Source organism: Coenobita brevimanus, chromosome 78 (assembly GCF_032717465.1).
Source record: "Coenobita brevimanus isolate Jiangsu-jjx chromosome 78, ASM3271746v2, whole genome shotgun sequence".
NCBI classification, from domain to species: Eukaryota; Metazoa; Arthropoda; class Malacostraca; order Decapoda; family Coenobitidae; genus Coenobita; species Coenobita brevimanus.
The window spans coordinates 5,826,021-6,111,394 of NC_137031.1; the positions used below are offsets into that span (position 1 = coordinate 5,826,021).

General features: G+C 41.6%; 2 protein-coding genes across 2 annotated transcripts; one reads left to right on the top strand and one right to left on the bottom strand.

Annotated features, from left to right (window-relative positions):
* Positions 1 to 44,389: 44,389 nt before the first annotated feature.
* On the top strand, positions 44,390 to 243,282 carry LOC145408653 (uncharacterized). Its single transcript, XM_080279336.1, has 18 exons — positions 44,390 to 44,535; positions 45,148 to 45,246; positions 46,877 to 47,073; positions 162,010 to 162,142; positions 164,728 to 164,933; positions 168,895 to 169,011; positions 171,534 to 171,737; positions 175,303 to 175,460; positions 183,299 to 183,449; positions 185,840 to 185,970; positions 199,855 to 200,002; positions 202,504 to 202,612; positions 207,105 to 207,289; positions 210,273 to 210,468; positions 214,939 to 215,285; positions 237,686 to 237,775; positions 242,033 to 242,517; positions 243,103 to 243,282. Exons 1-18 carry the CDS (start codon positions 44,390 to 44,392, stop codon positions 243,280 to 243,282), a joined length of 3,282 nt encoding a protein of 1,093 aa, XP_080135462.1.
* A 25,885-nt stretch (positions 243,283 to 269,167) lies between these two features.
* LOC145408655 (uncharacterized) lies at positions 269,168 to 269,761 on the bottom strand. The gene has a single exon (XM_080279337.1). The coding sequence runs from the start codon at positions 269,759 to 269,761 to the stop codon at positions 269,168 to 269,170; it is 594 nt and encodes a 197-aa protein (XP_080135463.1).
* Between the last annotated feature and the right edge of the window lie 15,613 nt (positions 269,762 to 285,374).

Here is a 285,374-nt window from a genome sequence, read left to right on the forward strand (position 1 = left end):
GCATTATGTTACACTTGCTACAATTATGTAACTGCAAACAATATGTACAATTTATGTAACAGTTGCATTAACAAGATGTAACTTTTATGTAACTTTAACTACAATTATGTACCTACAAACGATATGTAACAATTATGTAACGACAAACGATTGCATTATGTTACACTTTGCCAATTATGTAACAGTTGCATTAACAAGATGTAACTTTTATGTAATTTTAACTACAATTATGTAACTACAAACAATATGTACCATTTATGTAACAGTTGCATTAACAAGATGTAACTTTTATGTAACTTTAACTACAGTTATAAGGCCAAGACACTTATGTAACAGTTGCATTAACAAAATGTAACTACAGTTATAAGGCCAACACAGTTATGCATTTCACTACAATAACCCAAGTACATACTGTATTACAGTTAAATAATTTACTTTTAATGCATTTATTCAAATATGTATACAACTTGTTTAAAATGTAATATTACTAAATAATCACTATTTACTATAAATATTATATGTATGCAATATTCATACGATTATGTAACTTTTACAATATTATGTATTTCACTTAATTAGCTTATAAGTTCATTATAATGTGTATATAATATGTATTAATATGTTATGACTATTAACTGTCGATGATACGCCATTTTCGCGTGACCGAGCATATATTAGGACTCCATATTATAATTACAAATCAAAATAGATAGATAGATAAATAGATAGATAGACAGCTCTATGCGAGCCTGGGAATGGGAAATGATCTTGCAAGTTACACTGAGGAAAAGCTGACGACAGATTACGAAGTAGCCAGTAAGGAGATGATGCAGTTAGTTGTCAGCAATTCACCGGTGAACAAAGCCTTGTTGACCATACACACACATACACACATACTCACACACAGGCTTCACACTGAACACACGTGATACGTCTCCTGTTTCACCAGAATTTAGGAAAGAGAAGTCAGAAGGAAGCTAGCCATAGAACAGACAGGTCGCAGGGAGAAGGGCTTAGCAACTTGAGAGAGAGACAGAGAGAGCGAGACAGAGAGATAGCTAGTGGGACTCTACTTTATACTTCGCTCTGTGTGAGAGACTTGTTAATATTTCCAAGACAAATAAAAATAGTCCCATACTATTCTTTACCTCTTCTGTCACTACATGACAAATGGGAAAGAAGATTATCTACTTACAAAGCTACTCAAGTATAACAACCGCTCCTCCAGAAGTCTAATATATATATAGCTTCTCTACAAGTAACTACAAAGTCATTTTATGACATATGAACATGTACTCAGGCCTGTCTGTTTGTCTCCCTGTCTGTCTTTATTCTGACTACTGAATTTGGAATACAGGTTGGCCTGTGAGGGAAATATATATATATATATATATATATATATATATATATATATATATATATATATATATATATATATATATATATATACTGTATGTGTGTGTGTGTGTGTGTGTGTGTGTGTGTGTGTTTATCTATCTGCCAGCCTGTCTGTGTGTTTGAATCCTTGCAACTGAATTTGGAAAGCCAGTTGATTTATACGGGAAATGAGATTATAAATATGTGTGTATGTATGTATGCATCTATGTGTATAAATATGTATAAAATCTCGGAAGATTTATCTTTGTATGCAGTCACTTGCTTATACGTCTGTTTTCACTCATACAATTACCATACACCTCACAACGTAATCAGATGGGGTGCTATGTAAAAATAACTAATACTACTCCTTAAAATAACGATTTGCCTAGAAGACTTGTTTATCATAGAAAATGGTTAGGAACCTTGATTATATATATATATATATATATATATATATATATATATATATATATATATATATATATATAAACTCCTGGTGATTCATGTCACTGCTCCCCCATCCTTTTACGCAGAGGAACCTTACTCTAGTAAACTTAGCATCTAAGGCTGGTGTAGGGAAACACGAGACCGAGACAAAGTTTTATTCCTAATAGGCTTCATCAAAAGGCTTCTTCAGTGGAAAGTCGTCTTTTGGTGAAACCAGCCAGGAAAAAAACTTTGTCTTAGACTCGTGTTTCCCTTCACCTCCCTCATACTATCCTAATGTCTCAACAAACTTTCAGTCGGTGTTTTGAGATGAACATTATTGTCTGTAAGTACCTGCAGACAACATCCACTCTAGTGTAACTGAACAATAGTTTAACTAACCACACTGGAGTCTAGCAAACGTAATAGTGAAATACCGGCCGCGGAAGGTGAAGGCGCCACCAAAACCCCCAGGAGGAGACTACTGAGGGGTTTATGCCGCTCGGGCCACCTCAGTACAGTACGGACATAAGTCCCATTGGGCCGCGCGCCCCTATTCCTCAGAGTGCGCCCGGTGCAACCACCCCAGTGCAGGTGCACTACCTTTCGGCCAGCCCTCGCCAGGATCGAGACTTCGATGCATGGTTGCGGGGAGGCCAGACGTGTTTTGTGCTGCTCTCTCCTCTAGCTTTCAGGGCTGCCACACCGACAATTAGCTTTTTTTTTTTTTTTTTCACCCTTTGGTGACTTTAGGCTAGCTAGTTTCTCATTCCCCCCCCCCTATTAGCTAGGAACAGTAGGTGTCTGTTCCTGTACACTGAGATTACCTTTGCTTACTACCCACGAAGGGTCACCCCCACTGATCACTCTGGGGCGTGAATTAACACGGTCGGGCCTCCCTAGAGTGGTTTGAGAGGGCAATTTCAGCCTTAGCTGTTTGGTCCCGGGTTGTTTGTCCCTTGCTCGTCTTTTCTCCTTCTTCCCACTTCCCCTGTTAGGGGGGAGTGGTTACTATGGCTGACGCTCCTGAAGCCTCCCCGACTTCAGGTGGGGAGGTGGTCCTGACATCTCCCAGACTGGCATACAGGCTGACCACCCCCAAATTGACAGACCCTCGACTCGTACACCTCTCAACATTCCTGTGCATAATGCGTCATTTGTCATCATTCATGCTCTTGGTTCTACTCCCTTAAGCAGTCTCAATCCCTTTAATATTAAGGTCATTGATGACTGGGTGGAGGAAGTGGAACAGGTAAAAAAACTTGCAAATGGAGACCTCCTTGAAAAGACTTTCAACTCCTCTCAGGTAAAGGACTTGTTAAAGCTGCGCAAGTTTCATTGTCATGATGTCGAGTAGAAGATTCCGATTTCCATGAATTCCTGCAAGGGAGTTTTCACTTCCAGGGATCTCATGGTTATGGAGGAGAACAATATCATATGTGAACTAGCCATGCAAGATGTAACTGATGCACGATTTATCACCAGATTCACGGAAGGCATAAGGAAGAAGACTGCAACAATTGTGCTGACTTTTGGCAAGGTTGTACTCGCTTCGCAGATTACAGTTGGTTACGATATTCTTAACGTAAGACCGTATATCCCTAACCCTCTTAGGTGTTTGAATTGTCAGCTCTATGAATATACAGATAAGACTTGTCGGGCTTTGCAACCAGTGTGTGGCAAATGTGCAACACTGGGTCACGATGCTGAACAATGCACATCAGAGACTGTCTGTTGCTTTCATTGCAAGAGTGCTCACTCCACTTCCTCTAGGAATTGTCCCAAGTGGAAGGAAGAGAATGAGGTCTGTGTTGGGAAGGCGACAGAGGGTATCTCCTACTACGAAGCAAAGAAAAAGGTGAAGGAGTTGCATGCAACTTCCACACCGAATAGGTCCTATGCTTCGGCGGTGATGTCCCGTCCCGTGATGTGTTCTGTTGAAACACAGACTGATCCTGAACTGGTTCCTCTTGCCACACACTATACCTCTCCATCTCAGCCTCCTGTCCAATCCAACTCTCAAACTGACATCCCCACTGCAACTTCTTACTCTCAGACTGCTGCTGCCTCTCAGTCAGTCAAGCCTAAAAAGAAGCCTGACAACTCTAGTAAGAGTAATATGACCACCCTTACCAAGTCACAACCTCATGTCTTACCTGCTCCGGGTCCAGCAAGGGAGAGAAAAAGTAGCTCTTCCTCAGGGGGCTCTGGGAGCATCATTATTGATGAAATATGGAGGTTTCCATCAGCAAGCACCAGGATAGGTCCGCCGGTAGTCACTCGCCCGTTGGCAGGTGGTATAAAAGAACTAAGAGCACTGGCCACCCTCGTAAATCTTAAACCGCTGCATTCACTGTGTTACAGTGGAATTGTAGAGGTGTTAGGAATAAATTACGAAATATAGCAATCTTGCTTTCCATAAACAGGCCGGACATTGTTTGTTTACAGGACATGCACCTGGAGGATCACCCTGATCCTCCACAGTTCAAACACTACCACTCGTATAGAAGATATGAAGGTCACGGAGTTGCCATATACACACACAAATCACACCCACAAACGGAAGTGATTCTAAATTCTTCTCTGGAAGCGGTAGCGTGCAGAGTAAAATTTAATAACACGTATCTGTCTATTTGCTCTCTGTACTGTCCTGCACACAGCCCCATTGATAGTGATGTTTTAAATTCACTATTTGAACATCTTCCAGGGAATAAGTTAGTGTTGGGTAACTTTAATGCCCATCACTATCAATGGGGTAGCTTGAGAATCAATGGTCGTGGTGAGCAAGTAGCCGACCTAATACTACAGTCCAACCTCCGTCTTCTGAACGATGGTAGAGTGACTCGTGTAGATGATCGTACCGGAAATTTTCCGGCCATTGACTTATCTTTGGCCTCCCCTGGTATACATCAAGATTTCTCGTAGGACCTTTATGACAACTCCTTGGAAAGTGATCATTTACCCATCTGTCTTTCTTATACATGCGACATTGTTTCGGACCCTCCACCCACAAAATTTAACTATAAGAAAGCAGATTGGGGATCCTTCTCAAGGATCGCCAATTTAGATATGTTTGGGAAGACCATGGATGTTAAGGTCGAAAATCTAACCAATTCCATAAAACACGCAGCTGAGGCTGCTATTCCCAAGTCTTCTACAGTTCATGCGAAGCATAGAGCACATTGCTGGACACCGGATTGCTGACAAGCATTAAGGAAACGCAATAGGAGATACAGGATTTTTGACAGTCAGCCTACTGAGGATAATTTTATTACATACAATCAGGCATGGGCTAAGGCAAGGAGAATAATAAGAAGGGCCAAACGTGACCGCTGGCGATCCTTTGTGTCCATGGTGACTCGTACTACACCATTAAGTAAAGTCTGGTCCACTATAAGAATATTAAATAATAATGGCCCATACTTCCCTGTGATCACCCTTCAGGTGGACAACACCATTTATGACAATCCCGTGGACATTGTTAACATCCTCACCAGCAGTTTTTCTCATGTAAGTAGCTCAGCCAATTATGACCAGCATTTCCAACGTCATAAATGCACGGCTGATGTACAGATAAAAGACTTTGCCACAGAAGACGTACACTCCCCGTACAACGAAGAGTTTATGCTAGATGAACTGCTCCTTGCCTTTAAATCCTATAAAGACACCAGCCCTGGACCAGATACCATCACGTACGGTATGATCCAGCATCTAAATCAGGACAACCTGATTAAGATGTTAACACTGTACAATGAGATTTGGACATCTCGAACGTTCTCAAACTCATGGCACTTTGTGCATGTCATACCGATACCCAAAGAGGCTGGTCGTCTTATGAATCCCACTTCATTTCGTCCTATTGTGTTGACTTCTTGTCTATGTTAGGTCATGGAACGAATGGTAAACAATAGGCTTCTTTTTGTTGTAGAATCGAAGAATTTGTTAAATGATCAACACTGTGGCTTCCGTAAATACAGAAGTTCACTAGATCATTTAATGAATTTGGAGCATTGTATCTCAGAGGCAATTGCCAATAAAGAATAGGGGTGTTCTTGGATATCCATAAAGCCTATGACATGACATGGCGACATGGTATACTAATGGAGCTCTATGGTTATGGTTTAAGAGGAAATTTGCCTATCTTTATTTCAAATTTCCTAAGGGACAGGACTTTCTCTGTCAAATTGCCCCGTAATGTAACATTGGATATATTTATCCAGGAAAACGGGGTGCCTCAGGGAAGTGTGCTTAGTCCCACTTTATTTAGCATTAAGGTCAATGATATTCTCTCATCAGCTCCCATCCCGAGGAATCTTAAATACTCGCTGTACACCGATGATTGTGCAATATGGCACTCTTCCCATAATGCACAATTATCGGCTGGGCGGATTCAAGCCGCCCTTGACTCCATCCACCAATGGACCTTGCAGTAGGGATTTACGTTTTCCATCCCTAAGTGTGCTGCTGTAGTCTTCACTAATCATAACGTACCTAATTTGTGCTTAACTGTGGATAATCAGGCGGTACCTTTTCAAAATTCTGTAAAGTTTTTGGGAATACATTTTGATCATCGTTTGAACTTCAAACTTCATGTTAATAATTTGTTTGCTCATTGTGATAAACCGTTAAATGTCCTCAAGTACCTAGCGGGTACTACGTGGGGTGCTGACAGAAAATCTTTATTAATGGTGTATAAGTCCCTTTTTAGGTCTAAGCTAGACTATGGTGCACAGGTGTATGGCTTGGCATCCGATGCCACGTTGAAAAGGTTGAATGTGCTACAGAATAAATGTTTGCGAAAGTGTCTTGGAGCTGTCCGGTGTACCCATGTAGCTTGTATGGAAGTGGAGGCGAATGTGCCTCCCCTCCGTATTCGCCGTGACCACCTGGCATTATTGAATGGGTTAAGAACATCAAGGAAAAGTAATATCGGCAATGTGGTCTGTACCCCCCCTGCGTCAGTACCACCATCTTATGCGGGGGGGGGGGTGTCGGCCACTTGTTGTTCACCTCCATTTACTGACTCAGGAGCTTGGTGTGGACCTCAGTGACAGTGACAGGTTAGTGTTTAAAAATATAGTGCCTTGGGAGCCACCTGGCTTTACTGTTGATGTATCATGGCTCCCAGCATCAAAGACCAAGGCAACAAAAGTGGAGGTCCACCACTTGTTAATTTCATAATATCATCGTTCATCACTTGGGGTCCCACCAATTGTACACCAACGGCTCCAAGTCAAGTGAATGTGTGGGTGCTAGTGTGTGGTCAACTGAATGTGCACTCAGGTATCAGTTGCTGACTCATACATCTGCGTTTACCTCCGAACTTTTTGCTGTTGACAAAGCCATAGACTATGCTCTCAATTCTAAGCATGAATCATTTGTCATATTCTCGGATTCAAAATCAGCCCATCAGGCAACTGCATCTTGCACTACGGACTCTCACGAGAGCTAGGGCCGCATCGTTAATAAGTTACATTCATGCAACAAGTCATTCACGCTGATCTGGGTGCCTGGTCATTGTCGTATCTACGGCAGTGAGCAGGCTGATTTACTTGCAAAGTCGGCTGTAGAGCTCGAGGAGACTTGGGACGTTCCTCGAGATCTACGGTCGAGTCTTTCTCTCGGATAGAAATCAATGAATCTTCCGTGGCAAGGTCAGTGGACCAGACTAAATATTCCAACGTGTAAGCCGTACCTGGGCGACTGGGACACTGCCAACCATAACAGTCGCCTTGAAGAAAAAGTGTTGGCATGTCTACGGCTTAATGCCACCATAATTACACACATGAAACCTTATATGGAAAGACCATTCCCACTGCACTGTGACATCTGTGATGTGGTGTTATCTATCAGTCACATCACCCTGCACTGTCGGCGATTTATTCGTGAACGTGCTTCACTTGTAAATTACTGCGGAGGAGCAGACGTGCCCTTCACTCTTTCCACCATCCTGGGAGATGAGGACATTGTTATGACTGATAAATTGATGGCTTTCTTGAGAGAGACTGGACTGATCAGAGTGATGTGACTTTTTACTGTATGGTTATGGTTTTTATCAACTGTAAATAAGTATATATTGTATTATTAATTGGGGTTGATAGTTGACATATTTGAAATAGGTCCACCTCCCACTGATCTATTTCAGATATTAATGTCCCCTACATTAAGCCCCATTCCTCGCCTGACAGTCACCAGCTGATGAGTGCAAGTGTGCAATATAGAAAGGTATTGGGCACTTGCAGTCGATGGTGGTCTGTTAGGCGAGGTACTTCACTTTTTTGTACATATTATGTAAGTACGTTATACCATCTTGTTTAAGTTGTTCTACTTAGGGCCGACAGATGACGTATATGAAATGCTTCTTACTTGTCTGGTTCTCTTTCATATATTGATGTTCCCTATACTATGTTGTGCCTCGACTGACAGTCACTATACTCGGTTCCACGGAGTCTGACGCACTGATTTTGCCAGCCGAGGACAGGTGGATCTGGTAACACTGCGCGATGCACTCGGGCGGTGATTGGTGGATTTCCGTTGTGTTTGAACGTGCGCCCTGTTGACTTCGTATTCCTGCCACCCCCCACATTTATTTGTAAGATACAGGATTATAAAGATATAAATTAATGCAATGATATCTTAATGATAAATATGTTCCTTTTAATTTATTAGAGATAAACCTGAACGACACTGATAACAAAACTAAGTAAAGTCGCAACTGGACGCATACGGACAAGTGTTGGCGATTGTCGCGAGAATTCAGACGTTCGGAGCAGGGTGGTTTCGTAGGTCCTTTGAAGGCTCGAATGTTTTTCCCACTACTACTACACTGTCGCAGTCTACACCATGCCCTTCATTACCTCATCTACTGTAAGAATTTTTGGTATCTTTAGTCCTAACTTTAGTCCTAACTTAGTCGTAGTGTGTGATGATGCTATGTACAGATCATAATTCAAAAATTGTTCTCAAGCAAATACTTTCTGTACTCTTCCGTCGTGTTAATATTCATCGTGGGTTGTAGTTCCATTACTTGTTGGTAATAAATAGTAATAAGGAAGAGCGATTATACGAATTAGTATAATCAGTTAATAGCAGTGCTGGTGTAGAGGTAACACCGAGCGAGACAGTAGGCCATGTTTGCGAACGTGATAGCGCCCGAATATGGCCTGTAGGCTAGCTGCAAATGCCAGCTCAACTTACGTAGCCCTGGCTGGTAGGATAGCAGAAAGGAGCAAAAAATATCTGTAGATTTTCTTAGTTGTGTTATATAGACATTACGTAAGCATCTTTTAAAATTTATGAAGCTGTTGTAATAACCATGTCAAAAGACTTGACTCCCCAAAATCCTTTTTAGTGCCATAAACACTGCATAATTGATGACCTATACTATAACAGAAAGCAGCTCAAGAATCAAATATTGCATAGGTTTCCTATACTTGTTAGAAGTATGAAATTATCTATATATTGTATAATCTTTACGATTGACGGGCTCATCTGTAGGTTTTTCGTTTATTTTTAATATATTCCTGCTTAGGATGCGTTGCCTGAAATAAAGATTTGTCGGCAGGTATGTATTGGACAACATGCATGGACCCAGCATGACATTACCACCACCACAACAACAACACTAAGAACAACTACTACAGTAACAACAAGTAGTAATACTACTACTACCACCACTGTTACTACTACTACCACTACCACCAATACTACCGCCACCTGCACTGCAAGTACAGAGCAACACACAGGCCTTAACAAAAAGTTCCAACGGTCCCCTCACAAATATGGAAGTCAGGGACGAAATATTATAATGAATGTTCACCGATTTTTTACGAGGGAGGGTCAGTGTGAAACACAACTGCAGGTGACACTGAAAACAGCAAAAGCAACTGGAGTCAGCTACAGAACTATCCAGAGGATAATAGCAGAGGCTTCTAAATCACCGAATGGTATAATGTGTTCACCTCCTAAACGTGTACGACCATCGCCCATCATAGGAAATCTGGACAGTTTTGACCAAGGATACATCAGACGAGAGATGCTGGCATTTTATGAACGAGGTGAACTGCCAACGATTTCGGCTTTATTAAAGAAAGTCCAGGAGCCTCCTATCAGTTTCAAGGGGTGTCGAACTTCATTATTTAGAATAATAAGACAACTGGGATTTCAGTATAAGAAGGTGCAAAGTAGAAGGAAAATTTTGATGGAAAGGAAGGACATTGTGGCAGCCAGAAAAGAATACCTTCGAGAAATGAACAACAACAGAGCAAGTTCCCATCCCCGTCCGGTGGTCTTTTTTTGGATGAAACATGGGTCAACCAAAACATTTGTGTTGAGCGTTGTTGAACTGATCCAGAGGGAACAGTTGGCCCTAAACTTAAGACGGGGAGAGGTGCCAGATTCATCATAGTTCATGCTGGTGGTCACCAAGACTTCATACCTGGAGCTCTTTTGATGTTCCGGTCCAAGAATGGATCAAAGGGGGACTACCATGATGCTATGGACCATGAACGGTTCAAGATCTGGTTCCAAGAACAATTACTTCCCAACATCAGTGAAGGATCACTAATAGTTTTAGATAATGCACCATACCACTTAAAATTCACCTGTAAAGTGCCAACAACCAGCAGTAGAAAACATGAACTACTACAGTGGTTAGCTTCAAACAACATCTCCCATGATCCCTCTGCTACTAAAGTACAGTTATTTCAGATCTGTAAAAAACACAAGTCAAAGCAAGAATACGAAATTGATCAGATAGCAGTTAGTCACGGACATAGTGTACTCAGGCTACCCCCCTACCACTGCATGCTGAACCCCATTGAACTAATTTGGGCACAGGCGAAAACTGAAGTGAAGCAGAAAAACTCTAATGGTAACCAGTGCCTGAAGAGAATTGAGCAAATAGCCTACGAGGCAATCAACAACATAACATCTGAACATTGGCGGAAATGCATCGACCACACACTAAAAATTGAGGCTGAATTCAGGGCCAAGGACATTGCACAAGATCATTATGTTGAAAATTTTGTAATTAATGTGGCATCTGACGAAAGTAGTGTGGACGATCCAAGTGAAGAGGAAAGTGATATGGAGACCTTAATATACAACCTTACCTTAGATATGCTTAGCTTTTCTTGATTATGATTTGTGTGAGCGCACACACACACACACACACACACACACACACACACACACACACACACACACACACACACACACACACACACACAATCTCACTTGGGTCAATACATGCTGTTCTTAATAAACACATATTTTCAATACCTTCATAGGTAACAGTAGCTTTACAGAGCTACATCAGTTTGTTTGTATTCATAGTCAGATTCAGTAAAAAAAAAATTCTTACAGTAATACGTTTGGTGTTTATTTTCCTGAGCCATTTCATAAGAGAGAGAGAGAGAGAGAGAGAGAGAGAGAGAGAGAGAGAGAGAGAGACCCGGAAAGTAATGGATTACATTATTGCAGAATGAACCGAGTATTTGTTAACGACGGAATAAAGGAAAGATAAAAGGAAACCCCATGAGAAAATAATAACTTGTACCATGCCGCTACAATTAAACCGCGTAAAGTGTGAACGAAATTAATCATAGTGAAATGACAATATAAACAAATAAAACATAATTATCATTAGGCCTGCTTCTGTCCTTAACTGTTGTCCGCATGCGTCCAATAGCGCCTTAGTTTTGTTATCAGTGTCGTTCAGGTTTATCTCTAATAAATTAAAAATGACATATTTATCACTAAAGATATCATTGCATTAATCTGCAGCCGTATAATTCTGTATCTTACAAATAAATGAGGAGGTTCGTAGGAATACAAATTCAATTTGGCGCACGTTCAAATACGATGGAGATTGACCAATCACCGCCCGAGGGCAGGGCGCAGTGTTACCAATTCCGCCTGTCATCAGCTGGCAAAATCTGTGCGTCAGACTCCGTGGAACCGAGTATAGGTGATGAGTGTAAGTATGTAATGTAGAGAGGCATTACATATCTGCAGTCGATGGTGCTCTCTTGGTCGAGGTATTTTTACCATTAGTGTAGGTTTAGTTATTTGTCTCTTTAGGATTTAGTATAGGCTAATGTTTTATCAGTTAGGTGATTAGTTTCCGGTTCTTTAGATTAGGCATTTTTGTTTATAATGTAAGGTCTCAAAATATAAAAATATAAAAAAATCATAATAAATAAAAATACAAAAAAATAATAAAATAAAAATAATTTTATATATACATACGTGTGCTTGAAAGTGTGTATGTTTATATGCATGTGTGTGTGTGTGTGTGTGTGTGTGTGCATATATATATATATATATATATATATATATATATATATATATATATATATATGGCCTTAATGACCAGGGGGTTCAGCCCCAATGGTCGATAGACCTAAAAAAAAAAAAAAAAAAGCCCGGACCGGGGAGCAGCTGAAAATTCAGCTCCAAGCTGCACCCCAGCTATGGCCTGTAGTCGCACATTAACAGAGACGGCCTGCAGCTGCTCAAATAAGGCAACGGCCCATAGCCGCACCCTCGAGATGGCCTGTAGCTGCTCAAATAAGGCGACGGCCTGTAGCTGCTCCCTATAGGAGATGGCCTGTAGCTGCTCCAAATGCCGCTATTCCCCCCTGCAGAAACCGTGACGGCCTGCAGCCGCGCGCAGGGAGACTAAGGTACGTCCCCTCTCCTTCTGCAGTTGCCACAGAGGGCACAACACCGGTGACAGCCTGTAGCTGCACCAGTAGAAAGGAGACGGCCTGTAGCCACTCCTCATCTACATGTTGCCCTTCATACAGGACTCCGGCGATGTCCTGTAGCTGCACCCGTAGACAAGTGACGGCCAGTATCCGCACTTCGTCTGTGGTCCTGTCAGGAAGTCAGACCCCAGTGATGGCCTGCAGCCACACTGACAGGGAAGAGATGGCCTGCAGCCGCCCTCCTCCTGTTGTCCAAGGGACTCCGGTGATGGCCTGTAGCCACGCCAGGGAGGGACACAAAAGTCCCTCACCCTCTGTGACGTCACAACACATCTCTCCCCACCAGGATCGAGGCAGCCCCCAGAAGGAGAGCTGCCAGTTCGAGGATTGGTGGAGAGGCCCTGTGCTGTCCCCTGGGCTGTATTCTGTACAGCCTGCATCAGGAGAGGAGCCACACCTGACAGATTCCTGCCGTGAGCAACGCCGCAGCCCTACCCTGACGGCGAAGCAGTAGGCGGGAGGCCGCAGCCAACGGACCCTGGACAGCGCCCCCAGCATCCCGGGGTGAGACCTCTCCCCTTCCCGACCCAGGGAACGCCTTCCCCCCACGTGGCGCCTACGGGGGCGCCTACAGAGATCGTTTGGCCCCAGTCTGGAGGGCCAGACCCCAGTTCCCAGCCCTGATAGTGAGGGGGCCCTCCACTATGCCCAACTACAGTCCCTGCTGGGAAGCAACACCCCTGTGAGTCGTCCCGTGACCGCTAGACAAAGGGACGCCTGACGAAGGGACTCCACCAATGCCAGGCCGCCAACTGTGAGTCCCTAGACAACCCCTTCCCCTTTGCCCACCGACCAGTGATTGTGATACACAGTGCTCCCCCTAAGTGAAAGTGAGAGACGAGACTCGGAAACTGTGCACTCCCACTTAAGTGAAAGCAAGAGGTAAAGTCCAGTGACAGAATAAGAATTCTGGTAAACGTGTAGTCTACATTAGTGAAAGACCAAGTCAGTGCCCAGGCAAAGACTCTTGTGTCAGTGTATAACCACTTAAGTGAAAGCGAGAGGTAGAGTCCAGTGCCAACTTAAGGACTCTTGTGGACGTACATATCTATCCTATCTAAGTGAAAGACTAAGTCGGTACCAGAACAAAGGCTCTCGTGTTCATACTGTACATAACCCCTAAGTGAGTGTGACAAAAAGAACTCTGGCGAAAATATGCGTCCATTCAGTACAAGTGGGAAACCTAACCAGTGCCAATATAAGGACTCTTGACCTACTCTGTGTCCCTGAAAAGTCTACACCTTACACTCTCACAGTGAAACGAGGCACCAGTACAAAGACTGTGTGACTGTGACCCAAAGTGATCCTAGTGTCCGTCCTGTATCCTGCACAATACACACAACCGATTCTCCAGCCTGTATCTTGATTTTGCGAAGTATTTTGTGTGAGCTATCTGCCCGTTCTGTAGTCAAGAATTTCTCAATATATGTGTAAGGTTCTTGCCCTGTGTCTTTGTGCCCTGTTCCTCCTGTAGTATATCCTAGCTCCGGTCTAAAAAAAAGAGCCCAGCTACAGCACAGGAGTTTCTAGGAAGGAAATCCACCCTAAAAACACCTGGCATAACAGATAGTATAATAGGTATCGTGTTCTTCATTTATAATTACGGCTCCGTTACTAACATGATATTATCACCGGATAGACATTTACATGTACACTTCGTAAATTTTTCAGCATTACACAAGCATCTCTTTATCAAGAGGAATGTTATATCTATGTTCAAAGTCAGCTTTCCCGGGGCTGAGGTTTGTAGTTTAAGACTCTGCGTGAGTGCGTGTGCGTGTGCACTGTGTATGTGTGTGTGTGTGTGTGTGTGTGTGTGTGTGTGTGTGTGTGTGTGTGTGTGTGTGTGTGTGTGTGTTCAGATAGTGTATGCTCTCTGGCGCCGTTGTCATCTTCTGTCATCAGTCGGCTCTCCAGCCAAACTTATTTACTTCCTTGTCTCTTCCCAAACAACATCTTCCCTTCCTGGGTGAGGTTTCTGTAGGTGGCAGAAAGTTGTACGTGGGGAGAAATATAAGAGGACTAATGAAATGGAGACTCGAATTTTAAGTTATTGTAAATGTATACTAAGTACTTATTCGTTCAGTGACTTCAGCCCTCTCAAGCAAAAACAAGTTAATGAAAGAAACGGACAATGGCCTGATAGAAGAAGTGTATAAATTTTACTATGCTTAATAATAATTTAAACCGAATGTTCATTGCCTTTTAGTCATGCATGCCAAGATGTGTCAAGTTTTATCCAAGCCTTATCTCAGAGGGTAACCATATTTTCCACAGGATGTTTAAAGGAATCGATATAAAGACAAATAATTTATATTCTAACGTAGTGAAATCGTCACTTTCAAATAACATAATTTGTTTCTTTCTCCTTGCATGAAGAAACCCACGTACGTTTCACCAACTTGAGTTAAATGAGGCGAATGTTGTTTAGTCTTTCTGCGTCAATATGTTTGCTGTGTATAACGTTTTTAGTATACTTCCCTTCAGTATGTAATATCTTTACTAAAAGACGGAAAACTGAGGGCAGGCACCAATGTTATAAATTAAAAGTGATCACTGTACTGAATGGGTAAGGGAAATAAAAATACAGAAATTCCCATATATATATATATATATATATATATATATATATATATATATATATATATATATATATATATATTCGTTACTTGTGACGTAGCACAAGCACCCCTACTCTAAAGAAAATGACCTAAAGACAAGAACAGCGGCTTTTAAGTCATCTGGCTATGGCTCAAACTCATATGAAGAAGATCGCCTGGTGTTAGCAGGAAAGGAGTTCTAAAGTGTGGGGTTAATTTTGACAATAATAACCCCTTCAGAACCCTATGACTCACCTTCGGATTATTTTAATTCCTTGGTGCTTGCTGGATCATGGGCGTCATCTGCGGGGGGAGGGGGGACATATTCCCCCAACTTTTCCTTCAGGGGGGACAACATACAGTATTGAGTGTCCCCACACTTTTTTCATTAAGAAATATACTAGACGCTGGAATGAGGTAACTGATATTTACAATACTATAGAACAAGGGTGGCTAGACTTGCATAAATGATGTAGGTGGGATATATATTTCATAAAGTACCACTCTGATTGAGTCTACCATTCACATTTACAATTTTCTGTAGAGCATTACTGCCCATCAACTGAATCGGTGTTTACAAAGTGCACTGCGAGAGCCTCATTTCGTTTTACTATTCATTGTTGCATGTAGTTTAAGTAAGTTTTATATCATAAATGTATAGTAATGCTAAATAGAAATTTGTAGTGAACAGCTATGCATTGTGACAGGCAAAAGAAAATATGGTGAAATGATTATGAGAGGCAAGGAAAATATATAGAGTGTGGTTGATGGCAAACTAGGCATAAGCCAAGCCACATTGTGAGTTTTGTAACCTCCATTATTCAGCACGAATGGGACATTAAGGATGTTGAATAAACGTTTTTTTTTCTGGCAGCACAGAAGTTGCTCGTTGCGTACATGATACGGACTAGACTAATCTGAATTACGAATGACAATGAACGACGAAAGAACGGTAACAGGAAATAATAGGTGCTCCCTACTATGGTAAATAGAGCGACATGGGAAATGTCTCACTCATATACCTCTCCACTCCATTCCTCCATCTCATCATACACATACATTTAATATTCCCTGGACCGCTGTGCTCCTGATGGGCGGAAGGGGATTGGATGATGGAGAGATGAATGCTAAATACTAACTTACGTTGCAGTCATGTTAATATTAAACAAGAGAGAACTAATGTGCCACATGCAGAAGTATACACTGGTAAAGAAGTGCTTACGAGCCTCGTAAGCATCTTTGTATCCTATCTATAGCCAGGCGCCATAATCCCGTAATGGGTATATGAGTTAGTTGTTTTACGGGGAGGGGCACTAACCCTCCACCAACCTACTTCTTGACACATAGGGAACACTTATGGGATAATATGGTTACCACCCAGCACTGTAAATGGTTTCTTGGTTTTCAGGAAACCATTAGGCTTGTCTATCTATCTATTGCCAGACGTCTCAATCCCGTTTGGGGTGGTCACAAACAAATCGCCTCCAAGTCGCCCTGTCCCCCGCCATTTCACTGCCCTGCTCCCAACTCACACCCCCCTCTCTCATATACCTCTCCACCCCATCCCTTCATCTCATCCTCGGCCTCCCTCTTCCCCCCTCCACCTCACCCACATACACTCCCTTCGTCAGTCTTTCACCCTCTATCCTCTCCACATGGCCAAACCACCTCAGTGTGTTCCTCATAACGCTTCCTATCACATCCACATCCACACCACAACCCTTCTCTATATCCTCATTCGTCAGCCTGTCTCTCCATGTGACTCCACAGGCTCCTCTTAAATAACTCATTTCCACTGCTCTCACTCTTGACTTGTGTCCTTCCAACAACGTCCAAGCTTCACTTCCATACGTTTGAGTTGGTATCACAATACTGTCATGTAGTAACTTTTTCACTTCCATGCTCACTTCCCTGTTTCTTATCACTGCTTTCAAAGAACCAGCAACCTTTCTTCCCTGCTGTACCCTTTCAAGCACTTCACCCTCCAAGCCTCCATCCTAACTCATCACACTACCCAAGTACTTAAACGTACTCACATTTTCCAATTCCTCACCGTCCAACCTCGCTGTACATTCACTGACTTCATCTCTCTCAAAGACCATCACTTTACTCACCTTTAGATTCCGTTTCTTACACACTCTTCCAAACTCATCCACCAAGCCTTGCAGCTCCCTTTCGTCTTCACTCAATAACACAGTATCATCTGCAAACAACAGTACAGGGAGTTTCCAAACACTATCCTCTCTCACCAGGTCCACTCCAACATCCACTACCCTACTTTGTACCTCTTTTATTACCCCATCCATGTACAGATTGAACAACCATGGAGACATGACACATCCCTGTTTCAACTCAACTTTCAAAGAGAAAAATTCGCTTAGTTCACCATCCACACGCACTGCAGCCTTCGAACCATCGTACATACTCTTGTCACTAAATGTAAAGCCAGCAAAAAGGGAAAGAGGAGTAATATAATGTGACAGGAAAGATGGGAGAAATAGGAAGAGAGGAGGCAGACATAGAAAGGGAACGATAAAGGTGAAGGAATATCCTCATAATTCATCTGCTATTTAATTCTGTTCCATTGTGCATGATGACCATCAAGCAATGTAGTAAACAGTATATTATGGATTAGACTAACTTCCTAGGCTTAGTTTCCATTGGTTTATCTTCGTTACATTTTCATTGTTGATTTTCTGAAGGGTCACTGAAGAAGGGGAGCATTATCAGGACAAAATTGAGAGTATTTGTAACCAGACTTTGGTGAAGGAAGTACTCTGTTGAAGGAAGTACTGTACTATGTTGTCTGAGTGATATATAGGTGCTGTACTGGTTTTACGCTAACTTAGCCCAATCCTGCCATCGCTCCACCGTGAATTCTGAGTTGTAACAACAGATTAACACTAGAAAATCATGCCTATCACGAGGAAGTGCTGTGGAATGGATGCAGAGCCGTAGCACTGTCTTCTGTCATATAGCTATGTGAAATAAATTGCAAAAAAATGGAAATCTAGGCCAAGTTAGTGTAAAATAACTATACTGTAGTTAGGATGATGGTCTTGTCTTGCATGCAGGCTTGAATTTGCAAGAGGTGAATGGAGGTTTTTCTATTGTAATGCTGTTAGTGGTGTAGGCTGGTCACTTTTTTTTCTTTTTTTAATTCAAAAAGAAGAAGGAACCCAAGGGGGGTCTGTTTTAGATTATGAAAGCCTTGGGTCCCCACACATCACAGCAGATAATATATTTGATTTTAAGTTAGTAGAAAATTTTATTAAAAATCCAAATTTTGGGTTAGTAGAAAATTGCAAAGAAACGAGAATTTTGTAGGTATACTCTGATCATTTTAATTAAGTATAGATATCCCCTCTCTATCTTAAATATGTGTACTGAGCATAACAGTAGAATATAGTGCTAGTCACAAAGAAGTGTTATGGAATGCATGTTGAGTATTGGTATTCTATTATAAATTAATAATCCTGAATTAGTCATTAAAACAAGAAAGCTATTTTTTTAATGATTCCCTTTTGTTCTGTATGCACTGTACTATATAGCCTGCTTGCTCTGGTTAATAAATGATAAATGAAGCAAAGTACTCGGTAGTTACTCTTTGAGGATACTCCAGACAGCATGTTTATGATTAGAGATGATTTTTTTTTTCCCTTAAAATCATATTTTCATTTTAGTATAGCTTTAATATGCATCAAATATTGCTGTATAGGCTCGTTTAGCTTGCCGAAATCAGCAACCCCCCCCCCCGACTTTTAGAAAACAGATGACGCCAATGTGCTGGATTATTATAATAAAGACGCGGCCACGCGAACTTTAAGTACCTCTCTCCAGTGACTTACGTTTTTTCCCACAAGATAATTTTATTCAGATTTCGTGGAAGTTCTCGAACCTGAGGGTAATAGATATTATCTTCCTAAATAATTCCACTACTAGAGACCTGACCCAAGTTGGTTTAACCCACAGTGTCCCGTCGACGTACTTCCACGTCCTCACGTTATGTCACTGCCAATCCCGTTGACGTACTTCAACGTCCTGCAATTGCAAGGTTCATAATTTCCACAATTTTCAAAATTCGCGTGAGATTTTCGATTCGCCCACGTACCCAAGCCTCCCCTACCTGCCGCCAGGCGGGCAGCGTCCTAGACCCCACGTGACCCGCGCTCGCCCTTGTCTTGGTCACTCACCTGCTAGCAGTGACCCAGATCAGACATAGCGCGGAAAGGTCTCTAAGATGAGGAAATTGCATCCGCCCTGGAAGCCTTCACTGGAGATAGTGATTCTCCACTTGACGATGATGTGGTGGATCGTGATTACGTCCAGCCAGAGGAAGAAATAAGTAGCAGTAATGAAGAGGTCCCTTCGCCCCGGAAAATGCGGTATGTGACATACCGTAAGCCAAGGGAAGGCCAGCCTGCTCCCCAACCACGTGCACGGCTATCTCTCCATCCCGAATCTGATGAGGATGAGGATGAGGACGATAAGGATGACGGCGGCTTAGGACGTGATATCGCCTCGTGTTTGGGAAAAGAAAAAATATCACCCCGAGGATCAGAAGGTGGGGCGAGAAGACATATAAGGTATGGTGAAAGTCTTTTGTCTGGGGAAGTGGAAAGTGGTGTGGTGGGATTGCTGGGTGAAAGGAAAGTGTTGTGGCAGCAGCGCGGGGTGAAAGTGAAAGTGGTGTGGGGGTAGTGCGGGGTGAAGGGGCAAGTGGTGTGAGGGAGGCAGCACGAGCACGTGGTGCACGTAGGCCTAGGGGAGAGGAGGTGGAGCCACTCCCCAGCACGTCTTTCGCCCCACAATATTCCCAAACTTCCTCCCCACAGCCCCAGGATGTGGGGAAAGGAAGGAAAGGGAAGGGAAAGGGTAAAGGAAAAGGGAGAGGGAATAGAAGTGCGAGTGATGAGAGGCGCCGCTCTCCACCTCCCCAACCTCCCCCACCACCCTCACCTCCCCACCCTGACGAAGGGGACGATGGGGACGTGGCTGGAGACGGTGGTGTCACGTGGAACTGGGAAGATGGGAGTAATTTTACTCCCATCATTCACCCTTTCACTGAGGAGTGGCGGTCTGGTTGCACGGCTCCAGGTGTGCATGCGGGTTCGTCTAGGGTGGATTTTTTCCACTTGTTCTTTGGTGAGGTGTTTGTGGGGCGCATAGTTGTACAGACTAATATATTTTCACGAACACAGCGCCGTGAAAGTGAACGTTTGGGAACCACGAGCAGGCATTCCCAACAATATGACTATCCCGTTACAATTTCAGAGATGTTCTTATTTTTGGCCCTGGTTCTCTTGATGGGTGTGGTAAGGAAAAACCAGATTCCTGCCTACTGGACAACTGACCCAATGATCCTCACACCTTTCTTTGGAAAGGTGATGAGTCGTAACAGATTTCAGTATATTCTCGGCCGCCTCCACTTTTTTGATGCAGAAGATCCAGCCAATGCAAATAACACAGATAAAATGAGGAGAATTAGGCTGGTATTTGAGCATTTACGGGAAATGTTCCGCTCCTCATTTTATCCCTACAGAGACCTCGTCATAGACGAGTCTTGTGTTGTGGAGAGGCAATATTTCCTTTAGGCAGTACATACCCAGCAAGAGACACCGTTTCGGGTTCAAGATCTTTGTTATGTGTGACTGTAAGACTGGTTATGTGCAAGACATAGTCTTGTACACGGGTGCACAGACAGATATAACAGAAGATAGGAGTATAGGACTCTCTGGGGCCGTGGTGAAGACAATGATAGAAGAGTACCTTCATCGTGGTCATGTGTTTTACCTGGACAACTGGTACACTAGCCCTCTTCTCGCTAGGTTCCTCCACCAACACAACTCCGGAGTCTGTGGTACAGTCAAGAGAAACCGTCGCCATATGGTCAAGATAGGGAGGAAACTTAACAAGAACGAGGTGGTTTTCTTCCAGGCCAATAACATCCTTGCCACCCTGTGGAACCACAACAGGGAAGTTTGCCTCCTATCAACTGTACACAGCCCCCTGATGCACCGCACAGACTCCGTGGATCACCGTAGTGAGAGGAGGCGCAACGTATGGAAACCCGAGTCTGTACTGGACTATAATCTCAACATGAGGCAAGTGGATCAGTCAGACTCGATGATTTCAAGTGTTGACTGTGCCAGGACCACGATGAAGTGGTACAAGAAACTCTTTTTCCACTTGCTCGACATCACGGTCCTGAACGCCCACTACCTGCACGCAATGACCACCGGAGTATCCGAGACCTTTGAGGGGTTTGTGAGGGAGCTGGCACGTGAAATAATCGCCAAGCATGCCCAGGACAGACCCACACACCGCACCCGCACCCCCATGGCTGCCCAGACTCCCCTACGTCTTGCAGGACGCCACTATCCCAGCGCAATCCCTTCCGACCCAAACCGTCGTAAACCCCAGCGCCGCTGCCATGTATGTAAGCACTCGACAGTCAGACCATCCACTCAGAGAAAAGACACAAGGTACGAGTGTGTCGAGTGCAATGTTGCGTTGTGCCTTCAGCCTTGTTTCAAAGAGTATATATCATAATTTCCTACACTACTGAAACTGTGTGGGATGGCAATATGACGCTCATTATAATGGTAAGGCCAGTCAGTAGGTGCTAAGTCAAATATAAAGTTGAAACGGGTGTTATGTTTTCAGGAAAGTAATGTATAAGTTGAGAATTAGTGTAAGTTGAAAGAAGTGATATCGAAAACTACACCCACTGTGTAAATCTGCGAAAATATGACGCTCAGTAAAACACTCTGGTCAGTAAATATGTGATAGCAAGAATATAAAGTGGAACCGGGTGTAATGTTAGCATGAATACTGTAAAACGTATAAGTTGAACAATAGTGTAAGTTGTAATAATTGATGTCACGAGTACACCCACATTCTGGTCAGTAAGTATGTGATAGGAATTATATAAAGTGGAATTTGTTGTAATGTTAGTAGTAAGGTATTTTATAAGTTGAATACTAGTGTAAATTGAAACAAATGATATCGTGATAACACTCCCTGTGTAAGTACGCGCTAATATGACGCTCAGTTGAATCGTAAGGTCCGAAATTATGTGATATCAATTATATCAAGTGTAAACATGTGCAATGTTAGTGGAGAATTATTATATAAGTACAAAAATAGGTTGTAAGTTGAAATAGTAGTCATAGCGACTTCACTGTGTGTGTTATTATGCGCTATTATTACGCTAAATATTTACGTAAGGCCTGAAATTATCTCAAAACAGTTCTATAAAGTTGAAAAGTGTATAATGTTATTAGGAAAGTATTATGTAAGTAGAAAAAACACAATACGAGTTGAAACAACAGTCACAGCAAGTTCACTCACTACGTAAATAAGCGCTAACATTACACTAAATGTTATCGAAAGGCCTGTGAATACATAAAAACAGTTCAGTAAAATGTAAACTGGTATAATGTTATTGTAGAAGTATTATGTAAGTAAAAAAAATGATATGTATCATGATTTTCGAATGTTAGCGATTCATCGTGACCAGCCTGCCCGATTTTGCTCGTTTCGCACGATGGTACAATGCTTATTTCTGCTCTATTTTTGTATAAAATCCAATTTACTCTTTTATCACATGTTATTATGTTTGTAATAAATACATATCGGCTTACTTTCATTGGTTTCCCAGACTTATAATACCATAGAAAACGTTAGAGGCTCAGACCGCCTACGGAGAACACGGGGCCAGGTGTCACCAAGGCATACCTGTTTAGGGTAATTATGGACCCCGGGGAACAATTTCTTTGTGACTGACCATTGTTTCTGACCAAAAGCGAAAGTTTTAGCAAAAAAAATTTGGGTCCAAAAATGGTCGGGATTGGGGGGTACCATTGGTGAGAAAGTGGTCGGGACGGGGCGGGTTAAAGCGCCTGGTGGTAATGAAAATGAAATAAACAAGTTACTTCTTGGGAATTAGTTAATTATCCGGGAGGAGCATGTGGATTTAAGTGGAAAGACAGACAGGCAAATGAGGAAGTGAAGGAGAGTTGTTATTTAACGTGGATATGTTGAAAAAGATTAGGAAATAATTATCATCATCATAATCATCATAATTATTATTATTTTAATTATTTTTAACATTATTATTCATTGGATATTGTTTTGTGCATACATTCAGTTTAGAGTCTCGTCTGTGACGTGTGAGGAAGGTAATGTCGGACCAAAATTAAATGTTGTGTTTGAACTGTTCCTAAACTGGTCTCTGTGTTTCACCGTGGTCGTATACGAAGAGCTTGTTATGATTTCAGTATATGGGTTTTGAGAGTGCTCATTCCATTCACACTCTTAATGAGTCAACAAAATGTCTTTCGTGTAACGAGTGCAAGTCCAAGGATTTTCGGGTGTTCATAAAGGTTAAGTAATAGGCTGACTTCATCTCTGTAAACAGACTGAGAGATCTGGTATGTGCTGGAGCAAAGGGTCCAGTTTCAGTTGTGCAAGGCAGAGAGAGAGGTCGATGAACTGCGAGAGGCAGATATCAAGAAACCAATGAAGTATGGCAGTACACACACACACACACACACACACACACACACTATAGATAGATAGATAGATATGAATAAAAGAACCAGGGTTGTAATCCACATCTCCATTGAGACTTTTCGGAACAACTCGTTTCGTCATCAGGCCTACCGACAATTAAAAATATGTAATTTTAGGATTACAATAAGAATATTACGGTAAAAAAAAAAAAAAAAAAATCTAGCCAGCAACACAAAACACAAACACCCACAAAATACAACGACATCATTCAACAAACCTTAATATATAAGTAAATTACACACACACACACACACACACACACACACACTCTTCATTGTCATTCTTACTTCTAGCACACACACACACACACACACACACACACACACACACACACACACACACACACACACACACACACACACACTTGGTCATTAACTTGACCTCAGGCTTTTGTCCGTCTGTCTGTTGTCCTTTGTATGGTTGTCCTCTGTATCAGGCCTCTGTCTGTCTTTTCTCTGTCCTGTCTGTGTTGCTCTTTGTCAGTCTGAGTCTCCTCTGTCACTCGCCCTCCCCTTCCCCCTCCCCATTCTCTCTCCTCATCTTCCCCGCCTCTCTTTCTCTCTCGTGCACAGTGTTTTACATTCATTCATTGATCATCAACGGGATCCACTTCACAATTACAACCAGCTGTTGTTCCCTCCTCTCCAGCACCTGCTCCTCCCGTTCAACTCCCAGTCTTTTTATTTATTTTTTTTTTTTTACTCTTATCTTCCCTCTCCTTCACGTCTTTCAGAAAGAATAAACCTCTTTAATCCTGTCTAACTACCTATCTATCGCCAGACGCCTTAATTCTTTAAGGGGTGACCCCAGACACAGTGGCGTATATAGGTCCGTGGAAAGGGTGGGGGGGGCACAGGGGTGAATCCAGAATTTTGTTAAGGGGGGGGGGCGAGCGAAGCAAGCCTCTACAGCTGGGGGGTCTCGGGGGGCGGTGTTAGCCTCCCCAGGAAATTTTTTGGAAATCAAGCACTATTAGGGGCATTTTGAGGCCTCAGGAGGGATACATTGCACTTATCTGATATTCAGTGGCAAAACAATATAAAGAAGTTTAAGTATCTTGGCTGAAACAAAAATGAGCTGTTTGAAAAATATTTAAAAAAGGAATTCTAGAGTACCCGGTATGTATAAAAAAAAAAAAAAAATGGTAGATCATATCCAATTGTTGATTCCTACATTCCTGGAAGCTGCAATGTTCATTTTTATATGAAACATTTAAAAAATAAACCAAAACTCGCATTAATGACTTAGAGAGAGAGAGTACTGTATATGAAACATTGAGCAAATTAAACTATAACTCACATGAAGTTGAGAGAGAGAGAGAGAGAGAGAGAGAGAGAGAAAGTGAGAGAGAGATTACTAAAGTCGTGTGAAAGTTGATCATTTGAAATCAAGCAGCCTATTTTTACGGCTGAATTCATTGATTACTTGTATATGTATTTAGATCTGCAGATATGTAGCCCTACTGGGACAAAAGGGGGGGGCCATGGCCGAGTGCCCCCCCCCCCTATATACGCCACTGCCCAGACAAATCACCACTTCACCCTGTCCTTCGCCAACAGGCTGCTCTCTGTTCAACTCACACCCGTCCCCTCTCTCGTACACCTCGCTCCTCTTTCAGTCTCCACCTCACTTACATAAACTCCTCCTCAGTCTATAAATCTCCATTCTCCCCATATTATCAGATCATATCAAAGCATTTTCCTAATGTTTTCCAGCATATCCACATTATCATAACAACTCTCCTTCACTTCCTCATTTGCCTGTCTGTCTTTCCACTTAAATCCACATGCTCCTCCCGGATAATTAACTAATTCTCAAGAAGTAACTTGTTTATTTTATTCTCATTACCACCAGGCGCTTTAAACCAACTTGGGTCAGGTCTCTAGTAGTGGAATTATTTAGGAAGATAATATCTATTACCCTCAGGTTCGAGAACTTCCACGAAATCTGAATAAAATTATCTTGTGGGAAATAACGTAAGTCACTGGAGAGAGGTACTTAAAGTTCGCGTGGCCGCGTCTTTATTATAATAATCCAGCACATTGGCGCCATCTGTTCTCTAAAAGTCGGGGGGGGAGGGGTTGCTAATTTTGGCAAGCTAAACGAGCCTATACAGCAATATTTGGTGCATATTAAGACTAGTGTGAAGCTCATTACACATATTTAAGATGGAGATGGGATATCTATACTTAAAATGATCAGAGTATACCTACAAAATTCTCGTTTATTTGCAATTTTCTACTAACTCAAAATTTGGATTTTAAAAACATTTTTTTTTCTAATTCAGAATTTGGACTTTTTAAAGCATTTTAAAAAGTGACATGTGGGGACCCAAGGCTTTCATGATTTAAAACAGATTGGCCTTGGGTTCCTTATTCCTTGAATTAAAAAAAAAAAAAAAGTGACCAGCCTACACCCCTAACAGCATTACAATAGAAAAACCTCCATTCACCTCTTGCAAATTCAAGCCTGCATGCAAGACAAGACCATCATCCTAACTATAGTTCATTTACACTAACTTGGCGTAGATTTCCATTTTTTTGCAAAGTATTCCACATAGCTAGACGACAGAAGACAGTGCTATGGCTCTGCATCCATTCCACAGCACTTCTTCGTAATTAGCATCATTTTCTAGTGTTAATCTATTGTTACAACTCAGAATTCAAGATCGAGAGACGGCAGGATTGGGCTAAGTTAGCGCAAAACCAGTACAGCACCCACAAATCAATAAGACAACATACAGTAGTACAGTACTCCCTTCAACAGAATACTTCCCTCATCAAAGTCTGGTTACAAATACTCTCAATTTTGTCCTAATAATGATTCCTTCCTTCACTGACCCTTCACAAAATCAACAATGAAAAAGTAACGAAGATAAACCAATGGAAACTAAGCCTGGGAAGTTAGTCTAATCCATAATATACTGTTTACTAAATTGCTTAATGATCATTTTGCACAATCGAACAGAACTAAACAGCAGATGAATTATGAGGATATTCCTTCACCTTTATCATTCTCTTTCTATGTCTGCCCCCTCTCTTCCTATTTCTCCCATCTTTCCTGTCACTTTAATGTACGGTATATTACTCCTCTTTCCTTTTTAGGCGACTTTACATTGAGTGACAAGCCTAATGGTTTCCTGTAAGCCAAGAAACCATTCACAGTGCTGGGTGTAACCATATTACCAACCCATAAGTGTTCCCTATGTGTCAAGAAGTAGGTTGGTGGAGGGTTAGTGCCCCTCCCCGTAAAACAACTAACTCATATACAAACGGCTACCCATTACGGGATTATGGCGCATGGCTATAGATAGGATACAAAGATGCTTACGAGGCTCCTAAGCACTTCTTTACCAGTGCATACTCCTGCATGTGGCACATTAGTTCTCTCTTGTTTAATATTAACATGATTGCAACGTATTTAGCATTCATCTGTCCATCATCCAATCCCCTTCCTCCCATCAGGAGCACAGCGGTCCAGGGAATATTAAATGTATGTGTATGATGAGATGGAGGAATGGAGTGGAGAGATATGTGGGTGAGACATTTCCCATGTCATTCTATTTACCATAGTAGGGAGCACCTTATTATTTCCTTTTACCGTTATTTTCGTCATTCATTTTCATTCGTAATTCAGATTAGTCTAGTCCGTATCATGTACGCACACGAGCAACTTCTGTGCTGCCAGAAAAAAACGCTTATTCAACATCCTTAATGTCCCATTCGTGCTGAATAATGGAGGTTACAAAACTCACAATGTGGCTTGGCTTATGCCTAGTTTGCCATCAACCACACTCTATATTTTTTCCTTACCTCTGATATATTGCCTATCACAATGCATAGTTGTTCACTACAAATTTCTATTTAGCATTACTACACATTTATGATATAACTTACTTAAACTACATGTAAGAATGAATAGTAAAACAAACTGGGGCTCACGCAGTGCACTTTGTAAACACTGATTCAGTTGATGGGCAGTAATGCTCTACAGAAAATTGTAAATGTGAATGGTAGACTCAATCAGAGTGGTTCTAAATATCTTTATGAAATATATATCCCACCTACATCATTTATGCAAGTCTAGCCACCCTTGTTCTATAGTATTGTAAATATCAGTTACTTCATTCCAGCGTCTAGTATATTTCTTAAAGAAAAAAGTGTGGGGACAATCAATATGTTGTCCCCCCTGAATGAAATGTGGGGGGATATGTCCCCCCCGTCCCCCCCTCCCCCCGCAGATGACGTCCATGATCCAGCAAACATCAAAGGATTAAAATAATCCGAAGGTGAGTCATAGGGTTCTGAAGGATTTATTACCGTCAAAATTAACCCCACAATTTAGATTTCCTTTCCTGTAAACACCAGGCGATCTTCTTCATGTGAGTGTGAGCCATATTAGCCTTAGCCAGATGACTTAAAAGCAGCTGTTCTTAAGTCTTTACGTCATTATTTTAGGGTAGAGGTGCTTGTGCTACATCACAAATAACGAATATATATAGATACAGTAGATAGATAGATAGATAAGGGAATTTCTGTATTTTTCTTCTTTCCCTTATCCTTTCAGTACATTGATCACTATAATTTATAACATTGTTGCCCGTCCTCAGTTTTCCCTCTTTTAGTAAAGATTTTACATACTGAAGGGAAGTATATTAAAAATGTTACTCCCTTTACTAGGGAAGGGTTCTTCTGTACTGAGTAAACAGCAAACATATTGACGCAGAAAGACTAACCAACATTCGCCTCATTTAACTGAAGTTGGTGAAACGTACGTGGGTTTCTTCATGCAAGGAGAACGAAACAAATTATGTTATTTGAAAGTGACGATTTCACTACGTTAGAATATAAATTATTTGTCTTTATATCGATTCCTTTAAACATCCTGTGGAAAATATGGTTACCCTCTGAGACAAGGCTTGGATAAAACTTGACATATCTTGGCATGCATGACTAAAAGGCAATGAACATCCGGTTTAAATTATTATTAAGCAGAGTAAAATTAATACATTACTTCTATGGGGCCATTGTCCGTTTCTTTCATTAACTTGTTTTCGCTTGAGAGGGCTGAAGTCACTGAACGAACAAGTACTTAGTATACATTTACAATAACTTACAATTCGAGTCTCCATTTGATTAGTCCCCTTATTTTTCTCCCCACGTACAACTTTCTGCCACCTACAGAAACCTCACCCAGGAAGGGAAGATGTTGTTTGGGAAGAGACGCGGAAGTAAATAAGTTTGGCTGGAGAGCCGACTGATGATAGTTGACATAACGGACGCCAGACAGCATACACTGTCTGAACATACACACACACACACACACACACACACTCCATACGCACACGCTCTCACGCAGAGTCGTAAATTACAAACCTCAGCCCCGGCAGAGCTGACTTTGAACATAGATATAACATTCCGCTTGATAAAGAGATGCGTGTGTAATGCTCAAAAATTTACGAAGTGTACATGTAAATGTCTGTATCCGGCGATAATATCATGTTAGTAACGGAGCCGTAATTATAAATGAAGAACATGATACCTATTAAACTATCACGTTCGGTAGACTCCAGTGTGGTTAGTTAAACTATTGTTCAGTTACACTAGAGTGGGTGTTGTCTTCAGGTACTTACAGACAATAATGTTCAACTCAAAACACCGACTGAAGAGACTAATGAACTCTCTTCACAGACCGACGTAAGTTTGTTGAGACATTAGGGTAGTTCTATGAAGGAGGTGAAGGAAAACACGGGTCTAAGACAAAATTTTTTTCCTGACTAGTTTCACCAAAAACCTCTTTCCACTGAAGAAGCCTTTTGGTGAAGCCGGTTAAGAATATAACTTTGTCTCAGTCTCGTTTTTCCCTACACCAGCCTCAGATGTTAAGTTTACTAGAGTAAGGTTCCTATGTGTAAGAGGGTGGGGGAGCAGTGGCATGAATCACCATTTTTTTTTTTTTTTTTTAAATCAAGGACCCTAACCATTTTCTATGATAAACAAGTCTTCTAGGAAAATCGTTATTATAATTAGTGATATTCATTTTTACAGAAAACCCGATCTGATTACATTGTGAGGTGTATGGTAATTGTATGAGCGAAAACAAACGTATCAACAAGTGACTGCATACAAAGCTTAATCTTGGGAGATTTTATACATATTAACATACATAGATGCATACATACTATACAAACTTTGTAAATCTCATTTCCCCTATAAATCAACTGGCTTTCCAAATTTAATCGCCAGGATTCAAACAGACAGACAGGCGGGCAGATAGATAAACATACATACATGTGTTGATGTATATTTACAAGTACATTTCCCTCACAACCAACCTGCAATTCCAGATTCAGTAGTCAGAATACAGACAGACAGGCAGCAGACAGACAGGCAGCAGACAGACAGGCCTGTATACATATTCATACATACATGTACAGTATTATCAAGCATACCTTCCGCACAAGGAAACTTTTCCTCCAAATTCAGTAACCGCCACGCTCTCAACAGCTGTGTCATTGACGGCCACACAAACTCTTACACACACCCACTTGAGGCCAGCACCAGCCTAGTTAAATAAATACACACCGCATGATGTAATCGGACCCCGAACACAGACACACCCACACGGCCACTCGCACACACTAGCTCTCATACACCCTTCACTCTGACGCTAATACAGGACCTCTTGTATCCAGAGTGTTATCTCGGTAAAGCTATATCTGTCAGAGGCACTGTTTGTCTGCTAACCACCATCTCTCCTTTATGATGATTTTCTTCTTCAGCTCTCGTACAAGGTTCCGTAAGCAGGTCTCTGAACGTCCTTGTCTCTGATGAACTTAGTGATGCGACTCCTTGATGAAATACGAGGATGCCAGGGTCAGTATATTAAACTGGTAAACACTGCATCTTCACTTTACGTTTTCTGTCTTGCGTTACAACCCATTCAACTTTGGTATGACCTCTCTGGAATCTTAATACCCAGCGTCAACCCCACCGTTTTTAATGTACCGGTTGAGAAGTGTATACACGTCATGTACGTTTCATGTCTGTGTGTGGAGTTTCCTGGGTATTTATATTTTCCTCGATGCGAAAAATTTGCTCTTCCTATAAGACTGTTCTGACTACTGGCTATATGCTGTCAGAATCAGTTTAAGCATTCAGGCAGTCAGTCAGGTTGCCAGGCATGTGCTTCGTTTGAAAGAAACCTGATTAACATTTTAACCAAAAGATCGTTCCGTCTCTGAACTTGGTGCTTTCCATACAACTCTCCCGCTTCTACTGACACATATCATGCCCGTTTTTATGTGTGATATTTGGCACGTAGTTTTCTTATTATTGTTCTCTAAAAAGATCGTACATTTCTCAATAGAAAGCAGATTCCATTACGTTGCTTGTGCTCAACTTATTCCATGTTTTATATGTGGAGAGAGAGAGAGAGAGAGAGAGAGAGAGAGAGAGACTAGTGCTATGTATCCATCAGTCTATATCTATCGATTTATCTATCTTTCTACCTATAAACAGATCGCCTTCATGCTCCAGGTTTTTTCTTCATTCTAGCATCTGGTCATTCCTCTGTTATCCCTTCCTTTTCCTCTTCACCTTCTAGCCAGCCCTGTATCCTCAACACGTCTGTTCTTTCGTTGCACACACACACACACACACACAGCTCGCTGGTGCATACACCGCTCGCTGGTGCAGTGGTAACGTTCTTGCTTGCCATCTGGTAGACGGGAGTTCGCGCCTCGTTCAGGTTGCGAAAAGTTTCACTGACGAAGTGGGTGGTTACTGTCCCCCTTGAGCAAGGGGACGGGTGTGTGCGTGTGTGAAGGTCACAGCCTTGCCCTTAGATCGGACTATATGAGCTCTCAGCTCCCTTCCGGGAGCCATCAGGTGATCCTGACCGACCCGGTGAATTACATACACACTTTTGCGCACTGTTAGCTGAATACAATTGCTTGGCGTCTGAAGGAAGAAAACACTAGGGATGTCACGATCATGGGAGGGTTAATGAAATGTATTAGGAAACTGATCGAGAATCATTGAAAACGTAAGAAAATGTATATAATATCAGCTGACGTGCTTGCTGATTACTCTTAAGGGGGTGAGACCGTCCTCTTTAACAGTGTGTTTGCGTATTATTTACTTGTTTTTATTTTGTGTTTGTGAAGTTGAGCTTGGTAAGAAGTGACTACCCATACGGATAATTACAACTCTCTCTCTCTCTCTCTCTCTCTCTCTCTCTCTCTCTCTCTCTCTCTCTCTCTCTCTCTCTCTAATTCAGGGGCGTATTGCATGTAACAGGGACGCGGGGGCGTAAGTGTACCAATCATGAAATCTGTGAGTAATGATGACAACTCAGTAATAACTAATTCACAGGAAAACGATCCAAGGCAACACCATCACGTGTCACTTGGTTTATAAACATTAAGAACTCCGGAGAAAAATACCGATAAAGAAGAAAACATACAGACGAAAATAAACCTAAAAGCAGTTCCTGACTCTATGTCACCCGGAAATTTGTTTTAATAGTAATATTTACTCGCTGTCCCTATGTACCCCCATTTGTTAAACTGCCTTGAATAACTGTGCCTCTGGAGAGGGACACCTTCACACGATGGCACCTATACAAACGGATGCCTTCAATGTCTGGTTATGCAAATGTTCTTCATCTTCCTCCCTATCTCCCCAGAAGAGAATGGTGGACTGACTGCAGGTGGAAAGCAGCTTCAGCCGGAGTCCACTGGGCTCAGGTTCAGATAAGCTTTGGGCCATAAGAACAATCACAGTTTTGTTATCGATGCCTAAGAACAATCACAGTTTTGTTATCGATGTTATTTCAAGTTGTATTTGATATTTTTTGTTTACTTGCCATATTTTTCTCAGTTTCTGCTTGCCTTCCAACAACGTCATTCACCGGACTGTTGGAGATTGTACTTAATGTTAAGTAAACATTTTAATATTACTTTGTTTCTCATCTTCTATCTCTTTGCCTACATACGTTGAGAGTTATAAATTATCTTAGTGATTTAACATAATCTTTGGGAAGAACAAAGTTTTTCGCAAAAATGAACTTACTGGCGACAGTAATGTGACTGTTGTATTACCTGCATAGAATGTTTCTTTGTAGCGGTGGCTCGATCGGTAGAAAGGTGGCCTGCAGTCCTACCGGATTCAGGTTCAAATCCCCGCTGGAGCAGGGAACAGTTTAAGCATTTGAATTTCATAAAAGCAGAATTTACCCATCTAACAGAAAACCCGCCGACATATAAAACTACCTCCGCTAATACCAATACACCAGTCCTGTATGCGACAGCCCTAGCATGTCTTCAATATGGACGGTGGGTGTTAGCGCCGAAGTGATGACATGTAGAGGTGTATTGTATGTAGGAGGACTACTGGACCTTGGGAGCAGGCTGTGAAGCCTATGCCCAGAGTCGCACACATAAAAAAAATATATATATATAAAATATAAATTTTACCATACATACGTGGATGCACTCTGTGATCTGGATGAGATAGACTTGCGACCCACCACTCATGCTTTCAGCCACGGATCTATCAGAAGTGCAGTGTGTATAAATGAACTCATCCAATGTGCAGAATATATACCGATTAATCTTCATTGCAGTTACATTTAAAGAAAATCTTTTTGTTTTTCGTATTTCATTCTGTTTAACATTAACCCTGATTTAACTGTGAAGCGTGTGAGAGCTATATTAGTGAATACAATCACATGCAGAATACAAACAGTCCTATACACAACTTGAGCTCCTCATATATGACTTCCTGTTAGTGATTAAGTGTAACCATGTGTCTATCTCTCTCCGTTTGCCTCCCTTGGCACTTTGAAAAATTTGCTCCAAATCTGGGGCCCCCACTCCCACCCTCACCCGTGGTGGATTTTCATCAAAATCGAACGACTTCCTCAGTTCCACATACCCAGCATCTGTGCAATGTTTGAATGTGATCCATTCATTGGTCTGTTAATCGATGCACAGACTCACAAATAAATGCAAAGGTTCACATACACTCTTTCCACAATGAATTGCGGGCGGGGTGAATAAACTTTAAATAAGAAGTGGTGCCAAGGCACAGCAAACTCGTCCCAGACAGTCATTTTAGTGCTGACCTATAAACACAAGAGGATATCAAGTCAAAGATGTCACGTATCAAATTTGGGGTAAATCGGGCAAAAATTTACGATTTTATACCCATTTGAAATTTTAGGCCCGACCCACCTGACATTGACCCCCCCACCGCTAACTGGAGGATGATCCCCCTGATGTAATGAGACATGTTATAGGATCCAGATTTGAAAGATGCATCTTTAGGTTTTGGTTTTATATCGACATGAATTTGAAAGGAGTTATGGCGGGAAAAAAAAAATTTTCTTTATACATTTTTTGGGCCTACAGCCTCAGCCTTGGCCCAATGTGACACAAAATTTATTTGGTTGATAAGAAGGTCATAGCCCATCATCCCTGCAATTTTAGTCAAATTCGCACCAATAGTTTTCGCGTAAAGTTCTTAGAAGACAGACAGACAGACAGACAGACTGACAGACAGACAGACAGAAAAACCAACCATCAAACAGAAAGATAAACCAAGTGAAAACACTACCTGTCCCTGAGCCCCTTCGAGGCAGGGACGGGTAATAATAATCAGTGTCAGTATTAATAATATCAGCACGGGCATAAACAACATGAACTCCATTATAGCATCATTATTTACACCGGCACATAAATTATCCCCAGTGAGTTTGGTGGCATCATCGCTAATCCATTGTGATAATTTATTGTCGCATTTCCTGACACTAAGCGTCCACCTGAACGCCTTTTAATCTGAGTTATGTTTCAGAGTACATTTCAATCCAGTTTTGTGGTTGATCGTTTCTGATGTATTTATGGGATTTTTACTAAAGTCAGTTTGCCTTTTATCTGTCGGCATACTGAGTTGTGGTTGCATGAAACTCAGTAAGCCTTGGTTATCAGGCAGCAGTGAGTTTCTATGGATACGTGTCAAATCGATCATCCTGCCTGACGACGTTTCACCATCACCAGAAATGAATGAAGCTAGGGATCTTCGACAGGTTAGAGAAGTAAAGACCGTACAGAGAAAATAACAGAATTTGAGGCTTTGATTCGCAGTCCGTGGCATATCAACTGTTATCCATGTAAAGGATGAGCCAAATCTCAAGGCCTTAAAATGGAATTACTTATAAGCAAATTTTGATAATGAATGGCTCTATCTGTTTGTCTGCATATCTCTCTGTGTTCCATCTAGAGCTCCAGTAGGAAAGGGAATAAATACTTGACCCCATATTGTTACACAAATTAGGCTACACGCTTTTCCATATGCTTAGCTGTCTCCTAAAGTAATGTTAACAGATCAGTAAAACTCATGCACTGACCAAGCTTGATCTACAAGTGAACATAACTTACTTTGGTTTATGGTTCTAAATGTGTATCTTTGCATCTGCCTCCAGAGGTAACTGAACAGTTTTTTTCAGCGTTATCGCAATAGCCAAGTTTGATCTGATAAACATGGACTTTCTTTTCTTCTGTGCTCCTATCCATACCAGTATGCATATTAACCTTCTCAGTCTAGTGACATTTTTTAAAATTTCGTTCTTCCTAACTGCTAATGATGTTTAGTTCAGGAAAGGGTCTGGACGTGACGATGTCAGTGAAGACTATATTCAAACTCTCCAGGCCGGAAACTTCCTTAGACTTAGCAAAGTCATAAAGAAGTAGCAGGATTAAAATATAGACAGCGTCACTGGACTGACTGCCATAATAGATATTCTGATGACAAACTGATAGTCAAGACTGTATACTGTATATCAAATCCAACGGAAGCCAGGTAATTTTGCCTCTATGAACATATTTGTACATTACACCAACATCATGGCAAGGTTTCTCTTATAAACATGATCATTAGAAAAGCCTTTTCCTCTTGACAATGGACGTAATCTGTTTAAATGATAGAGGTAATATATGTGACAATTTAAAATGAATCATAGAGTATATACTTGAAGCAGACGAGCTCACCATCAGCATATGTGGGCGTGAGGGTACGAGTGAGGCACGTTATCAGTACTTTCATCCTGAGAACATCCTTTTTATATAATTTTTACTGTCCCTGAAGATTTTACTCAGATTTTTATATTATTTCGAAGTGAAGTGGTTAAATAAAGTTGTCCAAAATATGTTGTATCACGTAAACAGGAAGTAGCTTGATAAGCTAAACGAATTCCGCGACCGGAGTGAAGGGGTGAAGATGAAATAAAAAAGCAGGCATTTGTGTTTCTGGCCACAAACGTTGCCTCATAAATTATTTCCATCGTTCATGGTGCTCTACAATGAAACCCAATTACCACAACAATAATTGCCTCTGTGAGATACCCCAGTATATCTACTAGCGGTGGAAAATGTGGGTGCGTCAGTTTTATGATATACTGTTCAGCTTGTTCTTGGTTTACTGTCCCATCACCACACTCTAGGTAGCACAGGAAAATTCATAGCACTGTCTCCCAAGCAATTTACCATTTTCATTCTCCTTTATATAATTTTTGTATACCAAGAGTCGATACAGATTGGCTCAGCAACGTGTAGTAGGATAAACGGGGATGGAATCTGAAAATTAATCGTCAAGGAAAAGATAATGTGAAAGCAAGTTATTTTGGGGGCAGTAATTTCTGAATCCATGACTTTGAGAGGATGTAACAAAGCTCTCTATATTGCTGCTGAATATGCTCTGTAATACTGGAGACTGTTAGGATCTAATAACCTAATGTGATTCATAAATGTTCGTCAAAAATTAGGGACTTGTCAATACATGGCCTCTCAGTTTTGATAATCCGTTTCTGGGTTGTGTCATGGGAGACGGGAGATTTCGTATCACCTTGTTTTCAGCAACTTATTTTTTATATTAGGTATATCATTTTATTCTACCGTACATTACAAAAGCAAAATACGTCGACATTAGAATTTAATAACAAAAGAATGTGGTGTTATAGTATTACAAAAATTCACAGAGGAAAAGGAGTTATGAATATCCCGTTCCAGCTGAAATACGGCCCTGTGTCACGATGCCTACGTATGTCCCTCGAAGCGCTTATAAAAAATATCCCCAGCAGTTGTGGGAGTGGCCCTAGTGAGAGCGGGCAGTATTTGGAAACTAACTGTACTGTTTGCAGATGATACTGTGTTGTTAAGTGAAGACGACGGGGAGCTGGAAGGCTTGGTGGATGGGTTTGGGAGAGTGTGTAAGAAACGGAATCTAAAGGTGAATGTAGGGAAGAGTAGAGTTATGGTCTCCGAGAGACGTGGGGTCAGTGAATGTACAGTGAGGTTGGATGAGGAGGAAATGGAAAATGTGAGTACGTTTAAGTACTTGGGTAGTGTGATGAGTAAGGATGGAAGTTTGGAGGGTGAAGTGCTTGAAAGGGTATAACAAGGACGAAAGGTTGCTGGTTCCTTGAAAGCAGTGACAAGAAATAGGAAAGTGAGTATGGAAGTCTAAAAGTTACTACATGACAGAACTGTGATACCAACTCAAACGTATGGAACCGAAGCTTGGACCTTGCTGGGAGGACACAAGTCAAGAATGAGAGCAATGGAAATAGTTATCTGAGAGGAACATGTGGAGTCACATGGAGTGACAGACTGACAAATGAGGATGTGAAGGATCGTTGTGGTGTGGTTGTGGATGTGATAGGAAGCATTAGGAGAAACTCATTGAGGTGGTTTGGCCATGTGGAGAGGATGGAGAGTGAGAGACTGACGAGGAGAGAGTATGTGAGTGAGGTGGAAGGGGAGAGGGGGAGGGGGAGGCCAAGGATGAGATGGAAGGATGGAGTGGAGAGGTATATGAGGGAAGGGGTGTGAGCTGGGAGCAGGGCAGTAAAATGGCGGGGGACACGACGACGTGCAGGCGATTTGTTTATGGCCACCTCGTATGGAATTAAGGCGTCTGGCAATAGATAGATAGATAGATAGTTGTGGGAGGCGGCAACAGTAAGACAGCCGAGGGTGACACACCAGAAGGAAGGTTAATATTACTTCCCTACACCAGACCGCGGCACACACACACACACACACACACACACACACACACACACACACACACACACACACACACACACACACACACACACACACACACACACACACACACACACACACACACACACACACACACACACACACACACACACACGGAGGAAAACTCATTACTTACACTGTACTAATATATATACTTCCAAATGAACTTACTTTGTCATTAGGTCATCAACTTGGAAAATCCCTCTAGTTCAAGGACGTAATAGTTAATGTTCTTGCACACTTATGATTTCGTACAACAAACAAGAAGAATTAACAACATATGTCTGGCATATTTCGATTTGGTAGTAGCTCATGAAAGACTACTTAATGCCATGTACTTAATCCAGACACTTCACTGGTAACCCAGTCTGATTCTACTGCCCAGCTGTATCATGTATTGATACCAAGACTGACAATGCTTTAACCATTTGGCTTCTAGAATTTTTCTTGTTTGAACAGAATCATCTAGTTTAGCCTAAGTAAAAATCGTAAAATAAATAAAAACATACAGATAAAATAATATATATTTGTTTTAGTTATCACATTAACTTTTCTCTAAAACCAATAGCTACATAAATGCACCATCATCATCAGTACCACAAATACTCTGCATTATTACTGCAAAGTTCCGCTACAGTTTTCCTAATGGCAACGGTACCTTGATTTTGTTAAGCACATTCCACCCCCACACAAAGACAGCGAAATTTACCATCGTACAGGCAAATGTCTTCATTGTATGTAGGTACATAAGAAATCGGAGTTACGCTAAGTCACGCAAGAATCTGTGTTGATATGTGAATGATAAAATAAACGTGATCGTTCTATCCCATCATCACTGAGACTTTCCCATTTATGTCCATGGATTTCAGAGGGGGTTATTGAAACTTTGTTCCCCAAATGTACGATTGGTAGATATCAGTGCACCAAGAGATGGTGGTAATTTGCGCCGCCTCTCGCAATCATGCCACCACAGGGGTACTAATTGCCCAACGATATTCTTGAGTTAAGGGAATCTCGTGAAGATCATTCTGTCTATCTATCTGTAGCCAGACACCTCTATCTCCTAGGAGGTGACCAAAAACAAATTGTCTCCATGTCGCCCTGTCTAAGGCTATTCCGCTGCCTTTCCCCCAACTTAAATTTCCCTCTCTCATATACCTCTCTTCTCCACCTCTCCATCTCATGCTTGGTCTTCCCCTCCCTCTCTCTCTCTCTCTCTCTCTCTCTCCACCTCACTCACATACACTCTCCTGGTCAGTTTTTCACTCTCCATCCTCTTCACATGGCCAAACCACGTCAGCGTATTTCTCCTAATGCTTTTTATCACATCCACATCCACACCACAATGCACCTTCACTTTCTCATTTAGCCTATTAGTCTGTCTCTTCATGTAACTCTACATGCTCCTCTCAAACAACTCATTTCCACTGCTCTCACTCTTGACTTAAGTCCATCCAACATCGTCCATGTTTCGCTTCAGTATGTTAGGGTAAGGATCTCAATACTGTCATCCATGGACATTTTTACTTCCATGCTCACTTTCCTGTTTTGCATCAGACCTTTCAATGAACCAGCAACCTTTCTTCCCTACTGCCTCCTCTCATACACTTCATCAACCAGACTTCCGTTTATGGTCATCACACATCCCAAGGACTTTTATGCGTACACATTTTCCATTTCCTCACTATCCAGCCTCACTGTGCGTTCAGTGACTTCATTTCTCTCGAAGATCACAACATTACTCTTCCCTACATTCACCTTTAAATTATCATCTGCAAACAACAGAACAAGAAGTTTCCAAACACTTCCCTCTATCATCCAGGCAACTCCAACATCCACAGCCCCCGTTTGTGAATCTTTTATAACTCCTTCCATATACAAACTGAACAACAATGGAGACATGACACATCCCTGTTTCAGTCCAACATTCAGATAGAAAAATTCATGCAGTTCACCATCCTCATGCACTGCAGTCCCAGCGGGCTCATACATACTCTTTACTGCATTCAACAACTTCCTATTTACTCGTTATATTTTGATAGATTCCATATTCTTTGTCTGTTTACTCTGTCATTATATTTCTCCACAGAAATAAAGGCAGCATGCAACTTCTTACGCTTCTCTAGAAACGTTTCCACTAAACACCATAGAGCGGATATCTGATCTGCATAATCTCTTCCCTTCGTGAAACCTCCCTGTCTTCTACAACTAATTGCTTTGTTGTTTTCCTAACTCTGTCAATAAGTATTATACCATATACTTTTTCTGGTATACTAAGAAAACAAATGTCAGTGTGATTACCTCATAATTTTTGCCCCATTTCCTTTGTACGTGGAACAATTATGCCTGGCTTCCAATCCTCCGGGACTCTACCGTCCTCCCAGTCCAATCAGCACATCTTCCATATCTATTCTACTACTATCTTTCCGTCAAGCTTCAGCATTTCACCACAAACACCGTCAATTCCTGGGGTTTCCCTATTTTGACCTTCATTGCTTCCACTACTTCCATTCTACTGATCTCTCCCTCCCTTCTCACCTCCCTTCTTCTCCCAGCCACTCCCCAGCCACTTATACTAGCATTACTTTCATTCTCTATGTTTAACAGTTCCACCTGTCCTTCTCCACTTCTATTCATGTATTGCATTTGTACCTTGACTTTCACCATCACAAAGTGGTGGTCCTAAAGTCCATTCCCCCAAACTCTGCATGCTCTTGCTTCCATCACATACTCTCTCATTTTTTAATCCACAAACACATAATCATTCCGTTCACCACTCACCCTTCTCATCACTCGCCACGTATACCTGTGGATAAATTTGTGCCTAGATAGGATTATGTCTATCAACAACCCGTTCCCCGCACAAATGTCAACTAGATCACTGTCATTCTCATCCACTTCGGCATGCACATCCCACTCACCAACTACTCCGTCCACCTTCGCATTCCCTACTTTTCCACTCATATTTCCAATCAAAAACACTCTCATTCCTCTCAAACTTTTCCATGCACACTTCTATATTTGCCTAGTACTTTTCATTCACTCTGCTTGCACGGTCTTCCGTTGGTGCATATGCAGACACAATCGCCCACGTTTGTATTCCAATTTTCAATTCTTACTCATACAATCCTAAAACCAACTGATCCATACCCTCCTATACTCTCGTTCCTAAAGTATGTATTTATTAATCAGTTTAATTACCTTTCGTGCAGTCGATTGGTGGTAATTCGAAACTTTCTTTTAAGTCTCATATGAGTTGTGGTCGTGACTTATCCTGCCGTTTATTACCTGTATCATGTAGTAATGAATAATATCCTTTATTTATTATCATGTTATAAGATATTTACGTCAAAATACTGTTTAAGTTACTAGCATACATTTGTTGCACGAAAAATCGACATTTAACTAATCCTCATAAGGTCTGTGAATAATTTTTCGAAAAGGCTCGTGGAAAGGGAAAAAATTCAGCGGACTGATGCAATTGATATTATAGTTATAGTTTTATTGTGAAGCATTTCCATTATACGGTATATCTTTGAGAAGTTGACAAGGTAGAATGTGATGACTACCAACGGATCATGGGCATTTACCATTGGTTCTGCCGCCTTCTGTTTCCGTGGCTTGACTTGGAATGCCAAAAACAAATATAATAAATAAAAAATATGACCATGAAATAAAATAAGCTCCTCCTGACCTGGGGCAAGATATTTTATAAAACCTCCCAGCTTAAGCTGTGTATAGAATTGCTTGTACTGTATATGAATATGTGTTCACTCATACAGGTACCTAATACTTCCCAAATTAGAATATGACTAAAAAAATTGATAGAAGTTGAATGGTACAGAGAAGTGTACATCGTAAAAAAAAAAAAATTAGGATCCTTTAAGAAAGGTGACCAATAAAAGTGGAATCATAGGGGAAATTATGAAAAACTGCAATACAAACGATTTTATTCACACGACATACTCTATGTGTCCACCATTGTTCCTAGGTACAAATGCAGATCAGATACCCTTTTAGCATCATGTGCCAAAAGAAGAAGAAAAAGAGAAGAAGAAGAAGAAGAAAGGAATAATAATAATAATAATAATAATAATAATATTGAAAATAAAAATAATAATTTGTTCCTCCTACCTCCAGCCTTATGGGACACCCTGCATATACAACCTGTGGTGTGGGCAGGCGGCAAGGGCTCAGTAATAAACCGTGTGGGTCCTACTTACCTGAGATTTCATACAGGTGGCCACTGTGGTCAGGCCAGCCACCAGGGGGTGTGAAAAATGGCTGCCTTTAGTTACACGCACACTCAAGTAACCGTGGAGGAGTCAGTGGGAGGCGCTGACCCCCTTCCCCTCCTTCCTCCATTCTTTTAACTTCGATTCCCATTTCTTTCTTTTTCTTTTTTTTTTTTTTTTTTTTACCTATAATGAGGCTGGAGAGGGATGCCCTCAGAAGGTGATGCGATACATCCAAGAGCTTCATTAATCGTTTATTGAGACGTCCCTCAACTCCTATTAATTTCCCTGAAGGAGGGTAAACTACAGGAGATGGGCAACTTCAGCCTAGAGTCCACTAGGTTGGCGTTTCAGATAAATCAGATGCAGCAACAACAATAACTTCTAACATTAATGCTCACTTATATTTTCGTGCGGGTTAGAATCTTGGATGAAGTTTGATTTCCCCTTGTACAGTCGTCAGCATATATTTGCTGCAAGTCTGCTCGTGTGATGTGAGTCCTTTTGTCTGGCAACAGTGTAAAGGGACTAGTTGCCACGTAGACTTTTATACACTTTAACGACGTGTTTTTTAAAAGTGGTACTAGAGGCTGGCTGAGTACAGTATTATGTATACCGTATTTAATTAGTATAAAAAAAAGTGCAAGAGCTGACAAAATGTTATGAAACGACGTACTAGCGTAATACTCCGACATTCCTCATAACCGTATCTAAACTCCCTCTCTCTCCTCCTTTCTCCTCCTGATGTCCCCCCACCCCTCCTTCCCCCTCCTACTCCCCACTCACGTTCATGCCTCGCCACTTTCTCCTCTCCCGACTCTCTCTACCTTCGTTCATTTATCCACGGCACTAACCCGACTGGTGCATCACAATTCTCTCTTGACTGTTTACTAAACCAATACTGTCGTGTTCTCAGTTGCTCGAAATGCTTTAATAAAATGTATCCAAGGCTAATTACCAATATTCCTTCTGGTTCTAATCCCATTCTCACCCTCCCCGTCTGATTCCCACTCTTCGTTTATGTCCTTCTACCTCCCAGTCTACCTTCACATTACCTGCCACGATTACATTAATTTCTTGCATCCTTAACCCTCAGACAATGGGAATTTTCTTGTGGCCTTTTTGAACGTCTTCATCAAATTCGAGGCCTTGTTTATGGGTTGCTAGACTTTATCGAACCTTTAGCCTTTGGACATCGCTAGTGCTTGCCTCACACAGAAAAATCGTCTACAATTATTCTGAAAAAATACAAAATATGTCAGCCGTTTTCTAAGGACTAATACTGGATTACGTCCTTCTTTCTTATACTTATCTCACACATAATAATAATAATAATAATAATAAAAGAACCGATACGTGTCACCTACAATCGCCACAGGCTTCCCCCCCCCCCCCCGGTCTTGTTGCCTCCCTCTTCTTCCTGTCTCGTTGCCTTCCTCCCTCTCCCCCTTTCCGTCTCCTCCCTTCTCTCTTACTCTGGTGGACGAGCGTTGCGCCCTTTATGGGCTATGTTTGGAAATATATGCATGGCAGGGACTGTCGACGAACTTTTGCTCGTGGGTGTACCTGTTAACGCACCTGTACAATTTGGGACCAGGATGTAAATACGATTGTTGTGTGTCGCATTCAAGGGGAAGGTTAGACTTTGGCAATAATAATTGTCTGCTTTAATGGCCGTTCGTGCAGTTAAAGCGATCGTTTCTGTATTTTGTCATTGATTATCACAGTTCACTTAGCAAATGTCTGTACACTTACAAAGGGATGTTTTCTTCTACCGACAGTGTAAAACACCTACCTCTCCCTATAGACATTTCCCACTGACTAATTACCCCCAGACAAACCATCTCCTTGTTTCGTAAAGGCTGTGGCCACAGTCGTATATCACAAAGGATAATGGGTGGTTACTACGCCCTTCAGTCACTTGAAGTTCCCCAAGCAGTCTTCGTTCCTTCAGTTGTGAACGCTATCATACTGACGCCGGATAGTCCTCTTAATGGACTTTTCTCTCATTGCACGAGCTCACACAGGTTCTGAGCGAAATTTCATCAGTGGCAATAGTAGTAGTGTGGCAACTCTAGGCTCATCTTAACGAGAACCAAGTGGACTGAGGCTGACATTGTTGTCCTCCTGCGGCAACTCTCCGCCCCCCTTTCTAGGAAAGGGGAAGGGGTTGAAAGACATTTATATAAGCAGGCAGTGAAGCAGCTCAGTTATATCGGTGCCGCCACATGAAGTCGTCCTTCTCCAGAACCTCTTTAATGACAGTGGCATGTATACAAGTTGTTTTCTTTCGCAATGAAGCTTTCAGGTGGCGGCACCATAACTGGACGATGGAGGTGCCCAGCTACACAGTTGTCCCTCAGTCTCCTCTCTGTCCCCAGACAGAAGGATGGTGGACTGCAGAACAAAGCCAGCTTTGGTTTGCAGTTCACTGGGTTCACGTTCAGATGAGCCTGGGGATGCAGACACCACCACTGACACAGCCACCAGGTGAATATACCACGAAGGAATATATCCAGCAGGACAATATCCTGGGGGAATAGGGAATATGTCCATTGAGGACTATATCCATGGGGAATATGTCCAAAGAGAAATTACCCAGGGGAATATATCCGGTGAAAATCTGTCCTGAGGAAAAAGTCTAGAGGGAATTTGTACAGGGAGGGAATATGTCCAAGGGGATTGCGTCCAGGGGGAATATGTCCGAAGATAATACGTTCAGAGGAATATATCTAAGAAGAATAAGTTGGAGGGGGGGGGGATTCTTGTTACTGACGGAAACATCCAGGGACGAATATGTTCAGAGGGAATTTTACCTTTCCCCAGGTCAGGTATCAAGTGGTTCTACCTGCCTCTCATTGGAACATGGTGACGTGATATATGGGCTATTTTTTTTATATATATATTCCTTTGAATTTATTTATTTTGTGTGTATATTCCTTAGAGTTCAGTATTACTTTTCCTCAAGCATATTATAAAGGTATATGAAACGCAAAGAACACATAATTACTTTTCCCTGGACCATAGTGGCGTACGATAGTTTCTCCCGACAGTGGTGTGTGGCTGGTCAGAGGCAGCGTGAGTGTGGGCCCGTTGGGGCAGCAGCTGCCGTCAGCATCCAGTGTTGGCCCGGTGGCTGGACAGGTTGGAGGGTGAGTATCTCTCTCTCCTCTCCCTCACCCTAATCTGAGGCTGTTTCTTGTGAGCCTGCAGTGGATATCACTGGATCCTGTTTGTGAACACTTTCGTTTCTTACAGTCTGACAATGGTTATAAGGATTGTTAAGAATGAAACATTACTTCATACAATTAATTACCAAGAAGGTCGAATGTAATAACAGCAGCACAACTTATTTTATTGGGCGAAAAGAACCAGAGTATTTTTTAAGACAGAATCCAGTATTCCTCGAACCTACAGTTACGCTGTTAATCAACAAAGTGGTTGAAAAGAATGCATGGACAGTGAGTGAGCTGGGGTGTCACCACATCCTTACCAGTGAATGCACTGATAACGCAACTGATCAGCGAAATAAAGATGGCTCTTAAGAGTTTTGGAGTGAACAGTAAAGCTTAAGTGGGCCCCAAATAAATTGGCAGTTAAAATATTATCCAGTCTAATTGCTATTAATGTTCCTTCGATATGTATTTTTAAATAAATTACGCGTCTAAAATTACCAAAAAAAAAAAAAAATAGTGATAACGCTGTGATACGACGCGCCAAACGGGCCTCTGTACAGTAAGTATTGTATTGAAAGGCAGAGTGAGGAGTTAGGAGCAACTAGAGAAAATCCTTAAAGAAAAACATAGGTGAAACAACTGGATGAACCAAGCACAAAAGTGTGAGGTTAGAACATGAGTGGCTGGCTGTCTTCAGAAATATAAGGGTGAAACAAGGAGGCAACAAAAATAGAATGTTGGAGGTTTATATGTGAAGTGAATTGGAAGGATAAAGTATGAAGGGAGGTAGTGGAAGTGGTAAAGTTAGAACCTCCCTCTCGGATAATTAAGCCAGTTGTACCTTAATAATTCTTGTGCAGTCGGTACGCATACACTAACTAAAGAAAGATAAGGTGGAAGCAGATATAAGGGAAAGCTGCTTGGATCCGCAGGAGGTATGTGCCGTTAAGGAAGATAAGTGCTGGAAGAGGAGCCTGGTGGCATTTTTGTCGCGGCCATTCTTGAATACACTCCTGCAATATATAGATACCCTGCTGATGGAAGTCGTTTTTCCAGTAAGTAGCAGTGGTGTGAAACTGAACAGAGAAGCGAAAGTTTCAGAAGGTGAAATACTGTTGTCTGTGTGTGTTTAGGGGACAGAATACTGGCGAGAGACGATACAGGACTGGAAGGGTGAACAGTAAGGAAAGACGAACAGGTCGGAAGTGTGTTGGGGGATACTTAAAAAGAGCATCGTGCATTAGAAGACGTCCTGCTCGTAACCGGAAGAACCCGAGTTAGATTCTCGGGATGATCAGAATCTTGGACAATGTATGTTTCCCCCTCTTCCTTGTTAACCCAGCATTATAAATGGATATCAGGATGTAACATAGAAAGTTGTGAGATTTCTAGAAGACTGAAACTTAAACTGATTATCTGCCTAAATGACCCTCGTATTGTCAATAGGCATTAACCCTCGACTGAAGGGGTTTACTAAGCCAGTATCTAACCCCTCTATTTCGAAAAGTTATCAGCGAAGAATAAAATAGCAAGAAAGAGACAAGAAAAAAAAAAAACACAGGTGAAAAAGACATCAGAGGCTTAAAGTCATCCTTCTTGGCCTCAGCATCAAGACACAAGGTACTGGTGGTGTTGATGGCGTGTGTGGTGACCATAGTGGGGCTCAGTGGTTAATGCAATCCTTCGTGGCCTCGGCATCAAGACTGGTGGTAAAAATGACGTGTGTGGTGGCCGTAGCGGTTGTGGTGATCCTGCCAACACTCACCACACCCACGCACGTGCCCCTCAGTGGCCTCGAGGACAGTGAGTATATGCTCGTGTGTGTGTGTGTGTGTGTGTGTGTGTGTGTGTGTGTGTGTGTGTGCTTATTCCTTTTTGTATGTGTACTGATATATTCTGAACAGGTTTAATGTAACCATGTTCAGTGAATACAGTCATGTAAATCATCGGAGCCAGTTCTAAAGTAAAACGCTGTGGGTGTGACATAAAATTTTTATCCCATTTATTTGTGTAATTACGTTGATTGAATTCCTTGCGTGTCGATCGCTCCCTATAGATATCATGGACCCTTTCGGTGCTTGGAAGGGACGCCCTCATGAGGCAGCACTAACATAACAGAGCTGCTCTGCTTTCTGGTTAAACAAACGTCCCTCACGTCCCTGTCTCCCAGTAGAAGGATGGACTGAATAAAGGGGGCAACTTCCGCCTACAGTCCATTGGGTTCACTTGCAGATGAGCCTGGTGTTGCAAATGTTACTATCATTGCAGTGATCCACTTCAAGGTGATGGCCTATTTTCATTGTTTTTCTTGCCATCTCCAGACAATTCCATTAAACTTCGTATACATTTTTCACACTGGAGAGGTTATATCCTGATTGCATTTAACCCTTCAGTATAAATGGTTTCCCCTAAACTTAATAAAATCTTGTGGTGGTAGCCAAGTAATGCAGTAATATACGCCAAAAAACTGTAGAGGATAATTGAATGTCAGTCCTGGATATAATTGAGAGTTGGATCAAGTGTTGGTTGTCGTGTTCTGTGTTCCTTTATTTACTTGAGTTGCAAGACCAGGGAAATGAAGGCAACGCGAGCTACAAGTATTGTTGTTGTTGTTGTTGTTGGTGGTGGTGGTGAAAATCTTGAAATTAAACCTTTAATGCACTCTAACCATTAATCTTACAATAGCCATTTTCACAGGGTATACTTTCATGACCCATCACAATTCCAGCTCACTATACCGTTTCCTTTATCTGTCACACCCATGCATTTACCCCTGCTTTACTTCTTGGGAGATTAATTAAAATATTCCACTATTACACTCACGCCACTAATTTTACAACATCTATTTACACAGGGTAGATCCTAGACGAAGACGAAGGATATGACCTATGAGTGCAGCTGTGGACAAGAACATCCATATAATTGTGGAACTCGTATATAGTATTCTGAGAAGGTTTATAGATTCCGAAGACTGTATCACCGGATTCCGAGAGTCATCGTCCACTCTCCCCTTGTTTATCGTAATTAAGTGATGCAGTATTTATGTTTCTAACTGGACGCCAAGATCTTCAGTGGGAATTGGCTAATAGCTGGAACTAATGAGTAAAGCTCAGTATTATTTTTACTGCTCTGGGAGAAAGATAAGACCTTCCACCATCGAGAAATGTGGGATGAGGGAGATGGACACAAGCCGGTAGATGATGGCAGGTGAATGAAGAGATGTAAAGAAGGAATGAGAGGTGGGGGAAGAATTGACAATTAAGAAAGGATGAGTGATGGGTGAAGGGAAGTACTTAGTAATGGAGGAAGAATGAGGAATGAATAAAGAGATGAAGCTGAGGACAAAGAATTAGTGGATGAAGAAAAATATCAAGAAGTGGATGAAAACTGTACGGAATAAATGAGCAGTGGATGAAAAGATGTAGAGAATATGCGAATTGGATGATCTGTTAAGAAAGGGAAAGAATGAGAAGTGAATGAAGAAATGTGGAGAAAGAATGAGTGATGGATCAAGAGATTTAGAAAAGAATGAGAAGTGGATGGAGGGATGTAGAGAAGGAATGAGAAGTGGATAAGGAGACGATGGTGAAGTGAAAGAACGATTGATGAATGAAGAGAAAAATTGAGTGATGAATGAAGAGAAAGACTCGGGAGTAAATGTAAAAGAAAATAAAGTGGATGAAGAGATAAAGAGGTGAATGAAAATATTTCAGCAAAGACTAAAGGGAGAGAACGAGGAGGTAATGAAGAAATGAAAGTTAATAAGACAGAATGAAAGAGAGACAGAGAATGGATGAAAAACCAAAGAGTAATACATAACAAGCGAGGAATATGAAAAGAAATTAAAGGAAAGAAAAGAAAGGAAAGTGAAAATGGTGGAGAAGTCGGTGAAGTGGAGGAGGAAAATATATGAAGGGGATAAAGACTGACGCAGGTCAAAGGCCAAAATTCAAGAGGCAGAAAACTGGATGAGGCCGAAACTCCGACCAGCCCCCACGGAAAAATACACCAGACGTTTCCTTTATTTCATTTGACCCTGAGGGATTTATTATTTCTTATTCTTGGTGCCATCAGGCTATTTTTGCCACACTCGATGGGGCGCCAAATCCAGTGTATGTCCCTAACTGTGCCATTCACTCACTCAGTCACTCTACATTTTTGAAGGATGAAATCTGCCAAGAGCCAATCGTGGAGTATTATAAACATCATTCTTAGAGGTTGTGTGTTGAGGGAATGGGGGTATTGGTGGTGTGTCTGGTGTGCTTTTGGGGTATGTATTAGGTGTCTTAAGCTCATATAGTATGCATCTGGCGTGTGTCTGAGGGTTATGTCCAAAACACAGGACACCTTTTGGGTTGTGTTGGAGCTGGTGGTACGGCTGGGTTGGGTGCTCTAACAAATTAAGGTGTCGGTGGGCTTGTTTGTGCAGAGAAAGGGAAAAATCGAAGGTTGGAAACCTGCAAAAGGATATAAATGAAGATCGAATCACTTCGAGGTACCTGAGAACATTGTGTTAAAAAGAGCAACAGCGACCCGTTAATTCCGTACGTCTCATTAGTAATGACAGCAGAGAAGGCAAAATGTGTACATCATGGAAAGACATTTTTACTGCAGGCATCAGGAAGTCAGAGAGGGTATGGTATGAGGAACACAACTGAAATCGTTTTGAACTGTTAGTGGGAAGATTTGAGCAGAGTTTACCTTTATCAGAGTACTGAATAGTAACAGAGCCATCTGAGTGATAAAGAAGAGGGAAAAGGTAAGAGAAAGAAGTAAAATTGTTAGAGTGGTTTTGTGTCTTAATGAGCGGGGGGAGTTTGATTTGGAGAAATCACTGGATTTAGCATGGATACTTTTTAAGAAGATGAATAGATTTAACATGATTCTGGACAGAAATATAAACTCCACGTCATTCAGGGATCAGTTGGCGTCGCCAAACATGACAGCCACGTCCGTGTTGTGGATTGCATGTGAACATGGGTGATTAAACACATTTTTTTTTTTTTATTAGTCACAGGGTAGGAACAAGCAAATTATGTTTTCATGCCTGAGAGAATAACCTCTATAAGACACTGAACACATTCAGATGGCTGTCGACCATGGAATCAATGTCTATTCCAGGGAAAGTCAAAGAAATCCTGCCTGAAAGTGTTCCAACCAGGAACGCCGTAATGTCAGTGACGCAGATTTTCAGGTGGGGTCATAACCTTTACTCGTCCTAGTGCGAAAGGATAAGTTTCGAAAATAGGATTGTGATTAGACAAGCCAGACGGAGAGAAAAAAATAGTGTGACAGCGTTGGGAAAAGAATTATTTGTACGATAGATATCGAGTTTACTGGCGCTCCAGTGCTGTCAGGGATATGGGTAGGGCGCTGTAAAATCTGCTCCAGGTCATTTAGGATAGGAGAGATGCTGATTTGTTCAACAGGTGGATCAGTGAAAGGAGAGGAGAGCCAAAGGTGGTAGTGAATTTTTGTAGGGTATCTGAAACAAAGATTTGTGAGCAGGGTAAAATGGAGAGGATGTGTTCTACTTCAGACGTTAGTGAAAAGAATTTGTATAGTCAGTATAAAGAGGGGAGAGGTAAACAGCACCGACAATTAAATATGTCAGAGATTGACAGGATAGTCAAACCGTAACCATAGTGTGGAGAAATCGAAGAAATCTATTTCGGGAAGAGCCTCCTTGGTGAAAGTTAGTGGAAGATGTTCTTTTTTTTTTTTTTTTTTTTTTAACAGAATGAAAATGTTTGGAGATGAAAAAAGGATAATGACTTCATGTTCTTCAAAAGGTTAGCAGGTATTCATCTTGCTCTTTTCCACTTTCTTGTTCATGTTTTTATTTTCTTAATCATCATCATAACTCTGACTCTGCTGCCCACCTAAAAATGGAGTGAAGTAGGATCCAGAAACAAGAACAGAAAAAAGCATATGGTGGGAGAGCCATCACCAGCATGGTTAGTGAAATGGGCCACACTGGATTTCACTCATCTTTCATCCTCCAGCATCCTGGATCCATTCCATAGGCCTACCCATCTGCTTATATTTCGTTCTTGGCTTAAAAAATGCGCATCACATACACTCGTCAGTCAATTAGATGACTACCAGGTAAAAAAGGAGTGCCAAATCCGTGTCATGGGCTGCTGCCTACATACCTCATCTAACAAACTGTCAATTCCGTTGCCTCATCATGTACCATATCTTTCGTTCTCACACAGGTATTTACTATGTCTAGCCACGTTCTTGAGGCACGACGCCTCCCACCTTCAGATTCACATATGCTCGCTTCACAACCTGTTGTTATCTATTCTCCCCATATGTTAAAACCGTCTAAGCACACTGCTTTAACCAAATAATAAACACATATCTTTACTTCACACGACCCGTGAATCACATTGTTTCTTATTTTGTCATATTTACTCGCTCCACACAAATTCCCTAATAATGTCATTTCCACTGCTTTTCATTTTGACTTTTAACACCCCCCTGTGGCGGGGGGGACACAACCTGGCCACACTATGGGGTGGTACTACTACTCTGCAGCCAGGTTGTGTTAGGAAGAATACTGCCACCGTATTCCCTGCGTGTCGTAAAAGGCGACTAAAAGGGGCGGGGTGAGGGGACTAGGGACCCCCTCCTCTGTTTTTTAGTTCCTAAAAAGAGACAGGCCAGAGAAAGGGATGGGAGATGGAGTTATCCCCGTACCCTGAAGATTGGGTCTATGAATGTGCGTGGATGTAGTACAATTGAGGCTAAAAGGGAGGAGATTGGGAGAATGTTTGTGAGAAGAAAGTTGGATGTGTTAGCTTTGAGTGAAACGAATGTGGTAATGATGGGAGATCTGAATGCTAGAGTGGGAAATGTAGCAGTTGAAGGTGTAGTTGGTATGCATGGTGTGCCTGGAAGAAATTAAAATGGGGAACGAATGATAGCGATGTGTGTTGAGCGAGAGATGGTGATTGGAAATACACTGTTTATACATGAGTCAGACAAGAGGGTGGAAGGGTTGTTGATAGAGCTTTGATGGACTATGTGGTTGTGTCTAGGAATGTAAAAGGAAGATTGTTGGATGTGAGAGTTCTGAGAGGGGAGGGTAGAGGTATGTCTGACCACTACCTGGTGGAGGGAAAGTTAAGAGTAGGTAAGAGATGGATGAGAGCTATGAGGGTTAGGTGTGGCAGGGAGGTTTTGAAAGTGAGTGAGTTGGATAAAAGAGAGAAAAAGATAGAGTATCAGGAGAAATTGAAAGATGAGTGGAACGCAGTGAAAGATCGGGAAAATGGCAGCGTGGAGGAGGAATGGCAGTTGTTTAAGAGTGCTGTGGTGGGGCATGCAGAAGAGGTGTGTGGTGTGAGACGTGTGGGTGGTGGTGTAAGAAAAGGAAGTGAATGGTGGTGTGAGGAAGTAAGTATGGCTGTGGCTGAGAAGAGAAGGGCATATGAAGTGTGGCTGCAGAGGAAGGATGAGATGTCATATGAAAGGTATAAGGAAAAGAGGAATAGAGCGAGAAGGGCTGTGCGTGATGCTAAAGTGGCAGCAGATGAGAGGTGGGGTAGGCGGCTGACAGAAAATTTTCAACAGAATAAGAAAATGTTTTGGAAGGAGGTGAAAAGGGTGCGAAAGGGAGAGTCTGGGAAGGAAGAACGAGTAAAAGCAGAGGATGGAAGGATGTTAATTGAGATGGATGCAGTAAGGAAGAGATGGGCAGAGTATTTTGAAAGATTGTTAAATGTAGAGGAGGAAAGGGTGGCTGAGATTGTGGCGGATGGAAGGGTGCAAGGAATAAATGTGTTGGGAGAGTTGAATGATTCTTTGATCACCAAGGAAGAAGTGGAGAAGGCAGTAAAGGATATGAAAACAGGGAAAGCTGCAGGTATGGATGGGTGTGCTGTGGAATGCCTGAAGGGTGGTGGAGTGACTATTGTTGACTGGTTAGTAAGATTGTTGAATGTGTGCTTTGAGAAAGGTATGGTGCCAATTGACTGGGCAAGTGCTTGTGTGGTCCCGTTGTATAAAGGCAAGGGTGATAAGTATGAATGTACTAGCTTTAGGGGTATAAGTCTGTTGAGTGTTGTAGGTAAAGTGTATGGTAGAGTGTTAATTATGAGAGTTAGAGAGGGTACAGAGGGAGTGATTAGTGATGAGCAGTGTGGCTTTAGGAAAGGGAGGGGATGCGTTGATCAGGTGTTTACTGTGAGACAAGTGTGTGAAAAGTATTTAGCGAAAGGCAAGGATGTGTTTTGGGCATTTATGGATTTAGAGAAAGCGTATGATAGAATTCATAGGGAGGCTTTGTGGACTGTTTTAAGATTGTATGGACTTGATGGTAGGTTACTAAAAGGGGTGAAAAGTTTTTATGTAAATAGTAGAGCGTGTGTAAGAGTGGGAAATGCTGTGAGTGATTGGTTTCCCGTGAGAGTGGGGCTGCGACAGGGATGTGTGATGTCGCCTTGGTTGTTTAATATTTACATGGATGGTGTTGTAAGGGAGGTGAATGCAAGAGTTTTAGGTGGTCTGAGTCTGGTAAATGTTGATGGAGGAGAGTGGAATCTGAAGCAGCTGCTGTTTGCAGATGATACTGCACTGGTGACTGATTCAGAGGAGAGATTGAGACAGTTGGTAGAGGAGTTTGGAAGGGTGTGTGAAAGGAGGAAATTGAAAGTAAATGAGAATAAGAGTAAAGTGATGAAGTGTACGAGGTTGATAGATGGTAGGGGGATGAATATAGTTTTGAATGGTGAGTTGCTTGAGGAGGTAGATTGTTTTAAATATCTAGGGTCACATGTTGCTGTGGATGGAAGAATAGATGGAGAAGTGAAGTTTAGAATAAATGAAGTAGGAAAGGTGCTGGGAGGAATGAAAAAAGTGTTTAAATGTCGTACGCTTAGAATGGATGTAAAGAGAAGGCTGTATGAGGGTGTTGTGGTACCGACTGCATTATATGGGGCTGAAACATGGAATGTGGATGTAGCAGAGAGGAAAAGTTTGAATGTAATGGAGATGAGATGTCTGAGGAGTATGTGTGGAGTTACTCGTATGGATCGAGTGCGAAATGATGAAGTGCGAAGGAGAACTGGAGTTTTTCGGGAGATGGCTGGTAGAGTTGAGCAGAGGGTGTTGCAATGGTTTGGGCATATGGAGAGAATGGATAATGAGCGATTGGTGAAAAAGATAACTAGATCTGATGTGAGAGGTGTAAGGCTGAGAGGGAGACCACGAATAGGATGGATGGACAGTGTGAAGAGAGCGCTGGATGCGAGAGGGATGTCTGTTGAGCAAGGAAGAGTGGCTGTGCATGACAGAAATAAATGGAGAGAAATTGTGAATGAATAAGTGATGACGCAGCCCTGAGGGGATATTCTCCCGCATTTGGTCTGATCAGCTAGTCAGGTCAGGTGCGGGTAAGGGGATGGGTCTGTTATGATGTGGCAGGGGTAAACCAGTTCTGCTGTCGGGCCCTGCTGCGGATGTCACTGATTGCATTGCGCAGTTGACCCTTGTGCGGTGTGATGCGGTGAGGATCTGTCCGTTCTCCCCTTTGGGGCTAAGATGCGAATGAATGTGTTTGAATGGATGAGTAAATGGAGAGTGAGTCGTCCTGTCTCGGCTACCTCCCTTTCCTTGGGGGAAGCAGCCTAGGTATATAGATAGAATAGATAGAGATAGATAGCCATGCCAACGTCACATGCCTATATATTTATGCAGGCACTTACACACCTTCATGCAGTCTTCTTGCAGACCCCACACTCATATTTCTGTTTCTGATGAAGGCTTTCATAGCAACAGTCTCTTTTCTTCCTTCAGTCACCCTACTCTCCTCTCCCTTGAAACATTTATGTTTTTTTCTCTTGTTGCAACGAGGTATATAGATTCAGTCACAATTTCGGTTCCCTCTATTTACCAACATGTCACAAGTCTTCATTTTGTAAACCCAGCCGGTCCTTATCAGACCCTTCGCGGCGTTGGCCAAGGAGTCCAAGACTCCAGTAGATTTCTGCCGTCTAGAACATTAAATTTTAAAGGAAGGAAACGGTCAACAATTCTGGCAGCCAATTACACTACAGTAAAACCGGTAGTGCCCTGTACAGGATTAGAACTTTTGTGTAGCTCGTAAAGCAAAGCTGTCACCCCAACCCTAGTAATCTGCTATTCCGACAAAATGTACTACTGTTAATGCTATTACTACTGCCACTACCATTACTACTGCTGCTATAATTACTACTACTACTATTACTACTATTACTACTACTGCTGCTGCTGCTGCTGCTGCTGCTGCTGCTGCTACTACTACTACTACTACTACTACTACTACTACTACTACTACTACTATTACTACTGCTGCTGCTGCTGCTGCAGCTGCTGCTGCTGCTACTACTACTACTACTACTACTACTACTACTATTACAACGACTACTACCATTCCAGCTACCATTACTACCATTATTGCTGCTACTATCACTACTTGTACAGCTGCTGCTGCTGTTGATGCAGCTACTACTACTACTACTACTACTGCTGCTACTACTACTACTACTGCTGCTGCTGCTGCTGCTGCTGCTGCTGCTGCTGCTGCTGCTGCTGCTGCTACTACTACTACTACTACTACTACTACTACTACTACTACTACTGCTGCTGCTGCTGCTGCTACTGCTGCTGCTGCTACAACTACTACTACTACTACTACTACTATTACAACGACTACTACCATTCCAACTACCATTGTTACCATTACTGCTGCTACTACCAATGCTTGTACTGCCGTTGCTGATGCTGCTACTACTACTACTACAACTACTACTAGTGCTACTACTACTACTACTACTACCAAGTTTCTCTGGCTCCTGTGACTCACTCCGAACTAAATAATCAGACGAGAGCAAGAGGGTTAAAGGTGACGGTAGTAATTCTTTTCAGTCTCCTGTAATTCACATACCTGATTAATAATGCCTGTTGTCAGCTAGAATAAAATATAAGGCTACTAGAATTGGTCCGGTCGTGAGAGGGTTAGTGAAGTTACCATTTCTAGCGTAACAATTCCTGATTCACCTGTTCTCCACTCAGCCATTGCCAAGCACTCGGTGGGAATGGTGTACGTATTGGCAGTATTTTACCTCAGTTTGAAAGTACTTTCTGTGGGTATAGTAAACCCACTTTCTGTGGGTTTTTTTCTTGATAAAACCCTTGACTCGGAGGACATTTTAAAAATATGTTGCCTGTTTCTACAAATGTTTCGCTCGTGGATTTCTCCGACTGAGGAGATAAAATACAGCCTCCATCAACTCCTTCACTTCGATTAGTTCCCCCTAAGCCAGTGGTTCTCAACTGGTGATCCATGATGACTTTTTGGGTGGTCCACAGGACGTTCACTATATTTGGTAATAAACTGGAGATTGGTGCATATATTTTTTAATTTATTGAAAATTCAGTACGAAAAATTTTATCAAAATAAATAATTGGCCATTCATTTTATTGTATTATTCCTGTTGATTATTTAAGTATGACTGGTACTTACCCAAATCTGTCAACACGTGCAGTCAGATGTCTTCTGCCATTTGCATCAACTTCCATGTGTGAGAGCAGATTTTCATGTTTGTTGCACAGTAAGTCCAAACAGAGGAATCGGCTTGCAGTGGAAAGCGATATTCATTGTGTATTATCAAATACCACTCCTAACACTGAAAAGCTTGTCAGTGTGAAGAAAACCAAAAAGTCTGGTTGCAAAGAAAAATGTTAGTTGTATACTCCTACATAATTTCAAAATTCTGTTTGTTAGAAATAAATTTCACAGCAAAATGTTAGAGAAGTACTCATGTATTTCCTGGAAATTATGTTTGGAAGAAATATATTTCAGACCAAAATGCCAGCTGTCTACTATTTTATATCATTTCTCGAAATTCTGTTTGTAAGAAATATATTTCTAACCAAAATGTTTGTTGTCTATGCTTTATTTATCATTACTTAAAAATGAAATGGTCCAGGATATTTTTTTTTTAATTGGGCTGGTGGTCCATGGCCTGAAACGAGTTGAGAACCACTGCCCTAAGCTGAGTTATTGTTGCTGTTGTTGTTGTTGTTGTTGTTGTTGAGTAACCATGGTCTCTCTGGCCGAGCAGTAGCAGGTAAAATTGTCGGGTTGTGGCATTTGTGACTGTACAGTTGCAACTCCTGGCTCGCTTGGACGTGAACCAGGTGGACTGCAGGTTGAAGATGATCTTTTCCTGCAAGTCACCATCCCCTTCGAGCGACAGGGAGGGAGTTGGACTGCTGTATAATCGGGTAGCGACGCCTTCCAGTAACATCAGTGCCACCACGTGAAGGCGTCCCTCTCCAGCACCAGGTGACAGCAAGAAAAAAACATAACAAGAGGTCATGGCAGTGAAAGGGTTAAATACAAGTAAGAAAGAAGCAGCATCCACTCAGGCTTACGTGTCAGGTGTTGTTAAATCTCTGGTCATATTTCTCACAGTTTAGTGTCAAACACTTGGCAGTTGGCACATTCTTCCACCAGGCCCAGTTGTAGCAGAAGCCTTAGCTCTGTACACGGAGGCATCCGTTGAGCCCACACAACTACCGTACTGGCCGCTCCATAAATACCACTTCACTAGAAACTCACCTGGCGTTAGCTTGTGTGTTTCGGGGACGGCTGGTGTGGCCATGGGTGTGGCAGTGGCAACAGGAAATGGCTAAATGATGCAGGATTGATTCTGATAACACGGCTTAGCCTGCAGGTGTGGGAACAGGAAATAACTAAATAGTGGAGAATAGACATTGATAATGCATTGTCTTCTGGTGCTGGCCTAGGTGGGACAGTGGGAGTATAAGTGAGTGAATGATGCAGAACTGACATTGATAACGCTGACTGAGCCGTCCCCGTAACATACGAGAAATCTGTCAGTGGAGTGGTGGAGGAGCGCTATACATACACCACACTGAACATCCTGCCTGACACATTATATTTATCACATTTCCCAACCCGGCCAATACTGGCTTCACAGTTTCTTAGCGCCTCCGAACACAGGTGTAAATCGGACATGGGTGATAGAGTAAGTCGTAAAGGAGTCTTCGTATCACACTTTACATAGCGATTTTCTTTATGTATTACACCTTAATGTCCTCTTGTATATTGTTTTTAATGCTGAAAAAGGCTTTACTTTAAATGGCACGGGAGACTTCCTGTTACTTCTGCCTTAGCGATTGATTTTGGTTAACACATCTCAGCGTAACTTTTGACTCTTAAACATCGACTGAATGTGATGAATAACAAACAAGATAATACTGAGGTGTAATATGCAAAATAAGTTGAATATGAAGAGTTGTTGCTAAATATCCAAGCCCACTCAGAAATTGACTCTTATATACTCTGATGCAAATCTTGTGATCTTGTTGGTCAGCGTAAAAGTAGTGCCAAGAACACCCTATTTCATTGGGCCGTGTTCTGCAGATATAGTTTGTCTGCATGTGACAGAAATGCGACCCAATTAAGCACAGTGTTCTTATTCCAGTTTTACCTACACTCGAACGAACAATCTTAGTCTAAGTATCGCTCACATCGCAACTGGCATAGAAGGGTTTGTAGCCCCTTATCCTCAGTGATATGTTTGGCATAATATTATGTCGATACTTAATATTTATATACATAATATAGGAGATAAATCACTAAGAGTCTGGACTCATGTGCCTTCACATTGTTACAAACATTCTATCAGCAAACTAGAAAATTGTCGCTAAACATATTACAGACATATCCGTAGTTATGTTCGTTGGAAAAGTTTGTGGCAATTGCTTCAGTATGTTGGAGGGTGATATGTAGACCAAACAGACACATGCCTGTAGCAAATTCTACTGTCTGGTGCGGCTGCTACACGGTGGAAGTGAAACAGCTCTATTAATCGTAGCTCCTGGTCTCTGGCCCACTTCATAATATTAAGGTGACATCCACTCACCATCTGTGGTGTATAGTTGAGCAGCCAGCCAGCTACATTCATATATGGTGCTGGGAACGTCCACACCAAGGCTGCCAAAATGCTTTTTTTTTTTTTTTTTTATAACAGAACGGAGGAAGGAAAAACAAATGAATAAACAAAAAAAAAAACATACACCAGATTACTGGTGTCCTCTGTTCATAAAATATCTGTAACAGTTAGATTTGAACATCTGTGGGTTGTAATTTGGAGGGAAGCAACTCTGGGGAAATGAGTTCCAGAGAGATGCAGTTCGGGGAATGAAAAAATTCTGATAGGCAAAAGTTTTGCAATATGGCTGAGTGACATTCCAGTCATGAGCGCTACCAGATGCCCGTGTAGCACGAGGAAAGGCGTGGAGAGGTGGCACCATGGACACAACTTCGTCTGAGCATTTGCCAGAAAAATATCTGTAAAATAATGCAAGGGAGGCAACATTCCTTCTTACTTGTAGGGGAGGTAGTTTCTTTGTAATGGCAGGGTTGTTAATAATTCTAACAGCTTCGTTCTGAATTTTGTCTCCTTATTTTAATGCAACCTCTCCACATCCATTCCACAAGGGTGAGCAATATTCAAGCTGAGAGCGTACATGACTCTTATAAATTATAGCTAACTGCTCGTCAGTGAAGAAGTTACGGACTCTGTACAATAATCCAAGTTTTTTTGAGGCGGTTTTAGCAAGTGATCTAACATGAGAGGTCAAGCTGAGGGCATTGTTCAGTGAGATGCCAAGAATTTCAATACTTTTGGAGATTGGAACATTAGTACAGGTAGCACTGAAGGTAATGTACGAATCTGGCAATATCTGTCTATTAGTAAACTGTGTATATTTAGTTTTACTAGCATTAAATGAGACAAGGTTGTTTAGTCCCTATTCACTGATCGTAGATATGTCTTGATTTATGGAGATGGCTATACTGAATTGAGAGGTAGAGATATTAGATTTTGTAATTGGGTGTCTAAGTGTGAATGAACTATGTAGTGTTGAGTCATCTGCATATGAGTGGATGGGATTGTGGGTGACAGATAAGAGATCATTACTATGAACCAGGAATAGGGTTGGCACCAGAACTGATCCCTGCAGCACACCGGCGCTGACTGAGTGAAAATTGGAATATATAGCATCTACTTTTACTCTTATTTTCCTGTCACTAAGATATGAAGAAATCAAAGGAACAAAAGACATTAGTCCATAGCAAGGGAGTTTGGACAGCAGGGAACAGTGCCATACTCTGTCGAAAGCTTTAGAAATATGAAGGGCTATTGCATGAGTTTCTCCATGTAGGTCAATTGATTGATGGATGGTATGAGTTAGGAGACTGAGTATGTCAATGGTGGATCCTTCGTGGCAAAAACCATAATGTGTGAACAATGCTATGAACATGTCCGTGACAATGGTGTTTGGCATATACCCACGAACTTGATCAAACCAATGTTCCCAAACATTTTCTAAATGCATGTTTCGAGCATGTACGTTTGAACCCTAAGGAAACAATGTTACCATCTCTCCATTGCCAAGGGGAATACCACCTCGCACATCTGACAGATCTGACTTCAGTGTGACGAGACCCCTAATCTGACTGGGTGGTGTTGTTATATGAATTTCCGTTCGCGTTACTTCCTACAGTAGTTGTAGATTCATATGATTGGGAATTTTAACAAAACTTGAGATTACCCAAGTATTAACTTCATCATAGATCTAAATTTCTCATTAAACCGACATGCTGTGAGGGTAGCCTGTGGCGCACATGCTGGTATAGCCAAGGAAGTAATTCTCACCGTAGTTTTGTTTGAAGACTCTCTAAAACTAGCAAAACATAACAAAAATCTTAAGTGAGAGAGGTAAAGTCATCTATGGTACTTGAAAGGACGGAACGTGGTATCTGGCACTGCTGGCAAAGGACTATGCTTGAAGAACTTAACTGCTTTTCATTCAACAGTAATATGATGGTTCTGACCTTAACTAACTACTCATACATGCAATATCTTAAAACGATTGTTAACACTTAGCACATAAATACAACGCTTAGCCTATGTTAACAGTGTCTTTGGGGGTTGTAATTTTGTGGCCTGTATCTACTAAACAATAATAAGATAATTCTCTGACTGTACTGTACCTGACTGGCTTGTGGTGTGGCCCTGCATGGTTGGTAGGGAGTGGCTGTGGCAATCGGAAACACACTTGCCAGCAAATAAAACGACATAAGGTTGATTCCCAGATGTCCATTGAGTCCCTTGGGCAAGGACTTCATTACCTCACCATGTTCATACCTAGTACTGAAACAGGCAGTGCTGGGCAGGTGCGCAGACACTTGCACAAAGCACAGTTGAACACCGTTGCGCTCTGGTGAATATCGTTGCGCATTGCACACCTCATGAGACGATGAGCAATATTGCACTTGCTCACATGAAAAGGCAGGTGCGCAAGCTCAAATTTAGTTGCCCTTGCACAACTAAATTTGCTCTTGCGCACCTGCCTTGTGCACCTGTTCTGTTGATTGCGCACTGCGCAATCCAAGGGACACGTGGTCTTGGGAGCTTCCCGTATGCCTGGACAATGGATGGGGGAGGCTCGGGCGGGTAGCGAGGGTTCTGCTGGGGGGAGGCGGGAGGGACAGAGGGTAGTAGCATTTCTTAATATGTTTCAACAGAGATAATGTATTTTAATATTTTTAAATTATTATTACTAGTAAATAATAATAAATTAAAAATATATTATTTATTGAGAGTAGCATATGCAGTTCCTAACAAAAATCATTAAAACATTATTTAAATCAAATATCCACAGCCTAATAATTTATTAGCCTGTGGATATTTGATTTAAATCATATGTTTTATGACTTTTGTAAGGAATTACACATGCTATTGTATATCTATATTGAATTATTATATACAACGTCTTGCGAAAATGCAGATAAAAGGAAAACTGGCAACATCACAGCCTTTGTTTCTCTGTTCCTCCGCCTCGCAGCCCGCTCACTCCTCTGTTTGAACTCCCACGAGTGAAAAAGTTACTACATGACAGTATTGTGATACCAACTCTAATGTATGGAAGTGAAGCTTTGCTCTTGTTGGAGGGACAGAAGTCAAGAGTGAGAGCAGTGGAAATGAGTTATTTGAGAGGAGCATGTGGAGTTACATGGAGAGACAGACTGACAAATGAGGAAGTGAAGCAGTGTTGTGGTGTGGATGTGGATGTGATAGGAAGCGTTAGGAGAAACACATTGAGGTGGTTTGGTCATATGGAGAGGATGGAGAGTGAGAGGCTAACGAGGAGAGTGTATGTGAGTGAGGTGAAGGGGAGGAGAGGGAGGGGGAGGCCAAGGATGAGATGGAGGGATGGAGTGGAGAAGTATATGAGAGAAGGGGATGTGAACTGGGAGCAGGGCAATGAAATGGCGGGGGACAGGGTGAAGTGGAGGCGATTTGTTGCTTGTTTGTGGCCAGTGGCCACCCATTACGTGATTTAGGCGTCTAGCAATAGATAGATTGATAGATTAATAATAAATAAAAGTAAGTATGCTAATTTGTTTAGATATCTCAATATTATACAGTAACTCCCACAAATATATGCAAATAGTTTGCGCTATCGCTTAGCGACATTGCGCAAGCTAAATATTAGATAGCGCACTTGTGTAAATTACAAATAATATAAAATAATAAATAAAAGTAAGTATGCTATTTTATATAACTATCTCAATACTTTACAGTAATTCCCACAGATATATCCAAATGGTTTGTGCTTGCCCTTTGCGACATTGCGCAAGCTAAATTTTTGTCAGATTGCGCACTTGCGCTTGCGCAAGGTAGTGAACTGTGGATTGCACTTTGCGCTTGTGCAAGGTCCTTCTTCGTTTCCGCTGCCCACCACTGGAAAAAGGGACCTGGACTGAAGTTCGACAGTTGATGGAGCTTCAACAGGGTAATAGGCATTAACCTAAGACTTGTTCTTAAGTTCTTTTGTATCAGTCTTATCTGAATAAAACCGTCTGTCTTAAGCTGCAATAAAATACTACGTTTGTTGTTAGCATGAGAGAGCTCACGATGATAGTATTAACACTCAGAATCATATGACTCACTCTCACTTCAATGAATAATCTATCAATAGGGTAAAAAAAGAAAAAAAAAGAGTTTGTCCTTGTTATGACAAAGCTCCAAGTCCAGATGAAATTCCTCCTATAGTTTTGAACAAGTGTTCCGCAGAAGGTTCTCCTATTCTAATTAAATTATTTAGACTACGCATTCGCACTTTTTTAGTTCTTTGCATACTTACTTTTTTATTCCCTAATTCTCGCAAAAGAAGCCAACATTCCCCCATTTCCGAAGAAAAAAGTTCCTCTGCTCCCTCTGATCACATCTTCTGTTGGTAAAGTATTTGTGATTGTTATTAATAAGCACATTGTTAAACATCTTAAATCCAACAACTTAAGTGTTGACAGACAGTATGGTTTTCGACACGAGGGATCCGCTTTTGATATACTCATTCTTATTAATCGTACAATCCATCAGTCAATTAACCAGTATGGAGATACCCTTGCAGTAAACCTTCATATTTCTAAAGCCTTTGACAGAGTATGGCAAAGTTCTTTATTATCCAGACTCTTTGCTACAACCTATCAACTTTTGTTCCGTAGAACTCCGCACAGCTCAGCAATAGGAAGGTAAGAGTAAAGGTAGATAATGTATATTAAAATTTTCACACACTTAATACCAGTGTGCCACACGGATCAGTCCTGGCTCCAGCCATGATCCTTTCACATTAATGATCTGTTTGTAATCCAAAATCCCATACACTCATGTCCAGATGACTCATTGCTTCACAGTTCCTTTACACATAACCACTCGTCCAAACGTTTCATATCTTAACTCACAACTCAACACAGCAATTTTCTTAAATCAGAACTTAAAGATCACTGAATTGGGACAAAAAATGTGGTCTCATTAAATGTTAAATGCTCGGAAAACCAATTATATCTAGCTTAGTAACAGGAAGATATTGTCATGTTTGTGCACCTTCTGTACAGCCATTACTTGTGTCACTAAAGTATTCATATTTTTGGTGTTTCGCTCCACAGTACCCTCAGTTCGACCTCTCACATTGGATCACTTGCGAAATTGCCTCAAAGAAAATTGGATTATTGTACAGAGTCCTTCTTCACTGACGAGCAGTTAGCTATAATTTATGTCATGTGCGCTCTCAGCTCGAATATTCCTATCCCTTGTGGAATGGATGTGGGAAGGTTGCAATAAAACAGCTGGACAATATTCAGGTCAAAGCATTGAGAACAATTAATAACATATCACTTATATGAGTTATTGAACTACCTCCCCTACAAGTAAGGAGGAATGTTACCTCTCATACATTATTTTACAGATACATTTATTGCAAAGTCTCAGATGAACTTGTATCCATTGTGCCACCTCTCCAAGCCTGTCCTCGTGCTACGCGGGCATCTAGTAGCGGCATGACAGGATCGTCACATTACTACATTGCACAACTTCTGCCTATCGGAATTCCTTTATTCCTAGAACCGTTTCTCTTTGGAACTCACTTCTCCAGATTAGTTTCTCCCCTAAACGTCAACCTATAACAGTTCAGGTCCAACTGTTATAGATTTTTTTTCTTAAATGAATAGAGGACCCTTGTTGTCTGATGTATGTATATATAGATAAATAGATAGATAGATAGATAGATATAGATATAGAAAATTATTTTGTTTTTCCTTCCTCAGTTCATCTTTAGCAAAGGAAAAATCAAATGTCCGAAATTTCCATAAGTCGTGAATGTCGTGTGAGTCACAGAGAACGTTCTGATTCAGAACCTAGCATACCACTGGACTGGCTCGATGTGGATGTGACCGCCTGGTGTCGCATTTGTGAAACTGTGATGCATCCTAACTAGTATTTACAATTAACAAGTCAGAACGGTTGAACGTGATTAGAACTCTTTTTTTTTTTTTTTTTTTTAACTTTAACTTTCACTCAGATTTACCTGTGAAGTGTTTGGGAGCTGTGTGAGTGAAGACAAGGGTGTATACAAACAACTTGATATACAACCTCAGCTTTGGTAATGTGGCGGCGCCTGGTCCCGCCTCGCTGTGGTGTCGGACGTTGCCTGGGCGGAGACAAGGCGGTCACGGGGCGGAAGGAACACGATGGGACGCAGCCGCTAATATCTGGTACCCCTAGGGCCCGTTGAGAGAGAGAGAGAGAGAGAGAGAGAGAGAGAGAGTACCGAACTATGCGGTTATGCCTTATGGTACAGTGACTATGGTTTGTTTACTTGTGGGTAAATGACACACAGCTACAGCTTGCAGATTGAATGGTTACTGAGCTTTAAGTTATTGTTAATGGGAATGTTTTTGTTGGGGCTAAGTAATAGCTTCATCTTCACAACTAATCTAAAGAGAAAGAAGGGGGAGGTGGAGGAGGAGGAGAGAAGGGTATTGAAAACATGGCAGAAAATACCATTATTTTAAACATTCTTGAAGTCGGCGTAATATTTACTAACATGTTTATATACTGCACGGGAATATATGTGAAGTCTTCAGTCCATGGATGAAACCAGACAGGTGTGTCGGTCATGTTGACGTCGCCAATGTGAACGTGTTCCCTGATATCAGTACAGAGGGGGACCTAATGACTTCTGTTTTATTACGATTATTATCAAAATAATGTGCAATGATTTTTGAAACCCAGGACCGTAATGTGATCGTTAGAGTATAAAATAGTTCTTAGTAGGCCTACTTGATGTATGAGATTTATAATGTTCGATTTTAGAGTGAATCGAAGTTATTGCTCCCAAGTGCACGGTTTTAAGTGTTAACATAATGCAGTGGTGTACCAACAGTTCGTCTGGGAGAACATATTTACCTGAGTCCTACGGTCAGGGACAAAAACCGACCTTCACTGCCAGTGAGTCTGCCTCTCATTTGACATCGTCAGTCACTTTCTTCCCTAACATATCAAGTTAAATACAGTCATCTATAATCACAGAAAAAAAAAAACTTCTCTCATCTTAGAACTACTCACCAGGAGAGGACTGTGATAAGTATGAGAGGTGATATAAAAGGAGAACTTTTGTCCCCGGCTATACAACGCCAGGTAACGGGCCTGCCAACAACTCTACTTCACCCGGTCGTGAGATGCCAGAGGTTTCTATAGTCTGCAGCTCACTCGAGGCGACATGCGAGGACTTTAGAATCGGGGATGATTAGTAATTAATTTTCATAGATAACCAAGACATTATTTATATTGCAATAACCAATGAATTGTCATTTGCTGTTGTTGTAATGGAGAAACAGGACAACAAACAGTATATTTTTTAATGATAAAATAAGAGGTATTTTTTTCTTAGGAACTGCAATAAAAGGTGTAATTTACTATATGTGTTATTACTTGATTTTTACATCCACGCTTGCTTGAAAATTTGGTACTGGCGAGGTAGTGTTCGAGTTGACAGGGATGGTAACTGCTCTCCGAATGGATGCGAGATCAGTCTCAGGGTGTAACGAACTAAAATACCACTTTACTTCAGGATGTTAGTTGCAAGAGGACGTAAATCTCCTCTAAGTTGAGGTGGACGAGCTGTAGTATCCTGGAATCTGTTTATAAGCTTCAGAAACATGAAAAGATTTATTGTGGAGGCAACTGTTTCGTTTGTAGTTCTTTGTTCCCTGTAGGTACTGTACACACACACACACACACACACACACACACACACACACACACACACACACACACACACACACACACACACACACACACACACAGACCAGACTTATTTGTTGTGGACTTTATAAAAACTGAGGAAACATCAATGGATGGATGAAAGGATGAACCACCCCACTACGGTCATGTATTTATAATTGCAAGCACCAGGCGATAATAATAAAATTTAGAAGGCCCATCTGTAGTGAAGCGATGAAAGATGGTTATATCTAGTTCCTTAAGTTAAAAATGTCACCACTAAGCTGCATCAAACTGCACGGTTTTATTAATCAAACTGAAGTGTTTTATTCAGTCAGTGACATCAGATCAGTGTGTGTGAGGTGGTGGCACAGGTCACTGTCTGCCGCCTTCTAGGTTGCAGAGGAGGATTCATAGTACATTCCCCAATAGCGATTTTTTAATGTTACATTTTGATATTTTTTTTTATTTAATAATGGCCTGTTTGTATCATTTATATACAGGAGGATACTGATGTACGAAGTACAAAGTAAATTGCAAAGAAAGATGTGCTACGAAATCTCCAGAGCCACTTAAAAATGGTACTGTGACTCAACAGTGAGTGCTTGGAATTGCTTATTTAGCTTTGCATATTTGAAGCTGATGAAGCAGATGAGAAGCTTGCATGTAATGTTTAGTTTTATAAATGCAAGCATTTAGCATTCTTGAGGACTTTAAATAACGCAGAAACTTGTTACTATAATTTTCCATACTCCGTTAACTTTAACCATGCAAATACTTGCCATTTCTCCATCTTGAATGCTGAAATATTACACGAGAGATTAACGGTAGAATATGATGCTAGTCACTAAGAGGTGTATGGAATGCATAGAGAAGAGTCATAGTATTGTCTTATTCATCCTGAACTACGGGAAGTAAAATGCAAAAAGACGAAATTCTCCACCAGTTTAAAGTGAATGAACTATAACCATATATGTACTAAATGATCTTGATAACTGGCTTAATCTTACATTTTTGTGTCTCGTTTCACTTGAAACTGCTTTTTGAAAGCTCGGCACTATATTTCACCAATAATTTATTTATTTTGTGTGTACTTGTATTCAGTATTTAATTATGTTGTTGTGAGAGATTTCCTAAGAAAACTGAGCACATGGACCTTGTAACTAAACTGATTTCTTTATACTACTGTGTGGAGCGACCTTGATAGCATTTACGTGCCTATGTTTGGAAACAAACTGCAATAACATGATAAGTTTCAATTGTAGTCCTATGAGAGTTATCTAGGAAATGCATAACTCAAGTAACCATAATTTATTTCAATAGTACTTAGGTGCTATGTGTTGGCATGTCAGGTGTCAAACCTAATACTCTAGAGAAACTAGGCCTTGGTGCGGACCACATACTTGCACCAAGAAAAACATGTAAAATTCATCGTCCTATAACTTTTCGTCTGCGAACAGCATTTCTGAACTGCCGATCGTATACTGCGTCGCCCACTCCGGAAGAGTCGCGTGAAATATTGTGAACTTTTCGGTCATTTTTCGCGGTTATTGCATGCGTATGCTTGATGAGTGGGTGGCGAATCGTCAGTGTGGAGTGTAGACTTTGTCTAAAATGTAATCATGTTTGCTTAGTTATAAGTGGGTCAAAATACATGATGAAAACAAGATTTTTTTTACCAGTTTTCCCGCACCATGGGCATAGGAAATGTTTAGGGCCGCCTCAGCCTAGGAAAGAAGACCGGCATAACAAGCCCTTGAGGACTTTTTTTTTTAATGCGAGAAAGAAGGAACCAAAGGCCATGAGCCCGCGATAAGAAATCCCTCCAAGAGAAAAACAAAATACAAGAGAGAGCCAAATTCAAGAGCCATTCATTTCGAGATGCCTAGACACACTGCGTTTGAAAGACTGGAGATCATAGGCAGCAAGAAATACAGACACAGGGAGACAGTTCCAGAGTTGACCTGTTGCATAAATGAAGGACTAGGAGTAACGGTTAACTCTTGCATTAGAGAGTTGGACAGAAAAAGGATGAGAGTTTGCTGCTAGATGGGTGCTACACGCCCGTCGTATAGGTGGAGGAATGCATGCAGACAGTTCAGAGGAGCAGGACCATTGAAGTAGCGATAGAAAAGAGATAAAGATGCAACATTGCGGCGAAGAGACAGAGGTTGAAGGGAGTCAGTAAGCGGAGGAGAGTTAATGAGACGAAAAGCCTTTGACTCCACCCTATTGAGAAGAGCTGTATGTGGGGAGCCTTCCCACACATGAGAGTTGTACTCCACACAGGGGCGGATAAAACCCCTGTATAGAGTCAACAACTGTGCAGGGGTAAACAAAGAATGGAGTCGGCTTAGCACACCCAATCTCTTGGAAGCAAATTTAACAAGAGATGTAATATGATCTTTCCAAGATAAGTCCCGAGTAAATGAAACCCCAAGCATGTTCAAGGATGACGTAGGATTAAGCTGAATATTATTAAACATTAGTGGGTATACCTGTGGAAGATTTTGACGGGTTGATAGGTGTAAGAACTGAGTCTTAGATGCATTAAAAACTACAAGATTATTTTTACCCCAGTCAGAGATACGAGCCAAGTCAGACATTAGGTGTGCCATAGCCTCATCCCTTGTTTGTTGAAGTAACTGCTGAGATGGGCGTTGCTGGAACAGAATGGAAAGGTGAAGGGTGGAGTCATCGGCGTATGAGTGGATAGGGTTAGATGTACAGCTTAGAAGGTCATTGATGAATAAAAGGAAGAGAGTTGGTGATAGGACAGAGCCCTGAGGAACACCACTGTTGATAGATCTAGGAGAAGAACGATGGCCGTCTACAACAGCGGTTATAGAACGACCAGAAAGGAAGCTAGAGATGAAGGCACAGATAGAAGGATAGAAACCGTAAGAGGGCAGTTTGGAAATTAAAGATTTATGCCAGACTCGATCGAAAGCCTTTGAGATGTCAAGTGCAATGGCAAAACGTTCGTCATAGTCCCGAAAAGAGGATGACCAGGAGTCTAAAAGGTAGGTGAGAAGATCGCCAGTGGAGCGTCCCTGACGGAACCCATACTGACGATCAGAAAGATGGTTGTGATAGGAAAGATGCCCTAAAATTTTTCTATTGAGAATTGACTCGAAAACTTTTGAAATACAGGACGTTAAAGCAATTGGACGATAGTTAGAGGGTTGGGAGTGGTCACCCTTCTTTGGGACTGGCTGAATGAGAGCAAACTTCCAGCAAGAAGGAAAGGCACAAGTTGACAGACAAAGGCGAAAGAGTTTGCCTAGGCAGGGTGTAAGCACAGGAGCACAGTTTTTGAGAACAACAGGAGGGACTCATCAGGCCCATATGCCTTGTTAGTATTGAGGCCAGCAATGGCAGAAAATACATCAGCTGAAGAAATTTTAATGTCAGCCATGAGGAAGTCAGAGGCGGGAAGTGATAGAGGAACAACACTGGAATCGTCTAAAGTGGAATTGGAGGAGAAAGTCTGTGCAAAGAGATCTGCTTTATCATTAGAAGAAATAGCTACAGAACCATCAGAGTAGAAAAGAGGAGGGAAGGATGATGAGGTAAAGTTGTTAGAAAGGTTTTTGGCAAAGAGCAGGAAGAATTTGAGTTGGAGAGTTGAGAGCATTTAGTACGGATGAAACTATTTCTAGCAGAGCGAAGAACAGACTTAGCACGTTTCAGGGCAGAAACGTAAAGATGATGTGATTCAGGGGTGGGTTGGCTCCGGTACCTTTTGTAGGCCCTCTCCTTGTTGCAGACAGCATTAGAACAAGCGTGATTAAACCAATGCTTTCTTGCGTTAGTCAAAGGACTTACAGCACATAAAAAGGTGAATATAGCACAGGGTGAACCATCATCAACACGTTTTGCTGAAATCTGTCTTGGCGTGGGGCATTTTGGTACATGTGAATACTTTAACGTGGTGGTGTACTCCACTGTATCTACGTCACCTAATACTCGCTAATTAACCAAGAGCTGAGAGAATCTCTCATGGAGACCATCTGAGGATAGTGAAGCTGACACCCCGACTAAAGCTTTAATACTGCCATTTGGTTCCTCACGACATCCTGCCTGGCTCAGTCTATGGTACTGAAGCAACAGAACCGCCTGACAAGTGTTTCGGTTGCTATGTGAGGCTCGGTGAACACGGGACAGACCGTTTCAATGGAAGTTCAGCGAAGACGAGGGGAATGGACTGAGTGTAGATGAAGGGCATGGAATAATATGTAGCATGACCAGTCGTGTGTGACTTGTTGTCTTGCCTGACTGGAGCGGATTACCCCTGGGCATATATGAAAGGAGTGACAGTGATACATGTTTTCATGCTACACAGAGGGGAGATATTCTTTATGGTGCAGATTGTTAAAACTTCGTCATGGATGGCGGCAGGGATGGTACAGCAGTGGATAATGTGCGATGGTGTTTGTAAGGTGGTGTGGGCTACGGAGAAGATGTGTGGTTAGGGAAATTCATGGGAAAAAGACATCAAAAGAAAGGTTATGTAAATGGAGGAGGAAATATGAGGATGCAGTTGTTTTAGAAAATGATAAGGGAAATCCATGGGAAAAACTAAGATTATAACATGAACGCAAAAAAATTGAAGACGAAATATGAGAGAGCACTTGGTGTAAAAAATAACAAGCTAGTGTTGTTAATATGAGAGATGATGACTGATGAAGCAGATTATGACTGCAGGGGGAACAATAGCCACGGACGGGAAACAAGCACAATACAAAGGTGACAGACGAGCACACAACAGGGGTGGCCCTGAGAAATAGAGGGAGTTTGACAGATGAAGGGTGAGGGGGCAGTGGGAAGCACCTTAAGAAAAACCTGTGAAATATTACGTATCCTACTGACACATAGACGTTCAGTGCGGTGTGAGAGTAGCGTGGTGAGAGGTGTGGCAGTAATGTTGTGGAAAGTGTGGCAGTGGTGTTCTGGATGGTGTGGCAGTGATGTGGTGGATGATGTGGCAGTGGTGTGGTAGAAAGTGAGGCAGATGTGTGGTGGGAGATGTGGCAGTGATGTGATGGAAGGTGTGGTATTGGTGTGGTGAGTGCTGTGGTAGTAGTGTTGTAAGAGGTGTGGCAGTAGTGTGGTGGGTGGTGTGGCAGTGGTGTGATGGGAGCTGGGACAGTAGTGTGGTAGAAGATGTGGCAGTGATGTGATGGGAGGTGTGGTAATGAAGCTGTGGGGGGTGTGGCGATAGTTTGCTGGGAGGTGAAGTATCAGTGTGGCGGGAGGTGAAGCAGTAGTGTAGTGGAAGATGTGGCAGTGCTATAGTGGGTGGTGTGGCAATGGTGTGGAGAAAGGTGTGGCAGTAGTGTGGTGGGAGTTGTGGCAGTTGTTTGGTGGGAGCTGAAGCAGTAGTGAGGTGGAAGGTAAAGCAATAGTGTTGTGGGAGGTGTGGCAGTATATAGTGTGGTGGGAGGTGTGGCAGTGGTGCGGTGGCATTGGGCTGTGTGGCGGAAGATTTGGCAGTAGAGTGGAAGGAGGTGTGGCAGTAGTTCGGTGGGAGGTGAAGCAGAAATGTGGTGGGAGATGTGGCAGGAGCGTGGTGGGTTGTGTAGCAGTACTTTGGTAGGAGGTGTGTGACAGTGGTGTGGTGGGAGGTGTGGCATTACTGTGGTGGGGGTGTGGCAGTGGTGTAGTAGGGGTTTTGGCAGTGATGAAGTAGGGGTTTTGGCAGTGACGTGGTAGGGGATATGACAGAGGCGTGTTGGTGGGAGGTGTAGCAGTAGTATGGCAGTGGTGCGGTGGGTGGTGTGGCGGTGATGTGGTGGGAGGTGCAGCAGTGGTGTGGTGGGAGTTGTGACAGTGGTGGCGGGAGGTGTGGCTTTGGTGTGGTAGGTGGTGTAACAGTGATGTGATGGAAGGTGTGGCATGGTGTAGTGGCAGGTGTGGCATTAGTGTGATGGGAGATATTGCAATAGTTACCAAACTTGTAGTTGATTATATAGTTGTCGTAGCCGGGCTGTAGTTAACCTTGAGTTGATTTGTAGGAGATAATCATAGTTTACTTGTAGTCGATGACAGGAGAAGACAGAGATTAGTACTGGGGTTTGTAGTTTATATCTTCAAAAGGGGTATGTGAAAGTTTATACTAAGTATGTCACACAAGAGTTTAGTTTGGTGAATGCGTTTTATGCTTGCCAACTTCCCAAGCCTGCCCCTTTTTCCCCACCGTGCTTCTCTCTAGAATGTAGACCCCGTTCTCACTCTCTCTCCTGTTTCCTTCTGCCTCCTAACTCCTTCTTTCTCGTATAGAAGAAGTTGCGTCACGTGTACTGAACGGTTGAGTAGAATTTTCTCGATTCTAGGGATTTTCCTATCAGGTGTCACGAGGTGCTGTATATGGCATAATGTACTGTCTGTGGCATTCCTTCTGAAAGAATGTGTGAACGTCACTTCCTCTAGCCCTAACTATGACTGTGACTTAACCTCTAGATAACATATATATATATATATATATATTTATATATATATATATATATATATATATATATATATATATATATATATATATATATATATATATATATATATATATATATATATTTATGTGAGGAAGAAGGAACCAAAGGCCATGAGCCCGCAAAACTGTTCCTTCCAAGAGAAAAACAAAATACAAGAGAGACCCAAATTCAAGATCCATTCATTTCGAGATGCCTGGACACACTGCGTTTGAAAGACTAGAGATCATAGGAAGCAGGAAATACAGACAGAGGGAGACAGTTCCAGAGTTGACCTGTTGCATAAATGAAGGACTGGGAGTAACGGTTAACTCTTACATTAGAGAGCTGGACAGAAAAGGGGTGAGAGTTTGCTGCTAGACGGGTGCTACGCACCCATCGTAGAAGTGGAGGAATGCATGCAGACAGTTCAGAGGAACAGTGACCATTGAAATAGCGATAGAAAAGAGATAAAGATGCAACACTGTGGCGAAGAGACAGGTTGAAGGGAGTCAGTAAGAGGGGGAGAGTTAATGAGACGAAAAGCCTTTGACTCCACCCTATTGAGAAGAGCTGTATGTGGGGAGCCTCTCCACACATGAGAGTTGTACTCCACACAGGGGCGGATAAAACCCCTGTATAGAGTCAACAATTGTTGTGCAGGGGCAAATAAGGAATGGAGTCGGCTTAGCACACCCAATCGCTTGAAAGCAGATTTTACAAGAGATGTAATATGATCTTTCCAAGACAAGTCCTGAGCAAATGAAACCCCAAGCATGTTCAAGGATGATGCAGGATTAAGTTGAGTATTATTAAACATAAGTGGATATACCTGTGGAAGATTTTTTCGGGTTGATAGTGCAAAAACTGAGTCTTTGATTCATTAAAAACAACCAGATTATTTTTACCCCAGTCAGAGATACGAGCCAAGTCAGACAGGTGTGCCATAGCCTCATCCCTTGCCCGTTGAAGTAACTGCTGAGATGGACATTGTGGGAATCGAATGGAAAGGTGAAGGGTGGAGTCATCAGCGTATGAGTGGATAGGGTTAGATGTACAGCTTAGAAGGTCATTGATGAATAAAAGGAAGAGAGTTGGTGATAGGACAGAGCCCTGAGGAACACCATTGTTAATAGATCTAGGAGAAGAACGATAGCCGTCTACAACAGCGGCTATAGAACGACCAGAAAGGAAGCTAGAGATGAAGGCACAGAAAGAAGGATAGAAACCGTAAGAGGGCAGTTTGGAAATTAAAGATTTATGCCAGACTCGATCGAAAGCCTTTGAGATGTCAAGTGCAATGGCAAAGCTTTCGCCAAAGTCCCGAAAAGAGGATGACCAGGAGTCTGAAAGGTAGGTGAGAAGATCGCCAGTGGCGCGTCCCTGACGAAACCCATACTGACGATCAGAAAGATGGTTGTGATAGGAAAGATGCCCTAAAATTTTTCTATTAAGAATAGACACAAAAACTTTTGAAATACAGGATGTTAAAGCAATTGGGCGATAGTTAGAGGGTTGGGAATGGTCACCCTTCTTTGGGACTGGTTGAATGAGAGCAAACTTCCAGCAAGAAGGAAAGGTACAAGTTGACAGACAAAGGCGAAAGAGTTTGCCTAGACAGGGTGTAAGCACAGAAGCACAGTTCTTGAGAACAACAGGAGGGACTCCATCAGGCCCATATGCCTTATTAGCACTGAGGCCAGTGATGGCAGAAAATACATTAGCTGAAGAAATTTTAATGTTAGCCATGAGGAAGTCAGAGGGGGGAAGTGATGGAGGAACAGCACCGGAATCGTCTAGGTGAAATTGGAGGAGAAAGTCTGAGCGAAGTGTTCTGCTTTATCAGTAGAAGAAATAGCTACAGAGCCATCAGAGTAGAAAAGAGGAGGGAAGGATGATGAGGTAAAGTTGTTAGAAGGGTTTTTGGCAAGGTGCCAGAAGGAGCGGGAAGAGTTCGAGAGCATTTTGTACGGATGAAATTATTTTTAGCAGAGCGAAGAACAGACTTAGCACGATTCCGGGCAGAAATGTATAAAAGATATGATTCAGGGGTGTATGCTACCGGTTATTATATGTTGTATGATGATAATTTAAAGTCCTGACATAGTGTGGTGGCAATGAGTTGTGTAGTGGCAAGTGTGGCAGTATGGCCGGAGGTCTGGCAGTAGTGCAGTGTGAGTTGTGACAGTAGTGTGGTGGGAGGTGTGACAGTAGTGTGGTTGGGATGTGGCAGTGGTGTTGCATAGCAGAATAGAAAGGAAAGCAAACTGGAACATATGTGTTGGTTCTTTCGTGGCTTTTTGGAACAGGGAACTTTAAACTGATGAAACTATTGTATCAGCTAAAGACAAGGATAGGAAAGCAGGAAGGCTCCCGTCCACCCTCCACCTTCCAGTCGAAGCCGGCAGGAAATATTGAGAAGGACCGTCATGTAGTGTAGAAAAGCTGTCTTGGTTAAAATTTCATTGGGAAGAGGGAATAAAATGTTACCGTAAGTTACACTATCTAGTATCTACCTGAAAAGGAAATTAACATTAAGTCAACATTATTAATCGATGTTGTCTTGTGGTTTTATCATGCAGGCACTGAAAAAAGCACACACACACACACACAACACACACACACACACACACACACACACACACACACACACACACACACACACACACACACACACACACATTAAAAGATAGGACAAATATGCCATTTCCAGTGTAGTTCAGTTTGGTAGGAATGGTTTGTTGTCATCATTAAGTCACATCCAATCGAGTCTCAATTGGCAGGTGTAACTGGTCATTGTAATTGAGAGGAATAATTTGTTGTTGTTATGGTCGATTAACCCGCCCCATCCCAACGTTTTCTGGGCAGTGGTACGCCCCAGTCCCGACATTTTTGGACATTTTTTTCTTTTTTGTTTAAACATCCGCTTTTGGTGAGAAACATCGAAAATTCATAGAGAAATCGCTCACCTGAGGTTTAAAATACTCGATCTAGGTACGAGTACCTCCTTACCTGACTGGGTTTTCTAACAGGCTGGCACCAAAGAAAACGAGTTCTATGGGAGGGTAACTATTTTATCCACTCATAAACAGTAATGATTTATTACTTGGTACGAATATATATGTAGTACAAGAGTATATTGGTTTTCAAACAGTAATATAGGCATTATAAGCATTCTTTCACTCACTAACTCATCACCATTCATGACCTTTTTTTCCCACATTACCTGATCGTCATTTCTGACTGTTTCTTCCTCTAATGCTATGTAAACTTTGTCTTCCACATTGTCATCGATTGGGGAATCACTCTGGCCCTGAATGCCTTTATTGGCCAGGTCACTGATAACAGGTGAATTGCCGAGACAATGGCGTGCAGGGGGGGGGAGAGGTTATATGGTGTAAGGCATTGTCCCTGCTTGGCATCTTGTAGAGGAATAGAGGAAGGTGTCCCGTGTATACGTGCCAAAAATCACTCACGAAATCACTCGCGAAAATTGAAAATTGTACAAATTAGGGACCTTCAATGTTGCCGTGTTAATTCACCTCTCCGGGATATGAGTTCACATCATGTGAGGACGTGAATTCACGTCTCCGGAACGCGGTGGGTTAAGTAGCATCCAGTTGAGTCCAAATTGGTAGGTATAATTGTTTTTTGTTATAGTCGGTCTTAATCCGCTACAGAGGCGAGGGGGGGAGGGATCCCATGAGCACTTTCTGCCCGTCGACAGCCCTGGGATACTATTGTATCCATAGCGGAATCAAATATTTCTCTTGTAAGACTATTTATTACTCCTTCCAGGTGTTTGAAGGAGTTATGGTGATGATGATACGTTTTCTTTAATGTCTTACGTAATTCTCTTTTGAATAATCCTTGACTAAAGAATATTCTTGTGATATGTTGAATTCTTGTTGTAAAGTTGTCCAAATTTGTATTTGCCTTTGCGACCAGTAGCAACTGAGATGTAGACACCGTACACTGGAATTCTAGGTATGTTTCCCAACAAATCTAGGTATGATACAATTTCAAAATTATAATCATCTCTTTTATCATAGAGTTTTGTTGATATAACTTTGTTTTCATCCATCCATCCATCATCCAATCCTACGTTGCTCCATGAGGAGCGTAGGAGCCCGGGGCTAGGCAGTTGGTCCTGACATTTAAGATGAGAGTGACCAACCTCACTCATCCCTGAGTAGCATTATGTGAGCAGTAAACTCCAACCATTCCTTGGATATAAACCTTCACCGGCTCAATCCAATTGGAGCACAATAATTACCCACTAAACCACCAGGCGCCAAAATATAGTTATATGGTTACCACCCAGCGTAGTAAATAGTTTCCTGGTGTACAGGAAACCATTTGACTTGTCAGTCAGTGTAGAGTCACCCATAGGCAGAAGGAAAAGGAAAGAATGAAGGAATGAAAGACAGAAGAGGGAGTGTAAAGTCACCCGTAGGCAGAAGGACGAGGAAAGAATGAAGGGAAGAAAGATAGAAGATGGAAGGAAAGAAGGATGGAGGAGAGGACATGGCAGACATCCGAGAGCAGCACTACATCGAGTGAGTGGATGGTGAGCGCCCCCACCCACCACAAACTTTGTTTTCTATTTCGATATTAATTTCCAAAAAGCTTGCTTGGCAATGGTCGGTGTTTTCTTTATTTAATACAGTGCTTCCGGATATATTTCTTTTTTCCTTGCATTCGTTTCTCCATCATTGTTTAAGGATATTAGATCATCAGTGAATCATCTAGTTTTGTTAAATTTCTTTGCTACCGAATATTGAAGTTTTGACATTCGTTCCACCCACTTGAATTCACAACTATATAAGCATAGATTTGCCATGAATGGGGTTGGGTCTGTCCCAATGGGTATTCACATGCACTGTTTGAAAACCATATTTCCACGTGTAAAAAAAAACAGTTTTCTACCAGTTAATTTGTCATATCTATTATCTGATCTTCTGAGAACGTCACTTTTTTACCATCTCTTTTATTTACCCAATATCCTTCGTGTTCACCTACTGCGATCAAATTCTTATCCAGTCCTTCAAAAGCAACTTGCACCTTCCATTCCAACTTCTTTTTTATACCCTCGTGTTCGATCTTCGTGTATAACGTTAAAAAATCATATATTGCTATGTTTCTTGCATTTCTTTTGTGGTTGATGAAAGCAATATCTTTTCTGCATATTTCTGAGTTATCACACACACACACACACACACACATACACACACACACACACACACACACGTATATATATATATATATATATATATATATATATATATATATATACACACACACACACTACAGAAATATATTATGTAGGAGTGAACATACTGAGCTGGGGGTTAGAAGACAGAGATTTACCCAACCGATTTTTTAAGGTTAGGGCTGTATCACGGTTTACTACACTGGAGGGCAGTTTGTTCCATATTTACAACTGTATTAAAGAAGAGGTGCTTAGCTTTGTTTGACAGAAATCGTTTGCCGATAAGTATATGCCTACTACCTCTAGTATAATTTGAGCGATCAACTGTGAAGTATTTATCAGTAGTTGTACTGTCGTGTCCTTTGAATATTTTAAATACTTTCATTAAATCTCCTTGTAACCTGCATTTATTTAAGGTAATGAGATTCAGGGCTTCTAAACAATTTACCTACCAACAAAGCTCCAGGACAGATGGAATTCCGCCAATTGTTTTGAAAAAGTGTTCCCCAGAACTTGCTTCTGTTCATGCTAAATTAGTCAGACTTCACATACGTACTTCTTCATTCCCTAATTCATGAAAAGAAGCCAATATCCACCCAATTCCAAAGAAAGGAAGTTCCTCTGACCCCTCTGATTACAGACCAATATCTGTCACATCTTCTCTTGGTAAGGTATTTGAAACTTTAGTTAATAAGCACATAGTTTAACATCTTGAATACAACATCTTAATCAGTGATAGACAATATGGTTTTCGCCACGAAAGACCCACCATTGACATACTCAATCTCCTAACTCATACCATCCATCAATCAATCGACCTACAAGGAGAAACTCATGCAGTAGCCCTTGATATTTCTAAAGCTTTCGACAGAGTATGGCACCGTTCCCTGTTGTCTAAACTCCCTAGCTATGGACTAAAGTCTGTTGTCCCTTTGATTTCCTCATATCTCAGCGACAGAAAAATAGGAGTAAAAGTAGATGATGTATATTCCAGTTTCTACCTGTGCCAACCCTGTTCCTGGTTCATATTAATGATCTCTTAACTATCACCCACAATCCCATCCATTCAAATGCAGATGACTCGACACTTCATAGTTCATTCACACTCAGACACCCATTTACAAAGTCTGATATCTCTAACTCTCAATTTAGTACAGCCATCTTCATAGATCAAGACTTATCTGTGATCAGTGAATGGGGACAAAACAACCTTGTCTCATTTAATGCTAGTAAAACTAAATATATACATTTTACTAATAGACAGGTGTTGCAAGATTCGTATATTACCTTGAATGGTACAAATATTTCCATTTCCCAAAGTATTGAAATTCTTGGTTGTCACTTAACCCCTAAAAACCGCAATTATTTCAGGCAGGGTACCTCCCACAACTGCAATTCGGGGATGTTTTGGCGACTTTCACCAAGTGCAAATTGACTGTGTTCTGGGTAAAGAGGAAGAATTTACACACCTGACAACGCAATCCGCACCCCGGTAGGCCAAATGGTTACCGCACAATCGTGCATCAAAGTTTTAAAAAATCAATAATAGTTACCCCTCGAAAACACTACACATTTTTCTTATTGAAATAGGTCATTTCAAAGTGTTTTGTCACACCAACCATGAAAACGGGTGTATGTAGGTGTGGGGAGATTACAAGGCTGTGGGGAGATAAAATAGTCTGTGGGGATTAGGCCTATAGGTACGGGGGTTGGAAAAATAACCAACTTTTTGCACGAAAAGAAAGCACTTCAGTGTGTTCTGTAACATCTTGGCAGCCTGATACCTCTTCAGGGTCTGTAGGAGGTGGAAGAGTAGTGAGGGACAAGGAGGGAGGGATGGGGTGGGGTTCATGGGGGATACAGGGCTAGCAAGGTGGAAGGAGAGGCAAGAGTGGGTGGGAAGGGACACAGGTTGTGGTGGGAGGAGAGATGCAGGTGCGTGGAGGGGTGGGAGGGTGATGGGGGACAAGGAGGGAGTGAGGGAGTAGGGTAGACGGTGGCATGGAGGCAGCCCAGTGAGGGGGGTGCTCCTCACCGCCCCGGTTGGTCCGATCCCCCCCTCATACCACCTCAGGGATGAGTTCTCATTGGCCTGAAGCCATGTATGTCATAATCTGGGCAGAGGAAGCACTCCACAGTTTTTTACAGGCCCTGCTCAATTGATGCGATCAGGCATTTTGGCATAAAACTCAAATCACATTATTGATACGGTTACAACTTTAGGGGTTAAAAATGCCCTCAGCTGGACCTCTCATGTCAGATCACTTGCTAGAACCGCCTCAAAGAAACTTGGGATATTGTACAGAGTCCGTAACTTTTTTACTGATGAGCAGTTAGCTATGATTTATAAGATCCATGTGCACTATTATCTTGGATACTGCTCACCCTTGTGGAATGGATGTGGAGAGGTTGCATTAAAACAACTAGACAAAATTCAGAACAAAGCTGTTAGAATTACTAACCTGCCATGTCCCATTGACGTTTATATTGGTCCACACGTTTTGTCACTGTCGGTCCCGTTGACGAATATAAATGCGCATCAATTGCAGGGTGCCTAATTTGAAAATTATTCAATTTTTGCACATGATTTTTGGTAAGCATACACGGGACACCTTCCTCTACAAGATGCCAGGCACGGACAATGCCTTACCCTGCATGACCTCCCCCTCCCTGCACGCCATCCTCTCGGTAATTCACTTGTTACCAGTGACCTGGCCAGTAAAGACATGTCGTGCCACGGTACGAAATTCAGGGCCAGAGTGATTCCCCAGTCAATGACAATGTGGAGGACAAAGTTTACAAAGCATTAGAGGAAGAAACAGTCAGAAATGATGATCTGGTAATGTCGCCGAAAAAGGTCAGGTATGTTGATGTGATTGGTAAGTGAAATATTGCTTATATTGCCTATATTACTGTGTGAAAACCAATATACTCTCGATTTACAAATAAATTCGTACCAAATCAATTTATAAATACCGTTTATGAGTGGTATGGAATAGTTACCATCCCACAGAACTCGTTTTCTTTGGAGTCAGCCTGATAGAAAACCCAATAAGGTAAGGGGTACTGCTACCTGTATTGAGTATTTTAAACCTCAGGTGAGCGATTTCTCTACGAATTTTCGATGTTTCTCACCAAAAGTGGAGGTTTGAGCTAAAAAAAATTTATTCCAAAATTGGTCAGGATTGGGAGGAATCAGTGGTGGAAAATTCGTCGGGATGGGGCGGGTTAATAATCCTGCTATTACTAATAAACTACCCCCCGTAAAAGTAAGAAGGAATGTTGCCTCCCTTGCATTATTTTACAGATATTTTTATAGCAAATGCTCAGATGAAGTTGCGTCCATTGTGCCACCTCTCCATGCCTTCGCTTGTACTACAAGGGCATCTGATAGCGCTCATGACTGGAATGTCACTCAGCCATAATGCAGAACCTCTGCCTATCAGAATTCTTTCATTCCCCGAACTGCATCTCTCTGGAACTTGCTTCCCCAGAGTTGTTTCCCTCAAAACTTCAACCTAGAGCTGTTCAAGTCTAAGTGTTACAGATACTTTATGAACAGAGGACACCAGTAGTCTTGTGTATGGATTAGTTTTTTTATTTTTTTGTTTTTCCTTCCTCTGTTCTGTTATAAAAAAACAATAAAAACACTCCTCCTGTGCATTACTTCACAATCTTTGTACTGGTATCATCTTTGTCAACCTTTGCTGAACTCTCAAGTATCTCCAATTCCTTTTTATAATACAATGACCAGAATTCAACGCAATAATCTGAGTGTGGGCGTGCTGATGGATTATACAAAGTGAGGCCAATATTGTCGGATTTATATTCTAATGCTCTACATCTGAATCTATTTTTTTTCCTAACAGTCCCAGGACGCTGTTTGCTGGCTTCCTATCACTTGTTATTATAACTCCAAAGTCATCTTTATGGTTTACATAATCAAGTTGGATATTATTCATGTTATAACTGGCCCTTATGTTTTTACTGTAAATGGTTAGCACTTTACATCTCTTAATACTGAAAACCATTTCAATGTTTGGGTCCAAATTAATCAGTTGATCAAGATCTCAGTCAATTGCCTGCCTCTGCAGTGCTGTGTCTGTGCTGTTAACTATTTTACTGTTGTTGGCAAATTTTGAAATCGAACCAGATAATCCCTCATAAGTATCATTTATGTATATCAAAAGAGAACAGGACCTTACAATGATCCCTGTGGCACTCCACTTGTAACGTCTATCTAGCCTGATTCTTTTCCATTTATTATGACTTTGCTTTAGTCCAGCAAGCCAATATTCGATCCACCCGATCACACTGCCACTGAAACCATGTGCCTCTAGGATCTGAAGGAGACTTTTGTGTGGAACTTTGTTGAAGGCTTTTTAAAGACAAGCAACGTCAACGGTTTTAGTCTCATCATACATGTTCATTATATCGCTGAATAAGTCCAACAGATTTGAGGCAAGAGTGATTGTTCCAAAAACCACGTTGCGAATCTTTGATGAGATTATTTGTTTCTAAGTATTTCACAAACTTGTCTCTGATAATAGTTTCAAGCAACTTACAATCCATTGGCATTAAACTTGCTGGGCAGTAGTTTTCTGGTTGTGCTTGGTTGACTTTCAACTGGGGAAGATTTGAGAGCGCCAATAGCCAAACACAAACCGTGATGATGCACGGAATCAAGCTGTTCGAGGGCGGTATCTGAGGCAGAAGAATAAACTTGGCAACCATAATCAAGTTCGAAGAGAACCATAATCAAGTTCGGAGAGAACGAGAACAGTATGGAAGCAAAGGAGAGTAGTTAGATTGGCACCCCACGACAAATGAGACAAAGTTTGTAGGAGACAGAGGTTCTGCAAAGCTGAAATTTTTAAGAAGTCAATATGGTCCTTCCAAGTAAGACAAGAGTAAAAAATAAGACCAAGAATGGAAGTAGGTGTTTTATATGGCAGTGGAGAGCCATGAAGAAAAAGAGGCAGTTGAGAAATAAATATGAGCGGGTAAATGTGACAGCATGAGACTTCAGAGGAGAGAATCGTTTTCTTAGCAGAACGTGCCTTATAAACCTGCAAACCGCCCCTGCCCTGAAACGGTTCATTCAACCACGACCGTGTTCAACTTAATTCCAGTCTAACACCTATAACCTATACCAGCTTTTTTGCATATAATGAATTAAATCATGACCATATGATAACTATCATTAAACATGTAGCTGTATAGAATCAAATCATGTCTTGAGTAAATAGTGTGTCTGGCTTGAATGTTCGTATATTTTCCCGGTTTGTGTGTAGGCACTGACATTGCAGACGACAGTACCTTGTGGGTGAAAAAGTGAGTTCATTGGCGCCAGAGCGGTGTGTGATAAAGCAAGGATCAAAGACAATGTAACATACAGACGTAGAAGGATGTGATGAAGCAGAAGAATGGTACAGCCAGTGAAATAAAGTTTGCCACTACTTCTCTAGTGGCCATGACAAAGGAAGGTGTTAAATTATCTACATTTTTTTTCTTTTCATCATAGTATGATGGTCACAACATACAGGTAATAGTATGTGGAGGAATGATACCATCAATCGTTTCGAGAGGAATAAGATATGTCGAAGGCAGATCACACTGTTTGCAGAGGGCTGTCGGCGAACATTTTGTTATGATTGTACGTAAGTGTACGGCGGTGTCAGCAGATTTTATGTTTTTTTGCATCTCCTATGTAACAATTTGAGTGTATATGTAAGCTCTACCTTTATGAATATGCCAAGCTTCGAACTGTGCATTGTCAGGGTGAATCTGTGTTGCATGTAGAACATATTGCTATGAAAAACGAATGTTAAACTCTCTCGGGTGAAACTTGAGAGTACCCGTCAATTAATTACATAGACTCGGGATGATTCGGACAATTGAGGAGGGCGATGGTTCGGACAGTCCTAACTGTACCTTCGCTACTACCAAGTCATGACCTTATCAATTGATAACGCTACTTTTGATCATTTATATCTGAACACATAGTGAAACACCATTCTTAATAGTTATCAGGAAATTTATATTAATAGTTTTGTTTGTTTAACCTATTCCTCAAAGTGTTAAATGAAGGAAGGGGTATAACAACTTCTATTTCAGTTTTGCAGGCTGCAATATGCGTTAAAAGTCTTAAGTTAGTCAGTCTGAAATAAGGCCTAGGAAGTGAAAAGTGAAGTCAATATTCCAGAGAGAGAGAGAGAGAGAGAGAGAGAGAGAGAGAGAGAGAGAGAGAGAAAGGCTAATTATGCATAATTTTGCTGCAGAAAGTAAGAGGTTAAGTCATTTATTATTAACTCTGGTGAAGGTTATTTCAGTTAAATATATATTTTTCTTTAACAGATATCAAGTAGTTCATTTGGATTCTGAAGTTTAATATTGTACTTTAGGAAAATGAAATATCTTTGAATTAATATATGTTTGATTTTATCAGATAAAACTCATAATTTTAAGAATATGCTGAGTAATACATATGGCCGAACCATCCCACTCTACTGTCCGAACCATCACCACTGGTAGGGATGGTTCGGACGATTTAGTCATTCGTGTTTTGTTAACTACAGCTTAAAGCTGAAAAGAGCTAAGAATTTCATTTTATCAACCTAAAGAGCCAAATGATGTGACAACATTTTAACATAAACTAGATTACACCCCTACTTAAACCTGAATTTTTATAAATATATATTTTTTAAATGTCCGAACCATCACCGGCCTCCCCTATTGAGGCGATGGGGGTAGGCTACTGGTCATGTGTCTTATGTGCATCTGGGTCCTATATTAGTGTGTGTGTTGAGTGCGTCTGGCGTGTGTTTGAGATGTGTCTAAGGGGTGTGTCCAAAGACAAAGGATACATTTTGGAATATGATAAGTTGATGGATACGTTTGGGTTGGGTGCAACTACCAAAGGTGTCCTTGATGTTGTTCCCCTATGTAGGCTATTATTCCTGCCGCCTCCCGGCGTCATATTCAACTTTTCAATGGCCTCTCGCGCTCAAAAACAGCAACGCTTTCAGTATGGTGGTAATTTTCATGTTGTTGCTACCTTCATACGATTTTATTCTGCTCTGAAAGACCTCTCACTGAGGGACCTCAGGGTTTTCAGTGTGATGACTTCTACTGTGTTTGATATTGGCTAAATCAACACCAATTTATTCAGCTTGGGAAAGATCTTTTCGTATTTAAAGTGTTAGAAACAATCTTCATGAACCATTTCGATTGGTCCCATTAACCTCTTTAATTCGGTGACATACTCTCCACCTCATAGTATTGAGACCTAAACTATTTGCTCAGGTTCTGTCTGTCTCCCTGTCTATCTCTTTCTTGTTCTTCATCATCTTTCTTTCTTCCTTTCTTTCTTTCCTCCAAATGTCTCAGGTTGGTTTCACTCCACTATTTCTTCAGCAATTTGCTTCAAACCTGGCACAATTGTTCCTTGACCAAACATCCCTAGACACTTTTTCATTTTTTTTTTCTTTAGGCCTTTAAAAGGATTCTTGTGGCAAAGATCAAGCCACACAAACACACAAATTTGGGGGTCCCTATTCTTGTATGTTCGTTTAACAGCATGGTAATTTATTCAAAGAATATACGATGTACCATCGCTGTGTGGAGACCATCGTGCATTCCCTTTGGAATGTTGGCAGTGATTAATTTTATTCATCTATCTCCAGAGACATTCTGAACTGGCGTGGTTAGATATTGCCTTTATTAATCCCTTCACTGTTTGAGGTCCTTCCAGAACAGAATAAAATAATCTGGTGGCAGCAAAAACAATCCAACGACCTCTTTCTGAATGACGGGATTAAAGTAATTCTTGATACCACCAGGCAGATTTAATTAAGACCTGGTTTGGAGAAGTGACTTGCGTCAATCAACCCTGATAAATAACTCAATAATACCCTCATTACGGTCACGTATTATTTTCTATTATCGTTGCTGCTTCCAGACGATTAATTCAGCTGAGTAAAGACCTCGTTTTGAAAGGGTAATAACGCCTATGTCTAACTTATCCAGCTCAGAAAGTCCCTCCGAATATGAATCATATCGACTGGTGATGCCAGTAATGAAATAACAAATATGTCTGTGAAGTAGATCAACCCTTCAGTACTAGGACGAATTGGTTTCACTTTATTTTTAATGTATCTTGGCAATTTTATTCAATTTACCAAGATTTCTCGTTTACAAAAAGGTCGATATAGGTTACAGTATATGATCCTGTCACAGGGCAACAGATAATAAGCTGCAAAAGGATCAAAGTTTCCGCCAGGTTAGGGTGGACGATCTGTACCGTAACGATAGGGCGAAAAGAAAAAAGGAAACACATTGATAAGCCATTGGATTGAAGAGGCTATAAAGGACAAACTGTAGAAACAGAGAAAAATAAATTAAGAAAAAATCACTAATTCATCAAATGAAGGAGTTGAAATGGTTGAATTACAGTAATAGTGGGAATATATATATATATATATATATATATATATATATATATATATATATATATATATATATATATATATATATATAAAGGAAAAATAAGCAATACGTCATGGATTGAAGGGCTAAGCAAGACGAACTGGAGCGATAAGAATACAATAAATAGACATAATGACACTGAAGTGTTTACAGGCCATGTTGGGATCAAGGGTTATCTCGTCCTCTGAATACTACTAACATTTTAACTTACATGCCTGAGTCTAAATTGACAAACTTCCATGAGTTTAAACTGAGTATAAGATTGCTTGTTTGTATTTTTGTCTTTATTTCTAAATCTACCAAATATTTATTACGTTTTACTTGTCTCAGCTCAAAATCACACACTTTCTTCGGCTCGAGTTATGTATATGATGTGTGTACCGTACTTATGTATTCATTCATACAGCTGCCAGACACTTAACCAACTGACATAAATTTTTACTTTGTGAATCCTCAAACAAAATTTCTTGACCTCACACTATTATAAGCTTGACTGTGTGTATTGTTATCTTCGTTCATATACCCAGTAGACATTTATATTTATTTTACGTGTCTCAGCCCATACTTACAACATTACTGAATTAATTTATGCATAAACTTGCTTGTTTGTACTTTTCAGTCATTCGGCCACCAATTGCTTCACAACAAAGGAGAGTGATTATTATTGCGAGAATTCCAGCCACACAAAGTGGGTTCTGAAAATAACTGAGTACCAGTGGGACTCGTATTTCGTAACACTTTATAGTCTTTATGAGAACTTGTTCTGCGTCTGTCTGGTGATAGCCTTTCTCTGACTGTACTTATCTGATTGCTCTCCTCTCAAACTAAATTATGAATGTCCTTTTGGCTTTTACTCCGCAGCTCGGTTCATTATTTGTTGATATCAGTTCCTTGTGGCGCCTGGTGGTTTAGTGGTTAGAACACACCTGTTGGAGTGACGGCCTTGCATGGGTTCAATCCTCAGAAGGTAATGGTTTTTGTTTGTTTGTTTGTTTTTTAAAATCATGTAATGCCATCAAAGGAAGTAAGCTGGTCATTCATTTACCTTAAATGTATTGGTCTATGATAGCCAAGCCCCTGGTTCCTGCATCACGAATGGGTTAGTATGGGATTTGGTGTTTTGCATTGTATGTACCCTGCTCGACATCCATTCCATTCTACTTGCAGCGTATTCTGCGAAGAGTATGAGTCTGGCTAGGAGAGTGAAGAGTGAGGTGGCTAGGAGGGAAGGGAAAAGGAGGCCGAGAACCAGATGGAGGGATATGATACGGGAATGTGTGGGGGTGTGGTGTAACAGGTGAAAGAGGTCGTTCCTGAGTAGGATCTGACACTCCTAGACACCCGTTTCGTTTTGGCCACCCATCACAGAATGTGGTACTATGCAACAAAGATGTGGGTAAATGAATAAGCAGTCAATTTCCTCCGGTCGTCTTCTTATAGACTCATATCCTTTTGCATTTTCTTTTCAGTTTTTCCACGAATGTTGAATAAAACGGTGGCAACGTATTTGTTTCTTTAGTGTACCTACGTGTCACTGCGAGGGCTCTCTTTCTTCTGAATAAGACCATTTATGGTTACTGAAGAAAATATTTTAAAAGTTGAATATCACAGAGAATATAGAGACCACGAAAGTTTTCTCTGCTGATGTGATTGTTACTTACATGAGAACAAAATAACGGAGTGTGAAAATTGCATTGAAAGAAAAATTTAAATAAATGTGGAGCCATGAGAAGTGGTAAGAAGTAGGCTTAAACAGCGAGGAACAAAAGGACAAGAAAGACAAGAAGCGGTGCCAAGGCACAGCAAACCCGTCCCCAATAGTTATTTTAGTGCTGACGTATATGCACGACAAGATATCCAGTCAATGTTGTCGCATATCAAATTTGGAGTAAATTGGTTAAAAATTGAAGATTTTATGCCCTTTGAAATTTTAGGCCAGACCCACATGACACTGACCCCCCTACTGCTAACTATGGGGTGAGACCCTAGATGTAATGAAGCGTGTTATAGGGTGCAGATTTGAAAGATGCACCTTTAGGTTTCGGTTTCATGTCGCTATGAAGAATTTGAAAGGAGTTATGGCGAAAAAACGATTTTTTACAAACATTTTTTGAGCCTACAGTCCTTGGTCCAATTGGCCCAAAATTTAATCAGGTGATCAGGTCATAGCACATCATCCCTGTAATTTTAATCAAAATCGCACCAGCAGTTTTTGCTTAAAGTTGTTAACAGAGAGATAGACAGCAGACAACCAAATAAACAGACAAACCGAGTGAACACAATGTCCGTCCCCGAGCTCCTCCGGGAAGGGGGCGGGTAATAAAAGCCAAGAGGAGGATGCGTGTGACGAGATGGTTTGGCCAATGACATCATTTCTCCACACATTCCATCATGTCTACTTTACACCCACTTAGGGTATGTTGACAATTTTTCTCCTTGACATAGTACATCAGGAGAGTCATCTGTGCTAAGGAAAAAAAAAAAAAACTATCTTTAATCACAAAAGTTAACCAGCCGCGTAAAGTGAGAAGCAGAAATGTTATATTACTGGATGAAGTTATTTCCCTGACTGTATGTGGTAGAGTGTGGTATAAAGAGCAAGACACTAGTAGACTAAATACACACTTTATCTAACTCACTGGTCGTGTTTTTCATTTCTTCCCCTTCCCCCCAGATGATTTTATTCCGTTTAAGGAGACTTTCCGAACTAGGGAGAGTACCTAAAGCTTTCACTTACCACTTCACTTAAAAAGGTCTTTCCGAGGATGAACAGTTCCTCTTGTGGAACTGGGAATATGCATCTGGAATACGTCAACTGATTCAGGAAGTTAAGCCTGAGATTGCTAAAGCAAAAAACACCCGCGGTCCCGCGTTGTTTATCTATGGAATTGTTTGACATCATATGAAAGGTTAACCTTTCCACCTCATTAACTTATTAACTCCATTTTGTGTGGTGCAATACAATCTAGTTTTTTCATCTTCATCTAATACACTATAGCACTAGCCATGTGTGTGTGTGTGTGTGTGTGTGTGTGTGTGTGTGTGTTTTGGGCAGCTGAAACAACCACATTCAAATTTCACCAAAATTGGCACAAAAATTGCAATAAATTCGCTGATGTGAAAAAAACTTGATCCCATCATGATTGAAAAACTTTTACTATATTTAATGAGCGATCAAAATTTGACCAAAAAACGCCGGTCCAGGCGTAAGTGTATGAAATTATGGTTGCGTTCACTGTAGAGTTTTCTATGGCTTTATATCGATGTTGCCTTGATGGCCGATAGTGATGACGTTAGACTAGAACAGCACATAAACGTGACTCAGATTACCTGAAACAATCACAACGCGGCGCGAAGCGCGAGGAAAAGAGTGAGAAGCAACGTTAGACTAGAACAGCTCATAAATGGACCATCATGGGCCCTTTGATGTCACCTTAAAGGCCGATACTGACAACGTTAGACTGAAACAGCACATAAACGTGACTCGGATTACCTGAAATGATTGCAACGCGCGCGTGAAGTGCGAGGAAACAGGTGAAAAGCACAAGGAAACGAGTGCTAAGCACGAGAAAGCGAGCGCGCAGCGCGAGAGCCCTCCACAGGAGCAAGCGGGAGAGGGCTGCCCACGAGCACTTGTGAGTGTTCTAAAATTGCCTGTCACTGCCCTGGTATTTCTACACCTCATTCTCACTTTTGGTAACATGGCCATTGAACGGCCACTAACTGAAGTGAAAAAAAATCGAGAGTAAATTTACATTCGTCCAACAGAATCTTTTGATTTCTAGGTTAACTCTTTCTTGTTTGGTTTTCATGCCGAATACGTTATGTGTCTTTTAAACACTGGCAAATCTATCAGTTTCTTTAATCTAGCTACTTTCAGACACTAAGCTTAGGAAAGATATTTCGAAGTGGAGAGGTAACACATTGTCTTCAATGATCCTTTCAGTGAGAGGAGCTTTCTTAAGCTGAACATATTCGTCTGTATGTGGCAAGAAATTAAAGAAGAGTGTCTTTATGGCAGGGGTTAAAGCTTAATGTTTACCCCTTTCAGTCAGACTCCTACATACCGAAATGTCTACCCTAAGCAGCTTTGGATTACCCGATGGCAGTTATGATGAAGTAGAATAGACATCATCGTACTGATCAGGCTAAGATCCTTTAATTTGCCGAGTCTTTTGGTCTAACTTGCAAGGTAATCCAAATGCAAGAGTAGACAACTATGTGTCTGTGGAAGAAGCGCTGAATTAGAACAAACATTTTCTTGGATAAGAAAACGCCTCATCTGTTGAAGATCTAGTATGTCCGGCAGTATCTGTTTCACTGAAATTCGGTGTTAATCCAGATCAATGCTGATATTTGAAGAACTATGGAACAGTATGAAGATGTACCTCAAAATTTCAATAAAACTGCATAATATCGTTTTTTTTTTTTCAATAACCACTCAGGTAGAGTACACTGGCTGCCATCAGATAATCATATTCAGCTGGGGGTTGCGCCTTGGTTTCAAAGGGTTTCTGACTGAATGATAAACAGTGAAGGATGAAGGCGAATTTATATGTCGCATTCTTGATGACAGGAGACATTGCAAAATCCCTTGTTTAATTATTTTTGTATTTTTTCAATAATATTTCTTTTTTACGTTATTAATTCCTTTGAAATATTTACATCAGCTGCACCAGTAATACAACAGGATATTAAGGGGTCATACACAAAATAAACTACTAAGGAAAAGATACAACGAAGTCTGTTAACGCGAATACCGTTCTGTGTGAGGACTGTGTTGGAAGGGAATTGAACGATTTACCCAGTCACGATTCACTTTCCTCCCTGTAACTTGTTTGGCTACATACAAAGAAGCTGCAACGCTTGTATAAATAATGATAAGCAATATTCAGTGCCATATAACTTAACTGCAGTGTTTTGGTGGACAAGCGTACCCTGTCAGCTTCAGCCTCTGGTGTGGAACCACCAGTGCTTTGTGGCCATGCATTTTAACCTTTTTGTGTCTGCTGTGTTGGTTCTGGCTAATTATTTTGTCATCATTTAGGCTGATTACCACCCGGAAGGGCTCTCCCTAACTAAATAAAATAACATGGAGACAGAAAACATACAATATGTATTTCATTAACGGACTGAAAGGCTTAATTACTTTGTCACTGAATTTGCCATTTTTCATTCTCACTGTGAAACTCGTCTCACTTTCAGACTCCTGTCATGCTCGTCTCAGTATAATATCACGCCTTTCTTTCTCCATCTTGACTTCATGCATTCTAAATCTGTCCTCCATCATGTTAACACTACAAGTTTTTCTTTATATGCAAAGAAGAAGGAACCAAAGGCCAGGAACCCGCAAACCGTTCCTTCCAAGAGAGAAAGAAAAAATACAAAAGTGAGCCAAATTCAAGATCTGTTCATTTCGAGATGCCTGGACACACTGCGTCTGAAAGACTGGAGATCATAGAAAGAAGGAAATACAGACAGAGGGAGACAGTTCCAGAGTTGACCCGTTGCATAAATGAAGGACCGGGAGTAACGGTTAACTCTTGCAATAGACAGTTGGACAGGAAAGTTTGTTGCTAGACGGGTGCTATGCGCCTGTCATAGAGGTGGAGGGATGCAAGCAGACAGTTCAGAGGAGCAATGACCATGGAAGTACCAATAGAAAAGAGATAAAGAGGCAACAGTGCAGCGAAGAGGCAAAGGTTGAAGGGAGCCAGTAAGAGGAGGAGAGTTAATGAGACGAAAAGCCTTTGACTCCACCCTATTGAGAAGAACTGTATGGGGGGAGCCTCCCCACACATGAGAGTTGTACTCTACACAGGGGTGAATAAAACCCGTGTACAAAGTCAACAACTGTGCAGGGGTAAAGAAGATATGGAGTCGGTTTAGCACACCTGATCTCTTGGAAGCAGATTTTACAAGAGATGTAATATGATCTTTCCCAGATAAATCCCGAGTGAATGAAGCATGTTCAAGGATGATGCAGGCTTGAGCTGGATATTATTAAACATTAGTGGGTACTCCTGTTGAAGATTCTGTCGGGTTGATAGTGTAAAACACTGTCATTGATGCATTAAAAACAACAAGATTCTTTTTACCCCAGTCAGAGATACGAACCAAGTGAGACATTAGGTGTGCCATAGCCTCATCCCTTGTTTGCTGAAGTAACTGCTGGGATGGACGTTGCGGAAACCGAATGGAAAGGTGAAGGGTGGAATGATCAACGTACGAGTGGATAGGGTTAGATGTACAGCTTAGAAGATCATTGATGAATAAAAGGAAGAGAGTTGGTGATAGGACAGAGCCCTGAGGAACCCCACTATTGATAGATCTAGGAGAAGAACTATGGCCGTCTTCAACAGTGGCTATAGAACGACCAGAAAGGAATCTGTAGATGAAGGCACAGATAGAAGGATAGAAACCATAACAGGGCAGTTTGGAAAATAAAGATTTATGACAGACTCGATCGAAGCCTTTGAGATATCAAGTGTGATGGCAAAGCTTTCCCCAAAGTCCTGAAAGGAGGATGACCAGGAATCAGAATGGTAGATGAGAAGATTGCCAGTGGAGCATCCCTGACGGAACCCATACTGACGATCAGAAAGGAGTTTGTGATAGGAAAGATGCTTTGAATTTTTCTTTTTTAAGAATAGACTCGAAAACTTTTGAGACACAGGATGTTAAAGCAATTGGACGATAGGTAGAGGGTTGGGAATGATCACCCTTCTTTGTGACTGGCTGAATGAGAGCAAACTTCCAGCAAGAAGGAAAGGTACAAGCTGAAAGGCAAAGCCGAAAGAGTTTACCTAGGCAGGGTGTAAGCACAGAAGACCAGTTCTTGAGGACAACAGGAGGGTCTCCATCAGACCCATATGCCTTGTTAGTATTGAGGCCAGTGATGGCAGAAAATACATCAGCTGAAGAAATTATAATGTCAGCCATGAGGAAGTCAGAGGGGGGAAGTGATGGAGGAACAGCACCGGAATCGTCTAAGGTGGAATTGGAGGAGAAAGTCTGAGCAAAGAGATCTGCTTTATCAGTAGAAGAAATAGCTACAGGGCCATCAGAGTAGAAAAGAGGAGGGAAGGATGATGAGGTAAAGTTGTTAGAAAGGTTTTTGGCAAGGTCCCAAAAGGAGCGGGAAGAATTCGAGTTGGAGAGTTGAGAGCATTTGTTACAGATGAAATTATTTTTAGCAGAGCAAAGAACAGACTTAGCACGATTCCGGGCAGAAACATAAAAAAGATGCGATTCAGGGGTGGGTTGGGTTTGGTACCTTTTATGTGCCCTCTTCTTGTTGCGGACAGCATTAGAACAAGCGTGATTAAACCAAGGCTTTCTTGCATTAGTCAAAGGATATGAGAAAGGAATGTATGCTTCCATGCCTGAGAGAATAACCTCCGTAATGCGCAAGGCACACTCAGATGGCTCTCGGCCACGGAAGTAATAATGATTTCAGGGTCAGTCAAATAAGTACTGCCTGAGGGCCTCCCAATCCGCAGCTCCAAAGTGCCACAGTCGACGTTTCTTTGTAGGGTCCACAGGTCGTACCTGAGCGATAGGTAAATATATGTGGATAATTTTGTCTCATCCCAAATGTAGAGCTCAGTACAGATACCTTAGTCAGGGTAGTTGCATTAGTGTAATATTATAAAAACATTTCAAACTGCTATATTAACATGTTGGTGGTAACCATACAGCCAACTAACGGGGTGATGTGGAGCCTACCGGGATGCCCACCTGAAGGGAGATGCAAATGTGGCATCCATCCAGGAACCAAACCTCAACACAAATTCCTGTACCTCATTATGGCAAGACAATTTCAGCCGCATGGAAACATTGGTTCACTGGACGGGACGCCCTGCAGGGGCTGTTGCTTGTCTGCGGTTGATCGGTCTGATCGGTCAGACTGACCAGGGTAGCATAATAACACCAACAACTCTCACTCATTGTATGTTTAACTTCGTAGTAGTGTTGTCTGTTCCTGTAGATTTTTTTTAATGTGTTCGACTTGGTAGTTCGTTCCCTGAGGCCCAGCAATCCTCTTAAATGTCACATTCCATGCAATATTGTCACTTCGACTCTAGCTCCCACCATCCATACTAAATACATGCTGGGACTGTTTCATTCAGGACTGGTGTAGATATATTAGCGGAATTGGGTTTTAGACATGTCGGTGGGTATCACAGAATACTAGTACAGTCTGTTTTGTAGAAATGCAGATCATCCAACTGTTCTAACCCAAGCCTGGAACCGAACTGGCGTCCTTCCGTACATCAGACAACTTATTTACATAACCATCACAAGTATGTGATGATGATGAAGATGTACCGTAATGTTTCAGGATAGTGGTAGAGAGCTGTTCTTGCGGTGCTGGTGGTGTGACTGTCCGTAGTGTATAGCTGTGACAGTATAATGTTTGGTGTTGTATGAAGGTGCTGCAGTGCTTTGCCGTAAGCACTGAAGTATGGTAATGTTATACTGTGTAAAAAAGTGTGTCGATTAATGTGGTAGGTATACTGTGAACTAGATAATAGTTCTGTAGGTAACTGCATGATATACTACATAGTACTGTATAATGGCTACTTTATACTGAAGCCGCGTCTTTTGTGTACGACTGACGGCAGTGTTAGTAATACTGGGTGAGTGAAGATGCACGCAAGTCCTTAACTTCTGAACACCATTCATGTAACACCTATAATTGTTAGGTATGATTAGCCTGCGTCCAGCACTACAGAATGTCGTCAGCAATGAAATAACTATTGTTGATCGCATGGCTGGGTGCGCTGAACCGACTCAGTTTTTTTTTTTTCCATCTGTTTCTTTGTTAATGAAACATGTTTTCCTCTGGATATAATATGGTTCACATTTGCTGGGAAGATGATGAATTGAAGCACTTCGAAACACAGTGACGTCTTTTCGTCTCATCAGTTCCCCTTAATTCACTCAGTATCTGAATGGCCCTAAACAGACCACAATTGATCTTATTGGACAGGATTGCATGTGGAGGACCTGAATGAATATTACATGGTCTGACTGGCCTTCAGTGACTTTGGATGACCCTAAACTGATCTTAATGAACCAAACTGGCCTACGAGGATCTAATCGGACCTCAGTGGCACTGAACTGGCCTTAATGGACCAAATTGGACCTGCACAGATCTAAAAGGACCTGAGTGGCACTGAGCAGACATTAATTGAGCAAAATTTACCTCCCTGTGCCTGAATTAACAAGGATAGACCTAGTTTCCTCTGACTGAATTTAAACATGGCTATTATCACCTAAGGTGATGGATGTAACTGTATCCTGAGTGACATGACTTGAACCCTGGACTACTTTGTTCCAGGTTAGTTCACGCTAGAGATTTAGTAGGCCATTTCCACTGTTGTTTTACAATTCTTTCCATATTATATCAAAAAATAAGGAATAACTCTCAGCTAATCCTCACATCAGGATTTAACTAAGCTATAAACTTTTTGGAAATTATTAAGGTTTTTCTTCAGCATCAAAGATCTCTATTCTCTTTTTTTTTTTTCTCTCTCTCTCTCTCTCCCTCTCAGTTCTCCAGTTTTCCCTTTTCTCTTGCCTTCCTTCCAGGTGATTCTTTTCACACTCCCCTCCATTCTTCAGTCCCTTTTATTGTCCCTCCTTCTTTTCCCTTTCATCACACCTGCCACTCTTCTGTATATTTATTTGAAATATATTTTTACAGCGGTTTTTGATCCTGCTCAGAATAAACTTTGTGATATATTTGTCACTCCTCATTCTATCTCTATTGTATTTTTTTTTTTAAGTTCACTGTTTTTTCAGCTTTCTCTGAGAATCTGGAATGACTGGACTTTGTCTATGTTCGTAAACAACTCTGTCACATTGTCACATTGTTGCAGTATGTATGAGCCTCTAATATTTTGTCGTATAATTGATATTCACCAAGGTTTTCCATTTTTTGTAATGCCTTCCCCCCCCCCCCATTTCTCTGAGAGAAGGCTGACTTGATCATCTGTCATGTCTTGTTCCCACAGTTCAGTCCAGAAAATATAAGCTGAGCTCGAGCCTTTTATGTAGGCTGTAATAAACGGAAACTCTTACCATCTACTCTCCCACGATGTGGTTTTACTTCCATGGCACTGGGCACTGATAAGGTGCATGATTTCTTGTAATCTTGGTGGTCATTTAGTATGCTGAATGGTCACCATAGTTGTGTAATGGTTTAGGGGTTTAAATCGAGAAGTTGGTTTGCTTATAACACCTCTCAGGAAAGGCAAATGGTTATTTTTGCTTTAAATGTCAAGACAAAGTAGTCTAGCCTCGGGCCTCTACGTTCGTGATGGGGGAATAAAAGACTAGATGATGGATGAAGGTTTTGAAGGTTTTAGCGAGCTGCCTTGCGGCTTGCGTTTACTATTTCTTCATTTATTGTTATAGACCGTACTTTGTATCAGGGTCTTGGGCAGACTGAGCCGCGGGTCATATGTCCTGAAGTTCAGTTCACACAGCACAGAAGACACTCCATGACTAAGGATTAATGCAATTCACCTCAGTCTGCTGCTTTTCTGATAGGCCTAAATTAAAAATACTTAATATCTGACATCAGTACCAAGACTTACTTTCATTTCCACATTGGGACGTAACAAAACAAATATATTCCTTTAGATTTCAATCATTTTTGTCATGCCAGAAATAAAAGCACCACAGGAAGCTTCGTACTGGAGTTTTGCGTTTTTCTTTTCTTTTTCTTTTCTTTTATTTTTTGTACGACAACAATACTGGTCTTACACAACACTGTCACTGACGCCCTTCTCGGATAATTTCTAAAAAAAAATAATCTAGGATACCGGTTTTAACCTCAGGACTTCAGAATTAATACATGACCCCTCTCATGATCGGGAACAGGTCTACAATTCTATTCCAGCTTACGGCAGATAATTTTATTCAGCTGAGAGTGAATCTCAGGAGCTTGAGTGTGTTGATAGAGGTATCATTAATCTTCTCATACAGGGAAACGTTGGCCGTTGTTGTTTCTATTATTTTACCCCTATCTCACCGACTGAGCAGCCCCGTCGACCACAGGTAAACTACTGCTTCTGTGAGGCGGTCCTACTTGTACAGATCACGAACCATACAGCGTTGTGAACAGTACCTCGCGAGAGGCGGACGACGAACCTTCCTCACTGCGAGGTGCTGGGAAATATGAGGAGGTTTGGCTCCCGGGTGGGCGCCGCAGCTGCCCACCCAGGGTGCACTTGCGTCATCAGGTGTTGGCACCTCGATAGCGCCGGACAACTCTGGTATTCTATTTAATCTAACAACAGAGGATTCTGTTGAGCTGAGAGTGAATCATAGGAGCCTGAGGGTGTTGGCAGTGACACCATTAATCCTTTCATGGCCGGGACAACTGCAATATTTAATTCCAGCTGACGCCAGACGATTTTACTCAACTAAGAGTAATATTATAGGAACGTGAGAGTGTTCAAGTACGGTGCCTGCATTCGTACTGTAGGTTTATTAGGAATTCCTGCACTTGTCCCAGACTCTCCTCTGTCCATTTGTGTCATCTCACTTCTGTTAATTAGTTTGCCCTCTCACCTGTTGTTTTCTTTCCTTGCTTCTCCTTTTTCCATTTTATTCTGTTTCTATTCTTCCGTATCATCACCTATCGAATGTTGCATACTCTCTCTCTCTCTCTCTCTCTCTCCCCTACATTTCAGAATCGTTCCTCCACCTTCCTTTTTAGTCTGCTTTAATCATCCCTTCCATTTGCTTCCTTTCATTTCTAATCTCAGTTTTGCCTTTGTGTCCCTCATCCTTCCTTTCCTCTGTGTTCTTTACTTTTCCATCTCTCTCTCTTTCCCTCTCCTCTGTTACTTTCATGTTCACATTGTCTATTCTCTACTTTCCCCTCCTCTCTTGTATTTCTGGCCGTTCATATCTTTCATTCCTCTCGCTTCGCCTCTCCTAAGGCCGTATACTCGTTGTCATTGGAGACTTCGTTACGATATATATTTTTTACGTATTACTTCTGCCATTTTATCATCCAATCATTTTTCTATCCCATCAGAAGCGTAGGGTCCCGGGGCTGGGCTACTCAGTCCTGATAATTGAGGTGAGGGTGATCACTTGCCCTTCCTCGAGTAGCATTATGTGACCAAAAGAACGTTAGTCTCGCCTCGGATATACACCCCTATATAATGACCGCAGTGTTACGAGCGAGAGATGATTACTCTCAATTGTTTCGAATTGGAAATGAGAGCCGGGCCCGACCCGGCCCGACCCGACGGGCACGCTAAGCAGAAGCTAATACCTTTACTCCTATGTGGAGCAGAGCTGAGTGTCTTTCAGCATGTGATTACATTCATTCAATAAATTTAGGTATCAACTAAAAACTCACCCATAAATGTATCGAAACCCCTTGGAATATGGAGTTTTCCAAGAGGGTGTTCGGCTCTAATCAGTGAACGTCTCAGTTACGAGACCAAATTTAAAGTTAGGCAACTGTTGCAACCCTCCATCTGACCAATCACATACCCCCCACCTCCCTGCACACCTAACCAAGCGCATAACGGCCCTCACCCCCCTCCCTTTTGTATATCACAGACATTAACACTTAATAAAATGAGTGATATGGAATAGGGAAGTGTGATAAGAGGTACAAAACCACTACCATCATCACTGCCACCACCATCACCATCACCACCACCACCATCACCATTATCACCACCACCATCACCACCACCACCATCACCATTATCACCACCACCATCACCACCACCACCATCACCATTATCACCACCACCATCACCACCACCACCATCACCATTATCACCACCACCATCACCACCACCACCATCACCATTATCACCACAACCACCATCACCATTATCACCACCACCACCATCACCATTATCACCACCACCATCACCACCACCACCATCACCATTATGACCACCACCACCACCACCACCACCACCACCACCACCACCATCACCATTATCACCACCACCACCATGATCATCATCATCATATCGTCATCACCACAACCACCACAACCACTATCACAACTACCACCACCATCACCACTATCACCACCACCACCACCATCATCATTACCACCACGACCATCATCATCATCAATGCTACTCTTTTGCAACCCTCCATCTGACAAAGCACATACCCTCCACCTCCCTGCACATCTAACCAAGCGCATAAAGGCCCTCACCCCCCTCCCCTCCCTCTGTAGCCTATAACACAGAAACATCAGGCCTCACTGAAATCTTTGAGAATATATAATACAGGAGCCTCTGTGGTACAGTGGTAAAGTGTGCGTTTTCGTACACTGAAGAACGAGGGTTCACGCCCCGCCTGGGAGCATTCTTGTGGCCACGTATTGCACTGGCGGACATCAGGGGTGCTGTGGTTGAACCAGTGTCGCATGCTATAAAGTATGCTTGCACCCAGTCGGCTTGCACGGGCCGATTACACTTGGTTCACAGACTACACACACATCCAAAGCCACTCCAACACTACAATACACTTACAAGCACTTCTCACCCTACAGACAATCTCTACCAGACAGCCTAAGCCACTTGGTAGAGATACATTGGCTGTATCGTCCCCGCTTCGGTTGGGATGGCCCGGTCGTGCAGTGGACACTGAAGCGGCTGATGAGATGAGAGAGATTATATATATATATATATATATATATATATATATATATATATATATATATATATATATATATATATATATACTTTTCATTATTTTCAAGAAAACTACTTAACACAACATTCTACCTATCAAAAGGCACCAGTTTACTATAAGACACATATCTATGTGAAATTTCATGACTCTGTACTTACGACTTTCTGAGATTGCTCTGGAAGCGAAAATCTGTACTCCCAGCCCCCCAACTCTACGGACGGACACCATTGATAACAATATCCTCCTCTGACTTTGTCAGGTGGGGGGCATAACGTTTTTCCGTCATAACATTGTGAATATCAGAGGGAAATTGTGATAAAATGGCGCTCGCTTGCTCGTCACGCGCTCACAAAGCGCATTTTAGTGGTTTACTACTGTAAGTCACAGGAAATTATTTGGTTTGTCACTCAATGTAGAGACAACTGAAGGGTGCGGTACATAAAGTTCGCGAACGGCTGATGCCCCAGCCTGCCATTGGGAGCACCACCTACCACAGAAATATTCCCTTGTGTGCTCTTCAAATATTATTGATATCTATAAAATTTACATTGGTAATATACGAGAGGATTACTAAGGTATAATGTGGAAAATATATGTAACGTGGAAGAGGCATTTACGAAAACGCTGAAGGCAAGTACAGTATATAATCCCTAGACTCCTTTCATCTCAGCCTTCTGGTCTTCATCTTCTCTCTCTCTCTCTCTCTCTCTCTCTCTCCGCATATATATATATATATATATATATATATATATATATATATATATATATATATATATATATATATATAAACACCATTTTCAACATCCATCATGAAGAAAGTACACATATCAGTGTTAAGGACGGACCACCCTTTACGGACCGCATAGTCTATGATGTCTTCGATTTTTTTTTCTTTTTTGAGATGTCTTTATTTCGTCACTGAGTATTGACAGCGATACGAAACGAAGATGTAAACTGTAGGACTAACATTCTCTTTCTCTTCAGCAACTAGAGTACAGGAACTACTCACCACTTACCACTGATTTTTGGACTGACCTAAAAGATGGATACTGGTACATTATTCAAATTCTGTATATGTTGCCATCTGCAGATATTTGCAGATGGATAACTCCTACATCAGGTATATCACTGTCAGTGGTCTCAGCAGATGAAAAGTCTTCCACATTCCTTAATCTTCTAATTTTTAATTATTTTCTGCACATACAGGGTATAGGCGACTTAGGCATTATGCTGTATCTATCCTGTCATACATATAACCCGTTTAGGAACAGGGCTCCGAGGCTAGTGTGATGTAGTCCATAACATTTAACCCATTCAGTGTTAGTGCGTGCAGTACCTTGTATCTTCATTAATGCCAAATATTTGTTAATTTGTATGAAAGGCTCTTCTAACTGATAGAGCCAACCCCTTCCTTCTGTACGTGATTAGCCTAAGGTCCTGGTAGAATTATATGATTGACACACTTACACAATCTCTTAATTACTGGAAGCAGGTATGTATGCTGATATCCACAAGAAAATAGGAATGACGAACTTTGTGAACGCTGTGGTCTTTCTCCCTTGTCCATGTTCACTTGGAGCTGAATGTAAACTGATCACTGTGGGTCATATTGTGAAGGAAGGTTGTGATTTACTGAAATTTTATTGTCTGCCTCAGTGACCCTTGTGTATTCAATAGGCACTCTCCTTATCGCCCTTGTGTATTCATATCTTCAGGGTAGAGTGCATGGAAAGCAAGTACTCGTACAGCTCCAGGTCCTATAATCTAATATATGCTGTTTGTACAGTCTTGGCTTCAGCTTGAAAGTGTGTTTCAGCAAGTAAGTCAATATTGCTGAAGTTGTAGCGCCATCTGCAGTGTTCAAAAATACAGTGAGTCAACAAGTGGACACGATTTTATGTCTTAAGACAATTACTGGAAGTTGTTAGAGACGATTGTTTTATTCTGGAAAAAAAATACATATAACCAAATTATACCAGTAACGTACGCTTTGTGAGCTCGGGACGAGAGAGCGAGGGCCATGTTGTCGCACTTTCCCTCTGATATTATTTCTTCATGATGGTAGCTGAACAATGAAAAATATACTTGAACGAGACATTCTCTCACACACACACACACACACACACACACACACACACACACACACACACACACACACACGCCACCCAGATCAAACACATGGGAAAGAGACGAATATGAGGACCTGGCAGAGAGTGCGATTCAGCGTTTAAGAGCATTACTACATAAAATGGAAGAGAAATCGGAAAGAATTATACTAACTGGAGATTTTAATACAAATATAAATTGGAATACTCTAGATATAATAAGCCAAGAAAGCTGTTGGGACCAAAAGCTCCTGGATCTCGTGCAAGAGTTTTTCCTAACGCAACATGTAAGGGAAAGCACCAGAAAAAGAGGACTCGATGTACCCTCAATGCTAGATCTCATATTTACTAGGCAAGAAAACGATATTGACAATTTAATATATCGCCCTCCATTCGGCAAAAGCGACTATGCAGTACCAAATTGCAACTTCAGGATAGCATATGACATAGTTAACAGCAATGAAAGTTACAAAAAGAGCCTAAACTATAAAAAGGGAAAGTATCATGATCTAAAGAAGTACTTCTTAGAAATTGATTGGGAAAAGGAGCTTCGAGGACAAGATTTAAATGCTATAAATAAAAAATTCTGTGAACTTTATGAAATAAGAGTCCAGAAGTACATCCCACAGCACAAAGAAGCAGAAAAGAAAATTAAGAGATGGTTCAATACAGAATGTAAAAAATCAAAAGAAAAAAGAGATTTGTTGTGGAATAGATACAGAAAACAGAATAGTGAAAGGGCATAAAATAATTACAAACAGGCAAGAAACGATTATACAAGAATAAGGAGGGAAGCCCAAAAACGGTTTGAGGAGGATATCGTAAATAAAAGTAGTGATCAACCAAAGCTATTTTACAGCTACATCAGAAGCAAAACCAAAGTAAAAGATAAAATACAATCCATTACGGACGAGGGAATCACCTATACACAAGAGGAGGATATTTGTGAAGCACTAAACAAGAATTTCAAATCAGGTTTAACGGAGGACAAAAAAAATTGGGAGGGATTATTTGGAACATGCATGCCCACACATACTACCAGATATACAAATATCAGAAAAAGTAATACAGGAGGAGCTAAGTAAATTAGACAAAGGAAAAGCAAATGGTCTTGATGAAATTTCATGTTTGGTGCTACGTGAATGTGCAAAGGAATTAAGTAAACCATTATTTTTAATTTTCAAGAAATCCTTGAGACAAGGTAAACTACTGATATTTGGAAGAAAGTAAACATTGTTCCCTTATTCAAGAAAGGGAATAGACAAAGTCCACTCAACTACCGACCAGTATCACTATCCAGTGTTGTGAGCAAGGTATTAGAATAGCTTATAAGAAATGCTTGGGTAAATCATCTAGAAGAACACAATATGATAACAGAAAGATAGTTTGGTTTCAGAAAAGGAAAATTATGTGTTACTAATCTGTTGAGCTACTATGACAGAGTAACAGACACATTACAGGAAAGAGAAGGATGGGTAGACAGTATCTATTTAGATTTCAAGAAAGCATTTGACACAGCACCACACCAAAGACTTTTATGGAAACTGTACCATCAAGGAGAAATTAGAGGCAAACTGTATTGTTGGATGCATGATTTTCTCATAAAAAGAGAAATGAGAACAGTACTAAGGGGAAATTACTCATCATAGAGAGAAGTGACCAGTGGAGTACCACAGGGATCAGTGCTGGCACCAATCATGTTTTTAGTGTATATAAATGATATAGACAGTAACACTGGAAATGAAAGCTATCAAAATATGTTTGCAGATGATGCAAAAATACAAAGGAGAATTACTAACACAGACTCTTGTAAAGAGCTACAAGAAGAATGAAATAAACTTCATGAATGGAGTAATACATGGCAAATGGAATTCAGAATGGACAAGTGTCATGTAATCAAGTTTGGTAAAAGTGGAAAAAGACCTGATTGGGATTATAAGTTAGGAAATAAAACCCTACACACATCAGAAAGAGAGAAGGACCTGGGTGTGATCATCAATAATAGACTATCTCCGGCTGACCACATCAGTGAGAAGATACGGAACATGTATACACTGCTTGCAAATATGAGATAGCATTCACATACATAAATGAAGACATGCTAAGAAAGATAACAACATCATTCATCAGACCAACCCTGCAGTATGCATCAGTAGTCTGGAGTCCTCATCTCAAAAAACACATAGACAAGATTGAAAAAGTTCAAAGGGCCGCTACAAGATGGGTACCAAGCTTAAGGGATCTAAGCTACGAAGAAAGACTAAATAAACTGAATCTACCAACACTACGGGAGAGAAGGAAAAGAGGTGACATGATTATGCTATATTAATGCATATCAGGAAAGGAGAAAATAGACATAAATGATTACTTAACCTATGGGGAAGCATTAGCAAGAGGACACTGCCAAAAACTGCATAAGAAGCGAGGTAATAAAAACATAAGGAAATTTAGTTTCCCAAATAGAGCAATTGATCAGTGAAATGCACTATCGATTGATATAGTGTGTGCCAAAACAATTCACAAATTTAAGGATATGTACGATAAATATGGTTTAAGACACGGGACAGTATGAGCTTGACTCATTCCTGTAAAGATACAATTAGGTAACAACAATTAGGTAATTAGGTAAGAACACACACACACACACACACGTGCACGCACGTCAAAATGAAAGCGATTACTTGAGCACCTTTACCTCGCAAGTTGTATATCTTCACAGGGCGTCAGGAAGACGCTTCGTAATTTAATTTCGTAATTGAGGCATCCACCGATTAGAGCAGAACACTCCCTTGGATAACTCGAGATTCCAAGGGGTTCCTATGCCTTTATGGCTGAGTTTTTAGTTGATAAAACTTATTGAATGAAAGTATCACATACAGGGGAATTTCAACTTTACCTCACACAGGAGTACAGTCATTTGGTTTTGATTAGTGTAACGGTAGGGTCAGGCCGGACTGGGTTTGGTTGCCCATTTCCAAACTTAACTGAGAGTAAACATCACTTGCTCGCTCACTCATAATAATATTACTTTTGAGATCATTAGGATGAAGGTATTTTTCTTTCCCATGATGAATACTTATTGTGTGAATTAAAGCGTATGTTTGTTCTGAAGAACTCAAATCATTTTTCTTTTCTGGGAGGAAGGACAGATCTGAGCAATGCAGGGATGGAGGGAGGCTGGTCATGACCTCTGGACTATTCTTGGATTCGCCACTGACCAGATATAATGTCTATCAGACCTCACCGAAAGTCTTTCTGTTATAGCCTCACTGTGTTTCATGGTTTTGCCATTCAGAGACCTGTGTCACGGGGTTTTTATGTGTATACAATATTAAAGAATATTCAATAATACTGAGAACAGGACAATGATTTGTCTCCTGAAAATCAAGCAATGATTACTTAATGCCGGCTTACTTCGCCGATTCTCTAAGGACGAGAGTTTATAAACTTTCTCAACAGTACACAGCAGAGACTAATTATTCACAATTGCTGTTTATTAGTACTGTTGGCCTCTGGAGAAAGTGACTCCACCCCTGACAATCAATAACTAATGCTATTAATGATAAACAAGTTCTTGCTGATGCAATTAACTCCTAGATGGCACAACGGATTTGAGTTAATACAAAAGAACTGGCCTAAATACCAGTTATGAATAATACAAAGCGTTTATGCATGCTAGGAGCTGCAACTAGAATAAGCTTATGGAGAAATAAAACACGAGTTTACATTACATTAAGCTTAAGAAAAAGAACTGTTAAATTTATTGATTACAAAGAAATAAATTTGTTACATTTCAAAATGAACTTAAAATAAGGAGATCACACTCACTCGCTCACTCAAAAGCTAACTTTTAAACCTAGGAAAAACAAAAAGAAATACTGGTCAGAAAAGTGGACAAAGTGCATGACTGGGCATCGTTGATGGGGAAGGACGCTGCACACGCTGAGCCTCTCGCCAATCACGCTAGGTGGGAACAAAACGGCAGCAGCGGGAACTAGGCATCGTTGCTGAGGAAGGACGCTGCCACACACACTACCTGCTTCCACTGCGCTCAAACCTTGACTGATTCAAATTGTGGGAGACAGAGGCGAGTGTCATGGCCGCACTTGCTAACGGCCAACGAGTGTGAGCGATACACACCCGCAATTCACTCAGCGAAGGTGCTAACATTGCGCACAAGGATGATCACTTATGAAATAGTGAAAAATGTCCTGAAAAACACTGCCGATCGGGTGAATACATGACGGTTAAACTGAGTGTTAAGTACTGGGATTCCACTAGAATTCGCGGTTTCCCACCAAAGTTAATGTCACGAGTTTATTCAAATACTTAATCGCGCCAACTCGTGACAACGTGCAATAAATGGCATTGCTTTGCCAAGTCAGCCCTTATAATTATGCAATGGGTCTTTTAGAAACATTTTTTTTTTTTTTTCATGGGGCTGTAAGCAATAGAACTAGGAGTAGCTGTAGTCCCAGGATCATCCAGTACGGGAACTCAGTGAACTGCCGTATATAGTTGTCCTGTTTCTGTACTTTCAGTCTTCTTTTAGTGGAGCGGAAAGGATGTAAGTGGCATTTTTTTTAACAAAGCAGTAAAGCTGCTCAGATATAATATTGCCACCAAGTAAAGCTGATCTTTCTTCAGCACCGGGCTTTAAATAAAACACCGCAAATAGTAAAAGTAAATTATATTTTGGCCAATTTTTGTGCTCGGGAAATTTTGGCCAATTTGTGTGCTCGAGAAATTTTTCTCATTCCTCAGTTCTGCAGTTTATATCTCTGCTCTTCTAAACACAGTGATTTTATGCGTGAAAATAACCTGGCATCGTGAACTTCACAGGCCTTTTACTTCTTTTCTCTGAATGAGACAAAATTTTCAGACTTTTGGACTTAGCATTCCATGCAACGGTGTGTCATTTACATACCTGAATGAAGGTGGCAGTTCCCTTGGAAACTTGTTCTTACCTCTCCGGAACATCACTAAGCGAGGCAGCCAGAGCGACAACTGTGGCATACCAACTTCTCAACTTAGGTATAAACAGCTCAGTATTCACTCAGTATAATGTATACATATACACTGCAAGTCTTACCTATCAGGTGTATGATACTGAATGCAAACTTATGACTGGAAGACTTTTATGCAAAAACTGATAAATACACGTTTTACTCTTCCTATTCTTGTTCATGGTCTATAGTAACTGTACTAGCCGCCAGATTTATGCTTTCATTATTACTCTTGTGTGAATAATTTTCAAGTATGGATGTTCAGTTGGAGTACATCGTTCCCAGTACCTCACATTAGTATATACTGCTTATGTGGAATGTGGCACTAGCGAACAAAGATGTACAACTAATATAACAGCTTGTATGTCAGTATGTCAGAGTTGTATCATTGATTCGAGGATCTGTAAACACTACAACAACGTAAGATTTAAAATGTTCTTTTTACCGCTCGTGGCTATGGTTCTGTTCTAGAGAACTTACCCGAAGTTGCCCTATTACAGGTAACAAACTTAACATTTGTGTCGGCTGTCTATCACTACTGTTATTATTATTATATTATTATTATTATTATTTTTATTATTATCGTCACCACCATTAACATTACTGCATTATCATCTCCGTTGTTTCAACAAATACTGTTAAGGTTATCATCACCATAACTTGTGTGTGTCTGAAGTGAAAGAACCTCAAACATGGTAATATTTTTCATTGATCTTTCTGCCTCCAGATAATTATGTTCATTTTAAGAATAGCATCTTCCACTGAGAAGCTAAATAACGCCGGTAATTAAATCCTCTGGTTGAAAAGGTCTCCCGTACACTGAATAAAATCGTCTGGAGATAGCAGAAAACAATGTAAAGGACAACACCATCCGCGAGCTGGTGCGACTTCAAGATCGCAGAGTATTTGTTTTTTATTTTCATTTGATTTATGTATTTATTTATTTTTGTAACCTCAGCTACTGTTAACGAGTCAGGATGAGTGACATTTTGCTCTGTTTTACCGTATATGAGACAGTTGTGTTCATGCTTCGAAGCACGTTCAGGGGCCCACCCCGAAGTAGTTTTTATTCACCAGTCACTAGCAGTTAGTTCCGTAAGGTAGGACCTTGCCTATTATGGGCCAGTACTCGGTAGGAGGTGTAAGTTTGAAATGCCTCATCTTTGGTGGCAGTTACCACATTACTTGTACTGACTTGACTAATTTAATAAATATCCATATGAAATCCACAAGCAGGAAGTCTGTTGACTAGATAACCAAATTTACTCAGTTTTTGTCTCAACATTGGAAATAAGTGACCTATTTCTTAAGAAAGATCTACACGTACACAGATGCACATTGAAAAGCACAAATTTATGTAAGTAATGTCCGCCATTAGGTTCAGGTTGCTGCGTGTCAGTTTTGGTGGCAGTTGGTCAAGACAGATCTGGGAATGCGTAAATAGGAGAATATAACGAAGTGGGTTATGTTTAACGCAAGGTCATGTATGGTCAGTAAGGCAGGTCTGGTGTAAAGTGACCCTAAATTTTGGGCATGATTTATGAGACACACACACACACACACACACACACACACACACACACACACACACACACACACACACACACACACACACACACACAAGCAAAATTATAGAAAAACTGATACGAAGAATTTGGGTAAATCACCTAGAAAAACACAATATAATCATGTGTTACTAACCTACAAAGCTATCATGATAGAGTTGCAAAAATACAACAGAAAAGTGATGGCTGGGTAGACAGCATATATTTGGATATCAAGAAGGCATTTGACAGAGTATCACATGAAAGACTTTTATGGAAACTGTGCCGTCAAGGAGGAATCCGAGGTAATCTGTACGACTGGATGCAAGATTTTCTCAGTAAAAAGGGAAACGGGAACTTTGCTAAGGGGAAATTACTCATAACGGAGAGAGGTGACAAGTGGAGTTCCACAAGGCTTGGTGCTGACGCCATTTATGTTTTTAATTAAATGACATAGACAGCTACAATGGAAATGGAAGCTACCTAAACCTGTTTGCTGATGATGCAAAAATTCAAAGAAAAATTACAGACTCTTGCAAAGAGCTACAAGAGGAATTAAATACGTTCCATGAATGGAGCAATAGATGGCAAATGGAATTCAATGCGGGCAAATGTCATGTAAAAAAAAAAAAAATGGTAAGAGTGAAAAAAGACCAGGCTGGACTATAAGTAAGGAAGTTAACCCTACACACATCAGAAAAAGAAGCGGATTTAGGAGTGATTATCAATAACAGGCTATCACCGGCTTGCCACATAAATGAAAAAGTAAGGAACATGTACACTCTCAAAAAAGTATCGGCACCTTTGGGTACGATGGTTGTGAAAATGAGCAACCTCCGCAGACACACATGAGTCTATAAATGTGGTGCCTCAAAAACATATACTGCCCAGTAAGTTAATATTTTTGCAGTTTTGAGTTCTAATAATTACCAAAGATATTATTTGCACTTATAATTACAGGATACCCCATTTATCACAATGCTTCATCCATGTTTCAGAATGATACGTGCTGTAAGAGTGCCGATACTTTTTTGGGAGGGTGTACACACTGCTTGCTAAGATGTGGGTAGCATTCACACATATAAATGAAGACATACTGAGAAAGATAACATCATTCACCAGACCTACCGTGGAGTATGCATCAGGAGGCCGGAATCCACATCTTAAAAAACACAGACTGAAAAAGTAAAAAGGGCCGCTTCAAGAAGGGCACCAAGCTTAAGGGATCTAAGCTATGAAGAAGACTCGAAAAATTAAACCTACCAACATTACAGGAAAGAAGGAAAAGAGGAGACATGACTAAGTTATACAAAGGCATCACGAGAGAAGAGAAAATAGACGTAAATGAGCTTATAACCAATGGGGAAGCAACATCATGAGGTCACTGCAAAAAACTGTACAAAAAGAGAGGTGATAAAGACTTAAGGAAATTCAGTTTCCCAAACAGAGCAATTGATCGGTGGAATGCACTACCAAATGAAATAGTGTATGCCAAAACTATTCATAAATTTAAAGAGAAGTATGATAAAAATGGTTCAAAACACGGGACAGCACGAGCTTGACTCATTCCTGTGAAGTTACAATTACGTATGAGCACACACACACACACACACACACACACACACACACACACACACACACACACACACACACACACACACACACACACACACACACACACACACACACACACACACACACACACACACACACACACACACATTTTACCTTATATTTATGAGACGGGATGTGGTGTCATCAGGTCAGGTGGGGTCACAGTATGTGTCTGATATAACGAGGACGAGTTTGTTCTTATGAAATGTAAACAAAGGTGTGTCGGAGCTAAACGACGAGATGAATACACGAGAAAATACCTAAGTTCACAAGTCAGACTAATTGTTAATGTTACTGGAACTTTCGGGCCAGTGCTCATAACCTACTTCAACCAGTGTTGTTATCACCATCAGAGGCAGCCGGCCTGTTTGCAGCACAACCAGCTTTGCTGCTGCTGCTGCTGCTGTTGCTGCTTCTGGTAGCCAGATGGCTTCTGCTGAATGACAACACACAGATTTTATAGCTGCACAGCATACCCAGAGCCCTGTTTTCTGTTTTAGCCTAAAAATTACTTTTCCCCATTGTAAAAGTACAGATTCTAGCGACACAATCCGTGAGCAAGGTACCTGTAAAAAAAATCATTGTCGTATCATCACAGTAACCTCGTGAAAACTGTAGTAGAAGCAGAAACAGCTGAGTAGCCTAGGAAGTTTGGTGGAAGTCTGTATTCAATGTTTCTTAAATTTTCGGGATGCAATATAATGTAGTCCCATAGAAGGTTAAAATACTAATGCTGTGCGAGAAAAACTCCGCTGTTTCCACATTGCTTTTGGAGCCATGTAAAGCATCTACTTACGTCAGGCTTAGCTTACCTGTTACTGAAGAAAACATAATTAGTACGAAATATGAGACTTCAGTACGCTGAATGTACCATTAATCTCTGTCGAGTGATGTTGTGATGAGTCAATGAATTACTCTTATATCATAATTTTGGTTCTCTGCGTCACTCTCCGTAAACGTCTTTTTGTAGCATTTTCATTTTTTCTTCATTTTTTGTTTTTTTGTCCCATGGGAACGTAGGGACCTGGGGCTAGGCTAACCAGTTTCGACATTTAAGGCAAGGATGACCAGCCTCACTCATCCTTGAGTGGCATTACGCGAGCAAAAACATCATACAGAATGAAAACCCCTACGGGCACCATCTGGTTGACGCACCTTAGCCCACTAGTCCACCAAGCATCATTTGATTATATGATTACCATCCAGCGCAGTAAATTGTTTCCTTGATTACAGTATACCATATGACCTGATATGACCTGTCACTCAGTGTAGAATCACCTGAAAGCAGCACTACATCAAATGAGTGTACAGTGGGCGCACCACCTATAGCATACGGTAAATATGTGAAGAAACAGGTGGTGAAAGGGAAGAGAGAAAAAAATTGAAGAGTTAAGGTTATGGGTGAAAAAAAAATACTAAGAAAGAATACTGATGAATCATAATTGCATTTAGTCCAGGGACGTAGGTGGGATTCACATACATATTTACGATCGATTCCTCGTTGTAACTTAGATTCGTTTTTCCAGGAAGAACCAGGGACAATAGAAGAATCTGCACTATCCTTTCATTGCTCCTCCCTCAGAAAACAAATATAACCCCAGGCATATAAAACCTGTTATTGAAGGAGCAGTCGCAGACATATGGAAAGACTCCATTGTTGTTTCCTCGTCCGTCCTGCAAAAGTAAATCATAGTTAGTACTGGCAACTGATGGTAAATGTTGTCGTGAATCAGGCTGTACCATTACAGTGGAGTGGTGGTGTTCTGGAGACGGTGGAGAACAGCTTCAGGTACTGGACACAGTGGATGCAAATTTGACATTACAGTACACTAATGTGAAACATATATATATATATATATATATATATATATATATATATATATATATATATATATATCCCCTGCCGTTCTTGCGATGTCTTCCTTACTTACCCCAGAAGACGGTTTGCCACATTTGGTACACACGTCTTTGCCCTACACTCCAATGGCACATATTATTTTTGGTACAACAGATGATTCTATTCAGCTAAGGAGAATTTTGTAGAGGAATGGTTTGCTATAGCCTTCATAAAGCCTATAACACGATAAGCCTTTCCAAACACACAGTTGACTAGTGGGGGAGGGGAAGAATAGAATATGAAATGGTACAATGATTATTTTATACCAGTACTTTTCCTGCTTCCTGACGTTCCAGCACTTTGGTGGTTTTCTTCTGCGTGACTTTTGTTCGTGTGGTGGTGTAGATCCATAAAGGTCCAGCTAATATTATCCCATAATCAGGAAAGTAAAAGCGATTTGCCTTTTCTGGCGTTAATGGTGAGCTTTGCTTATGTGTGTGTGTGTGTGTGTGTGTGTGTGTGTGTGTGTGTGTGTGTGTGCCGGGGTGGAGGGATTGGAATTACACACACACACACACACACACACACACACACACACACACACACACACACACACACACACACACAAACACACACACACACACACTACAACCTTTGTTGGTTTCCTGAGTGGTAGACTAAAGTGTCCTGTGGCCCGAAATGAAACGCAGTGGAGGAGTAGAACTGCACCAGGCCAGCTTCTGACACGTATGAGCAACCTTTCACGGCAGCTGTACTTCATTCACTTTAACTGGGCCGAGATTTTCGTCCTTTTGTAGCTTATTTCCCATAGATCAAAGGCAGGATAAAAGAACAGGACGACTTTACATCCTTTCCATTGTACTTCATGACTACCATTATTTTCTAATGTTAAACTCTTTTTATTAATTAGCCTTAAGATGGAGGAATGTTAATTTTAAGCTTAGATAACGTAATAATAGTAGTTGAAGTAGTAACAGTAGTAATAGTAGTAGTAGTAGTTGTAGTAGTAGTAGTTGTTGCTGTTGTTGTTGTTGTTGTTGTTGTTATTGTTACTGCTGTTGCTGTTGTTGTTGTTGTTGTTGTTGTTATAGTTGTTGCTGTTGTTTATTAACCTCGGTCTCTTTGGTCAAAGAAACCCATCAACCGCCTTTGCAGGGCCGTCCAGTGCAGTGAACTAATTTTCTCTAGGGCAGACAATGTCTCGCCACAGCGAGGCGCGGAGAAGAGTGTGAAGGGTTTGTTCCCAGATGGACACCACATTTGCGTCTCCACTCACTTAGCGGGGGCACAGTATTAGGCATAACATAACCTTGTTCGTTTGCTGTATGGTTACCATCCAGCGTTGTAAATGATTTCCTATGATACAGGAATCATTAGGCTTGTCACTCAGTGTAGACCCGTCTGAAGCGGAAAAAAAAAAAAAAAGTGTAATGAAGTTAAGGAAGGATGCGACAAACAAGAAATGAACTAGGTAGAAAAAAAGAACGATAAAGCTGAAGGTGAAGCACTGAAGGCAGCTCTGCATCAAATGAGTGGATGATGGTTGCCACCATTAATCATCAGTGGTAATAGCAGTAGCTGCAGCAACCCATGCATCGTCTGAACATGAACCCAATGAACTGCAGGTTGAAGGTGTTTTCCTCCTGTAGTCCACCGCCGCTTTTTGAGGGGATAGGGAGGAGTTGAATGATACAAATAACCAGGCAGCAGAGCCGATCAGATGTGTTATTGCCACCGCTTAAAGGCGTCCCTCTCCAGCATCGTAGTTAAAGTGAACAGAGTGTATACATGACTGAAGAGTTCCTTAATGTAGCAATTTTTAAATCAAATTTTCAAAGACCTTCCGTGAAGAGTGAGGACAATATCATAAGGGATCGTGGAAAATGTGTAGGTACTGCGTGACTCAGAAATATAAGCATCCGAATATGTACTACTGATTTTCTTTGTACAAGCAGAACTAATGATGAAAATCTGCTAAGCTGTTTTTGTGGCTTTTACGACAATAGTTTTTACAACAATGAAGTCCTTCAGATTTGTGATCCTCATTATACGTGTACAACATGGCATTTTGAAGTTTATGCTGGACGTTACTGTAAACTGAAATACTGTTACTGCTGTTATTGTTACTGCGGTCCCTTGCTCATAAAAAATATAAACTAATGGATTGCAGGGATATGTTGGCCTTCTGCAGTCCACCATCCTCCTATAAGGGAAATGGAATTATTTGAAGAATGTTTGTATAACCAGGCGTCGGTGCTGCCTGATTATATCGGTAGCACCACATGAAGGTGATTGAAATAATCTGCAGCATTTGTACAGGTTATTTACACGATACTGTAAAAGCAGTTTGTGGGAGAAGTTATACCAGCTGTACTGGTACCTGTTCATCTGCACCCTCCTAACTATAAAGTCAACCTCAGGACGTTGGGATCTATAGCTTCCTAACTCTAACCATTTAAATCCCACTGATTCACCCGCTCACTGTTGTATGTTATTTTTTATTAGCATTTTTTTTTTTTTGCAATACTTTCACATCAGCTGTATCTGAGGAGAGGTGATTCTCCCAGAATTCCAGTACGCTATGAATAAACATGGACACACACACACAAGCCGCTGCAATTAGTGACGGTACGTAGCGGAACTACCTTTTTTTTTTTTTTTTTTTTAAGCGAGAAGCTGTAGAGCACTATTTTTCATTTTTAACACAAGTAGTGAAACAGTATCGACCCTATAATTCTGAGGCATTCCAAACGCTGCAAACTGCACGCCACTCTAATCATGTGCGTGTGTTAGACGAGAATCGGAGAAGTTTGAGCCTTGTGCGCGGCAGACAGCACTGGACCATCGCGCACCTGGTATTATTCATAGCCAAACTGGCAAATTTGGTAATGAAAGGAAATTTGGGGTGATGAAGCAACACGATTTGATATGAACCTTAATATTGCTCATGGATATGTGAGTGAATTGCTCATAATCTTTTTTTTTTTTTTTTTCCTGCAGTATATTTCCCGTGGATATTATTAACGATTACATAAACAATAACTCGTCCCTGATACTTATTCCGGGTATCGTAGTGATGTATTGGACGTCAAATTTCAGACATCCAGGAATGTGGATTTCAGTCATTTATATTTTGCGGATGCGGATGCAGATGTGGATATCAAACATTGGCATATTGTGGATGCGGATGCGAATGCAAAGCTTGTGTAGTAAAGAGTACTTTCAGTACTTTCAGTTTTTAATTATGCCAAAAGTTTTTGGATTCGTTAAGTGTAAGTATATAAAAATAGTACAAAAATTAATATGTGGGTTAATCATTTGAGGGAATAAAGACAATAAGTATGAAAAACAAAAGCCAAGCATAATTTAGAGAGAAGGTTGGAAGGAGTGAAGGGGCTAGTAATGAAGCACAGGGGAATGTAGTTCACATATTTTAACTTGATGAAGCTCTTTGTTCTGTTGTAGCTTATTTGCCACGGAACGATTGGAGAATACCGTAAGGTAATACTGCTGCTTTACATTTCTTCATAAGTAGCACCATATTGCACTGTCAATCTCTTGTTATATCTCAGCGTTCACGAGGGGAAGATGCTAATTATGCCGCTTAAAGTGACCGTACTGTAGGAGGGAGAGAAACAGTAGAATACCATTCAAAGGAAGTGAAAATAGAATAAGGAAATGCAAAGTTGGAGCTAAGATAGGATGACGGTACTGTGCTTGAAAGGAGGGTTACCATCTGAAAAATGATAGTAATAGACGTAAAAGAAGAAGCGGCGGAAAAAGAAGGGGAAAATAATTAATGCATTACAGCCAGAAAACCTGCGTCTTACCGGCATAAAGTCAGCCAGCATAACCACCATAAAATATCCAGTCTCGCCTTCCTAGTCAGATCATTCTTGGTCCGTTTTTAGACCTAATTAGTTCTGCTCAGGTCAGAAAGGTCTGCTCAAGGTCTTCATTTTTCAGGTTAAATGAGAAGAGTTTAGGGTATTTCAGGTCCTAATTAAAACCATTCAGAACCTTCTCAGGTGGTTCATCTCAGAATCGAGGGAAATGGTAAAACAGTTTTGGTACAAATCATCAGAGCCAGTTTTTAAGTTCACCAAATCAATCGTACCATATAACCTAGCGATTTCATTTCACCTAATCTATCTTGCTGCCCTGATCTGACCAAACCCATCCAGTCCACCTAACTTTGCAACCATACATGACAACCTATTAATAACCTAACTTTTCGCCCAACCAAATTTAACACTTATCTGAATTATCTAATCTAACAAACACTAAACCGAGGCAAACCATACCTAATGAAACAAAACCTAAGGCAGTCATTCAACCACCTCATCCTCATATAACCAGTCACATAAAGTATAACAGTATAACACAGTCAAACCACCAGGCTTAACTGCAAAACTCTAATCCATTCACCTAACTTATCTAGTTATCAAACTTTAGTCATCTACTCTAACCTAACTTTAACCATTCACCTAACCTAGTCAACTAGCCTAATGTAGCCAACAAAACTTTGCTTAACGCCTGACCTATCTTAACCTGACAACCTAATCACTCCGCCTAAATTAACCATATACGCAGATTTAGAGGCATCCTCCACAATTACTCGGAAAATCTATACATACTCGTATAACACATGTTTTCCAGTGAAAAGTGCAGTAGGTGACCAGTGTCAAAATTACATCTGCAGTAAGCTTGCCGCTAGAAACTTATTTACATCTGATGATTAGGTCTTTCTCTATTTTCCTTGGTTCAGACAATACCTAAACCACCAGTACACGACAAAACCAACCTGTTAACCACTGATACACACCTAGTGAGTACAACAGCCCAAAATTAACCCCTTCACAATGGTCACTTCCTAATTTATGATTCTTGGTACCATCAGACAGTTTTACTCAGTTTAAGAAACATTGGTCGTATGGAAGGTTTTACTCAATTTAAGAAACATTGGTCGTATGGAAGGTTTTACTCAGTTTAAGAAACATTGGTCGTATGGAAGGGTTGTTTTACGGTGTCTGCCTAGTACCACCAGGTTGAAAAACCTCTCCTCGGAAAAAAAAAAAAAAAAAAAAAAAGGAATGGTAGGGTGTGGAAATAAACGAGAGAGAGAGAGAGTCAGGTAAAGATAATAATACATACCGGAAATCGTATTTATAATTAGGTGGAAATGGCCAAACCTGAAGTATGATAGCGTCTTTTATCTACCTGCACCCACTCAGGTACTGGGTTCGGAACTCCCTTTAACAGGGAACTGCTCTCATATCAGTTTTTTAATTCTGTCAACGAAAGATGGAGTAACTTACGTGTCCACCCTTGCTTTCCTGTTTGTTCACAAAATATCTCGAAAAGTTATTGATGGATTTCAAGGAAGTATTGTGGATATGTAGGTCATGGGCCAAGAAAGAGTTAATTACATTTTGGTGGTGATATGAATTCTCTGGTTGATGAAGGTATGCGCTCGCTGAGTGCTGCCTAGCTAATACAGTATTTGTAAGAATATATATATATATATATATATATATATATATATATATATATATATATATATATATATATATATATATATATATATACACAGTACATAGTATATACTTACTGATAACTATAAGTTGCTCACGAAGACAGTATATTAAGTCCCACCCGCCACAGCACAGCGTTACTGACTAGTGATGTCTGGTGCCAGTTAGTGCGATGAATTCAGACAACCTTCCAAGATTATAAATCAATCAATCAATCATTTCCTGTGGCACCCTCGGGGATGCATAGGGCCTCGATGAACTCACACCACCACATCCTATCTTGTGCTAACTCCTCAAGATCTCCCCAACACTCATCTCCAGCTTCCCGTCTCATTGTCCTCACCCACGTCTCTTTTGGCCTTCCTCTACCTCTCCTACCAAGTGCCACCCACCCTGGTGTACCTCGTACTATTCCCTGTCTCCTGTACACGTGTCCTAGCCACTTCCATCGTGAGAACCTAACATATTCATCGACCACCGGCTGCACTCCCGTTATTTCTCTAATTCTACTATTTGGTATCCTTTCCCACCACTTAACTCCTAATATTCTTCTAAGTGCTTTGTTTTCAAACACCAAGAATTTATTTTCCATAGTCACTGTGCTATACCAAGACTCGTGTCCATAAATTAAGATACTCCTAACCATTACCTTATAAAGTTTGATTTTTGTATGCACAGAAAAATTTTTATTATTCCAAATATTTTTAAGCATTCCCATTGCCTGATTAGCCTTCTTTAACCTTTCCTTGAATTCAAAGTTCAAAGAACCATCCTTGGCTAAATAAGTACCTAAATATTTAAACCTATCAACTTGCTTTACAACCATACCTCCAATTACACATTCCTGCGCATTTTCCATATTCATATTGATTATTTCAGTTTTTCCACAATTAATAACCAAACCCACCTTGCGACCTTCACTCACCAAACAGTCCAACACTCTCTGCATCTCTTCTGGCCCATCACAAATCAAAACTATATCATCTGCATAATCTAAATCCAAAAGTTTCCTGTTCTCTCCCCAAAGTATACCTGCACCGGTTTCTGTTCCAACGCGTTTCATAATGTAATCAATGACCAATATAAATAGCAAAGGCGATAGAACACCACCTTGAATTACTCCGGACTTGACTTCAAACGAATCACTCAGACAACCATCAACCATCACTTTACAAAATGTGTCCTCATGCATGTTCATAATGACCCTCACAAACTCCTCTGGTATTCCATAATGTCTCATGATCTTCCCCACAGTCTCTCTCGAAACACTATCAAAAGCCTTTTTCAAAATCAACAAAACAAAGACTTAACGGTACTCTCATTTCATTAACTTGCTGCATCAAATGCCTAACTATAAAGATCTGATCATTGCAACCACGTCCCTTTCTAAAACCAGCCTGTTCATCCCTCAGAATACCCTCAACCACCGGCTCCAACCTATTTAACAACACTCTACTGAAAACTTTCAAAGCTATCGGTGACAAAGAGATTCCCCTCCAATTACCACATTCACTCAGGTCTCCCTTCTTCGGAACTTTAACAATTACACCATTCTTCCAAACTGATGGTAGTAACCCCGTCACCCATATCTTATTGAATAGCTTGGTCAAGATCATTATTAATCTATCCCCCTCCACTTTAAACATTTCCGGAAATAAACCATCCTCCCCTGGTGCCTTATTATTCTTTAACTGTTTTACTGCTTTCTCCACTTCTGCAAGCCTCAACTCTCCTGTTTCTATATTTAAATCTTCCTGAGCAGACGGTATATCCTCTTCTGGTGGTATTGGTCTATTAAGAACTATCTCAAAATGCTCTTTCCATCTATTTTTAATATCTCCATCTTTGGTCAATAAATTTCCTTCCCTGTCTCTAACTGGTATTTCCTTGCGTTTACCTGCATTACCACTCAGTTCTCTAATCGATTCATATGCTATTCATTGACTCTGTCCATCATTTTTGTTTATTAAGATTTCAGTCTCTGCAACCTTTTCATCCACACATCTTCTTTTATCTCTCCTAGCTAACCTTCTTACTTCTGAATTAAAACTCCAGTACGCAGCTCTTGCTAATTCAATCTCTCGTTCATCAACGCATTGCATCTCACTCCTCAATTTAGCCTCACCTCTCTTTTTTTATCATATCCCACGTTTCCTCTGATATCCATTTCTTTCTCCTGAATCTATGTCTCCTTCCAATCGTACATTCAGCAGTCTCATGCAAAACTTTGTTCACATCCTCCCACATCTCATCTACACTTCTCTCCCCCTCTTCCAACGTTTCCAACACCAAAAACCTATTTCTGCATTCTAATCTGAATTCCTCCTTTTCTTCTCCTTCCCTTCTAAGCTTAACAATATCGTATCTACCAACACCAGATTTTTCCTTCTTCTGATTTTTAAGTTTAAACCTTATTTTTGCAATGCTGAGTTGATGGTCACTACCAATATCCGCTCCCCGTTTAACATGAACATCTAGCAGAGAACTTCTATGCCTCCTACTGATAGCGATGTGATCAATCTGATTTTTATACTTTCCACACGGCGACACCCAAGTTGTCTTGTGTATATTGCAATGCTGAAAGAGTGTGCCCCCGATGACTAAGTCATTTGCTAGACAGAAGCTTCCAAACCTCACTCCGTTTTCACTCATCCTACTACCAACTTGCTATCAAAACCCTTGTTTTGAGAGAGAGAGAGAGAGAGAGAGAGAGAGAGAGAGAGAGAGAGAGAGAGAGAGAGAGAGAGAGAGAGAGAGAGAGAGAGAGAAAGAGAGAGAGAGAGAGACAGAGACAGAGACAGAGAGAGAGTCAGCCACAAAAGGTTGCTCTATTCTTTTGATAAATATAACTGTTAACGTAGTTTTAAACATCCCTAACATCCTTATTCAGAAGGTGTGGTTGCGGATGCAGATGCAGATGATCAGTGTGATGTAAATGCTGATGCAGATACTGATGAGGATGATAATTCCAATGAAAATAAAGAAGCAGATGCTGATTTCTGTTCAACTGTAGATGTTCCAAGGATGTGGCCGTGGCTTCTGATGTCACATACATTGTTCTTGGCAAAATCAGATATGGTAATGAAAAATTCGTGGGTAACAATATTCATGAGAATATCTGATTATTTAATATCCACGTATTTCCTGTGAACAAAAAAAATATATATATAACAAGAATAAAGCACTGACAGGGCGCATTCTTCCGGCAACATCCGTTAAAGACAACTCATATGGTCACCAAACTGATCAACACATCCCTGGCCCATGATCCACAGATCCGCTGAACGTTATTGAAATCCATCAATAACTTTTTTTTAGTTAATTTGTGGACAAACAAACAAACAACAGTCCCGAACCAGGACTCAAACTCAGATCACCACCAAAAATTAATCAAGTCTTCCCTAGTCCATGACCTACATGGCCACAAAATATAATTTTAAAAATACTTTTGGAGATATCGTATGGACGGACAAACAGACATGGGTAAATGCATAACCTCCAACTCCGGAGGTAAAAGTATATATGATGTTTAATTTTCAGCAAATGAAAGCAGTAACCTGCATCTGGTTTGCATTTTAGTGATACAAACATCAGTACGATGTGCCAGTGTATACTGTTATTTCTGCAGAAATATTATCTAAAATATATCTGCATTTCAAGCAGGAGTAGTGACTCGGGTAGTGAAAGTGCAATACCTTGCCAAAGAAAGTAGGTGTAGGGGTCAAACAAAAAATATATATATAGAGAGAGAGATAGATAGATAGATAGACAGATAGATAAATATAAATATAAATGGAGAGAGAGAGAGAGAGAGAGAGAGAGGTATATACACACACACACACACACACACACACACTAGCAGGAGTACCCGGCGTTGCAGGGCAAAAAGAACATTTTAATCCTATTTGTTCTAGTTCCATATTTCTTTCTACTCCAGAAAGACCATATACGGCTAATGCTTTTGAAGAGGGGTTATAAGAGGTCCAGGAACTTTCTACTTCAGCTTTCGCCGACTACAGCACACTTTGTACGCACTTGTATACTATTACCGGTGACCTCAAATGAAACCGGAGGCAAACTTTACATAGCCTATGTCCGAAATGGAGGTCATGTGTGTCTCCATGCCAAAAATTGGGCTGCAGAAGTACCCAGCGTTGCCTGGGCCAAAAAGGCGAACACACTGTCGGTGACCTCAAATGACCCAGATCTGAATTTTCATCCCCCACAACCATCCTTAGGTCACCCTGATTCAGAATATATACGGGTCTGGGGGTCTCTGGCCCATGGTTTGGGCGTGATTGAAGGGCATACAAACAAACAAACAATGCGACTCATATATATATATATATATATATATATATATATATATATATATATATATATATATATATATATATATATATATATCTATATATATATATATATATATCTATCTATATATATATATATATATATATATATATATATATATATATGTATATATATATATATATATATATATATATATATATATATATATATATATATATATATATATATATATATATATATATCATAGAATGGTGGGTTGCACAGCCAGATTCAAAATCAGAAATGAAAGAAAGATGATTAAAGATAAAAAGATATGTCCAGTAATAGTAAATCAAAACAAAGCAGCCTTTCAGTGGGAAATAAGGAACAGATTTCAGGCTCTAAGTAACGCTGAATGTGACACTGATGAGCTCAATGACAGACTAACAAAAGTGCTAAGAGAATCAGCAAAAGTAGTAGGAAAACCTAATACAACCAAAGCCAAGAAGTATTCAGAAAAGAAACTCGAGCTTATGAAAAAACGAAAGGAATTGAAAGTAAAGACAAAGAAAGACGAAACAGAACGAGCAGAATTAAAAAAGCTTATCAACAAAAGACAAAGAGAAGAAAAAAGAAAGAGAAACATGGATCAGATCAAAGAAACCATCAAAAATGGAAAAAGTCTGAAACAGGTCCGAAGTAAAATGGCACTAGGAAAGCAACAAATGACATCACTGAAAGAAAAAAACGGTGAACTCATTAAATGCAGAGATAACATGGTGAAGAAAATTGAAGAATTTTACAAAGAACTGTATGCATTAAAGACAGTAGTACCAATAGCTAACTTTTCAGTTGACACAACTGAAATACCTGAGGTAACACCAGACGAAGTAAATATTTTGTCTTAAAAATATGAAAAGAAGGAAGGCTCCGGGAGAAGATGGAATAGTAACAGATTTACTGTTGGAGTCCGGAGTAGAAGTACAAAATAGGCTTGCTCACTTATTTACCCTGTGTATAAAACAGAAGAAAATTTCTAAAACATAGTGTAATGCAATAGTTATTTTTCTCTACAAAAAAGGTGACTCAAAAGATCTTAGTAACTATCGACCCATTAGCTTATTATCAGTCATTTACAAACTCTTCACTAAAGTCCTTACGAACAGAATAACAACAATTTTGGAGGAAAACCAACCTCGTGAACAGGTAGGATTCCGAAGCGGGTATTCAACCATTGATCATCTACATACAATGAACCAGCTAACTGAGAAAACTACAGAATATAATAAACCACCGTGCTTAGGTTTTGTTGATTACGAAAAGGCTCTCGACTCAGTGGTGCACATAGCAATTATAAATTCATTGTGAGAACAAGGAGTGAATGAGAACATTGTAAACCTGTCGAGAACACATATAAAGAGGGAACTGCTACAGTCAAATTACATAAGGACTCAGAAAAAATTAAGATAGAGAAGGGCGTGCGTCAGGGAGATACAATTTCGCCAAAATTATTTACAGCATGCCTAGAAAGTATTTTCAGAAAGCTAGACTGGGAAAACAAAGGAGTGAACATTGATGGAGAAAAGCTAAACCATTTAAGATTTGCAGATGACATTGTCCTAATCTCAGAAACGGCAGAGGCATTGCAAGAAATGTTAAATGACCCGAACAGAGAAAGTCTGAAAGTAGGACTGAAGATGAACCGAAGTAAAACTAAAGTAATGTTTAATCCACAAACACCAAAGAGCGTCATCAGAATAAGCGATGAAATTCTTGAAGAAGTTAAAGGAGTACAACTACCTGGGACAAATACTAAAAATAACGAAAGATCATGATAGCGAAATAAAAAGACGCATTACAATTGGATGGAAAGCTTTCGGTAAACATAGGGACATTATGAAAAGAAGCTTGCCAGTTTGTATGAAACGAAAAGTATATAACGAATGTATAATTCCAGCTGTCGTATGGTTGTAAGACCTGGAAACTGACCAAATCAATGAAAAATAAATTAATCTGTTCTCAGAGAGCAATGGAAAGGTCAATGATGGGAATATCTTTAAGAGACAGGAAAAGATCAACTTGGGTGAGAGAGCAGACTAAAGTCAGATATATTATAAAAGTTATAAAAAAACAGAAATGGAGGTGGGCAGGCCATATAGCAAGACTAAGGGATAACCGATGGAGTAAGAGACTGACGGACTGGACACCAAGAGAATGTAAGCGTAGCAGAAAATGGCCTGACAGGAGATTGAGAGATAAGATAGAGAAATTTGCAGGGAAAACGTGGCAAAGATTGTCTCAGTCAAGGAATTCGTGGAAAAGGTTGGGGGAGGCCTTTGTTCAGCAGTGGACTAGTTATGGCTGATGATGATGTTCATGATGATGATGATATATATATATATATATATATATATATATATATATATATATATATATATATATATATATACACGGTATAAATAGCATCATCATCATCCGGACCTCTTTTCCCACTCTAGGGCAGGATGAGGATTAGCAATGTCTAGACAGCCCAAATTTGCCCGGTCCAATGGGCCACACTTCTATTCACTCATCATTAAAGCCCCCCAAATCTTGGCTCTATCGGATACGCCAAAAACACTCACCACGTTTTGTAGCTTCACATAAACGTATCAAATAGAGTCAATCCAGACGCTGCCACGTTAAACAAGGGTGCCAAATCCCTGATCATGCACTTCTCACAACATTCATCCAGCCAGCTCGATCTCTTGTCAGTTCCCTAGCCTCACCGACTTGCAAACCTCTCTTCCTCGCATACTCATCCACCATTTCTCTCCACTTTCTCCTTGGCCTACCTCGCCAATATATATATATATATATATATATATATATATATATATATATATCTATATATATATATACACAGTATATGTCAAGCTGTGTATGTCTGTCTCTTTGTACGTTTTTTAAATTCTTTCACGAGAATGGTAATATATGTCTACCTAATTCGTTTTGCAATCGGTCGAGGTATGTCCAGGGAGTGTAAAAAGAAAAAATACCAAAGAAGTAGTGTGTGTGTGTGTGTGTGTGTGTGTGTGTGTGTGTGTGTGTGTGTGTGTGTGTGTGTGTGTGTGTGTGTGTGTGTGTGTTCTCCTGAACTTTGACAACACCCACTTCAGGACCCTTCCAACAGCCACGCATAGACCTTGATAATATTCACCCCTGGACTGTGACATCAGCCACTCCTTGTCTGTGATATCAGCCACTCTTTGACCATGACATCAGCCACTCCTGTCCCGCGACAACCACTCCTGGATGGTGATATCAGTCACTCCTGGATCATGACACCAGCCACTGCTGAACCGTAACAATAGCCACTCGTGGATCATGACACCAGCCACTCCTGGACCCTAAACCAACTAGAATGCGGCTCCTACCTGCTGTTAGTTCTATCGCCGTTCCATCACCAACCTCTGTCTACGCTGTGACTAATATGTTATCAGAAAGTACGTGATAATCAAGGCTGCGAACTCTTACTCCGGGTATTTGCCTTCCCTCTTTGCGAGGCTGACTCAGGGTCGAAAATTATACTCTGCGACTTTTGCTAAGCGTAAACTAGCAATCCCCCAACCATGAACGCTGACCTATAGCAGATTAGTAGTAAATTATGACGCTAGTCACGAGAAAGTGCTATGCAAAGGGTGTAGAAGTATACTGTTGCCCTATTCCGCCACTGAGTTATGAGAAAAAATCTGAAAAATGACGGAAATCTCCGTCAAGGCATGTTCAATGAATTTTAGGCGACATGCGAGGCTTTATAAGACTTCCTCAGCGACGTTATATGTAATACACCTTCACATTCTCTCGTATGCAATTATTATCGGTTTAAATATCAATCTATCCTACACAAATAATAAACACTAGGGTAACGAGGAGGAATAATAATAATAATAATAAAAACTCTAAGGAAGAAGCACTGCGAAATCTCTCAAGTTCATTATATCCACTGCTGAGTACTGAGCAACGCGACACATTTCCGTCTGAACTAACTGGGCTGGTGCTGTGCTGGGGGTCAGGCAAGTTGACCTGGCCTTATGTCCTGCTGACATATCACTGCTGATAGCGAAGGAGTTTGAACTTCATGTGTATGTCTTGGGAGTGAGTCTTGACTGAACCAAAGTGTATGTATGCCAAGGAAGTGAGTCATGAGTGAATAAGTGTGTCTTGCGAGTGAGTCATGAGTAAACAAGTGTATACCTTGGGAGTGAGTCATGAGTAAACAAGTGCATGCCTTAGAAGTGAGTCATGAGTGAACAAATGTATGCCTTAGAAGTGAGTCATGAGTGAACAAATCTAACTTTCGGAGTGAGTCATGAGTAAACAAGTCTATGTATTAGGAGTGAGTCATGAGTGAACAGATCTAGCTTTGGGAGTGAGTCATGAGTGCACAAGTCTATGTATTGGGAGTGAGTCGTGAGCTAACAAGTGCAAGTCTTGGGAATGAGTCATGAATGAACAAGTGTAAGTCTTGGGAGTGAGTCATGAGTGAACAAGTGTACAGGTAAGTCCTGGAGTGAGTCATGAGTGAACACGCGTAAGTCTTGGGAGTGAGTCATGAGTGAACAAGTGTAAGTCTTGGGAGTGAGTCATGAGTGAACAAGTGTAAGTCCTGGGAGTGAGTCATGAGTGAACAAGTGTAAGTCCTGGGAGTGAGTCATGAGTGAACAAGTGTAAGTCTTGGGAGTGAGTCATGAGTGAACAAGTGTAAGTCCTGGGAGTGAGTCATGAGAGAACAAGTGTAAGTCCTGGGAGTGAGTCATGAGTGAACAAGTGTAAGTCCTGGGAGTGAGTCATGAGAGAACAAGTGTAAGTCCTGGGAGTGAGTCACGAGTGAAGTAAAACTGCCTTAACTACCAACACGGCGTGTGAGTTGTGTTCATGCACCCTTGCCGTGGCCTAATGTGAGTTAGTAGTGAGACTGCCGAGGCCTGTGACCCGTAATGTAACGTAACGTAACGTAATCCTGCCAACAACGAACCTAACACAGTAATGCTTATTCCCTCACCTTTAATCCCAGCAGTCACTCCCTCTCACACGGCTGCCAGGCACCTGGGATGCCATAATAATGCATTCCATGAAAGGTCTCTGGCGTTTAACCAATCCTCATTTTTACCTTGATTATGTAGCTGACGATGGTCTTTTTAGTTACGGGTAATCATACCGTAACTTTTTCCAGAAAACTCTTCCTTCCAAGGGAGGGTTTTCCAAATGTGACACGTACCCTCAAGACTTGGTTAAAATTTACCGAACCTTGAATATGATGAAAAGAAAATAACTTATCTCGAGCGAGAAACGTGTCCCAATGAAGGACACAAATACTGTTTGTAATCTGAGGTGATCTGAACCGTGGAAGTTAATTTACAACGTAACCAGAAAGTTTGTGTAACTCTTGAACGGAGAAGAGAGGGAGGGAGGAGGTAGAGAAGGTATCGCAGGAGGAAGAGGAGGAGAAGGAAGGGTAAGATGTGCATGCAGAAGAAAGTAGAAAGGCAGTCCTGGGAAGCAAGGACAGGCCGCTGAACTAATTGTTATGCAAATGATATTTGGCAGTATTATTGAGAATACATTGTGAACAACCTAATAGACATTCTCAGGATCATCTACAGTGGAAACATGCTGAGCCTAACTGTTATGAGTTCCATCAGCAACCCTGTTTCCTCTGTCAGCAGCAACAGCTGACATATGATCTATGTCGTGCTCAGCAAAATAATCGGTTGTAAAAGTTCAGTAATACTGCACGGAACAGCAGCAGTACAGCTACATTCAGAGGTTCTTTGTAGAGGAGTCAGAAATACCAAGTTTTAGGTACAGAAAGAGGAATCAGTAGTATCATAGTCCGACAGCTTCTAAGCCTTTAACCCGTACTCTCCTTGCTTAAGGAGGCTCCCTGGAACCTCTTCCTAAGCTAGTAATTTTTGGATACGGCTGGTTAATAAAACTTTTTACGTTAATTTTGAAAAGTATGGCGATATGAGAATGGTTTAAAGAACGCTACAAAGGAGAGCAAGGTATAATAAGCAAAATAAACCGCTAAGGAAGAGGTGTTAGGAAGCTTCCTTAATCGACGACAGTATTCGTACGAGCCTTTGGCTCATATTATCATCGGTTAAGGAGGTTCCCAGATGCCTCTTCCTAGGCGGTTTATTTGGCGTACTGTTACTTATTATCCTCTTCTGAGTAATGTAAATCATTCTAATATCGCCATATTTGGATAGATAATGTATAAAAGGATATAAACCAGTCGTATTATTACTACTACTACTACTACTACTACTACTATCTACTGCCAGACGCCATAATCCCGTAAGGGGTGGCCATTTGTCTTTGAGTTAGTTGTTTTACGAGGAGGGGCACTAACCCTCCACCAACCCACTTGTTGACACGTAGGGAGCACGTATGGTTTGGTTATATGGTTACCACCCAGCGTTACTACTACTATTACTACTACTACTACTACTACTACTACTAATAATAATAATAATAATAACAATAATCCATCCATCCATTCATCATCCAATCCAACATTACCCCATGAGGAGCGTAGGAGCCCGGGGCTAGGCAAGATGGTCTTGACATTTAAGATGAGAGTGACCAGCCTCATTCATCCTTGAGTGGCATTACGTGAACAATAAACCCCAACCATCCCTTGGATAAAAACCTTCGCCGGCTCAATCTGATTGGAGAACCGTAATTACCCACTAAATCACCAGGCGCCAAAATTTAGCTATATGGTTACCACGCAGCTTAGTAAATGGTTTCCTAGTGTACAGGAAACCATTTAGTTTGTCACTGAGTGCAGAGTCACCCACAGAGAGAAAGAAGAGGAAAGAATGAAGGAAAGAAAGCCAGATGAGGATGGAAGGAAAGAAGGATGGAGGAGAGGAAAGGGCAGACAACTGAGAGCAGCACTACATCAAGTGAGTGGATGGTAAGCAACCCCACCTACCACATATAATAATAATAATAATAATAATAATAATAATAATAATAATTATTATTATTATTATTATTATTATTATTATTATTATTGTTGTTGTTGTTGTTGTTGTTGTTATAAGACTGGAAGAAAGGGGAGCTGGGGAAGTATACTGACGAGAACAGGGGCCTTTGTTTCAAGCCAGTAGTTAAGTGTACGGTGATTTACTGACACTCATAAACACTGTAAATATCCATTACACCGTACCACTCATTGTACCACGCACATGTTAATTCAGCTGTGTATGCTCTTCCATGACAATGACTCCATATATTCTGAGCATCTACAGGCAGCTTTTGACAGCCACCGTCCTTTTTGCATGTACAGGATAACATACTATTTAACTGACGCTCATGTACCGTAATCATATAGTTTCCTAAGCCTAAGGTGTGCGTAAGACTGCTGTGCATGTTTTCTTTACTCATACGGTCACCAAACACTTCACAACCAAATTAAGGTGAATAAAATGTGAAAAAATAGGAGCAAGCTAAGTCTATCTATCTATCTATAGCCCGACGCCCTAATCCCGCAAAGGGTGGCCGCACACAAAACGCCTCCAAGTCTCTCAGTCACCCACCATATGACTACCCTCCCCCCAACTCACCCCCCCTCCCTCATATACCTCTCTACTCCATCCCTCCACCTCATCCTCGGTCTACCCCTCCCTCTCCCTCCCTCCACCTCACCTAAATACACCCTCTTAGTCAGTCTTTCTTTCTTCATCTCTTCACATGTCCAAACCACCTCAGTGTATTTCTCCTAATCTTCTCAACCACATCCACATCCACCCCACAGCGTTCCTTCACTTCTTCGTTCGTCAACCTGTCCCTCCACGTCACTCCACATGCTCCTCTCAAGTAACTCATTTCCACTGCTCTCACTCATGACTTGTTCCCCTCTTGCAAGGTCCGCGCCTCGCTTCCATACGTCAGGGTAGGGATCACAATACTATCATGCAATGACTTCTTAACTTCCATACTCACCTCCCTATTTCTCATCACTGCTTTCAGTGTACCAACAACCTTCCTTCCCTGCTGTACCCTTTCACGTACTTCATCCCCCAAAGTTCCATCCTTACTCATCACACTATCCAAGTACTTGAATGCATTCACATTCTCCATATCCTCACCATCCAACCTCACTGCACACTCTGTGACTTCATTCCTCTCAAACACCATAACTTTACTTTTGTCTACATTAACTTTCAGATTCCTTCTCCTACACACTGTCCCAAATTCGTTCACCAAACCTTGCAACTCCCATTCATCTTCACTCAGCAATACTGTATCATCAGCAAACAGCAACACCGAAATCTTCCAAATCTCACTCTCATTCACTTACTAATTATAAATCACTGATATAGAAGCGTCTTATCGTAGCCGGTACAAATGTATTAGATGGATACGGAAGCTTCAGCACTCTTGTATGGGGTTTCGCAAAAGTCGCTAAGTCTACGGGACTAAAACATCGCGTTTCCGAAACACATTCTTGGTAGACAGACAAGGCCGGTCCTCGAGCTGCTCCAACATTTAAAAACACTGCTAGGAGCCTTCATAAATACGGTCAGCAAACCATTGCAATACGGTCGGGGACAAGAGTTTACTGTTAGTGTTTCAACTTTTCTGCTTCTCATTTCTGTCTTCTGGCAAATATTCCTTTTATATGACAAGGAAAGTGAAGGACATGACCTAAGTGTAAAATTCATCCAGTGGTACAGTGGGCGAACTTCTGTACCTGACTGTACGTTTTTCATCACCCTAACTCGGTTCGTCGTTAATAATTTCATGGTCGGGTCTTGTTAATACTTCATTCCAGCCAACACCAGACGATTTTATTAAGTTGCTGGTGAGTATACTTGCCTGAGAGTGTTAATAATAGTGTCATCAAGCCTCTCATGATTGGGTCAACACTATTATATAGTATTCTATTCCACCTGATGCAATACGATTTTATTCAACTTAGGAGGCTGAAAGTGTTAATACTGGTGTCATCAAAACTTTCATGCTGGGGACAACTCAAGTGTCGTATGATTTGCTGTGTGAGTGCAGTGAAGGTTTACTGAGAAATATCCGTGAAGAATGGTGTGTTAGTGAGTTAGAGAAACGGGCGTGAGGGACAGAGCATGGGTAGGAAAGTTGGCTTTGTGGTGGTGTGCGGAGGAGCCATGACATTACGCCCTGTGAAATGAGTGCTGTAGGATTAAACGCCGTTGTGTAGTTAGGATTATTTTCACAGTTTTCCTCAAAAACAAGAATTAAAAAAAAAAAAAAAGAGAGAGAGAGAGACGAGCTCGCTTCCCTCTCATTTGCCTGGTGCGATTCAACGTAGGTAAATATGGTTTTCTTACAGATCCAGTACAAAAGTACCAAGGTTTTCTACGTGTAATATTGAAATCAGGTGGTTCTTACAGAAATAGTTTGCTGTCTGAAAGATGGCATTTAGATCCCAGGCTCGGGGTGGGAACAGTTTGATGATCTGAATTTCGTTAAAACAGATGACTGATCTTTTGCATGACCCACCAGCGTGTCATAAAATCACCCCACTAATACCATTTTACTTTTCCTGAATGGCAGAGAGCTATGGCATGCATTCAATATGAACGGTGGGTTGTAGCGCCAAACTAGTGACATTTGAAGGTATGCAGGGCACATGAGGACTGCTGGGCACCAGGGAACTAACTGTTGAGCCTCTGCTTTGAATAGGTTACATAAATAATGTAAATGCACATAGTTTATTTCGTGCAAAAGCGACAGATTGTATTTTCATCCATCAGTATTACGTGCAGATCCATAGAGAATATATGCGTAAATCCTATCCAGTATTAGCAACAATGGTATGTGCAGTCATTGCGATAAACAATGGAAAGTAAAATCCCATTATTGCCTCGTAATTAGCGGATAACAAATACGTTTCCTCAACACCCAATTTCATTAATGGACATGAACAAACACCCACCTTGCTAGCGTTCATGCTCTGCAAATTCCAGAAGAAAATAACTGTGAAGCATATAATTGCACCTGAGTGTAGGATAGGCGAGTGTGATCGAATGGTAATTGTACTGAACTGGTGACTGTGATATAGCTTATTTGATTATGGTTTAGTACATCGAGGGAAGATATTACTGGAATATTTTTTGTGCCTTAAGTAGTTCCAGTATTCATTAACAGGTTCATCAACTTACCATAAAGTAGAGTCTTGCTGTTGGCTATTCACCATACTTGCCCAATATCAAGAAGCGCCATCTGGTAATAGTACTCTGGTGCTAGTATCAATGAACGATGTGCCAGAACGGTCTCCAGGGAGACGGCTCTCAACAACGTTGTATTTTTTTTAATTCTTTGATGCAAATAGGGAACAATCCAAGGTTGAAACCCTACAAAACCATTCTTCTCCAGTCAAAGTTAAACAAAGCAAAGCCAATTTCAAGTTCTGCTTGTTTATAAATGCCTGGACATAAGCTGAAGAAAGCAAAGTCAATTTCAGGTTCCGCATATTTCTAAATTGCTAGTCATATTATGTTTAAAACCCAGGAAATTATAGACTGTGGGGGTGGTAGGCTGAGAAGAAATCTTTGGATGACTAGTTGTGAACATGAAATACTGTGAGTGCCATTTTACACTTGGGTCAAGAGCGTGTATGTACTGTTGACGGATATTGCAATTAGGCTACACAAAAAGAATAGGCCTCAGTAACTCACACAAGGCAAGCCTGTCACACGAGCAGTTGGCCTTGACAAGTTTCTTTTTAAAGTATTAGGCATCTTATCTTTATTTCACAGCTGAAACAAACAAGAAGGTAAAAGAAAATAAGTGCTGTCGCTACATCAATGAGAGAGAGAGAGAGAGAGAGAGAGAGAGAGAGAGAGAGAGAGAGAGAGAGAGAGAGAGAGACGTATAAATATGTAAAGATGTATAAATATTTAATTCTCTCTCTCTCTCTCTCTGCATATAGATAGATAGAGAGATAGATAGACAGATAATTATATATATATATATATATATATATATATATATATATATATATATATATATATATATATATATATATATATATATATATATATATATATATATATATATATATATATATATATATATATATATATATATTCTTTCTCTGTAATCTCCATTCGAGGAGATTTCAATGTTCACCACCACCTTTGGCTCACCTCTCCTTTCACTGGTCCACCCGGTGATCAAGCCTACATCTTTTCTCTCCCTAATGACCTCGAGCAGGTTTTATAGCACCCTACCTCTATCCCTGACCGTTTTGATTGAGTTCTAACATACGTGACCTCTTCGTTACGACGAATCCTTTTGCTTATGTTGTTAATCATTCCGTTTGGCTCCTCCGATAGGAACCTTATCACCTTAACCTGTCCGATCGCTCCAGTAAGACGTGTGGACCCTCCCAAGAAGTGTCGGTTGTGGCACTTTGGAACTGCTGCTTGGGAGGCCCTCAGGAAGTACTTTGATTTTCCCTGGAGTGATTATTGCCCACATGGGCGAGAGCCATCTGAGTGTGCCTTGCACATTACGGAATCAATTCTCTCTGGCATGGAAGTATACATTCCTTTCTCATATCCTTGGGCTAATGCAAAGAAAACCTTGGTTTAATCAAGCTCATTATAATGCTGTCCACAAGAGGGAGAAGGACTACAAAAGTTACTAGAACCAAGTCACTCCTGCATCTCTCCTTTTTTATGTTTCAGCCCGGTACCATGCTAAGTCTGTCTGCCGCTCTGCTAAAAATAATTTCATTCTTACTACAGCAGGTGCTCTGAACTCTCCAACTTGACCTTTTCCGCTCCTTCTGGTACCCTGCCAAAAGCAGTTCTAACAACTTTACCTCATCATCCTTCCCTCCTCTTTTGCATTCTGATGGCTCTGTAGCTATTTCTTCTACTGATAAAGCAGAACTCTTTGTTCAGACTTTTTCCTCCAATTCCATCTTAGATGATTCCCGTGCTATTCCTCCATCTCTTCCCTTCTCTGACTTCCTCATGGCTGATAATAAGATTTCTTCAATTGATGTATTTTCTGCCATCACTGGCTTCAGTACTAACGAGTCATACGAGTCTGGTGGGGTCCCTCTTGTTGTCATCAAGAACTGTGCTTCTGTGCTACATCCTGCTTAGGTAAACTCTTTTACCTTGGTCTCTCAACTTGCACCTTTCCTTCTTGCTCATAGTTTGCTTTCACTCAGACTGCCCCAAAGAAGGGTGACCATTCCCATCCCTCTAACTAGTGCCCAATAGTTTTATCTTCTTGTATTTCAAAAGTTTCGAGGGTAATCTGAAAAAAATATATATATGTATATATAAGCATCTTTCCTATCACAACCTCCTTTCTGAACGTCAGTATGGGTTCTGCCACTGACGCTCCTGTGGCGATCTTCTCACCTACCTTCTGGACTCCTGGTCATCCTCCTTTGGGGACTTTGGCAAAAGCTTTGCCACTGCACTTGACATCTCAAAGGCTTTCGATCAAGTCTGGCATAAATCTTATTCCTCTATCTGTGCTTTCATCTTTAGCTTCCTTTCTGGTCATTCTGTAGCTGCTGTTGTAGATGGCCACCGTTCTTCTCTTAGAGCTATCAATAGTGGTGTTCCTCAGGGCTCTGTCCTATCACCCACTCTCTTCCCTTTATTCATCAATGGCTGTTTAAGCTGTACACCTAACCATATCCATTCATACGCTGACTATTCCATCCTTCACCTTTCCATTTGTTTCCTGCAGCGTCCAACACAGCAGTTACTTCAACAAACAAAGGATGAGGGTATGGCACACCTAATGTTTGACTTGGCTCATACCTCTGATTGGGGTAAAAATAATCTTTCTGCGTTTAACGCATCAAAAACTCAGTGCTTACAATTATCAACCCAACAAAATCACCCACAGGAATACCCTCTAGTTTTTAACAATATATAGCTCGATCCTGCATCATCTTTAAACATACTTGGGATTTTATTCTTTCGGGATCTGTCTTGGAAAGAACATGATTTATTTCCTTTCTTGCAAAATCTGCTGCCAGGAGATTAGGTATGCTAATTCGACTCCTTTCCTTCTTTATCCCTGCACAGTTATTGTCTTTATACACGGGTTTTATTCGCCGCTTCACAGGGTACAACTCTCATTAGTGGGGAGGCTCCCCACATTCAGTTCTTCTCAACAAGGTGGTGTGAAAAGCTTTTTTGTCTCATTAATTCCTCTCCTGTTACTGGTTCTCTTCAGTGTCTGTCTTTTCGTCGCTCTGTTGCATCTTTACTTCTTTTCTATCACTGCTTCAATGGTCACTACTCCTCTGAACTGTCTGTTTGCACCCCCCCACCACTACGGTGGGCACGTAGCACCTGTGTAGCAACAAACTTTCATCCCTCTTCTGTCCAACTCTTTAATACAAGAGTTAACCGTTACTCCCATTCCTTCATGTATGCAACAGGCCAATACTGGGTCTGTCTCCCTCTCTTTTTTTTTCCTACTGTCTATGCTCCCAGTCTTTCAAATGCAATGTGTTCAGGCATCTCGAAATGAAATGGACCTTGATTTGGGGTGTCTGTTATCTTGTTCTTGTTTTTTATTGGAGGGAACAATTTATAGGCTCCTGGCCTTTTGTTCCTTCTTCCTTGCATATATATATATATATATATATATATATATATATATATATATATATATATATATATATATATATATATATATATATATATATATGTATATATATATATATATATATATATATATATATATATATATATATATATATATATACATATTGTTACGGAACAGAGAAAGATAATGTACACTTTATGTGAGAATACTAAAAATCACTATTGTCCCGTAAAGTTCCAGGTTCAAAACAAAAGAGTTAGGTAAAATTACAAGTTAAAGTTTAATGCTCAAACTAACAACAAAACATTCAGGACTCATAAGGATAATGTAATGGCAAAAAACAGGTTAAATATATGGTAAATTGCAATAGCCTCTATTAACACGAAATTAGCAAGAGTAAATTTATCTAAGTCAGCCCTGATAAAATGAAAATACACTGGATAATGCTCAGTTAATGCAAGATAAATTATTACAGATACAAACTATTATTAATGGGCTAATGTATGGCCCGGCCTCCACTATAGGTGGAGGAAATCTTAAAACGAACGAACTATTATTAACAATTGGCTGACAGTAAAACTTCACATCAATCACAAAAACCTCACTAGGCCTACAAATTAACACCTTATGCTATACAGTACAAGAACAAAATGTAATAACACTCATACTCAAATTACACAGCAGTTAGATGGTTGGAGACTTCCTGAGCACTCACAATAATAACAACTGTACAGGGGAGGACAGAGATGTGAACAAAATGAGGAGTAGATCTAAGTGGCAATTAATGTAGAGACTGAGCTCATTATATAGGGGCCGGCAGAGCTTGACACAACTTGTAAGAAGGACGCGCAAATGAAGCCAGAGGGGACAAAGAGTTGACAATCCTGCTCTGAACAACAGAAAGAACGACTTACTCTACTATAAGGGAGGACGGGGGGAGTGAGGTGGAACACGCTCGTGATCAAACCTGCAGCATACTGTATGTTAGAATTACACAAAGGATGATGAAATCATAGGCTATGTAACACCTCCCCACAAAGAAAAAAGAAATTTACAAAGGAAATTTCTCATTACTCTAAAACAATCTGTCTAAAGTCTAGATAAGCAATCTGCAATAACATTTTCTTTCCCCTTGACATGTTGTATGTCTAATGAATACTCCTGAAGAAGTAGACTCCATCTTGTCAATCTCTGATTTTTTATCTTTAAACTTACTAAGGAATTTCAGTGGGTTATGATCGGTATAAATGACTATGGGGTCAAAACCAGAACACAAATAAAATGAAAAATGCTGTAAACCCAAAATCAAGGCCAAAAGCTCTTTCTCAATGGTTGAGTAGTTCTTTTGAGGTGGAGTGAACTTCTTACTGTAATAAGATACAGGGTGTTCAATACCCTGATCATCCTCTTGCAGCAAAACAGCCCCAGCTCCTGTATCACTTGCATCAACAGCCATCTTAAAAGGCTTAGCAAAATTTGGAGTAGCGAGCACTGGCTGACTTAATAGGATAGCTTTAAGTTTGCTGAAAGAGGATTCACAGTTATCGGTCCAGACAAATTTAACTCCCTTTTTCAGTAGGTCTGTAAGTGGAGATACAAGAATTGAAAAGTTAAGAACAAATCTCCTGTAATAACCTACCATTCCCAAAAATCTTTGTAGCTCTTTCCTACTTTTAGTTCTGGGAAGATCACTTATAACCTGAACCTTAGCTCCTGGTGGTGCAACATGTCCATCACCAATTACGTACCCAAGGTACTGAACTTTAGCTTGACCAAACTCACACTTTGATAAATTAACTACAAGATTAGCCTGAACCAAACGTTCAAGAAATTTACTGACATGGCATAGGTGATCTTTCCAGTTGTCACTGAAGATTAATACATCATCAATATAAACAACACACCCTGCCAAACCCTCTGTTACAACATTCATGAGCCTCTGAAATGTGGCTGGTGCATTCTTCATACCATATGGCATTACAGAGCATGCAAAAGTCTTTCCTAGTGTTACAAAACATGAGATCTCCCTAGCACGTTCAGTCATAGGTACTTGCCAGTATCCCTTTAACAAATCAAACTTACTTATGTACCTAGCCTTTCCGATCTTGTCTATGCAATCTTCCACGCGAGGGAGAGGGTAAGTGTCTGTTTCGGTTATCTGATTAACACGTCTGTAGTCGATGCAAAGCCGCTGTGACCCACCTGGCTTAGGGACTAGAGTGACAGGAGAACTCCACTCGCTCTGACTGGGCGCAGTCATCTTGTGGTCCAACAGGTAGCCAAGCTCCTTCTCAATGAGAGGAACTTTCACTGGGTTCACACGGTAAGGAGGCAATTTAATTGGCTTTGCATCTCCAACATCGACATCATGCATTAATACAGTGGTTCTTCCTGGAGTGGCACGGAACACTTGCGGATACTCCTGCAGTAATGCCGAAAACTCCTGCCTTTCCTCGGGAGGTAGATGAGAAAGCTTAGTCTGGAGATCATTCATGATATCAGGATTCTTCCCCAAACTATCACTCAGGCTCATACTGCATGGGAGAACTTCACTTGCAGACTCGGGTGGAACAGCTACAGTGCAGACTGGATTATTTTCGTCCCACCTGTGATATAACTTTAGCATGTTGATGTGACAAAGTTGCTTGTTCTTTCTACGATCTGGTGTGGCGATGACATAGTTGACATCACTGAGTTTCTTCTCCACGAAATAAGGACCACTAAACTTGGCTTGAAGAGGTTGCCCATGCACCGGTAGCAGAATCAAAACCTGATCTCCTGGCTGAAAGTGGCATAACCTGGACTTCTTATCATACCAAGTCTTCATCTTCTCCTGAGCAGCTCCTAAATTCTCTCTCGCCAGCTGTAAAGCAGTGGACAGCCGTACTTTGAACTTCATCACATACTCCAGCAGGTTGACGTCATCTTCCTCCGACAGCCAGCATTCCTTGAGTAACTTAAGGGGTCCTCTTACTTCATGGCCAAACAGTAGTTCAAAGGGTGAGAAGCCCAGTGATTCATTTGGAGATTCTCTTGCGGCAAATACAATGAATGGAAGACCTTTATCCCAGTCTTTCTGATGTTCCAAACAGTATTTCTTGAGCATCAATTTGAGTGTTTGATGATATCTCTCCAACGCTCCTTGGGTCTGGGGATGGTTAGCTGAAGACGTGATCTGGGTGATGCCCAACTCTTTCAGAGACTGCTTGAAAACATTTGACATGAAATTACTTCCCCGGTCTGACTGTACCTCCTTGGGCAGACCAAACTTTGTGAAGAACCCCAGCATTTCCTTAACCACGTTCTTTGCTGAGATATTTCTAAGTGGAATGGCTTCAGGATAACGAGTAGCCATATCAATCAGGGTCAACACATAAGAAAATCCTGAAGAAGTCTTAGGAAGAGGGCCCACAATATCCACCAACACACGGGTGAATGGCGCCTCAAAAGGAGGAATGGGAAGTAGAGGTGCAACCTTTTCGGTCTGATTACACTTCCCCACAACTTGACAGGTGTGGCAAGACTTATAATACCAGGAAACATCCCAGAAGATACCTGGCCAGTAGAAGTGTTTCAAAATGCGTGCCACAGTCTTCCTCACTCCAAGGTGTCCTGCCAAACTGGAATCATGAGCCACTCTAATGATATCCTGCCTACAAACAGGAGGGATGACAACTTGATGTACAACCTCCCATTCACAGTCGGCTGATGCTGTTGGGGGTCTCCACTTCCTCATAAGTACTCCTGACTTTATATAATAACAAGTAGAAGCACCGGCTGACTCTTCCTCACTGCAAGCAGAGTTAGCTAGACCTTTCAACTCAGGGTCAGCAACCTGCAACTCAACCAACTCTTGACGAGACAAATTATCAACACTACGGGGTACTGCCTCATCTGGTGAGTGGTCCAAATTAGCAAGAAAAGTGTCAGCTAGGATAACATCATCATCATCATTATCCTCTAAGTCACCAGTAACTTTAGACTTAGCCCTAGTGACAGCACATGCAGGGAACACATCAGGGACATCACAATCCTGGGCCGCAGCCACTGGCTCACTAGACAACTGAGGAGCTGGACACACTTGACTTCCACCAATATCATTTCCAAGTAAGAAAGTTACACCTGACATTGGGAGTGTTTCAACCAACCCAACCATAACGGAACCATTAACAAAACCAGACTCTAAATTCACTCTGCACAGAGGGACAGAGAAGTAGCTATTCTCTACACCTTGTAAGATTACAGTTTCATCAGAGGAATTAACATTAGAGCCTAGAACACTGGTCAGCATAAGGAATTGGCAAGCACCTGTATCACGATATATTTTAACTGATTTCCTGTCATTACTGTCCAGAGGACTGACAAAACCATCAGACAGGAAATTAGCACATGAACTCTTGAGAGTGTCACCCACGTTACTGCTCAAAAGAGGAGCTCCATCATCAGAATTTAATTTACCCCTCAAAGCAGGTTCAGTTAACTCGGTTAAAGAATTCTGGGTACTCTCAAGGGTGGACACTAGACCAATTGACTGAATATTTAAAGACTCCTTTTTGTTCACATCACGCTGTCTCCTGAAACATTTCTCCGTTGTATGACCAAGCTTACTACAATAAGTACATTTACTTTTCTGAAATCTAGAGGTGAAGCTGGTATTTACTTCCTGAGAAACATCATCTTTATTCTCTTTCCTGTTACCTGTACTCTGAGTAGAGGCAATGTACTTACTCTCAGCTTTCCTTTTTTCTCTAGAATATCTTTTGTGAGTGAGAACATATTCATCAGCTAAAACTGCAGCATCAGACAAATTATCTATTCTTCTCTCATCAAGATATAGGCTTACATCTTTATTAACACACCTTTTGAAGTCCTCCAGCAAAATCATCTGCTTAAATTTATCAAAATCAGAATCCACATTCTTAGAATTTAACCACTGCTCTAACAGATCTTCTTTGATTTTTACATACTCAACATGGGTTTGCTTATCTTGCTTATAAGTTGTCCTAAATTTTACTCTATAGGCTTCAGGAACAAGCTCATAGGCCTTAAGAATCAAGCTCTTAACTACATCATAATTATCACATTGATCCTGAGGCAAAGATGCATAAGTTACTTGAGCTTTACCGGTGAGAACAGTTTGAAGGAGTACTGGCCAATACTTTTTTGGCCAATTAAAACCTGTAGCTACCCTCTCAAACAACTGAAAATACTTTGTTAAATCAGATTCATTAAAAGGAGGGACAAGTTTGACATTTTTAGCCACATCAAAATCATCAGAGCTAGATGATCCAGTTCCACCTTGTTTCATGCGATACTCATGGTCTGCCTGAATCCTAGCAATTTCAATTTGTGCCTCCTGAATACGAGCCTGAGACTCAGCCTCCTTAGCACGTGCCTGAAACTCAGCCTCCTTAGCATTTGCCTGAAATTCAGCCTCCTTAACACGAGCCTCCTGCAGGGCTAGCTGTAACTTAGCTAATTCAATCTGCATTTGCTCATTTGGAGGAGTTACATTAAACAAGCTTTCATTGATCATGTCAACAATTTGATCTTTAGAATGATGAGAGCGAACAGCAATTCCCAATTGTTGAGCAACAAGCTTAAGTTCATTCTTTGTTCTGTTTTCTACATCACACACTGTTTGCACATTTGACAAAAAATCTTCGGCTTCATCAAGCGTAGTAATAGTAGACATCATGAATAAATCACAGTCACAAAATATCAAGCACTATCCTTATGATAATATCCTGAATATCCTGATAAGAGGTCGCCAAATTTATGTTACGGAACAGAGAAAGATAATGTACACTTTAAGTGAGAATACTAAAAATCACTATTGTCCCGTAAAGTTCCAGGTTCAAAACAAAAGAGTTAGGTAAAATTACAAGTTAAAGTTTAATGCTCAAACTAACAACAAGACATTCAGGACTCATAAGGATAATGTAATGGCAAAAAACAGGTTAAATATATGGTTAACTGCAATAGCCTCTATTAACACGAAATTAGCAAGAGTAAATTTATCTAAGTCAGCCCTGATAAAATGAAAATACACTGGATAATGCTCAGTTAATGGAAGATAAATTATTACAGATACAAACAATTATTAACAATTGGCTGACAGTAAAACTTCACATCAATCACAAAAACCTCTCTAGGCCTACAAATTAACACCTTATGCTATACAGTACAAGAACAAAATGTAATAACACTCATACTCAAATTACACAGCAGTTAGATGGTTGGAGACTTCCTGAGCACTCACAATAATAACAACTGTACAGGGGAGGACAGAGATGTGAACAAAATGAGGAGTAGATCTAAGTGGCAATTAATGTAGAGACTGAGCTCATTATATAGGGGCCGGCAGAGCTTGATACAACTTGTAAGAAGGACGCGCAAATGAAGCCAGAGGAGACAAAGAGTTGACAATCCTGCTCTGAACAACAGAAAGAACGACTTTACTATAAGGGAGGACGGGGGGAGTGAGGTAGAACATGCTCGTGATCAAACATGCAGCATGCTGTACGTTAGAATTACACAAAGGATGGTGAAATCATAGGCTATGTAACTATATATATATATATATATATATATATATATAATTATATACAGGACCTCTTACATCAGGAACACAGACAAAAGTAAACCTTAGGAACTATGAAAATGTGATTGATGAATTTATGGCTCTGATGGCAATGGAAATGTTCCTTTAATCCCTCCGTGGCCGCCAGCGACGAACAATGTTTAGCCGTAAATGGCCACAGGCATCATCTGAGCACGGCGTAAAAAAAAGTGAAAATTTTTAGAAAGTGAACTAACGTTCTGAACGTCTTGGGACTGACCTACCCTACACTTCCATACACCCCACACGTCAGTGCACTGCACACTTCCGTGATAAGTGGACGTCCGAGTTCCTCCTCTCTCCCTGTCCCGATCCCCACCCAGCGCTGCCCTCTCTGGCCTCATAGGCCGCTTACCAGCCCTGAGATCAGGACGGAGCTGTTTCCCCTTGGGGGGAAGAGCGACGAGGACCGATTTGGGTCTGACCTGGAGGTGGAGAGCATGGTTGGGAGTAGTGACAAGAGTGGTGATTAGTGGTATCACTCTCCTACACCATGTGAAGTGTAGGCAAACATAAAACTTTACCCTTTTTCCTTACCCAGGCAGAAAATATAATAGTTTCCCACACTTACGACACACAGACAGCGACATGTATTGCGAAAATAACAGAGTAAAATGATAGAGAAACGTATTACAGGGAAAATCCCTTTTTTCCCGTCTGCATAAATATTTATTTCTGCTTTGTCTCTCTATTCTTAATACTTTGACTTATTCATAGTTTTGAATCTGCATTACGATTCTATTTTTGCCATGCAGGTGGTGTGGGAGCGGCTAAAACCACCTCCACTCCCTTACCTCTAATTGGGGCTGATCAGGTGCTAATCCACCCAACCCTCCACTTTCATCCCCTATGGGAGAGCCTACCCTCGGGGGATTGGCATGTTTCTCATTTAGGACTGAATATTCAACCCTTTCACTCTCTCTTCCAACCATACTCCTAACAGTAACTTGCAAAATGACTCAAAACTACTATAAACATATTTTATATCAAGAATATGAAAAAAATATTCATTTTTTTTTTTTTTCGGGGGGGAGGCCAATCCTAACATATTGTGTACTGAAATAAGTCGATATCTAATATATGCGCAACATTTCAGCAATATTCACGTTGTTTTGGGGGGTAAACAAAATGATAACAACATGTGCGATGTTGCAGCGTGGCAATACACCACTGCGGCAGATATCCGTTACTATTTCTGCAACTTCTACGCTTCATTGCAAGACACGGAATGGATCTAGGAAGCTGGGATTTGCACTGTTCAGTGCTTCTGAACTTCCTTTTCAATATGGCAAGAAAAAGAAATCAATATTCGAAGCTTCAGAAAATGGCCCCGGCATCGGCCAGGGGCGCACGTAAAATACCGGACCTATGGCCATGGAGGGGTTAATAATTCCTAACTGAACATTTCCAGGGACATATGACTCACTCTAGACAGAATATTATCATATTGCGTTAGATGGAACATAATACTAAAATTATCGCGATGATGAAACAGTTGATGGTGTTAGTGTTAACACTCAGCCACCTCTGATTACCTTCTGTCTGAATGGAATCGTATGACGTTGGCTGGAATAAACCATTTCAGAACACCTGACCATGGAGCTATTAATTAAAATGTGCACTTCCTGAAGATTCATACGTAAGTGACATTGCATATTGCACCTAAGTAACTTTTTTGAACTTCCGTATAAGCAGCAAATATATATATATATATATATATATATATATATATATATATATATATATATCATCAACCATAACTAGTCCACTGCTGAACAAAGGCCTCCCCCAACTTTTCCACGAATTCCTTGACTGGGCAAATCTTTGCCACGTTCTCCCTGCAAATCTCCCTATCTCATCTCTCCATCTCCTGTCTGGCCTTTTTCTGCTAAGCTTACATTCTCTTGGTGTCCAGTCCATAGAGGTAGGAGTAGGTAGAGGCGGCATAAGGTAATAACCACGGGTAGGTCAGAGTGAGGCCGACAGACCTGACTCGACCAACATGGCGGCGACCCCTTTGACAGCTGTCTGACTTGGTTCCGCTGACCAGGCGCGAGTGTTTTCTTAGTTGCAAACAGAAAAAATGAGGAAGAAAGTAGGTTATGAATGGAAGGAGAAAAGAAAGTAGTTAATGAATGAAAAAAAAGGAAGCATTTAAGAACATATGGTAAAATGAAGTCTGGAAGACAGATAGATGATTTAAAATAATATACATCAGCACATTATGAAAAAAGTTTATATCTATTATTCTATATAATATTCAGCTTGACTTTACTAACTCCAGTCATATACATAATGTACACTTACAAATTATAATTTACTCTAAAGATACTCACCGGTGAAATGTAATGCATGGGTCAGATTTCTTATCTCCTCTTTCTTTACACCCAAATGCGGCACAGGTGGTGGGCATTTTTGGAGTCTTAGGTTATTTGATGGTGAGTTACAACTTAGGACAGAACGTCTCACACCCACAGCTGAACTATAACTAAAACCAGAGGTAGAATGAAGTCTACTTTGTTTCTGGCATTCTCACTGAAAAATACCAGGTGGACACACAGCTGGAGGTATTAAAGGCTTAATAATCTCATGGCCACACCCACGGAGGTAGGATTAGGACTGTTACCACTATGGGCACAGCCATAGAGGTAGGAGTGCACAGCAATCTTCTTCGTCAAGTAGGTGTTGCCGTGACCTCTTGACTTGACCAATATGGCCGTTTGACAGTTCTCTGGCTTCACCGGAGCCTTCTCACGCCGACTCTACCCTAATCCTACCTCTATGGTCCAGTCAGTAAGCCTCTTGCTCCATCAGTTATCCCTTATTCTTGCTATATGGCCTGCCCACGTCCATTTCTGTTCCTTTATAACCCCCACAATATCTTTGACTTTATTCTGCTCTCTCACCCAAGTTGATCTTTTCCTGTCTCTTAAAGATATTCCCAACATTGACATTTCCATTGCTCTCTGAGAACAGATTAACTTATTTGCCATTGATTTTGTCAGTTTCAAGGTCTCACAACCATACATCATAGCTGGAATTATACATTCGTTATATACTTTTCGTTTCATACAAACTGGCAAGCTACTTTTTATAATGTCCCTATGTTTACCGAAAGCTTTCCATCCAATTGTAACGCGTCTTTTTATTTCGCTATCATGATCTTTCGTTATTATTAGTACTTGTCCCAAGTAGTTGTACTCCTCAACTTCTTCAAGAATTCATTACTTAGTCTGATGACGTTCTTTGGTGTTTGTCGATTAAACATTACTTTAGTTTTACTTCGGTTCATCTTCAGTCCTACTTTCAGACTTTCTCTGTTTAGGTCATTTAACATTCTTGCAATGCCTCCGCTGTTTCTGAGATTAGGACAATGTCATCTGCAAATCTTATATGGTTTAGCTTTTCTCCATCAATGTTCACACCTTTGTTTTCCCAGTCTAGCTTTCTGAAAATACTTTCTAGGCATACCGCAAATAATTTTGGTGAAATTGTATCTCCCTGACGCACGCCCTTCTCAATCTTAATTTTTTCTGAGTCCTTTTGTAATTTAACTGTAGCAGTTCCCTCTTTATATGTGTCCTCGACAGGTTTACAGTGTTCTCATTCACTCCTTGTTCTCGCAATGAATTTATAATTGCTATGTGCACCACTGAGTCGAGAGCCTTTTCGTAATCAACAAAACCTAAGCACGGTGGTTTATTATATTCTGTAGTTTTCTCAGTTAGCTGGTTCATTGTATGTAGATGATCAATGGTTGAATACCCGCTTCGGAATCCTGCCTGTTCACGAGGTTGGTTTTCCTCCAAAATTGTTGTTATTCTGTTCGTAAGGACTTTAGTGAAGAGTTTGTAAATGACTGATAATAAGCTAATGGGTCGATAGTTACTAAGATCTTTTGAGTCACCTTTTTTGTAGAGAAAAATAACTATTGCATTACACTATGTTTTAGAAATTTTCTTCTGTTTTATACACAGGGTAAATAAGTGAGCAAGCCTATTTTGTACTTCTATTCCGGACTCCAACAGTAAATCTGTTACTATTCCATCTTCTCTCGGAGCCTTCCTTCTTTTCATATTTTTAAGACAAATATTTACTTCGTCTGGTGTTACCTCAGGTATTTCAGTTGCGTCAACTGAAAAATTAGCTATTGGTACTACTGTCTTTAATGCATACAGTTCTTTGTAAAATTCTTCAACTTTCTTCACCATCTTATCTCTGCATTTAATGATTTCATCGCTTTTTTTTTTTTCTTTCAGTGATGTCATTTGACAAATGGCTCTAGTAAAGCAACAAATGACAAATGACATTTGTTGCTTTCCTAGTGCCATTTTGCTTCGGACCTGTTTCAGACTTTTTCTGTTTTTGATGGTTTCTTTGATCTGATCCATGTTTCTCCTTCTTTTTTCTTCTCTTTGTCTTTTGTTGATAAGCTTATTTAATTCTACTCGTTCTATTTCGTCTTTCTTTGTCTTTACTTTCATTTCATTTCGTTTTTCCATAAGCTCGAGTGTCTTTTCTGAATACTTCTTGGCTTTGGTTGTTTTAGGTTTTCCTACTACCTCTGCTGATTCTCTTAGCACTTTTGTTAGTCTGTCATTCAGCTCATCAGTGTCACGTTCAGGATTACTTAGAGCCTGAATTATGTTCCTTATTTCCAACTGAAAGGCTGTTTTGTTTTCGTTTACTCTTATTGGGCATATCTTTTTATCTTTAATCATCTTCTTTCTTTCATTTCTGAAACTGAATCTGGCTGTGCAACCCACCATTCTATGATCACTACCTATATTTACTTTGTTGACAACTGTGACATTTGTGATCGTGTTATTCTTATCTGCTATAATGAAGTCGATTTAATTCTTTGTTTCTCCATGTGGGCTTCTCCAGGTCCACTCCCTTCCTGTTCTTTTGTGGAAGAATGTGTTCATTATTCTGGTGTTAAACATTTCAGCAAAATTTACCAGCATTTCTCCTCTTTCATTCACTTCGCCCACTCCAAATTTTCCCATACATGCTTCTCCATTTTTCGACTTTTCAACTTTTGCATTGAAGTCTCCCATGAGTATAGTATATGTTGTCTTTTCTTCTTCCATAATCTGGGAGATGTCATCATAGAATGTTTCTATTTCTTCAACTGGGCTTTGAGAAGTTCGTGCATATACTTGTATGACTTTCATAGTATATTTTTTGCATAGTCTAATGACAACAAATGCTGCTCTGTCAGATACACTGCTGAATTTAACAATGTTGTCTGCAAGATTTCTGTTAATTAGAAATCCTACACCACTAACTCTTTCATTTTCCTTTCCTCTGTAGCACAATAGGTGTTTGCTGTCTTTGAGCTGAATTACTTTTTCTTCTTTTCTGCAGATCTCACTCAAACCTACAATATCCCAACTAATGTTTTCCAATTCAGTCATCAGGTTATCAAGTTTGTAATCTTCTGCGAGGCTTCTTACATTGTATGCATAGATCTTCATCGATTTCTGTTTGTTTAACATCCAAGAGTCTAATTTTCCAACACAGTACCTACTCACTTTCGGTGGCACACTGCCTGTAAGCACAGGAGGCAGTGCGGTTGGACCTTTAGTAGATGATGATCCAAGAGGAACGGCCGTCAAATCATTTGCAATAGAACTCATGTTTGGTTGGGAGGATTGTGGCAAATAATCTCACCTCCCTGCCACATAGTTTCTGGTGATATGTAATTTTTGTGCCACCTTATTCGTTATACTCTGTGGAGCTCTATATATCTATAGGGGGTCCCATGATCCGCGCCGTCTAAGACTGTACTTTGTATATCTACAAGGCTTTCCCCTATCTGCCACCCGAGGACGCACCAGGTAGCAGTGAGATCCTGCCCCTGGATACATACATACATACATATATATATATATATATATATATATATATATATATATATATATATATATATATATAGTAGACTGTAGCACCAGTTGAGCAGGGCAGTACTCCCAAGGTGGATGGAAAGCTGATGACAGGGAGAGCTGGAGCTCCCATTTCATCAGCCCTTGGGACTAGGTCCCGACCATCCCCCTTTGCTGAACTTTTTCAGTGTCTCAGTAACACAGAGAGTAGACCAGCATGCTCTCCAATACAAGTTTCTCCAACTATCAACACCAAACTACATGCACAGTACACACCACACTTCCTTTTCAAAATTTTCAACAAAATGGTGTCGATTAACATAGCCTCGGAGTCCCCGGGGGGGGGGCCATAAATGCCCCCACCTTCAGCCCCTCTCCCAGTGACGACTCAAGGTGCCTGGAACCACTGTCTGACTCTCTTCTTCTTCTTCATTTCTGCAACATTCGTGGCCTTTCCCCTAACTTTCACTCTGTTGAGCACCACCTCTCCTCCTCTAAACCTCACCTTCTTTTCCTGAGACTCAGCTGTCTGAGGCACCTGACAGCAAACCCTTTTCTGTATCCTCCTACTTTTTCTATACTCATTTCAAAGCCAAAGGTGGCTGTTGTGTATATATACGCAACAACTTATCTTGCTCTCGTGTTTCTGAACTCGATTCTTCTGAATTCTCTACACTCTGGCTTCTGCTTTCCTGTCATTCTCTGACTAAATATATCTGTGCTGTTTACTTATCTCCTAATTCTACTGACTATCAAAAATTCTTTGACTATCTTACTTCTACGATGGAACACATTCTATCCATTTCTCCTATCTCCGAAATCTCCATTCTTGGAGATTTCAATGTTCACCACCAACTTTGGCTCTCCTCTCCTTTCACTGATCCACCTGGTGAACAAGCCTACACCTTTTCTACCCTTAATGACCTAGAGCAGCTTGAACAGCACCCTACCCATATCCCTGACCGCCTTGGAGAGAGCTCCAACATACTTGATCTCTTCCTTACAACTAATCCTTCTGCTTACACTGTTAATCTTTTCTCTCCGTTGGGCTCCTCCAATCACAACCTTATTACCTTAACCTGTCCTATCGCTCCGGTACGGCCTGTGGACCCTCCAAAAAAAAGTCATCTGTAGCACTTTGGAGCTGCGGATTGGGAGGCCCTCAGGCAGTACTTCTTTGATTTTCCCTGGAATAATTATTGCTTCCATGGCCAGGAGCCATCTGGGTGTGCCTTGCGCATTACAGAGGTTATTCTCTCCGTAATGGAAGCATACATTCCTTTCTCATATCCTTTGACTAATGCACGAAAGCCTTGGTTTGATCATGCTTGTTCTAATGCTGTCCGCAACAAGGAGAGGGCCTATAAAAGGTACCAGAGCCAACCCACCCCTGAATCACATCTTTTATACATTTCTGCTCGGAATGGTGCTAAGTCTGTTCTTCGCTCTGCTAAAAATAATTTCATCCGTACAAAATGCTCTCAACTCTCTAACTTGAACTCTTCCCGCTCCTTCTGGCACCTTGCCAAAAACCTTTCTAACAACCTTACCTCATCATCCTTCCCTCCTCTTTTCTACTCTGATGGCTCTGTAGCTATTTCTTCTACTGATAAAGCAGATCTCTTGGCTCAGACTTTCTCCTCCAACTCCACCTTAGACGATTCCGGTGCTGTTCCTCCCTCACTTCCCCCCTCTGATTTCCTCATGGCTAATATTAAAATTTCTTCAGCTGATGTATTTTCTGCCATTGCTGGCCTCAGTACTAATAAGGCATATGGGCCTGATGGAGTCCCTCCTGTTGTTCTCAAGAACTGTGCTTCTGTGCTTACTCCCTGCCTAGGCAAACTCTTTTGCCTTTGTCTGTCAACTTGTACCTTTCCTTCTTGCTGGAAGTTTGCTCTTTTTCAGCCAGTCCCGAAGAAGGGTGACCATTCCCAGCCCTCTAACTATCGTCCAATTGCTTTAACATCCTGTATTTCAAAAGTTTTCTAGTCAATTCTTAATAGAAAAATTTTAAAGCATCTTTCCTATCACAACCTTTCTGATTGTCAGTATGGGTTCCGTCATGGACGCTCCACAGGCGATCTTCTCTCCTGGTCATCCTTCTTTCGGGACTTTGGCGAAAGCTTTGCCATTGCACTTGACATCTCAAAGGCTTTCGATCGAGTCTGGCATAAATCTTTAATTTCCAAACTGCCCTCTTACGATTTCTATCCTTCTATCTGTGCCTTCATCTCTAGCTTCCTTTCTGGTCGTTCTATAGCCGCTGTTGTAGACGGCTATCGTTCTTCTCCTAGATCTATCAACAGCGGTGTTCCTCAGGGCTCTGTCCTATCACCAACTCTCTTCCTTTTCTTCATCAATGACCTTCTAAGCTGTACATCTAACCCTATCCACTCATACGCTGATGACTCCACCCTTCACCTTTCCATTCGATTCCCACAACGTCCATCTCAGCAGTTACTTCAACAGGCAAGGGATGAGGCTATGGCACACCTAATGTCTGACTTGGCTCATATCTCTGACTGGGGTAAAAATAATCTGGTTGTTTTTAATGCTTCAAAGACTCAGTTTTTGCACCTATCAACCCGACAAAATCTTCCACAGGTATACCCACTTATGTTTAATAATACTCAACTTAACCCGCCCCATCCTGACCACTTTTCCACCACTGACTCCCCCCAATCCCGACCATTTTTGGAAAAAAAAATTTTGGGCTCAAACCTCCGCTTTTGGTGAGAAACATCGAAAATTTATAGAGAAATCGCTCACATGAGGTTTAAAATACTCGATACAGGTAGGAGTACCTCCTTACCTTAATGGGTTTTCTAACAGGCTGGCACAAAAGAAAACGAATTCTATGTGAGGATAACTATTTCACACCACTCATAAATGGTAGTTATTTATTTACTTGGTACGAATTTATATGTAGTACGAGAGTATATTGGTTTTCAAGCAGTAATATAGGCATTATAAGCATTGTTTCACTCACTAACTCATCAACATACCTGACCTTTTTTGGCGACCTTACCTGATCATCATTTCTGACTGTTTCTTCCTCTAATGCTATGTAAAGTTTGTCCTCCACATTGTAATTGATTGGGGAATCACTCCGGCCCTGAATTTCGTACCGTGGCATGACATGGCTTTACTGGCTAGGTCACTGATAACAGGTGAATTGCTGAGACAATGGCGTGCAGGGGAGGGAGGAGGTCATGCTAGGTAAGGCATTGTCCCTGCCTGGCATCTTGTAGAGGAAGGTGTCACGTGTATACATACCAAAAATCACTCGCGAAAATTGAAAATTGTGCAAATTAGAATTGATTCGCGTTTATGTACATCATCGGGATTGGCAGTGACAAAACGTGTGGACGTTAAAGAACGTCAATGGGACGCCACAGGTTAATCCTGCATCATCGTTGAACATGCTTAGGGTTTCATTTGCTCAGGACTTGTCTTGGAAAGATCATATTACATCTCTTGTGAAATCTGCTTCCAAGCGATTGGGTGTGCTAAGCCGACTCCGTTCCTTCTTTACCCCTGCACAATTGTTGACTCTATACAGGGGTTTTATCCGCCCCTGTGTGGAGTACAATTCTCTTGTATGGGGAGGCTCCCCACATACAGCTCTTCTCAATAGGGTGGAGTCAAAGACTTTTCGTCTCATTAACTCTCCCCCTCTTACTGACTCCCTTCAACCTTTGTCTCTTCGCCGCAGTGTTGCATCTTTATCTCTTTTCTATCGCTACTTCAATGGTCACTGCTCCTCTGAACTGTCTGCATACATTCCCCCACTTCTACGACGGGCGCGAAGCACCTGTCTAGCAGCAAACTCTCACCCCTTTTCTGTCCAACTCTCTAATGCAAGAGTCAACCGTTACTCCCAGTCCTTCATTTATGCAACAGGTCAACTCTGGAACTGTCTCCCTCTATCTGTATTTCCTGCTGCCTATGATCTCCAGTCTTTCAAACGCAGTGTGTCCAGGCATCTCGAAATGAATGGATCTTGAATTTGGCTCTCTCTTGTATTTTGTTTTTCTCTTGGAGGGAACAGTATTGCAGGCTCACTGCCTTTGGTTCCTTCTTCCTCACATAAAAAAAAACAAAAAAAACACAACCATTGCTACCACCATCAGAACCAACATTATTTTATGATGAAAAAACTCCTCTGTTGGTAACATCAGTTAAGTAATAGATATCGGAGTGTTGATGTACAACCCTTGCCTCTGCGACCACTGGAAAAATTTGGAGCTAAACACACCTTTAAAATATATTAATCGAAATGAATTTGAAACTTGCCCATGTGGGACCCTGTTCTATCCAGCCAACCAAGTTTCATCAATAGCTATCTTTTCTTTCAGTTTTGGCTGCACACACACACACACACACACACACACACACACACACACACACACACACACACACACACACACACACACACACACACACACACACAAGTTACTGTATAATAAATTTAGCGACATGTATAAAATAGCCTACCCTCAGTTACGGTAACAGTCCTTGATAATGTAGCAGAATTTGGGAAGTATATTTATATGAAGATTCCAGAGTTTTCTTGTTTTCTTATTAACACTTTTTGACTCTTATGATTTATTCTTAGCTGAAGAAAATCGTCTGACATTGAATGAAAAGGAACACAAGAGTTGTTAATGAGGATGATGCATTCATTCAGAGCTAAAGAAAAGAGTTGTTAAGCAGTGACAAAGGTAATGCTGAATGTATTAACATTTTGGCGCCTATGACCCGTTCTCGGACAAATGTAATAATCTGGTGTTGCCAGTTACTCAGTCTAATGTAAATAAAATCGTCTGATGTTATAACAGACTTAACCAAATCATTAGATGGCTAAAGAGATTGGCTGGAATCAGATGAATGATTAGGTAAATCATTAGCCTCCTGATGAGGGTTATGCAAAACTACTTGGGCATGGCAACCATGGAAGTATCAGATGATGGACATATGAATGACGTCTGAATGTCTGACTCCATGTTAATTATGCATGCCAGTTTGAGGGTGTGTAAGGGTCTGCCACTGAGTGAAGGTGTGTGTGTGTGTGTGTGTGTGTGTGTGTGTGTGTGTGTGTGTGTGTGTGTGTGTGTGTGTGTGTGTGTGTACTGGATAGCATAAGCGTGTGTGTCAATGGTAAGGTAGTATAAATGGATTATTAATCAAAAGTAAGTAACGCTTCGCCTGAAAAGACATAGTGCTTTGGAAATCTTTTGTCTTTTAGTAATACAATTGGAAGTTTTATTTTAATGACACTGGATATTATATAAATAGCAACAGAGAATAGTCAGTATCTTGAACATGTATTTGCAAGTAAAAGAGGCAACTGTAGTAGGTACTTTGTCCAATACTAGCCAGCTCCTGTCCAAGGCAATGCCTAGATTACGAGAATTAGTCAAAGACTTCAAAGGGGGTTCTCGCTTACCCCGAAACATGTGAATGGCAATAGTCCAATACAAATCTGTAGAGTGGCAAGAATACTCAGTGTTACGTTATGGATATCATGGGCATTGGTAATGTCTTGTCACAGACCATGGGTGGCGGTGACGTAGCTACACGGAGTGCTGATGGGGCCTTCCGGTCTTTCCCTCTCCCTCCCCCCCCCCCAGTCTCTTAGTTCCCTTACCTGAAATTTATGTAGTAAGTTAACACAGCAACCCGTGAACCTCATGCCCCGTCCCCCAGAATACGGCTTGATCCTCCCTTGGCCCGCCATTTGTGGAACCCAGACTGCTCTACTGAAGCGTAATGTAGGAAAACCTATTACTGTATATTGTTTGTTAGTGCTTGATTTTACAGTGATGATAGAGCAAGGTACAGTTTGATGGTATTATAAAATTATTATGCAAAACCCATTTTACTAAACATTCGTCATTCGCTAAAGTATCATGGAGCTGACAGAAGCTGGAAATCATTCAACAGGGATATATACAAACTGCTGAGACACTTACACGGATCTGCAGACTATGCCGGCATGTGAAATCATTGGTGTGAGTAGCGTCAGTTACATACTGGAACACATGAAGTGGCCAGGTGAGCAGCATTGCTAGCATCGACTCTACCGGTCCGATAGCACTAGTATTGGAATACTGGTGCGGACAAAATGGTGCCACTGGACTCGTGTCCATCCACCCTTTGTTGGCTGCTGGGTGAAATAATTACCTACAGTTATATGTAGGAGAGGTAACTGTGGTAACCTGTGGTTTTCCATGACAATGGGTGAATAGTCCACCACTGGCTCAAAGGCCTAAGTTACGGAGGTGAATTCTGCCTCTTCCTTTACAGTAAAAATTGGAGTGTAATCATAAAAGGAATCTTATATTATCTTTTTCCTCTCCAATGAAGGGGGTAGTCTGATGAATGGGCTTTCCATTTCTTGCAACAGTTCTCCAGACGATCAATAAACGGTTGGTATGGTTACAAACTGTATTACTGAATTAGTTTTATTATTATTATTATTATTATTAATATTATTATTATTATTATTATTATTATTATTATTATTATTATTATTCCATCCATCCATCATCCAATTCTACATGGCCCCATTAGGAGCGTAGGAGCCCGGGGCTAAGCAGTTGGTCCCGACATTTAAGATGAAAGTGACCAGCCTCACTCATCCCTGAGTGGCATTATATGAGCAATAAACCCCAACCACCCCTTGGATATAAACCTTCACTGGCTCAATCCGATTGGAGCGCAATAATTACTCACTACCACCAGGCGCCAAAATTTGGTTATATGGCTACTACCCAGCGTAGTTAATGGTTTCCTGGTGTACAGGAAACCATTTGGCTTTCATTCAGTGTAGAGTCACCCACAGGCAGAAGGAAGAGGAAAGAATGAAGGAAAGAAAGACAGAAGAGGAAATGTAAAGTTACCCGTAGGCAGAAGGACAAGAAAAGAATGAAGTAAAGGAAGACGGAAGAGGATGGAAGGAATGGAGAGAGGAGAGGAAAGGGCAGACACCTAACAGCAGCACTACATTGAGTGAGTGGATGGTGAGCGCCCCCACCTACCATATATTATTATTATTACTATTATTATTATTATTATTATTATTATTATTATTGTTATTATCTTTTCAACATTCACTCAAAAGAATGTATTATTTCTGTTACTTCATTACTCGTCCCCGCTCTGGAGGGGCTCGGGAAAGGGTATTGTTTTCACTCTGTCTGTCTGTTTGTTTGTTTGTGTGTCTGTCTGTCTGTCTGTTAACGACATTACGAAAAAACTACTGGTGCAAATATGACTAAAATTACAGCGATGATGGGCTATGACTTTCTGATCATCTGATTAAATGTTGGTCCATATTGGGCCGAGACCTAGGCTATAGGCCCAAAAAATTAAAAAAATATATATTTTTTTCGCCATAACTCTTTTCAAATTCGCCATATCGACATGAAACCAAAACCTAAAGGTGCATCTTTCAAATCTGCATCCTATAACATGCCTCATTACATCAGGGGGGGTCACCCCCGGGTTAGCGGTAGGGGGGTCAATGTCAGGTGGGTCTGGCCTAAAATTTCAAATGGGCATAAAATCGTCAATTTTCACCCGATTTACTCCAAATCTGATACGTGACATCTTTGACAAGATATACTGTTCTGTATGTACGTCGACAACAAAAATAACTAACGGGGATGGGTTTGCTGTGCACTGGGACTGCTTCTTGTTTTTATCATTGTGAACGAGCGAGTTACGCAACCGAGCAAAGTTTATTCTCAGTCAAGTTTGGAAATGATCGGCCCAGCCCGATCCGACCGTCACACTAAACAGAAGCTATAGCTTATTCGATCTTATCTGAGAAAAGACGAGCCTAAAGCTTTCGAAAGCCGGCAGCTGGTTGGTGCATTCATTATTAATGGTGCATATAAAATAACTTTATAATGTTACAACCGTCTGACGATAAGATTGTTTAAAAAAAATATTATGTATAGTTATCTGCATAAGTTAATTTAAAAATGAGGCCTTACAAAGTTTATCAGATGGCCTAGATACATGTGAAATTGTGATTTTTTGGAACAAATCAAATAATGTCCTGGTAAAATGTTTCAAGTGCCTTGAATTTTTCCCCCTCAAGTTTAGGCAAATTAAGGTAAATTATGTCACTACTGCGAGAGTTTGTAAAATCTAATCTAGTAAGGCATCGGAATTCCAATGAATAATGACTGGTAAACAAGGGTGAATGAGCCATATGTCACTGTCACTTCTAAATATCCAGCATCCATACCTTGTCACAGCTCCGTTGTAAGTTGTAATTTGATATAAGATACTAAAACAATAGAAAACTTACTGATGATGCGAAAGTATAGGCAAACTGATGCGGTAGCAAAACGGTCTCAAGTAAATTCAAATATTCGTCTGCTTAGTTAAGTGGGACATCCCACGAGCAGCCTACACCCCCCTTCCCACCCTCCGTCTACCAGTGGTAAAAATTTAGGGAATATGTCATATTTCACTGGAGTTCCAACATTTTACTAGGTTAGATTTTACATACATTTGCAGTACCTTAATTTGCCTGAAGGTGGGTGGAAAAATATCAAGGTACTCGTAAAACTTTACCTTGACCTGTTTTAATTTGTTCGTAGAGTTCAAAAATTCACAGGTGTCTAGACCAATTGATAAACTTTGTAAGGCTCCGTTTTTAAATTAATCTATGGAAATACCTATATAAAATATTTTATTTAAGCAATCTTATCGTTAGATGGTTGTTGTACCCCATATAATAAAAATAATTTAAAATGCATCATTAATAATTGAATGCACTCACACAACCAAACAGCTACAAGCTTTCAAAAGCTTAAGGCTATTCTCATCTCATATCAGATAGAATAAGCTGTAATAATTTTACTCCAGTGTGAAGTAGAGTTGAAATAATTTTTGTATGTGATAAACATTCATTCAGTAAATTTTGCTATGAACAAAAAATTCGCCCATAAAGGAGTAGGAACCCCTTGGAATCTGCAGTTTTCCAAAGGAGTGTTCGGCTGCAACAGGTGAACGCCTTCATTACGAAATCAAAATTAAAAAGATTTTCCGTCGTAATACTATGTTTGGGGCATCAACTCTAGTAGTTGAATATCGGTGATTCCTTCTATAATTTTACATCAGAGGGAAATTATGATAACATGCTGCTCGATCGCTCATCACGTGCTCACTAAGCACACTTTATTGGTACTGAGTGAAGTGAAGCCGGCAGATGGTATGAGGCGCCTAGACGCGATACTTAAATAAGTAATATAGGCCTCTGAGTCTGTGTAGAGTTGTTCACCCACCATTTTGGATATAAGACATCTGCATCATCCAGATTACCAAAGTTACCTTCCTTGGGTGTCACCCTTGGTATCCACTTTGCATATCAACTCACAAAAGGTGGATGGACAACTGAATTGAGAGGCGCCAGCTGCCTGAGCCAGGATTCATACCCTGGAGGTAACGGGCAGGCAGCTTCATAGGCAACATTATTAACAACTCGGCTACCTGGTACCAACGTTGCACCATTAACACCAGTGTGCTTAACTGCACAACAGAAAAGGCTTTCTTGTGGAGGGAAAAAAAAAATATTCGCCAAATTGGTAAGATTTTGCACTTGATAATGTGTAATTTTTTTTTTTTTTTTTTTTCAATTATTTTTTTTTAGGATGTAGGACAATTAGTAAGTGATCTGGCCAGTAACAAGCAGTTACTTGGCAAAGTTGCAATTCAAGAAATATCTACCATATATTGTATGAACTCAAACAACACTTCAATCACGCAAAATGATATAATATTCATCCCAACAGTAACCATTGTCCTCGCTTTAGAAAAAAGAAAAAATGTATATTAACTAGAAAGTACACTTCTTAGCTTAGTGCATACGAGTAGGTGAAAGACTGCAAAACCTGGTTGATAAACCAAAACTTCCACCAGCCCACAATCACAGTTTAATTCCTGTGCGTCGGTGGTGTTGTGGGGGGTGGGGGCGACAAGATGAGGGATAGTTGCAGAGGCTCTATCCATGATAAAATGCAAAGGATGCATATTGTCAGACATATAATCATAGGGCAGGATGAGGACTGACCGTCTATTGAGTATAAGATGCCAGATCCACCAAAACGTATCATCTATTCCCTCAGGTAACTCGGATTTTGATTAGCAGGAAGACAGAGAGAGATGGGAATTTTCTTCACACTCCTTTCATTATCCTCCCACCCTCCCAAAAACGCCCATGTCAAGGCTTCTCCTGCATCTAACAGTTGCTTTAGGGGAGAGAAGGAAAAAAAAGAAAACATGGAAATACTGTACATGATCCTTCTCCCTCCAGCAAAAACATATGGGTTGAGAGAGAGAAAATCGATCGTTTGAGGATCCTACTCCTGACGTCAGTATGACCTCTGACTGACTGTGTGTGTGTGTGTGTGTGTGTGTGTGTGTGTGTGTGTGTGTGTGTATGGCGGAGAAATACATAAACACCGCCAACTATGGATGAGTGAATACTGCGAGGAAAAGACACAGGCACTACACACAGCATCATACGTGATACATTAGCATTACAACTGGTTTATTGGCCACAATACTTTGATATAAAATGATGATAAGTTAGTCCCACAATACTCACATGGGGAATAGGGAGGCCCCAAGGCTAGGCCACAGCAGACCAGAACATTTAACAGCAGGAACCTGATCTGGTTCCCTTCAGTCTGTTCTTGGATGTTTAAATAGTTGTGCTTTAGGAAGGACTTTCAATCCGACGTTATTTACAGCTTCACACATTTTACTCTTAGCGTGGCCTAAAATTGCCACCTTCCTATCATGAATGAAGAGATGTAACAGGTCATTAACAATGAAGTGCAATGATTGTCACTAAGAGATGACACGGAATGAAAGTACAGCCTAGACACTGACGTTTTCTGTCACTGAATAACGTGAAATTATCTATCAACGAAAATCTGAACCAAGTTAAGGTGAAAAGAACATAGACCACCATGTTTATGGTTCGTCATAAATACCTGCCGTGTCTGAACTCAGCTCATGAATGACAATTCTGATTCCAGGCTGGGGCGGTTAATAGTTTGGAGATTGGAATGTCATTAAGACAGTGTTAAGTGATCATCCACAAGACCCACTGACATGTCATACAGCCTACACACCCGCAGTAGTGTTATCACACCAGTCCTGATTGAGACTGTTGTTATTGTTGTTGTTGTTGCTGCTGTTGCTGTCGTTGCTGTTAGCCTAGACTCACCTGGACTTGAGCCCGCTGGACGGCAAGATGAAGCTGCTCTCTTCCTTCAGCCCACCATTCACTTTTTGAGGGATAACAAGAGGATTGCAGGACGTTTGTATAAGTAGATAGCAAAACAACCCTGGTATATCAGTATCACCACGACAAGACGTCCCTTCAGGACTCCTGATAAGGTAGCCCAGTCACATATACGTAAGGACAATGGGAATTGGCAAAGAAGCGGTGACACATGACAGGTGTGACTGTGTTTACATAGGACGACTTGTGGATTTAAAGAAACAAGCAGTCCAGCCAAGCCCGGACTCGAGACCGTATAAACCAATATACGTTTCTTGATTTTTCTTATAATATGTACGATGAACGGTACAGACTGTAAGGCCGCGGACAGAACACACAACTTAGTCTTCGGCTGAGAGAGAGAGAGAGAAAGAGGGGGGGCACATGACAGTCACTAGCACCATGAAGAGGACATAAACTTAGTTTATATCAAGTAAGGCTAGTTTGGTGGGGTCAGGTTAGAGCAGCGCAGTTTGGTTTGGTTAAGAATCTCGCCCAGCTCTCCCTGCATCTTCACAACGCATACTGAGGCATAGGTGGCTCTCGCACAGGAGAATCCTGGGCCAATACTTATAAAATCGCCCATTAACACAGTAAGGGCATAATGTTTTAGATTTGAACGGTAAACCTTCCTCATAAGCACCTGTCTCAGGTTCAGCCCACCATACTTGGTTATGGCGCCCTGAACAGTCACTCCAAAAGCATCGCACAGGTAGGTTACGATATCCGAAATGATCAGTAAAGCTCATGAATTGTCAGTAAGCTTTATTTAAAAGATTATAATATTCATATGAAAGCTATACGGTCAAGATAATGTCACAAACAAGCCATATATAGCATCCTTAAGAAGGCAAGTTTATCAACATGTTGAAGAAATCACCGTTCAGCTTCCAATGCCCGTCGTCAGGTGTCTCTAATTGCTTCTCATCAAGTGTGCACCGATACTTTTTGGTGTGACCGTACAATACATAACCAAGAATTAGACCCAGCGACCCTCATCAGCTACACAATGGGATGGCACAATACAATAATGCAGCACAACGTCTCCTGGCCAAGGACGCCTATTCTGATCAGAGTGGCCTGGAGAAAGGAAGAATACAGTGAAAATTAAGCAAAGAAACTACAGGTTTTAAGGCAATATTCTGACAGACTGGTTAACTCATGTAGTCGTAATACTAATCTAAAACTTAGAAAACATATTCTTATCAGATAATAAATATGTTGCGTTTTAAACGCCGTAAGCACATGGCCAATATGAAACGCTCAAAGAATAAACCTACGGTATTGCTTCAGACACTTGTCAAAGCAAGACTCTCTCTCACTCTCTCTCTCTCTCTCTCTCTGTTTGTGTTGTAGGGTTGTGTCTCCTATGTCTGCTGACGGAACTTTGTGTGTGTCTGTGTGTGTGTGTATAATCCAATGGGCGTGTGTGTGTGTGTGTGTGTGTGTGTGTGTGTGTGTAGTACAGTACAATGGGCATGTGTGTGTGTGTGTGTGTGTGTGTGTGTGTAGTACAATACAATGGGCATGTGTGTGTGTGTGTGTGTGTGTGTGTGTGTGTGTGTGTGTGTGTGTGTGTAGTACAGTACAATGGGCATGTGTGTGTGTGTGTGTGTGTGTGTGTGTGTGTGTGTGTGTGTGTGTGTGTGTGTGTGTGTGTGTGTGTGTGTGTGTGTAGTACAGTACAATGGGCATGTGTGTGTGTGTGTGTGTGTGTGTGTGTGTGTATGTGTGTTGTATGGTAAAATGGGCATGTGTGTGTGTGTGTGTGTGTGTGTGTGTGTGTGTGTGTGTGTGTGTGTAGTAAGGTCCATGTACCACCAGGTCCACTTACGGAGGTGGTTGGTGTGGTGGGGCGGCGGGCGCTGCTACCATGTGACTTCGACCCGCCTCTGTCCAACGACTCCACACACCTGGTGCTGTTCTACCGCAGCGGCGCCGGCACTCCCATATACAGGTACAGTACAATGGAGTACAAAGGAATACAAAGCACAGAAGCCAGCAACAGACATAACGTTTCATTTGAGGCTGTGTTTTACGGAAATGCCAATGGTTATGATATCTGTGTATGAGTTGAAGGAAAAGATAGTGAGCCTAAAACAATACGGCTTAGTTATGTAAGCACCCGAATGAGGGTATGACGATAATAGACAGATACTGAACGGTATCTGCACCCACATGCTAGGAGCAGGTTATTGGCTTCATCAGGATAAGGGCTGGGAGTGCCATTACCTTTCATGCCTTTGTAGTTGGCAGTGAATCATCATAGGTGGTGAACATATTTCTATGTCTCATGCTCTTTGTTGAGTGTTAAACTGCTCACATTATATTTTGGTTGCCTACCTTTGAAAAGTTTTGATAATCTTGTTGCTTTATTTACCGAGTGTCTTCTATACCATTCCTATTCTTGATTATTTTAAAGTAATGAACTGGTGCTCACCTGTATGGTAAGTGTGAGTTATGTGGTTGTGTCATTTGTGTTCAGGATGTTCAGGTGCGTGTGTCAAACGGATTCTGTTGATTATACATATAGACAGTATCTTTTGTACGGATGTACAAGTATTGCGCGAGTAAGATATTAGTATGGTGCTTAATGAATGCAGGCTTTTAGAGTGAGCAACATATGCCCACACGCAGTGGTTATTGAAAAAATATAATAAGGCTTAAAGCAAAGCCTAACACCCAAACACTAGACATTAACACTGGCAGTCAAATAGGCCCAGATCCAATCTTTCCCGCAACTATGCTAAAGAGGAGCCCTCACGAGGTGGCGCCGGTACTGTGGGTGAAGAGAAGCAGATGCAACTACTGCCTGGAAACCAAACTTACCTCGCGTGCTGCGAAGCAGATTCCTGTTCGGCTTGGTGGGACGCCATCTCCCGTGCGGGAGTAGCTGCTCCCTATTCTCTTTTGTTTGTTTGTTTGCTTCACACGGGAAATGACTCTTTGACGATCATTTCCCTTCTAAACATTTGCCGAAGACATTGAAGCTATCTTGTGCCCCAAACACGATACATTTGCTGGTTTGCTTCTTACCCATCACAGACCTAGGGCATGATCCCGCAGATACAGTCGCTTACCTGCGGTCAGTGGGTTAGCTGAATCAAGCATGCGACTGAACAACAACCAACTGCAATATACAACCGCCAACGTTGCAACGCGGGTTCCTAGTTCAGTTCTATGGGTGAGCAGGCTGCAGTAAAGAAAACGTTGTTCGAGGGTTGTAAACCGGCCCGGGAACCAAACCCGGCCGAGTGTGCTTCCGATTACACCGCCGCCGCCTCCAGATATAGTGACTGGAGTCACGATGATCTCATAGTTTGGTAACCTGAACCCAAGATGGCAACTAACCTCACACGTTTCAGTCTCGTTCCTGAACATTGGTCTGTCTGATGTCACTGGACTTTGGTCCAACATAGTACAGTGGCTTAGGTGCCCACGTATGTGTGCACGGGGAAGGTCGGTTGGTACTGGTTAGCACATCAGTTTCAAAACTGGAAGAACTCGAGTCCGTTTCTAAGGTTTTGTTAGATTGTTAAACAAAGTTTGTTTCCTCTCTTGTCCCTATTCACTCAGCAGTACAGCTATGGACCTCGATGTAAATTAGGTTGTCGTGTACCTTATTCTAGGGGAAGATTGGAACGAAGCAAAAATGGATTTGCCTTAATGACCTACGTGCAGTCAATAGGTGTTAGATTAGAGTAAATGTTTTTATTTGGTATCGTTGATAACCCTGTGTACAGCTGCGTTGTGGACCAGAATGCCGATTTTCTTTTGAATGGAACACTTAATAAATTCATATACAGTAAACTGATACATTTTATTACACTTCGAAGGCTGCAGTGCAGGGTGTCGTAAGTCATTGTTCACTGTCTCGTTATTTATCATAATGAAGTGTACAAAAATATATATCTGTGAATGTAAAGCAGGGTAGGAACCTTTATATATTTGTAAAATATAATGACGTTCTCACCCTGGTACACAGGATCATACCATAGCCGGACTGCCGTGCATGCCAACACTAGGTACATTGGTCACATTCTATTGAACCCTTTGAATCTAATTACGTGTATATCTTAATTTTGCTATATCCAGGTGAGTATAATCATTATAGAATAATTATCTCGTAATCCAGGGTTTTGATGCAGCCATAATAAATCTTTCATTACCAGGGGACTTTCCTAAGTTGAACATAATAGTCTACTAGTCTTAGTAATGCAGAAGTACGTACCCTGACTGAAAGGATTAATGAGGAACTTTATCAGCCTCGCAGAAGACTGATGACACAGCCTTTCTTAAGTTCGTTTACAAACAAGTGCAATCAGTGCGGCAACGGAACTTCTGGTCCTCTTGAGGCCGTCTGTTGTTAGGTAGATTTTGACTAATTTTTATATGATTCAAAGAGGATCAACCAAACAGAATTTTTTTCATAGTTGTGTGAATTTATTTTCTGAGCGCTAACACACAACACAAACACACACACACACACACACACACACACACACACACACACACACACAGTCATGGTCCCCCTATATACAGCGTGGATGCCAGGGGCGTGGGCGTGGAGGGCGGGAACCACTGGGCGGAGGACGGGCTGGGGGGCCGCGCCTACGTGCGGCTGGACAGAGGTCAGAGCGGCCTGGTGCTGGAGGAACTGAAGCTTACCGACCAAGGACACTACCGATGCAGGGTTGACTTTGTTGAGTCACCCACCAGGAACACCAGGATACGACTTAGAGTCATTGGTAAGTCACTGTGTCACAGGCCAGGGCTGGGCTGGATTGGTGTTTACTAGGTCAATTAGCAAAGACAAAGCCTGGTATTATAATGTTTATGTAGAAAGTGAAACCACTGCATTATAATTATTAAGGGTTATTAATACTCATATTACGTAGTTATATTGCCTGATTAGTAATGAGCGAATGATGTTTTCAAATATTTTACTCCAATGTGTTCCTTGGATTACTCATTTGGTTCCCTATAGAAGGTATGAAGCTTTGCATACGAGTAAATGGTTGTGCTGCATCATTATTTTTTTGGCTTTCGAATTCACCATATTGCTGTGTTAGGTCAGTTATATCTAAATGGAGATCACTGTAGTGTGATAATTCAATAAGTGTTGTACCACTGAAGATTTATGTAAAATTACCGAGATGCTTTAATCGAAATGAAATCCCCAAACTTTCCCCCTGCATCAGTTTAGTAACAAACCCGTGTTCGAAAGAACTGCACTTAACCGATTGATCCACCTGACTAAAAATACTAATTTGTTTTTAGTCCTTTACAAATATTCCAGTCAGTTTAGGATGCTTAGATTAATTGCACTGGCGACCAAAGTGAAAACTGATTATTGCAAATGATTTTTAAAAATGCTGTCATGCAAAATCATATACCGGTATATAAGAAATTTTGGCCAAACGTAATATTAGTACTGCTTGTAGTAAAACAGCGCAGAAGAACATCATCTCTTCTCCAAGAATGATGTGGCAGTCATAAGACAGTGAAATGTTTGTGCTACAGGAAATGACAGGCACTAAAAATGGCGAGATTTATGAAAATAATCACATAGCATTTTAGAAGTTTAACACTGATACTGCATCTCCAAATGCTTCATGAACTAGTTATTCATAATAAAATTGCATGGTTTAATAATAATTGCTGCATAATGCAAAATAAAAGCTAAACAGAAAAAAAAAATCTCACGGCACTTTAATATTTAGACAATTATTTTTTTACATTCTCATGAAAACTTATATCACTTTAGCTCTTTTTCTAAACTGTAGAAGATTTGCCAAGACTGCTGTACATAATGTAAGTCGGTTCATATAATATTTAACGTACGAACTTGGCTGGGCATGATGCAAGCCTTGAAGATGACTGTGCTGAAAGCAATACTTATATATGTGATTGGTGTAATTGTAAGAATAGATAATACCGTGGTACTCACTTATCAATGCTTCGTTATTTATCAGTATCGTTTTGTGACTAATGCTAGCCATTACTTCCAGTTTGTTGCCCATTCTGAACACCTACCTTTTCACCCATCTGCAAACTGTCGAATATGACAAATTTTTACCCTTGTCCTCCACCTTTCAGCCTGCTTGTTTTTCCTTATGTGATTAATTGTCCGTTGCTTTGATGCAGGTCTGGCCTCTTTATCATTGATGATTTTACTCTCTGATGTGTAATGCAGGCTGATGAAACCTAATGTCCAGAAGCCTTCCATTAATGTCAGAAAGACTTTAGGGGTTTGCCTTCCCCTTCGTCACTTCAGTTTTAAACGTTCAGCCGTATAATCTCGCAGTCTGAATGAGACATAAGGAAACGTCGCCATCAACTCACCTCTATTATCAATTTTACATACGTCAAATTTATATTTTAAAAAAATTTGCATGTCCTTGTGTTTGTCTTCGTACCATCTATTTATGTTTTTGTTCCTTTATGCGATGTTTATCCGTCCTTTCTATTTGTATTCCCCACTCAACCTCCTTTTTTCTTTTCACAATCTTTCACTTCCTCATTGTTTCTCGCCGTACCAGTGCATCTGCGTTCTTTCCCATCATGCTAGAGGAGGTACCCAGTAGTTACCAATATTTGAAAGCAGGATGGAAACCACTTGTCGTACGGTGTGTGGATGGTAGTTGGCAGTGCACGCACCCCTTGTTTGTTAGTGTGTCAAATGGCGTTGTGCAGGGTGGATGCCTTCGCTGAATGTGTGTGTTTTATTATCGTAGTGTTTGCGTTAGTGTGAGAATTTTGTGATCTCAAAAATGGAGGATGTGAAAGAACAACGTGTGTGCATCAAGTTTTGTGTGAAACTCGGGAAGCACGCAGCAGAAACTCATCAACTGTTAAAACATTGCTTTGAAGGTTACACTGCCCTACAAATGGTTTGAGCATTTTAAAAATGGACGAACGTCATCAGATGACGTTGCACGTTCTAGTCGCCCTTCCACTAGTTTAACTCTTGACTATGTGGCCAAAGTTCTTGTAACCAACCCAGAAGATTAGAGGAGGACAATCCACGATATTTGTGACTTTGTTAGCCTATCGTATGGAACTTGCCAACGCATTTTGTCTGGAGACCTTGATATGAGACGAATCTCCGCCAAGTTTGTACCGAGGCTCCTGACTGATAAGCAAAAGCAGAACCACGTGGAGGTCTGCACAGAGCTCAAGGAAATGGCTAGAAATAGCTCTAATTTCCTCTCAAGTGCCATTCCTGGTGGTGAATGCTGGGTTTACAGGTACGATCCAGAAACCAAACAACAGTCATCGCAATGGAAGAGCCCAACTCTGCCCAGGCCAGAGAAGGCATGTGAAGTCAAGAACAATGTGAAGTCAATGTTCATCACCTTCTTCAGCATGGAGGGCATTGATCATAAGGAAATCGTTCCTGAAGGACAGACCGTCAATGCAAAGTTCTACTGTGACATTTCGAGACAGCTGCAGGAGGACGTAAAGTGAAAACGTCCAGACAAGTGAAAATCCAGCTGAAAGGACTAAGATCTGACACCAATGAGGAGATCCAGGAAGAATCGCAGGTCCTGAACAAGCTGATGCTCAAAGACTTCCAGAACGCGTTCCGATCCTGCGAGACACACTGGGATCAATGCCTGCATGCCCAAGAAGACTACTTTGAAGGGGACGGTGGTGATTAGGACTTGATGTAAGCGTTTTTCCTTCTTTATTCAAATCTCGGGAACTTTTAGGTAGCGCTTGCTGTCGCCCATCCCACAATCCTGCTCATCGTCCATCCTCCCCCAACACTGAAGTCGAAGAACTTCACTGTCTATCTCTCTTACTGTATCATTTGTTTTTCTTCTGCCATCCTATGTTTACTCATCATCCCACAAAACTTGTCTACCCCATTCATCACTTGCTTACATTTTCTCACCCTCTTTCTAGCATCCTCCATTTCTAATGCATCTCTCTATCTGGTTTGTTTTACTGCATCATTTGTCTGCCTTTTTGCATTCCACGTATACCCATCGCCCCACATTATTGTCTGCTTCTGTTGTCAGCCTTTCACATCCTTTTATTCTGTATCTGTCTATCTATATCCTGACGCCTTATTTCCGAAGGGGATACCCATAAACGAACCTCCTCCATGCAACCCTGCCCTCATTTATCAGGCTACCTTTTCTCTAACTCATACCTGACCCACTCATATACCTCGCACCTCCATTCTTTCATGTCAAAAATGGTGTTATCTCTCCCCACTACCCCTCAACCTCGTTCAGAATAATCTCGTGGCCAATCATTCTCCTTTCTGTGCACATGGTCTCCTCAATATCTATTGTATCACACCATCCGGCTAGATTCATAGCTCTCCACCTGTCTGCTGTCATAACTCTTGTCTGGTCACCATCATCGCCACCCATCCTATATTCCAGGTCATCCATCCTTCCCATCACTCATTCAAGCTGACCATCTACCGTTTATGCGCCTGTCTTATACTTGCAGTTCGTTTTACCACATACCTTTTGCCTATCCCTCTCCTTCACTTTGTATCTTACTTCCCACTGCATTACCCTGCATCACCCACTACGTGATCTACTGCTTCCCCATGCCTCAGGCCCTGAATTAGTTCCTCTTCACCCATTGCCCCCCCCCCCAACTACATCTCCGACTTGTTTCTTCCTGCCTCACCTCCAACCGGCTCGCACTGCCACATCCTCCCATGCCTCTCCCTGCTTCCCCCAGAGCCGCCCCTGAGCCTGACCGTGACCAGCGACTACTCTCCGAACTCCAGGTTGAAGAGTGTAGCAGGTCCGTTCCCTGAGGGCGCCGAGGTCACTCTGTCCTGCCAGGTGCTTGGAGGTGAGTGTTGTCAGGTCATCAGAAGTGAGCATTGTCAGGTCATCAGAAATCAATGTTGTCAGGTCATCAGCACCCACTGTTGCTAGGTCATCAGAGGTCAGTGTCATCAGGTCGTCAAAAATTTAGGGTGGTGGCACAAATGGTATCATATGTCAGGCACGATACAACAATATGTTCACTCACCTGTAAAGTACAATTGGTAATTTATTAGGTATCTGAAGAAGTAGTTAAATGGAAGTTGTGGATGTTTGTCGACTGAAAAAAGTTGAAAATGTATATAAACTGATGTTCACTATAATGTGAAGTCACGGATGTTTATAGACTGACGTATGAAAAGGGATTAATGTTGGCAGACAGTTCTTCTGCCTCTGTTTCACACTGAGGGCATGTCCGTCATATTCCTCCAAGGTGCTTCATATCAAAGAGAATCATATATGGACAGAGAAACATACAGAACCAGACCCCCCTCAGCTTAGAAATATTTGACACACACACACACACACACACACACACACACACACACACACACACACACACACACACACACACACACACACACACACACACACACACACATTATTCTGTCTCACATCTCGGTCACTCTTCCTCACCTCCAAATTTACTTTGATATAGTAATAGTAATAGCTTCATGTCCTCACCCTGTTTGCTTTTAAAATTGGTCTACTTCTTTTAAAACTGTCTTGATTAAGGCTTGTCTCTTCTAACATGAATGCAATCGTATGTCTCTACCCCCGCACAAAAAACAACGAAGAAGTTTCTGGCCTTAAAAAAAAAAAAAAAAAAAAAAAAAAAGTTTTACTGGGCTTGCATCTACCCGCTTCAACTTAGGGCAGATCTCAAGTTCTGAAGCGGTTCCTGAGGGCGGGGCAATATCTAACCCATCCATTTCGAGATACCGCTGCGATAAGGAGGACAATCGCCTAACAGTAACAGGGAAGAAATCCTTAAACAGCGTCTTGGTAATAAAGGGGTTATACAGTGGTTCACTTACTAAGCCAGCTTCTCTGTCTTTACTCAGTCCTGTGAAGGAAGTAGGTCAGCCTGACACAGTTAATTGATAATAGGATAACCTGACTGACGTTCTGTAGGCTATTTTAGGTTCATGTCGTCTGATTTAAACCTTCTCCTCACTAAGACCAAAGCCTCATCAGGACTGCAAGTAATTTCTACTTGTTTGTTCTTGCTACCTACTGACGAAAGCTTTTCCTTCAGCCATGGAACGGGCCTCAGTAATGACGGAGTCAAATAAGGTTGTATGTAACATCCCCTTTTTGAGAAGTTCCTCCCAAAGTAAATGACATATCTTGGATACTAAAGGAAAGAAAAATAAATCATGGGAGTAAAGCTGCTAATCGGACACATTATTACACAAATTTGTCGATTCGTGTAGGTCGGGACAAAGAATGGAAGAAAACGTCCCGTTTCACTGGACCTTGATCTGCACAAGCGGTTCTAACTGCCACACATGACCTTGGTGCCACTGAGAATGTCTTTTCTAAAACGTGACCCAGTGAAAAGATATTATCTTCTGTTTTTTTTTTTTTTTTTTCAGCATAGACAAGTGGACAAATCTGCACTAAAAAAATGTTCAGTCCAGTCTAGACTTCAGGGTGGAGAGACCCTTGCTGTCGCTCTAAGTCTGTTACTTCACTGACATTGAGCATCTTATCTTGTGGGCTTGGTGGATGTCAGCAATATTTTCGCTGCAACTAATACGTCATACAAAAATTAGCTTTGTCAGTTTTCTTCTGTATCACTGTTCCTTCCCGGCCACTTTTTTTTTTTCTTTATACTCTCCTCTTTATCTGTTTGCCAATCTGTCACTGTTGTCAGACTCCCTTGCCCACTCTTGTTCCCAGGCAGTTGTTCTTTTGTAGTTTTCCTGACACAAACGCTCTCATACTTGCAATCACAACACTCGAAGCCACACCTGCTTTTGACTCCACTTCAGTTATCTCTCTCTCTCTCTCTCTCTCTCTCTCTCTCTCTCTGTCTCTGAGTGTTCCTTCATGTAGGTATTCTGTGACTTCGTCTCCTTCTTTTTCTACTTTTCTTTAAAATTATTTTTAATATTTAGTCCACTTTATATTTTCATTTACCATTTTTATCAGTCACCCCTTAAGTCATATTGCATCTAATCCATTGCTGAAGCTGCCTTTCTAAACCTGGAAATGCTCTTAGGGTCCTATTCATATCTTAGCTATTTATTATGCGTAGTACACCTTGGTAGTCCCTTCCATGTTATTATGTACATTGTATCTATATCTATATATCTATATCTGCCAATCTATTTGTGTATCTGTATGTAGTATTCACATAGGTTACTTCAGCAATAATAAACACGATAGAAGGGGAATACGCAACTTTCGCAGTCATATTCCACTTACCTCCAGTTACCTGCTAATTATCCAGGTGCCCTTGTTCTTTTTGTAACTTATCTTGCATAGCACACTAGGCTTACTAAATTAGTCGTTTGTGTGTGTGTGTGTGTGTGTGCGCAGGTCATCCCCGTCCTCAGGTCAGCTGGTGGCAGGAGGGGTCACTGCTGGACGACGTGAGTGAGGTACAGACGGGTCAGGTGACACGCAACGCACTCTCCCTCCCGCCCCTCACCCGCGCTGACCTCAACAACACACTCACCTGCCAGGCCTCCAACTCAGACCTTACCATTCCACTGTCCCACGCTGTTACCATAGACATGATATGTGAGTATATACCATAGATATAATAATGTATGTACCATGTCACCATAGACCTCAACAACACACTCACCTGCCAGGCCTCCAACTCAGACCTTACCGTACTAATGTCCCACGCTGTTACCATATAGATGATATGAGAGTATATTTATAAGAGGCTATATAGACATATATCAGTATATCATCAACACACCTGCCAGGCCTCCAGCTCAAACCTTACCATACCACTGTCCCACACTGTTACCATAGATATGATATGTCGGTATAAACACATGACATGTGAATATGTAAACATGTATGTGAGTATTGTATCTACGTCAGCAACACACTCACCTACCAGTCATCCAACTCATACCTTACCATACCACTGACCCACACTGTTACCATAGACATTATATATGCGTATATACTGTAGGTAAATTGTGTCAGTATATACCATAGACATTATATATTAGTATATACCATAGACATTATATATTAGTAAATATCATAGACATTATATATTAGTATATACCATAGACATTATATATTAGTATATATCATAGACATTATATATTAGTATATACCACTGACATTATATATTAGTATATATCATAGACATTATATATTAGTATATACCATGTACAATATATATTAGTATATACCACAGACATTATATATTAGTATGTACCATAGACAGTATATATTAGTATTTACCAGAGACAATATACATTAGTGTATACCATATTCCCACGTCATAACCTTGTGGGCGTGCGACAAGGTTGTGCGACGTCCCCATGGCTGTTCAGTATATATATATGGATGGGGTGATGAGAGAAGTAAAAACACGAGTAATGGAGAGGGGGGTGGCGTTGGTAATGAATGGTGATAGATGAAATATCTCAAATTTGTTGTATGCTGATGATGCAGTACTGTTTGCAAGTACCAGACAAGAACTGGGTAGATTAGTGTAGAGTTTTGCTGAGGTCTGTGAGCGTCGTGCCTTGAAAGTAAATGTAGAGAAGAGTAAAGTGATGGTTATTGAGAGAGAAGGTGACTCCCACTGCAATCTTACAGTGAATGGAGACAGACTGGAATTGGTAAGAGAGTTCAGATTCCTGGGTACAGTGATAGAAAAGAGAGGAAAATGTGCAAAAGAAGTGGAAAGTAGAGTGACACAAGGAAGAAAAGTAGATAAGAAACAGAGGCTTGTTGCAGCTGCACGAGGCTTACATGAAGGAGTGTTAGTGCTAGCTTTAACATATGGATGTGAGACTATTGTGTGACATGAAAATGGAAAGTCAAAAGTAAAAGCAGTGGAAATGGGACTGTTGAGGAATGTATGTGAGGTACAGAGAGTGGATAGGATATGAAATAATTTGATTCATGAAAGATGTGGAGTGAGGAAGTCGGTGGACACCAGAATCGAAGAGAGTGTACTGAGATGGTATGGTCATGTGGTGAGAATGGATAACAATAGAGTGGTGAAAAAGGTATATCTGAGAGAATTTGAAGGACGGAGGAGGCGAGGTAGGCCAAGGAGAAGGTGGAGAGATATAGTGGATGAGTGTGTGAGGAAGAGAGGTTTGGAAGTTGGTGAGACTAGGAACTGACAAGAGATCGAGCTGGCAGGACGAATGTTGTGAGAAGTGTATTATCAGGGATTTTGGCACCCCTTTTAAACGTGGCAGTGTCCGAAATGACTCAGTCTGATACGTTTTTGTGAGGCTACAGAACGTGTTGAATGTTTTTGGCGTATCCGATAGAGCCAGGATTCCGGGGGTTGAATGGTGAGTGAATGGAAGCGTGGCTCATTGAACTGGGCAAATTTGGGCTGTCTGGACATTACTACTCCTCACCCTGCCCTAGGGTGGGAAAGGAGGTCCCAGTGATGATGATGATGGTGATGATGATGATGATAATGCTATACCATAGACATTACATATTAGTATATGCCATAGACTTTATATATTAGTATTTACCATAGACATTATATGTGAGTATATAACAGAGACATTATATGTTAGTTTATACCATAGACATTAGATGTGAGTATATACCATAGACATTATATATGAGTATATACCATAGGTATTATGTGTGAGTATATATCATAGACATTAGTGAGTATATACCACAGACATTGTATGTGAGTTTATACCATAGACATTATGAGTAAAGAACAAACGTATATAAGTATATACCATAGACATTATAATTATATAGTCATATAGAGTCAGTTGAGAGGTGCCCTGCAGCCCTAATGGACTCAGGATTAAATCCCGGCTGGGCAGGGAACATTTTTAGGATTTGAATGTCATTAAAAGTAGAGTTGACTGATCTCCCAGAAGACCTGCCGACGTGTCGTTAAAATACCCCCGCTAATACCAATACGCCAATCCTGTATAAGACAGCATGTATTCAGGATGGACGGTGGGCGTTAGCCTCGAAGTAGTGACATCGTATGCTACATAGGAGGGCTGCTGGATCTTGAAAACAGGCTGTGAAGCCTACGAGTATGCCAAGAGTCAGACACATTAAAAAACAGACATGGCCTCAACAACACACTCACCTGACAGGCACCCAAATCAAGCGTTACCGTTGCACTGTCCAAAGTTGTTGCGATAGATATGATGTGTCAGGATATTACTTACCATCCCACTCTTATCATAAACATATGTGAGTACACAGAAAAGGTATGTTACTACGTCACCATCCCACCATCACCATACAGTAAATATGCGGTTAAAGCTCACCATCTCTCTGTCACCATAGATATGATATGTGAGTACACAGAAATGATGTTAGTGCCTCACCATCCCACTGTCACCATATATATATATTATGTGGTGCTTGAGACACTATCATTTTCCTGACCATCTTTGTAGTGAAAAGTCTGGTGTTATCTACACATGGCCGTAATGCATGTGTAGATGTTTAAAGGCCTTGGCTAAGCTCATGATGATTGGACAAGCGTTAAAATAATGTATGAATTTTGATTGTGACATGAAAGCACCCACATAGGCTATGAGTTGGTCATGATGTTTCTCTGTTCTATATTTTCTGAAAAAATGCAGTCTTCATCATCTATGAAAGTTTGTATTAACTTGTCTTTTCGGTCCGTGTTGTAATATCTATGCATGTGATTCAGTATTTGTTCACCTTTGAGTATAGCTGCAGTAGGGAATCGTAGCTCTTTGGGTCTGTATTGCATCACACTAGTCATGGTAGCCAGTTAATATTTGTGCCGCAGCATACTGGTCTACTGTAACTAGTTTATTCTCTGGTAATATCACACAGACTGTGGTAGCCAATGACGTCTGTATTCTTTCACACTAACTACGGTTGCTGGTTTGATCTGTGTTAACATCACACAAATTGTGGTAGCTAATTTGTTCTGGGTTAACATCACACAAACTGTGGTGGCCAGTTAGGACTGTATTATATCACAGTGGCAGCTGATTTGTTTTGTGTTAACATCACACAAACTGTGGTAGCAAGTTAGGTTTGTGTTACGTCAAACTGATTATGGTAGCTAATATATTCCGTGTTGCATCACGCTAACTTTTGGTGTACCTCTTCCCTCCTCCAGATGCCCCCACGTGGGTGGAGGTGGAGGGGGGTGCAAGTGGGCAGCTGCGGGTGCAGGAGGGGGTGGCGCGGTTGGTGAAGTGCGAGGCACGTGGGGCGAGGCCTCCTGCACACATAGAGTGGCTGCTGGACGGCAACCCACTCACACAACACAAGCAGGTCAGTACAAACCCAACACATTTATTGCAATGCAATCAGGTTAACAACTCAGCTTTTGCCACCTTTAGATAGTGATGAATATAAAATGTGAAAATTTAATTTTTGGTGAACTGTGGATCGTTGAATGTAACACAAGTTCTGCACAAGTAATTTCATATCAAAATGTAAAAAGTTATCATCAGTCGTTATTATCATCGCTGTCTTATTTCTTTATCTGGGTTACAATACATGGAAATATGAAAACTTGAAAGTAGAGCTACCAACAGTGTTCTCTTCTTATGGGTCACACACCCATCTACTCATCATTCAAGCCCTTGAAAGGATGGGTTCCAATTCACAGAAAAAACGAGCATAACAAAATTACCCTTCATAATACCTGTTGTACAGAAACATTCTGTTACTTTACAGGTTAGAAAAAGTTGTGTGGCCATGTCCTACTCATCTCTGTATTTATTTCATGACCACCATTTCAGCTCCCCGTCAAATCGTTGTTAAATTCCAATACCACAGAAACATGCACATTAACTTACACTATTAACTCCTCATCGCCCTACACTCCTCTTTCAACCTAAGTGCTCAGTTATCTGTGGCGTTTTTTTATTACCCAGTCTACACCTGTCCTCTCTGTGTGACCCTTTCAACAACAAATATAACACTCACCATCTGTTACGAATATTACACTTTTATTCTAACGAGCCTGTATAACTCACATATATGTTCTTTATCAGTCCCGTTTGTACTGCTCTCACTCTTGACTTTCAACATTCATGCCTCTGTACTCAGACCGCTTCTCTGTATCAGGGCTTTCATAACGCCAGACACCTAACTTCCTTGACCCACTCCACTTTCCACTTTTTTTCACACAGTTTCTTCTGTTTTCTGTCACTGTACCTTAATAGTAAAACGCCTTTACCTCTTCCAGTCTAAGTCCATTCATCCGCACAACTGCACATCCAACTGTGAGTCACCTTGTCTCTGACCAACCACTGCTTAGCCCGAATCTACATTTATTTTTAATTACTGACGTCCAAAAAATTTTCCAAAGCTGAATGGGTCTACAAAGTAAGCAACACAGCATCATCAGCGTCCATCAGAAAATAATGAAAGTATCTCTTCCTCTCACTAGCCTCATTCCCAGCTCTGTAACTCTTCCTTTCACCTCTCTCATATACTGTACTTATATTGAACAAACATGCCAACATCATACGTTCCGTTTCACGAGCATATATATATATATATATATATATATATATATATATATATATATATATGTGTGTGTGTGTGTGTGTGTGTGTGTGTGGTGTGTGTGTGTGTGTGTGTGTGTGTGTGTGTGTGTGTGTGTGTCTGTGTGTGTGTGTGTGTGTGTGTGTGTGTGTGTGTGTGAGAGAGAGAGAGAGAGAGAATAGATAAATAGATCATTATTGGTGGAACAACTGAGTGAGGTCTAGGTTATATTGGCCACGGATGACTCACTTTTTATCATGGTGAAGTAATTGAAATGGTAATTACGGTTAGGCGGCGCCAGGGCATCACCGAGGAGGGCGGAATATAATTATATAAGGGCAATGGGGGAAGTGACGGTATGATGAGGACAGGAACACAATGGAGGACGTGGAATATGTACCTGCTGCAGTTGGCTTGTGTAAGGGCAGGAAAACTGACGATGGGATGAGGACAAGAACACACTGGAGGAAGAGCATCACAAAACTCAGACTGTTGCAAGTAGTTGGTGTAAGGGCAGGAGGGGCGTCGTCTTCTGCTGGTTGAAAATACTTGGAGGTTTCGTCATTTTGAGGGTTATTTCTCGTAGCTCAGTGACAGAATATGGCTGTACTAGGTCTCTGTACAGTATTCTTGCCATAGGAGTTTTTCGTGACTAGAGCCAGTTTCTTTTGTTAATTTCATGTTATAGTTCAGCACTCAAGATGATGCGATGGCACTTGTAGGTCAAGTTAAAGTGAACAGTTAAAGTAACAGCAGTGTGTGACGTAGGTTCCTGGCGCTTATGTCCGCATACGCTACCGGCTTCTCTCTCTTTCTCTCTCTCTCCATGTTCTTATATTACACATTACACAGGTAAATTAAATAAAAGAAATACAAATATGACATAGAATAAAGCTGGTGATAAGTACGAGTTGCCAAGTAGAAAGTAAGCATGCGTAATATGCAATGAGCTTTTTAAAACTGAAATAAATAGGACAACAATTACTGAAACTGAGAGATTAATGCCTAGTGATAATTTGTTCTATCTACCTAATACTCGTACATGCAGTTAGCTCTGAAAGACGAAATGGGATTAGAAACACACACACACACACACACACACACACACACACACACACACACACACACACACACACACACACACACACACACACACACACACACACACACACACACACACACACACACACACACACACACACACACACACACACAGAAAGGAGTAAGAGAAGCCAAGGAATTATGGCGAATGAGCCAGAAGAAATCCCGTTCATATATGTTGAAGTTGTTTACATTTCATCCTTCAGACGGAATTATAGCGACAGGTTCATCTGAAATGTAGGCCCAGTGGATCAAAGGCTTAAGTTGTCCTCCAGCGGTCTCTTTTCGGTGGATAGGGAGGGGGTTGAGGGACTTTTGCTATAAGAGGGCGGTTTAGGAGCTCGGTTATATCGGCGTTACCACATGAAAACGTCCCTCTCCTGCATCAGATTTAAGAAGGATCTCTGTTAGCGAAAGAATTGCTTGGCGCAGTTTGAAATGTCTCTCATAAGCTGAGTAAAGGTGTCTAGAGATAGCCTGATTGCGAGATAAAAGCCTTACTCGTACCTAAGGTGTTGAAAGTGGATAGGAAAGAGATGATGGATATGTATGGGATTAGGCTTTGGAGAGAATGAGCAGGAGAGATAACGAAGGAAATGTACCTGATGAGGCTTTGGGGGGAAAGGAAAGGAAATGGGTGACGGAGGAGATGTATGGGATGAGGCTTTGGAAAGGTTGGGTTGAAGAGAGATGATGAAGATAAATACAGGATGAGACTTTGTAGAGAAAGGGAATGTACGGGATGAGGCTTGAAAGAATAAGCAGAATAAAGATGATGAAGAAACTGTACGGGATGAGACTCTGGAGAGAATGGGTTAAAGAGAGAGGATGAAGGAAATATACATGATGAGGCTTTGCGCAGAATGAGTAGGAAAGAATTTACGAACTGGTGGGTTTAGATGCAGCCTTCAGTAACACGTTCAGGACACGGGCTCTTGCTTAAGCTGAATAGTATTGCAACTTATCGTATTCTGACATACATTCATAGATATTAGGTATACAGAGTGAGTATTTGACTGACTGTGGTGACGAAGTTACTTGGTGTGCTAAGAGGGTGTTTTACAACTGAGGCACCTTGCTGTATCTAATGAACTATAGGGTTATGGCAGGCCAAAAGAAGGTTGTATAGCTAGATAGCAGGACACTGGCTTGGAGGTTGCACGTACAGTCGACAGCAGAAGTTCGTCCCTATCAATGTGTGAGCTACAATCCTATTGACCTGGTAACAATGCGTGGTATAGAGTTGCCTGATATGGTTTAAATGGATAATAATTAATATTTTTGAGTCCAAGATAAACTATGACTCGATTTAAGATAATATCAATGTACAGCAGGGGGGATAATATACTTATTGACAAATGTGACGTTAGTGTAGGAATATTTTTTAGTAAGGACGGATGCAAAGGATTATTATTGTAAATGTTGCCAACGAATATGATATGAATAATGTTAAATCACTTTGAGCACTAAGGATGAGGTTACAAGACAACATTTGTTATGGTTTATGATTGAACTCATTTCCGGAACAACGGATACTGACATTGTGGTTAGGGACCGAAAGATTATCATAGTTCTTACGTCTTAAGAAACAGTAGCTCAGAACTAATACTAATTTTGCATCGAATATCTGCTTCAGATTCGGTGAACAAGGAGGTAATGAGGATAAAACGTTTGATGAGGAAAAGTATTAGAGCAAGAATGGTGTGCAGAAAGGCATGATGCAGAGATACTGAATTTCGCTAAAGGAATATAGGTGTGGAGAGGAGGAATGATAGAGAAACGGAGGGAGGAAATCGGGCATGGAGTCAGGGCTGAGGAAAGTCGAGGAGGAAAACATAAAGCCATTATTGTATTGGAGGATATACTGTTCTGCAATTATAATGGCTGTTTGTGTGCACTAGTGGTAACCAAGTGCGTGTGTGTTTATATATATATATATATATATATATATATATATATATATATATATATATATATATATATATATATATATATTAATAGATAACGAATGGAGAAAGAAAAAACAAATGGGCAAAAAAAATAAGTCCATGTGCCTAAAGGCATCCTCCATTCATAAAATATTTATAACAACTGGATTTGAATTAAAGTGGATTAAATGTTTGTGGGAAACAACTCCCAGGAAGTGAATTCCAGAGAGTAGTAGTTCTGGGGATAAATGAATTTTGATAAGCAGAGATTCTGCATTGCGGGGGAGAGAGTATGAAATCATGAGCGCTCCCAGCTGCCCGAGTATTTCGGGAGAAAATGTGAAGGGGAGGAACAATTGAAGCCATTTCGTCTGAACACTTACGGTAATAATACCTATAAATTAATGATAAAGAAGCAAATCTCTACGTACTGATAATGGAGAAAGGTCTTGCGTAATGGCAGGATTATTGATTATTCTAATGGCATTATTTTGAATTTTGTCCAACTGCCTCAATGCAACCGCTCCGCATCCACTCCACACTGGTGAACAGTATTTGATCTGAGAACGCACATGACTTTTGTATACAGTATTGTGGCCATCTGCTCGTCAGTGGAGAACTCACGAACTCTGTACATAAGTCCCAATTTTTTGGAAGCATTTTTAGCAAGGGATTTAACATAAGGTGTCCAGCTTAGGTTGAGGTTTAGAGTAACACCTAGGATATCAATTGTAGTGGATATGGGAATATATATATATATATATATATATATATATATATATATATATATATATATATATATATATATATATATATATATATATATATATATATATATATATATATATATATATATATATATATATATATATATATATATATATATGTGTGTGTGTGTGTGTGTGTGTGTGTGTGTGTATTATCAAACCGCCACACTCATGTCTTTCATTCCTGTTGTAACAACTGCATTCACGACATGAATCGTCTTTCATAATGAAACTAAAACAAATCAGAGGGGACATAATAAGGGTGGAAGGGTGGTGGTGTGGAAGGGGTTAAGAAAGGGAGGGTAAGGGGAGTAGGGAGAGGAGGAACACCAGGAAGGAATGATGCATACTGGTGAAAAGGAGAGAGGTGAGAAGTGTGCGTGTGGGGGGTGAAGGGAGTTGGCGGAGTCGGGAGGGTCGTGGCTAGGAGGAGGATTTAGAGCAGTGATATTAACGATGGCTATATAACTTATGTAAATATTAGCGAGTATTGTCCCACCACCCTCAGTGACGATTAGTTTCTGTTACTGACAACTGTGTTTATGGATTATCCGATGACCGATAACTGCGAACCAGAAAAAAACGATGCTCACTGAATGCATTTAATTTGATTCCTTTCGATATTTTACCTACAAAAAATATAACTTCTAGCATTAGGGCAAAAAAAAAAAAAAAAAAAGTGGGTAATGACAGAGTGACTTTAGGACACCAGTGACTGGAGATGTGTGAGTGCAGGAAGGAACGAGATTATGAAAGAAAGCTCATTGTCTTCGCGAAACATGCACTATATTGACGTTTCTCTACTGGCTGACTGACTTCATAGTCTTGTAACGTCATCTTTAGTATGAACAATGAATTATGTTGTTTCCTAAAATACTATAATCCTTTGACTTGTTCGTCCCTATTAAATAATATTCATACACTAACGCCACATGTGATATACCTGCTGTATACTGATATTATCTTAAACTGAGTCATAACTTATCTCAGACTAACAAAAATTAAATATTATCCATTTAAACCATACCAGGCAACTTTATCTGACACAGTAATACCAGGCCAGTAGGCTAGCAGCTCACACACTGATAGGGACGAACTTCTGCTGTTGACTGTACCACTTTGCTGTCAGGACGAAATATGAATATTTACAAATGAAATGCAAATGAGGTCCTTGGGTTAGCAGGTATAAGACGAACAACTGGTCTAGCAACGGTGAAGTTATTTTGTTTCCAAACAAAGGAGTGTAATATGAGTGTCTGGTGCGGCTTTATCGTGCCTTTGAAGGAAAACAAGATCACTTTTACTTCGTTGTCAGATTATTTGCCTGCCTCATGTAGCAAGTTCACGAACTAACTCTCTCATGCCCGAGACAATTCGTCCTATATTATGGCTAAAACAATTATATTCAGCATAGCGTGAGTCCCAGTGGTCTCAGAGTATTAACTGGATAATGTCACGTTCACTGAAGAGGGCGATCCAGCAAAATTAAGTACAATGCTGATAAGAATAATTTGTTCGATCATTCTGTAACACAGTGGAATGGGAACTAACTATATGATGTTGGTTAGGGATGAAGTAGTAAAAGGAAAGATAATTGGATAATCTTAGGCATCTTTTTCCTCAAACGATTTATGCGGACGTGGCACCATTTATTATTATTTTTTTTTTACCTGACAGTAGAAAGACTGAGTCAGTGTGGTTGGTAATATGAAGGGCTTCATTAACCCTGGAGTACTAAACTTCGATTTTTTTAACAAAAAGACTATACATCGGTATATTATACCCGAGTTTGGAAAAAAAAAAATAGTAAATATGCAAATTTATTAAAGCTATCATCTACACACTAAATTTAATGCATCTCAATATTACCTAAACTGTTCGTAACCCTTAATTTCTATAAATGAGGTATTTTAGGGAAATTAACTGTCACCAAATTTTTGGAAAAAGTTCACCAGAAAAAAAAAAAAAACGCTCCACCAAATTACCCCAAGCTTCCCCAAACCCCTCCAAGCACTTCTGGCTCTGCTCCAAGGGGGTTATTAGCACCAAACCCATGTATAAGATACCCAAGTATATCACCGGTCGGTTATCACTAAACTCGTGTACATTATACCCGAACCCATCACTGTTGACAATTCCCAGCCAAGCAGCAGCGTGACGTGTCCTACAGCCTTGGGCACTGGGGAACCCTGAGGGTACTGAGGTGTTCCAGCACACTGGCTTGGCGGGATCACTGTGTAACGCGAATGACGTCATAGGCGTCGGGTATATTATACCCAAGTGTAGTACTCCCGGGTTAAGGAAAACTTACTGTAGATGGTTAGCCTTGAATGATGAGTTAATGAATGTGCTGCTGACAGCGATGATGATGATGATGATGATGATGATGATGATGATGATGACGACGATGGTATATCCCTTTCATATGCAGAAGACAAAGTCCGAGTGTGTTCAAGAATTGATGCTAATGATAATGATGATGACGCTATCGTGTCACGTTCTTGTGCAGGAAACAATGTCCAGAAAAGTTAATAGAGTATGATGATGATGGTGATGATGGTGATGATGATGATGATGATGATGATGATGTACCAGATATTGTGCAGGAGGCAATGACCGAAGAGGGCTAAAGTAATGATGATGCTGTACCTCCTTGCTGTGCAGGAGACATTATCGGTGGAGGTGTAATATTATAATGATGATTATGATGATGATGATGTACCCATTGTTGTGCAAGTCAATGTTCGGGGAGGGATAGGATGATGACGATAACAATAATAATGATGCTACCAATGCAATACCCTCGTGTGTTGTTCAGGATACAGTATCCGGGGAAGTCAGCCGGTCCATCCTGACTCTGGTGCCTGAACCCCGTCACCACGGCCTGTCCCTGGCCTGCCTCGCCTTCAGCCCAGCCACGCCCCTCACCCACCACACCATCACATCAGCCGCAAGCATACAAGTTCTGTGTGAGTATCAAAACTGTGTACATTTGCTCTCAAGACATAATGGGCTCACATGGCAATGATTTGTAAGACAAATGCTCACACGACAAATACTCACACACTCACACGACAATTGTGAGTACATCATTTCAAAGTTTTGCTCATATTTGCACACGTCGCACGATATGCTCATATGACATATACTCACAAGATAATTACACAATAAATAATGACACACAACCCTTTAGAAGACGGTCATGCGACAAAGTGTCAAGTTCTGTATAATTATCGCATATCATATGTATGTCTACATTTGCTCATATAACGTAGGCACACACTAGAGGTTCTTGCATGCATACATAAAAGTGTTACCAGACTTCCTCTTAAGAATTCGCTGTATTGGAGTTGGCCATGGCACAGTTGATTTTTTTTTTTTTTTAAGAGTGGAAGGTAAGTCAAGTGCCAAAACCAGCCTATTATTTCGCAACAGTTGCTGGAATCTGTTGTGAATTGAGAAATATAGGATGTGCAGTTACATCTGTAGATAGTTGAGACTGTCAGTTAGGTTTTTGACTCTGTACCGAATGTTTCCTGCCGGAGTGATGATTTTGTGGCTAGTTACCATGCATGTAGTCAGATATCACTCTCATGGTAGTACTTCATGTCTTCAAAATTCGACAGCTACTTACCAGAGAAGTGCTCATACAAGAATACTCACACATTCACTCGACAGTTCGCCAGGAGAGCCAGATTCTCACAGTTCACCTCCTAACGGTTGGGCGGATATATATTCCGGCGTAATGGTTAGTACATCTTACTATCAAGAAGAAAACCCCGAATCCGAACCCTGGACTCTTAGAAAAAGTTCGTTTTCTCCCTTGTCTCTTCATCCAGAAATACATTTGGTAATCTGAATATTAACCAACTACTGCAGTCCTTTTTGGATTTAACAATAATGGATTATTTACCATAGTGAGGTCTGAGCAGTCGATAGGCATTAATCCTAAGTCTCATTCAATCACTGTCTTATTAAAACCTTCAGTATTATGACGTCTTTTCTTAAAATATTGATGACGTCTAAAGATTTTGTTCATCAGTCTTCAGGGGGCTACGACGATGTAAGTAATTTAGTTTATTCTGGTTACCTTTATTAGATTTTATTCAACTTAGGAGATGCTTAACTAGTGAGGGGATGAATAACCGCTGTCCTAAAGAGAATGAAATCGTCTGAAGGTAACGAGAATAGAATGAGGTTATGCAGCATAGGATTAAAGGGGTTAAGAATGACACATCATTACGACAGGACTAGAAGCAGCCTCCTTTAACTCGTTTAGTCGAGTGTCATATACCGGTATTCTGCTTTACTTGCTGTTTCGACACGATTATAATCTTTGTGATGTTTCTGCAGTCACAGTGTTGTTGCCTTAGTGCACCCATGACAGTACCTTTATCGACAAATTCACTCACATTCCCATCCGTCTCATGGTCGTACCCACTTCTAAGCTTATTTGTCTCTTTTGGTTCCCATGATGTATTCTTTCTCTTACCCACGTTATCTCATTCTCTCAATCTCCCCTGCACGTTTTCACACTGTCTTCTTCTCTAGTTACGCCTCATTTTCAGGAAACGACTCCCCTCCCACGACTCCTGCCCTCCTGTCCCCCACGTTCTTATGTTCACCTCTTATTTTCAACACGTCCCCTCCCCGCTATTACTCTTCTTCTATCCCTTACGCTTCCCCATTGTTTTTCCTGCCTACCCCTCACCCTCATCACATGTCCTTGGTGCCATTACTTCCTTGCTGTTCATTACTCTGTCACACTGTCCTCTTGATTGTACACACCCTATCCTCACCACATATCCCCTACCCAACCCATCCTGTGACACTACTTAGATCCCATTAGTTTACCCACTCTTCCCGTGCCCACCCACGTCTCTGCTTCATTCCATGCACCTTCTGCAACTGCTCTTACTGTTCTGTGTTTTGATGAGGTCCTCTTGTCTGTCCATGTTTCCATCTCGTCATATCTCCACCCCCTACTCAATCCACCGCTCCATTCTCCTGATACATTTCCTCTCTCAGCTATAGTTATGTTTTATACATAACGGTGTGTTTGATATGTATGTGTGAATTCTAACATGTGTATTTTATATTATTATTCGCGGTTGACTGTATTCTTGCTATACAGTGGCAATGACCATTAATGTTTTGTTGTCAGAATCAGGTTTGTGATCACTCAAAATCCTAACCCTAATGCACTTGTCCCTGCGGTGGCGCAGACAAGCCACGGCTGGAGCTGCGGGTGGAACCTTACAGGGACCTGTGAGGGATGGAGGACGAGGACGTCATAATTGTGGTAGATATAAAAATCCTCATACATAATACTAATACATTTCTCTTCGTGGTGCCAAAGATAAGCCGCGGTTGGAGCTGCGGGTGGAGCCTCACAGGGATCTGTGGGATGTGGAGGAGGGCGAGGACGTCACCTTCGTCTGCCACATCGATGCCCATCCACCTGTCACTGGCGTCCAGTGGGCCCATGATGTGAGTTAGCCCTTTACAGCACCACAGCACACTCACTGGGTCCAGTGGGCCCATGGTGTGAGTTGACCCTTTACAGCACCACAGCACACTCATAGGGTCCAGTGGGCCCATGGTGTGAGTTAACCCTTTACAGCACCACAGCACACTCATAGGGTCCAGTGGGGCCATGGTGTGAGTTAACCCTTTACAGCACCACAGCACACTCATAGGGTCCAGTGGGCCCATGATGTGAGTTAACCCTTTACAGCACCACAGCACACTCATAGGGTCCAGTGGGGCCATGGTGTGAGATATACACAAACACAGCACACCTACAGGGTCCAACGGGGCCATGATATAAATTATACGCCACCACAGCATACTCATAAGGTCCAGTGGGACTATGATGTGAGTTATACACCACAACAACACAGTCATAAGGTCCAGTGGACCCATAATGTAAGTTATACAACATCACAGCCCACTTACAGGCATCAATAGGGCCATGATGTGAGTTATATATCACCACAACACGCTCATAGTGTCCAGTTAGGCCATGATCTGAGTTATACAACACGTCACAGTTCCTTCACATTTAAACACCCATTCACAAAGTTTAATATCTGTAGCTCTCAACTCAGTGCAGGAATCTCCTTAAATCAAGACTTACCTAAGATCACTGAGTGGGGACAAAGTAACATTGTGTCGGTGCTAGGAAAACAAAATATATACAATTTACTAATAGACAGATAATGCCTGATTCCTTTATTACCATCAGTGCTACTAATATTCCTATCTCTAAAAGTATTGAAAGTCTTCATGTTTCATTTAACTATACCCTCAGCTGGACCTCACGTGTTAGATCACTTGCTAAAACCGCTTCAGAGAAACTTTGATTACTGTACAAAATCCTCAACTACGTTACTGGCGAACAGTTGGCTATAATTTACAACAGTCATGTTCGCTCAGCAGGAATATTGTTCACCCTTTTGGAGTGAATGTGGAACGGTCGCACTAAAACATCTGGATAAAAATCAGAACAAAGCTGTAAAAAATTTTAATAACCTGCAGTTACTAATGAACTATATCCCCTACAAGTAAGAATGAATGTTGCCTCGTATTTTACACATACTTTTATGGCAAATGCTCAGATAAAGTTGCAACTATTGTTCCACTTCTCCATGCCTTCCCCTGTGCTACACGGGCATCTGGTATCGCTCGTGACTGGACTGTCATACTGCCATACTGCAGAATTTCTGCCAATCAAAATTCTTTTATTCCCCGAACTGCAACTCTTTCGAACTTTCTTCCCCAGAATAGTTTCCCTCCAAATTTCAGCCTACAACAATTCAAGTTCCAACTGTTTCAGCCTTTATATGAATGAGGGAGACGTGTAATTTGGTGTATGGATAATTTTTTATTTATTTTTTCTTTCCTTTATTCATCGTCTTTCAAAAAAAAGATAAAAACATACTGATAGGGTCCATTGGTGCCATGATGTGAGTTACACACTACCATAGCACACTCACAGGGTCCACTGGGGTCATGATATGTGTCATACACCACCACAGCACACTCACAGGCTCCACTGGGGCCTTGATGTGTGTTATACATTACCACAGCACACTTTCAGGGTCCATTAGGGGCCATGATATGAGTTATACACCACAACACACTAATAGGGTTCACTGGGGCCATGATATGAGTTATACAACACCCCAGCACATTTATAGGGTCCACTGGGGCCACGTTGTGAGCTATACAACACCACAGCACACTCATAGGATCAGATGGGGCCACGACGTAAATTATACACAACCACAACACACTAATAGGGTCCATTGGAGCCATGATATGGGTTATACAACACCTCAGCAAAGTGACAGACTCGTTGTCTCTTCGGCGTTGCAGGATTTATGGCCCATCTTCCTTAGCTGCGTGTTTTGCCTTTATTTTAGCATATCTTCGTAGCTATTTATTTTATCTGTTTCCTAGCATCTCTTCTTTAGCGATTTATTGTATCTGCTTTCTAGGCCAAGTTCCTTAGCGATTCATTTTCTTTGCCAACATGTCTTCCTTAGCGACTTACTGCATCTGTTTTCTAGCGCATTTTCCTTGGTGATTCATTTCTCTTGTTTGACTTCAGTAATCACTTCTGTATCATTAATATCACTCTAATATCAACACATCAGCATAAATATACAGACAAATATTAACGTTCCCTTTGATGAACTTAATTGACAAGAAAGAGGTTCTAGAAAACCTCCCAAGTCGATAAGAATACTAGCCCAATGATCCTCTTATAGTTGGCTTTAGAGGCTTTACGGCACCTCTTCCTTAATTGTGATAATTCTGAACATGACACGTTAATATACATTCGCATGTTGCTCATGCAGTGTGTGTCGTTATTAGGATCTACCATTCTCATCCTACTGACGTCTTTTCAGGTAAATTTTTGCTGTTACCTTGACGATTTTATTAACTTAAGAGAGGCCCCTCGAAGTGAAAGGGTTTACTGAGGCCACATCAAACTTCTTTACTTCAGAAAGTCTATTCTGAAATTGAATGTAATCGTCAGGAAATAATAAGAACGAAATGAAAGACATCCGCGGGTTCAGTGGATTTACTTTCGGTTTGATCAAATCACCTGGCATAACAGGGAAAAAAAAAAATGTTAATGTTTCTCACGTGGTAGCAGTACTTGGAACCCCTGACCCGTCCGAAACGTAAACCCTGTGGACTGCAGGCTGAAGCTGCACTCATCCTGTACCTCCATCTTTGTTTCGGGATATGGGTGAGGAGAGAGTTGGTTGGCGCTTGTTTAACCAAACAGAGGAGTTGCTCAGTTTTGTCGGTGCCACCACATGAAGGCGTCTCTCTCCAACATCATTTCTCAAGTGGTAAAAGGGTTAAAGCAGGCAGGGACGCATACTTCCCAACCGTAGTCGATGCAAGTTAACCCTTTAGCTTGATATTTTCCCCCTAATAATCTATTAACCTGGAATAGTACAGTAAATCTTAACGGGAGACAAATATACCTGACAACTGGCAATATTAACACCACGAGCTGGTTACTTCCGTGAATCTGGTGACGTGTCTTTCATTTACCTCCGCCAGCAGGTATGTTTTACCCCGCTTTGGTTTGATTGTTTGCCTGTCTGTCTGTTAGCAGGATTACTCAAAAAGTTATGATCGGATTATGAAGAAATTTTGTGGAATGGTGGGCCATGAGCCAATGAATAAATGATCAAATTTTGGGCCAGATCCGGATTAGGATCCGGAGTATCCCGCACATTATCTCCAAAAGTTCCTCAATGAATTGCAATGAAATTTTGTGGAACGGTGGGCCATAGACCAAGAAAGAATTGATTAAATTCTGGGGTGGATCCGGATCCGGACCCGGATCCTTTTTAATGGCAAGGGCATTGGGGAGGTATGCGCTCGCTGAGCGCTTTCTAGTTTCATTATGTTATCCCCTGTCAGTTTTATCCACCTCTGGGTAGACTATTATGACTGCTGAAGTCAGATATAATATTTATTAGCTCCTTCCCAAACAATGAATCTATTCAAGTTAATTAAGGTTTCTTGTACACAGCAAAAAAAAAAAGGAGTCAAGAGGTTAAGGAAATACAGGGTAGTTCTCATACTGTGCCTCCATGCCAGTACTGATGAGTTCAGGGAAGAGTTCAGTCTGCTGATGTGAGTATGGGAGTGGGTTATCCATGCATGTTGAAAATACACAGCCAGTTACAGGTTACCTCAGTTTACTATAGTATGTACACTGTCTTATGAACATACAGTAGATATTGATAACGATGACTGGGACGTCCTCGCAATACACGAGAACTGACAAAAGAGGTGATATTTACGAATACCTCTGTAATTCTAACATGTTTTCCTTTGGATGAAGCAGAATAACTTATGGCCGTGACTGACAACTCAGTGCTGCTTTGACGCCATGTACAATCAGGGACAAATGTTCTCCCCATAATCCATCTGATCTACTTCACACTTTCTTCAGTTGGCTAATATTCCAAAGCTAAGAGAGTCCTGATACGCTTGTTTGCCGATAGTTGATTCTCTTTTATATGACGCGTCAGGGTAGAAAGTGACAGACATTACATGTTTCAAACAGACGCAGTGGATTAGCAGACGAACCTTTGTCCATGACTGTACATGACGTCACGAGTTCCCGTGTAAAACTGTTTAGAAGATTATAAAGATACGGCTGCGTCAAGGAGGCGGAGGAGGTGGGAGGTAAGAATACAAGCTTACTATTGAATTATTTATCTTTGTTTCTTAACTCCTTCAGTCTATTGACGTTTATCTTAAACTTGTGGTAGCCATCTCCAGCGATTTTGTTCACATGAGAGACATCTTGAACCTTAGGGGTTAGATATACCGTTATGTCACTCCTCAACTTGGGTCCTCTCTTAAGCTAAATTAACGAAAAAGAAATGCATAATGAAGCATAATTATCGTCCTCGGGCTGAAAGGACAATTAGTCTCGAAACTTTAACCAAATTTCAATAAGTTAACGATCGGAGGTGCTTGATGCTCCTAGAGTTATGTGAGTTGCTGTCCCTTGAAATGTTTCTAGCTCTTTGACGGACTGGGATATCGTATACTTGCTAAAATCGTTTGGCGTTAACCGAAGAATATATCTTAATGTAATAATGTTATTGACTGAGTAGATCTTCAGTTTTTGATTCGGCTAACGATTTCAGAGATTTCCAGTGCAATGATTCCGCAAGCACACACGCACCGAGGAAATAGATTGTTGTTTTTTGCTGCTGCTGCTGTTGTGGCCTTAGAGTTATCTAAAATGTGAATCCAGTGGACTGCAAATTGAAATTACCCTTCTCCCGCCGTCTACCACCCTCCTTTTGAGGAACAGGGAGGGAGTAGATGGATGTTTATATAACCGGGCAGTGGAGCCGTCCAGTTATATCAGTGCCACTACATGAAGGCTTTCTCTGCAGCATGGGTTATCTGCCTCAATAACCGATTTTGCAGTCGATATGCATAAATCTATTTTAACGATATTATAGTCGTTAAACAACAATAGTCCATCGTAACCTTACTGCACCTCAGCCAATTCATCTTGTTGAAGGTTCTCTTCGTAATTCCGACAGCGAGTAAGCAGTAGGGGATCCATGTATCGACGAGAAAATGGATACAGGAATATAATTACACCAGGAGACAAGAGAAGTAATATGCCTTACCAAAACACAAACTGCCAGCTGTACCACTGCTCTCCGACTCCCTACATAGAAACCTAAAAGTCGTTGACTCATAGTTGATGTTACCTAGTAATCGTAAATTTGTTTGTAGGGATGTCGCTGCAGGACTTCACACTGAAGGAAGACCTGCTGTCCATTGTTTAGGTGGCAGTTCAAAGCTTTGTTAGAGTACGCGAGGATCAGGTCACGATGACAGTGGTGCTCGTGTTGGCTAGAAAAGCTTCGAACCACCACCAACACCTGCGTTCGATGTGGAACCCTGGATACGACATTCTTTCAGCTTTGGAAAGACGTATAGGCTAAACATAAACCATGGGTCAGGTGTCAACCCAAGTCGTCATGCTGACCGTGCTGTACACTACATAGTTCACGTCAATAACTCTGGGGCCAGGGTTTGATACTGAAAGAATTCTTGGTGTCCAGTGCTACTGTGGTAGTTCGAGGCATGTTAGGCTTCATAAGGAACAGATGGTACTGACAGTGTTCATTGTGCAGTCTTAAAAAAAAATAAAAAAGTCGTTCTAACCAGTGAAGTCTTCTTTTGATGAGATGCCCTGGGAGCGGCATCCTTTCAGCCTGGGATCGGAGTAGAGGGTGTGCATAAACTGTGTGTCACGCTGTACACGTGCCATTCCTCCGACCATGATATACACTGCATTGCTGTGTCAGTAATCTCGTTGCCCTGCCAACATCCAGGGATGGTATTCTCGTGCTGTCAGGAACCTTACTAACAACTTCACCGTGCCGGTTTACTTGTAATTCCGTTTCGTTACTATATTTTTTTGGGGGGGTGTTATTCATGCCGTCTTCAGTCTTTGACGACATTAAAAAGATTTAAGAAGCAAAAATAGAATATTAATTGGTAGTTTGGAAATAAATCGTTAAGAAAGAGGCGAAATGGAGCTTACCTAGCCGACGAGAATAGGGACCCAGGACCTATTCAGATCAAAGGTCCCACTCAGGCTTTTGCTGGTTCACCCACACACTTCTATCTAGCCAAAAGGAAAGCTGACTTCCATCCGTGAATTCTCTGCCCAATCATACTCTCGGACAAAATTTGTTTCCCTCTTGTTCCTGCTCACACAACAGTAAACTACAACTGAGTACCTGGATGAAGCTTAAGTCATTGTTTACTTCACTGAAAGGGAAGATTGTGATTTATTAAAAATGAGTTTTCCTACATGACTTCTACATTCAATAGACATTAATCTGAGGCCTTCTTCTTCCTTAACCCCGGATGCAACCTTCCAGACATTCCTAACAAGCCCCTGTTTCGTGAATACTTTTCTGCTCAGTTGTATAATCGTATGGCTGAGGTGGATATTCAGCTGAATACAATCACCAGAGGGTAACTGGAATGCAATACAAAGCTCTTAACCCTCCGTTGGTGACGACAACTTTATTATATCTTTACTAACGTTGGACGATTTTATTTACTCGTAACAGAGTTAATGCTGGAATATGAGTATTAATATTGTCAGCATTAACCCCTCCATGGTGTGAGCAGCTTTAGCATTATAGTCAGCTAACGTCAGGCGAATTTTTCAGCTAAGCCTGAGAGTGTTAATGGTGTCATCATTAACTCTTTCACGACTGGACAATATATTTTGCCTAACGCCATACGACTTCATCCAGCTGAGCGTCAGTATAGGAGCCTAAATGTGTTGGTGTCGGTATTATCGGCATTAACCCTTGCATGGTTTGCACAACTCTAGCATTGTATTTCACCTACCGACATAGATTTCCATTATTTTAGCTGAGATTGAGTCATAGGAGCCTGAGGGTGTAAATGACGATTATATTTTACATTTTTGTTGCGATGCCTTACTGAACGCCAAACGGTATTACCCGACATTACCCAGGACAAATTAAAGCATCGATTGATTTTCTTTGGCTGCTTATTCTATTTCCTCACATCTGCCACCATCTGTAACTCACTATAATATTCGTATAATAACTACTGCAAGCAAACTAAACGTATTCTTGCATGATTTCTCTTAGTCCAGTGGCAGATACAGTGTGATGATTTTGTGATATATATGAAGTACCCTTGGATGAGTAAGTGTTTATGATGTGGAGAGAGAGAGAGAGAGAGAGAGAGAGAGAGAGAGAGAGAGAGAGAGAGAGAGAGAGAGAGAGAGAGAGAGAGAGAGAGAGAGAGAGTCCTATAAAGATACAGACGGAGAAGTCAACTCTTCTAATCCGATGTCGTATTGTTAAACCATAATCTTGTTGTCTTCAATGGATTTCACTCAAGATTGTGGTAGATTTCTATTAGTGAAAGGGGTGAATGAAGGGTATATTTTTCCACTTTTAAAGTATCTCCAAAACTGCTCCCCTTCCCCCCCAAAAAAAAAAAAAAAAAATCGGTAGTATAACAGATAATAAAATACGTCATCTGAATGAACTGATTTAAAAGGCGGAGAAAACAGCATAAAACCAACGGAAGAGGAACTGAAGCATAATATTAGGTGAACAACGTAAGAAAATTATAGCAGCAGAAGTAATTGGAGAGGAATGAAGAAAGGGGAACAAACAACTGTGGAAGAGGAAGGGATGTGATGAGGCGAATGTGTAGGAAGGGACTTGGGGAAGAGCGGAGGAAGTAAATGAAGTGGAGGTGTGAGGATAAAGGAAAGAAAATAAAGTCGCTAATCAGGTAGGTGAAAGAAGGTGGAATTTGTTGCAGTGGTAGCTGCAACTCCAGGCTCATTGGAACCCCGGTGAACCACAGACCCACGCTGCCCTCCTCCTGCAGCTCACCTTCCTCCTTACGGGAACAGGAAAAGGGTTGAGGAATGTTTATAATAACCTTCCGGTGGAGAACCTTGATTATATCACTGCCACCATTTGAATGCATCCCTCTCCAGCACTACACGGAGGAAACAGAGTGGCTTAGTATGCAGACAAATGGGAGAGTAATAGCAGGACAGGAAAGGAGGGAATTGAGAGAGAAGGAGGAAAACCAGAAGGATGATTTGATTGACCTGTAAGAAGTAGAAGGACTTGGTAAACAAGCAAATAAGACAAGAAAAGCCATGGAGAAAGGAGGGAAATTAGGCAGGTGGCTTGATAGAGATGTAGGTAGAAGAAAGGCTTGGTAAACAATGGGGGAGAAACGAATAACAGGACAAGAAAGGAGGGCATTGTGATATGGAAGACTTCGTAACATTTTTTCCATAGCGATTCATTTTGCACACTTCTCCAGATCCTGGGTTATGATAATGATGCAAGCCATGCTGACACTGTGAAGACACAACTAGAATTCATGTCAATATAAAGGTTAGATATGCAACGTAAATCACTAAGAAAGAAACGCTAAGAAATCCTTTGTCGACATGGATACGGCCGTGAGAGAGAATTAGGGAGAGTAAGAGAGGTTTCATAGCCATGTGTGTGTGTGTGTGTGTGTGTGTGTGTGTGTGTGTGTGTGTGTGTGTGTGTGTGTGTGTCTTCTTGGGTGGTGTGGCTTCAAGGTTGTCAATTAATGGATGTTTAGCATTTCGTATAAGTGGGGAGTCACACATAAACTCTCTCTCTCCCTCTCTCTCTCTCTCTCTCTCTCTCTCTCTCTCTCTCTCTCTCTCTCTCTCTCTCTCTCTCTCTCTCTCTCTCTCTCTCTCTCGAATAATTATGGTAAATTCTTTTCAATTTGAGTAAACTGAACGATATATATATATATATATATATATATATATATATATATATATATATATATATATGGAGCCCCTGTGGTACAGTGGTATAGTGTGCGTTTCGTACACGGGTGAGCCTGGGTTCGCCCCCCGCCAGGGTAATAAACTTTGGGAGTGTTCACCCGGCCACGTACTACATTGGCGGACACCAGGGGTACTATGGTTGAACCAGTGTCGCTTACTATAAAGTATGCTTGCACCCAGTGGGCTTCCGCGGGCCAATTACACTTGGTTAACAGACTACACACACATCCAAAGCCACTCCAACACGACAGTTACAATAACAAGCACTTCTCACCTTACATACAATATCTACTAGACAGCCTAAGCCACTTGGAAGAGATACATTGGCTGTATCGTCCGACTTCGGTCGGGATAGGCCGGTCCTGCAGTGGATACTCAAACGGCTGATGATGATGATATATATATATATATATATATATATATATATATATATATATATATATTTTCATTTCTGCATTAACTTCCATGTCATAGACACACTGTAATTCAGGGTCACATGATTCGCCCTCAGTTGAATATAAATGTCTGGTTTCAGCTGAGATATAATGCTAAAGTTGTCCCTACTACGAAAGTGTTAATGTTGACGGTAATTACACCTAAACTCCTATGACTCATTTACAGTAAAACGAAAGTGGTTAATTTGTACAGCAATATTGCAATAGACACGACCACAAGTAAGTTTGATAAGTGTTTTCTCGTGCAGGAATTCTTCCCTTTATATCGTTCTCCCCATTTCATTCGTTTATTGACAAATTTTCTCTTTCTATATTCGTTTCATCTCCTCTCATACCTCATCGATTCGATTCATCTTCACATAGTCCTAAATTCTGCAACTGATTCCTCAATTATCCCACGCACTGTTTATTGTACTGTATATATGTTATCTGTCGCCCCATCAAGCCTCCCACTGCTCGTCCTTATTCCACTCGTCACCCATGCTTTGTCTGTGTCCTCTCCGTCTGTCAATATTTATCATTATGTTTTCACCCACCTGTCCCTCTCCACTTTATCACATCGACATCTCTACGTAGATATGTTACACTGACACTCTTATGGTCATTTAATCTCGTATTTTGTTCCAGTTACTTCAGACGAATGTATTAAGCGGAAAATGAGCCAAACAGGAACCTGAATGTTAATACTGGAGTCATTAATCCTTTTATTGTCGGAACAAGTCTGGTATTCTCTTCCAGGCGATTTAATTTAGCTAAGAGAGAGTGTTAAATTACTTAACTGTATCTCTTACACTGCTTATTTCTTGACACTGTTTACCTTAGACAGTGCCAAAATTTCATTATTTTGCCTCTCAGACTTTGCGTCCCGAACTTATGCCTAGACTAGCTGTGTATAACTCTTGTTGTCTCGTCTTCGGGCATGTATAGCCGTGTTTCTTGTGCTTGTCGGCTTGTAACTCATTAGATATTGTCTTTATCGGGTTATAATCCTTTAGGTCTCGGCTTTGTCTGTGTGAAATTCTCATTAGATGTCTTTTTTCATTGGTTATATCTTTGGTTCTCATATTTTTTTGTTTTAAACTCCTTGAATCTTGTTCTTGTCTGCTTCGGACCTTGTGTCCTGCCTCTTTCAGTTGTAGCTCTTTGTTTCTCCCGTACTTCTCCGATTATAAATCTTTCAGTCCCGTATTTGTCTGCTTGAAGCTCATTGTGTCGTTTGTATTTTTACGCTTATGACTTTGTCTCTTTGTTTACGTTTCACTCTTTATACCATTCGTATTTATTCGCTTATATATTTTTTTCTCTCTCTCATATTCGTCCACTTAGAATTATATCTGGTTCTCTAATTTATCCACAAACATCTCTTGCTTTTTTTTGCTTTGCCTACTTTTAAAGATATATATTTTTCCATGTTTATAACTTTTTCTGTATCTCATTTTTGTCCATTCAGAACTATTATGTCTCTAATATGCTGTCTACTTATGACGCCTTCTGTTTCTAGCATCCCTGTTCACATATATCTGTCTCTCGCATTTGTCCATTGATATCTATTAACTCTCGTAGTTTTCAATGTATAGCTTCCTCTTTCATATTTGGCTTGTTATAAATCTTTCCGTCTTGCGTATTTATCTTGTAATAACTCTCTGTTGCTGGTCTTTACCTGTTTATATCTCTTTCTGCTTCTCTTTCTTCGATTATAGATCTTATGTAAATCTTTTTGTTTTTCATGTTTGTCCACTAACGACTCCTTCTTAACAGGGGCTCTCTCAGCATTTTTTTTTTTAAATCCATTCTTTTCCCCGTTACACTTTCGCTTTGTCCTGATGATGTTCCCTCATGCTTTCTTCACGTGAAGTTTCTTTAGATCTATACAGATACGCCCTCACGTATATGCCACCAGTCACATACTTCCCACGTATAGGCCGCCACACCTATGTGCTGCCACATGTGCTCATTGATCCTATACATCCTCACCTATACATGACGACATATTTGCCACTCCAAGTATACATCACTCCCATTTATTCGCCCTCACATAATCACTCCACCTACAGTATCCTCAAACATCTATCTGTCTATCTACTGTATCTATCTATCTATCTATCTATCTATAGCACGACTCCCTAATCCCGCAAAAGATGGGCGCAGACAAAACGCCTCCGAGTCTCTCTGTCACCCACCATTTGATGCCCTCCCCCCAACTCACTCCCCCCTCCCTCATATACCTCTCATCTGCATCCCTCCACCTCATCCTCGGTCTTCCCTTCCTCTCCCTCCCTCCACTTCACCTACATACACCCTCTTAGTCGATCTTTCATTCTCCTTCTCTCCACATGTCTAAACCACCTCAGTGTATTTCTCGTAATTTTCTCAACCACATTCATATCCACCCCACATGGTTCCTTCACTTCTTCATTGTTAACCTGTCCCTCCATGTCAGTCCACATGCTCATCTCAGGTAACTCATTTCCACTGCTCTCACTCTTGACTTATTCCCCCTCTAGCAAGGTCCATGCCTCGTTTCCATAGGTCAGGCTAGGGATCACAATACTTTCATGCAGTGACTTCTTAACTTCCATACGCACCTCCCTATTTTTTTCATCACTGCTTTCGGTGAACCAATAACCTTCCTTCCCTGCTGTACCCTTTCAAGCATTTCATCCCCCAAAGTTCCGTCCTTACTCATCAAACTACCCAAGTACTTGAATGCACTCACATTCTCCATATCCTCACCATCCAACCTCACTGTGCATTCTGTGACTTCATTCATCTCAAACACCATAACTTTACTCTTGTTTATATTAACTTGCAGATTCCTCTTCCTACACACTGTTCCAAATTCATTCACCAAACCTTGCAACTCCCATTCATCTTCACTCAACAAAACTGTATCGTCAGCAAACAGCAACCCCGGAATCTTCCACATTTCACCCTCATTCATTAGGGCCACCCCCACATCCACTGCCCTACCTTGCACGTCCTTTACAACTCCATCCATAAACAGCCATGGAGACATCACACATCCTTGTTTCTGTCCCACATTTAGATCAAAGAACTCACTCAGCTCACCATCCACTCGCACCGTAGCCTAACCTAACCTAACCTTCGTACATACTCTTCACAGCACTCAACAATTTCCCCTCCACTCCATATATTCTTTTATACCTTCCACATACCTTGCCTATCTCTTCTGTCATAAGCTTACTCCAAGTCCATGAAGGCAGCATACACTTTCTTTCCCTTCTCTAGATACTTCTTCACTAAACATCTTAGAACAAATATCTGATCTACACACCCTTTTCCCTTCCTAAATCCCCCTTGTTCTTCTCCAAGTTGTTCCTCTGTTATATGCCTAACGCTATCAATGAGTATTCTATCATATATACACCTTAATACACCTTAATATATACAGTACATATTCCCATGTATACGTAATCATATACGCCACCCCACCGTATCTTCTTATAGTCTAAGCCGTCTTCATCCTATCCTAACACCTACTAATTTATTCCCAAACCTCCTTCCTGTCCTCCACTTCACCCAGTTTATGGACAATCTCATCCCTGCCTACGAACCTTCCCTCCACCCTGTCTCCGTCTTTGTCCACCTTCTAACATCCTCCCCCGTGCTTTGCAAATCCTTTCTCACCCCCTCTCCCTGAACCACCTTCTGATAACAACCCTCCGAGGATGCCATACCCACACTACAAGCATCCTCTCCCGAACCTGTCCCCTGCCTCGCCCACTTTTTGACCAGACTCACCCCTTCTTAGACAAACAGGCCTCCCATGTCCCTTACCTTACCCACCCTTTAACCAACCTCGCTCCTGCCTTGCCTGGTTTGCCTGGCATGTTCCCTGCCTCACCTTCCTTATAACCAGCCCCCCTGTGCCTGCCCTGAACTTCCTCCTATGTCTCCTGTCTCATGCACCGTATGACCAGACTTTTCCATGCCTTAACACACCTCCCTCCCCTGTTCCTTGGCTCACCCACATTATGACCAGCTTCCCACATATTTTGGAGGAGCCGATGGGGTAATGGTTAGCACATCCAGCCTGCAACTAGAAACACCTGAGTGTGATTTCACGGCCGGTCAGATTCTTGGACAAACTTTATTTCTCCTGTGTCCCTCTTCGCCTAGCAACAAAATTAGGGATCTAGATGTAAATTTAATCGTTGCTTGTGGTGTTCTAGGGAAATGCTGTAGCATGGTAAAAAGCTGACTGTCTGATATCTTCCTTCGTGCAATCGATTGGCACTAGTTTTAAACGCCTTTGTTCGTTCTCCTGCCTACGCCAGCCCCCCCCCCCCCCATCCCTGACTCACCCAGCATATAACCAGACTCCTCGTGCCTGTTTCAATCTACTTCTCATGTTCTCCGCCTCATCCATCTTATAACCAGCTCCCCCTCCCCCGGGCCAACCCCATCACCCCTCCCAAGTCTACAGCTTTATCTACTTTATAACCAGCCTTCCCGTGCCTGTGGCAGGGCGTGCCTGTGCAGAAGGCGGCAGATGGTGTGCCTGAGCGTCTGGTGCTGAGGGGCGTATCCAGGGCCGACTCAGGGGGTTACACATGTGCTGCTGCCAACACTGAGGGAGCCCGCACCTCCAACACACTCACCCTGGCCGTCAAGTGTGAGTATATACCGTACCTCCAACACACTCACCCTGACCGTCAAGTGTGAGTATATACCGTACCTCCAACACACTCACCCTGGCCGTCAAGTGTGAGTATATACCGTACCTCCAACACACTTACCCTGGCCGTCAAGTGTGAGTATATACCATACCTCCAACACACTCACCCTGGCCGTCAAGTGTGAGTATATACCGTACCTCCAACACACCCACCCTGGCCGTCAAGTGTGAGTATATACCGTACCTCCAACACACTCACCCTGGCCGTCAAGTGTGAGTATATACCGCACCTCCAACACACTCACCCTGGCCGTCAAGTGTGAGTACTCTCACTTACTTATTCGCTCATTCACCTTCGCTGACACATTACTCATTTTTTATTATTTCCTTCTGATGTAGTTCCCCTTCTGTTCCACATTTCAGTATGCACTATTTCTCAACCTCTTGTCATATAATAAGCTCAGTATAATAGTCGAACATTAGTTGCAATAGAATAAAACAATTAACCTCGTGAAGCTGAATAATTTTTTTAAGCTTGGGGGAATCTTTTCAATTGGAAGGGAATGGATACTGACTTAATAAACTCCTTCACTAGATCAGATTTTTCACAAGCTGGATAAAAAGGACTGGAGATAAGGAAAAATGAAAAATACTTTCATGGGTTCAAACGGCCATCCCGATATTTGCCTGTTTCCCGTGTTAGTTAAATAAGTTGTTTGTAGTTTTATTATACTCGTTAATATGCAGCCTCTTACAATTCTGATTTCAAGTCTTTTGTAATCTATTCGGCAGGTGTATGTGAAGCGCGTATGCAATGTAAAATCCATCATTAGCAATAGTTATAAGAGTAATGACGATGATGATCATAGTAATAATAATAATAATAATAATAATAATAATAATAATGATAACAGTAATAATAATAATAATAATAATAATAATAATAATAATAATGAAAATAATAATAATAATCTGATAAGCTTTTAAGATGGAAGCAGGATTCCGGGGGACTGAATAATGTGTCAATGACTGTCGCCCATTTAACTGGAAATGTTGATAATAATTCTCCCACTTTTACTTTCTCTTTTCTTATTTTGTGAATCCTCCCTCACCTCGTCCTTACATGGGAAAAATGCTTGGGTTTATAAATAAGGGAATTTAATTTATTCAGTACAATTACATTGCTATATTAGTTTGGACTTGCTGCCTCCAGGAGCATTTTCTCCTTAGGAAGTCAGACAGAGAGAGAGAAAAAAAGAATTAAACAATAGGTATTCATACCAGTCAAAAGAATATTTGTTGACATCCCAATACCCAATATCACACTGTGATGTGCTAGGGACATGGTATTCAGATCCGGTCTTCCGGTACAGTATTAGTGCAAGTGTTGTTATGAGGCGTCGGTGGGTCCACACAGCACAACAGTAAACAAGGTGATGTACATTATAATCCTCAAACTGTTCCTTACAACGGCCAGGATCGAGCCAAAGACCCAGGTCCGTCACTTATACCCTACGATCACAACGCCATTATCAGTTCAGATACTTTGTAGTATTCTCTCTCTCTCTCTCTCTCTCTCTTCTACCATTGTCCTTGAGCGATTGAATAGTTTTGTTAGTTACAACATTCTCAATATCAAACACCCACGAAAGGAACAACAGGTCTGTTGTTTTTGCACTTCTTAGTACTCTCTCTCTCTCTCTCTCTCTCTCTCTCTCTCTCTCTCAGTCGCATGAACACCCCAACCCCCATTCACACAAGCATCCACACCCACGGGCACACCCACCGACCAACACACATTCACACACACATATACTCACACACCCAAACACCCACACCCACGCCCACACACGAACAACCATTCACACACACCCACACCCATTCAACCACACACACACACACACACACACACACACACACACACACACACACACACACACACACACACACACACACACACACACACACACACACACACACACACACACACACAGATTCTGACATATTTACATGCCTACTTTCATGCAAACACATCCATAGTTAGGTGACTTCCTTCTTCCCTCTTAACCCCTTCAGTCCGATAACGTAGTGTTAATTCATTCTTGCAGCCTCCAGATGATGTTATTGAACTGGGTAATGATGAGTAACAGTGAAGTGGCTAATGAAGGCTGAATCTTATCCTTCGAATACAAAAAGTCTATTCAGTACTCAATAAAATCGTCTGAATGGAGTAGGAGTAGTAGAAAATGCAGTCCCAGGCTCATACATTATATATACCCCTATGATACTGTACTTACCCCTTCACATACTCATATGACACTTTACATAGCCCTTCATACACTGATATGACTGCACCCTCCATTCCGCCGCCAGTCCCCCCTGATGTGCCAGGAGGGTCAGCAGACGGTGTTATACTGTTCTCGGGTACTCAGATGACTCTCTTTACCCCTAATGTAACCCCAGACTTAAATGACTCTCTCCCCATCCCCCAACTCCAGTCCCTCCGACGTGCCAGGAGGGTCAGCAGACGGTGTACGGAGCGGCCAGACATGAGGAGCTTCACGTACCTTGCTCCGTACTGGCACACCCCCCTCCATCCTCCTTCAGGTGAGAGAGAGAGAGAAAGAGAGAGAGAGATGGTTATGTGTAAATGGCATGTGTTATATATATATATATATATATATATATATATATATATATATATATATATATATATATATATATATATATATATATATATATACACTATGTATACACGGTATATATATGTATATGGAGCCTCTATGGTACAGTGGTAGAGTGTGCGTTTTCATACATGGAAGAACGAGGGTTCGTGCCCCGCCAGAGTATTAAACTTTGGGAGCGTTCTTCCGGCCGCGTACTGCTTTGGCAGACATAAGGGGTGCTGTTGTTGAACCAGCATCGCGTACTGTAACGTATGCTAGCACCCAGTCTGCTTGCACCAGCCGATTACACTTGGTTCACAGACTACACAGACATCCACAGCCACTCCAACACTACAATCACATTTACAAGCACTTCTCACCCTACATTCAGTCTCTACCAGACAGCCTAAGCCACATGGTCGAGATACATTGGCTGTATCGTCCCCACATCGGTCGGGATAGGCCGGTCCTGCAGTGGACACTCAAACGGATGATGATTGTATATATATATATATATATATATATCAGTATATATATATCTATATATATATATATATATATATATATATATCTCTATATCTATCTATCTCTCTCTCTCTCTCTCTCTCTCTCTCTCTCTCTCTCTCTCTCTCTCTCTCTCTCTCTCTCTCTATATATATATATATATATATATATATATATATATATATATATTGTATATATATATTTTGACGATGTCTCTCATGACAGCCATCAGTTACCGTATATCTGTTGTAGGTAGTGTGAGAGATCTCTTGTGTATTGTAGATTCCATTGCTTGTTCATGCATCTGAGTATTATCGGCTTTTTTATAAGGTTTTGATTGTTATAGACATATCAGTTTGATCAGATTTTTGTGACGGAAAGTCTCGCGTGGTATTTTGTCACTTTCTGCTTCATACTGAAGTATAAACCATTCAGACCTGTAGAATTTAATGTAGCATATTAATACTGTTTGTCTGTGAACAGAGTAATATAACAAGGTACACATGAGTCTGAATGGAGTATACTGCATTGCCTGAGGTGCTTGGCACTAGATGATTGTGTGTAAAACTCTAGGGTAATGTTGGCTGCTTTCTTGGTCAATCACGCTTACTTGTTTGTATGCTTGATTTCTTTTCATCATCACAGAGAACACCGATGCTTAGCTTAAATCCTATTCAATCATCCGACCATTTCTTGCTCAGATAGGAGCATAGGGACCTGGGGCATGGCAACTGTGTCCAGACATTTATGGTGTGTTGTCAACTGCTCGCACCTCAGTGGCATTACCCAGCCACTTCTTAGATGTGAACCCCCACACACCACATGCGGTTGGGGCGCTGTAACTCCTAAGATCACCTGGAGCCCAATTGATTTTATGGTTACCACTCAACTTTTCCTGGGCTTGTCATTCAGTGCAGAATCACTTGAAAGCACCACTACATCACCTGAGCGAATGAGGAACTTGAAAGGCAATATGGGTATATTCATTTCGGTAATTTTGATGATGTGTATGACAGTATACGGTAAAAGTTAAACCATTAATAGTAGTTCTCTTCCTGTCCTTGCCAGCATTGTGTCCTACTGTCTGCATTTCTCATTCCAGTCCAAATGACGGAAAGCATCCTTGCCTCTCGTAATCTTTTCTGTGCTTCATATTACTGTCACATAAAAATAGTTTATGTATCACCTTCCATTGCCACAGTTGGCAGAGAAGTGTCGGCAAACTTTTTGGGTATGTGAATGTGGCAGCAGCCACAATGTGTGAGCGGAATAATTTGCTGATCCCTGCAATAAGGTGATGTCAATATATGCGCTATTTTTGACGACATTTTATTCAGTGTGAGAAAGTGATGTAGTAAAGAGGAAGTCCATGGAGTTCGCATCCAACCTCGGGGGGGGGGGGGAATATAAACTCACTCCTATGCTAAGTATATGGAAATGTCATAAATACATTAAAGAGTCGCTACTGCATTAAGAACGTTTCGTGCATTGCCTGTTCCGCATTTAATTATATTTTTAGTGTTGTCATCAGTTGGCGACACAGAACACAAGGCAGGTTAACTCTGTAATACCACTAAGACACCCAACTGAATCGTCTGGTGTTGCTGGAATGGAATACTAGAGTTGTCCTAATCACGGGATGGTTAATGGTGACAGTATTAACTCTCCCAGGCTCCGAGGGCTCAGTCTTCGTTGAATAAAATCCTCTAGTGTTAATCGGAGTAGTTGTTCCCTAGGCAGTCTGGCTGAACAGCCTCGTATAAGACATGGTGAAAGGAAGAGTTGAACTCGGGTCCTGGTGTAGTAGAGTCCCAGGCCCGAGTGTTATACCTGCCGTGAGAGAGAGAAATGTACACTTATAAAAATGGTTGTGTTGAATGAAGTGTAAGTTTGCAATACATCACCTTCATAAGCCTCGTCTTTCTCCCCACCTAAGGATGGGTTGAATTAGAAGGCTGAAAACAAGAAATAAGAAACTTTCAAACTGGGCCACCTATCAATACTGTGTCCAGTGGAATGTTCTAGACACTCATTCACACATCTTTCAGGCTCCCTGAATCCTGGTTCCACCTTACACACCTAACCCACTGCATATTTTCAGAAACGTCTGTATTATTCATTCGCCTTATATGCACTTTCAAGACAGAAGTAAATTATCGACTAACAAGCTGAACAGGCACATAAATATTACTGTAGATAGTCCAGGAGCTTCAAGGCCCCACGCTAAAGTCGCTAAAGTATCTCGTTTCCGAAAATCGTAAGTGAGAAAAAGATGGAAAAGCCCACACCTGCTAGATATGTTTTTTGAACTTAAAGATGATGCCCCCCCCCCTTTTTTTTTTTGGTGTCCAACTCGGGACAAAGGCTTCAAGGCCTATTTCTAGGAGGCAGTGGCTTATCCCCAGTCCCAGTAGTCCTCCAACACCTCCACATGTCACCACTTCGGCGCTAACACTCACAGTCCATACTGAATACATGCTAGGACTGTCTCATACAAGATTGCTGTACTGGTATTAGCGTTTTTTTTTTTTTTTTACATGTCGGCGGGTCTTCTGGTAGATCAGTAAAATCTGCTTTTATGAAAATCAAATCCTTAAACTGTTCCCTGCCCCAGCCGGGATTCGAACCTGGGTCCATCAGGACTGCGGGCCGCCTCTCTACCGATTCAGTCTGTTATGTCCTTCTATAAAAAATTCGTCCAACCAACTTGATCCGCTCCCAGATCACTAGCCTTGTCATCGTCACTACCTTGCTTCAAGTTTCCAGTGCTTTTAAAATAAAAAGATTATTGTAAACGTCAGTATTTTACTGGGCGCAGGTGAATAATAAATGAATAGGGAAGCGCATCAGCAGTTTACATCAATAATACATTGGATTAACTTGTTTTGCAACGCCTGGCTAGGATAGGTAGATGTTAAAGTAGACACTACAATCCCTCGTATGTTATGCCGTGAACAAAGCTTAACCTTACAAAGTGGATTGCATTTTGTTGGAGTGTGTGTGTGTGTGTGTGTGTGTGTGTGTGTGTGTGTGTGTGTGTGTGTGTGTGTGTGTGTGTGTGTGTGTGTGTGTGTGTGTGCGTGCGTGCGTGCGCGTGCGTGCGTGCGTGCGCGCGCGCGCGCGTGTTGCGTTGCACTGTACACTTTCATTTAATTTCTCGAACACCTGAGCACGGCTGCTGTGGAAATGAGTGGAATGGAGTTCGTCGTTTTCTCGTAGTTAGTATGCCTGACTGCGAGTGAGCTATTTGTATATCATTATACTCGTATAAAGCGTCCTCAGGATTAGTTCTTAAATGAATTACTCTGTATTCCAGTACAATCGAGAGAGTGGATTTCAGCTGTTATGCCCATTTTACTGGATTGCTTTGCGCTTACAACATTCTAGATATTTTATAATGACAGCACATGTTGTGTACAGTTATATTCATGATTTGCGTGTGTGCAGCAGGTGGCTTATATGTGTGTAAGTAGATAATAATGTACCGCAGGAAAAAAATATTTCAGGATTCTTTGTACCATAATTATATGATGTGAAACACGGACCAATACTTCAGATTTATATGACCAAATGAACACGAGTTCAGTTCCGCTAATTATTTACAAAGCATCACACCCAATGAGTCCAGATGTTTGGTAGAGGTTACATAGTGTGTCCTAGGTGTGTACAAGTGTACAGTGAACACATACAGTGGTGTGTTGCACTTGACAATGAACCTGTTCAGCAGCTGCAACGGCAAGTTGATGTTGGTGGTAGTGTATATGGTGTGTGTGTGTGTGTGTGTGTGTGTGTGTGTGTGTGTGTGTGTGTGTGTGTGTGTGTGTGTGTGTGTGTGTGTGTGTGTGTGTGTGTGTGTGTGTGTGTGTGTGTGTGTGTGTGTGTGTGTGTGTGTGTACAGGACGTAATGTACATAGTGTACATGTGTACAGGTGGGCGGTGAACACCTCCACTGGTGTGGTGGACGTGGCGCTGAACCTGTCCAGCAGCAGCGGCAGCAGGTCGGTGGTTCGCTACACTCCTCAGACACACCACGACTTTGGCCACCTGCTGTGTTGGGCCGTCAATGACATCGGCCTTCAGCATACTCCTTGTGTCTTCAAGGTGCTCCCTGCAGGTACTGTTCCTTCACAGCCTTTTATATGTACTGTAGTATCTTATATTCCAACACACACTACGAGTTTGGCCACCTGCTGTGTTGGGCCGTCAATGACATCGGCCTTCAGCATACTCCTTGTGTCTTGAAAGTGTTCCATGCAGGTTCTGTGTTTATCTATCTATCTATAGCCCGACGCCCTAATCCCGCAGACAAAACGCCTCCAAGTCGCTCTGTCACCCACCATTCGAGTATCCTCCCCCAAACTCACCCCCCCCTCCCTCATATACCTGTCAACTCCATCCCTCCACCTCATCCTCGGTCTACCCCTCCCTCTCCCTCCCTCCACCTCACCTACATACACCCTCTTAGTCAGTCTTTCATTCTCCATTCTCTCCACTGTGTTTAAATGTACTATATTATTATATTCAAGCACAAGCCAGAACACCGGTGAGCTGCTGTGCTTGGTCATCAATTGTGCTATTATTAAACAACCATACTGTGTTATGAAGGTGCACCCACCAGGTATTGTTCCTTAGCAGCCTTTTAATGCAGTATATAATATTCAAGCACAACACAGGGCACAAGTGAGGTGCTCTGCTGGGCCCTCAACATCGGACTTCAGAAGGCACTGCGTCTTCCGGGCTTCGTCTACAGGTGCTGTGCTTGATCTCTACAGCGTTTTGCATTTAGCAATATTTATTAGCGCGCTCACGTTGTGTCTCCCGGACTCTCTCAGCAGTTGCTGTGCTCGACCTTTACAATCTTCCCTATCTACTATATTTCATATCAACATCTATTTTCAAGGCTCCCCTTGTGTTCAGTAAAAAGTAATAATAATTCCGTTATTTTCTTTGACCCAATTAATATTCTTATTATACTTCTTATTTCTGCCTCAAGAAACGATTCTCCTCTTTATCTCGTTTTGTGTATTTCATTGAAACCTCTCTCTCTCTCTCTCTCTCTCTCTCTCTCTCTCTCACACACACACACACACACACACACACACACACACACACACACACACACAGCACTCATAGCAAGAGTTAAGGAGACGAAAGTTAAGATGGCTATGAATGGTATGAGGCAGAATACTTCATATCAGATATTACTTGTTTCTAGCGAACAGACTATTAATAGACTGGGTCCACATTTCTTACTGTTTGCGAGTGACGTCGTCTGAAATCATCTGTAGATAACAATAAAGCAATTGTTAAGAGAGAAAGGAACTCTTTGCCTGTGTGTTGGTCAGTGGGGAGAAGCTGGAAGTGGTGGAAAATTTTAGGTGTCTCCTGTAAGTAAAGTAATGGAGGATGAGAGGTGAATGTGTTTAGAAAATGAGGGGAGAGTGGCCTAAGGAAGTACAAGTGGCTGGTGATACTAAGGTTATGATACGGTACAGGGGGGCAGCCAGGATTTTGTTGAAGAGATGAGCAAAATTTTGACTGCCACTGTTTTTGAGCTACGGGTGCTCGGAAAGTATTGTGACAATATCTGGGTAAATAAGAAATTAGTATCTGATGTTGAACAGGATAGGATGCAACCCAGGAAATGATTATTAATACATGAATGAATAAATAAACCTAATTATAAACAAACGACTAAATTACAACTCTGTTAAGGTTTATGCAATATTGCGTGTGCTTAGAATGAACGGTGTAAGAAATGCAGCTTTGTGAGAGATGTGGAATAAGGACGTCTGGTGATCAAAGGGTGGAAAAAACCGCTAAGGCGGTAAGGTCTTACTGGGAGCATGGATAGGATATTATAGGGGTGAGTTTCATGCCTGCTTTATACCTTCTCTACTGTATATATCCTTCAGCCAAGATAAAGACAATCAGTGGATGTCGTACCAAGAATAACTTCACGATGTCTGTTTTGCTCCGTACAGTATATCGTTTGTCTTTTGTAGACAAGCCCAACAGCGTCAGTGAGTATCGTGCTAAGAGGAACGCAACAATACTTGCTTTACCGTATTTCTGTATCGCCTCTACGACTCCTGTTACCAAGCCTGGAAATGTCAGTGAGTATATTGCCGAAAGGACTCTTACCATGTCTGTTTATACCTGTCTCTGTGCTTCGTGTACCTCTGTTTCGTTTCTGCTGGTCAGGTATCCCTGGCCACTAAATAAACTCGAAAACATCAGTGACTCTTGCCCTTAAATAAACACCAAGCTGTCTCCATCTCCATATCTTTGTGCTTTTCTGTATCTCCTTATCGTTTCTGTGTCTCCAACCGCCAACTCGGAGAGTGCCGTGCTGAAAAGAGAGCCACGATGCCTGCATTATTATATCTATATCTTGCCTTTTCCTCCAGCAGCCAAGCCCGAGAGCGTCAGAATCATGCTGAAAGGAACTCCACGATGCCTGCATTCATACTGATCTTCATCATCATCATCATCATCATCATCATCCGGATCTCCTTTCACATCCTAGGGCAGGGTGAGGAGTAGCAACTTCCAGACAGCCTAAATTTGCCCAGTTCAATGGGCCACGCTTCCATTCACTCATCATTCAAGCCCACGGAATCCTGGCTCCATCAGATAGGCCAAAGTGTTTCCAGCACTTTTTGTAACTTCACATATACTTATCTGCTAGAGTCAATCCTAACGCTGTCACGTTAAGAAGGGGTGCCAAATCCCTGGTTATGAGCTTCTCCAGACAAAATGCATCTTGTCAGCTCGATCTCAAGTCAATCCCTTAGCCTCACCAACTTCCATACCTGTCTTCCTCACACACTCATCCACCATATCCCTCCACCTTCTTCATGGTCTACCTCGCCTCCTCCCTCCTTCAAATTCGCTCAGATATACCTTTTTCACCACTCTGTTGTCATCCATTCTCTCCACATGACCAAACCATCTCAGTACACTCTTGTATTCTGGTGTCCACAGACTTCCTCACTCCGCATCATTCAAGAATCACATTATGCCGTATCCTATCCACTCTGTACTCCACATACATTGCTAATGGTATCTCTATATCATCTCTGTGCCTCCCCCAGCCAAGCCTGAGAGCGTCAGTGAGTGCCGTACCGAAAGGAACGTCACGATGCCTGCGAGCTACGTGGTGCTGGCGTGCGTTGCTGGCTGGGGCGGCGGCCTTAACCAGACCTTCACTCTGGAGGTGCGGCAGGCGGCCAGGGAGCAGGTGCTGGAGGCATTCAGGCACGCAGCAGAGCCATTCTTCATCATCACAGGGTTAGTCTCGCACCGGGTTGCACTTGCCTGGAGACAGCAAGAGTTTATTGGTAAGGAAGTGGTGCTGGGGAGCCATAACTGATGAGACTACTGAACAAAGAGATGGACGGCCGTATGATCGTGGGTTTAGGAGGCTTGCCAGCATTCCTTCCGAAGTGATAAAGTTTGCATATCACACCATTATATTATCTTTTATGTATTCACATGTTTTAAAAGAGGCCATTTCGCTTCCTATGTTCTTGCCATCTCCAGACTATTTAACTTTTTTTAGGCAGTTGTTTTATAGGAGGAGGTTAAATAAAACTATAATTCCTGCACTACTGTGACATTTGTCTAAGCTGAATAAAATTATCTGGCAGCAGGAAGAATAAACCAAATGACGTGCTCCGGCCGAAGGGAATAATATAAACATACGTTGTATGAATAATATAGGAAAGAATATAAATTTTACTCACAAAAAAAATTAAAAGCTTGCCAGGAAGAAGTGCAAGGGAGCCACTTAGGTTCTTAACTCAATGACATATTATTATTCCATTATAACTGCCGTCAGAACGACTTTTATTCCTCTTAGCAGAGTACTGTACCTCCCTTCCCCAGTAGTGTAGTTTACTTATGCAAAATCTGTCTCCTTCAGTTCGAAATGTCTCATTTAAGCTGCATAAAAGCCTGAGAAACGTGGGCAAGTATATACGAAAGACGAGTGAAAGGGCTAACCGAGGAGAGGCTCTGTTCTCTCAGGCATCGAGAAATGACTCCCATTTACCAAAGACGTTCAGGTCTCGGCTAATTTACACTTCAATACCCGCCCAGTATTCACGGCTTCAGCATAACTCCTCTGCCCTGTAAACTTTCTAAGGGATTCCAAGTTGGCCTTCTCAGATAATCTTCACGTTTTTAACTTTGAAACTGCACTGGTATTAAATCCCAGCTGGGGCAGGGAACAGTTTAAGGATTTGAATTTCATAAAATCAGACTTTACCGATCTACCAGAAGACCCGCCGACATGTCGTAAAAAATACTCCCGCTAATACCAATACTCCAGTCCTGTATGAGACAGCCCGAGCATGTATTCAATATGGACGGTGGGTGTTAGCGCCGAAGTGGTGACATGTTTAGGTGTGTGGTATGTGGGAGGATTACTGGGCCTTGGGAGCAGGCTGTGAAGTCTATGTCCAGAGTCGGACATATAAAAAAAAAAAATCATGTGTAGGAACTCAGCTACTAAGCTTTTATTTTATTTTTTTTATCAATACGATGAGGTTCTTTCCTTATTTTATTCTTGCTATATTAAGACGGTTTCATTTATCTTTGGAGAGACTTTCCATCGGAGAGAGGCTACATATGCTTCATTAACCTCTCTCAGCACCCAAAATCTTTCCGACTTTGAAGAGTAAGAAATAAGTACAAAATACGTCATCTGGACATGGCTCCGGTGGCTGCAGGCTGAACTTACCCATTCCTTTTGGGGGATAGAGAGGGGATTGCGGGATGCTTGTATAACCAGGCAGCATCACCGCCCGGTCATATCAGTGCCACTCTTTGAAGGCATCCCTCTCCAGCGGTAGTCTCGCCTAAGCTTGATGTAATTATCCTGGGACAGAAAAAATACCTCCCTCCCCCTGCTTCGTAAAAAGAAAAAAAAAAGTCGTCTGCCTGAAGAAGTAAATTAGCACCAAACAGTTTGTGAGGAGTTTTAGTTGCATCTCGCGGGAGAAATTCCCTTTCGTTTTTAATAGTAACTTTATCAGGTAATTACAGTCACGTTCCCAATTTCTCGGATTTAATGACTTTTTTTCATCTCTCTCTCTCTCTCTCTCTCTCTCTCTCTCTCTCTCTCTCCCTACCTACCTGCCCCTCCGTCCAAGCACAACATTGTCACTGCCACACCATCTCTTGGCACATAATTTCTATAGCCAGACACTTTACTGGAATCACTAGATCTTGCCAGTTAACATCCGTATTCTTAGCTTTAAAACCTTCACTTCTGTTGGTGAGGGACGCCTTCATGTGGTGATACTGATATAACTGGGTGATTCCGCTGCCTGGTCGCACAAACATCTTTTAGATCCCTCCTGTCCTACGAACGGAGGATAATGGACTGCAGAAGAAGGGCAACTTCAGCCTGCAGACCACCGAGTTCACACTTCAGATGAGCCTAAGGCCACAGCAGCAGCACCAACAGCAGTAGTAACAACATCAACAAGAACAGCAACTTCATTCCGATTATGCATTATTTAGATCATTGTTGCTATGTCTCCATACGACTATATTTAGGTTGGAAGAGACTTTTTAAACTGTGGGCCTGGAAGGTACCATAATTAATCCCGTCACTAGCGAGATATTTCTTGAGTTACGTAAAAATACTCTGGCAGCAAGAATGCAAATAGCCAATGGATTAATGGGGTCTCATCGCTAAGTGGAAAACAGTTTTCCTTTTTGTTTAACAGTGATCTCTAGAGCATGTGAACAAAAACGAATTTGGCCTCTGTATCATTGCTAACTGTAATGTTCTGATCATGTGTAATAGTCTTCGGTGTTCCTTATGGGTTTGTTGCTTCGACCAAACAATTTTATTAAATGCAGGAGCATCTCTTGATGACGTCCTGTTGGTCTGTATCACTAACGTTTTTCGGATAAGAGTTGCTTCACACCAGTAGATATTCGCCAAGCCCTATAGTACGGTCCGGATGGTCCTGCATCTGCCAATTACTGCTGTACTTATTTAGTATAGGAAAGACCTCCTGCATTAAGGGGATAAAGTTTATATCAGTCTCCATAGTTCAACAAGTCTCTCCCAAGCCACATAAAAGACTATAAAGGAAGCAACAACTGGATGAACAAGTATAAAAATGCTAGCAGGATGTGGGAGCTTCAGGGATTCACTGAAGCTCCCGGGCGTGAGGCGGGTGCTTCAAGGCCATAATGTCATTGTTAAAGTTGCAGAAATCTTTGGGAGTGAAGCGCCTCGTTAATGAAAAACGATAATTGTAAAAGACTGATGTAATTCCCCTCCTAGACATGTTCTCACGTCTAATAATACATGACGGAATGAATGTGGATTGTTATTGGTGGGATGGGAGTTGAATATGTGGTCAGCATTCGTGAGGAATATCGCCTATCGATTTGTAGCTCTTCTTTTTTATTTTGTTTTCTTATATTTTCCTCACTAACCCGTACAACAAGAAGGCACCACTTATATTCTGTTCTCGTTGTCATCAGATTTTTTTTTTCTCTTAGGAGATACTTTTCCAACTAGATTAATTTGCTGCAGCTATCATAAACCCTTTCTCTACCAAAGATCCCTCCACGGTTGAAGACTGTCTGATGGTGGAGTGAAAAAAATAAGTATATAAATAATATATGAATGCGGTAGCCTAGGACTCTAATATGGACATCGCTAAAGTCTACAAGTGTGGAGCGCTTTGTTTCCTTAAACCCATAAAGAGTGGCGGATGGACAGACTCACGTCTAGTCATGCCTCTGCATCTTATAATACCTAATCAGCCCACCTTTGGCTCTCCTGTCTTCAAAAATGCTGCTTCACTTTCGACTTTCCTGGGGCCGTATTCTGATTATTCAAACCCTGCCACAACCGTTTCTCAATTTATTTTAGTTTTCACATTTCTATGCAGTTGTATTCAGCTTTGCAGAGGCATTTCGCGCTGCAGGGTAAAGGTGCTTCATTCACTATTACATTGGGGTCTCGCAGGTTGAATAAAACACACTGATTTCAACTACAACAAAATGAAAAAGACATTCTCGTACGGAAGAAGTTAGAAGGTTTTACAACGTCTTTTCGTAAGCGATTTATTCGCAAGTGAATTATTGCCATGTAGGCCTGTTATGCTTTATCTTTTATACAGAACTGGTTACCTCCCTCCCCAGAAAAAAAGAGAAAAAAGACAACGAAAGAAAGGAGGAAAAAGGAGTGAAAAATAACCTACAGTAGCATGCAGAAAACTAACTGAAGAGGAGAGGAAAACCTCAGGACAGTATGAGATCACTATAGTCTTTATAGATTTTATTCTCGTCGGCTAAGGAGGCTCACTAGCACTTCATCCTTATCAGTTTTTCTTAGCATGTGGCACGCTGATGTCCTTTCTGGTGCCCTCTGTGTAATGTGTGCAGCTCTGTGTAAGGCAAAAATAACACACTGGAAAACTTAAGCCTGTAATACGTTAATTATATCATTAATTAATGTGTACAAGAAAGCACCCCAAGCTCACCATAAGAATCAGGGACTCATGCTTTATTTCCACTTCACCACTCTGATTCCCAGCTTATTCCCACATACTGTGCCACCCTCAATGCCACTCCCTCTCTACATACACTACTGACTGTCCCTGCTACCACACACAGTTCACTGCTACCACTCTCATTCATCACTCTCTCTTGATCTACACACCCACCGCTTTTACTCCCTTCTCAGCATCCCACAGCAGCAGTACCTGCTGACCCCCTCACCCTCAGTCTACAGCTGGGCGTGCAGTACCTGCTGACCGTGACCGCTGCCAACGCCAGAGGGTCCAGTCCGCCCGTCACCGTCACCTACACGGCCACCACAGCCGCCGCTGACAAGGTTGTTTCTCCTCACACCCAAGCTCACACCATCCTCAGCCTCGCCGCCCTCCTCCTGGTGATAGCTGGCGTGGTGGCGGTGGCTGCTTGCATGAGTGTGGGGGTGGTTGTCGCCAGACAAAAACCAAAGCGCAGACGCGGGAGAACGCAGTCTGCCAAGGCTCTGTACAGTGGCAGTTCACTGTCGGAGAACCTCAAACACAATGGCGTCCACACCATTGTTTGTGTTAAAGGTGAGTACAGTGGAGAGAGGGGGAGAGGGGGCAGTGCGTGGAATTAAACAGTACAGTGGCATCCACAACGTTGTTTGTGTTCAAGATGAGTCCAGTGGGGGCGGGGGAAGAGGGGGCAGTGTCTGGAAATTAAACACTTGAGAGGATCGTGATATAAAACCATTAGTGTTTAAAGGTGTAAGGGTCTTGGGACATCTCGCTCCAGCACTTAAGAACCCAAACGGCACCAGCCTCTAAAATTTTACAGGAAACGTAGCTTTACAGAATTGTTTGGGAGAGCAGAGCAGGGGAAGGCGGAAATAGAGGGAGGGAAAACAAAAAATGGACTTTTTTTTTTTGTTACAAACACATTAACACCTACCTTGGGAACCAGGAAAAATGCGTTTCACAAATAATAATGAAAATGTTTAAGTATTATCTTAAAACTTTTCATGAAAGAGCATAAAAATTAAAAGGTTTATGGCCGTATTATCTGTTCCTCATATTATTTTATCATTTTTATTTTCCTTGTCATCATTTGTTTTTCCATTCAACATATATATTTGAAGTTTTAAATCATGGGCCAGATAGATTTGGTAAGTTCAGGTTATTTCAAATCTTCCTGGAACGATTAAAAATAGTAATGCTTCCGCGGCTGTTGGTGCACTTGATTATATAATCCATATTTAGTGCAGAAGAATATGTTCAAATGAGAGAAATCCTAGCAGTCAATGGCTCCAGAATTCTCTTGAGGAACACTTGCTCTGCCACTAATATACCCTACCTTGAAAATGGGAGAATTCGTTCAGCTAAAACAATCCTAGCAGTGGAAGGGAATTTTGTGTTCAGACTATTTGTACCCAACAGTTTCTTTCCTTCTGCTTTGCCCGTTATCTGAAGGATTAGCATAAGGAATCGAGGAAGAGAGGGGAGGAAAATTGTTGGGATATACTAAAACCGAAAGGAAATTATACGGGAGGTAATCCAGGAAGAAGAGATCTTGAAATAAAACATAGGCAATGCTATGGTGCTGCAACCTTTCATCTGACCAAGCACATACCCCCCCCCCACCTCCCTGCGTAGTGCACACCCAAACAAGCGCATAACGGCCCTCACCCCACCCTCTTGCAATCTTTTCTTTTAATGGAGGGCATCAGGAGAACACCTTGAGGATAAATAACCTGGGCCCTTCAGATTCCTTGCGCAGTTAGCATGAAAATCTCCGGGAAAAATTATTTTTTACTTTTTCATCATAAAAAAAAAAAATTTAAGACACAACATTCTGCCTATTAAAAGGCACTGCTTCACTGTAAGACACATAGTTGTGTGAAGCTTCATGACTATACTGAGTACTTTCTGAGTTCTGGCACAGAAACTAAGTTTCTAAGCCCATCCAGCCACCCGGCCACCCAACTCTATGGACGGACACCTATTGATCCCAGTGATAACAACACCCTCCTATGACTTTGTCAGGTGAAGAACAAAAAACAGACAATGCCACACTGTTCCAACACCCCACCTGACCAAACACATACCTCCCGCCTCCTTGCACACCCAACAAGTGCATAATGAACCTCACCCCATTCAGTCTTTTCTTTTAAAGGTGGGCTTAAGGAGAATGCTTTGAGGACACATAACCTGGGCCGTTCCGATTCCTTGTGCAAGTCGCATTGAAATCTCTGGATTTTTTACTTGTTCATTATTGAAATTTAAAGAAAAATACTCAGACACAGGATTCTACCCATCAAAAGGCACTGGTTCGCCATAAGACACATAACCATGTGAAATTTCATGATTCCATAGTGAATACTATCCGAGCTCTGACCCAGACACGAAATCTGTACACTCATCTAGGTAAGGGTGCCCACCATCCACTCATTCGATGCAGTACTACCTCCAGGTGACTCTGCATTAAGTGACATGCAAAAAAATACATTCCCATAACCTAAGAAGGTTGACAGCCATATAAAGAAATGGCACCTTGTGATCTTATGAGTTAAGATGCTCCTACTGGATGCTACCCGTGTGTTTACATCCGAGGCTTGGTGTTTTATGCTCGCATAGCACCACTTACGGGAAAGCGAGGCTGGTCACCTTCGCCTTAAATATCAGGAGTGAGTAGCATTGCCCACGGCCTCTACACTCCTGATGGAGAAAAAAATCAATGATGACTATTATTACAGATAAAGCTGACAGACTACCCGAGGAACAGTTTGCGTCGACACTGTTATACCGTGTGGTGTACAAAGGCTTCCAACCAGCACCACCAGGTCTTTGTCAGGTGTGAATCCCTAGCCACTGTAAGGAGGCTGAGCTGAAACTTTAGCTCACGCTTGTACCAGGACAACAAACAGTTATGCAAGAATGGAACTTGGGAAGAGAAATAATTCAGGGTAGAGAGAGATGGTGGCCAAAAGATAGAATATTGGACTACTGGTGGAAGGGACGAATAATCGATCCCCGGCCTGAGCATAGAACAGTTTACGAATCTGAATCTGGGTAATACAGTCTTAACCCTTTCACTACGATTAACTAAATTTATTTTATTATCTTGGCCATCAGATGATTTTTTTCTTCGTAGCTCAGTAGCACAAATAGTGACAGGATTAATGAAGTTGTGAATATCCCTTCGTGTTTGGATATTTTCTTCTCAGCTGAAGAAAAAAAAAATCTTTTATTATCACAATTTGACCAGTCCTGTATGAAATATCCACAACATACATTCATTAATAATGATACGATATTAATGTCCAGGAGGTGACATGTGACGGTGCTGCATCAACGGGGACTACTGGAGCTCGGAAAACGGAAGGTCTAATGTGTGTCCAAAGGCGCGTGGCAAGAGTGACACAACGCCGTCACTGTGCTATAGGTTTAAACTCTTCACTTTCAGAGTTCTGATGACGTCATTCTTAGTATATTCTTGTTGCAGTTAGACTGTTTTGTTAAATTTGTGTACTTCCTTCGCCTTGACGAGTCTCTCCTGAAGTGAGTACAACCGTCAGAAGACGCCCAGAAAACAATAAAAAGGCGTTCCCGGGCTCAAAAGAAAATGATGAACGTCCGGGAGGGACTAAATTTGTTGGGGCACACTGAAAACAAAAGCAAATAATTCTTAAAAACGAGGGGAGGGGGAGAACGGAAAGAAATTTGTTAATTAAAAACAGCTTGTCCAGAAAAATTTATGCTTAAAATTTGCTTTTTCTGATTTTCTGTTATCAATTCAGCTTCCAGTTTTGCTATCGTTTCATTAGAATTGCACCACATTATTAAAAGGTATTGACAAGTACCAAGTTAACGATAATATTTGATGCATGTGACGATATCACATCTTTACCTTCAACGAAAATTTTATGTATTAGCCCTTGTTTGTCCGTTCACAAGATATCTCAAAAGTCAATGATGGATTTCAATGAAAATTTCAGGCTACATGGGCCATGGGCCACGGAAATGTTGATAAAATTTTCGTGGTATGATCAAAGTTTGAGTTTCAGCTCAGGACTGTTTTTGGTTTGTTTTTCCACAAAATATAATCCAATGTTGTTGAAGGATTTCAATGGAATTTTGCCAATACGTGGGCCATGGGCCAAGAAAGACTTGATTAAATTTTGTTGGTGATTTGAAGTAGCTGTTGTAGGAGTTGGAGGAAGTATGTGCTCTCTGAGTGCTGTCTTTTAGCATGTTGACCCTTTTTCTTTTAGCTGAATACACTCTGTAATGTGGAATACAGGATGATCATTTCTAACTATTTCAAGACATACGATTAATTTTTTTTTAATGCGAATAAGAAGGAACCAAAAGCTAGGAGCCCACAAACAATTCCTTCCAAGAAAAAAAAAAAAAAAAAAAAAAGAGAGCCAAATTCAAGATCTGCTCATTTTGAGATGCCTGGACACACTGCGTTTGAAAGATGGGAGACCATAGGAAGTAGGAAATACAGACAGAGGGAGACAGTTCCAAAGCTGACCTGTTGCATAAATGAAGGACTGGGAATAACGGTTAACTCTTGCAATAGAGAGCTGAACAGAAAAGGGATTAGAGTTTGTTGCTAGACGGGTGCTAAGCGCCCGTCGTAGAGGTGGAGGGATGCAAGCAGACAGTTCAGAGGAGCAGTGACCACGGAAGTAGCAATAGAAAAGAGATAAAGGGGCAACAGTCCAGCGAAGAGACAGAGGCAGAAGGGAGCAGGGCAGTACTCCCGAGGTGGATGGAAAGCTGATGACAGGGAGTGCTGGAGCTCCCGTTTCATCAGCCCTCAGGACTAGTTCCTGACCATCCCCCTTTGCTGAACTTTTTCAGTGTCTCAGTTACACAGAGAGTAGGCCAGCATGCTCTCCAGTACAAATCTCTCTAACTATCTTCACCAAACTACATGCACAGTACACACTACACTTCCTATTCAAAATTTACCTAAAATGGCGTCGTTATATCAAGCCTCGGAGTCCCCAGGGGGGGGACCATAAATGCCCCCACCATCTGCCCCTCTCCCGGTGACGACTCAAGGTGCCTGGAACCACTGTCTGACTCTCTTCTTCGTCATTTCTGCAACATTCGCGGCCTTTCCTCTAACTTTCGCTCTGTTGAGCACCACCTCTCCTCCTCTAAACCTCACCTTCTTTTTCTAACGGAGACTCAGCTGTCTGAGGCAACTGAGAGCAAACCCTTTTCTGTTTCCTCCTACTTTCTCTATACTCATTTCAAAGCCAAAGGTGGCTGTTGTGTATATATACGCAACGACTTATCTTGCTCTCGTGTTCCTGAACTTGATTCTTCTGAATTCTCCACACTCTGGCTTCGGCTTTCCTGTCATTCTCTGACTAAATATATCTGTGCTGTTTACTTATCCCCTAATTCTACTGACTATCAAAAATTCTTCGACTATCTTACTTCTACGATGGAACACATTCTATCCATTTCTCCTTTCTCTGAAATCTCCATTCTTGGAGATTTCAATGTTCACCACCACCTTTGGCTCTCCTCTCCTTTCACGGATCCACCTGGTGAACAAGCCTACATCTTTTCTATCCTTAATGACCTAGAGCAGCTTGTACAGCACCCTACCCGTATCCCTGACCGCCTTGGAGAGAGCTCCAACATACTTGACCTCTTCCTCACAACTAATCCTTCTGCTTACTCTGTTAATCTTTTCTCTCCGTTGGGCTCCTCCGATCACAACCTTATTACCTTAACCTATCCTATCACTCCGGTACGGCCTGTGGACCCTCCAGGGAAACGTCGTCTGTGGCATTTTGGAGCCGCAGACTGGGAGGCCCTCAGGCAGTACTTCTTTGATTTTCCCTGGAATGATTATTGTTTCCATGGCCGTGAGCCATCTGAGTGTGCCTTGCGCATTACGGAGGTTATTCTCTCGGGCATGGAAGCATACATTCCTTTCTCATATCCTTTGACTAACGCAAGAAAGCCTTGGTTTAATCACGCTTGTTCTAATGCTGTCCGCAACAAGGAGAGGGCCTACAAAAGGTACCGGAGCCAACCCACCCCTGAATCACATCATCTTTACGTTTCTGCCCGGAATCGTGCTAAGTCTGTTCTTCGCTCTACTAAAAATTATTTCATCCATACTAAATGCTCTCAACTCTCCAACTCGAATTCTTCCCGCTCCTTCTGGCATCTTGCCAAAAATCTTTCTAACAACTTTACCTCATCATCCTTCCCTCCTCCTTTTTACTCTGATGGTTCTGTAGCTATTTCTTCTACTGATAAAGCAGATCTCTTCGCACAGACTTTCTCCTCCAATTCTACCTTAGACGATTCCGGTGCTGTTCCTCCATCACTTCCCCCCTCTGACTTCCTCATGGCTGACATTAAAATTTCTTCAGTTGATGTATTTTCTACCATCACTGGCCTCAGTACTAACAAGGCATATGGGCCTGATGGGGTCCCTCCTGTTGTTCTCAAGAACTGTGCTTCTGTGCTTACACCCTGCCTAGGCAAACTCTTTCGTCTTTGTCTGTCAACTTGTACCTTTCCTTCTTGCTGGAAGTTTGCTCTCATTCAGCCAGTCCCAAAGAAGGGTGACCACTCCCAACCCTCCAACTATAGACCAATTGCTTTAACGTCCTGTATTTCAAAAGTTTTTGAGTCAATCTTTCCTATCACAACCTTCTTTCCGATCGTCAGTATGGGTTCCGTCAGGGACGCTCCATTGGCGATCTTCTCATCTACCTTTCAGACTCCTGGTCATCCTCCTTTCGGGACTTTGGCGAAAGCTTTGCCATTGCACTTGACATCTCAAAGGCTTTCGATCGAGTCTGGCATAAATCTTTAATTTCCAAACTGCCCTCCTACGGTTTCTATCCTTCTATCTGTGCCTTCATCGCTAGCTTCCTTTCTGGTCGTTCTATAGCCGCTGTTGTAGACGGCCATCGTTCTTCTCCTAGATCTATCAACAGTGGTGTTCCTCAGGGCTCTGTCCTATCACCAACTCTCTTCCTTTTATTCATCAATGATCTTCTAAGCTGTACATCTAACCATATCCACTCATACGCTGATGACTCCACCCTTCACCTTTCCATTCGGTTCCCGCAACGCCCATCTCAACAGTTACTTCAACAAACAAGGGATGAGGCTATGGCACACCTAATGTCTGACTTGGCTCGTATCTCTGACTGGGGTAAAAATAATATGGTTGTCTTTAATGCATCTAAGACTCAGTTCTTACACCTATCAACCCGACAAAATCTTCCACAGGTATACCCACTAATGTTTAATAATATTCAGCTTAATCCTGCATCATCCTTGAACTTGCTTGGGGTTTCATTTACTCGGGACTTATCTTGGAAAGATCATATTACATCTCTTGTAAAATCTGCTTCCAAGAGATTGGGTGTGCTAAGCCGACTCCGCTCTTTCTTTACCACTGCGCAATTGTTGACTCTATACAGGGGTTTTATCCGCCCCTGTGTGGAGTACAACTCTCATGTGTGGGGTGGCTCCCCACATACAGCTCTTCTCAATAGGGTGGAGTCAAAGGCTTTTCGTCTCATTAACTCTCCTCCTCTTACTGACTCCCTTCAACCTCTGTCTCTTCGCCGCACTGTTGCATCTTTATCTCTTTTCTATCGCTACTTTAATGGTCACTGCTCCTCTGAACTGTCTGCTTGCATTCCTCCACCTCTACGACGGGCGCGTAGCACCCGTCTGGCAGCAAACTCTCATCCTTTTTCTGTCCAACTCTCTAATGCAAGAGGTAACCGTTACTCCCAGTCTTTCATTTATGCAACAGGTCAGCTCTGGAACTGTCTCCCTCTGTCTGTATTTCCTGCTGCCTATGATCTCCAGTCTTTCAAACGCAGTGTGTCCAGGCATCTCAAAATGATCGGATCTTGAATTTGGCTCTATATTGTATATTGTTTTTCTTTTGGAGGGAACTGTTACTGCGGGCTCATGGCCTTTGGTTCCTTCTTCCTCGCATAAAAAAAAAAAAAAAAAAAAGAGGAGGAGAGCTGATGAGACGAAAAGCCTTTAACTCCACCCTATTGAGAAGAGCTGTATGTGGGGAGCCTCCCCACACGAGAATTGTATTCTACACAGGGACGAATAAAACCCGTGTATAAAGTCAACAACTGTGCAGGGGTAAAGAAGGTACGGAGTCGGTGTAGCACACCTAATCTCTTGGAAGCTGATTTTACAAGAGATGTAATACGATCTTTCCAAATTAAATCCCGAGTGAATGAAACATCAAGCATGTTCAAGGATGATGCAGGCTTGAGTTGGATATTAAACCGTAGAGGGTACTCCTGTGGAAGATTCTGTCAGGTTGATAGGTGCAAAAACTGAGTCTTTGATGCATTAAAAACAACAAGATTACTTTTGCCTCAGTTAGAGATACGAACCAAGTCAGACATTAGGTGTGCCATAGCCTCATCCGTTGTTTGCTGAAGTAACTGCTGGGATGGACGTTGCGGAAACCAAATGGAAAGGTGAAAGGTGGAATCATCAGAGTATGAGTGGATGGGATTAGATGTACAGCATAGAAGATCAGCAATGAATAAAAGGAAGAGAGTCAGTGATAGGAGAGAGCCCTGAGGAACACCATTGTTGATAGATCTAGGAGTAGAACGATGGCCGTCTACAACAGCAGCTACAGAACGATTAGAAGGGAAGTTGTAGATGAAGGTACGGATAGGATAGAAAGCATAAGAGGGCAGTTTGGAAAGTAATGATTTATGCCAGATTCGATCGAAAGCCTTTGAGATGTCAAGTGCAATGGTAAAGCTTTCGCCAAAGTCCCGAAAGGAAGATGACCAGGAGTCTGAAAGGTAGGCGAGAATATCGCGAGTGGAGTGTCCCTGACGGAACCCATACTGACGATCAGAAAGAAGGTTGTGATAGGAAAGATGCTTTAAAATTTTTCTGTTCAGAATAAACTCAAAAACTTTTGAGACACAGGATGTTAAAGCAATTGGACGATAGTTAGGGGGTTGGGAATGGTCACCCTTCCTTGGGACTGGCTGAATGAGAGCAAACTTCCAGCAAGAAGGAAAGGTACAAGTTGACAGACAAAGGCAAAAGAGTTTACCTAGGCAGGGTGTAAGCACAGAAGCACAGCTCTTGAGAATAATAGGAGGGACTCCATCAGGCCCATATGCCTTGTTAGTAATGAGGCCAGTGATGGCAGAAAATACATCAGCTGAAGAAATTTTTACATCAGCCATGAGGAAGTCAGAGGGGGGAAGTGATGGAGGAACAGCACCGGAATCGAATTGGAGGAGAAAGTCTGAACGAAGAGATCTGCTTTATCAGTAGAAGAAATAGCTACAGAGCCATCAGAGTAGAAAAGAGGAGAGAAGGATGATGAGATAAAGTTGTTAGAAAGGTTTTTGGTAAGGTGCCAGAAGGAGCGGGAAGAATTCGAGTTGGAGAGTTAAGAGCATTTAGTATGGATGAAATTATTTTAAGCAGAGCGAAGAACAGACTTAGCACGATTCCGGGTAGAAACGTAAAGATGTGATTCATGGATGGGTTGGCCCTCTCCTTGTTGCGGACAGCATTAGAAAAAGCGTGATTAAATCAAAGCTTTATTGCATTAGCCAAAGGATATGAGAAAGGAATGTATGCTTCCATGCCCGAGAGAATAACCTCCTTAATGCGCAAGGCACACTCAGATGGCTCCCGGCCACGGAAGCAATAATCATTCCAAGGAAAATCAAAGAAATACTGACTGACGGCCTCCCAATCCGCAGCTCCAAAATGCCACAGTCAACGTTTCTTTGGAGGGTCCGCAGTCCATACCAGAGCGATAGGACAAGTTAAGGTAATAAGGTAGTGATCAGAGAAGCTCAACGGAGAGGAAAGATTAACAGTGTAAGCAGAGGATAAGTTGTAAGGAAGAGGTCAAGTATGCTAGAGCTCTCTCAAAGACGGTCAGGGATATGGGTATTGTGCTGTACAAGCTGCTCCAGGTTATTAAGGATAGAAAAGATGTAGGCTTGTTCACCAGGTGGATCAGTGAAAAGAGAGGAGAGCCAAAGGTGGTGGTGAATATTGAAATCTCCTAGAATGGAGATTTCAGAGAAAGGAGAAATGGATAGAATGTGTTCCATCGTAGAAGTAAGATAGTCGAAGAATTTTTGATAATCAGTAGAATTAGGGGATAAGCAAACAGCGCAGATATATTTAGTCAGAGCATGACAGGAGAGCCGAAGCCAGAGTTGAGAATTCAGAAGAATCAAGTTCTGGAACACGAGAAGAAGATAAGTTGTTGCGTACATACAGTATACACAACAGCTACCTTTGGCTTTGAAATGAGTATAGAGAAAGTAGGAGGATACAGAAAAGAGTCTGCTGTCAGTTGCCTCAGGCAGCTGAGTCTCAGTAAGGAAGAGCAGGTGAGGTTTAGAGGAGGAAAAGTGATGTTCAGCAGAGAGAAAGTTAGAGGAATGGGCGCGAATGTTGCAGAAATGAAGAAGAAGTGTGTGTCAGACAGTGATTCCAGGCAGCTCTTAGAGTCGTCACCGGGTGAGGGGCAGATGCTGGGGGCTTTTATGGTCCTTCCCCCCCCCCCGGGACTCCAAGGCATCATTAATATCCGCCATTATAATTTTTCAGTTTTGAAAAGGAAGTGTAGTGTGTACTGTGCATGTAGTTTGGTGCTGACAGAGAAACATGTATTAGAGAGCATGTTGGCCAACTCTCTGTGTTACTGAAATACTGAAAAAGTTCAGCAAAGGGGGGTGGTCAGGAACTAGTCCCGAGGGCTGATGAAACGAGAGCTCCAACTCTCCCTGTCATCAGCTTTCCATCCACCTTGGGAGTACTGCCCTGCTCGACTGGTGCTACAGTCAAAAGCAAAAACCTTGCTCACAGCTTCGCTTTTGTATATTATAATACTTTTTTTTTCACCCCTTCCTCTCAACTGCATACATGATTTACCCTGCATTCAAGATTTCGCTAATATCTCTTCGTCCATGGTAATGTCATATTTTTCCAGAGAAAGAGAGAGAGATTATGTTCCTCTCCTTTTTGACTGTTCTTTCCTTATTCGTATATGTCTTTGTTTTTATTGTCTCTCCGTCAGATTCTTAACTCATCTCTCTCCGGTCGTTCTTCCTTCGTATGTACTATTGAACTTCATTGTCTTCCTTTCAGGGACATAGGTTTTGTACCTCCTAGTGTGATGACGTATTTCTGTAGTTTACACTTGTCGCTACCACACAATAATATACTGTACAGTGTGCTTGGGAGAGTCCGTTGGTAATGAAGGACATAAAGAAGACTATATGTAACATCTTCAGTTTTAAGAGCCGCCCTGCATCTGAATAAAACCTTCTGAGGGTAGCAAATATAATCTATAAGATGTGTCATTGGATAGAAAGGCTTGATTTGAATTAATAACATTAATCACACATATTTCAGTGTTCTCATCAGATTGATTCCTTTCCTCTGTAAACCTTGTATCGGAGGAGGCCGTGGCTGAATCGGTAGAGAGGTGGCCTGTTGTCCTAATGGACCCAGGTTCGAATCCCGACTGGACAGGGGGCAGTCTAAGAATTTAAATGTCATAAAACGCAGACTTAACTGATCTATCAGAAGATCCGTCAACATGTCGAAAAAATACCCTTGCTGATACCAATGCACCAGTCCTATATGAGACAGCCCTAGCATGTAATCAACACGAACGATGGGTGTTAGCGCCGAAATGGTGACATGTGCAGGTGAATAGTATGTAGGAGGACAACTGGGCTTCAGAAGCAGGTTGTGAAGCCTATGCCCAGAATCGAACACACACATTAAAAAAAAAAAAAAAAATAGAATGGGACTCAGTAGAGCGCATACCTCTGCCGAGGTAGAGCTCTGCAAGTTTGTGGGCCTATTTGTTACTGTACGGCAGCTGGAAAAAGCCTGCCCCCCTATAAAAGCATATTTAAATCCGCTAGATCCGGAATTTTATATGATCCGCGCCAAACTGTACACATTCGAGGATACCAGCATCCTAAATATGCCAGATTTTTTCATCAATATCCATACAATATTCACCGAAATATGTCGAAAAACGCCCTATCTCGCAATGTTAAAGAAAGTAAAAAAAAAAAAAAAAAAAAATCCTGGATCCGCACCTTTATCCGGATCTGCACCAAAATTTAATAGAGTCTATTCTGGGCCAAGGCCCATTTTTCTACCAAGTTTCGTGAAAATCCGTCCGGTAGTTTTTGTGTAGCCTTGCTCACAATCCAACCAACAAACAGACAAACAAAAGGACAGGGGTGAAAACGTAACCTCATTGGCGGAGGTGAAAAGCTCTTACCGTTCCTTGCCCTTTCGTAAGATTATGCTTTTTCCCTTTCACGTTCTTTCAAGTAATCTAGCTTCCTGGCCTTAACATCTATCCAAAATCATGCCTAATTTACTTTTATGCTTTGTCCACCTTGTATCTAACTGCTCCCTTACCATTCCTTGCCTTTTCGAAAAGCACTTAAACTTTCTCCCTTTTACGTTTTCATCGTAGCCCCTCTAATAATTTCTCTCAGAATGAATGTCAGATATCTATGCTTTGCCTAACGTGTTTCCAATTTTCGTCTCATTGTTCCTTCCTCTATTTTCCTGCTTTATAAATACATCTGCTCATCTGTCTGTCTATCTTTTTGAAGACTGAGAGATAGGTAGAATAATAGATGATTCCATTTCAAAGTGTTCCCTTCAGACAACTACGTTTAATCTGACTTAAATCATGCCAGGCCACTGTTCTCTCACCGTTCCTTCCCTTTTCGTATATATATATATATATATATATATATATATATATATATATATATATATATATATATATATATATATAGATAGATAGATAGATAGATAGATAGATAGATATAGATATGTGTGTGTGTGTGCGTGCGTGCGTGTGTGTGTGTGTGTGTGTGTGTGTGTGTGTGTGTGTGTGTGTGTGTGTGTGTGTGTGTGTGTGTGTGTGTGTGTGTGTGTGTGTGTGTGTGTGTGTGTGTGTGTGTGTGTGTGTGTGTGTGTGTGTGTGTGTGTGTGTGTGTGTGTGTGTGTGTGTGTGTGTGTGTGTATTAGTACATATAGTGTATACATACATATATACATACATACGTATTTCCTCCCGTTCGGTTTTCTACATCAAAACACTCTTCCTTACTTTAATCTCTTCCTAAATAATGTCAGGTTATTTTTCTGACCCTTCGCATACCTTGTGCTTATACTGCCTTTCACCGATCCATTGTCTTGAGTGATTGCTTTTCCATTTCACACTCACTCCAGTCCTGCGCATACTTTGTGTTCCGGCTTCCTTTCACCCTTCCCTCCTATTACGTGCATTTTTTTTTTTCCATTTCATTCTCCACGCTTCAGGTATCTGCCCTGTACATTCAACCTGCCTTCCCTGCCTTAGCTCTTTCACTTCGGGGGCTGTATTTTAACATTAATCTTACTTTTTGTTTCTCTGAAGGCTTGTACTACAACATTTAATGTCAGGTAGAAAACGTTAAAGCACAAGTATGTGGCGGTGAAATTCTGCTCCTTTTATCGTAAGGACATCATTTAGCTGCAAGAAATATTGATAGCAAATCACTCTCTTCGAAATGTGTGACCTGGACCTGTGACCTTCATATACATTTTTGTTTTGGTGGCTCAGACTTTCCCAGTATCATTGTTGTTTGATCATAGACCTCCATGCAAACTCGGATTACTTGCTGATGGAAATTATTATTGATTAATAATTATTTGTTCTCTGAGATTTGAGAGGGATGGGGTTATAAGAGGAAAAGGGAGGCAGGTTTAAAGGGAACAGTGTGATTATCTTTTTTTTTTTTTGACTAACACATTTTTACCACACCTATCTGCATGCTATATTTCATACTGAACCTATCCATACTGGTGAAGGGATGTGGTGATAGAGAGACAGACGGACAGCACACATTCCTGGTATCCCCCTGCGGTATGGGAGGATGAACCTGCTAAAGCAGTGAAACCATATTCACTTCGTTTGCGGGGAAATACAAAAGAGTTGTTATTATCGGTGTTGCTCTACTCTGGTATGTCTGGCTTTCACCACGTGGTAAATAAGGGTGAGTTCCCCGCCGTGGAGTGTTGTGCAAGGCCAGCTACTGGACCTTACCCCCACGTCACTCTCATGATGGTACCTTCCAGGACGATGGTAACTCTCCACCTACTGCCTGTTTGGTGAGATAACTCACCATCCACTCACTCATTGTAATGCTGCTCTTGGGTGCCTGCCATTTCCTCTCTTCCTTCCTTGTCTGTCTTCCTTTCCTTCATTCTTTCCTTTTCCTTCTATCTACGGATGACTCTACACTGAGTGACACATCAAATAGTATCCTGTACAGCAGGAAACCATTTACTACCCTGGGTGGTAACCATATAACCAAATAATGGCGCCTGGTGATTTAGTGGGTATTGAAGGCCCTCCAGTCGAATTGAGCTTGTGCAGGTTTATATCCAAGAGATGGTTGGGGTTTTTTGCTTATGTAATGCCACTCAGGGATTATTGAGGATGGTCACTCTCATCTTAAATGTCAGGACCAACTTGCCTAGCCCGGGTTCCTACGCTGCTTATGGAGCAACACTGGATTAGATGAAGAATGAATGAATGAACAAGAGCTACATCGAGCTCAAGGATGACCCAGGACTATGCAAGGCAGGGACGTCCATCTTCCCTGAGCTGGGCGCATGCTCCGGCAGCATACTGTAGTATAAAAGAGTAATACGATGATGTGATGAGCCCAGTCATTTGGAATGCTTCATGAAACAAGTAATCAGCCATACACTCACTAGAGGTAACAAAGCATATATATACTGTATATATATATATATATATATATATATATATACTCTATATATATATATATATATATATATATATATATATATATACTTTCAAATAAGGTTGAGTAAGATTACGGATCGTTACTATTCCCACTCCTTCTCAGAGACAAGATAGACACTTACTCCTATGCATACATATACAATTGTACATGAAGACAAGTATACAGATATGAATACGCATTTTCTTTCGCATTAGTACAATATAATATCGATCACATCAAGATGTATATTTAATCTCTTTTTGCAGCTATTTATGTTCCTGCTTTCGACCACATTCCCAGAAAGTTTGTTCCGGTCATTTACGATGGAGAAAGTGAAGAAATTCTACGTTGTATCGAGAGAGAGAGAGAGAGAGAGAGAGAGAGAGAGAGAGAGAGAGAGAGAGAGAGAGAGAGAGAGCAATATTATCAGCAGTAAATATGACTGAGTGGTCTATGTGTACGTGAGTAAGAGTGTGCTTCAGCTGGGATGTGATAAGCATTGTGCACCACTGTGTGTGTGTGTGTGTGTGTGTGTGTGTGTGTGTGTGTGTGTGTGTGTGTGTGTGTGTGTGTGTGTGTGTGTGTGTGTGTGTGTGTGTGTGTGTGTGTGTGCCAGGTTGATTGTTTAGTGTGAATTTGTATTTAGACAATTACTGATTTCTGTTCCACTATTATGTCCAGGGATGTTTTCTTAATGTGTATGTTGTGTGATTTTTTTTGTCTACAGATCTCTGTCTGTATGTGACTGTCAGTCTGTCTGTCTGTCCCCCTCTGTCTGTCTTTCTGTCTGTCCCACTCTGTCTGTCTGTCTGTCTGTCTGTCTGTCTCTCTCTCTCTCTCTCTCTCTCTCTCTCCATTACAGATTATACTTACAGCTTTATTCTCATTGGCATTAGAGACTTAGTAGCTCTTCTTCCTTAGCGATTTATTTTTCACGCTTTAATGCTCGCCTGTATACAGTTCACACCGTTTTAACATCAACACAGCTTGCGTCAGTGACATTACGAGAATATTACGGTGTGTTGTGTTAAAAGAAAACACTGCGAAACAGTTGTTACGAATTCCTAGAAGACACGAGACAACGATAAGGTGTAATGAATAACATAATCCACTAAAGGTAAGGTGTTACGCATTACCTAAAGCCAAAGACGATACGACTTGTACTCTCATCACTGTATTTCCTGCTCTGTCCGTATTTCCTGCATCATAAGAAGCAGGAAATACGGACAGAGGGAGACAGTTCCAGAGTTGACCTGTTGCATAAATGAAGGACTGGGAGTAACGGTTAACTCTTGCATTACAGAGTTGGACAGAAAAGGGATGAGAGTCTGTTGCTAGACGGCTGCTACGCGCACGTCGTATAGGTGGAGGAATGCATGCAGACAGTTCAGAGAAGCAGTGACCATTAAAGTAGCGACAGAAAAGAGATAAAAATGCAACAGTGCAGCGAAGAGACAGAGGTTGAAGGGAGTCAGTAAGAGAAGGAGAGTTAATGAAGCGAAAAGCCTTTGTCTCCACCCTATTGAGAAGAGCTTTATGTGGGGAGCCTCCCCACACATGAGAGTTGTACTCCACGCATGGGCGGATAAAACCCCTGTATAGAGTCAACAATTGTGCAGAGTTAAAAAAAGAACTGAGTCGGCTTAGCACACCCAATCTATTGGAAGCAGATTCTACAGGAGATAATGTGATCTTTCCAAGATAAGTCCTGAGTAAATGAAACCCCAAGCATGTTCAAGGATGATGCAGGATTAAGATGAATATTATTAAACACTAGTGGGTATACCTGTTGAAAATTTTGTCGGGTTGATAGGTGCAAAAACTGAGTCCTTGATGCATTAAAAACAACCAGATTATTTTTACCCCAGTCAGAGATACGAGCCAAGTCAGACATTAGATGTGCCATAGCCTCATCCCTTGTTTGCTGAAGTAACTGGTGAGATGGACGTTGCGGGAATCGAATGGAAAGGTGAAGCGTGGAGTCATCAGCGTATGAGTGGATAGGGTTAGATGTACAGCTTAGAAGGTCATTGATGAATAAAGGGAAGAGGGTTGGTGACAGGACAGAGCCCTGAGGAACAGCACTGTTAATAAATCTAAGAGAAGAACGATGGCCGTCTACAACAGTGGCTATAGAACGATCAGAAAGGAAGCTAAAGATGAAGGCACAGATAGAAGGATAGAAACCGGAAGAGGGCAGTTTGGAAATTAAAGATTTATGCCAGACTCAATCGAAAGCCTTTGAGATGTCATGTGTAATGGCAAAGCTTTCACCAAAGTCCCGAAAGGAGGATTACCAGGAGTCTGAAAGGTAGGTGAGAAGATCGACTGTGGAGCATCCCTGACGGAACCCATACTGACGATCAGAAAGAAGGTTGTGAGAGGAAAGATGCTTTAAAATTTTTCTATTAAGAATAGACTAGAAAACTTTTGAGATACAGGATGTTAATACAATTGGACGATAATTAGAGGGTTGGGAATGGTCACCCTTCTTTGGGACTGGCTGAATGAGAGCATACTTCCAGCAAGAAGGAAATGTACTATTTGATAGACAAAGGCGAAGCACAGAAGCACAGTTCTTGAGAACAACAGGAGGGATTCCATCAAGCCCATATGCCTTATTAGTATAGAGGCCTGTGATGGCAGAAAATTCATCAACTGAAGAAATTCTAATGTCAGCCATGAGGAAGTCAGAGGGGGGAAGTGATGGAGGAACAGTACAGTAATTGTCTAAGATGGAATTGGAGGAGAAAGCTTGAGAGAAGAGATCTGCTTTATCAGAAGAAGAAATAGCTACAGAGCCATCAGAGTAGAAAAGAGGAGGGAAGGATGATGAGGTAAAGTTGTTAGAAAGGTTTTTGGCAAGGTGCCAGAAGGAGCAGGAAGAATTTGAGTTAGAGTTCAGAGCATTTAGTACGGATGAAATTATTTTTAGCAGAGCGAAGAACAGACTTAGCACGATTCTGGACAGAAACGTATAGAAGATGTGATTCAGTGGTGGGTTGGCTCCGGTACGTTTTATAGGCCCTCTCCTTGTTGCGGACAGCATTAGAAAAAACGTGATTAAACCAAGGCTTTCGTGCATTAGTCAAAGGATATGAGAAAGGAATGTATGCTTCCATTACCGAGAGAATAACCTCCGTAATGAACAGGGCACACCCAGATGGCTCCTGGCCATGGAAGCAATAACCATCCCAGGGAAAATCAAAGCAGTACTGCCTGAGGGCCTCCCAATCTGCAGCTCCAAAGTGCCACAGACGACGTTTCTTTGGAGGGTCCGCAGGGCATACCGGAGCGATAGGACAGGTTAAGGTGATAAGGTTGTGATCAGAGGAGCCCAACGGAGAGAAAAGATTAACAGTGTAAGCAGAAGGATTAGTTGTAAGAAAGAGGTCAAGTATGTTTAAGCTCCCTCCAAGGCGGTCAGGGATATGGGTAAGGTGTTGTACAAGTTGCTCTAGGTCATTAAGGACAGAAAAGGTGTAGGCTTGTTCACCAGGTGGATCAGTGAAAGGAGAGGAAAGCCAAAGGTGGTGGTAAAGATTGAAAACTCCTAGAATGAAGATTTCAGAGAAAGGAAAAATGGATAGAATGTGTTCCATCGTAGATGTAAGATAGTCGAAGAATTTTTGATAGTCAGTAGAGTTAGGAGATAAGTAAACAGCACAGATATATTTAGTCAGAGAATGACAGGAAAGCCAAAGCCAGAGTGTAGAGAATTCGGAAGAATCGAGTTCTGGAACACGAGAGCAAGATAAGTTGTTGCGTATATATACACAACAGCCACCTTTGGCTTTGAAATGAGTATAGAGAAAGTAGGAGGATACAGAAAAGAGTCTGCTGTCCGTTCCTTCACACAGCTGAGTCTCAGTTAGAAAAAGGTGAAGTTTAGAGAAGGAGAGGTGGTGCTCAACAGAGGGAAAGTTAGAGGAAAGGCCACGAATGTTGCAGAAATGAAGAAGAAGAGAGTCAGACAGTGGTTCCAGGCATCTTGAGACGTCTCCGGGAGAGGGGCAGAATGTGGGGGCATTTATGGTCCCCCCCCCCCCGGGGACTCCGAGGCTATGTTATTCGACGCCATATTTGTTTTCCAAATTTTGAAAAGGAAGTGTGGTGTGTACTGTGCATGTAGTTTGGTGTAGGTAGTTAGAGAAACTTGTATTGGAGAGCATGCTGGCCTACTCTGTGTTACTGAGACACTGAAAAAGTTCAGCAAAGGGGGATGGTCGGGACCTAGTCCCGAGGGCTGATGAAACGGGAGCTCCAGCTCTCCCTGTCATCAGCTTTCCATCCACCTTGGGAGTACTGCCCTGTTCGACTGGTGCTACAGTCTACTCCTAGCATTTGACATGGAGGCGGTTTGTTTGTGGCCACCCCTTACGGGATTAAGGCGTCTGGCAACAGAGGATAGATAGATATTACACTTGTGCACGCGCGGGAGTGTGTGTGTGTGTGTGTGTGTGTGTGTGTGTGTGTGTGTGTGTGTGTGTGTGTGTGTGTGTGTGTGTGTTTCAGTGTTTGTGTATGTGTGCATGTTAACAAAAATTTCTTAAAGAGTTTGTGTCCGATTTTAGCCATGCATGGTGAAGGGGTTGATCATCTTCCAAGAGGATGGCTATTGTTGTTTAGAAGTAGGTCAGACAGCAAGGTCACTGGGCTGTCAAATGTTGACCTAGCAAAGTCATCTTAAACAGTTTTGATCCAATTCTGACCAAATTAGAGCGATGAGTTGAGGATATGGCAAAACAAAGTAAGTCTGATGTTGTGCATACTCAGTCAAAGTCAAGGTCACAGGCCAAGGTAAAAGTAGGACTCGTATGTGTGTGAATGTCAGTACATTAATTGAGGCAGTATTAAACCGAGCTTATTCCAATTTGGAGAAAAGTTTGAGAGTCAGCCATGGATCAGTCTGATTGTTCTTTAGAACAGTTGGTCAAAGGCCAGGATCACAGGGCAAGGTCAGATAAAACAGTGTTTATCCAGTTAAGACCGAACCATGTTAAATGGTTAGAGACAAGGCAAGAATAAACGGGTACGATTTTGTGAACAATCAATATATGGTCAGAGCTACAGGGAAAGGTCATATGCCAAGGTCATAGGACAAAGTCAGTTCAAATAGTTTTGATCTGATTTGAACCATGCCTGGTGGAAGAGTTAAGATTCAGGCAACGTAGAAAGGATTAAATTTTGAGAATATTGAAACAAAAGCATTTGGTGGCCGAATGCAAACTGACCACCAAAATACAGCATGTTGTTGGCTCAAGTACAGGTTACCTACAAACTAAATTTGAAGAAAAGTCGCAAAACATGACAGAAGCCAGTCACTGCGTTTCACAAAAAGCCAATCTCTCTCTCTCTCTCTCTCTCTCTCTCTCTCTCTCTCTCTCTCTCTATATATATATATATATATATATATATATATATATATATATATATATATATATATATTTATATATGAAAAAAATTGCGGCAGGCATTCGGTCGTCTCTGATCAAATTCTCATCAAACGTAACAGGCTGCTGCACATCCATAGTTATTGTTTCCTAATGGTTTGGTGAAAATTCGTCCACAAAATTTCGAGATATTTTGGCAACAGATGCATTCACACAAACATATACACACATACTGACAAAAACTATATCCCCTCGCCTTGCTAAAGGCAGGCGATAAAAATATTTCGCGGCTGACATTCGGTCGTCTTTGATCAAATTCTCACCAAAAGTAATAGGCTTCTGCACAGCCACATAGTTGCTATTTCCTGAATGTTTGGTGGAAATTCGTCGACAACTTTCAGAAATATTCTGGCAACAGACACCCCCCCACACACCCCCACACACAAACACACACACACACACACACACACACACACACACACACACACACACACACACACACCTTCACCCAACCCCCCCAAACACACACCACCTTTCTAAAAGCGGGTGATAATCAGATATCAAAGTCACAGGGCAAAGTCAATTTTCGGTCAGTGTGTGTCTGTGTGTGGGCAAAAAACTAAAGCAGTTTTTAGGTTACTTGGATCTAACTTGGTGGATGAGCTAAGGATCATTTTAGTGATGACTAACTGCTTTTGAGAAAAATAGGTCAAAGGACAAGGCCATATGGCAAGGTCAGCTTAAGCAGTTTTAATCCAACCCCGACCAAACTTTGTGTAATAGATCAGCGATAAAGAGATTTTATTTTAAGAGTAATTTGTCAAAGTACAAGGTTACAAGGAAGGGTGAAATGCCAAGGTCACTAAGCAAAGCCAGTTCAAACACTTTTGATCTGATATGAACCAAAGGTGTTGGAAACGATTAGGGTCTGGCCAGGATTATGTAATTTGATTTTGAGAATGATTTCCTGAAGTTCAAGGTCTGGAGGCAAAGTCAGATATTCGGTCCCTAGACCAGTTGGTGGGCGCAAGTGTTACACTCTCTGAGTGACTTATTGTTATTCTTGTTTTCATCCTTCTTACTTTCTTCATATTAACCCTTTACTACAATGACGTCTTGCTTATATCATTCATGCGTCTACCCGACGATTTCATTCAACTTTGAAAAGACTTTTCGAACTAGTGAAATTAATCCCTTCGGTTCGGGAGATTTTTCTTAGGATCAGCTGAATAAATGGTCCGGACGTTATAAGAACAAATTATAGCCTATTACACTTACCTTATGTTGGTGGAGATTTCATTCTTTTAGTAGATTATACCCCGTAGCTCAGTGGCTGATGGAGAAAATGTTTGTCTTCTGCATCCTATACATAGCACTTCATGACAAGCTTGATACCATAGTGTTAATATCATAACTTTGCACTGAGTATGACGAGATGCAACTTTTACGCCTAGATAAGATGAAATTAGTATAGAAAAGTCGTCATTGTTTTGAAGAGAAAGTAATACTTAACTATCCTTCTCGTATCATTCTTCCTGTTCTCCTTCCGTTCTCCTATCTGCATACCTACATATACTCAATCTCTTTTAACTTGAGTTACAAGTGCCATCTCTCCATCTTGGCTACTGAGCTGTAACAGGAAATTTACACGGGAATGCAGTGGTAGTCAGAAAGAAGTGCTATGGACAGGTAATTGAACAGTAGCATTGTCCTATTTTGTTCTTTGGACTACCAGAATTAAGCTGCAGATGTCAAAAATATAGTCAAGTTGAGGTGAATCACCTAAAGGTAAATAACGCTCCAATACTGACCCTCTTCCCCGCAGTCACCTGCCTGTCTCTCGACCTTTTACGTTCATGCAACTCTTTTATTCCAGTTAATGTCGTACGACTAAATTTAGCTGGAAAAGAGTTAAAAGAGCCTGAAGAAGTTAATACTGTTGCCATTAGTTCTTTCTTGATCAGGACAACTCTTGTATTCTTTTCCAGCTAACTCCAGACGATTTTATTCAGGTAGAGTGAATCACAGAAGCCTGAGAAGTTTTAGCCCCTTAAGTATAATGATGTCTTTATTATATCTTATTCTTACGATGGCCATACGAGTTTACGTAACATAGGAAGTTCCTCTGGTTGTTATGCGGATAATGGAAGCTGTATCCAACCAATCAAGTTCATAAGGTCTTCCTGGAGCTGAAAGAAGACGATTATTGGAGGCAGAAATGTAAAAAGGACGGACTTGTACTGAAGAGGCTAACCACTGAACAGGAAAGGGTGCCTGTACAGTCAGGAACAAAAGTTCGCCTATTATTCCACTGCGTCTGCTTCACACTAAGTTCATGTTTTCATTTTACATCCATCCATCCATCATTCAGCCTTTTCTTGCGACATCAGGAGCGTAGGGACCTGGAGCTAAGCTACTCAGTCCCGACATTTAAGACGAGGATGACCAACCTCACTCATCGCTGAGTAGGATTATGTCAGCAATGAACCTTATCCATCCCTCAAACGGAAACTTTTACGGACATCATCTGGCTGGCGTCATCTGGTTATATATTTACCATAGAACGCAGTTAACGGATCCCTGGAATAATGCAGACTCTGTGGATAGTCATATAGTCACCTGGAGGTTGCACTAAATATAGTGAAAGGATGGTTATCGCCCCCCACTTACTGTCTTCATCCATCCCCTGTTAACCTGATGGTCTTTGTGTATGTGTCTTTTTTCGCAGAGCGTGATAAGGAGGAGGTTGTGAGATCGCACACCCCGTCGGGCGTGATCAGCAATCTGTACGTCACACCCTCGTCACTGCTCAACAACGTGAGTACTCACGGTACAGCACAAAGCCTGGCACACACACACACACACACACACACACACACACACACACACACACACACACACACCTGCTTTGTACATTGATCTAGTGCGGAAACAATTTGCATTTGGAACATGCAACCAGATTAAATAGGTGCAACAACAACAAAAATTGGTAATGAAAAGGTGCCATGATGTCTCCTATCCCACTTAGATTATGAGCATAAGCCTGAGGCAGAGGTGGCCAAACAACGGCGTCACGATATGTGACTGTAGGGCAAAAAATCAACTGTGCGGCTGTAACGCTGCACCACTACTTTTGCTGCCACATGTCTTCAGTTAGAATAATAAAACTGATGCAATTATTACACATAGTAGTAAAAGCCCTGATCATAAACATGAAGCATTTCAGGAATGGTAGTTATCTCAGTTGATATCACTGGTTTAAGTAATGAGTAACCTACTGTATGTTGTTGGAAGTACTGAACTGTTAAAACAAACTTAGTTTGTGTTAGATATTGTAGACTGATACTAGATTAGACTGTGGAAGACTGGTACACTTAGATACTGATGTTGTGAAAGGTTAGTTTGTAAAGGGTTTGGTAACTCAAGCAACAGCGCAGTCTTCCTCATAGACGTGGCTTTTAATTTCTGAAAGCAATTGAGAAGAATATGGTAAAAAGGAGTAAATTAAGCTGGCTGAGCAAGTTAATGAGTGAGACGACATCTACAGTGGGAAATATAAGGAGTAGTTAGTCAATAACGTAAATGGAAATGGAACGTGTGCTTCCTCGATGTGAATCTTTGTACATCAAAAACAAAATTACCATAACATCACTGACAAAGCAGTAACCATCGAAGTAATAAAATACTGCAGTAGATGTCTGAGCTACAGTAGATGTCTGAGGTATAAAATACGTCTGAGCCACAGTAAATGTTTTAGCTATGTTAGATATGCAAACTACAGTAAATGTCCGAGAGCTATAGTAGGCAAATGAACCCCATTAGATGTCTCAGCTACAATAAATGTCTAAACTACAGTATATGTCTAAACTACAGTAGATGTCTGAGAATAAAGTACAGTTGATGTCTGAATTGCAATGGACGTCTGAGCTACAGCAGACATTTGAGTTACAGTACAAATCTGAACTAACAGGTGTCTTATGTTACATAAACCGACTACTGGCAACACTGCCGTCCTTTTTACTTCCGCCTCTCCATAAATCTCTTATCTCGTTCTTTTTTGTTTTGTTTCATGAAGCGTTTCCTTCCCTCTTGAATCTTCAGCACTTTCTTCCTTCTCCATCTTACTTTGCTGCCATATGTCTGCCTATATTATCAAGCTTCTGCCAACCAATTCTTCTTCCTCTATACTATCTTTTATCATCTACCTTTCCATTCTCTCTCCAATCCACTTCCCACTCTCTACATGTATAACTTTTTTATAGCTTGTCCCATCTCTTATCCTTCCCTAGCTCTAAGCAGAAAAGCAAATTCTCACTCACAAACACACTCAGACTCACACACTTGCATTCCTATTTAACAATGAGGGTACACTTCTCCGAGATGTTTTCTTTATCACAACTCGAAATGCTTCCTCTCCCCACACATCCCTCCATTTTCCTCACAGCGTTGTTTCTTATACATATTTGGCCCACCTTTATAATAAAAGCAATCTTTGCATTCATAAAGTAATTTTTTCCCCTTCCTTAACCCTCTGAGGCATGTTGACGTGAATGCATTCTTTGTGGTTTGGCATATAAACACACGAAGACGTGAATCTCATTGTTAAGCAGAAAAAACGCTGTCAAAATGAAAGTTTTTGTCCGATTTGCGTCAAATTTTGGTGCGTTCTAGTGGGTGAGTCTCTCTTCCGAGGTAAACATTTGGCAACACTGTAACTGCTCTGATGAGGCAATGCGCAGCAGGAAAATCTCAATATCTCACGACTAGGCGGGCTGACAGGTAGCGCTGCTGTCAGTCGTCCCTTTAAATCCACCATTTTCCCCCTCCCACCCAAGGCAGAAGCCATCATTGAAATACTGTGATCGTAAAATGTTTTTTTTTTTACCATAATGCGAAGTGATTGTGTCTATGGAACATAGATATATTGTTTGTAAAGCATTGGGGCCCGTTATCAGCTGTTAGGCCTAGGGGCAGGAGTATGGTTTCCACTCTGCTTCACCCTGCCCATAAATGATGTGAGTACTTTACCTTTATAATGAAGCCTTGACTTATATTTTGTAAAACATATTGTGCCTGGATTAGTGAAATAACTGACCTACCATAGCAGACATTATGTGCTCCATAGAGATATGCCATAGTCGCTAAGGAAACAAGCAGTCATGTACGACATTGTGTCAAGAAGGGAGTAATAGAGGAGGTTGGGATGGAATCACGTGATAGTGTTTTATATTGCATACGGTTCAGTGTGAAATATACGTATAAAATAGTACAACGAGTTTTCGTCGAGAAATAATGAGTGCATTGACTGACTTAGCTCAAACCTAGCACAAGTATCAGAGATAACAAGCACGCCACACAATCACAGACTTCAATGAAAAGGTATTGTACCAATCTCAGACAGTGCTATATTGCGTATGGCCTAGTGTGAAACATACAAATAAAATAGTGCAGCGAGTGTTCCCTGAGAAATATTGCATGCATTGACTGACTTAACGGAAACCCAGCACAAGGATCAGAGACAAGAAATATGCTACACATATATATGTATGTCGTGCAGCGAATGTTCGTGGAGTAATCTGTTGGTTGCATCACATGTGTAGTGCAAGGAGGAGAGAACAAAATATGCCACACACACACACACACACACACACACACTACTTAACTCCTCGTCTTCAAACCCTTCAAGTTTCTGCCAACATCTCAACACATCTGGAGGAAGTGAGTTATCAGTATTTTGTTGATTTGTATAATGACCTATTTCTATATTTCTATATTTTTTAAACGAATAAGTATTGTTTTTACATATACACATATAGGATGTAAGAAAGTTCAGCTTCAGTATCACTACCTAGCAAAAAGACTGGTGATCATGTCAAGTTTCTGAGAGCACTGTCAAAAAGCTTATGATATTATATATGTATACTTTGAATAAAACAAGAAAATAAAACCTAACGAGCGAAAATATGTAGATGTGGGTGAGGCAGGGAAAGGGAGTGTTTTTATCTCGCTTCCGGGCGAGGAGTATTCTACATTTGTCGTCCATTTACCCGAGAACTAATAGACGTATCGATTTCCTGTAAGAACCATGATAAAGATCAGTGAATTCGACGTATGTACAGGACATAACAATGTGATATCTCTGATGAAAAGTCGTTGTTACATAGGCGAGAATATAAAGATTATTGTGCAAACATGACGAAAGTGCAGCCCGACCGTGAGTACCCAGTAGTTTTTTGCAGTTTACTCGGAAACTGAGGCCCATCAAAAATCGGCGCGGCCCCTGAGAAAAAGTTCATGAAATTCTACACAAAATTATAAAATAAAAACATAACGTGTGCGAGAAAACTTCTGCAGAAAAGCTCCCTGCTTTTTTATTTTTTTCAAAAAATGGCTTTCAGTTTTTGGCTATTTTCTCGAAAACTACAAATCGTAACACAACCGGATATCTCTCATTAGAAAGCTGATGAAATTCTCTGTCAAAACTTCTAACAACATTTTCCTGTATGATGGAAAGCATTCGAATGGTGATGTTGGGAAGTGAAATTGATGTTGCAAAATTTTTATTCAGGGCCGCATAATGTTGTTTTATTTGTGTGTGTTTTTTTTTATGCTTATCAGCTAGAACAAACATCAACGAATAAGATCATATAGGTTTCATGGAGAATACTGAGGTCTGGGTGGCGAAAATAAGGAGAGAATACGTGTTTTCAGTGGTGCGCGGGCGGGCTGGGCGGGCAGCCCGTCGAGTAAAATTGAGTGCCATAAAACTTACTAAAACTTACGCATGCGCGAGAGTTATTTTTCTCCCAGTTTCTATCTCCTTCCCAGTATATATAACTTCCTCTCCAACACTGTTATAGCTCCGTCTGCTCACCACCTTGTATGCCTGCTCATCATCCTGCTTGTCTGCTCTCCATCCTGTTTGCTTACTCACCAACTTGCCTATCTGCTCACACTGCCTTCTGCTCACCGCTCTGCCTGTCTCTTGCCACTCTGTCTGCTCACTGCTCTACCTGTCTGCTTTCCACCTTCCATGTCTGCTCACAACTCTATCTGTCTGCTTCTCTGCATCAGCGAGGTCTGGTGGCGCCTCAGGAGACGGACGTCCTCCTACAAGAGCGGCCCACCTGCCCCCCTCTGGCCTCCCTGGACTCCCTGGGTCGTTGCTCCACCTCCACCTCCAAGACATCCACCTCCAGCGCCTCCTCCACCACCACCGTCGCCCTCAACCCGGACTTCCTCGCTAGAAATCCAGAGTGCCTGGCCAGGCATTCCAGCCACAGGAACCAGGATACCCGGCCAGTCCTCCCGGATTTTGTCCTGCACAGTGTGGACGGTGTGACCATTTATCCGGGACAGACACTGAAAACGTCGGATTACAGGACAAAAAATGTGGATTATCTAACCACGGATCCGAAGTGTTCCAGCTTAAATGAGGCCTGTGTCAATCCGCAGTGGTGTGCCAGAAACTCTAATTGTTTGACTACGAGGCCTGCGTGTGAGGCCAGATACCCAGCCTGTGTTGGCAGGGAGGAAGTAACTGCACTGATCCTGACGCACAGGGTGAGTTCAGTGTAGTGGCTTGTAGCAAACCTGACTGTGGACATTTAGCAGCACTCTTCATTAAACGATTAAATTTTATATGTAATACCTCAGAAACCAATTTTATGGCACTGATACAATCTGTGATTATATAAAGCAATATTAATGGCAAGAAAATGCTCGTATGTGAGATGAAAAATAAATAAATAATAGGCGCTTTGAAGAGTCCACTGTCACTTGAAATACAAGCAATATCTCAGAGTCGTATTTTCGTTGGCAAAAGAAACTTTCTTTGCACGTCTTTAGCAGTTTATCAATAATATTTTACCTTACTACTGACTTCCGTATTATTAATATCGTGAGTACTGGCATATTTTCTGTCTGCAATGTGCAAGAGAATATAATGGTCCAACAGCTAAAACAAATCGCTTAGAAGGAAGTGCTACGAAGTAATCCCTGCAAATTAGAATTCCTTACTCAGCCACTCGAGAATTTGGAGACAAAACAAAAGGAGTCAGCAAATTTTTAATAAGTAACAGGATCTCTAGTTTGAATAAACTGTTAATGGCTACAAAATAAAAATGCTGATAACACTAAATGCTACAGATGTACTGGGTCAAGGACATAAACTATTCCGTGTCTGTGACTAACATGAAGCGCACATTGTGGGTGTGTATCATATATGCATATCATGTACCAAGCATTATCTGCAGCAAAATTTCCCAGCAGACTCCTGCCACGTTTGTGTTCTGCCTTATTAATTTCTTCATTGCTTACCGAAAGTAAGAGAGTATCTTCCCTTCCTACATTTGTTTTTTGTTCACTATATTGCCCCCCCCCAAAAAAAAAAAAAAAAATGTAATACCTTCCATCGCCACAGCAGGCACAAGGAAGTGTCAATGAGCTTTTGGTTGTAATAATACGATCAAAGTGTATAGTCTCGCTGTACGTATAAGGTTCTTAATTCATTGAACAAGATCCCACTCTGTTAATAATAAATGGAGAGTCAAGTAAGTTGTCGGCAGGTTTTGACTTTTTTTTTTTTTTTTTTGTAAATGAAAGTTGTTAACTTGAACTGGAAACCCATCAAAAGAAGAATCCGAACAGCTGAGTACGATGGGCCTCTGAAAGTACATTGTGGCTTCTGTTGCCTCGGCATATCCGTAATTCTACCAGAGGGATGCATCTCCATATAATTTTGATTAGAATATGGAACTCGTCCTCAAGATGTTTACAAGACAAAGCACCATATATTTTTTAATCATCTGCATATTTAAAAACAAATTTTCTCGGGTTCTGCTTTCTGTGTCGTACTAAGACGCTTAAATGGATCATATGCTTTATTGCCGGGTGCACAGTCAGGGACAAAAGATCGCCACCTTTTCCAATGTATCTGTTTCCGATACTTTATATGGCCTGTACATCATTTTCCTCCCGAACACATCATATCAAAGTCAGTCAACTGCGTGCAGAGAGACATGCCAAGTCTTAGTCATCTTGGTAATATTAACCAGTCTAGGTGAGTGAAACGCAGAAGAGGTGGAATATTAGGCGAATTTCCGTTCCTCGGTGGAAATATGGAACACAGGGAGCAGACGAGGAATCGAGAATTCAACAGAGTTGGCCAGTATAAAGTGTGAGGTGCTGTCAGTGGCTGGGAATTGTTTTTGTAAAGGATCCATGCATATTATATTTTGTTCACTTTAACTTGGTGTAAGTATGCCGTCTTTCCGTACTGAATAAACAAATAAGTACAAAGAGATTAATATTAGAATATGATACTGGTCTCGGCAAAGTGTTATGGAAAGGATGTACAGCCGTGGTATTTTCATGGTCTGTCACTGAGCTAAGTGAAATAAGCTGCAAAAGGACGAAAATCCCATAGCTGAAGATAATAATAGTTTACAGGATAAGTCTGCATAACAAACAACCTTTCCTACAGTAAATTTTTGTACTTTTTCACTTAATTTTATCCCTTTAGCTTAGTTGTGAAGTATATTATAGCTGCTTGAATGAAGACGACAGTATGGACAAACAACAGTAAACTCAGAAAAACCGATAAGTACGGCCACGGTTGGTGGTGTCGGTGTTAAGGGAAGGAGGTCCAGAATATTAGGTTGGGCTACAGTGGTATAATATGGCAAGTTGCTGAGATGGTATATGAAGCCAGTGGTGTGTTGGGAAAATATTATTCTCTCTTCACCTTGACGTGGCCAGAAACAGATATCTATCTTCAATGATGCTTTGTAACGTGAGATTACACCAGCATATGACGCAATACACGAAGAAGTGCTAAGAAGAATATGCAAGCATAGCAATGTCTTATGCAGCCACTGAGATGCATGGAAAAGGCAACAGAAGGGCGAGAATCTGGGCCAAGTTAAAGTGAAAGAAGTGTAATACGATGTGGCAAAGGTGAATTGTGCGGCAGAGAATGAAGCTGCTGACGAAGTGAAAAGTGTTGCAGGATCAAATGTTGCAGACAAATAGTGCTGCAGAATGATAGTTGCTTCAGAGCTAAAATGTGATTTAGAAATGAAAAGAGTAACTGAATGAAAATTGCTACAGAATAAAGTGTTGTAGTGATCAAAAGTTTAGCAGATTGGGAAAACTGCGGAGGTACGAAGTTCTGAAGGATGAACAGTGATGCATGCTGAAAAGTGTCGCAGAGATTGAAGTTGTTGCAAGAATTATAATTGATCTAGGGATATAGTCGTTGCAGAGACTAACTTTTTGAAGAGATAAGAAATGTCGCAAAGACGATGAGTTGATACGACGGATATGATCTGGATACCTATGTGAGAGCTTCGGGGTTATAAAGGGGTATCGAAAGAAAAAGATATATGACAGTGGGAAAACGTGGTAAAGCATCTGGATGGCGACAGCCAAATACAACCACCACTGTCTTTCACCATCGATATAATGAGCATAGGTAAGTTATACAAAGGCTCTGCGACCAAAGGAAGAGTTACATAGTATACTGATGGGAAGAGTTGTGAATAAATCTAAATGCTGTCTATGGCCCCTTACTATGAGACAAACTAGAATGTGAGTGCCAGTGAATAGGAAAGACATGCTGCTCATACGTAAAGTAAAGAAACTGGCAAAGGCATTTCTTACAGACTAAGTGCTGGAAAGGATATCACTGTATACTGAAAAGTTATATTTCTTCGATAATAAACATTGATGTTTTATTAAAACCTTGACAAATCAGAGAAATTTTCGACTAAATAAAAAAAAGCTTTCAAGCACTGTAACCTACACATAATGTAGGTTAGGCATTCATATACGTATCACAAATACCCATATGTAGTTACATATAAATGCCATTTTATACCCTCACACACATTAACTGAAAACAGTAATGGCAGCACGGCTGAATGAGCAGCCTGACCATTTGCTATCTTCACGGGCTTGTTTACACGCTCGCCCTCTAAGATTTAATAACACAAGCTATAGATTTTGCTGGTTTGTTGTATTGTACTGGGAAGAGGGTCTGGTCTGGCTGCTTGTATGTTCACGTGTATGCTCTGTACCAGATGGGAGACTGTGGATTCACCTAAATTGTTGAGTACACAGTTGTTCGTACTACTGTGTGTGTGTGTGTGTGTGTGTGTGTGTGTGTGTGTGTGTGTGTGTGTGTGTGTGTGTGTGTGTGTGCGTGCGTGTGTGTGTGTGTGTGTGTGTGTGTGTGTGTGTGTGTGTAAGAAGCATTTAGTAATTTTCTCGAGAAATCAGAATCAAAACCCCACAGCAGTGCATGGGTATATGGTGTCCATCAAGGGGTCGCTGCACAGTGCCAGTGTGTACAGCCAGAAATGCTTTTTTAACGGTGCTGTAACACTTATTAAGTGACAACGAGGTATTGATACCCGCAGCAAAACAAGCACAGCAAAACTGTGCAGTTCCACTCCACAGCAGGAGACTATATGAACCCCTGAGGCTCACAGTAAATTCTATATTTAAGCCTTAACCGTTTTACGTAAAAATTATATTAGTTGGTTCTACAAAGTTTCTGGAACGGTTCCTAGGCAATGGTACCAATCAGAAGCAATTGCTCCACTTCCTCTTCCCTGGAAAAAGGCTGCCCCCTGGCCTCTTACAGCTAGCTGTGTAGTGGAAAACACTCTCATTTTGACAACTTTATTATTTTCAGTACGGTGAGTTTTTTTTTTTTTTTAACCAGGTTAACACCAAGCGATATTGCTCAACTTAAGAAGGATATTAAATACAGTACTGATGGTATTCCGAAGCTGAACATAATCATCCGTCGGCAGCAGGAGCAAAATACAAAGACGTATTCAGAGTGAAGTAGTTGGTGTTGCCTGCTTATGGCATCATTGCTGACAAAGGAAAAATTGTTGATACTGATATCGTTCCATTTCCTTACAATGAATAGCTAGACTGTAAGCAATGGCTTTTGAAACCCAGTGATGCGATCTCCAGTGTGCAACATGTATTTCTGAACAATTGATTCAATTTCGCAATTGTTCAGTGCGAGAGTGGATTGTTAATAATTTCGGCAGTAATATGTGTATTGCTAGTTGAGATGGTGATGCTTGAGAGGGAGGCCTTCATGTGGTGACACTGACATGACTAGAAGGTGAAGCTGCCCAAAAGTACAATTACCAGCACTAATAACTATTACAGTGACGGACATATTATGGTAGATGTGGCACCGTGTGTTTGTTTACACTGTAGTTTCAGGGGTATGAATGGGCTGGAAACCCCGTTTTCAAGGTCATAATCTCAAACACTGCGATATTATCACAGTGTTCACTCACAGCCCATCTCTTGTCTCGGCAAGACCTCCCGGCGGGACCAGCTTTCCACAGCAGCCATATCAGCCGAGGGACGGGCCCGTCGTTTCTATCTGAGGGAGGGCCCTGGTCTGCCCACCAGGAGGTAGAGGCTCCTCCGCCCTAGACTCCGGCCGACGACCCTCCCTCCGCCACGACCTGGACCGGGGCTGTGCCATCTGTGACGACCAGGACCGGGCCTCCCCTCTGTGCTTCCACCTGTTGCTGCTGGAGAGCTGGGCGAGTCTTTTTCGCCCTTTCTACCAGGGGCAAGGGGGTTGAGCGCAGCGTCGGGGCGTTTCGACCTGAGCTCGTCGGCGCCTTCTCCATCGGCGCCGCGCTGTATACCCGGGTCTAGTCCCGCCCTGCCCTCTTTCGACCATCGTGCTGCTGGCCTCACCATCCACCGCCAAGCCCCGCCCACATTCGTCGATCATCGGTCAGCCGATCTCACCACCAACCATTGCACCTTCCCCTGCCTCTTCCGCCTTTCCCTCGTTCGCCAGTTTGCTGTCCCCGCTATGCTCTAATTGGAGAGCTTGTTCCTGCTTCTTCTCTGACGGGCTCTCTGTTTGCCCGTGCCCCAACAAGTGCGGGGCGAATATTTCAACTCAGCACAACATCACAGTGTTTGAGATTCCCTGCCCAGACAGACTGAAGTGTTTAGTACATAAGGCATGTGTATGCATATCATATCCATACAAAATAAAGCTGCAGTTCTCGAAACATAATTTAGACTAACAATGTACAGTTGGCCAAGAAGAAATTGCAACCAAATATGCTGGTGTGTGGCGATATCTGGCAGCTGCTCCGTAGTAAACACTCGTATTTTTTCAATGGATCACTCAGAATCTACAATCTTTGTAAGGATGCACGTAACTGGCTGAAGCGTTCAGTATCGGAACAAATGTTTTGTCCCTTATTTATTACTGAATATTAACTGCATGGCAAGAAGTAATGGATAGAGATGATGCCTAAATACTAAATAAGCAAGCTGTAATTATGGTTATAGTAAGAATAACACGTACCAATGAGTACCGATTAACTTATGGTATGTTAGCATTGAGAAAGGTGTTTCACGGGTTAGTTTCGAATGATTTTGACTTTCGAAGCAGCGGAACCTGTCCGAGGCACATTGTCTAATTGGTGTCGGTATCTATCGAGATGCAAAGTTTCCTTACGAAATGGGCTAATATGAGACGTTAAGTAATTACACACGCTCTGAAAATTAGTGTAATATATAAGTGATATAAGATTGGCCATTCCAGTTCAACATAACTAGCAATGCACATTTTGTAAATCGTTTATGCAAGTCTTATAATATTCCCCCAGTACGATGTCATTTATAATTAATTCATTTTGGCTACAGAAAGTTAAATTTGAATAAGAGAGAATAATTGCCTCCTCAGCTAAAGGACCTACCTTAACTATTTCTCCTAGTATCATGATTCATAACCGAATATTTGATGCAGGTTAACTACTTCATTGCAAAGTGATACTGACAGCAGCGAGTGTCCACACTATGAATCTGGTAGCACGCTACTTGTAGTGCTCCACTCATTAGTAGGGGTCTCAACCCTGGGTAAATTACCCCCAGTGCAGTCATTGCAGTCATTCTACATTTAAACACATTTTTCGTTATACTCGTATACAAGGGTGTAACGCGACGTATGACAAAAACTTACACCAATGATCTATCATGTAATTCTGAGTATATTTTGTTCTATAAACATATGCTCTCTGCGACCCCAGTTCAGTACCCAGCATTCGGCTGTTTTGTGTAAAAGCTCGTCTCTTGCATGCGCCATTGGGTGAGAGCTTCGCAGGGCGACGGGAGACGAGTATTATTAGCTTATTCTGTACTATACATAAAAATCCCATATCCTATCAGTACACACGAGTTTTAAGAAGAAACTTTACGTAGTCTATTGATTCTTTAACATCAAGTCATGCATTCATGCAATTCTTTTGCACATATCGACTGTAATTAAGGATTAACTTCAAATTTTATGGCTTGCAAGGGAGAAGGGAGGGAGGGAGGACAGGCTAGTGTGTTGTGCCAGTTATGTAATATTTGGTTTGTAGGATGTTCCTACCAGCATTATCATAACACCCACAGCTCATTCAGTGAAAGAACATTACCCTACTGAGTGACTAGCATCACTTTAAGTCAGGAGTAATATTATTATTCATAACAATGTTTCTGCTGCAAGTAAACGTGGCACCATTTTTTTCATACGCTGACGTGAGAACAGTGATACAGGATTGCCAATGTAACGAGTATGTTGCTAGACCTATTTTCTTGCTTCTACTTGCGGCACTAACATCTGGCAACATGATATCTAGCTACATTCTGGATATTTTTGCCATTTTTAGGTGATATTCTAGAGATTTTATCGTATTTTCTAGCGATGTTTTGCAGTGTTTATTATCTAGCGACATTCTAGCAAGTTTTCAGGACTAAACTAGCGAGACTGATGATAAGGACTTGGCAACCCTGCGTCCAGTGTCATTTGAACGGGAACATTTGCAGGGGAGGCACAAACTTTAAATACTGTTCTCCGCGTTCTGTTGTTCACCGGCTTCAGCTTCACATGTTCATGAAACAGCATGCCACGTACGTACAGCAGTGAAGAATATGCAGATATCGTGTATTTTTTTACGGATTCTGCGATGATGTGCTGCAGAGAGGAACACAGGTGGAGATACCCAATGGCGCCACGTTAACTTGCAGCAGAAAAATTGTGATTAATAAAATTCTTCCTGACTTAAAGTGAGGCTAATCTCCCTTTAGAATAAGTTTTTATCACTAAATGAGCTGTGGTGTTATGATAATGCTGGTAGGAACATCCTACAAACCAAATATTACATAACTGGCAACAAGACACCAGCCTGTCCTCCCTCCCTCCCTACTCCCTTGCAAGCCATAAAATTTGAATTTAATCCTTAATTACAGTCGATATGTGCAAAAGAATTGCATGAATGCATGACGATGTTAAAGAATTAATAGACTACGTAAAGTTTCTTCTTAAAACTCGTGTGTACTGATAGGATATGGGATTTTTATGTATAGTACAGTATAAGCTAATAATACTCGTCTCCCGTCGCCCTGCGAAGCTCTCGCCCAATGGCGCATGCAAGAGACGAGCTTTTACACAAAACAGCCGAATGTTGGGTGCTGAACTGGGGTCGCAGAGAGCATATGTTTATAGAACAAAATATACTCAGAATTACATGATAGATCATTGGTGTAAGTTTTTGTCCTACGTCGCGTTACACCCTGTATATGCTAGGTCCATTGTCTACATAAACGGATGTATTGTTTGTGTACTGTATTTTATGGCCAATGATCCAAAAGTATTTGGAATATAAAAAACAGCTTAGGTAGGCTGCAATGCTCTAGTATGTCAACCAGGGATCAAACTCGCTACTCTAAACCCGCAGCCATTCACCCTTCCTCCAGTTCCCCATGTCAGTGCACCTCGTCGCATCACCATGAGTTCGACAACAGATATAACCTGACCACCTTCCATATTGTGATGTTCGTGTAGAAACTATAAACTCCTATTAAATGTTTGGATTTTGATATGATTCAGTGTTGTTTGCTTTAATTTCATTGGATGTCTACTATGAGGAGATTGCTCCAGTCGAATTGAAGGGGCCTAAAAGCCATGCATGGCATACCTGTTCACACCACACGTTGTTCCCATGAATCCCTCCTTCCTTCTCATCTCGCTATGGTGTGGAAAGCAGGGATACCGTTAACAATTTTATATCTTCTTGCCTGTCATCGCATCCATATGTATTGCTGCCGGGCATCAGTGATATTTTATTTTATTTTATATTTGTCAACCATCACTTATTTCTATGTAGTTCACGATACAGTAACTATTTTATGAAAAGGAGGGTAAGAATATCTAGGTTAGAAAACCGTGAAATGACGAAATAGAGAAGACGGAAATTTTCGGCATTTAACCATACATTATACCGACACATGTATGCTGCGTACTGTTAATTATAAGAGGCTAGCTAAACTGATATCATCAGATAGGAGTTTGTGCTTAGTAATACTGTGACCGAGAATATCTGAGAGCTCTGTCAGACACTAACACATTCACCAGTAACGATTGGACTATTTTCAAATATGTTATATGATAAACTGCGGAAACTAAAAGTGCTTTAATATCGGTTCATAACTACAGTAGTTGGCATCATAGCACACAGGAAGAGTCTAGCGGTAGCAGAATGGTTTCGTATAATGGTCTAAACAGCGAAAGGCAAGTATTTTACCATGCATCAAAACCATTGAATATAATCCTATATGTATTGTGTGTCAGTAATACTGATTAATGAAAGTAATTAATTAAATTATCATAAATATTTTTGTCTTGAAGAGATAGGGAGGTTGAATCAATAGATGAGTTACGAAGAGCGTGCTGCCATGAAGTGTCATTCATTGCCTCACATCATAAAATTATGTGATCAGGGATCCATAGATCTCACCCATACCGTCATAGCGCGTCATGGCAGCAAATAGAGAACAACTTCAAGGTGACAAACATGCCCTGCGAGGGAGGATAGTGGGAATGAAAAAGAGTGGCCTATCAACCTGCAATATAGCAAAGGAACTTGTCATTCACCGCACCACTGTGTATCGCAAGCTCAAGAGGTGGGAGGCGGAAGGCAACCTGAGAGATCACCCTAAACCTGGACGGGTGAGAATAACCACGGCTGAAGAGGATCAGCGTATGGGAGTATTTTGGAACCCATCTATTCAGCAACGCGGTGGCAACTAGAGAACAGTTGCAGCTGGATGTGTATGAGGAGACTATACAGCAGACGATTGAGGAAATGGGCTATTGCCACCGAACACTAGTGATCAAACCCAGGTTAACGGAGCATCATTGGGAATTTCGGCTCCAGTTTGCCCAGCGTTATGTGGAGGAAGACTTGCATCACTGGGGGAGAGTAGTTTTCTCTGATGAGACAACATTCAGCTCCACATCTCATGGGAAACTTCATTGCTAAAGGAGAGACAATACGAGGTAATTATATATATATATATATATATATATATATATATATATATATATATATATATATATATATATATATAATCTCATCAGCCGTTTGAGTGTCCACTGCAGGACCGGCCTATCCCTACCGAAGTCAGGACGATACAGCCAATGTATCTCTGTCAAGTGGCTTAGGGTGTCTAGTAGAGATTGTACAGTATGTAAGGTGAGAAGTGCTTTAAGTGTAATTGTTATGTTGGAGTGGCTTTGGATGTGTGTGTAGTCTGTGAACAAGTGTAATCGGCCCGCGCAAGCCGACTGGGTGCAAGCATACTTTAGTATGCGACACTGGTTCAACCACAGCACCCCTTGTGTCCGCCAATGCAGTACGTGGCCAGAAGAACTCTCCCAAAGTTTATTACCCTGGCGGGGAGCGAACCCTCGTTCTTCAGTGTACGAAAACGCTCACTTTACCACTGTACCTCATATATATATATATATATATATATATATATATATATATATATATATATATATATATATATATATATATATATTACAAGTGTGAACATACGAAATAAAAACCAAAGCATGTCTATATACATTATATAACATGTCTTCTAGGTATGATGAGAACATCTATCAGGTAGCTCGCAGAGGTCATGTGACTTGGCACTTGTGGGGGATGGATTATCCTGTAAGGTGTTGGACAGGTCACACAGACAGAGGATAAGTTCACTCCAGGTAAGTATTTGAAGATACTTGAGGAAGTGATGATGCCCTCTGTCCACTCCTACGCCCTCCCATATCCAGAGACCATTTATCTTCATACAGGATAACAGCCCTGTTCACACAGCTGGGGTAGTGAAACGGTGGTTTGACGAACAGCGCCACGTTGATCAACTCCGGCATAGCAACAGCCCTGACCTGAACCCTATAGAAAACGTGCGGGCTAACAATGTGAATACGTGGAAGCCAGCTCACGAAAGAACGCCAGAGCAACTCATGCAACACATCACATCGGAGTGGCTAGTCTTGAGAGGGTAACAGACTCATTCACAACCACGTGGCTTCCGTCCCAGAGCGCCTCCACAGTGTAATCGTGAAGACTGGTGGTTGGACATAGTACTGAACTGTCCAGTAATATTGCTTCTTGCAACACTTCCTTGTCATGCCTTTTATGGAGCACATTTAATAACTCTCATGCATGTTGATATTTCTGTATCCCTACTAATGTTAGTAAATAAAAATTAAATGTATTTATTTACAGTGGGATAATATGTAGAGGGTGGAAATATAAAACTTGTACATTAAAGGTATGAACAGAAGGTATAAATGTAAAGCAGTGGTTTGATTTTTGAGCGCATGGCTACACTGTGAATTACGAGAACATGTTGGAGCCCTGATACACACTTCCCCTTGATTACTAATACCTTAGAGTATCACTGATCAAAGGAAAATACAGTATTAACCTTCACTGTTCCTAAAGAACATGTAGGTATATTACTCATTACCAACCTTTATATATCTTGGTGAACGTGTTGGTGTCCGATATAGCTCTCAGATATTCTCGGTCACAGTATTACTAAGCACAAACTCCTGTCTGATGATATCAGTTTAGCTAGCCTCGTATACTTAACAGTACGCAGCATATATGTGTCGGTATAATGTATGGTTAAATGCCGAAAATTCCCATCGTCTTAATTTCGTCATATCACAGTTTTCTTACCTAGATGTTCCTACCCTCCTTTTCATAAAACAGTTACAGCATCCTGAACTGCATAGAAATACGCGATGGTTGACAAAAAATAAATAAATAAATAAAAAATATAAAATATCACTGATGCCCGGCAGCAATACATATGGATGCAATGACAGGCATGAGGATATATTATTGTTAACGGAATCCCTACTTTCCACACCATAGCGAGATGAGAAGGGAGGAGGGATTCATGGGAACAACGTGTGGTGTGAAGAGGTATTCCAAGCATGGCTTTTAGGCCCCTTCAATTCGACTGGGGCAATCTCCTCATAGTAGACATCCATCCATCCAGCCATCATCAATCCTACATTGCCCCATAAGGAGCGTAGGAGCCCGGGGCTAGGCAGTTAGTCTCGACATTTAAGATAAGTGACCAGCCTCACTCACCCCTGAGTGGCATTACATGAGCAATCAACCCCAACCACCCCTTGGATGTAAACCTTCACCGGTTCAATGCGACTGGAGCGCAATAATTACCCAATACACCACCAGGTGCCAAACTATGGCTAAATGGTTACCATCTAGCGTAGTAAATGGTTTCCTGGTGTACAGGAAACCATTTGGCTTGTCACTCAGTGCAGAGTCACCCACAGGCAGAAGGGAAAGGAAAGAAAGAAGAGGGAGTGTAAAGTCACCTGTAGGCAGAACGACAAGGAAAGAATGATGGAAAGAAAGACAGAAGAGGATGGGAGGAAAAAAGGATGGAAGAGAGGAAAGGGCAAACACCCGAGAGCAGCACTACATCGAGTGAGTGGATGGTGAGCGCCCCCACCTACCACAAGCATCCAATGAAATTAAAGCAAACACTGAATCATATCGAAATCCAAACATTTAATAGGAGTTTACAGTTTCTACACGAACATCACAATATGGAAGGTGGTCAGGTTATATCTGCTGTCGAACTCACGGTGATGCGACGAGATGTACAGACATGGGGAACTGGAGGAAGGGTGCATGGCTGCGGGTTTAGAGTAGCGAGTTTGATCCCTGGTTGACATACTAGAGCATTGCAGCCTACCTAAGCTGTTTTTTAAATTCCAAATACTTTTGGATCATTGGCCATAATATACACAAACAATACATCCGTTTATGTAGACAATGGACATAGCGTATATACGAGTATAACGAAAAATGTGTTTAAATGTAGAATGACTGCAATGACTGCACTGGGGGTAATTTACCCAGGGTTTAGACCCCTACTAATGAGTGGAGCACTACAAGTAGCGTGCTACCAGATTCACAGTGTGGACACTCGCTGCTGTCAGTATCACTTTGCAATGAAGTAGTTAACCTGCATCAAGTATTCGGTTATGAATCATGATACTAGGGGAAATAGTTAAGGTAGGTCCTTTAGCTGAGGAGGCAATTATTCTCTCTTTTTCAAATTTAACTTTCTGTAGCCAAAATGAATTAATTATAAATGACATCGTACTGGGGGAATATTATAAGACTTGCATAAACGATTTACAAAATGTGCATTGCTAGTTATGTTGAACTGGAATGGCCAATCTTATGTCACTTATATATTACACTAATTTTCAGAGCGTGTGTAATTACGTAACGTCTCATATTAGCCCATTTCGTAAGGAAACTTTGCATCTCGATAGATACCGACACCAATTAGACAATGTGCCTCGGACAGGTTCCGCTGCTTCGAAAGTCAAAATCATTCGAAACTAACCCGTGAAACACCTTTCTCAATGCTAACATACCATAAGTTAATCGGTACTCATTGGTACGTGTTATTCTTACTATAACCATAATTACAGCTTGCTTATTTAGTATTTAGGCATCATCTCTATCCATTACTTCTTGCCATGCAGTTAATATTCAGTAATAAATAAGGAACAAAACATTTGTTCCGATACTGAACGCTTCAGCCAATTACGTGCATCCTTACAAAGATTGTAGATTCTGAGTGATCCATTGAAAAAATACGAGTGTTTACTACGGAGCAGCTGTCAGATATCGCCACACAACAGCATATTTGATTGCAATTTCTTCTTGGCCAACTGTACATTATTAATCTGGGTAAATATATCTGACTTGGTTCAGGCTAGGTGGAACGTGAGTGAACTGAAGCAACTGTGACCAGAAGATTTATTGTGTGCTAGTTGTTTAAGGCATGATGTGCACTCAATAAAACAAAAGTAGAAATATAATATACACAAAACATGTTTTGATGACTTTGTTTTAGACATATGCAGTAAATATCTGGCATGGAAGCGACAGAGTTCGCAGGGTTCGATCAACTTTTTGTTTGTTTGTTTGTTTCTATCTAGGGTCGATTTTTATAAAAGATGTGGTAGTTCTTTTGTTAGCACACAACACATGGGTTGAGATTTGATCATGCCCTGTGATCTTGACCTTCGATTTTTCTCAAAGCGAACCCCTTTGTTCTCACCATATTCTCAATCCTTCCACAAGTTTGGTTTTAACCGGATAAAAACTTTCTTGGTTGACCTTAGCACTTTGATCTAATCTTGTGACCTTTTTATACTGTAGTTTTCAGAAGTGTTAATGTACAGGCCGACTCTTAGCCCTTAAAGTATGTTTGGTGGAAATCAGATAAACTCTCTCTCTCTTTGTTTTCATAGACAGACAGGCAATCAGACAAATAGACACATCACGTCGAACAAAACAAAACAACCACGCTCAAATCCCAAGCGCAGGTGTTGTAATAAGTATATGTGGCACCCCAACAAAATCTAACTAAGGATGTCTCTTGCAAAACAGTAGAGTGGGAATAATGAGCCTGTGAGAGTGAGAGATCGAAAGTGTTTGAATCAGGAAACGTGTGTGAGACATGATGAAATGCTGGGAGTAGGAGTGTGTGTGGAAGGGTGTGGAAGTTGTGAAGAGTAAGATCGTGTGTAAAGGAAGAAGAGGGTAAAGAGGGAAACCACTACGCGAGGGCAGGACAGCTTGTGAAGAAAGAGTGAGCGAATAATTAACAGAAAAATAAAATGGGAGGATTTTATGCAGCAGTATACTGTGTGTGAAGGAAGAATGGGGCAAGGAAGAAAGCAGGTTTGAGGAAGTGTGTGTGAAATGTGAACAGAGAGAGAGAGAGAGAGGTGAGTGGATACGTTGATGATGACGGGGTATGTGCGTCTAATAGAAGGTGCATAAGTGGTCAAAGTGGGAAGGGGAGTGTGTGCCACAGTGAAAGAAAAGGGGCTTCTTTTATATGACCATTAAATTCTTGGTAATTTCATTTTTCATATTACCATAACGCATCAGTGAAGCTAGTAATCATTTGGAAACAAATATTTTCTTTCCTGATTACCTATAGGAAGAAGGGATTCAGTCGACCTCTGCGAACTCTGCCTGCTTCCATGTCAGATACTCGTATATACTGCGTGTGTGTGTGTGTGTGTATATATATATATATATATATATATATATATATATATATATATATATATATATATATATATATATATATATATATATTGTTAAGAAGCGAGATTTGCCAGTTGGGTGTTCGAGAGGCTTCTCGCTGCTTCTCCATATTTACAGTGGTTTCGGTACGAGTCAGTGTTACCAGATTGTCTGCTGTTTGTGAGCGAAGTTATTTCGTAAGTAATGCATTAATTTTTATGCTCTTTTTTCTCGATAATGTTTTATTTACGTGATTTTTAAATTATGTAATTAAAATTAAGTTTGTATGCTAAATAATTTACAGTGTTACTGTATATTAGAAAACACTGGCTTGTTTTGATATCTCCTAGTTGGTAACTGTTAGCTATTGCCCTATCGAGATTGTGCTATAAGTTTCTCGAGTAATGCAGTTGGTTTTCAGTTCAGTTTGAGTGTAGTTCTGTGTCAGTGCGGTGCTTGTGGAAATAGTGAAGTGTTGTTGGCAAGCATTAAGTGTCAGTGCAGTGCAGTTTGTATATTTTCGGTACTTGTGAAAACAGTGACGTGTGTCAAGTCTTAAGAGTAATAACAGTGAAGTGTTGTCAAGCATTAAGTGTAATGGCAGTTAGTAAAGTTTGCACAGCTCTGGTGGTTGTGAGAATAGTGAAGTTATGTTCGGAAGCTTTAAGTGGAATTACATGGAAAATAAAGTCAACTTTAAAAAGCTAGTGTTTATTTACAATGCCTGAGCTGATCTTGTGTACTGTACACCTAAAGGCTGACCATAGGAAGAACAACTCACTGGGCAACATCCTTCCTATACTGGACTACTGCTTTTGGAGCCTGTGGCAGTGTGGGGATGTGGATGTAACACTGGTGTCAGGAGTGTGGATTAAATGCTGCAGTGAGTCAAACCTTCGACATGGAAGCAGGAGGTGTGCAGACAAGGTCTCAAGCTGGGCAGGAGGAAATTTCTCTGGCGAAAATTGTGAAGCTGATACAAGCACAAAGTGCCTAACTACAGGAACAGAGTGAAGTACAGAAAGAGCTCAGGAATGAAATCAATGAGAAGTTGCAAGCACAGAGTGAACAACTAGAGGTGCAGCATGAAGAACAAAATGAACGATGTGAAAAACTTCAAGAGGCATTCCAGGAACAACAGAGGGAAATAGTTGAGGATGTAAGGACAGCTGGATGCATTCATGGGGGAAATGAAGGAAGAACAGCAACAGATTAAGGAGGAAGGAGATGTCAAGCTAGAGCAGCAGAATTATGAGGTAAGCAATAATGTGATGGAGTTCAGACAGGATCTAGACGACCAGGTGAAGCATGTAGTCAACCAGCTGAAGATTAGCGAGGGAACAGTGACAGAGTGCAGACTGCATGTAGACAAGCAGCTAAAGATTAGTGAGGGAATTGTGATGGAGGGCAGACAGCATGTAGATAACCAATTCAAGCATGTAGTCGACCATGTGAAGATAATTAGTGAGAAAGCTGAGGCTGTAGAGAAATATTGCACTACTGAGCCTCAGGTTAGTGTACAGGGAGCATATGAAAGGAATGGACAGTGTATGGTGAATCTTGACGGATACCAGACATAAGGTAGCATTACTGGGTTGAATAATCAGAATGCAGAAGTTTAAAGTCCTGGCCTTTATTATGATGCTCCAGTTCTTAGGCCCCAAACCAGTGAAGTGCATGGCTATTATGGGGGTCCAATTAAAAAGAAACCTCAGGAATTTGATGGTAGAGTATTTTGGGAAGCTTACCAGGCACGGTTTGAGTTTCTTGCAGATCAGAATGGTTAGGATGATAGGCAGATGGCAGTGCAGCTTGCTACTAGCCTTAAGGGTGCCACAATGGAAATTCTGGGCCAGATGTCAGTGATGGAGAGGAACAGTTATCAGTCCCTAGTAGAAGTGCTGGTGCACAGATATGGAACCATGTATCATACTGAGGTTTACGGAGCAAGATTCTGGATCCGTGTACGGGCTCGAGGAGAATCCCTGCAGCAGCTTGCTCATGATCTGGAGAGAATGGCATACAAGGCATATCCAGGAGCAGCACCTAACCTGTTGGCTATTCTACTAAGGGATCAGTTCATCGATGCTCTTGATAGTGCAGAGTTGAAAGTGCAGGTGAAGCAGGCACAACCAAGAAGCATGCAAGCACCACCAGCCAGGGCTCTAGAATTTGAGTCCTATGTCAGGTCCAGTACATCCACCTTTCAGACAGGTCGTAGTTCAGGATTCAGGGCAAAAAAAGGAGCAGGTATGTGAAAGGAAAAATTCGAGGGAAGTTGCTGGTGCTGTGAAAAGCCAGGACACAGAAAAGAGTACGTTACAAGTGGAAGAGGGAACAGGAGAAGACTGGAGGTTGCTGGTTCTGCAGGAAACTGGGACACAGGAAGGTGGATTGTCACAAATGGAAGAAGGAGCAAAAACAGAGCAGTGCAAGGAAATCTCTGATTGAAACAAATGGGTGTTGGACATGTGGTGAGGTGGGACACTTCAGCTATGAGTGTCTATTGAGTGTCTAATTAGTGAAGGCTGGTGACGAGAGGCAACAACCAGCCAATATTCCCCAAGAAGCCCCACCATTGAAGAAATGAAGGAGAACCTTGATAAATAGTGTGCGAGAAGACAGAACAGACCGCAAGGAGTGCAGCAGGGATGGGAATCTTAGTAAGCAATGCCGTAATATTGTATTGACAGGGCCAGCATCAGATGCTGAAGACCTGAAGAAGATGCAGATTTACAACCAGTGCTAGAGTGGCTGCAGTGGAGTACAGTGCGACCATCTTGGGAAGAAGTTTCCAGCTTAAGCCCTGCAAGCAAGAGGTACTGGAGTCAGTGGGACCTTCTTCGTTTGAACAACAGAAAAATGGTGCATCAGTAGGAGACAGCTGATGGCCTCAGCAGGTATTGACAGCTGGTGGTTTTGAAGATGATGAGGTCTGAGATCTTGGATGAGTCTCACAACCAGATCACGAGTGGGCACCTGGGAGTGAAGAAAACTCTAAGCCAGCTGCAACAGAGGTTCTACTGGATTGGCATGCAACAGGATGTTGAAGAGTGTTGTCGGGCCTGTGATGTGTGTTGTGCCAAGAAGGGACCCAAGAGAAATGGGTGCGCCCCTCTCCAGCTGTACCAAGTGGGTGCACCAATGGAAAGAATCACGATGGACATTGCTGGACCTCTGCCACTCACTGAGAAAGGAAACCAGTATATATGTGTCGCCATGGACTACTTCACAAAGTGGCCAGAAGCCTATGCCATCCCCGTTCTAGAGGCTGTGACTGTTGCTCAGGTGTTGATTTACCAGTTATTCTGTCACTCTGGGATGCCACAAGAGCTACAATCAAACCAGGTTAGAAACTTCGAGTCTGCTGTGTTCTGTGAATGCTGCAAGTTATTGGGGATCAAGAAGACAAGGACGACCCCACTAAGGCCACACTCAGATCGGATGGTGGAGAAACTCAATCAGACCCTGGGACAAGAACCGGCCAAGAACTGCGTAGAGGGACAATTCAGCTGGGACAGCTCCAAGGAACTGTGCTCTCCCGCAGCCGAGGATGCTGAAGAGGACCAAGGAGCTGAAGTGCAAGAGGACGGTGACAGTTTCTCAAGAGAAGAAGTGCATCAGGAAGAGGACCAAGACCTTCCAGGAGGAGTGGACTGTGCGGAGGAGCAAGGACGACGTTGGAAGCAGCACAGAAGAAGACCTGATAAGTTGGAGGATTATTTTGTGTATAGTTAGATGTTTCATTAGGATTACGGTTTATGTTTGCATATACTGTGTAGTTTTGTCGGGACGACAAAGAACTAGGGAGGGGGTAGTGATAAGAAGCGAGATTTGCCAGCTGGGTGTTCGAGAGGCTTCTCGCTGCTTCCCGATAATTACAGTGGTTTCAGTACGAGTCAGGGTTGCAGTTTGCCTGCTGTTTGTGAGCGTAGTTATTTCGAAAGTAATGTATTAATTTTTATGCTCTTTATTCTCAATAATGTTTTATTTACGTGAGAGTTAAATTATGTAACTGAAATAAAGCTTGTATGTTAGATAATGTAACTGAATTAAAGCTTGTATGTTAGATAATTTACAGTGTTATATAAGAAAACTCTGGCATATTTTGATGCCTCCTAGTTGGTAACTGTTAGCTATTGCCCATCGTGATTATGCTAGAAGTTTCTTGAGCAATGCAAGCTTATATGAGGATGGATAAGAGACTACAGCAAGTTCAGTTAGTTGTCAGTTCAGTTTGAGTGTAGTTCTGTGTCAGTGCAGTGCTTGTGGAAAAAGGGAAGTGTTGTTGGCAAGCATTGTCAGTACAGTGCAGTTTGTATATTTTCTATACTTGTGAAAACAGTGAAGTGTTGTCAAGCATTAAGTGTAATAACAGTGAAGTGTTCTCATGCATTAGTATAATAGCAGTTTATAAAGTTCGTATAGCTCCAGTGCTTGTGAGATTCGTGAAGTGAAGTTGGAATGCATTAAGTGGAATTATTTGGAAAATAAAGAAAGTGAACTTTAAGAAGCCAGTGTTTATTTCCTTTTTTTTTTTTTTTTTCCCTTCCTGTTGACCATTGGGGCCGAAGCCGCTGGTCATTAAGGCAAAAATATATATATGTATATACATTGACACACATATACATATATATACAAACATATATATATATATACATACATACATACATACACACATCCATGCATATGAACATACACACATTCATGCACACGTACACACACACACACACACACATATATATATATATATATATATATATATATATATATATATATATATATATAATAACTTTTATTTTATATATATTTTTTTGTACTTTTATTTATTATTTTTTTTTTTTTTTTGTATTTTTTACCTTACATTATAACAAAAAATGCCTAATCTAAAGAACCTAAAACTAATCACCTAACTGACAAATCGCTAACCTATACTAAATCCTAAGAGACAAATAACTTAACCTACACTAATGGTAAAAAGACCTCGATCAAGAGAACACCATCGACTGCAGATATGTAATGCCTCTCAACAGTACATACCTGCACTCATCACCTGGTGAATGTCAGTCGAGGCACAACCTAATATAGGGGACATCAATATATGAAAGAGAACCAGACGAGTCAGGAACATTTCCATATATGTCAGCTGTCGGCCCTAATTAGAATAACTTAAGCAAGATGTTAGAATATATTTACATATTATGTCCAAAAAGTGAAGAACCTCGCCCAGCAGACCACCATCAACTGCAAATGCCCAATACTTTTCTATATTGCACGGGGGTCGCGGTAGCACAGTGGTAGCGCGCTGGACTTGTGATCGGGGGATTGCAAGTTCGAGCCTCGCCCGGGCTGCCGTGCCGGGAGGGGTAGCTCCCTCCTGTAACCCTAGCGGGGCTATATAGTCCAATACAGGGCTTAGCTCGGGGGAACTCCATTTCTTCCATTTTTTTTCTATATTGCACACTTGCACTCTTCAGCTGGTGACTGTCAGTCGAGGAACGGGGTTTAATGTAGGGGACATCAATATTAGAAATAGATCAGTGGCTGGAGGAACTATTTCAAATACGTCAACTGTCAACCCTAATTAACAGTAAAATATATACATATTTACGGTTGATAAAAACCATAACCATACAGTAAAAAAGTCACATCACTCTGATCAGTCCGGTCTCTCTCAGGAAAGCCATCAATTTATCAGTCATAACAATGTCCCCATCACCCAGGATGGCGGAAAGGGTGAAGGAGACGTCTGCTGCGCCGCAGTAATTTATAAAGGCCCTCTCCCACTTCGGCGTAAATAGGCACGATGAAGCCACGATGAAAATCATGGCTGAAGTCGGTGATGTGTCGACGATTCTGACCAAGAATCGTGGTGTCGGCGTAATACCTGCGACACCAGTACGACAAAACGCCGAAACCTCGGCAGAGTATACGATATAACTGGCGACTAGTAGCCGACATATCGCTGATATGTCGGCGTAATGCACAAGCATTATTCTAAATTCAAATTTTAACGAGTTTTTTTATGGCGACTCAATGCCGATAAAGGTACAACGGCGGCGTGCTGTCGACGATGTATCGTCGATGTGTCGGCGAAAGCATCGCACACACCTCGCAGACAAAACGCCGAGGCCATCGCAGGTGCCTCGCCGTCATCGGCGTATTTAAGGCGATCAATCGACGGTTCATCCGCGAAATGTCGGCGATATATCACCGACATTCATAAGATGAAATATTACTGTCGCACAACCCGGTACATATCGTACGGTTTACGTAGGCTATGTCGTATTAACCTCACTGATGCATCGCCGATACATTGCCGACGCTTCGCCGTATGACCGAATGACATCTCAAAGTTTTTTTTCACCGCCGATGCCTCGCCGATGTCGGCGATCATACGCGGTTTATACGCAGGGTAATCGCCAATGTCGCCGAGGCGTCGCCTTGTTGTTTACAACTAATCTGCAAAATTTTACAAAATCGTGGAGGGCCACGACGTTTTCATACAGCATGAAAACGACGTGGTCCCCCACGACAAATTTCCACCTCGTGCGACATATCGGCGCCATGCCATGAATGGACAAGATTTTGATGACGAATACCCACGATTAGGGATTTTTGACACATCGTGACTTTATCTTCCACACTTTCGCCGAAGTGGGAGAGGGCCTTAAGTGAAGCACGTTCACGAATAAATCGCCGACAGCGCAGGACGATATGACTGATAGATAACACCACAACACAGATGTCGAAGTGCGTTGGGAATTGTCTTTCCATATAAGGTTTCATGTGCATTAATATAGTGGCATTAAGCCGTAACCGCGCCAACACTTTTTCCTCAAGACGACTCGGACGGTTGGCAGTGTCCCAGTCGCCCAGGTACGGCTTACAAGTTGGAATATTAAGCCTGATCCACTGACCTTGCCACAGAAGATTTATTGATTTCTTTCCGAGAGAGAGACTCGACTGTAGATCACGAGGAACGTCCGAAGTCTCCTATTTATTTCCGCCTGAGGTGATCTTCTGTGCTGTACACCTAAAGGCTGACCATAGGATGAACAACTCACTGGACAAAGTCCTTTCTGTACTGTACACTGTTGTTGGACCTTATATATATATATATATATATATATATATATACACACAAATGGGCGCAGGCGGCCAAGCCCATGGGCGCAAGCACTAACCTGACAGTGCGCACCATATATTGACCTGTACCAACAAAAAAAACACATAACATTGACACCTACCACACTCTAGTATCTGGTGCTCCATCCCTTTGCATTCTTGCAAGCTCGCAGACGGTTTGGAACTGAGCAAGCCAGCCTCTGAAAGGTTTGAAGTGGTATTTTCCTCCACTCGTCCAAGATGGCGGCACGAAGCTTCTCAATGGACGAGGCGTCCCGCTCCCTTAATCTCCGCTTCACAATGGCCCACAGATTCACTATTGGGTTGAGGTCAGGGGAATTGCCAGGCCAGTCACGGAAGAACTTAACATGACAGTCATCTAGCCACTCAGTTACCATTTTAGCAGTATGGCAGGGTGCTCCATCCTGCATCAGAAAGTTGGGCCGGCACTGTTGAAAGCATTCAGGCAAAACGTCACACAACAGCTCAAAGTATGTAAATCTGTTCACTGTTTTGTTTTTTTCAAAGAACACTAGTTTTCCAACACCATAGTAACTGAATGCTCCCCAAACCATAACTGAATCTGGATGTTTAAAAGTAGCTTGGATGTACTTGCTGGAGAATGGGTTTGAACCAGTCCGGTGTCGTACATTTCCATCCCTATTGCCTGTGACTGTGAAGGTTGCTTTGTCTGTCCACAGCACTTTTTTCCATCTGGCAACATCCCACTGCAGGTAGCGCTTGGCAAAATTGACCCTACTGCGAGCTTGCTGTAGGGTCCTGAGGGGTTTCTTCCTTGGCTTTAGTGAGTGATAACCAAGGCGCTTGAGGAGAACATGTCGAACTGTTCAAACACTAACACCATTCAGTAAATCTGGGTTCATTTCCTTCAGCTGTCTTGCAGTTAGCCTAAGATTACATTCAACTTGCCTCTTAAGTACATTCAGAGTTCTTTGGTTCACTTTCCTAGGTCTACCAGGCCGCTTTTTATGCTGCAAAGTTCCGCTGCCCCCGGCATCACGGTAACGTTTCGTCCACCGACGCACGGTTTTGTCGTTCACATCAGTCACTTGGGCTATTTCCTTATTGCTTGACCCACTCCGGCAAAGTGTTGTTATGGTAGATAACTCTCCAGGGGTTAAATTCTTTGATCCACCCATAATTGAATGGGTGGGAGGGCTGAAACACACACAAACACGGTGGCAACAACAGGTCTCAGCAAGCAAGCAACACCAACAGTATTTTCCCTCTGACAGCTCCAGGCACACTGACTTCCCCTTTTTTTTTTTTTTTTTTTTTTTTTTTTTTTAATGGCCATCACCCACTATTTTGGGTATTAGGCCAAACAGTCTATTATTATACACAACAAAATTTTAAAAAAGTCCAAAATCATTGAAAAGTCACTCTAAGACACAAAGGTGAACGAGGCAGGAAGAAGGGCACAGGATGTAAACATGGCAGGAAGAAGGGCACAGGATATAAGTTAAACCGAGCTGGTGGCCGAGGCGGAGTCGGACGTAGAGATAGCCTGCACCCCCTGGAGGATATGGTTGAGGATTTTCACCTCGTCAGGGTCCATGATGGTCTGGAGGGATCCCCGGCGCAGCTCGGTGAAGGAGAGCATAGCCCGCCGGAAATCCCCCTTGGAAAAGTCTTTCTCATCTGGAGTCACAGGGGCAGAGTCCTCGTACTCGTGAAGATGGCGATACACGGAGTCCAGTTCCGACTCATCAAGGACAGCAAAGTCTGCCCAGGTGAGGTGATGAACTGGACCAGAAGGCTCCCGATCCACTAGAGCGAGCCCCGTAGGTGGAGCAGACTCCACTTCGTCGTGTACCACGGTAGGAGCAGGGGAGACAAGGGCATCAGAAACAGCATCCTTAGGTGGGGAAGGCAGTGCCGCATCCCCAACCTCCATAGGTACCACGGGTAGTGGCGGCGGGGCAGACTGGCGAGAGACTGAACGTCCGGCCAGCTGGAGCCTTGTAGGTGGAGTTGAGGGCTGCAGCTGCAGCACCCTCGGGACCAAGCTGGTGGAGGTCACAGGATGCCCCGAAGGACGACGAGGGGCCCTCCTCCAAGGCCTCTTACGCACCACAGGTGGGGAGGAGAAAGACTCTGGGATGAGTATGGCAGGAAGCCTATTTGCCTGGAAGATGGCGGTCAGGTGCTGGGCGAGAACTGCCATATCACCCCCCGAGGAAGCCTTAGCAACCTCCACGCACATGGTGACTAGAGTGGAAGCAGAAGAGGCAGAGGCAGAAGCAGAAGCAGCAGAGGGAGACCGAGGCTGACGACGGCGCCGACGACGGGGGAGGGCGTGGTGAGAGCCCCGCACCGCCTGGCCAGCAGGGCCGGTGACGGAGGCAGCCGCAGGACCCTTATCTCCCGCCACCACGACGAACTCCACAACCTCACCAGCCTCAACCGAAGGCACAGGGTGGGAAGGGTTGGGGGCCACTATGGACGAACAATGTATAAAAATGTCGTCCCCCGTGTCCCGGCGAGTCAAGAAGCCAAACCCCTTCCGTACGTGGAACCAACGCTCCTGGCCCACAACTTTAGCAGCCATATTTCCGGTTCAGCACAGCAGTGTATGAAGCGAGGGTGTGTGTGTGTGTGTGTCACTCTCAGGTCAGGAGCTGGATAGAATGTCCTGACTTCCCCAAGGCAGCTGTCCTTATATATAGCAAGCCCAGTACGCTTGCCAGACGTACGATCACGACTGTATCTGCCTTCACAATGCAATTTTGGGGAGTGGGACGTTTTTGGGAATAAATGGTCTCGGCCGCCCGCGCCCATTTTTTTTTGCCGACACTGTATATATATATATATATATATATATATATTTATATATATACATAGGTGGCCAGTACTGAGGTACAAACGTTCCGAGTTACATTATCTAGTTACCGTACAATTCGAGAACCGGTAGCAGTACTGACACTTTTTTTTTTTTTTTTTATGTACGGTACCAAAATTGGTACGGACAGTACAATAGCATATTTTGTCGGTACTCGGTACCAATACATTTTACTTATCTATATTCACTCGTGTGATAAAAAAAAGGTGAGAAGGAGGCCTACATGGGAGTGATGGGAGTGCTGTTGCCGACCCTGGCCATGTGCCTCAAGAAATTAAAAGAGATGAGGGAAAGCGCCGATCTGACGGTGTGCTAGCCTCTAGTGAACGCAGTGATTGGGGGTGTGGAAGGTAGGTTTGGCTATCGTTTCAAGGACAATCACTGCCTGCTTGCTGCTGCCTTTCATCCCCCATTCAAGCTGTAGTGGTTGGCGTGGTTACCAAAGTCTGCCTCCTACGACATAGAGAAAATGTGGAGGAGGGTGGAGAAGATGGTGTCACTAGTGGAGAGCAAGCTAGAGGACACAGAGAGCAGCACCACTGATGATGATGATGAGCAGGATGTCAAGGAGGAGTTTTTCGAACCCCTCTATGAAAAAGAGAGGAAGAAAAGGGTGACTTTATCAGCTAGTAAAGATATTTTTGGAGAAGCCCCCCAAATATAAAATCTACAAGGACTGCTTTCCTTGCAAAGTTTGAGACTTATTTTTAACTTATAACACGCCAATACCATCCAGTGCTGCTGTGGAACGTCTGTTTTCATTGGGAAAGGACGTTTTCAAACCAAAACGGCCGGGACACAGTGACTGCCATTTTGAAGTGCTCATTTTCCTCAAGGGCAACGCTGGAAAACTGAAGTGCAATGTAATTATTAATCAGATTCTTGTGCATGTAGTCATAAAACTGTGTTTATTTTGATAAACATTACCTACTATCCATTTCATGGACCGTGTATCATGGTTTTTCTCAAATATCTTTCAAACTAATCAATTGATCGGTATGATACTTTGACACAGTGTACATGACACCTCCCGCTAATTTTTGGTAATATACGGCATTGCCAAGTGCTGTTAGTGAAGGCGTTTACTCTTGACGTTTAAAGGCAAAGTCGCGTGAGTCGCCAGACTAATCAACACAATCGAACGTCCGCTACCCCCCTTCCCCTTCCTCTCCCTCCCTACCTCCCTCCCTCTCGCCCCTCTCCCTTCCCCCTCCTCATTTCCCCCCTCCCCCTCCTCACTTCCCCCCTCAACCCTCATTCCTGCTGGCCTTCCCGTGCCCCCCCCCCCCTCTGTCCACTCTATCATGTTATAATGATTAGTATCGGGTATCATAAATACAGTATGTTGTTGTTTGTAGAGTCTGTGTTCATTTAATCATTGTTATTGTATGTCCTGAAGTTATATAAACGGGAGTTGACTAAAGAGCGTATGACCGTCACCTTATTCACCCAATATAATGTGCCTACTATCACGATCTCTTAATTCCTTTACCCCCCATATCGACGTGTTTACTACGAGCAGGTAAGATAAGGTATCCAAAATTAAATCACACAGTTTAACTTACAAACCAGTATGGTACGGTATATAATCAACACAACATAATAGGGCCGTAATGGATTTATGAAATTCTCTCTCTCTCTCTCTCTCTCTCTCTCTCTCATAATAAATATCATAATAGGTAGAAAAGTGATGCAAACAACTGAGCATATTACAGAAAGTTTATTCACAGTCTTCGTCACTATCAAGGAACAAATCATCCTCGGAATCACTCTCGATGTTGATAATTACGGGATCTACACGCTTATGGCTGTTATCCGTGCACCAGTACTCATCCTTGAAGGCTCTGGACCGTCTCACTGCACCTTCCCACACCTCCCTTGTTGCGCTAAGCTTGGCTTCCTCTATCCTGGCCTGCAGATCTGCCCGAGTGAACCGCTGCAGTGAGGAATGCACATGTTTTTTCATTGAACCCCGGACCTGCTCAATGGCGTTGAGCTCGGGATGAGCTGGTGGCAGTCGGACGACTTCATGACCCCATGCACGGATGACGCCATCAATCTGGTACAGCGGTTGTGGCTGGTTCTGCTTACAGATCTGCAGCAACTCAGGGCGTGTGGCGTGTGGTGGGAATGGTATCTGGCGGCACGTCAACCATTCCACGATGCCTGCTTTGATGGTGGAGGTGGTAGGGCAGCGACTTTCCTTACTCAGCTGGTTGTGGTATGGCGCATTGTCAAGCACCAGCACTGATGGCTCAGGCAAGGCTGGAAGGAGCTGCGACGTCAGCCAGCGGAGGAAGAGATTACTGTTCATTTCGCCGTGATAGTCACCACTTTTGTTTTTTGCTGGGAAGCACGAATGCATCGTCAACAAAACCGTCAGCTGTGCCCACAGCAACAACCATAAAGCGCTCACCCTCTCCAGGCGGGACCTGACGACTGTAGGCGGCACTGGTCGCAGGCTGTGAGGTGTCCACCCACTCCTTGCTGGGATGCATCCTCGTGGTGAACTATGTCTCATCAACGTATACCACTCGTCTCCCCTCCTTTCGATATTCCCTGAGTGATCGGAGAGTGCCAATGCGCCAGCACACAATATCAAGTGACTCCTTGCGTACGTACATTTTCCTCTGTGAGGTCTTATAGCGCAACCCCATGCTGTGTAGTAATCGCCACACCGCTGTGTCTGAGGTTTCACTAGGGATGATGTCCTTTTTCCGTAAGTCGTCCGTCAACGTGCTAATGGTGAAAGTATGTTTCTTAGCAAATTCACCATGTACATGGCGGCGTATGGCACCAATGGCAAAATTGTCAAAGAGACGTGGTGTGGAGGTGGGTGTCGGTGTGCCTGGTGGTGTTGCAGGGGGAGTGTCTGTCCCAGGTGGTGTTGTTCGTGTACCACTGCGAGAACCCGGGTTGCGGTGTACAAGTGCACGCACTGCTCCCACCGTCATTCCCATGACGTCTGCTACGCGATCATAAGGCCTGTGCAGGAAAAACTACAATTGTAGAATACATACAGAAGCATGCAGTTAAAAACAATAACATAGTCTGTAAAGCATTCGTGAAATATTAAAGAATGTCACAATACTGTTGTTGTGTTTTCATAAATATATACTTTCAATAGATAATAAATTCACTACAACGAGTATAGCAATTATTGAATGGATAATGGTGAGCCACCGTTTTGTATACTACGGGTGAGATAGAGACAAAGTAATAGATAATTTGATAGGGAGATAGATGCATTGATTGATTGAGTGACCAATATGTGTGTGCTTTTTGCGTGTGAGTATGTTGTTATGTATTTATACACTTGAAGATTCACTTACCTATTGAGATTAATCCTTACTCTATTGTCAGCTTTCTCCATTCTGTATATGGTTAGGAGTCGGAGTGCAATTGCATTTCTGCAACGACGCGGACACAGTAACATGGCAGCCATGACAGCGATGAGGCATCCGTGTCCTTCACTAGCCTGATGGAGTCAGTAGGTATACTACAAGTGCTGCAGCCGACAGACAACCCCGCACCTGACACCCTCGTTGGGAAAACTTAACCATTAGCCTATTATGGTCGTTAGGTCAGACCACGCTATATCCTTTTCATTAAGAACTTTCCAGTTATCTGCTACTGCTGAATAATATAATGGTAAACGGTATTTTATTGCATATTGTATGTTACATACAGGTATTGGGGGGAATGCTGAGAGAAAGAGAGTGAAACAGTGAGACAGAGGGAGGGAGGGAGAGAGGGAGGGAGAGGAAGGAGACGGGGGTAGCGGACGTTCGTTTGTGTAGATTAGCCCTGCAGGGCTCACGCGACTTTGCCTTTAAACGTCAAGAGTAAACGCCTTCACTAACACCACTTGGCAATGCCGTATATTACCAAAAATTTAGCGGGAGGTGTCATGTACACTGTGTCAAAGTATCATACCGATCAATTGATTAGTTTGAAAGATATTTGAGAAAAACCATGATACACGGTCCATGAAATGGATAGGTGTATAAGAATGTGAATTACAGTGGCCGGTTAAAGTTTAGCAATCTATGTATTGAAAGTAAAGGACTGAACGGTCGCAAAACTTTATGCTTTCACTCCATAATTAATGCGAGTGTGACAATTATTGTCTGACAACATCTTCCATCTCTCCTCGGGTCCGGCTCTGCTGACAAGACTGGTCTCTGGGTCCTCAGTGTGGTAAAAAAAAAAATCAATACTGAGGAAGTTTACTTGATTCATATTCATGTACCGAGTACCGAGCCGCTACTCGGTACTGTTTTTATTTTTTTGTGCCGGTACCGGTAGTGACACTACAATTTAGGCAAGTACCGGTACCGACGGTACTTTTTGTGTACCGGGTGCCCACCTCCGTATATCAGTACGCAATAGATAAGCAGTAATTGCTGTTTGTCATACTGACAGGGTTACTATGACTGAGTATGCAAATCCTGCCACTGTTCCCATTTGGGAACAAATTTTTTGAATGTATAATAACTAAGTAAAAACCAAAAGGTTTACTTCTGGTCACATTCCAGTACTGTAAAAGAGGAAACATCTGTCGGTACTTTTATATGCATATTACTGATATGCAGGTACAAGTATTTACCAAAATCTATAAGTACTGCAGAGCACCAAGGTACGTGTGAATTCAGCGAAGTTCAGATCACCACTGATTTGAGTCTGAGGCAACCCAACAAGTTTTAGCTTGATAATTGATGCAGAGCAATGCTGCTGATACATGATGAAACATGATTTCACTCAACAAGCATTTTCAGTTGTAAAAATTGCACATTAAAATGTGTTCCCAAACTGGAACATTGGCAGCTAATGGGGCTTATCTTCAAAGAGACTCTATGTACCCCGAATCACTTCAAAAAATAGAGTTCAATCTCTCTCCAGTGCATTACTTCCATCCAACTTATCCACTTGTCACAATGGATCCGTCACAGATATGAAGAAGACTTTCACTGCGGAAAGTGCGTTCATGGATTTTGTTTAGTTAATACCATACATTCAAAGGCTTCAGTAACTCTTGATTGATCTTTCGTCTGTTAAAGGTGCACAGCAGTACTGTAACATGGCTAACACCAGATTATTTGAATTACTTGGGACAAAATCATTGCACTCAGAGGGAGAAATACTTAAAATATTTTGAATAATATATTGGGCTACAAGTAGAACCAGTATCAAGAATAGCTCTGATAAAAATAAAAGTACTGTGACCAATAATGATATTAGTAAATTAATCAACTAAAAAAAAAGGAAACTGTGAGAAAGAAGAGGGAGGGGGTAGAGAGAAAAGTAATAAAGAAAAGGATAATGTCAGCTAGGAGACCAGGGGGGATGGAGAGTATTAAAGAAAGCGACAGTCCTCAGCAGAGAAATGGGAAAGGAGAAAATTTAATAAAGAGGGGTATAATGCCGAGTAGCAGAGCAGGAAGGAAGATGAGTATTAAAGAGCGGGAACATATCGGGTAAAACAGCAGGAAGAAAGGAAAGCAGAAGAGAGAGAGGGTAAACATAGACAAGCAGGGCAGGAGGGAAGGTATGAAGGAAGGGGAGTAGTAAAGAGAGGGAAAATATCATGTAGAATAGTAGGAGGGAGGAGTGTACAGCAAAGAGGGAGAATGTGTCGAGCTCCAGAGTATGAAAGAAGGAAAGTAGTATGGAGAGGGAAAATCTCGAATAGCAGCAGGATCTGTGTGTGCGTGTGTGTGTGTGTGTGTGTGTGTGTGTGTTTGTACATGACTGAGAAGAGGAAAACTGATGTAAGTAGATGTAGCCGAGGGGTGTCATTCTATAATGAAGGTTATTGGTTCAATCGTCGATGGGAGACACCAGGAGAGAGTAATGGTGAGGCGTGTAGGAGATAGTGTGGGCCTTTTCTGTTCCGTTATTCTCTTCGTATTGTAAGTGGGATGATGAAACAGGCAGATTTGGATCGATAAAGTTTATTGTGAGACAATTACTTGAATAAAAGTTAAGAGCTTTTCGTGACCTGTGTAGCCTATGGTTAGTAGCAGTTTATGGTAGCTGCTGTCCTACTACTTTACTCTCACTCTCCTGCTCCTTATCGCTCTCTCCTTGTCTAACTCTTGTTCTCTCCTGTCCTACTCTGTCTCACTCTGACTAATGCCACGTTTTCGTGAGATTTTTTGACCGGTATCAACCGGTTTAGACCGGTCTTATTGCTGTTCTGGCGAGACAATTAGACCGGTATAAACCGGTTTAAACCGGTCTTATTGTTGTTCTGGCGAGACAATTAGACCTGTACAGACTGCCCCACAAGCCAGCCTTGGCGAGACCGGTCTGCGCACAAACATATGCGCGTCAGCAACAGCCAAGAATGAGGCGAGGAGCGTCCGTGGCAGGATGTAAACATCGATGGTCAACAATGGCGGACTTGGGAATAAGGTTTGTTTTAAATTACATTTTTAACGCTAGCAGAAGCCCGTGATCATCCAAGAAGGGAACCAAATAAACCTCACCATGAAGTAGAGGCTTTGTATTACTATAGATCGCACGAAATAAGATTATTAAAGCATTAATGACCGATATAAAAATCGAGGGGAAACATGACATTTGTATAATCAACCTACTCCCCGCCGTTTGTTTACATTCATCTAGGCCACCCCCAGTCACTCTTGCAGCCAATAGCAGGCTCGGACAGGATCGGACCGACATTAGCCCGTTCTCGCAATCACTTATGAGTCCAGACCGGTCTAAATCGGTCCAAAGTGGCCCGCGAAAATGCGGCATAACTTCCCTGCATGTGATATCGGACTTATAACCCCCTCTAGATTCCAGCTAAAGTGTGTGGGCATACGTTTGCATACGTGGGTGCGTGTGTGTGTCTGTCACGTTTCCGGTACATGATCAAAGGTGTTTGGCATTCTTTACTTAGTCTTGGATAAAGGGATGTGTTCTCTAACCCTTCCTGGAGAACTCAGACATAACTACCTGGTTTACATATTGTTACCTATAGCTATTCAGTTACATACTGTAGTTACATATACAGTAGTATTGTGTTATAATATGCCTACAGTGAAACCATTGCCTCGTGGTTTGATATTATGTTTCAGAAATTGTGCTGATAACCAGATTCTTATAAACCTTTTCGTCATTCCATTTCTTGTAGGTGAAAAGAAGGGTTAGGACGTAATGATGATGATGATGATGATGATGGTGATGATGAAAAAGCTTTCAACAATTTCACTCACAAAGGATTGACTGATATATTGATGCAAGAGCATCTCTGCCATCGGTTCTTTCCATCTGTCTCTCACAAACGATTTTCGAAAGGGAGGTGCTTCATTACGGTAGATACTATCGACCTTAGCGAAGCTTAACTACACCATAACACATTACTCTCCCACACCACACCACACCACACCAAACATCATACTATATCACATCACTCTCCTACACCACACCACACCATATCACATCACTTTCCCACACCACACCACCCCACACCATATCACATCACACTCACACGACACCATACCATACCACACCAAATCACACCACACCACATCATCACCCTTCCACATCACTCTTCCACATCAAACCACACCACATTATATCACATCGCTCTCGCACACCACACCACACCATTCTTCCACACCACACATCACCCTCCCTCAGCACATTACACACAGGGAATTAACTGAAGGGTCCTGAAGCTCCCGCACCTATAAGGTTTATACTTGTTCATAACCGGATTATGCTTACTGAATGACAGGACACTGCAATAACATTTTGTTCCAGTAAAGCCGAATACCAGATGTATTGATTTCATAGTCTTATTTTTAACTTTTACAAACAGATTTTTCCATAATCCTGTGGTGTGCATTACTGACACACACACACACACACACACACACACACACACACACAACCATCTTTTAACATTGCATACACAACATTTGACATTGCCTACATTAATTGGCATACCGGTACACATTACTTTACAGTAAATACACACCACTCGGTGCTGCAGCATATTTATAAAACATACGCCACCATCATCGGACACTGTATGCACATCAAAAGACATTGACATTAGTTGGTGGAGTCCCTCACATGTGTTTGAAGCAGATTATGTCTCTACAAAAGCTTGGTCCAGAGGTTGCTAGGGTCCTTCACATAATAGGTTGAAGCAAATTATGTCTGTACGAACGCTTAGAACTTGTGTCAGAGTGATCCCCGTGCCTTGCGAGCAATGGTTCAAATGTTCTAAGGGACTGGAATTTGCTTTGCCGTATAAAATGCTGCCATGGGCAGTCCCATCCTGAAGCCCCTACGTTGTCACAGAGGGTATTATGGAATTGGCTGATACCGTTATATACTTGTACGTTGATCAGCAGAAACTGATATATGTCTTCATCTGACAAGCAATTCATCTATTATAAGACTTTATGCATATCGAAAGATAATAATTGTAATTTCATTATCTCATTCTTGGCTTTGTGAGTAACAAGGGGAATGAAAAACCTCAATTTCATATACTAATTTACGTAGCAGAAGAGAGCCTCAGATGTAATTAACCTGTATGCCGCATTACACAGTGCATTTACCTGCGAGGTGGGATAACCATTCTCACTTTAATCTTGGAGTAGATGGGAGACGTGGAAGGTGTGTGTAGGATATTTACAGAAGAAATATGTGCAGCATGTGATGTGGTGTGTGGAAGGAAGAGAAGACGGAGGGGGGTGCAAGGAACAGCGTGGTGGACTGAAGAGGTGAGACAGGCTGTGGCACAAAAGAAGAAAACATACAATGAATGGATGAGAAATAGGGGCGTGGAAGAAGTTGAGAGGCAGGAGAGAGAGTTATATGTAGAAAGAAAGAGAGAGGTGAAAAGATTAGTAAGAGAGAGGAAGAAGAGAGTGGATGAGGAATTTGGAAGGAATTTGAGTGTAAAGTGGAGGGACTGTAAGAAAATGTTCTGGAAAGAGGTGAAAAGAGTAAGACAGGGTGAAAGTGAAGTTAGCAGGGGAGTGAAAGATAAAAATGGTAGATTATTAGTGGCAAAGGGAGAAAAAGTAAGCAGATGGAGAGAACACTTAAAGGAATTGTTGAATATAGAGGATGGAAGTAATGCGAGTATAAGTGGCTGGGGAATGGCTGGGAGAAGAAGGGAGGTGAGAAAGACAGGAAGAAATCAGTAGGTTAGAAGTTGTGGAAGCAATGAAGAAAGTTAAATTGGGGAAAGCCCCAGGAATTGATGGAGTGTGTGGTGAAATGCTAAAGCATGGGGGAGAGATAGTAGTAGAATGGATGTGGAAGATGCGAGATTGGCATGGGAGGAAGGTAGAGTCCCGGAGGATTGGAAGTCAGGTATAATTATTCCCTTGTACAAAGGAAAAGGGGAAAAAGAAGTGTGTGGTAATCATAGGGGCATTTGTCTTCTTAGTATAATAGGAAAAGTGCATGGTAGGATACTTATTGACAGAGTTAGAGAAAGAACAGAGAAATTAGTTGGAGAAGAACAGGGAGGCTTTAGGAAAGGAAGAGGTTGTGTAGATCAGATATTCATTCTTAGATCTTTAGTGGAAAAGTTTCTAGAGAAGGGAAAGAAGTTGTATTCGGCTTTCATGGATTTGGGGAAAGCATATGACAGGGTGGATAGACAAGGATTGTGGAAGTGTTAAGAATATATGGAGTAGATGGGAAGTTGTTGAATGCTGTGAAGAGTAGGTAAGATGGTGCAAAGGCTGCAGTGCGTGTGAATGGTGAACTAAGTGAATTTTTCTCTTTGAAAGTTGGGTTGAAACAGGGATGTGTCATGTCTCCATGGTTGTTCAATCTGTACATGGATGGGGTAATAAAAGAGGTACAAAGTAGGGTAGTGGATGTTGGAGTGGCCCTGGTGAGAGAGGATAGTGTTTGGAAACTCCCTGTACTGTTGTTTGCAGATGATACTGTGTTGTTGAGTGAAGACGAAGGGGAGCTGCAAGGCTTGGTGGATGAGTTTGGGAGAGTGTGTAAGAAACAGAATCTAAAGGTGAATGTAGGGAAGAGTAAAGTGATGGTCTTTAGGAGAGGTGAAGTCAGTGAATGTACAGCGAGGTTGGATGGTGAGGAACTGGAAAATGTGAGTACGTTTAAGTACTTGGGTAGTGTGATGAGTAAGGATGGAGGTTTGGAGGATGAAGTGCTTGAAAGGGTACAGCAGGGAAGAAAGGTTGCAGGTTCTTTGAAAGCAGTGATAAGAAACAGGGAAGTGAGCATGGAAGTGAAAAAGTTACTACATGACAGTATTGTGATACCAACTCTAACGTATGGAAGTGAAGCTTGGACGTTGTTGGAAGGACACAAGTCAAGAGTGAGAGCAGTGGAAATGAGTTATTTAAGAGGAGCCTGTAGAGTCACATGGAGAGACAGGCTGACGAATGAGGATATAAAGGAGCGTTGTGGTGTGGATGTGGATGTGATAGGAAGCGTTATGAGGAACACACTGAGGTGGTTTGGGCATGTGGAGAGGATGGAGGGTGAAAGACTGATGAAGAGAGTGTATGTGAGTGAGGTGGAGGGGGGAAGAGGGAGGGGGAGGCCGAGGATGAGATGGAGGGATGGGGTGGAGAGGTATGTGAGAGAGGGGGGTGTGAGTTGGGAGCAGGGCAGTGAAATGGCGGGGGACAGGGCGACTTGGAGGCAATTTGTTTGTGGCCACCCCAAACGGGATTGAGGCGTCTGGCAATAGATAGATAGATAGACTTTAATCTTTGGTTTCACAAGTTATGCACAGAAACTGGGAAGAGTGGGGGAGGGGTGGCTTACCTACCATGACTCGTTCAGGTTTATTATACAACCGTGCAAATGTATGTGTGTGGGGAAGGGGTGAGTGCAATAAAAAGACAGATTATGAGATTTATTGCGTTGTTTTCTTATCCTTCACCAAAGGAATTTGGAGGAAAAAAGACATGAGAGACTGAGAAACGTATCAGAAGGAGTGAGAAAAACAGAAAAAGGTGGAGGAGAGAGGGACAAAAAATATAGAGGGAGGGCATTACATGGAGAGAGGGAAAGAGGAGGATAGAAGAAAAAAGGATAGCATGAGCGTAAGGCAAGGGATGGAGGAAAAAAGAGGCGTGGAGGAAAGTAGAGGGAGAAGGTATAAGAGAGAGGGAGGAAAAGAAAGGGGGAAGACAAGGAAGGAGGAAAATAACACGATGACAACAACTAAAATAAGAGAGAGAGAACGTAGGTGACTGACTTATAACGACTGTTTATCATCCTCTCTCTTACTTCCCGTCAGAAGCATAGGGTCCCGAGGCTAAGCTACTTCGTCCAGACACTGAAGCCGAGTGACCTGCCGCTTCCCAGGGTGGTATTACAGGGGCAATAAACCTCATCCAGTCCTTTGTTTTATACCTATTGGGCTAGATCCAGTGGAAGCTCCTTAACCCCTAAGACTACCAAGCGTCCATCTGGATATATAGTCAATACCCAGTGTAATAAATGTTTTCCTAGAATTAATGTGTGATAAGGTGGGTGGGAGGAACACACACGATGGTTAGTTCTGTAATTCTCTAAACTTTCGGATACATTCTCCTTAAATATCGGCTGTTAACCAGCTTCGCCATGATCACAGACTCTTATTGTTATATGGCTGACACCAGGCGATATTATTCAACCCAAGGAGGGTTTTTTCCTTGTAACAGGGTTAAACAAAGCTCTATCCGACACCTCTATTTAAAAATGTCTCTTGCATTTGGTATACACGAATGGCAGCAGGAAGAATATATCGAAAAATTCGTCCTAGTAGTACAGGCGTTAAATGCCATCGTCTGTTTCCCACGAATTTATCCCTTCAAGAAAGAAGAAGGATCTGACTGGGAGGAACGACAAGGTGACATTGGTGAGGACAAGAAAAAGATGGAGCACAGCGCATCTGCTGAGTATTTGTTCAGCCATCTCTCTCTCTCTCTCTCTCTCTCTCTCTCTCTCTCTCTCTCTCGCTCTCTCTCTCTGATATAATTTGAACTTCCCACATGCCTGTGAGAAGTTTTCCTTCTTTTGTAATTTTTATTATTAGTGTTACAGTAATTATAACAACAACAACAACATCAATAATAATAATAATAATAATAATGATAATAATAATAATGATAATAATAATCATCATTATCATCATAGTTATTATTATTATTATTATCATTATTATTATTATTGTTGTTGTTGTTGTTGTTATAATAATAATAATAATAATAATAATAATTATTATTATTATTATTATTACTTTTTTTTTTTAAATTCCGATATTTCAAAGGTTATTTCGCCTAGATCCTTCAAAATTTGTGAACTTAGTCGGACAGCTGTCCACTTCGTTTGGCCAAATATGGTGGCAATTCGTCAACCAGATCTCAGGATGTTATCCGGGACACAGAAAAGTGAGTCAGCCACGCTATCTCATGAAGTTACTGCTCAAGCTAAGAAGCTGAAATTTTATTATAATATAGCCTTAGAGCGGGTGCAGGGTGCAAACGAGTATGTTTCCGTTAGGTTGATTGTTCTCCGAGATTACCTGGGGTAAAATATTGAGAATTTTCCGATATTCCCGGATGTCACATAATTTTCTAATGAAGGATTAAAGCCAGAGCCACCAAACTTAGTTGAATTAAAGAATGCGATGGCCTATGGTGATATGCACAAGATCAGTGATCTTGACCACAAGGTCCCTTATAGCTCGGCTACAAGTAGGCAATGACCGTGGGAAGTCTTTATCAAAATTGTCCATGGACAATTTTAGTTTTTTTTTTTTTTTTTTTCGGGGGGGGGTTATTATACCTAAAGTGACATGCACAAGATCAGTGATATTGACCACAAGGTCCCTTATACCTTGGCTACTAGTTGTCAGTGACCGTGGGAAGTGTTTATCAAAATTGTCCATGGACAATTTTACTGTTTTTTGGTTATTATTAGTCCTCTACCGGTGAAACCGGTCAGGGACTCTGTTTTCGCCGTTCCGTCAGTATTTCAGTCCCTCTGCAATTTCGTGGACATCCTCTCTGTAACCTCTGCATGCATGGGCAGAACTCGACACAACTTCACACAGTTGTTCCCCACCTCATGACGATGTGTCGCGAGCAACAACCAACCATCTACTCCCAAGGTCAAGGTCACATCTGGGGCTCAAACAAGGTCGAATGCTGTCATACTTGATAGCCATACCTACACTTGTGGCCGCCATGTAACTTCCATATGTATGGACAGGTTTTGATAAAACATCTCACAATTGTTCACCATACCATGACGGTGTGTAACGCGGTATCACCAGCCATCTGCTCCCAAGGTCTATTACATATGTATGGTTATCATCCAGTACAGGACTTTGTATTGCATGGCATTTGTAATTACACTACCCAGTGTGTAGGTCTTTTAATGCGGGGAGAGTGAATTATCCTAAACTTTACTTGGGCTCTTCATATTGATAAGTGTCTCCAGCATATTAATCTAATTAGAAGTGAAAAAAATAAAATTTTCCTACGTTACTAATTCCCTCACTGTCGAGACAAGTCTGTTACCAGCCTTTTACTCCAATTCAAACCCGGTAATCTTATTAGACTAAGAGTGAGTAACACGAGCCTGAGAGTGTTCACCGACTTCGACAGTAATGATAATAATAGATGGCGTCAATACCACCACATATCAGGTCGTCTGTAGCACTTTGGAGCTGCAGATTGGGAGGCCCTCAGACAGTACTTCTTTAATTTTCCATGGAATGATTATTGCTTCCATGGCCGGGAGCCATCTGAGTGTGCCTTGGGCATTACAGAGGTTATTCTCTCAGGCATGGGAGCATACATTCCTTTCTCATATCCTTTGACTAATGCAAGAAAGCCTTGGTTTTAATCACGCGTGTTTTAATGTTGTCCGCAACAAGGAGAGGGCCTATAAAAGGTACCAGAGCCATCCCACCCCTGAGTCACATCTTGTTTATGTTTCTGCCTGGAATCGTGCTAAGTCTGTTCTTCGCAGTGCTAAAAATAATTTTATCCGTACTAAGAGCTCTCAGCTCTCCAACTTGAATTCTTCCTGCTCCTTCTGGCACCTTGCCAAAAACCTTTCTAACAACTTTACCTCTTCATCCTTCCCTCCTCTTTTCTATTCTGATGGCTCTGAAGCTATTTCTTCTGCTGATAAAGCAGATCTCTTCCCTCAGACTTTCTCCTCGAATTCCACCTTAGACGATTCCAGTGCTCTTGCTCCATCACTTCCTCCCTCAGACTTCCTCATGGCTGACATTAAAATTTCTTCAGCTGATGCATTTTCTGTCATCACTGGCCTCAATACCAATGAGGCATATGGGCCTGATGGAGTCCCTCCTGTTGTCCTCAAGAATTGTGCGTCAGTGCTTACACCCTGCCTAGGTAAACTCTTTCGCCTTTGTCTGTCAACTTGTAGCCTACCTTTCCTTCTTGCTGGAAGTTTGCTCTCATTCAACCAGTCCCAAAGAAGAGTGACCATTCCCAACCCTCTAACTATCGTCCAATTGCTTTAACATCCTGTGTTTCAAAAGCTTTCAGGTCAATTCTTAATAGAAAATTTTTAAAGCATTTTTCCTATCACAACCTTCTTTCTGATCGTCAGTTTGGGTTCCGTCAGGGACGTTCCACTGGCGATCTTCTCACCTACCTTTCAGACTCCTTTCGGGACTTTGGCGAAAGCTTTGCCATTGCACTTGACATCTCAAAGGCTTTTGATCGAATCTGGCATTAATCTTTAATTTCCAAACTGCCCTATTACGGTTTCTATCCTTCTATCCGTGCCTTGCTTCCTTTCTGGTCGTTCTATAGCTGCTGTTGTAGAGGGCCATCGTTCTTCTCCTAGATCTATCAACAGTGGTGTTCCTCAGGGCTGTCCTATCACCAATTCTCTTCCTTTCATTCATCTGTGACCTAAGCTGTACATCTAACCCTATCCACTCGTTCGCTGATGATTCCATTCTTCACCTTTCCATTCGGTTTCCACAGCATCCATCTCAGCAGTTGCTTCAACAAACAAGGGATGAGGCTATGGCACAGCTAATGCCTGACTTGGCTCGTATCTCTGACTGGGGTAAAAATAATCTTGTTGTTTTTAATGCATCAAAAACTCAGTTTTTACACCTATCAACCCGACACTGCCACAGGAGTACCCTCTAAGGTTTAATAAGATCCAGCTCAGTCCTGCATCATCCTTGAACATGGTTCGGGTTTCATTCGCTCGGGACTTATTTTGGAAAAATCATACTGCATCTCTTGTAAAATCTGCATCCAAGAGATTAGTGTGCAAAGCCAACTCCGTACCTTCTTTACCCCTGCACAGTTTCTGACTTTGTACACGGGTTTTATTCGCCCCTGTTTAGAGTACAACTCTCATGTGTGGGGAGGCTCCCCACATACAGCACTTCTCAATAGGGTGGAGTCAAAGGCAAGTCTCATCAGCTCTCTTTCTCTTACTGACTCTCTTCAACCTCTGTCTCTTCGCCGCACTGTTGCAACTTCATCTCTTTTCTATCGCTACTTCAGTGGTCACTGCTCCTCTGAACTGTCTGCTTGCATCCCTTCACCTCTACGACGGGTGCGTAGCATCCGTCTAACAACAAATTCTTATTCCTTTTTTGTCCAACTCTCTAATGCAAGAGTTAACCGTTACTCCCAGTCCTTCATTTATGCAACAGGTCAACTCTGGAACTGTCTCCCTCTGTCTGTATTTCCTACTTCCTATGATCTCCAGTCTTTCAAATGCAGTGTGTCCAGGCATCTCCAAATGAATGGATCTTGTATTTGGCTCTCTTTTGTATTGTTTTTGTTTTTTCTCGGAAGGAACCGTTTTGCGGGCTCCTGGCCTATGGTTCCTTCTTTCTTGCATTAAAAAAAAAGAAAAAAAAGAGCCCTAATGCTGTTAAAATCGTTTTAATCACATTCAGATCCCCAACCTGTTCTCTGCCTCAGCCTGGGATCGATCTCGTCTCCTTTCAGCCAGTAGTCTTTCACCCAACCATTTGACCAACCCCTTACCTAGGCATTAGGCAAGCCCTTCTGACCGATGACGCGTTTTATTCGTTTTTTCTTGTCGCTGGACTATTTTATTCAGTTTAGACGGCACTTTTTTTTTTTTTTTTTTTTGCGGGATGGATTTGATAGTGCCTTTATTATTCCCCTCACTACAAGAGGGCCCCCAAAGCTACAGTATATAAAAAAAAAATAAGTCTGGAGGCAGCAAGAATAAAACAATAAGCTGCGTCATCTGATTCACCCACCACGATGGACTTAAACACTTTCCTTGCTATATACCCAGTTTTAGAGGTGGGAGCATCTCCATAACTGCCCATTTCCATTTGTCATTCACTAACGATTTTCGGACGCGAAGTATTTCATTCCCGTAGATATTAGGGACTTCAGGGAACCCATTCCACACCACCACAACACATAACACTCCATACCAGTCTCTCACACCACAGATACACTCCGTACCACCCTGTCACACCACACAAAACTCCATACTACCCTCTCAAACCACTAAACACTCCACACCACCCTGTACACCACATTACGCTCCATATCACCCTTAACTGGAGGACCCTGAAGCTCATGCATCTAGTACTTTTGTATGTGATGGCATAACAAATAGCAGGGAACTCTGTTCGGCTAAGGCAGTGGTTTCCAACCTGTGGGGCGCGCCCCCCTAGGGGGGAACGAAGAGTTGCCTGGGGAGGGGGGCGCAAAAGCTTGATAAAGAGGGTAATTATATTTGAAAACTATGAATTATGATGGAATTCAGTAATTTCTAAATATGGAAAAAATATTTCAGATCTGAATAAGAAATCTAGTTATCTGAATATATAAACAATTTCAAAGATTAAGAATCTATGATATTTATTAACATGTGCCAACTATGCCGGTAAAATACAGAATTTGAGGAAGGGGAGCGCAGGGAACGTGTCATTCAGTGAGGGGGGGCGAGATTTAGAAAAGGTTGGAAACCGCTGGGCTAAGGAAACCGATAACATTTAAAGAATAAACCTTTTCATTAGTCAGTTATAATTTTCAGATCATTCTTGCTACTGGCAGACAGTTTTACTCAGCTCTGAAAGACCAGATAATGAAGAAAATGTTCTTAAAGGCTACATATAAAGTGAACAGAGTATTGGGTTGTATCGATAAGGAAGGTGAGATTGGGTTAGATTAGGTTAGTGTATGGGTGACTGGGACTCGTAATCGGTTAGGTTGGGCTGAGTTATGTTATGTAGGGAGTGACTGGAGCTATTGATAAGGAAAGTTAGGTTAGACTAGGTTAAATGTGAAACAGAAGGTGATTGATGCTATCGACAGGGAACACTTGGTAAAGTTAGGTTAGGTTAGGTTATACAAAGATAAAGTTAGAGAAGTTTAGAGACTGTGAATAGGAATTGTTATGTTAAATTAAGTTAGGTCAGCTTAGAGGAGGGTGTGATTAAGTGTAGATCTGTATCGAATGAAAAGAGACAGGGTGTAAAAGAGACGTGGGAAGGGGAATGGAAGTGTGGCGTGTTAAAGTTGGGGTCACCACTGTGTCGTTTTTGGTTATGGGGATATATATTTTACTAGGGGCTACACCAAGGCAAATGGTTAGGATAAATAAACCCCAATGTGTTGGGAAGAAATAGACAGGGGAGTGATTATTGACTTGGAACAATGCAGAGTTATTGCATGATTTCAAAATAGTACAAGGCCATTACATTACAGCATGTGTAAATCAATTACATGAATAAATAGTTACAGACTAAGAATATAAGTAATGAATTTACTGAGAAGCGGGAGTGCCGGGCTGTTGTGTTTATGTGTATCGCATATGTAAAGTTGCACCACGTGGCCAGATTTTACCAGGAGAGACAGAGAGCAAGGCAGGTAGTAGCCGGGTGAAGTTCTGAGTGGAGAGAAGGGTGAGCGAGG

Bases quoted from the DNA above. Each gene is read 5' to 3' on its own strand.
- LOC145408653 (XM_080279336.1), top strand. From the start codon at position 44,390: ATGAAGCTTTCAGGTGGCGGCACCATAACTGGACGATGGAGGTGCCCA. The intron at 47,074-162,009 runs GTGAGTATATGC...ATGTACCACCAG, and splicing joins CCTCAGTGGCCTCGAGGACA to GTCCACTTACGGAGGTGGTT. The intron at 169,012-171,533 runs GTGAGTGTTGTC...GTGTGTGCGCAG, and splicing joins GTCCTGCCAGGTGCTTGGAG to GTCATCCCCGTCCTCAGGTC.
- LOC145408655 (XM_080279337.1), bottom strand. From the start codon at position 269,761: ATGAACAGTAATCTCTTCCTCCGCTGGCTGACGTCGCAGCTCCTTCCA.